The following is a 286278-nucleotide window of genomic DNA, read 5'->3' on the forward strand; positions in this document are numbered from 1 at the left end:
TGTGAAGTTCACAGTGATAGAGCGCGCGAGAGAGTGAGACAGCGAGAGAATCCTGCATCCGCTGCTTCACTCCCCAGACGCCTGTAACAGCCGGGGCTGGGCCGGGCTGAAGCCAGGAGCCAGGAGCTCTTTCCATGCCTCCCATGGGAATGGCGGGGACCCAATGGACGTGAGCCTCTGCTGCCTCCCAGGCGCACTCACAGGCAGCTGGATCAGAGCACGGAGCAGCAGGGACGGAGTTAGGGCTGCGGCCGGGATGCGAGCGCCCCCACGCGGCGCCTTCACCTGCTGCAGCTCGACGCCGGTCTCCAGTGTGCTATGGGTCCACACGGCGTTACTCAACAATACCTAGTACCGTGTAAGTGCTATGGATACAGCTTTTTGACCGAATAACTGAGGGAATAATCCCCCCCCACAAAGCCTGTAGATAATCAGTGTAGACATGATTTTTTTTTTTGCACAGAAAATTTTCTGTCTGTGGTTGTTGGAATCGCTGGAGGCAGAACCGGCAAATACGGAGGCCTGACTGGGTGGAGTGCAAGCCCGCAGGGCGAGCTCTGACCACAGACCACGGCTCAGTCCACTCTTTGCCCGCCCTGTTCTCAAGCCATCTGGGACCTTCCGCCTGTCCCATCACGAGCCTGCTCTCCCTTCTGCCTGGACGCCTTTGTCCCCTCCCCAGCCCCTGCATCTGGAGGACGCCTCGTTGTTGTGCAAGGTGCCCTGCAGGTGACAACCCCCTCCGTGGAGTTCCTTCTTCACTCCGGGTCCCAAACCCAAGTGTTGCCCATACCTTGCGCCCAGCCCCCACGGACCCGTCTTTGCTTTGATTGGCCTGGCAGCCCCCCACGTGCACACGTGCGTGCAGACGGCAGTGCGGCTCTAAGAACCGGTGGGCTGTGGCCGGCGCCGCGGCTCAATAGGCTAATCCTCCGCCTAGCGGCGCCGGCACACCGGGTTCTAGTCCCAGTTGGGGCACCGATCCTGTCCCGGTTGCCCCTCTTCCAGGCCAGCTCTCTGCTGTGGCCCGGGAGTGCAGTGGAGGATGGCCCAAGTCCTTGGGCCCTGCACCCCATGGGAGACCAGGATAAACACCTGGCTCCTGCCATCGGATCAGCGCGGTGCGCCAGCCGCAGCGCGCTACCGCGGCGGCCATTGGAGGGTGAACCAACGGCAAAAGGAAGACCTTTCTCTCTGTCTCTGTCTCTCACTGTCCACTCTGCCTGTCAAAAAATAAAGAAAAAAAAAAAGAACCGGTGGGCTGTGAGTGCGCTTGGAGTAACTGAGTAACTAGAGATCAGCCCAGAGAGGACTCCGAGCCTTCGCTTGACCCTGGACCTGGTGCACTCTCGCTGAGCCATGGCCGGGCCAGAGAGCTCGGCCTCTTTCTTAAGTGTTCCAGCACGGGGCCAGCCCCTACCCGGGCCAGGGTGGCCCCGTGGGCCTGGCTTCAACAGTGCTCCTCTTGGAGTTTCTTAGCCTCGGGCTCACATCCATTTTCCGCCCATCCTCCCTAGATGCTCCGTGACCGCTGTAGCCTGAAGATAGAGCCTCTTTCCTGCCTTGGACCACACCCAGCAGAAAACTGCTGGAGGCTTCAGCTCCTCACCCATCCCACGGCCCCCAGCCTTGCTGCAGGAAACAGCATCCAACTTGGGCAGGGAGTGGAGAGGGCTTGGCGCTGCCGCAGTCCCAGTCCTGCGTGCTCAGCAGCCGGGAACAATAGGCCCTCCGCAAATAGCCGGGTCCCCAAAATAGGGCCGACTTCAGACTGCGAACTGTCTGCGGGCTCACCAGCCGGGAGACGCACGCTGCGGCTGGAGGACAATGGGGTGTGAGCATTGACATCTTCCCAGGAACCCTGTGTGATTCCAACCACATTTTATTATTATTTTTTTTTTCTTTTCTTTTTTAAGCTCAACACAGACCAGCAGGCTGGAGGAAGGGCACACTTCCACGAGGGGCTTCAGTTCACGGCCATGTGCGTGCCATGTGTTGAGTAGCTGCTGCGACTAGTGGGGGGCAGACCCGCCTTGGGCTCTGTGCCCCCAGAGCCCCGGGCAGGATGTGGTTCCTAGAGACAGGAGACAGTGTGGTTGCCATGCCGCCTCCATACCCCGGGCTTCATAAGCCCCTCCCCCTCCTTTCTCCGTCCTGGGCCCACAAGGTACCCCCATCATCCCCAGGCTCTTTGGGGAAGGGAGGGCTTCTTCCCTGCGGCCACGACAGGGCATGACCACGAATGAGTGTGTGTGTGTGAGTGGGGGTGGGGCGATAAAGGAAGGGGCAGGAGCCCAGCGAGGGGGAAAGGCAGGAGCAGCCCACACCACCTCTTCAAGACAGCTTTGGACAGAAAGCTCTGTCCGGATGGCAGCGCGGAGGAGCGCGCAGGCCAGGAGCTCACGGGGAGATCTGAGCGACAGGAGACCCGGGCCTCGGAACTGGCTTTGCAGCCGACTGCGGCACCCCGGCTTTCATTGTGAGTGTGCTCACCCGAAAAACGGGGATCCCCGGCTGCTTCCTGCTGACCTCGCCAGGTGCCTTTGAGGAGTTAAAATAGTCAGAGCTGGAGACCGGTTCCACAGACGGGAGGGATCAGGCACCTAGAGGGGTTGACTTCCATCCAAGTGGCTAAGGGCGGCGCACCAGAGGCTGGGTCGTGTTCTGCGGCATGTCGCCAGACCGCAAAGCCCCGGAGACCCCTGGCGGTGGTTTTATGGATTGGCCAGGTGGGGTGGGGACCGGGGTGGTGGATCAGGCCGCCACACACTGGGTCTTTTCTCATAGTTCTGGTGGCCAAGGTTCAGGATGCACACGTTGGCAAATTTGGTTCCTGGTGCGGCCTCTCTTGCTGGCTTGCAATGACAGCTTTCCCGCTGTGTCTACACACAGACAGCTGTGGTGTCTCTCCCTTCTCGAAGAAGCACACTGCTCCTGTAGAATGCAGGCCTGTGACCTCACTCAGGCCTTCTTACCTCAGTGTGGGCCCTAGGTCAGCACCAGAGGCTAGGCTCTAGCAGGTGACCCAGGTGCAGGGTCCAGGACAAGCAGTGTAGCTGCTCTGTGTCACGGAAAGCAGACGGAGGAAGGCAGAGAGACACACATCCAGCACACAGGGTTTGAGCCAGTCCCAGCAAGTGCCCAGAGGAGCCCGCAACCACTCGGCGTCAGTGCCTTGGCACTTTCTACCCAGGCCCCTGCTAGGTGATTACATCCCTCTACGAGCCTCTCCCTGCCGCCCCACCCTCAACGCCGAGGCCACAAGCAGCTTGGATCACAGCCGTGGCCAGAACCTCAACCTACAAAGCCCTGCTCCAGCCTGGAGATCAGCTCGGTAGTCCAGCCCGTGGTGGTCGGTGTTAGGTGTCACCTGCTAACACATTACTTCTGGGTGTGCCCGGCGGGCGTTTCCAAGGAGACAGATGTGAAGTGAGGGCATCGAGGCAGGGAGGACCCGCCCTCGACGTCTCCTCCCCCTATCCCTGGACCTCAGACTTCTGGACTCTGTGGCCTTGGGACTCCAGGACTCACGCCAGCTGCCCTCTTATGCTGCCAGGCATTTGGCGTTGGGTCGAGAACCGTATCATCAGCTTCCCCGGCCGGGCGCTTTTCCGCTAGGCTATCTGTCGCAGGACTTCCCAGCCTCCGTTACCCCAGAAGCCAGTTCCCCTTAATAACAAGCCCATCACACACAAGGGCATCTCAGAAAGCTCAAGGAAACACGGAATGAAAGGGTCTGTTTATTTTGGTGCCAAGAACATTGACGATCTATGCCACTTCTTCATAATATGCGATTTTCGTGACCCTTCTGAAGACCCCTATAGGCACGGAGCTCAAAAATGTCTTATGCCAAAATTACAACATTTTCAAGTTCCATTTTTCACGAGCCTTTTGAAGTCCCATCATCTCTCTCTCCCTGTGCTGCTGGTTCCGTCTCTGGAGGCGCTAGTCCAGGCCCAGACTCTGACCCAGCCGCTTCTCTAATTCCCCAGTCTGGAGTCCAAGCCCCTGCGACACCAGGGCTGTGTCCACTCTGTGTCCCTATCTGCTTGCTTCCCTTCATACCTCTTCTCAAAATGCCTGGCCCAGCCTCCCCACCGCTCCCCACCCCGTCCACCTAATACCATCTCCACCATGAACTTCAAACCCCACGTCGGACGCCACCTTTGCCAAGTCAGAAGGACCCGTCCTCCCCTTCCCCAGCAGGCAAGGGCCGTGGGTCCCTGGTGGCCACGCACTGCCCCACGCAGCAAACAGGGCCGCATGGGACTGGTCTGTGAATACTGATGCCAAGAGAAGCCCCTAGAAGGCAGAACGCGTCTTCTTCTGGAAGCCGAGGCACGCGGCGCAGTGTGGCTCATGTGGCTGTTCAGGGGGCTCAGCGGGAGAGCTGGAGGCGGCAGCCCACAGCGAGGGCCGCACAGACGCTAGGCGGAGGTGGTGGGAGGCAGGCCCCTGATGCCGAGGTCCTGAGGAGGAGCTGCGGAGGGTGACAGCGCCCGCCCTCGGTTTTCTCTCAATCGCCTTTCTTGCGGTAGAACTCACCTGAAATGCACTAGTCATTGTGTAGAACTGGATGAGCTAACACAGCAAGGCATGTGGCTGTCACCATGGTCAAATACAGAGTGAGTGTGGTCCCTCATCCCAGGATGTCTGGAGCCCCTCCTGGTCCCATCTTGGCTCCCACTCGTGTGCATCGGGCACACACACATCATGCTGACCCTGGGTGCTCTTTTGTGTCCGGCCTCTTCCATGCACCTGCTGTGCCTCTCAGCAGTGCGTTATTGTTGAGTGCTGACTTGCACCTGTTATGTGGATAGACCACAGTTTGTCTAGCCACTCAACTGCTGCGGAATATTTATTTCCAGTTTTTGACTATTCTGAATAAAGTCACCATGAACATTTGTGTGCAACTCTTTGTGTGGAGATACACACACATTTTTAAGGATGAATGGGTGTGCCATTCTGTCATATGCTTTCTGTACACGTGTTGAAATAATTATATTCAATATATTAGATAATTGCATAGTATGTTCTCTTTCCCTTTCTTGTGGAGTCCACTGGCTGATTTGTAAATGTTAGATTGACTCTGCATCCATAAGTCATGTAGTATTATCCTTTATTTTATTTATTTGTTTATTTTTGACAGGCAGAGTTATAGACAGTGAGAGAGAGAGACAGAAAGGTCTTCCTTACGTTGGTTCACCCCCCAAATGGCCGCCATGGCTGGTGCTGTGCCTATCCAAAGCCAGGAGCCAGGTGCTTCCTCCTGGTCTCCCGTGTGGGTGCAGGGCCCAAGCACTTGGGCCATCCTCCACTGCCTTCCTGGGCCACAGCAGAGAGCTGGACTGGAAGAGGGGCAACCAGGACAGAATCCAGTGCCCCAACCAGGACTAGAACCCAGAGTGCCAGCACTGCAGGCAGAGGATTAGCCTAGTGAGCTGCAGTGCCAGCCTTATCCTTTATTTATTTATTTTTTTAATGATTTACTTTATTTATTTGAAAGAGTTACAAAAAGAGGGAGAGAGAGAGAGAGAGAGAGAGAGATATCTTCCATCTGCTGGTTCACTTCCCAAATGGATGCAATGGCCGGAGCTGTGCTGATCTAAAACCAAGAGCCAAGAGCTTTTGGGTCTCCCACGTGGGTGCAGGGGCTCAAGCACTAGAGCCATCTTCTACTGTTTTCCCAGGTGCGTCAGCAGGGAGCTGAATCAGAAGTGGAGTGGCTGGGACTTAAACGGGCGCCCATATGGGATGCCTGCCCTGTAGGCCAGGGCTTCTACCCATTGTGCCACAGTGCTGGCCCCATGTATTATCCTTTTTGTATGCTGCTGGATTCAGTCTGCTATTGATATTTTGTTAAGAAGTTTTTGTTGGGACCAGCGCTGTGGAATAGCAAGCTAAGCCTCTGCCAGTGATGCCAGCATCCCATATGGGTGCTGGTTTGAGTCCTGGCTGTTCCACTTCTGATCCAGTCTCTGCTATGGCCTGGGAAAGCAGTAGAAGATGGCACAAGCCCTTGGGCCCCTGCACCAGCATGGGAGACCTGGAAGAAGCTCCTGGCTTCTGGCTCCAGATCAGCTCAGCTCCAGCCATTTGGGCCATTTGGGGAGTGAACCAACAGATGGAAGACCTCTCTCTCTCTCTCTCTCTCTCTCTCTCTCTCTCTCTCTCTCTCTGTCTTTCTGCAACTCTGCCTCTCAAATAAATAAATAAAATCTTTTAAAAAATGCTTGTATTTAAGTTCCAGGAGTGATTGGCCTACAAGTCTCTTGTACTATTTTTTTCCTGGCTTTGGTAACAGGGTGTGGTCACTTAAAATGCGCTGGGACACATTTTGTTCCCCGTACATATTTTCTGAAGAGTTTGTATAAGATTGGTATTATGTATTCTTTTTTTTTTTTTTTTAAAGATTTTATTTATTTATTTGACAGGTAGAGTTACAGACAGTGAGAGAGACAGAGAGAGAGGTCTTCCATCCGCTGGTTCACTCCCCAAATGGCTACAACAGCCAGAGCTGCCCCAATCTGAAGCCAGGAGCCAGGTGCTTCTTCCCAGTCTCCCATGTGGGTGCAGGGACCCAAGGACTTGGGCAATATTCTACTGCTTTCCCAGGCCACAGCAGAGAGCTGGATGGAAGAGGAGCAACCAGAACTAGAGCCCGGCGCCCATATGGGATGCCGGCACCGCAGGCGGAGGATTAACCAAGTGAGCCACGGCGCCGGCCCCGGTATTATGCATTCTTAAATGTTCCATAGAATTCACCATTAAAATTGCGTGCCCTGGTGGGGGCAGGGGGTGGGGATTTGGCCTCCCGGTGAGATGCCGGTTGCCTCACACTGCAGTACTTGGTTCCATCACATTTGCAGCTCCTCATCCCGGCTTTCTGCTAATGAGGACATGGGAGGCAGCAGAGATGGCTCAAGTAGGGGAGTCCCTTCTACCTGTGCAAGAGACCTGGGCTGAGTTCTTGCTCCTGGCTTCAGGTCCCAGCCACATGGGCATTTGAGGAGTGAGACAGCAGATGAGGGCCCTTTTCTATCTGTGTTTCAAGTAAATAAATAACAACACTGAAAACAAAACAACGTGGACTTCTGCCGGCGCCGTGGCTCACTAGGCTAATCCTCCACCTTGCGGCGCCGGCACACCGGGTTCTAGTCCCGGTCAGGGCACTGGATTCTGTCCTGGTTGCTCCTCTTCCAGGCCAGCTCTCTGCTGTGGCCAGAGAGTGCAGTGGAGGATGGCCCAAGTCCTTGGGCCCTGCACCCCACGGGAGACCAGGAGAAGCACCTGGCTCCTGCCATCAGATCAGCGTGGTGCGCGGGTCGCAGCGCGCCAGCCGCGGCGGCCATTGGAGGGTGAACCAACGGCAAAAAGGAAGACCTTTCTCTCTGTCTCTCTCTCTCACTGTCCACTCTGCCTGTCAAACAAACAAACAAACAAACAAAAAAACGTGGACTTGAGTATTTCTTGACTGATCACTGTAAGCTATGATTTTATTTTTTTAAAGCAGACGTCGGATATGCAGAGTTTCTGTTTCTTCTTCAGGCACTTTTGCCTATTTGTGTCTTCTACGGATGTGTGTCCGCCCCACCTCAATAACATAACTGGGGTAAAGCTGTGTGTACTTGTCTCAGTCCACTGGAGCTGCTGACACAAGACAGACCGGGAAATTTACAAACCCTAGACAGTTACTGCTCACAGTTCTGGAGGCTGCCAAGCCCAACATCAAGGCCCCCGCAGATCTGCGTCAGCTGAAAGTGCAGCCCACCTAAATGGCAAGGTGCGCCCTCAGAGGCCAAGGAAACAAACAAGCGTCTTTGTAAGGCACTAATCCCAACCTCCTCCTAGACATCCCACCTGCCAGCATCACGGCCCTGGGGGCTCAGCTGCCACATGTGAATGTTGGGGAGACCCAGTCATAGTATAGCGACAGTGTCACCCTTTTAATACATTGAGGATCTGTACCAATGTCCCCTCTCTGACTCCCCATAGTGGTAATTTAGCCCTTTCACCCTTTGAACAGTGTCCAACAGTGGCTTTCTGATCTTTTTGAAGAATCAGTTTTTTGGGGTGGGCGTTACAGCACAGGAGGTGACGCGGGGACCCGTTCTGGAGTCCCAGCTACTGTGCTTCTAGTCCAGCTTCCTGTTGTTGCATCTTGGGAGGTGGCAGATGATGGTTCAAGTCCTTGGGGCCCTGCCACCCATGTGGGAGACCTGGATGGAGCTTCTCGTCCTGGTTTCAGCCTGGCCCAGCCCAGCCTGCTTAAAACATCTGGGGGAGTGAACCACACATGGAAAATCTGTGTCTATCTCTCTGCCTTTCAAGTAGATGGAAGTATATAAAAAATAAACTTTAAAAAAATTATCTATTTGAAAGGCAGAGTTACAGTGAGGCAGAGGCAGAGAGACAGGTCTTCCATCTGCCGCTTCACTCCCCAGATGGCCCTAACAGCTGGAGCTGCACTGATCCAAAGCCAGGAGCCAGGAGATTCTTCTGGGTCTCCCATGTAGGTGCAGGGGCCCAAGGACTTGGGCCATCTTCTACTGCTTTTCCAGGCCATAGCAGAGAGCTGGATCAGAAGTGGAGCAGCCAGGACTTGAACCGGTGTCCATATGGGATCCCGGCACTGCAGGTGGTGGCTTTACTCATTATGCCACAGTGCCAGCCACTAAATTTTTTTTTAAAAAAGAACCAGCTCTCCATCAATTTTTTTCCATCATTTTCCACTTTCTATTTTATTGATTTCTGTTTTTATCTTTGTTCTGTTTTTATTTATTTTGGATTGAATTTGCTCTCCTTTTTTCTAGTTTTTAAGGTGGAAGCTTAGATCATTTTAGACCTTTCTTCTTTTCTAATTTAAGCACATCAAGCTATAGCTCTCCCTCTAAATTATCTCATGAATTTTGATACAATTTCATTTTTCACTATTAAAAATATTTTATAATTTTCTTTGTGTTTTTATTAATCCCTGTGTTAGAGGTTTTTTTTTTTTTTAAGATTTATTTATTCATTTGAAAGGCAGTTACAGAGAGAAAGAGAGAGAAAGAGAGAGGAAGAGAAATATCTTTCTTCCATTCACTCTTTCACTTTCCAAATGGCCTCCGTGGTGAGGGTTGGGTCAAGCCGAAGCCAGAAGCCAGGAACTCCATCTGGTCTCCCACGTGGGTGGCACAGGCCCAAGCACTGGGGCTGTCTTCTGCTACATTCATGCAGCATTGGCAGGGAGCTGGATGGGAAGTGGAGCAACCAGGACTCAAACCGGCGCTCTGGTAGGGGATGCTGATGTCATAGGAGGTGGCTTAACTGCCGTGTCATGATGCTGGCCCCTAGAGATTGTTATTTAGCTCCCAATTATTAAGGATTTTTCCCTGATATGTTATGTATTTCCAATTTAATTCCATTGGTAAGAAAACTTTTTTTTTTGTATTTAATTCTTCTAAAATTATTGACTTTTTTTGGTGTAACACATTTTTGGTCAAAGCCGCACATGCATTTAAGAACACATTTAAGAATGTGTATGAAGTTATGGGGGATGAAGTGTTCTGTAACTGTCCATTAAGCCACGGGGATGGATTGATGGTGATATTCAGGCCATTGATATTTTTCTAATCTTTCTATCAACTTGTTTAATGAATTATTGAGAGTACTAAAACATCCATATATAATTGTATCCATATGTAACTTTCAGTTGTTACTTTTGTCTTATGTATTTTTAAGAAATGTTACTTATTTGAGGGAAGAGAGAAGGAGAAAGGCAGAGAGAGAGAGAGAGAGAGAGAGTCCATCCACAGGTTCACTCCCAAATGCCCACAACCACTGGGGTTGGACCAGGGCTGAGGCTGGTGGGAACTCCGTCCACGTCTCCCATATGGATAATAGGGACTCAGTTACCTGAGCCATCACCTAGTGTCTCAAAAGGGTCTGCATTGCCAGGAAGTTGGAGTGAGGAGCTGGAGCCAGGGATCAAAGCCAAGTTCTCTGGTGCAAGGCACAGATGTTTTAACTAGCATTGTCGGTGCTGGTCTAAATACCTACCTCTCTCTGCTTTCTGTATTCAGACACACATATTCAGTGCAGACAAACCCACTCCTATGGGAACAGCATTAATCTGTTCACAAGGGTAGCACCCTCATGACCTAAATACCTCCCATTAGGCTTCATCCCCTAAAAGAGCCACAGTGGGAATTAAGATGCCAACACACGACCTTTTGGGGGAAATAGTCCAGCCGTAGCACAGTCGGAAAATCTCTGCCTTTCATTAGTGTTTAGGCCATTTACATTTAATGTAAATGTTTGTGTTTAAATCTATTATCTTGTTTGTTCCTGCCTATTTATTCTATTTGTTCTTTGTGTACTCATCTTCTTCTTGTTTTGTTTCGACTGTGTGCGTTTTTGGTATTCCAATTGCAGTATGGTCTTATTAGGGATTCTTTTTTTTTTCTTTTTTGCTAAACCTTTTATTTAAGGAATACAAACTTCATACATCTCACAATTACAGCTTTAGGAATATAGTGATTCTTCCCACCATACCTGCCCCCTCCTACCCACTTTCCCACCCCCTCCTCCCTATCAGGGATTCTTCTTTTAAAATGTGTTTAGTGGTTGCTCTAAATACCAATATTAATACTAATGCTAATCTATCACAGTTTATCCCTTGGGTGTCCCATATGCATTTTAAGCTTCACATGTCTGAAGCAGAGTTCTTGATTCTCCCTCTTAACGCTGCCTCACCCTGCTCAATCTGCCATGCTCCAGTTAACAGTTCTATACTCAACTAGGAGAAAAACCTTGGAGTTAGCTGTGAATCCACTATTGCTTTCCTCCCCATATCCAGTCCACCAATAAATCTAGTACAGTCTATTCGCTGCTGCTGCTGCTGCTAGCACATCAGGCTAAGCAGACACGCCCATCTCTTACTGTGCTGCCTGTCACCCTGGCATCCCATGTGGGTGCTGGTTTGTGACCCAGCTGCTCCATGTCCAATCCGGCTCCCTGTTAATGGCCTGGGAAAGCAGTGGAAGATGGCCCAGGTCCTTGGGCCCCTGTGCCTGTGTGGGAGACCTGGAAGAAGATCCTGGCTCCTGCCTTTGGATCGGTGCAGCTCTGGCCATTGCAGCCATCTGGGGAGTGAACCAGCAGACAGAGGACCTCTCTCTCTGCCTCTCCTCTCTCTGTGTAACTCTTTCGAATAAATAGATAAATCTTTTTATTTTTATTTTTATTTTTTTATTTTTGACAGGCAGAGTGGACAGTGAGAGAGAGACGGAGAGAAAGGTCTTCCTTTTGCCGTTGGTTCACCCTCCAATGGCCACCGCGGTAGCGCGCTGCGGCCGGCGCACCGCGCTGATCCGATGGCAGGAGCCAGGTGCTTCTCCTGGTCTCCCATGGGGTGCAGGGCCCAAGGACTTGGGCCATCCTCCACTGCACTCCCTGGCCACAGCAGAGAGCTGGCCTGGAAGAGGGGCAACCGGGACAGGATCGGTACCCCGACCGGGACTAGAACCCGGTGTGCCGGCACCGCAAGGCGGAGGATTAGCCTAGTGAGCCGCGGCGCCGGCCAATAGATAAATCTTAAAAAAAATAGCATGTTACTGCCTGAGGACCTTTTTTTTTCTAAAATATTTTTTATTTATTTGAAAGAGCCAGAGAGAGAGGGAGACACACACACACACACACACGGCAGGGTCGGGGAGGAATCTTTTCTCTGGTTCACATTTTTTAAAATATTTTTTATAAATATTTATTTATTCAAAAGTCAGAGTTACACAGAGAGAGGTGAGGCAGAGAGAGAAAGAGAAAGAGAGAGAGAGAGAGAGCGCGAGAGAGAGGTCTTCCATCCACTGGTTCACTCCCTAAATGGCTGCAACAGCTGGAGCTGCACTGATCCAAAGTCACGAGCCAGAAGCTTCTTCCAGGTCTCCCACATGAGTGCAGGGGCCCAAGGACTTCTGCCATCATCTACTGCTTTCCCAGGCCATAGCAGAGAGCTGGATCGGAAGTAGAGCAGCCGGGTCTTGAACCGGCGTCCATATTAGATACCGGCACTGCAGGCAGCAACTTTACCCGCTTCGCCACAGCACTGGCCCCGGTTCACTTCTTAGATGGCCACAATGGCCACGGCTGGGCCAGGCTGAAGACAGGAGCCTGGAGCTTCTTCCAGGTCTCTCATGTGGGTGTAAGGGCCCAAGCACTTGGGCCATCATCTACTGCTTTCCCAGGCCATAGCAGAGAGCTGGATTGGAAATGGAGCAGCCAGGACATGAACCTGTGCTCACATGGGACGCTGGCGTCTCAGGTGGCAGCTTTACCTACTACTCCACAACAATAGACTCAGGCCTTCTCTTTTTTAAGACTGATTTATGAAAGGCAGAGAGAGAGAGAGAGAGAGGAAAAGAGAGGGAGACAGAGGGAGAGAGAATTTCTCATTTCCAAATGACGGAAAATATTTGGACTGTGCCAGGCCAAAGCCAGGAGCCCGGAACTCCTTCTGGCTCTTCTGCAGGGTTTCAAGGGCCCAAGCACCTGGGCCACCTTCCGCTGCCTCCCCAGGAGCATTAGTAGGGAGCTGGATCAGAAGCAGAGCAACTAGGACTCGAACCAGCACCCTGCTACGGCATGCTGGCACTGCAGGCGACAGCTTAACCTGCTGCAGCACGATGCCGGCCTCCTGCCTGAAGGTCTTTGTGCTGACTCTTCCAGCTGCCTGGTGTCTTCATGGCTCACTCAACATTTGGATGCATGCTTAAAATGTCACCTTTGACCACGCTACCGAAAATACCTCCTCATGCCAACCCATCATCTATCTACAGTACTGTTTTTGTCTCTTTGTAGCATTTATTAACATTTGAAATTATATTAGTTGGCTTGTTTTAACTTCCTTCCTTCTTAGAATGCAAGCTTGATTAGAGTAAGTGCGTAAGTTGTTCAACACAGCACCCTCAGGCCAAGAACCATATTTGGTACGCACCAAGGGTTCCATAAACATCTGTTGATCAGGTGAACCCACATGGGGGTTTTTAACTTTTAAAGAGAAAGAATCCTTAGGATTCATTGGCCCACCAACACATGAGTGAAAATTCAGTGTCTCCTAGTCCTTTCTCTGGAAGAGAATGAACTCTTTATGATAGATGCACTTCCCTTAATAGACTTAAGGTATGGGTATAGCCAGCGAGGCGTCTCCCCTGAGTGGCTTACCACACCTGTCCTGAGAAGTAGGTGATGGGCATTTAATTTGATTAGGTTATTTAATAAATATACCAATTTTAAAATAACATCACTAGGGCGACTCTGGAAAAGAAATGAAATGCAGGCCCTGGAAAGAGAAGAAAACCGTGTGTCATAGATGCAGCTAATATGTCTACATCGCAGCTCAAGTCCTGACAGGTGACGCTGAGTCCTGCTCCTGCCCCCCAGGGCCACTTTCAGTGTCGCTGTCAAGGCCAGAAGGCGACAAAACTCGCCCCTCGGCGATTCCTCACTCAGAACATTCTGCCGCTTCCCAGCCATCCGCAGGGCAGAGAGGACCCGGCACCACTGCTGGCCACCTTCTCCGTGGACCTCCTATGGGAGCCGCGTGTCCACAGGGAGCATCCGTCTGCCGCCAATGGCTCCTCAGCCATGCAAGTCCCAGCAGGGGCCAGGGCACGACGGGCATCCAGAAGGTGCTCTGAGAACAGAACAAAAAGAAGTCCTGGAATCTTCCACGCGTCGGGGAAGAGGGGGTTAAAGGAGTCCTCGCTTGGCCAAGTTGTCAAGATCTCAAACCCCACTGGTGACAAGAACAAGGCTGCTGGGGGAGAAATTACTGGGACTGCAGCCAGCAAACAAGGACAGGGCATTTGGCCCAGGGCAGGCAGCGGGAGGAGATGGAGGTAAGCCCCTCAGGGTCTGCTCAGGAGACCACTGGAAACCCTAGAGCCGCTGCTGCCACCAACACGCAATTTTCGTTAATTACCTCAATTGTGGCTGTTATCCCTCTAATGAGAAACACAACTTGTCTTCTTAGCAGGCAGCGACACTGGCAGAAAGCTGAAACCTGAAAATCAGCAGATACGGGGCTGCATGCGGCCCTCTCTATAGAAATTAAGCCACATCCCAAACACAGGGCCAGGGGCTCCAAATAGCTTCAGACAGCACCAGCCGTGCAGGGCCCTCGCCAGGCACCGGATGGACGCTCTCCGGGAGGACTCGCCCAGAGAGGCCCCAACACAAGTGCTCATTTCAATAACAGAAGAAAATAAACATGGGGCTTATTTATAGCGCAGGAGAGGGACTGGAGCGAAAAGAGCTGCTCATTTGGTAATCCCGCCTGACGGCCCGGATAGGATCCAGAGATCCAGGGTCAGCAGAGGTAGGGGTAGAAGACGGCTCGCTGCCAGCATCGCCAGGCACTGTCTGGCCAGAGACCTGGTCATACGGAGGAGATGCGGGCGCCATGCCATCTCACCAGCCCAGGTCTCGGTGGGCTTGCCATCTCCAACGCCCGGTAGAGGAAACCAAAGCGTGGGAGCGGATCCCTCTAGGCCAGGGGTGGGGGGTGGGCCGGGGTACCACTCAGGGGAAGGTGCAGTGACAAAAGGATGTTTAGACCCACGCTGTACCCCGCACCCCACACCCTGCACCCAGCATCCGCTTGAGAAGACGGAGCTGGGACGGAAACAGGTAGGCGCAGAGCCTGGGCCCCCAGCCACTGCACGCCATCCCAGAGAGCCCGAGATGGCCCATTAGAAGCACAGCTCCTGGACAGCTCCTGAACCCAGCACCCGGCACCCGGCACCCGGCACCTGGCACCTGGCGATGACGGAACAAATGCCTTTCATCTCACTCGGATCGGTGAACAGTAGTTTGTTCTCTGGCTGAGCGCAGCAGAAAAACCGCACGTACCTGGAGTTGCCTGTTGGGTGCACACTCAGAAGAGCCCACGGAGGTTATCTCCTGAAGGGAGGTTCTTCTGGGAGACACGGCCCGAGCCGCAGCCTCAGCGTGAGCTGCGCAGGCCCCTGCTCTATTGGCATCTCCAGCCTACGTGTAGGTGCTGGGGAGACGCCCGAGCAGATGGCGCACGAGGAAGCTCCCAGCACAGACACAGTTGCCTGGGGCCTCTTGAGAGTCACCTTGTCCCCTGGCTGACAGTTGTGTCCTCCAGGGGAGGGGCAGGAGAGGCAGCCAGGGGTCCTCCTGGTGAGAGCAGAGCAAAGCAGGATGCTCTACTCAGGAAACAAGACACAGGCCCGGGTGTTAGGGACTCAACTGCTTCCCCAAGAGGAAGGCGGCCTGTGAAGCTGGGAGAGGCGGCCGAGGCCTTCCCAGTCGTCTCCCTGCCTGGCCAGACCCTGGGAGCCACACAGCCCGAAGCCGAGGGTCCCCGAGAACCCACGGAACAGGTGGAAGACAGCTTGTGGGCTGAGCTGGGGATGCTGGCCCCAGATTTCAGCTGAACTCACAGCACCCGCCCTAAGGAGAGGGGAAAGCCGCCACACACAGGGGGTGGGCCCGCCTGCCCGCCCTCCTCTGCTCTGCTGGGAGCCGCTCAGGGCAGCCTCTTCAGACGCTCAGGCCCCGTGTGCTAGACCACAGCGGCCCCAGGCCGGCCCTGGTTTTACCTGGCAGTAGAAAAACCGGTGAGCACTGAACACTGGCCAAGGCTGGGAGCCCCAGGGATTACAGAGCCCCGGAGTGAGGGGCGGGGCAGGGCAGGGACAGGCCCCCTGGGCTTCAAACACCTCCAGGACGTGCGGTGGAAAGCTCAAGTTGCTTCTAGAGCCTTCCTGGTGGCAGCTGCCTGCCCGTTTGGTGCGGACTCGGGCCAGGACTGCTCCCAGGAAGGGGCTGGAGTGGTTTGGGGCCCAGCCTGGTGTTCTGTCTCTGCCTCGCTGTGCCAGGGCCGCTACAACCCCCTGCTGCGGCTTCTCTGGCCAGGGCGTTACCTGGGCCGGGAGAGATGGAATAGGCTGCCCGCCCCACAGGAGGAACTTGGGAGGCTCAGGGCGGGTGGCCGGTGGGAAGCTCTCCACACCCGAAGCCTCTGTGCCCCCTCTGCTGGGTGCCCACAGGCCCCCGGGGCCGCAGAACCTATGCTCTTCCCAGGCCCGCTCTCCGCTTCGTCTACTTCTTGACGCCACCTTGGCTGAAGCCTGTCAAAGCGTCTCGGGTTTAATCCAGAACCGTGACTGCGGAACCCGTGGCTACAAACCTACGGTCCTCCAGTGACAAGAATCTTCTGGCCTCCTCGTCAGCTGGGTGCCCATCGGGGACCCCAGGATGAAGCTGGGGTCGCAGGGTAGGGGGCAACTCCTTCAACTGACAAGCACAGAGAGGGAGCTTGCCTTCTCCAGTGCCCGGGCCTGCCCAGCACAGGGCAGCAGGACGGCCACAGCTGCGACCTTGATGACACCAAGGCAGCAGGGCATCATGGGTAGGAAGGAACCAGCGATGCTGAGGACCAAAGTTGCTGTGTTTCCAACTAGTCCAGAATAGGAGGCTTTTGCCTAAGCATGTGTGAGGCTTGCTGCATTACACACGATAAAAATACTGTCTCGTGTTAATCAGCAGAAAATTCTATTTCTTACCCCAGCATTCCAAGTGGACCCAGCCCTGTGAGGTCCTTGGGGACACCAAGGCAGCAGCCCGGCGCACACACTTGGGCCAGGGCCAGGGCCAGTTCAAGTTCGTCTTCTCTATGGGCCGGGAGGATGCAATTTCCTTAAAAAGATTTCTCCGTCTAACAGCAGCTGCTGTCTGCTGTAGGCCAGAACATGACATTCTCATTAGCATCATTGTTTGGCTTCTGAAAGTGGGGTCGATGGCATACCCAGGGCAGATGAGCCGCACCCAGGCCCATGGGCAAGGCATGCTGGGTAGCAGCTCGGGAATACCAGCCAGGAGTGCGGGCCCCGGCCCCCTGTGGATCCGGGAATCACGCCACTTGCTGGGTTGTCTTCTGATTCTCACCGTGAGTGCATCACCTGCCCATTCACGGGGTAGAACCTTTGAAGTTTGTGCTAAGTGCCTAGGCTGCTGGATTTCTTCTCTAACTCACTTTGTGATATGTTGCAAAGTCTGACCTCGGGTATGTGCAGAAGTGGGGAGGTACTCAAATAAAGCCTTCATGTCCTTCAAGCCCAGGCACTCCCGCGAGGGTGATGACGTCACACACAGCTCCCTGGGGTTCCCAGCGATCTCAGATCAGAGAGCTTCTCTGCCAAAATCAAAGGGCTACTAGGGTTTTTGAAAAGCAAAGCGAAGCAAAGCAACTTACCTGCTGGGAGGCAGAACTAGGTCAGAAATCAGCCACTAGGAGTGTCCCGTGATGAGCAGATGGGGGGAGACAGTCGCAGGAGCCAGGCTGCAGGCCGTGTGAGCACCAGTCTCAGCTTTCAACAGGGATTCCAAGGTGAGGCCCTTCCCTTCCCTTGCACCACCTCCACCCCTCCCGCAATCTGGGCAGCCAAGCTGGAGAACCCCTAGCAAGGTCAGAGGTACCTGCTGCTTGCACCTGCTGCCGGTGTCTCGCCGACAGCAGACTTGCCTTCTCTTGTTGCTTAGCGTGCCATCCCCAGTGCAGGGAACACGAGAGCCACAGGACTTCCCAGGTCCCCTGCGGACCAGTGCACGGCATCCAGGCTGATACAGTGTCCTGAGCACCTATGTTTGCAGCTGTGACACACTAGGGAAAAAAAAAATGCCAGCCCCGCAGTGCATGGCAGCAAGGTGAGTGCACTGGCAGAGGTGAGCTCTCCTCGCTCCCTGCCGTAGCTGTCCATCATCCTGTCGCTCCTTGGTTTGGTAGGAACCCAGAGGAAACTGTCATGATGTCCCCCTTTCTCTTTGGCTACTTCTGATCTTTCTCTTGGACCCCTCCCAGTCTGTGCAAACACATCCGAAGCGACTCTTGTCTAAACCACAGCCCAGTAAGCACGCACCTTCACGTCACTCCCTGGGACTTGCACACCCCTGGCTCCGCCTGGCATACGGCTAGGTTTCTATGATTATATCCACATTCTAGCAAATTGTTATGCGTTTTGTGTGCTGGGGACATATGTTATGGCTAAAGCCCAAACTGTGGCTAATCTTAATATTAGAGCCAGATAAATTGGTTTCGAATCCGTAACATTTACCATTCACCAGAGTAGAATGGTTCATCAACTGGGCTCACAGAGGTAGAATTCACACATGTGCGGTATTACTAAATGCTGAAATTTAATGATTTAAAGGATATGGGCAACTGTTGCAAAGCAGTTGTTACAGCAGCACTTAACGTTAGCCAGAAGGTCCCTGGCTAATGTTACGTTTATACCCACAGAAGGGGAGGGGAGAATCTGGCATCCCCTTGGGTGGAGGTGGGTCACAGGTCCCTCCACAGCACCAGCGAGAGAGCCCCAGTGGACGGCTCCCGCAGGCCCAGGAACACGGATACAACACTGACCGGACCTACTCGGGCAGCCTGTGGTCCCCAGGAGGTTCTGGGAGTCACCTGCTCTTAGAATGCGTAGGGCTTGGTCTCCTTAGGACTGAGGTGCACGGGGCCCAGTACTCCTCCAGCCTCTCCAGACTGTCGGTAAACCGGAAGATGGAGTTAAACACACAAAAGGAGGACAGGGTCTGGACTATGGAGAATCAGTGTTGAAGACACAGCAGAAAAGGAATAAAAATTACTTTAATCACATTAAAAAAAGCCAAATAGAGAGGAGTTCATGGAAGTGCGAGGATCCTGACTGAGCAGTGGGCCTCTTCCTCCCCGTGAGCCCAGTGTCCTGGGTCCCACGGCCTGGGTCGAATGCCACCAACGTGTTTGGGTTCTGCAGCCAGTTCCGGGCTTGGCTGTTTTTCCATGGAACTCGCTGATGTGCGATAACCGGAAGTCGCTGGATCTCTCCTCCAGAAGTCTGAGAGTCACGTTTAGCTGAGCTGTGAAGTCTGGAGCGTGCCCCAAGGGCTCCCACGTGGCACTTACAGAAAGAACCCACTGGCGACCATCAGAAACACAGCCACGTGGCGGCCCGGCCCCAGGTGCCGCGCCAGCCGCCCGAGGCTCCTATTCCTGAGAAAGTGGGCGAGGTGGGGCTGTGCCAGGACCCGGGACGTCCGCCTTCCGCCCTAGACTGCGGCCTGGGCAGCAGAGTGCTGGCCAAGGAGGCTCCGCCCGGACACGGTTCACAAGCTGCCGATGTTGGGGAAGCTCTTCAGCTTCTCGGGAAAGTCGTCTTTGTACAGGACGGGGTCCGCTCGGTGCTCCACCACCTTGAGCGGCATGGTCCCAAAGACAGAGGCGAACTTGTTGATGCACTCCGACCTGTGGGGGAGGGGTCGAGCGAGGGAGAGGGATGGGGCAGGCAGGAGAGCAAAGTATTCAAAACATAACGTTCAACACCAACAAAGTGTCCCCAGCCTGGCCCGCAGCTTCTGAAAAGGTGGAGAGGTGGGGGTGACAGTGGGGCTCCTGCTGCGGGGGAGAAAGTGGACCCTGGGATGCCATAGGCCTGCAGGGGTCAGCCTCTTTCCCTTCCCCCTTGAATTCCAGTCATTCTTCCAGCTCCAGGCAAGCAGGCCTCAAACCAAGGTGGATTAGCTGCCAACAATCCTTAACCCCATTTCTGCCAGCAGAAGACAGGCCAAGGATGGAGAGGAAAAAGCCCTTGGGGTCTGAGCGCGTGGAAGCCACGGAGGGCGAAGGAGCATGGCAGGTGGGTGATGCGAACCTCAGCCGAGGCTCTGCTCGGCCCACCAGCATTTCTGGGGCGCCCGTAGGCGGCGTCAGCTGGTTTGCCCAGGCTCTGCTTTTATAATTTTAGTCACCGCCACCCTGCCCCCCCAAAGCTGGGTTGGCGGCCCCCCTGGAGGTAAGCGGGTCAGGCACGTTTTTTGGGGGAATGGTTCAGGTCAATCAGGCCAACCGAGTGTGACAGCTGGGTAATGAGGGCGCGGCGGCAGCAGACCAGAGGGGAACACAAGCCTGGGAGAGCTGCGTTTGAAGTCCGGGGCCAGCAAGGATGGATTTCAGAAGGGTCAACACGCTCGCTCCTCCGCCAGGCCCTCAGAGAGCTCCGAGGAGAACAGGCTAATCAGAGGCCGGGCCGCGGACCAGGCACAAACCAAGTCTCTTTGTCCCGAATCAGGATTTTAAAAAATGTATTTATTTTCATTTTCTTGAAGGGCAGAGAGACAGAGACACGTGTAGAGAGAGATCTTCCACCCACTGGTTCACTCCCCAAATGCCCACAATAACCAGGGCTGGGCCAGGCTGAAGCCAGGAGTCAGGCACTCTATCCAGGGACCCAACTATGTGAGCCATCACTCGCTGCCTACCAGGGTGCACACTGGCAGGAGCTGGAACTGGAAGCAGAGCCAGGCCTCCAACACTCTGATACGGGACACTGGTCTCCCGAGTGGTGTTTGAACCACTGCACCAAAGGCTCGCCCCTCAAATTACTGTAATCAACAAGTTTGTATGCAAGTGCTTGGGGTGTTAGGAAGAAACCAAATAACACAGAACATTTGTCACTATCAATTCTTTTTCTCTTGGTCAAAATGTACCTAAAAAAATTTGTGATTCCATTGTGCACTTTTCCCTAACATCACTGTCACGAACAACACATCAACAAGTGCTATTTATTATGTGTCCCGAGCTGTGTCAAAAGTTCTTTCCATGTATTAATAACTCACTTAGTCCTCCCAACAACCCATGGAGTAGGTCCTACTATTATTTCCGTTTTGTTTGGGGAAGACTGATTCCATCTTCCTGCTAATTTGCACGTTGAGAGGCAGCAATGGTGGCTCAAAGAGCTAAGCCACTGACGGGCCCGGTGCCGTGGTGCAGTGGGTTAATACCCTGGCCTGAAGCGCTGGCATCCCATGTGGGTGCCGGTTCAAGACCTGGCTGTTCCACTTCCGATCCAGCTCTCTGCTGTGGCCTGGGAAATCAGGAGAAGATGGCCCAAGTCCTTGGGCCCCTGCACCCATGTGTGAGACCCGGAAGAAGCTCTTGGCTCCTGGCTCTGGATCAGCACAGCTCTGGCCGTTGGGGCCAACTGGGGAGTGAACCATCGGATGGAAGACCTCTCTTTCTCTGCATCTCCTCTCTCTGTGTAACTCTGACTTTCAAATAAATAAATAAATCTTAAAAAGAAAAAAAAGAGGAAATCCAAATGGCCAACAGACACATGAAAAAAAAGAGTTAAGCCACTGCCACCCACAGGAGAGACCTAGACTGAGTTCTGGGCTCCTGGTTTTGGCTTGGCCCAGCTCCAACTATTGAGGGCCTTTGGGATGTGAACCAGCAGATGGGAGGTCCCTCTATCTGTAACTCTCTGTCCGTCTCTCTCTCAGATAATAATAAAATAAATAAATAAAATAAACTATGAGTCAGAGAGATTAGGTAATCTGCCCAAGGAGCCAGAACTAGAAAGTGGAGGAACTGGGCTTCCCAGCAAGGCGCACATTGGCCGCGGAGCGCACTCCTTGCCTCTCATCCTGCCACAAGTCGCCAGGAGCTGAGGTGCTCTCCTGCTGGCGGGCTTCTGAGACCTGGGGTGTGCTAGTCCTGGCTGCCACCATGAGGGTGTTTGGGGGGGGGGGACTGAGGAGTTTTTACAAAGCGAAGCGGACCGCTAAACAAGAGCTTCCCTTCCTGGAGCACGGGCTCAGAGCAGCGCAGACAAAGCCAGGTCTCGCCGAGGTCTGATGTGCGACAGTTGCTCTGCTGTAAACACAGAGAGGGCCTTCCAGCTGCCAGTTCTGATGCACACGGGCTGCGGCCAGCTAAGCCCAACCCTGCCCAGAATAGGTACCGGCGGGATGTCTGCACAGAGGAATCCCGCTCGCTCGCTCGCTCGCAGTCCGGCGGGAGGACTGAGGATAATATGTCCCTTGTAACACGATCTGCCGGCAGCGCACGGGCGGCAGGCCAGCTCGCCCTGCTGGACAGCTGCCCCTGGCCGAGCTGGGTCTGCTGAGTCCTTCTTTGTCCTCCACACAGCCCTGCCCGGGAGAAGCGCTCCCTGGCCCGCTCAGGAGGGGAAGGCGCTCACCTCTCTCCAGGTAATGCCAGTGCTTCCTACTTTCCTTTCATACAGGGGGCCTGGGACAGCTGGGGCAGATGATGAGTCGGGCTGGTCGCTGGTGGCCCACCTGAGGGGTTCCGCCAGGAGTCCAGCTCCCCAGCCAGCAACTATTCTGCTACCTTGGTTTAGCGATCAAGTGCAAATGCACTACGACCTGCCAACGTCTATGGCTGAAGGGACACAGGTATCTGGGGAAGACGGGACTAACACCTTTCTGTTTTCTTTTCAAACACAATCCGTCACCGAAGGTAACCAGGAGTGGCGTGGGAAGGACACGAACACCGCCAGGCACTGTGCTCCAGGCTCCATTCACCCCCAGCACGTAACAGAGGGCTTGGTACAAACGCCCGGGAAATGTTTGTTGAGCCTATGAATAGCCATTACATTTGACAGATATTAATGCATTCCTATTCCAGGAAATGAAAAGATGGAAGCTCAGATAAGGTAAGTTAATTTTCTTAGGCAGGCAGCTACTTGGTGGCAAACTCGTGATCTGAACAAAGATTGGCCTGAATCAAAATACTCTGCTCTTTTTCTTTAATCAGTGCTGCCTGTCAACTGTCTAGACAATTCTGGACACAGAAGCTGGGGAGCAAAAGCCACTGTCCTACACAGCTGAGATTTCTGATTCCAGGGCCCCAGATACAGGAACACACAAGCCTGCTGAACCACAAACCCCCCCCAAGGGCATACACTTGTAAAGTGGTTAACTTTGCTGTGCAAAGTGTGTATTCTACAAAGGGAACCGATCAACAGCAAAACAAGCGAACAAGTCTCTAGTAGTAATTCCATCTCTCGGCCTCCCCAAGATGGCTTAGGTAATGGCTTCCCTCCCAACCTAAATGCCTTATTTAATAATTCAGTGACTCAATCTTTAATCCAAGTAGCTCTGTTTCCAGTTGCTAATTTATTTCAAGATTTATTTCCTTCTACTGCCTACCCACTTTGTCCAAAGGGAAGTTTACGTTCATTAACTCCACTTCCTTCCCACCTCCTCACACTCACAGCCCTCTGGCTTCATCAACCTATGACCTTTTTTAAGGTCACCAGTAACAACTGACTTCAAAGACCATTCCCAGGCTGCAAGTCCCTTGTTCCTCCCTGGCTTCTGAGCACCTCGGATCCTGGCGTCTCTCTCGGCCTCACCAGCGTCTTCTCTGCTTTCATTACTTTGTCTCTTGAACAGCAGAACTATACCAGATCCCACTATCTCTGGGGAGTTGACTTCCAAACACCTCCCTTTGTTTTCAACTTGGTCCTAGTTCTGCATCTCCAACTGCCTGCTTGGTACCTACATCTGCGTCCAGAGGGCAAGACCCAGATCTCCTACCTTACAGTACTACAACTTCACTCCTGGTTAAGAGGGCCCCGCCTCATTAATTACACTGCTAAACAGGCAACTGTTCCTCTCAGCCCCTCCCCTAATTAGCATCTCCTCCTAACTGCAACACTATGGAAGGTACTAGGATTCCCTTAGGCTCCAAATCCAAGTTATCTCTGGCAACCCCTTCCCCATAACCATCCCGCACTGACACAGTGGGAAACCAAGTTCTGGAACATCTTCCTTTGGGGGAAGAATACCCTGTGATTTAATTTGTTTCTTCTTTTTCACACTTAGTTTAGCCCCAGGCTTCTAATTGGTCTTCTTTCTCTAATCTCTTCACCCTGATTATACCCTAGGCACCACTTCCAAATTAATCTCAAGGCAATACTTTGATCAAATAAGCTCCCTGTTCAAAAACGCTGGTTTACCAGCGCCTGCTGGAAAGACTTCAAGCCCCTTAATTGGGGATTCAAAGCCCTTTGCAGTCTGGTTCTAATAGGCCAGAGTGCTAACGCCCCAGCCCAGCTGGGATCCTCACCACCTGCCTGACAAGCCTTGGGCGTGCTGACCCGGCACTTCTGACCACTCGGTTCCCTTCCTGGGTCTTGTCTTCTTGCTCAGTTTCCCTGGTTTGAGATCCTAGTGACTGCTTACAATATTATCCCAAATGGTTACTCCGGCAAGAAGCTATCTCTTTTTTCTTTGATCAGTTTCAACACTTTGGGCCTCCCCCAGGGCATGTATCATAGACAGCTTCAGATTAAGTTTCATATATAATACATATACACTGACACATATGTATGCATAAATGTATGTATGTGCAAGTGTGTGTTAGTTATAAAATTTTCATATGCTCTGATCCAAGCCCATCAGCATCAAGGCCCATTTTATTTTCAGGATTCTCTCTCTTTTTTTTTTTTGACAGGCAGAGTGGACAGTGAGAAAGGTCTTCCTTTGCCGTTGGTTCACCCTCTAATGGCCGCCACGGCCGGTGCGCCGCGCTGATCCGAAGCCAGGAGCCAGGTGCTTCTCCTGGTCTCCCATGGGGTGCAGGGCCCAAGCACTTGGGCCATCCTCCACTGCACTCCTGGGCCATAGCAGAGAGCTGGACTGGAAGAGGGGCAACCAGGACAGAATCCGGCACCCCGACTGGGACTAGAACCCGGTGTGCCGGCGCCGCAGGCGGAGGATTAGCCTGTTGAGCTGTGGCGCCAGCCAGGGTTCTCTTTCGAAGAGGAAGCCTCCATACCTCCCTTAGCTGCTTTGTTCAGCATCGAATGATAGTGATGTCTCTGGTAAATCTCTTCTGTTGCATTTTAAGCTTCTTTTCTTGTTTTATGATCTCAATGGTGCTAGAGAAAGTTGTTTAGCCTCAGCATGAACTTCAAGGTCATTATCAAGTCAACTTTTCTCCTCTCACTTCTTTTCCTGGATCACATATCCCCATCATTTTAGTCCAGCCCAATCAATAACGATGTAGCTTAATACTATGAATTCTCCCAAACACAGAACAGGCTAAGTTTAACTGACAGTTTCATTTTAGGCCCATAGAATTGGAATTGGAGTGGGGGGGGGTCTCTTCCAAATGAGCTCGGAGAGTTGATGTCACTGCCCGTAACTAAGTAACGCATATGATTACCAGGGACAGATATTCCCCAAACCCACAACAATATATGATTTCATATCAACAGTTGGTAACAGTCACATCATTTGAGAAAGATATTTAGACTGTGTATGAGAGAGAGAGAAACTACTTAGACAGTAATAAAGAGTAAAGCATTATAGAAGAATCCAGGCCTGGTGAAAAAAACTGTAAGAAAACAAAACCCTCCAGGCTTGAAGAACTTTCCGTAGGGTACGCAGGTTTCAGGAATGAACTCTAAGCTGGTGTAGTGACACCTGTGGAAACCTGACAGAGATCTGTCTCTAAAAGGGCCCTAATGCACTCTGTGTGCCTGTTGGGCCCTTGACAGCAGTGCTCCTGGGATGCCAGCACTGGCTGTCCTGCGTAAGGAGCTGCCTCTGGGAAGAATCGGATTTGATCATCACTTCAAAGCTTGGGGACTTCTGGGGGTAGAGTGAGAACTACTAGGTCTAGGTTAAGACGAGAACGGTCTTAGGGGAAGAGAACAGCTCCGTCGTTCCACGCTCACCTCACAAAGCCAGGGACTCCATGTCAAGAGCTTGGCCTTCGAGCCTGTTCTTGGCAGGTGTTTTAGGTGTGTCAGCAAAGGTAATTGGTCTCTGGTGGGTTAGACTGAATTCTTTCTAATCAGGCTTTTACTGTAACCTGGAGAAATTACCCTGAAAACAACCCAGTATTTCCTAGGAATGAGCAGCTTCCCCTCCATTGACTGTAGATGGTTAGCTGCTTAGTCTACAAGCAGAATCTGGCTTCTGGGGCTTAAGGCCAGCTATATTTTTAAGACCCTTCCAGCCATTACAAATTGAGTGAGTAGCATTCCAAATTAATTCTTTGAGTGACCTGGGCTTGAACTAACCCAATTCCCACAGTGCAAAAGGAGGTGACTATGGCTACCAGCTGCTGTCCTTATATCTTCAACACAGTCCCATAAACAGGACCAAGGCAGGAAATGGGGCTCAGAGGCAAGGGCGGGCTTTGGGCTGGAGGCTCACTCACCTCTCCACCATGTGTGTCTGGTCTAGTGAGAGCCCATCAATGGCTGTGCACTCAGGACACTTGAATTTCTTCCGTGGGGTTACCTACAAGAAGAGCACAAAAATGTACCTGGCTATGCGTGCCAAGGACGAGAAAATCATGTTTTGACACATTCTGCACACTCTGTGCTGTAAGCTGAGATGCTGCACACGTGCACGCATGTGCACACACACACACACACCTCCATTCCTCCATTCAATTCCTGCTGGCTCGGCCTATGGCAGAACTCACAAGGGTCCAATAAAAGAGGCTTGGAGGGCTTTTGCCTTCTGTAACTGCAAAGAAGTGGTGATGACAAGCTCCTTAATTCCTGTTTAATGACTGTTTTCTCACTGCCAAGGTCCTTGTATAAACACCATTTGTTCTTGCAGCCATAAGGGCGATGAAATACAGCTTCCCATAACTTTCACCGTAACCTTAGTTCCAACGGGCGCCCTTTCTCCTCCTCCCAGCTACATGCAAATGCTGTGAGCTGCACCATACTCCTGAAGATGCCCAGCTCTAAGCCTCCAACAACGGGCGAGCTTTCTGGGCGACTCAGCGAACGAGGCAAAACCAGTGAGGAGACAGGAAGGAAAGAAAGTGGAGAACCACAGCAAGGCTGAGAGCACGGAGACGCCGCAGGCACTACGTAGACGCGCGGGTGGGGACCCTTTTTTCCTGCCAAGGGCCATTTGGATATTTAGAACATCACTGGCAGGCTGTACAAAATGATCAGTGTGAAAAGGAGCCTGCTACAGATGTACTGAATTGTGCGTCCCACCTCCGGCTGCCTTCACAGGGCCAGGTCAGATGTCCCTGTGGGTCTTACACGGCACGTGGGGTGGACGTTCCCCGCCCCTGGTAGAAGCAGCAGCCCCAGCCAAGAACACGGGGAAGCACGAGAAAAAGCAGACCTGGGGACGGCAGTGGCCTCTTAAAAGCCCCTCTTGGGATCTCCATTTTTTTTAATGTTCCTTGTGGTGGCTAGTCATTGAGTTAATTAGGGAGCTGCAGGTTGGTGGGGATAAAGGCAAGTTTGGTGACTCCCCTTCCCTTCTGGTCTAATCTGCCTTTTCCCATCACTCCGGGACTCCGGGGCTCCAGGGCTGGGTGGAGGATGCCACACCAAGCTCCAGCTCCTCGTCCTTTTAGGGCAGGCTTCTGTCCTGGGGGAATCCGGCACTGCCCATGTGCACATGCAGAATTTGAATCCATGAGGAAACCAAGCCCAGGCCGCCCATATAAAGAAGTGCACCTTTCAACTTACCTGGGGCTCAGGCTGGGATAAAATCGGCTCAACTTCAGGACTAATGGACATCTTTTCAGGTGCAAAGCCTTCCTATGGGATTTCTACATACCCTCAGCTTTTAATATGTTATGGGAAGAGTACCTTTTAAAACTGGAAATCAACATTTTAAAATGTGGTTAGGACAACCACTGTCACAGAATTACATAATCTTCTCAACACTGGAGAAAAAAATCAGAGACCTTAAGGACAGTGTAAACGGAGCTAGACTTAACCCAGATTTGACAACAAAATTTTTTTTTTGCAGATGGCCCACTGTAGTCTTTATCTCTGACACTGAAGGTTAAAAACGCAAAGAACGAGTTTATAAAAAAAACCAAAGGCGTTTAAATGGTCAGAGACTAGCTTCACATTTCCAGTGTGTCAGTGTCGATCATAGAATTTTCAACTACACGGAGCTTTAAGTCTCCCGGCTTAGGGCTTCGTTCACGGCCACGGGGACTTGCCGGGCTGGGAGAAGACTCATCCGCGATCACGGAGCACGTGGTGGCAGAGCCTTACCTTGATGACGGCCTTCCCTGTGACGTTAGCCACCAGGAAATTCATGGCAATGTCTTCACAGTTCATATGGGCATCTACCCAGTTCTTGATATCGCCAGGCATTTTGTAGGTATACAGGTAATTAAAATACTGTCGGGTGAGACAAGAAGAAAAAACAAACAGTACCCTTTAGCTGACTGCCATAAAAGGGCGACTTCATCATGGTGCGGGGATCAAGTCTCTCTCCCTAGGGCTACTCCCAAGGCTGGATGCCAAGGGGCCAAAGCCAGCTCCTTTAACACAGCCATTCCCTTGCAAATGGAGATGCTTAAGTAGGACAAAAACAAGGCCATTCTGATCTGTCATAACCTATGTATAGCTCAAATAGTGAAGAGGTTTATGGGTCAAAAATTAAGCGCATACACAGTCTACTAACTACCACAAGTCCCCAGAATTTTACACCGAGGCGCTTGCTCAGAACAGAATCTATTGCTGGACCTACAGCCCTGAAAACTATAGCGCTGAGCTAAAGCCCAGCAAGCGACCCAAATAGCGCCAGGCAGGTCCACCAGGCCGAGTTCAGCAGCCCTTCCTCCCGACATCACTTCCTTACACCGCTGCGCAGAGACGGGTCGTTATTTTTAATTAAAGCACACCCTCCCAGAGGTACTCTGCCGTCACACTGAGTAGTCCTAAAAACACACGCGTCTCTCTCCAGTCTCTCCCCGGTAAAAGAGAGAAACCATCAAGTGGTGAGTCTCAGGAGAGAAACGCAAAAGGCTACTCAGTAATCAAAAGGAATTTCTCACTAGTGATCAAAGTTAAAACAGGATTCACTTTCAAAATAGCTAAGTTGAATTTTCAAATTTTTTACTTAACTCAGCATGTGAGAACTAGACCGTTTTGTACTCCGTTTGTGTGAGTGTAAATTGGCAGGGCCGGCACTATGGCGCAGCGGGTTAAAGCCCAGGTCTGCAGTACCGGCATGCCATGAGGGCACCGGTTCGAGTCCTGGCTGCTCTACTTCCAATCCAGCTCTCTGCTGTGGCCTGAGAAAGCAGTAGAAGATGGCCCAAGTCCTTGGGCCCCTGCACCCGTGTGGGAGACCTGGAGGAAACTCCTGGCTCCTGGCTTTGGATTGGCGCAGCTCTGGCTGTTGCGGCCATCTGGGAAGTGAACCGGCGAATAGAAGACCTTTCCCTACCTCTCTTTGCCTCTGCCTCTCTGATTCTGCCTTTCAAATAAATAAATCTTTTAAAAAAAAAAAGTAAAAGAGAATGTAAATTGGCACAAATAATACTGAAGCCAACAGCCAGATATGTACATATTTATACACACTCATGCAAGGGGCCTTCAAAAAGCTTGTGGAAAATGCACATTATCTTTTAATTCCATTTGTCCATGCTCTTTTTGAAGTACCCCTGTGTGCGTGTGCATGTGTGTGTGTGTGTATAAAATCTCCAAATGTTCATTCCTTTTCGTGTAATAATTCTAGTAATCTTTCATAATGGTAATGAATACAGTTATAAAAATGGATATTAATCATGGAGCATTAGATATTAACTGAAACAACAAAGTGGGAAGGCTAGTTGCCTGATTGATCAGTTTATGCTCTGTATATATACTGATATGTTGCATGTGTACCTCCAAAATGTACAAACTTTGGTTGTTAACAAAAAACTATAAAACTAAAAAACATAAAAGAAAAATTTAAAAATAAAATAGCAAAAAATTAGAAAGTTAAATCTCCAATGATAAAGTTATGATTGATGGAATACAAAAATAAATTACGCTAAGAAGCAATTGTTAATGAAGAAATGTTAGTGACAGGAGAAAACGTTCACAACACATGTAAAATACGGGGTAATGAGAACATTTCCAACCCTGTGCTCGTATGAAAAGTAAATAAAAGGCAAGCTAGAAAGGCAGCAAAAGACTAACAGTGGTTATCACTAAGTGACAAGATTACAAGTGAATTTTCTTCATTTTATTGTCATAAAAAACATGCATATCTCACTCTTGGTTCTCTGGGCGACCAGCTCTGGCTGTTCCAGCCTGCGCCCCACGCACCATGGGCTCCGCCTGGCCCAGCCTGCGCCCCTCACACCCTGGGTTCCGGGAGCCCTGGGCTCCGCCTGGCCCAGCCCACGGCCCTCGCACCCTGGGCTCCGCCTGGCCCTGCCCGCGCCCCTCGCACCCTGGGCTCTGCGTGGCCCAGCCCGCGCCCCTCGCACCCTGGGCTCCGCCTGGCCCTGCCCGCGCCCCTCGCGCCCTGGGCTCCGCCTGGCCCAGCCCGCGCCCCTGGCACCCTGGGCTCCGCCTGGCCCTGCCTGCGCCCCTCGCACCCTGGGCTCCGCCTGGCCCTGCCCGCGCCCCCCGCACCCTGGGCTCCCCCTGGCCCAGCCCCCGCCCCTCGCAGCCTGGTTTCTGGGCGCCCAGCTCCGCCTGGCCCTGCCCGCGCCCCTCACCTTGTGGTAGAAGGCAGCTCCCGTGAGCACCATGGACACCTCGTTGGTCCACTCGGACTCGTACTTCCACTTGTTCATCTCATGGTCCCAGAGGTGCAGGCGGCCCGGGTAGCCCACCAGGCGGTCGGGGAACTCGCGCCAGACCTAAGGGCGGAAGCACACTGGCGGTCAGCCCCCAGCGCAGGCCGCGGGCGATCCCAGCGCTGTGCCACCCTCCCAGGCCTCAGCAGCTGCCGAGGTCAGAGCTTTAGAGACCGCCATGGTGAGAGTGGCCGGTTCCACCGAAGGGATGTGGGTCTCGGCCAGTGGCCAGTACTCGAGGACAGCCGTGGGCTCCAACTTCCGGGGCTGCTTCTCGTGCAAGTGTGGTCGCTGCAGGTAACCCGCAGTAACGGCTGATGGAGGCCAGGGTGGGTCATCTCTGACCACGTGACCAATGACCACGTGACCAATGAAACAGGCTCCATGCACACATGAACACACGGAACCCTGCAAGCCAACTGCTCTGAATTGCATTAAATAGGTGATCACACAAACTCACAAAATGGCTCTTTTTTTTGGGGGGGGGGGCATCCATTTCTTTTGAACACACTCCCATTCTTAGGACCTGCTGGGTTCTATGATCTGTAACATTTTGGAGACACACCCCTGATCTCCATATCCTTAGACAGTTTTGTTGAACAGAATTTTGCATGTTGGCGTGAGGCCCTTCCAATGCCCGTTGCCATGTATTTCTGTACAGTCTGGTTCACCCTCTGAAAGGGAGTCCGTCCCATCCATGAGTGCGGACGACCTGCGGGCTGTTCCGGGAGCCTCTTCTCAGCCCCATCTGCTAGTTCCCAAACCTCTCCCGCACTTCCAAGTAGAGTTCCTGTGGCTTCAGCCTGGGCCGCCTTTCGTCTTCACTTTCCCTCTGTGAGTATCCTCACGTCCCTCCTGTCACTTTAAAACCACCTATAATCTGCTGCCCCCTAAATTTAGGTTGGGCCCTGAACGTTCCTGAGATAACCAACTACTTAGTATCTCCAGCTGGATAAACAGCAGGCATCTCCACCTAGCATGTCCAAACCATAACTCTTGCTTCCGTATCTCCAGACAAAACACTCTCTCCATCTCAGTAAATCATCCAGCCCATTGCTCACGCCCAAAAGCTCGAAGTCAGCCTTTCCTTCTCCCGTCCAATTCATCAGCAAGTCCTGCTGCCTCTCCGTCTGCCGGCCTTTGCCATCGTCTCTACCGTCTCTCCCTCTCCGAACACCATCTCTCACCAGAGTTCCTGTGAGTGCCTTCTACCTTGTCTGCTTGATGCTGTCGCTGCCCTTCCACACCACTCCTGCACAGCATCCCTGAAAGACTGCTCCTAAAAGAAAATTAGGAGATTCTGCATGGGATTTTGCTACTTTTTATGTATTTTAAAAATTTGTGTGTGTGTGAGAGAGAGACACGGTGTCACGCCAGAGCAGCCAGCAGCTCCCCCAACACACAGTGTTGCTGGGTGCAGGGAGGGCCCTCAGTGCCACTCCCCAGGGCAGAGTGCTGTGTCGGCAGGTCCCCCCACACCTTCTTGGGTTTGCTCCGGCAGCCATAGCGAAGAGCCACAAACCGGGTGGGGAGGGGTCTGCAACCACAGAAGCTTGTCTCAGGTTCTGGAGACTGGCTGTCCAAATCCCGGCATCATTAGGACCACGCTCCCTGGGGTCTTTGGGCCTCTGGGGGTGCACTGCTCTCCTTGGGCGCTCCTGGCAAGTATGAACATCACTCGGATCTCTGGGTGTGAGTCTGTGCCCATATCACCCTTCGTCGCGCTGGTTGTGCTGGCCAAGGGCCCACCCTACGACCTCATTCACATGACCGTCTCTGAGGCTCCACTTCCACCCAAAGTCACTTCTTGACCTGCTGGGGGTCAAGGCTGGAATGGACCGTAGGGACACAATTGAATCCGTGACAGAGCCCCTGGAACGTCTTTAAGAAATGCCCCACCCTCCCAATCAAACAAAAAGGTTTGTATCTCCCTAAGAACAATATCGGACCCCTTCCCACCGCGTGAGGGCCGCTCATCCTCACATCTTCTTGCCCCAGGCCTGTGTGCACCCCAACATCCTTCTGCTCCTTCACCAGGCCTGCACCCCAAGGCCTTTGCACGTGCTGCTTCTTCCATCTGGAAGGTTCTCACGGCTGTTCTAAAGCTGGCTCCTCATCAGCGAAGTCTCCGGTTATGTCAACTACTTTGAGGGGCCTCCTTGGGCTGTCCTCTAAGGCAAACACTACCCCCCGAACAGCCACTCTTCATCACATCCCCTCAGCTCCATGCTTGCTTTACGAAGCTTTCGCTTCCTGCAATTATTTATTCTCTCCTTTGCTCCTGTAGAATTGAAACTCTGGGGGCCGGTGCTGTGGTGCAGCAGGTTAAAGCTCCAGCCTGCAGTGCCAGCATCCCATATGGGCGCTGGTTCAGGTCCCGGCTGCTCCACTTCCAGTCCAGCTCCCTGCTAATACACCCAGGAAAGCATTGCAGGGTGGCCCAAGTTGTTGGGCCCCTGCATCCATGTGGGAGACCCGGAAGAAGCTCCTGGCTTTGGATTAGCTCAGCTCTGGTTGTTTTGGCTATTTGGGGAGTGAACCAGCGGATGGAAGAGCTCTCTTTGTCTCTACCTCTCTCTGTAACTCTTTCAAATAGCTAAAATAAATCTTAAAAAAACTAAACTCCAAGAGGACAAAGACACTGTTACTCACTGAGGTATCCCAAGCACAAAGAGCAGTGACATTACCGCACGCACACTTGCCCAAGCTCTCAGCGGCTCAGGGGCTGAGAGCGAAAGAAGGGGACCCAGAGCCTTCTCTCTGCTCACAGCCAGCGCCAGTGCACTCGGATCCAGGAAGGAAGCCGGCAGCAGCAGCGATCAACATTGCCATTAATAATAACGCGACATCCTTTGTGTGCGAGGAGCGCCAGCGCACGTGTTTCGAGTCGCTTTTCCTGAGCAGCCAAGGGGGCTTTGCCGAGTCACTACGCAGACTCCTCCCTTCCTCCTTGTGATCACCGGCGTTTTCTGAGACGTCTGACCTGGCTTGGGTGTGGTCTGGGGTTATGAGAAGAGCTTCCCTTCGTGTGCAGTCAGCTCACCTCAGAGGGCTCTCGGATCCGCAGCCGCGGCCTCATTAACACCACCATACAGCCAGCAGAGCTAATGAGCTGCAGGCACTATGCTCATAGCTGCAGACAAATGAGTCCATGTCAGGCATTTCCTCCGATGGGGAAGGCTGCTGCTTGTGCTGCCTGCTCCGGGGCTTGTGTTGCAGCCGATTAAAATAATATGATACCACTACAGCTTTACAGAGCCCCAGGCAGCCACGTGGTTACGTGCGCCTTCACTCTGGTTGGTCGGGAGCCCTGGCAGACTCCACTGAACGCACTGCTGGCTTCCTTTCCCAAGCACCGAGCACCTGCCACCATCCCCACTTCACTCCAGGGAGCTGCAGGGCTTTCTGAAGGGATGGGCCAAGTAGAGTTTGGAAAGGGGCAGGGCATGGGGAGGAGGCATGCAATTCAACCGGCGCTATTGCCCAAGATGGAAGCTGTTCGCTCCGCTCAAAGCAGTCCAGACCACCATCTCAAGGGGCTCTGCTTCGCTACAAGCCCTCCATTTGCAGCAGCAGTTGTAATACTGGTTCAGGCTGAGGGTCAAGTGCTGCTGAGGTTTCAGTCCTCCGACTGCCTCCTGAAGTCCAGACTTCTCTCCATTGGGACTTAATTTGGTGACACTGGGTCACAGAAGGCTAAGCACCGCTGCTCTCACAGGCATCAGAAGCGTCCTGCATCTCGGATTCCTTCAGAGCCTTCCTGGAGAGCAGTGGTTCCTGCGCGGGGCCTCTCTGCTCTTGACTTAGTCCCGGCAGCTGGATGCAATCAAGATACCATCCTTGTCACTTCATCTATAACTCTGTAGCTGACTACAGGATCAAAACGGAGGGGAGCCGAATGGGATGGGCCCACGCTAATCGCGCCCTTGTGGAGCACGAAGTCGATTATGTAGACAGTAAAGCATTTTCCCAGCCAGCGGAGCCAGGACTCAGGCTCGGCCCCCGGGCTCCGCCCAGCTCCCCACCCCCACTCTCATTCAGCTCTTTTCTTTCCATCTCAGGGGAACGCTCTGGGGTCAGCCTTCTGTCACGACTACCGGATGCCTGTATGGGGGTATGGGCATCTGAGAGCCCTTAGGGAACCCTGGGGACTCCAGTGAAGGTGCTTCCAGGGCCCCTGCTACATCATTCCTCTTATGAGGCTCTCCAGGCCCCTGGGCACAGTGTCCTTGGCTATTTTTAACCGCAAACATCTTTGAGGACAGAGGCCCAACTCCGTTAGGGTGAACTCTATGCCCTCATTAGCGACTTAGCCATGCTGCGGCCAGCCCTTGCATTTGGGGCAATGCCATGTGCCGATTCAAGTGCAGGTTATGACAACACAATACCATCCTCCAGCGGTTCCATTCTGAAGTTTATAACCTAAGTACCTTTTACCTGATCACAGGGATCTGCTCTCTGGACTCCCAGCCGTGCTTACTTAGCCATTTTCCAAGTCCTTTTTCCTTTCTTTCTTTTTTGTTTTTTAACCCCTGTGGTCTGCTGGGGCCTGCCATGGCTACAGGATCACACATAGATATGCTTTTGTCTTACAGCCCACAGGAGGCAGCTTAGACAGAGTCCTCCATCCTGCACGTGGCGCACCAGGGGGCCATGGCTGAAGTATACCAAGGCCAGCTCTGCCAGTGGAGAGCTGTGTAATGGAACTACTCCCAGAGTCCTGCTTTCATTCTGCCATCCACAAGATGGACGGCTGGACCAAGCGACCTCTGATGTCTTTCGCTGACCTGCTCTTGAGGGACAAACCCATCAAGTGCAATCTGTCTCAAGCTGTAAGTTTCTAACTGGCAGGGCCTGCGCTGTTTAACTGTGTTTAAAATGTCCTGCATGCTTGGGTGCCAGAGAATGTTCCCAGAAGAGGATAATGCACTACATTCTAAGCCAGCTCAGGCTCAGGGTGTGTGTGAACCACAGTCAGATTCTGGAAACAGACGGGGGTGGGAGAACGGAGGTGTAACAAAAGGTGGTGCCCATCTGGGATGTGCGACTGTGAACTCACAGGTCACTCCAGGAGAAAAGTCACTCTCTGAAGCGGCTGCTAAGCTGTCACCCTTTCAAAGGCAAAGCTCCACAGGGTTTTGCTACTGAGTGAGAAGGATGTCACGCGGCTCAGGACTCGAGGGCTGGAAGAGAGACCAGCAGGTAGTGAGCGAAATGGGGGATGGCGGCTAAGAATCAAGGTGCATCACACTGGGTGATGGTTTCATCTCTTTCCTAGCATGCAGTGAGTCTGGTCAGCCCCTGGCCATCAAAGTGGGTCACAACCAAACTGTGGTCCCATGCCGGGGCTGGCCAAAGCAGAGCTGCCGGGGCCCTAACGTGCGAATGTCATCCAATCAGTGGCCCATACAGCCCTGCAGGCTGTATGCCGCATGCTGTCCAGATGGGCAGGTGGCAGCTGGCTGCTTCCAGTCCTGAGCCGGCTTCCCCAGAAGAGCCAGTCAGTAGCAGGGTTCCCCCTCAGTTTCCAAAGGGCACCTTTGAAACTTGGGATTTCCTGACTTAAAGTGGAACAGAGTGACCAGCTTCCTCTCCAGCTTGAGCTTCTGGTTTCTGGTTACACTGGCAGTGGGCAGCCTTTGTGAAGGGGGTGCTCTGCAAACAGCCCAGGAGCCTTGGTTTGTGCCTGGGATGCTTCTGTGTGGATGCCGGACACCCAAAGCAGAGGCCCAACCCTGGCGCTGCCCGGCCTTGACACAGACCTGCACAAGCTGTGTCCTGTGTCCATCTTTGCACGAGGGAATGCAGGCACACAGGCCGCCCTCTGGGGTCCTGGCAGCCTTCCCATGTGCCCGGCTGGTCTGGCTGGGGCGAGGCCTCGGCGCTGGGGCACGTGCTCCTCGTTCCTTTCAGGTTCTCCCTTCAGGCCAGGGGCAGGGAGAAGGCAGAGGCAGAATGGGGCTGGCGCAGCTGACGTGGCAACGTATGCTGTCCTGTCTCTCTCTGGCTGCTGCTGTTGGGAAGGCATGGCCGCACAAGTGGCTTTGAACCATCGGCTTTGCCCTCTTGTCGGTAGCAGCTTAGCCCTGGCGTCCGTGCACGCTACCTGTGGATGGTAAGGAGGAGACACACTTGGAGGGGTCACTGGGCCCACGCTGTCCATGTTGTCTCTGGGATGTGCAACGAGGTCGCTGGGAAGGCAGACATCATCTGGCCCAGTTCCCTCATTGTCCAGATGAGAACACTGAGAACTTGGGCAGGAAGTGGCTCTTCCAGGGTGCACCTGCTGGATCACCTACACTGGTCCTAACAGCCCATGCTGAGCCGAACTCCCTGAGCTCCGTCCCCTACCTGTGAAGCAAAGATGTCAGGTTATGGCATCTGAAGCCATGTTCAGGGTCAGTGTCCTTCCACTCGGGGGTGCCAAGGGCAGATATGGTAAGAGCCGCGTTTGCCTGATAATGATCAGGCTGAAAATGGGGGGGGGGGGAGAAGAAGAAGTGGGGAACAGGGCAAAGCCTTTTGTCCTACCAGCACCCAGCTGCTAGAAGCGGCAGGCTCTTCGTTGAATATGATTTCTACGTAGCAGAGAAAGCCCCCCACTCACACCACTGGAAGGAGAGACCCCCACTAGCTGTGTGCGGCACTCAGGAGACCCCACTGGAACCTGGGAACCTGGGAGGCTCTGAGGCAGAGAAGGAGATGCACGTGGAAAGCAGCGGAATGAAAGATTAAACCCGACTACTCTTTCACACGACAGTGAACCTCTTGGGGGCCAATAAAGAAGGGAAGGAGAGAGGTGCGTGCGAGAGGATGGGAGCAGGAAGAGACGGGTCAGGATCGGGTCGTGGGTTTTCTAATTTGGGCTCCATTTCTACACCCTCAGCCCCAGCGTGGACTGTACTATTTCCAAGTCTGGTCTCGGGAGATTGCTCAGCGAAGTTAAAAGAACAGTGAGCGTAAGCTGAATGGTTATTATTCTCTTTACGTCCCGCACGACGAGATGAAACAGAGACCTGTCTTCCTTAGGAGTAACCATTGTCAGGCCAGCACAGTGTCACGTTGATTTTTGTCAGGCTCAATTTAAATGACAGAGGGTCAATGATATTAGCTCTCTCTGGCAAGAGGGTGGGAACCCTCCTTCGAGTGGCTGCCCTGGCAACTTGCATCACTCACAGTCAGCAATGTGACTGCACAACCAGCCACACCCCTTTTTTTGTCCCTCTCACAGGGCAAAGCGGGGCAAGGACTCTGACCACAAACTCTGTAACCCTGGGTGACTTTATAGCATACATGTGGTTCTAGAACAATCATTTAAGGAGTTGAAACATCACATTGCCCTACACATGGGCTTCCACCCACAATCTCATTGAGGCTCTTTCCATCGATTTCCAAAACGTGATCTGGGGTAGCTTACCGTGGAAGGCAAAACTAGAATAAAGCCCAAACTGTCATAACAAATGATGTCCTCAACAGCATAAAAAAAACCCACAGATCTCTCATTTATCTTAAAAATATTAACTCTGATATCAAGTTCAAGGCAGGCAATCCAACTGCAAATGAAGGTCATGCAGTTTGGGGATGGAGAGATGTGGATGTTTTTACTTTATCAACTCACTGGTACATGCGACTGACTCAGCAGCTCAGTGACATCCATTACTGTTTACATTAAACATACTTCGATATGACTGCAGTTGTGAGATAATTAGAGGCCCTGGGTACCCTCTGCTCAGTCCCCGCTCCCCACACACCAACCTCCAACCCCCAGGATGGCAATTTCTTGCAACCTGCTGGGAATGGCGGTCATGACACGATCCTGACCTTGACACAGCCCATCGATGTCCATCGCCACAAGGAGCTCCCTGGTATCTTCTAGGATACAACTGCCACCCCCATCTTGGTCTCCTGGCAATCACCCATCTCTCCTCTATAACTCTATCATTTCCAGAAGATTACACTCACATAAATGGAATCATACAGTATGCTGTCTTTCGGGATTGGCTTTTTTTTTCATGGCGCCGAATTCCCTGGAGATTCACCCAAGCTGCTCTGTGAGTCCAAAGTCTGCCCCTTTTTATTGCTGAATAGTACTTTACGGTATGCCAATGCCACCGTTTGTTTAATCACTTACACACGAAGGCCATCTGGCCGGTTCTTGCTCTTGGCAATTACATACAAAACTGTTACAAACACGCACATGTTTTCATGTGAGCATAAATTTTTATTCCCCTGGGACGAAAGCCCAAGAGTGCAACTGCTGTGTTGTATGGAAAACGCATGTTTCAGTGGATAAGAAACGACCAAAAGCATCTTCCGGAGCAGCTGCACTGTCTTTTATTCCTGCCCGCAAAGTACGAGTGGCCTAGTTTCGTCGCATCCCCACCAGCACTTGCTGCTGCCGTTCTTTTTTATTTTAGCCATTGTGATGGGTGTGTGGTGATAATTTACTATGGTTTTATTTTGCATTTTCCTAGTGGTTAATGATGCTGATCATCTTTTTAAAAAAATTCTATTTATTTTTCATTTATTTGAAAGGCAGAGAGGCACGCAGAGAGGGAGAAGGAGAGTGAGACACTGAGATCTACAACAGCCGGTATTGGGCTGGGCTGAAGCCAGGAGCCCAAAACTCCATCCAGGTCTCCTGTGTGGGTGGCAGGGCCCAGGTACTTGTGCCGTCCTCTGCTACCTCTCAAGGTGCCCGTGAGTAGGAAGCTGGACTCGAGAGCGGAGCCTGGACTTGAACCCGGGCGCTCTGAGGTGGGACGCAGGCGCCCCAAGTGGCAGGTCGACGGCTGTGCCCCAAGCCTGCCTGTTTCGTATGCTTGTTTGCTATCTGTAAAGCCTCTTCAGTAAAAAGTCCATGTGATTTCTTTGCCCATTTCTAATTGGGTTATATGCTCTTTCCTGCTGAGTTTTCAAAGTTCTTTACATGAGGGCACTTCAAAAAAGTTCAAGGAAATGGAATTAAAAGATAAACTTATTTTGGTTCCAAAAATTTGAAGGTCATAGCTAGTTTCTCATAATACACATTTTCCATAAACTTTCTGAAGATTCCTAATATAGCCTAGATGTTCGGTCCTGTGTTGGATGTGTGATTTGTAAATATTTTCTTCCACTCTGTAGCTTGTCTTTTCATTCTAAAATCTCTGGCGAAGCAAAAAGTTTTTAATCTCGATGAGGTTAAGTTTAGAAATTTCTCCTTTTATGGATCATGCTTTTAGTGTTAAGTTTAAGAACAATGCCTACTCCCGGGTCCTTTTTCCCTAAAAGTTGTGCGGTTTTACGATTTACATTAAATCTGTGATTCACTTTCAGGGAATTTTTGTATAGGCTGTGAAGTTTAGTTCAAGGTTAAATTTTTGTCTATGGATGTCCGATTTCTCAGCACCATTTTTTTTTTTTCAGAAGTCTATCCTTCCCCCATGGAATCGTGTTCGCATCTTTTGTTTCTCCAAGTTTAAGAGACTGTCTCATACTTCAGGGAGTGAGTGCGGAGACAAAGCCAACAACACGTCCAAAGGCACTTGGAATTCAGAGAAGCAGGGTGGCACGTGCTTCAAAAACTGAGCAGAAAGCTAGGACACAGGCAAAAGTATGAAAGCAGTGAAAAGGATGGAAAGGTTACCTCTGGGTTGGGGGTGGGGAAGCAGAGAATGAAAAACAAAGCTTCAGGTATTTCATGTTAAAGGAAGAAAAGGAAAAAGAAACTTACATTATGAAGTTAGCAATGAGATCCCATTGTCTCTAACCAGGTCAGCAATTAATAGAAAATTACTCTTTGCTAAATGCCTAGCAGGCCAGCAAACAGAAGTCCAGGGTTCTTCCACTGAATACAGACCGTGGAACCATTTTACATAGAATAATTCCGTATAATCCTACTCACAGGAAGAGTATTTGTAAACCAACTCAACGCCCAAACATCCGGCTCGCCTAGTCAGCAGGAGGTGTGGAGCATCTGCTGGGTGCCAAGCACGTGGAAGTGAACGAGGCAGACATGATCCCTGCTGGAACGGAACGTGCTAAGTGGAGCGTTCCAGCCTCTGCTGTGGTCAGTGGCCTGGGTAGCCTCTTCCTCTCCTCTCCAGGAGCAGCGTAACACCATGTGACGCTGACCCCTGCCCAACCCCTCCCATCTTCAGCCCAACCTGAAGGCTGGCTGGAAACCTAGAAATATTACTTTTAAAGGCTGCCAACTCTTGATCTAAACCAGCCAGCGGACAGTAGCAAACAGTCTGCAAGCATGATTAATGGGAACCCTGGGCACCAGTTTTCAAGCCCTGAGAAATGAAGATGATCTGAGAGGCGAGCTGTAAATATCACGCTGACTAGCTCATCTCGCTTTCCAGCGGCGCACTGCACAGCTGTGACACGGCTGAGGTCAGAGCCGACGCTAGCCCTATAAATGTCCTTTCTCTGTGTCCTCAAAGGGGAAATCAATGCATCTAATGCGACAGCGATCCCTGCTATTGCTTCAAACTCACGATTTTGCAAGGGTTGTGCGATTTCACAATGGCACGGCTTCACACTCGGGGGCGCGACACCGAGGCTTCCTTTGGAACTACAGGCACCACTGCCTCCTGACCGAGCTGGCGGAGACAGGGCCTGGGCGCTGCTGTGGCCCCCGGGGCCCTGGTCCTGAGCCCTGACCGGCCCAGCCACACACCTCCTGCAGGCATCTCTATCACAGTCAAGGCAGAGAAACAGCCCAGCACAACAAAATAGCTCAGCTCTCCAAAGCACAGGCCAAATTCTGAAACCCTGAATGCCTGAAGCAGCCAGAGTTCCCCGGAGCCAGTCCCAGGGAGACAGCAGGCAGTTTCTGGCACAATAAGCCCGGGACATATGGATCCTTTCAGAGGTGGAGGAGCACTGCAAATACCGCCTGTCAGCAGCAGGGAGGGAGGGCGCAATTCTCTACCCTGTCGAATGCTCCGACACCTTTTGGAAAACAACCACCCCACGTCATGCGCGCTGATCCTGAGGCACCGAGATACAAAGCCAGGACAGCATGACGTGCACAGACGGGCAGGAGCCGAAGCAAGGCAAGGGGAGACTAGGGTAGGGACCCGGGGGGCCTGCTCTGGGAGGGCTCAGATGGCTCTTTCCTCACCAGCACAGTGGCACACACAGTAGGCTCCTGCGGAATACACATGGATGCCTACCTAAGCCAACCTTCATCACGTGGGACGGGAGTGTGCGGGGCGGGGGCGGGGAAGGGGCAGGATGCTGGGGTGGGGAGAGGCGCCAGCAGGGTGCACAAAAATGCTGTCCTCCTTGGGCCTGCCTTTGGTGTTTCCTTCATGGCTGTGTAAACAAATTCTGAACGTGCTGTTTTAACTTGCTCGGCGGGGAAGAAAAAAGTGGCACTCCATTCGAATTCCCAACTGGGTGCTTTGTAAAGCGGTCAGATGTTAGTACAACGTTCAGCGCACATATTCGATTTCCTTCCCTTAATATTTGCTTGACTTGTCCTCCAGCGGGGACTGGGTGCTTCAGAAGCGCTCTGAGAGGTCAGACTTCCCTGCAGCGTCTCTCAGCACCTCCGCGGCTTCTGGCCCGCGGCTCAGGATCTTCTTTCAGCGGCGCTTGGCGGTGGCAGCGGCGCACACGTGAGCTACTCCCCCTCCGGGTCCCATGAGCCTTGGGGGTGTAAATCAATGCAAGGTGGAGATAGGACCAGCCGGACAGATTACCCAGCTCTGCAGGCTGAGAACAGGGAGCCGCAAATGCTGTAGAAGATGCTCCGGGGCATAGCTCGTCTGACCATGGTCCTCCCGTGTCTCCTCTGGGGAGCTCTGACTGTCCCTTACTGGGGAGGGGGGCTGCAGGGGACTCGCAGGAATGAGCTGCTCGGCCCATTCTCCCTTCTGAAGACAATGGTCTCCGTAACAGTAACTCTTGAGACATTTAACAGACAGACAGACAGATGGCCTTCTCAAAACCATACTGATACTGTCATGGCCAGGGTCAGGAACAGTATCCAGGGGAGCTGCCAATCACTCACTCCCAAGGCTGAAAGGGAGCTTACAGCACTCAGCTTCTTCGGTGAGTGTCCAAGAAAGAGGGCTTTCAAACAGCTCAGCATGGCAAAATGGATCTGGCTACACGGGAATGCTTTGTGCAGAAGCCAGTGCAGCTCGGCCTGGGCAAAGGGCAGACACAAAGCGGGCTGGCCCTCTGAAAGCCCCAGCCCCCGCGGCACACCAGCAGCCACGCGGACGGGCTCCAGACCTGCTGCTACGGCCCACACCAGATGAGAGAAGGCAACACTGGAGTTCCCCATCTTCCCAGGCACTCCTGGCTCAGACCCTGCGAAGGCTCCAGCCCGAGTGAGCCGAGCGGTCAAGCACTGGAAATGCAAGCTGGCGCTCCATCACCTCCAGTGCTTGGACTGCCCAGCCACCACAGCCATGGGCCTGAACTTGACCTCCTCATTGAGGGGCTCCCTTTTTATCAGCCTTGCCTGTGTAAGCGTTGATTTCCTCGGGACCCTGGATGAACGCAAGCAGCGAGCTTGCTCCAGAGCCCAGGGCAGGATGAGCTGGGAAAACCTTCCCGTATAGGCGTCCTGCATTCCCAACACACCGGGGTGCACTTTCAGACTCTGGTCTTAGGGGCTTACACCTAAGGAAGGGAGCGGGCAGTCTCCCATCTGAGGGGTCCTAGCCATCACCACAGCCTGGGACACACAAGTCACAGCTTGTCTTGCATTTGTATTTTTCCCTCTGATGCAGCATCTGGGACTCCTTTATTGGCAGGAGGCTTGGGACGGACGAACAGAGGACAGAAGTCACTCTGTCTTTCCAGTTCTCTGCTAGCGTTTAAGGCGGAGTGTGTTTGAGGTCGTTTCCATCTCTCAGCCATTCTAGCGAGAAGAGAAAAAGCACTACAGCTTAGCTAGAGCCACAGCTTACAGCATCTCTCCCGGTCTCTCTGGATGCACAGGTAGACAGCTAAAGATGTCACGGATGTCTAGTTAAAGCGTGACTCAGCTCTGGACTTCTTCAGTTAGCTGAGCCCCTCATCACATGTTAAATCTCAGCCACAGGGGAACTTGTCTTCCCCTTCTCCTGGCTCCTTTCATCCACTCAAATGCTAAGTCTGTGGATTTTCTGCTACTACTGTCTAATGGGCTTTCCCTCTTCCACTGTTACCTCTAATTCATCTTGGGATCTGACAGCTTCTACAAGTCATCTTGCTACAAACCTGCATGGCATCTATCTATCTCCCTCCTTCCCTCCCTTCCTAAGATTTATATTATTTACTTGAAAGGCAGAGTTACAGAGAGAGAGATAGGGAGACTCAAAGAGAGATACCAATCTTCCATTCGCTGATTCACTCCCCAAATGGCCACAATAGCCGGGGTTGGGCCAGGCTGAAGCCAGGATCCAAGAACTTCTTCTGGGTCTCCCATGTGGGTGCAGGAGCCCAAGCACTTGGGTCATCCTCCGCCACTTTCCCAAGCACATTTGCAGGGAGCTGGATCGGAAGTGGAGCAGCCGGGACTCCAACCGGCACTGATATAGAATGCGGGCACTGCAGGCGGCAGCCTTACCCACTACGCCACAGCGCCGGCCCCTGCTGGGCATCTTTACTGCCTATCAGTTGAAACTTGCAGGCAGCCTCTGAGCCTGGGAGCCAGCTCACCCTCTTGCCTAACCAACCACATTTCCACTGTTAACTGAAGCAAAGCCCTCGTTCAAGTTCCCCTGCCCTGCTTGATTCCCGTGCTACTGCAGACACGAAGCTCACTCTCACCAGTAGCCCTGCTTCTTGGCACCTCCGACATCAGAAGACCTACTCCCAGGACAGCCTGGTCCTGGGAGTGGTCCTTATGAAATAAAAAAAAGGGGCATCTCATGCTATTCGGCTGCCTTCTCATGGTTCCTTGTGATTATACACCTGCCATTACCTTGGGGAGTTAAGAAAATAATACAAATAAATTCTCACCATCTATTAGCACTCAGGAGGTCTGCCCAGCCACTCCCACCTACGGTTACCCAGGTGGTACAAGAAGAGCTCCAGCAGTCTGTGTGCCTAACAGCACACAGCTGCTCTGGGTGAATTCCCACTCCCACAGGAACTATCAACGTTATCATAGGTACTACTGGCCAAGAGCGTTTCACATCTCTCGGGTGGAAAGTGTTCAACACTTAAGTGCTACTAATAATTTTTATGGTTGGAAATGTGGATCAAAGTATGAAAGGAAAAATAAATCCACAGGTCCATATATCCAGCCAACTCTCCACGGCTCATTTTCTGCCATATGTTTTAAACTGTCTCTCTCGAGGGTGGTGGAGAGGAGGGGAAAAAGTGGCCTTTTTATTTCCCAATTCTTTAGGTCCTAAGTAAAGCGCACAAACTTGGGGGAAAAAAAAATCAAACATTGCAGTAACATTACACACTGCTACCGTTCCCCCAGGAGCCCCTCGCAAATGAGAATCAAGAACTCAATAGATACTTCCCCAGTAAAATACATAAACAGATAAATAAATTATCCCGTGCCGAAAAGAATGTCCACATCTGGTAGCTCACTAGCACTTGTCAGACAAGTCAGAAACGTGCAGGGCCAGAGAGGAGCGCTCCCAGCTCCCGATTCAGGGCTGCAGAGAGGGGGCGGCCGTCCCCAGGGAATGTGACCCCTGTGTTTTCTTCCAATTAAATAAATAATGGTGCACAGTAGTGGGGCCAAATGTCCACGTGCTCAAGTCACAGGCCCAGGAGGAGAAAAACCCTTTGGCCTCACATTCATACGTGCTATGGTGGGCGCTTCAGGGTTACAGTCACTGGACACTGACTCCGCCAATTCTTCAGCAATAGAACGTGGGGCGTCAGGACCATCTCTAAGGCCCGCCCTGTTCCGGTCCTGTGCCATGAGAGGGTCAAGGGCATGCAGGGATCTGTCTCAGCCACTCAGTGGTGGGCCACAGGGAGAGACGACAGCCCTGCCTGTGAGCCCCGGTGTGCGGTACCAGCGTCAGCTAAGTGTGCCATGCTTTCACAAAGGCTGGATAAGGCCTGTGGGGGCCCTGGGGACTTCCACCTGGGCAGGGATCCGCCAGCTCTCTGTCCACTTCCAAGCAGTGCCTCCAGCATCATTGCCCTGACATGGCGTAGCTCTCACGTTAGGCCCAGACTTGTCTTCCAGAGCCGAGGAAGTGTGTGTGAGCTGGCTGTCACTCTGCTCCTGGCCTCTTACACACACTGTCATCTGACGTTATTAAATCGGTCTGCGAATCTCTTCTTTCAACCCTTTCCCACAACATGGCCTTGGAGTGCCCTCCCGTGTGTGGAAGTCACGTAGCGAACGCTGAGGCATGAGTCTACACCACCAGAATCATGAACAGCACTGGCCCTGGTTCACCATATTCCACACTGGTTTTTTCCACTTATGTAAGTTCTGTAGTCTCCTGTCAACTTCTAATATGCAGCTGGTACGGACTCTAAGTACCCAGGACGCCCACACTCACAGTCTCCAAACACCTGGGAGGCCCCCACTCTCCATCTGAATTTCACGGGATGCTCACGTTCACAATCGTTACACGTTTCAAGGGAGAGTGAAGGCAGTTGATGCTTTTTGTGTGCAGAAGTTTCCATGGGATTTCTGCCCATGGACTCACACCTTACAGGCTTGCCCTGGGAGTCGTGACACCAGCAGGGGTTTCCGGAAGTTGTCTGGTCCATTCTGTCTCCAGGCAGGACTAGTAAAACCACGCTAGATGCCAGACTGCTGGCTTCCCTTTGATGAAAAATTCCCAAATGGGGAGACTCTCCTGTCTCTCCTGATTTCTCTAAAAATTCTTTGGAGCTATCATAAAAAGGTTTCTTTCATCACTGCCCTTTGATTTCTCACATAATAAACACGTGTTCAAACATTTTTAAAATTTAAACTAGGATAACCCTTTTAACCGTTGTAGAAATGATAATGGCCATGCGGGATAAAAGAAGAAATGGAGATGCTTTTCTCAGAGGAAAAGCAAGCAGGGGAATGTCTGGATTATCTAAAAACTGGAAGCGCCAGAGTGGATTTCTAGCCGAATGGAGAAGCCCACACCCCACGCTGGGTTGCCTCAGTTTGTCTCAGCTCCTGACGCCAGCTTCCTCCTCCTGCAGACCCTGGAGGCAGCAGTGATAGCTCAAGCAGTTGGGTTCCCCACCCACGTGGGAGACTTGCACTGAGTTTGAGGGCTGCGCTTCGCCCCAGCCTTTGCAGGCATGTGGTGAACGAGCCAGCGGATGGAGGGCTCGCTCGCTCGCTCTCTTTGCTTCTCAAATAGGAAAAACTCAAAGCACCAAGGAAACTAAGCTCACCTAACTGATCTAGTAACAGCATTAAATCCACAACTGTAGAATGTGTCCTCTTTTTAGGTATATATAGAACTTTACCAAAATACACCTTCCACTGGGCCATGAGACTCAAGCAGTTCAAAAGAGTAAGCTCATACAGCATATATTTTCTGAACACTGCAGAATAAAGCCAGAAATCAAAAAGAAAAAGGTGGATTCACTTGATAAAAGTAAGTGATGTACTTTTATATAATTATGGGTCAAGGAAGATTATGCAACAGAAATTAGAAAATATTCTGAATGTAAGGATAATAGAAATATGACATTAAAGCTCAGGAATGAGCAGTAATTAAAGTGAAATTTATAGCTTTAAATGCATGTTAGAAAAATAGGTACTAGAGTCAATGATCTAGGCTATCAAGTCAAAAGGCCAGAAAAAAAAAATAGCAACTGAATTCATTAAAGTCAAGGAGGAAATTAGCCACGGACAGAGCAGTATTAGTTAGATGTAAAACAAATATGCAAGAAGAAAGCCACGAAAATGGAAAGTTGTTTCTTAGAGGAGTCTGTGTCCTTGATAAACACAACTTAACAAAACTGACACAAGAAGAGATGGAAAGGCTGAATAAAGGCAGAGGCATTAAAGAAACAGAGCAGGCAGTCGGTAAGCAAGGGAGCTGGCTGAGGACAGAGGGGACAAGGGACTGGTGGGAGGGGAAGCTGCATGGTAGCAGGAATGTGGCAGCTCCTGTTTTCTTCTTTACATATATTTGCATACACAATTTATTTTCCTCTTCTCTCCCAATTACTGTTTTTAAAAGATTTATTTATTTGAAAGTCAGCATTACAGAGGGAGAAAGAGAGACAGGGACAGAGAATTCTGTCCACTGGTTCACTCCCCAAATGGCTGCTACAGAAGCCAGGACCCGGGGGTTTCTTCTGGGTCTCCCATGTGAGTGGCAGGGACCCAAGCACTTGAGCCATCCTCCACTGCTTTCTCAGGCCCATCAGCAGGGAGCAGGATTGGAAGGGGAGCAGCTGGAGCTCATATGGGATGCCAGTGTCACAAGGGGCGGCAGTGCAACCTGCTGTGCAACAACCCTGGCCTCCAATTCCTATGTGAAATTCTAAGTGTTGCTGTAACCTATTCTTACAGTTACTCTTGGCTGTCTGTGGTTTCATCAGCTTCTTGAGTCTATTAGATTATGTCTTTTGTCAAATTCTGGACATTTACAGCTCTTGCTTCTTCGAATATTTTATCACCAAGCATTCTTTTTCTGAAACTCGAATACCACAACTATTAAATGTTTTGTGATGGTCTCACCAGGCTCCTGAGGCTCTTTTCATTTTTTCCAATCTATTTTCTTTTGTTGTTCATTTTGAGTAATTCCTACTAATTTATCCTCAAGTTCACCAATTCTTTCCCACAATCTCCATTCTCCTCCTAAGCCCACCCAGAGAGTTCTCAATTTTGGGTATTATAATAATTTTTAGTTCTGAAGTTTCCACTCTGTTTCTTTGCCGAGACTTTGCATTTTTTCAACTATTTCAACATAATTGCGTCTAAGACCATCTTTGGGTGCTAGCGGTTTCAAAATCCTTCTCAGCAAACTCCAGCATCTGTGACATCGTGGTGCTGGCACTTGTTAATTATCTTTTCTCATTTAAAGTTGCACCTCTCCTGGTTCCCAGCGTGAGCAATTTTGGAGCATTTTTAGAACTGCTAGGGGACGCTGGTTCCTATTTTAGCAAGCAGCTCAGACCCAGAACACATGGCCTGGCTGCGGACTGAATGTCAGTTTCGTTTTCCAAGCCTTTACAGTCTTACTCTGGTCTGCATGGAGGCAAATGTGAGACCTGCGCATTGCCCCCACCCGTTACTGCTCAAGGCTTCCGCTGCTGATTTGGGTCAGTTCCAAGCCTGGGCTGCTCTGGGAGGGCGGGGGAGGGGGCCAGGACCTCCCACAGATTCCAGGGATCCTTTCCCAGCTCTCTGCTTTCCACCACCCTCCCTCCACTCTCCAGGTGGGAAGGAAGAGGAGCTGCCTCTGTCGCCTGTGCTTGGTGCAGGCTGGGGATGGCTGATGGGACGCTAACCCAGGGCCTCCTTGCTGATGTCCACTTTGGGCAGGGCAGGGATGGCTCCAGCCTGTGGTGTCACTGGGCAGCCTGGGAAGTCGGAGGAGCGTGTCTCTGACCTGCCTCCTGGTAGTGCATCAAGAGGGTGGTCGACAGGACTGGGCCGACCAGGGCGTGCGGTCAGCATCTCTTTAGCAGGGTATGGTTTCTGCCAGCAGGGGAGCAGCTACAGTCAAGAAGGTCCCTCCCCAGCTGGAGAAAGTGGGGTTTTCTTCTTTTGCCTATTAAGGCTAAAGTCTTCTCCAGCACTGCAGCTGGGATATACAAGGAGGGGAAAAAAAAGGAAAATGAGAACTCAAAGAAAAATAACACTAAGGGACTTCATCACGGGGTCTCCCTCCAGTTCTGAGGTCCCCAGTCTGTCGTCTTTTTCTACCCTTCAGAATCATCAGCAGCATCTTCTAAGTTCTTTCCTTCCTTCTTCCTTTCCTTCCCTTCCTCTTTTCTAAAGATTTATTTATTTATGTGAAAGGCAGAGCGGCAGAGAGAGAGGAGATGGAGGGAGTGATCTTCCATCCACTGGCTCACTCTTCAAATGGCTGCAACAGCCAGGGCCGGGCTAGGCTGAAGCCAGGAGCCTCATCTGGGTCTCCCATGTGGGTGGCAGGAGCAGCATCCGCTGCCTCCCCTGGCGTGAGAGCAAAAGCTCAATCAAGAGTCAGAAGCAGAACAAGGACCTGAACAGGCACTCTGACATGGAAGGCAGGCATCCAAGCAGTGGCTAGCTATAGTTAGCACGAACAGGGTGGAATGTGCTTACTCAATCTTATCCAGAATGGGAATTTAAGTTACAGAAATATTCAAGAAGAATTGTGGCTAAATTAAAGTCGGAGTTCCAGTTGTCTAGAGGTTGCTACTATGAGCATGGAGACCTTTCTGGGGAGAGAATGAAGGATCTGTGTGTGCATACAGGATAGCAGTAGCTTCGCAGCCACAGACACAGTAGACAGCAGCGCTAGGATCCCCCTCCGTGTCCCAGCTCGAACCCCGATGCTGGGGCCGAGACTATGAAGTACTTTCCACCTTTGCCGGTGGCTTCCTGCTGGGCTCTGTCAAGAGGGGGGCCTAGGAGGAGACTGGAGACCAGGAAGTGGAGGGGTATTACTCCCTTTGCCAGCCTGGGTGGTGTCTAACCCCAGCTGCAGCAGGCGATCAGCCTCAGAGCGATGGCCAATCAGTGGCTCCCCCTTCAGCCCTCTAAAGCCCACCAGTGGGGGACCCTCCTGCAAGCTGCTAGGTTCTAAGCACCCCTACCCCCTACCTACCCAGCTTTCCTTTGCTCCTCCCCTCTTAGGGGTGGCGGGTGGTTCCAGGAGTTATTTACTATCTCCTTGTGCATAGAAAAACAAAAGCCTTCCCCTTTCGCGTTTTCCACTCTCTGATCCTTGTGCATTACAGAATTTCCCATCTTAAAATTCATCCTCTTGGAAATACTGAAGAGGATTCCATTTTCCTGATACAGATTCTTACTTAAATTTGCAAAGAAAAGCCTAGTTGCTTTTCTTCACCAAGAGAAATTTTAACAAATGGGTTTAAATGGCGTAGAGGCAAACATCAAGAATGACTAAGTGATGTCCTTCTGGGAGGGATGACGTGTGCAAGCGGCACTAACAGGGGTCACTGCCCATGGGTGCCACCTCATCCACCTGAGGCCTGGGTGGGCCTTATCCACGTGCGAGCAAGCTGACCATCTCCAAGTTTCTTTCCAACTTGAAACTATCAGTTTTTCTTCAAGAAATCACCAGTAAAACCACCTGGGCCTGGAGTTTTCTATGTGGGAAGACTTATAATATTATAATTTCTTTAATAGAGTATTTCCCTCATATTTGTTCAATTTTGTGTAAATCACAATTTTCTTCCATTTCATATAAATTTTCATCATATTCTCTTCACATGTTTTTAAGACCTGCCTGCAAGACAACCCTTCCAGAATTTCTTTTCATTCCTGATAACCTCTCTCTCTCTCCCCCCTCTCTCTCTCACACACAGACACATACCTAGCAATTATCAAGTTTGTTGATCTTTACAAAAGGCCAACTTTTAGATATGCTGTTTGTCTGTTTTGCAACTTCACTGATTTTAGCACTTGCCTTTCTCTATTTCCTTCCTTTTACTTGCTTTAATTTGCTCTTCATTTTCTAGTTTTCTAAAATGCAATGAACATTTTGGCCATTGTTTTTAGACCATTCTTTTTCTTTCTTTTTTTTTTTTTTTTTTTTTTTTGACAGGCAGAGTGGAGAGTGAGAGAGAGAGACAGAGAGAAAGGTCTTCCTTTGCCGTTGGTTCACCCTCCAATGGCTGCTGCAGCCAGCGCACCGCGCTGATCCGAAGGCAGGAGCCAGGTGCTTCTCCTGGTCTCCCATGGGGTGCAGGGCCCAAGGACTTGGGCCATCCTCCACTGCACTCCCAGGCCACAGCAGAGAGCTGCACAGGAAGAGGAGCAACTGGGACAGAATCCGGCGCGCCGACCGGGACTAGAACCCGGTGTGCTGGCACCGCAAGCCGGAGGATTAGCCTGTTGAGCCGCGGCGCCGGCTAGACCATTCTTTTTCTAACAGGAACATTTGATGCTACAGATCCCCCCTTAAGCACCGCCGGAGTTGTCTCCCACCAACATTTTCAGTGTTGGAATACAGTTTACTTACAATCACAATCATTAATCTCAGGTGTGCGAGTGCATGAGCTGTGACAAGTGCAGACAGTTATATGAGGGGTCTTCAAAAAGCTCACGAAAAGTGAGTATTAGTGGAAAACTGCACAGATCTCAAAGATTTTCTACACCAAAGTCAACTGTTCTTTTAATTCCATTTGTCTACGACTGCCTGAAGCACTCATACAAGCTGGAATGTGTCCATCCCCTGAAAGGCTCCTTCTTGCCGATGTGCTGTCAATGCCATCCCCCTGGCCCTGGCAATGTGGCTTTTTCTACTCTAGACTTCACATTCTTGGAATCCTGTAGTGAGGAGTCTTCTGCACCTTTGTTCCCTTAGCACAACACTTCTGGGACTTGCACAGGCTGCTGTGTGCATTCCTAGTTTCGTTTATTGCTGGACGGTTCTCTGGGGCAGAGGTTCACTCTGGTCACCCATTTACCAGTGCTGCTCTTAGGTCAGGGATCTTAGGAGTAAGGTGTTGCACACTTGAGTGCAAGTCTTTGTGCAGACATACACATTCATTTCTTTTGGAAGCTGCCTCATAGAAGTGTATACTGAACTTTAAGTACACTTGCCAAACTGTTTGCCAAATAGGTGGCACCAGTCTACGTTTCCAACAGTGAGGCTCCAGGGCTTCACCAGTGCTCAGTGTGGTCACACTCGCTCATTTCAGTTAGTCGCTCTAGAGGATATACGGTGGTAGCCCACTGTGCTTTTATTTTAAGATTGTTCCAGCGATCATGATGTCCAGATTTTTTTCATGTTCTTTTGCATCTCTCTATTTTTTAAATGCTTCATGCAATGACTTTTACTCAGCATATTCCTTCTCCTTCTATTCAATCCTTTCTTTTTTCAGCTTTCAAAAGTTTTATTTTTACTGACAATTAATAACGGTAGGGGCCGATTCTGTGGCATAGCGGATTGAAGCCATGGCCTGCAGTGCGGGCATCCCATTTGGGCATGGGTTTGAGTCCCAGTTGCTCCACTTCTGATTCGGCTCCCTGCTATTGTGCCTGGGAAAGCAATGGAAGACAGCCTAAGTCCTTGGCCTCTGTACCCACATGGGAGACTCCAAGGAATCTCCTGGCTCCTGGATTTGGCCTGGCCCAACACTGGCTATAGAAGCCATCTGGGGAGTGAAGCAGCAGATACAAGATTCTCTTTCTCGTTCTGTCTGTAACTCTGCGTTTCAAATAAATAAATCTTAAAAAAAAATTAACTGCGTATTTGTGATGCTTTGACCCAAATACACATTGCAGAAGAGCAAATCAGGCTAATCGATATACCTATTACCTGTCATACTTACTTCTCTGTGGTCAGAACAGATAAATTTAATTATATACATTGTAATTGCCTACAGTCACCTTGGTGTGTCACAGATCACCTGAACTTATGCCTCCTATCCAACTAAAACGTTTTATCTCTGGCCAACCTCTCTCCTTTTCCCATCCTGGCCCCCAGTCTCTGACAACCTCCATTTCATTACCTGTTTCTATGGGGCTGAAACTTTTAGAGTCCCTGTGTGAGGGAGCTCATGCAGTATTTGTCATTCTGTGCCTGGCTTATTTCATTTAAGATTCATGTATGGTTTCAAGTGACATAACTGTTCTTTTTATTTACTTATCTATTAAAGATTTTATTTATTTATTTGACAGGTAGAGTTACAGAAAGTGAGAGAGATGGAGAGAGAGGTCTTCCTTCCGTTGGTTCACTCCCCAAATGGCTGCAACAGCTGGAGCTGCACCAATCCAAAGCCAGGAGCCAGGTGCTTCCTCCCGGTCTCCCATGTGGGTGCAAGTGCCCAAGGATTTGGGCCATCTTCCACTGCTTTTCCAGGCCACAGCAGAGAGCTGGATTGGAAGAGGAGCAGCTGGGACTAGAACTGGCGCCAATATGGGATGCTGGCGCCACAGGTGGAGGATTAACCTACTACACCACGGCGCCAGCCCCAGAATTGTTCTTTTTAAAGGCTCAACAGTATTCCATTGTGTATGTAGCACATTTTCTTCATCCATTCATGCTGGTGGACACTTAGGTTGATTACATGTCTTGGCTATTGTGAATAATGCTGCACTAAACACGGGAGTGCAGTCACCTCTTCAAAATACTCCTTTCAGTTCTCTTGGGTATGTACCCAGAAATGCTGGGCCTTATGGTAATTCTGCTTTTAGAATTCTGTTTTCCAAGATGGCTGTGTTAATTCATACATCCCCAAGTGTAACAGGTTCCTTTTTCTCCGCATCCTCACCAATGCTTGTATTTTATCTCTTTGGTAACAACCATCCTAATAGGTGGGAGGCAATCGTTCATTCTGGCTTTAATTTGCATTCTTCTAATGAGTGATATTGAACATTTTAAGATTTATTTATTTGAAAGGCAGAGTGACAGAGAGAGGGAGGGAGGTGACAGAGAAAGAGAGAGAGAGAGAGAGAGAGAGAGAGAGAGAGAGATCTTCTACCTGCTAATTTATTCCTGGCTGGGCCAGGCCAAAGCCAGGAGCCTGGAACTCCATCTGGGTCTCCTTTGTGGGTGGCAGGGATGCAAATATTTGGACCATCCTCCACTGCTTTCCTGATGCATTAGCAGGGAGCTGGATCAGAAGCAGAGCAGCTGGGGCTCAAACTATCACTCCAATAAGGATGTCAGTGTCGTAAGTGATGGCTTAACCCACTGGGCCACAATGCTGGCCCCAGTGTATCTGTTAGCCACCTGAATGTCTTCTTTTGTGAGATGTCTACTCAGGTCCTTTGCCTGTCTTTAATTGGGCTATTTTCTTTTATTGTGTAGAGTATTAGTCCCTTTCTGTTGCTATAACTGGGGTAACTTCCTAAAGAAAAGAGGTTTGTGCTGCCAAGGTGAGGCATTGATGGTACTCTGCTCTGGTGAGGACCCTTCGGTGGTCATCATCACAATGGCAAGAGTACACGTGGAAGGAAAAGGCCACATCTCGAAACAGGAAGCCGAAAAACGATTCAGGACTTGGCTCACTCTTGTAACCACTCTCCCAAGAGCTCAGGGGTCCTGTGACAGCTCCCCCAATGGTCTGAAGACCTCCCACCAGGCCCCACCTCTTCCCACACTGACACACCCAGGATCAAGTTCCCAACACACCAAGAGTTGGGGTTCACATTCAAACCACATCCAAACCACAGCAAGTAGTTCAGATACAAGTTGGGTATGAGCTCATCTCCCGATGTAAGATTTTGCAAATATTTTCTCTCCATCTGTGGGCCGTCTTTCCACTCTGGTGTTTCACTGACTGTGTTTGATACAATCCTAACTGGCCTATTTTTGCTTTTGTTGCTCTACATCTTCCTTCGTGAAGTAGCTGCTAAAACATTTTGGCCATTTTTTATTGGCTTATTTTTTCATCACTGAGTTATGACATTTCTTTATATATTCTGCATACCAGATGCTAGGGTTTGAACATGATTGGGCTCCTGAACACATGCAAGTCATAAGTCAATAGTACTAAGAGCATGGCAAATATGGAGAAATATGGTGTTTAGGAGGTGAGCCTAGTGTGAGGTCCTCAGGTCACGGGGACATGTGATCATAAGGTGGTATAGTTAGAGGGTTGGTTATAAAAGCCAAGTTGGGCTCAGCCTCTCCTGCTTCCTGACTCACATGTGACCCCTGCCTCCACATGCGCTCCATCACTGCAATCTGCCACCTTCATCAGATGCCAAGTCAATGGGAGCACTTCATCTTGGCTTTGAACCTCATTACTCACAAGTAGCTTATCTCAGGCATTTTGCTGTAGTAACAAAGAGCTGACTGATACGTAAGATTTTATCACACACATGTTTTGAGAATACTTTTCCCAGTTATGGCTTGTTTTTTCATTTTCTTAGAAGTGTCTTTTTTCCCAGTGTTGCTAATTTTGATGAAGACCAACTGATCCATTTTTTTTCTTTTATAAGTCATACAATTTGAGACCTAATTAAGAAATACTGTCTAGCCCAAGGACATAAAGGTTTTCTTCAAGAAGTTTTATACTTTTAGTTCTTACATTCAGGACTAGGATCCATTTGGAGTTAAATTTTCTATACATTATGGGGTAGGGTCATATATATAATAGATAATATATATATTTAACAGATGGCTATCAGTTTGTTCCAGCACTGTTCAGTGAAAACATTGTTTGTTTTGTCCACATGGAACTGACTGGGCTGCCTCCTTGGTTGAAAATTAACTAACCACACAAAAGAGTGTTAGAGAGTTCCTGGTTAGGGGGAGTGTTTGGTGCAGCAGCTGAACACTACTTGGGATGCTTGCATCCCTTGTCAGATGCCTGGGTTCAGGTCCAAGCTGTGCTATCCATTCCAGGTTTCTGCAAATGCAGGTCCTAGGAGGCCGTAGATCATGGTTTAAGTATTTTGGTCTCTGCCACCCACAAGGGAGACCTGGAATGAATTCCTGGCTCCCAGCCTCAGCCGAGCCATTACAGATACTCCCCAGTGCTCCTGCTTTATTTATTTATTTTTTTTTAAAAGATTTATTTATTTATTTGAAAGTCAGAGGCAGAGAGAGAGAGGGGGGGAGGTCTTCCATGCTTTGGTTTACTCCCCAGCTGGCCACAAGAGCTGGAGCTGTGCTGATCTGAAGCCAGGAGCCAGGGGCTTCTTCCGGGTCTCCCACATGGGTGCAGGGGCCCAAGACATGGGACATTTTCCACTGCTTTCTCAGGCCAAAGCAGAGAGCTGGATTGGAAGTGGAGCAGCTGGGACTCGAACCGGCAGGCATATAGGATGCTGACACTGCAGGCAGCGGCTTTACTCGCTATGCCACAGCGCCAGCCCCCTGCCTTACCTTTTAATTCCATTTTCTATTAACTTTTTAAAGTTCCCTCGTCCAGATGTGGCCTACTTATGGACCTTTTTTTCTGTATCCTTGACCTATGTGCTTAAATTTACCCAAATACCACATATCCTGATTAGGGTAGCTTTACAGGAAGACTTTAGATGGTGTAAATTCTGTAACTTTGTTCTTTTTCAAAATTGCTTTGGATTTTTTTTTCAGATCTGTTGTATTCCTATTACAAATTTAGAACTAGCTTGTCAGTCCCAACAACAAAAAAGTCTTCTGATTTGCAACTGTGATTGCTTTGAGTCTACAGAACAATCAGGAGAGAATTCACATGTTAACCATGGTAAGTCCATAGGCATAGCATGTCTTTCCAAGTTTGATGTTGTACTTCTATTTCCCTCAGCAATGTGTAGGTTCCACTGAACATAATGTAACATTTTGTTAAAAATTTTCAAGTATTTCATTTTTATGCTACTGCAAAAATATTTCCTTTATGTTTTTTTGAAATATAGCTGATAAACAATAAAACGGACCCTATTTAAAGTGTGTAAGTTTGATGTACTTTGACATCTGGGTACATCAGTAAAGCCATCACCTCAAGTAAGATGATAAATGTATCCATTTCCCCTAAAGCCTTTCCGAGCCCCCCTGTTATTCTTCCTGGCTGCCCTTCGTAGTCCGACCCTTTGCACCTCTTCTCCGGGCAACCACTGGCCCTTCCATCACTGTGGGGGTAAAATGTCCTATGTACATGGAATCACAAAGCGTGTTCTTTTTCATCTTGCTTCATTAACTTAGCATAGTGAGTTTGAGAAACATCCACAGTCCTGCATGGACCAATAGCTCATTTTCATTCATCGCGCTGTTGTGTTCTACAGCTGCATGGATATACCACAATTGTTCATTCATGGGCGTGTTGATAGACATCGTTTTTCCTCCAGTTTTTGGCCATTAAAACAAAAGCTGTTAAAAATATCAGCGTGTAAGTGTTTGTGTAGCCGTTATGTTTTTATTTCTCTAGGGCAGATGCCCATAGGAAGAATGGCTGGCTCAAATGGTAGATACCTGTTTAATATTTTAAACTCCAAACCTTTCAAAATGGTTGTGCCCAGATTGCCTATCACGGCAAAGCAGAAGGGCATGCAGGCCACCATGATCTGTTTCACATCTTTCCTGTGCATGTCCACGATGGAGATTATTCACTCATCAAATATTACTCAGTAACTGTTGAATGTAATGAACTGGGTGAGGCTCAGTTACCAACAAATAAGACAGCTATGGTTTCTGCCCTACGCTGATCACATTCTATAAGAAAGAGAAGATACTAAATAACATAACTCATAATCAATGATTTGACTGCAAAGAGGTACAGAATGCTCTGACTCTAACCTAGATGGAACTTTCAGAAACTTCTTTGATATGGCAACAATTGAGCTGAGTGTCAAAGGATGACAGGAGTGAACAACACAGATATAATCCCAACAGACTATGATAAAAGCCACAAAGAAGCAGATCTAGGTTCCAACATAACTCCCCTGAAATGTATATTTTTATTAACTAATTAATTCATTTGTTCAATCAGTGTAAGTCTGCTCCCAATTCCTGTATAAAAAGTAAACCTAGGCATTGGCACAGAAACAGGATTTCAGGTGGCTGGCGCTGTGGCACAGTGGGCTATAGCCCAGGCCTGCAGCACCAGCATCCCATATGGGCAGTGGTTTGAGTTGTGGCTGTTCCACTTCTGATCCAGCTTCCTGCTAATGCACCAGGAAAAGCAGTGGAGGATGCTCCATGTTCTTGGACCCCTGCACCCACGTGGGAGACCCGGAAGAAGCTCCTGGCTCCTGGCATCGGATAGACTCAGCTCTGGTCATGATGGCCATTTGGGGAGTGAACCAGCAGAAGAAAGATCTCTCTCTCTCTCTGTGTGTCTCTACCTCTCTCTGTAACTCTGTCTTTCAAATAAATAAAATAAATGTATTTTTTTAAAAATAAGCAGGAATTCAGGGAACCATCATCTTCTGCTCTTCTGGATTAACAACAAACTAAGTACCCTCTTCAGGAGAGAAAAGTCCCTCCTAAATAGCAAAAGCAGCAGTCTCTTTCACATGTCATAACAGAATTGTGAATGGAATAATTAAGATACTGGTAATGTGAGGCCAGCACTGTGGCATAGTGGGTAAAGCCGCCACCTGCAGTGCCAGCATCCCATCTGGGCAGCAATTCGAGACCCAGCAGCTCCACTTCCGAACCAGCTCTCTGCTGTGGCCTGGGAAAGCAGTGGAAGATGGCCCAAGTCCTTGGGGCCCTGCACTCACATGGGAGACCAGGAAGAAGCTCCTGGCTCCTGGTTTTGGATCAGCACAGCTGCAGCCATTGCAGTTATCTGGGGAGTGAACCAGCAGATGGAAGACCTCTCTCTCTCTCTCTGCTTCTCCTTCTCTCACTGTGTAACTCTGACTTTCAAATAAATAAATAAATCTTAAAAAAAAAAAAAGATACTAGTAATGCCAAAAATAACTTTACAAAGACCGTAAAGCACCAATGGCAGCCCTGAGAGAATTTAGTTACAGGCACACAATACAAGGATGGCTCCAAGTGCTACTTGGGAGGCTTGGAGGTCTCTGACTACGGCATCCAGTGGCAGATCTCGGGGAGAACAGCACAGTGGCAGAGAAACTTGGATTTAAGTCTCAACTCTTCCCCTGATGGGCTCTGTGATGTTAGGCAAACTATCTAACCTCGCGGCTTTTCAGTATAGCGTGAGGAAAAACAAGTCACGCCTGGTGGTTGTGGGGCCAGATCTCTGATAGGAACGTAGTAGCTGTTCACCGGCGGTGGCTGTCAAAGCTGTTCCTCCCACCGATTCATGAGACTTCGGCTCCCGATCTCGCTCCCCTGAGGTGCATTCCTTTTCTAGAAGTAACGTGGAACCTCACACAGGCAGCCACTGGGAAGAGGAGGTCAGTCCAGCTCCGGCTCTCCACAAACTCTTGTTGGGGACAAACTCGAGTTTGAAAGAGAACCCAGGTTTCAATATGCAGGAGACCTCAACCTCGCTATTGTCACAAACGCTAACACACAGTAGCGCCTGAAGTCATTCTATGCCATGAAGAGGAAAAACCATGACAGAAAAGGAACTAGTTTTCTCACGACGACTTAGCTAGAGAAGCAAGTAGGCTATTTACCTCCCCAAAACACTGGCAGTGACAGCTTATTAAATGTCATCCACAACCCTAGACGTGACGTGCAACTCAGCTCTCATGAATGGGCCCCAGAGAGATGAATGGAGGCTTCATTAGCTATTCTCATGGCTTTCCCTGGCCAGCAGCTACATCAACCCAAGTCTCACCCAAGAGTCTACCATGTGACAACTTCCTCGACACTCAGACAGAGCTGTGTGAAAAACACTGCGGACACTTGAGCGCCTAACTTTTGCTGGTGATTGTGGTGATGGTGTTGGTGTGATTGGTTCTTCCCCTTCAAAGCCACCTCAATTTAAGAGTCTGAATGCGTGACAGATACAGTTTCATTTAATACAATTTCACGATTTCTTAGAAATTCCAAAGGCAACACATTCTGAGTGACGTCAGTAAAATGGTCACCTCCCTTCCCAAGGCAGGGTAGCCCGAGGAGGGTGGTTTCTCCGGTCCGCTCGGCGCCGGCGGTGGCTGACTGTGGCTCTCACACTCGCTGGCCTTCAGTCTGATCCCGCCGTTCCACCCTGCCGCTGCGGGCCCCTGCCTGTCGCCATCCTGCATCTCGTGGACATCCTGCCTGACAGGCCTCATCAATTCCTATTGCTTTTCACCAGGCCCGGGCTCTGGCACTTTCCCCTGGGGAGACCTTTCCTGGTCTCCATACTTAACCCCTGAACCCAGCCTAATCCATCAGCCACAGTGAAGGACCGGTGATGGGGACTGTTTCTCCCTGAAGACAGGCAGCCGGCCCCTCCGCTTCGAACTCCAAGGGCCAGGAGGAGAGCCATCAGCACGGCCTGCTTTCTGTTTGTCAGTGTCGCCGGCCTCGGCGCTGACTGATGTTTTTATTGTTGCGCTGCCCCAGCTGCTCACGGCAGGGGAAGTGCTATCCGAGGAGACATCGATTAAGTGCCTGTTAAATGCTCTTGATGCTCTTTGGAAAATGTCCCCTGGGACTCTCCCTGGGAGTTTCCCAAACTGGTGGCGCGCACAGTTAGCATTATGGGAGAAGGTTCCCATGATTCACCCGCGGAGGCCCGGCTTCCGAGCTCTGCCAGGAGATTTCAGACGCTGGGAGTGCACAGAGGGAAATGGAGTGCTGTGTTTTAGGAGAGACAAGCCGTGGCTGGCAGCGCACGGCAGACACGTAGACATACTGCGTGCACGCTCCTCACCTCGTAGCCGAACTGCAGCTCGTCGGAGGTCAGCATGATGATGTCATCGTCGATGGCCAGCACGGCCTCCGTCTCGATCTCGTCGTAAGGGAAGAAGCGGTTGCTCAGCTTGTTCTCAGCGGTCCTCACGACTTTTAACGGGACCCGGATTTTGGGCCAGAGAGACTCTGGAAAAAGGACAAACAAGGTACTTACTACTCTCCCACCGCCCGAGAAATGACATGGTGGTGAAGGCATCGTGTCCCAAACGAGACGCCAGAGTCTACTGATGCCCCGGCCCTCATCACACCCAGGGAGTCCATGGTGCGAATGTCACGTTACCATGGCAACACACTCACACACTCACACCTCTCTAGAGCCTCACTACACGACTAATTCTCACTGCTGTCTTACCGCAGAAGGAATTAAGTGGCTTCCACTCCCAAATGAGAGGCAGAGAAGCAAATTGACTGGGCCACGCCCACAGCGACAGAAAGATAGAGAGTGGTATCACCTCGTTCTCAGGACCACGGCTTTGCTGTCAGAATGCAACTACTTCCGGTAAATACTCTGCAAAACGCTCAGGCTGGCACACCTCCAGCTGGGCCAGGACACAGAGCACAGGCTGAAGACGCTGCCCGCTGTGCCCACCCCCACAGTGCAAGGACCATCAACGGTCCATGCTGCTAAGCCCCCCCACCACGAGGACGCTCACTGAATGTGTGTGGCTTTCTTAACCTGGCACTTTATCCCCTCCCCCCGATTCGCTAGGTTCGGTTTCTCATCACGACCAATTGACAGAGTAAATATCAGATTTCTATGTCCAATTATGTGGGATTTCCTAGTATACCAAAGCAACACCGCCCCGTGACTTGCCTTCCAGCTCTTCCCCTCCTACTTTAAAATGACTGGGGCCATTTAACCACAGCTTCTTTGTTTCTGAATGTTACATTTAGCACAGCATGAAATTAATACCTCCTTGGCATAGCACCCAGGCCTGTAGACCTCAGGGCCCCTCACAGGGAAAGTCTGTTCTTCACACCTTTGTCAAGTGAGAACAGGAGAGCCGGTGTGGGCCTCAGAGCCCCCAGATGCTGTGGTCACCCTGTCACAACGCTGAAGGAGAAGCAAGCCAGGCAGAGGCAAAAGGAGGAAAGGCTGTCTCAGCTGACGGTAGGGAAGAGAGCTCACCTCTGCCTGTTTCACAGTGTTATCTTCGGGTGCTCCCTCTGTCTTGGAAGGGCTCTGTGCGAATGAGGGGCTCCCTGGTTACAGAAGACATTCGCACAGCGCCTTAAAAAAGGGGCCAACAGAAGCATCCCTTGGGAACAGGCTGAACCAGAGACCAAAGAAATGGATCCCAGGGGCTGGTGCATTCAACAACAGCTAATTCCAGCTTCCCTGCAGGCATGCCATCCATAAATATCTTTGGAATAAAGGCATGGCCACAAGACTCAGACTGGAGACCTGACTTCTGCATGATCTATGGGATTTTAAGTCCCTTTTTCTCAGGATACGAATAAGTAGAGAGAGAGAATAAGCATATTCCGTACTCCACGGGTGCGCTGTCATTCAATCCTCCTGACAGCCCTAGAGGGCAGGAACTATTTACAAAGTGGAAATCGCATGGCTCAGAGGGGTTAGGTAACTTGCCCAGTGACACACAGCTAATAAATGATAGAGGACCTGTACCAGCCACTGCTTTGAGAATTGCATCTGTGTTTTTAGAGAACTGGAACAAAACTAGGAATGTTTGACAGCTGCCTCCAGCAATCATCCCTATTCTTGTTTTCTTCCCACTCTCTTCTGTAGAAAAATACAACTCTGGTCATATATCTACTGTTCTCGAATCCTCACAAAAACAAGATTAAATTACAATATCTAAAATACAGTGAGTCACAGCCTTAGCTACTCAACCAGTGGTTCTGTAACCTTTGGGTTTCAGGATTCCTTTATACTCTTAAAAATCACTGGGAATCTCTAAGAGGTTCTGCTTACATCACACACACACACACACACAATCATCATTTATTGTATCAGAAATGCCAACTGAGGACACTGGGAAACAGAGGGACCCACAGCACACAGTCATTCCACCAGCCACTGGAGTGACGATGTCACTTCCCATCGCGTGGACTCTGGAAGAATCCCACTGCGCTCTTGTGAGAGAACCAAAGAGCGGGAAAGGGAAGTGATGCCCTAGGAATATTACGAAAAGAATTCAAGCTCCCAGGCCCCCTGAAAGGGACAGGGATGGCCATAGTACCTGGCTCACACCTTCAGAAGGGCTGTGCTAGACTCTGTGCTGAGATTTGGGAAGTGCCACAACCCTGGAAAACAGTCTGGAAGGAGGCACCTGAACCCAGGGTCCTGCAGGATGCTTAAAGAAACAGCATGCCAGGGGCTGGCGCTATGGCTCACTTGGTTAATCCTCTGCCTGCAGTGCCGGCATCCCATATGGGCGCTGGGTTCTAGTCCCGGTTGCTCCTCTTCCAGTCCAGCTCCCTGCTGTGGCCCAGGAGGGCAGTAGAGGATGGCCCAAGTGCTTGGGCCCCTGCACCCCCATGGGAGACCAGGAGGACCTGGCTCCTGACTTCGGATCGGCGCAGCTCCAGCCGTGGTGGCCATTTCAGGGGGTGAACCAAAGGAAGAAAGACCTTTCTCTCTGTCTCTCTCTCACTATCTAACTCTACCTGTCAAATAAATAGATAAATCAATAAAAGAAAGAAACAGCACGCCAGCTACCGGCCCGCTGCCGCTCCGCTTCGGATCCAGGCCTCCTCGCCTGCTGTGGTGCTGGCACAGTGTGGAGCGGTGTCAGCAGAGAGCACCAGAGGGACCCCGGGGGGAGCGGGAGGGAAGGGCGCTTCTTCCTGTTCCTGGTGCACCTTCCTTGCTTCCTGCTCTCGCAGGACTTGCCAGCAGGCAGGCAGACAGTGGCACTCCCCTCCTGCAAGTATACAGCACTGCTGGGGGCACCTGCCCACAGGGTCTAGGCACCCCAATCCCAGTGAATATTTTAAAAAATTTGTATTTATTTTTAAAAGATTTTATTTATTTATCTTTTATGGTTTATTTATTTATTTGAAAGAGCTACACAGAGAGGAGAGGCAGAGAGAGAGAGAGAGAGAGAAAGAAAGAGAAAGAGAGAGAAAGAGAGAGGTCTTCCATCTGCTGGTTCACTCCCCAATTGGCCATAACGGCCTGAGCTGTGCTGATCAGAAGCCAGGAGTTTCTTCCAGGTCTCCCGCATGGGTAGAGGGGCCCAAAGACTTGGGCCATCTTCTACTGCTTTCCTAGGCCATAGCAGAGAGCTGGATCAGAAGTGTAGCGACTGGGTCTCGAACCAGTGCCCATATGGGATGCCGGCGCTTCAGGCCAGGGTGTTAACCTGCTGCGCCACAGTGCCGTCCCAAAAGATTTTATTTATTTACTTGAGAGGTAGAGTTACAGAGAGAGGGAGAGACAGAAAGAAAGGTCTTCCATCTGCTGGTTCACTCCCCAAATGGCCGCAACGGCTGTAGCTGGGCTGATCTGAAGCCAGGAGTCAGGAGCTTCCTCTGGGCCTCCCACGTGCATGCAGGAGTTCAAGTGCTTGGGTTATCTTCCACTGCTTTTCCAGGCCATAGCAGGGAGCTGGATCAGAAGAGGGGCAGCCGGGACACTAATCGGCACCCATGTGGGAAGCCAGTGCCGCAGGCGGAGGCCCAGCTCACTATGCCACAGCGCTGGCCCCAATCCCAGTGAATTTAACAGCACCCCTGCTGGCAGCTTCCAGCGAGTTCTATGAATGCCCCTCCCAGCAAGTCAGCCCAGCTCCTCCAGGGCGGTTCCAGGTGAGCTCCCCTGAAGTGCCTGCCAGTTTACCAGGCAATTCCACACCCCCTGGGCAGCGTCCTGCGCAGTTCTGTGGGTGGCAGAAAAATCCCGTTACAAGTTCAGAGCTAATTTTTCCTGTTCAAATTCCTATGTGCGGCTTCTGTCTGCTAGGTGAACCTTGACTAATACACTCTGGATATCAGACAGGTTATCAGGTGAAAAGGGACTTGTTCTCCACGGCCTCTGGAGTTAGAGCCATGACCAATGGCTGGCTGCACGCAACAGGGAAACTGGTTCAGACTCAAAAGAGGTACAGACTCTGATGGCATAAGCCGACATTCAATGCTTCAACAACACATGGCTTTTACTTTAAATATACTCACTGAGGCCAGATTTCCACTTGAAATCAGGTGAGCGACTAAACAAAATGCCCCAACAAGAGAACCAGGGATTCCATGAGGCAGTAACAGATCACAGAGAGAGAGGAAACAGCTTCAGAGCCTGGGTCCACCACTCACAAGAAACATGACCCTGAACACGTCAAGCGCCAAGAAGTGCTTCGTAAGCTAGGAAGGGGGAATGACGCCATCTCCCTGTGCGGGCGGACTGCCCACCACGCCGGAGACGCTGACCGCCTGGGGGCCGTGCTCTCCCTTCTCAGACTGTGTCTATTTCCAGAACCAGAGGATTTGCTTGGCCCTTGGCAAGTGGTGGTAAGGTGGTGCTTGTTAGAGCTGGTCTGTCGCCAAGGCAACCCAGGGGCATGGCCCCAGCGCAAGCCTTCCACGCTCTCCTGGGATCACAGAACCCCTGCCCCGGTTCTCTAAACCTGAGAGTGCCCTCACACGGTGATGGGACAGAGAATGGGGAGTTTCTGTCATGCGAATTCCACGAGGCAACTAATAGGCCTTGTGTTCCCGCAGCGCGTGGAGGGGGCTGGCTGCTGCGGCTAAGTAGAAACGCGCGCCTGCACTGTGCGGGTCCTGGACTTTCACTTGGGAGTGTGTGCAGCCTGTCCGCCCCAGACAGCTTTCCACATTCTTCACCTACAGACAGCCCAGGAGTCACTCGAGCCAAGGTCCATAAAGAACTAACTTGCCCCCGTAACGTCTTTGATGGGAAGATTCGAGAGCGCGACGAAAGCCAGGCAGGACGATACGGGGTGCAGACGCAAATGTAGAACGAGTCGCGGCTTTTTGAGAACTACCGTGACATCTCCCTGTTCTGAGTCCGCTCTGGCAAGGGGAGGCTCCAACTGCACGGTGAGCCAGACTGACACTGGCGACCCAGGCTCTGCAGGGAATCCCACGTGTCTGCACTTTTTCAAGCCAGACAGGCCTCTGCGAGGCGGAAGGCCTCGGTGTCGTTTCGGGGCGGTCAGCGCCAGCGCTGCTGTGAGGGCCGTGCCCAGAACAGCGCATCCTGACGTGGCTCTGGGATTCTGGAAAGGCACCTTGGGAAAAAATGAGAACTGGAACAGGAGAGGGAGGAGGCAGTGTGGGGCAGGAAAGAGGAATACAGATGAGGAAGAAGAGGTTGGTTGGTTTTTTTCTTTCCTTCCCTAGGTTTTCTGTCTCTGAGCCCCTGACAAAGATCTAGTTCTGCACTACAGTCCCAGATCCGAGCGTGGACAAAGCGTGATGATTCCCCTGCCACTACACGGCCACCCAGGTAGGCACCAGGGGCTCAGTGCACAGCACAGGCGCTCCGCATCCGGAGACACCTCACGGTGCTTCTGTCTCTGCCATTTGTGGCTTTGTCCTTTAGGCAGACTGCTCCACCAATCTGTTTTACCTTTCTTACTTTTGTAAAATGGGGACAGTAACAATTTCCTTATGGGTAGGTCGTAAGGACCAGAGAAAAACTGTCTGAAGCGCTTCACACAGTTCCTATTCCCAGGACAGAAAAGGCATGCAATAAACAGCTATAGTAACGATGGACTGTTATCTTCACAGAGGGTTCTAGTGAAGTGCTGTGGGCTCCACTCCCCTACTGATAACTTGAACAGGCCTGCACAGGAGGATGTGCGTGACCTCTCTGGATGAGAAGGAAATCGTCAAAGCCAGAAATCTTCAGGCCCTAATTCTTGAGCTCCGCTTAGAAGGAGGTTGATTTTCCTTTGAATTCCACACGTTGCAGCAAACCCCTATAGCTGTGTCTCATCCCGGGAGTCTGTAGCAGGCAGGCAAATGTCACTGTCCATCCATACAAAGTAACCTGGAAAATGTGATTTTTCACATATGTTGCTGAATTTATAAAAACAAACAGCTGAGCTGGGTGACATGAAAATGTCACAGTATGAGCTTTAGTCCTGCTCAAAGAAGAAAAGAAACTCTTTGTATTGAAGATTTGTAAACAAGTACATTGATTAACGTTTTCTCCCCCCCGTGCTGGGTGCCAAGTGAGATGTGAGCAAAGGGAATTTCTCTGCGACTTGGCACAGGTGCTAGAAAACGCTCAAGATGACTGAAGACGCCACAAGCCCGCCCTGCCAATCACTGCTGCACCCAGCCACCAAGGAAATGATCAGATCGCGTCCGAACAAACCAGAGAGGGCGTCACCAATGCCTGACTTGCTCAGGGCATGGCTGGTGCCCAGGACCCTCACTCCCCACAGTCCCAGAATTCGGCTGGAAAGAAAGGCAGCGGCTGCTTCTACCTCTGGTTGCAATACCCATCCATCATGCCTGCCCATCCCCACTCTGCTTGCTAAGGATGAGCCGAACACAGCTTGAAGCCTGTGTGGAGGGGTTGCTCCTGGGGTCAACTCAGCAAGCTGAGTTACACCTACCTGCAGTGCACAGAGCAACGGCTCCAAGTTATTTGGGGCCAAGCCAAATAACTCTGGATGCACCCAGCGTGGAAAGTGCAGAGTCGGGAGGGGAGGGCAGCGGCCCGCCTCTTCTTCCGCCAAAGCCTGAGACCGACATGACGAAAGCGCCCTGGAAATTTCTATGGCCTAGTCTTAAGTATTTACTTAAATTTCAAACCCAGCAATTTAGACTTAACTGTAACCAAAAGAAAAAGCATTTGGTTAGGTTGGAGATTAAAAAAAAAAAAAAGTGGGAGTGGGTAGGTTTCTGCCTACATAATCCTCCCGGCAGCAGACACGTTAACCACAATATTTATTTTAGTAAATGTAGAGAAAGTGAAAAACATCATTTTTGCGCCTCTAATATTTCAAAGCCCTGGACTTACTTTTTTTTTTTTTTTAAATATGTATGTGACTAATGCTATACACAAAAAATCAGATGCCTCTGCTGGCGTGGGGACCGGAGCTGACAGCCCCAATTACCAACAGAACAAACACCCCGCAGAAGATTAAGCACGTTTCACGTGATCCCCAAACAACCACACTGCCAGAGTCGGGAGCTCTGACTTAAACACCAGCCGGGCAGTTGTGACACGTGTCAACATTAGGACCTCATCAGCGAAGGGCTCTCTTTCCTCCCTAGAGCCAACAGATTTTAAAAATAAACTAAAATCTTGGTCATAAAAGTAACCACTACATTTTAGCAGGCTCTACCAAAAATTAAAACTGAACACCCTGCTCCCAAGCCTGGGCTTGCACTGCTGCTTTTAGACAGAGCAAGGTAGAGGGGAAATCTCCTTTCTTGCAGTCTGCAATGATACCTGCCCGCCAGCAGGGACCCAAATCAGGCAAGTAGCTCACCTCCGGCCTAGTGGCTGCCTGGGGGCTCATAAGGTGAAGCCCCTTTTGCATTTAGCCCCAGAATTTGCAAACTCTGTCTGCGAGGGCAGGACTTCACTCTGGCCGGTGGCCACCGCATGCAGGAGCACAGGCACACGTGTGGACGCAGCAGGTCGGGAGCTGCCTTTGCCCATCGGAGGAGAGGCCCAGGCCTGCCTTCTGGAACATGACCCGGTTTGTATAAATACCATCCAGCTCACTTCTCTCTGGGGCAAAGTGACCAGCACTGATGAGGCCAAGCCAACAGGCAGAGCGGCTTTCTCCAGGTTCCCGCCCACACTGCCCTCAGAATTTCCTCCATCAACCTTTTCCCTCCTTTGCTACTTTCTTCCTCCCTTCCAAGGTGCTGCCAACATCTTTCTCTTCTGCCTCTTTTCCTTAAAAAAAGAAAAGAGCAGCAATTATGCCTCAGGGCATGGTGTAGGACCTTCATTTAAAAGAGTTATTTGGGGGCTGTGGCATAGCGGGTAAAGCCGCCGCCCGCAGCGCCGGCATCCCATATGGGCGCTGGTTCCAGTCCTGGCTGCTCCACTTCTGATCCAGCTCTCTGCTATGGCCTAGGAAAGCAGTAGAAGATGGCCCAAGTCCTTGGGCCCCTCCACCCATGCGGGAGACCTGGAAGAAACTCCTGGCTCCTGCCTTCTGATCAGCACAGCTCTGGCCATTGCGGCCATTTGGGGAGTGAACCAGCAGATGGAAGACCTCTGTCTCTATTTCTGCCTCTCCTTCTCTCTCTGTATAACTCTGACTTTCAAATAAATAAATAAATCTTAAAAGAAATAGTTTATCTGTTCAAACTATGGTTCCCTAAATCCAAAAGGAAAAGTACATGGTTCTTTCAGAAAACAAAATCCCACTGAGTACAACTTTTCAAATTTAGCAGGAGGAACTAAAGGCTTTTCTTGAGGCAAATTTCTGATTTCCAGCCTTGACTATGGTTCTACCAAGGTATTCTGGGGCTGGCTGCCTATCCCTCCATCAGCATAACCAACGAAAAGGGGGCAAGCCATAAAAAGTGCAGATACTACTGTCAGGCAATAAACCAGGCCTTATCGGTGACAGTGGTGCACATTACAAACTTCAAACTCATTCCTCACTCTAATCCATCAGAAACTTCCTGGCTTTAATAGGCTATAAATGGCAGGAGCTTTGAAGTCCCTGGGATTAGGATCAGTAATAGACAGACTGAATGAGAAACTAAATGCAGGTGGAACATACTCTATGCGTCCTGAATTAAAAACAAATCCAATTAATCAAACAGTTCTCAACCCTGGCTGCCAGGCGGCCGATTACAGGGGTGGCCAAGGCAAGACAGACAGTGATTCAGGATGAACCGTGGGGGCTTCTAGGGAGAGCTCCTGTGAGGCCTGACTGAGAGCCTGCACAGGGAGGGCATGCTTTGTTGCTGCCTTTCCCAATGAGAAGGAGGCCATCCTTTTTCTTTCTTTCTTTTTTTTTTTTGGGAAGGAGAGCACAGTATCAGAGCAGAGATAAGCAAGGAGAAAATGAATGCCTTTTAAACTGAGTTTTCATGTAAACAAGTCAGCTGAGATCTGTTTTCCCAAGGCTGACAGCCTTTGATCCTACTGATCCCCAGGCCCTCAAACACTTGCGGCCACAGAGTATGCCAGGCCCGGGAGTTCTACGGCCACCCCAGAACAGGAATGAGATGACTGAGAAAATCGGGGTCATGCTGCCTCAGAAAGAATATTGTTGTTGACGAAACAGGAAAATTCATTCAAAACAAAGGATGCAAATAATTTGGCCATCCAAAATCAAACCAGCTGAGAGGTACACTGACGCCCGAACAGGCTTCCCCGGAGCACAGCACTGCGCACACTGCTTACCTTCTGGAGGGTTTTTATTCTGATTATTCCAGACAACCAGCAGCTTGGAGAGACTCGGCACCTTGGACACTTCCGTGATGACCCGGAAGAGGCTCTCCACTCGGTCGTAGGTGAGGACGATGGCTGTGAACCCCTGTGACTGTGGCGGGATCAGCGGGAGGAAGAGTGGGTTGCTCACGCTGCTCCATTTCTGCAAGAGGACAGAGCAGCGTGGGTCAGAGAAGGAGCTGGAACAAAGGGGCCGATCCGGCATCATCAGCCAGCCCGCACTGCGCGGATCCGGTGGCCTTCACCACGACCCATCTAAGAGCTGGGCAACCATCCAAAGTCCTCCGGTCCTGTTTGCAGGGACTTCCTTCCGTTCACTTTGGCTCTGATACCACTGGAAAGGGAGCAGAGGATCTATGTCCATTCCCTGCCCAAACCCGCTCAAACGTAGCTGTGGAATGTAAAAGAACACAGATCTGTAAGGACCAAGCGATGAGAGCAGAGGCACCTGCTGACAAGGGACACTCACATCTTCCAGAAGCAGAAGAGGTGGCAGAATACGGATGTGAGAGGGAGACCTCCGTGCCTGCCAGGAGTGGAGCCAGGAAGGCAAACACATTTAACCTGGGGACCCCACAAAAGCCCAGGGGTTAAACTCACCAGGTAGCTTGAAAGGAAAGGGGAGGAACAGGTTTAACAACAGGAAGACAGGTGAACAGTCTACGCCAGGAGCAGTTACAGACCCAGAGTCACACACCCTGCTTCCAGGCGGAACACGGCCTGTACTCCCTGCCCACAGCTGCAGAAGGGAGGACCGTTCTCTGCAGAAAGTGGAGCTCTGGACAGGGACGCCCAGGCACGCTGGGGAGGAAAGGGCAGGTTACAAATCTACATTCCAAACGCCCCGCGGCGCTCCTCCACGTTCTGTTCCCCAAATGCTGGCGGCCACAAGGTTAGCTTGGCACTCCCTCTGCTTACGGGGGAAGCCGGCCCGGCAACACACAGCCTCACACAGAGAACCTCTGACCAGTTTTTTCGAGTGCCCCTCTTAATCATGAACAGATTCTAGACTCACACACATTTCAAGAGCATCTTGAGCATGAACTACAGAAAGCAGAGGAACAAAGGGAGGAACTCAGAGGAAACAGACACAAAAGAAGCCCTAAGAAGTTAAAGCACCACCGACAGATTATAACCTCAGGGAGCTAAGGTTCCCACCCATGAAATAGGAATAAATCACTATTTTTATTTAAAAAGATCTATCAAGGAACAGAAAGAAATCTTGGATATTAAAAAAACATGATAGTCTAAATTTTTTTCTAAAAAAAATAATAATTTTTCTAAAGAGCAGAATTGAAGGGCAAAAAAGATTAAATATTCCAGTCTTGAATAAAAAACAGAGGTGAGCAGGAAAGATGAGAAAACCCAGAAGGTCCAACATCCATTTAATAGGAGGTTCCAGGAAAAGATAAAACAGAATCTATCCAAGAAATTAAACAAGTTCTCAGTACAGAAGACCCAAGAGGTACAGAATTTCAGAGAAGAATGTGAGGGGCCAAAAAGTAGCCAGCACAGTGAAGTGAAAAAAAGAAAAAAGACAAATACAAAAAACCCAAATGAATGAGGATAGAAAACTACTGTTACTACCATATCAAGCCACATGACTTTTGAACCAAAGAAATAAAGAGGGAAATTCTCACAACCTGAGTTTTTTGACGATGGACATGTGAGTTCACTGCAAAATTTTAAAAGTTCTCTGTATGTTTTTTTTTTTTTGTAAAATGAAAATAATTCAAATCTCTTACCATTAAAGAATTTAAGAGAACTAAATCATTTACATACAGTAATGTTAGCAAAACTATTTTTGAACTGATAATAAATAGGAAAAGATCATTAAAATGTGCTTACATTTTTAACAGCTTTATTGTTATATAATTCATAAGCCATAAAATCTACCCATTTCAAGTATGTGAGAGTTCTGGTATTTTAATTGTTAATTTTTAAAAATTGTGGTAAAGCACAGTTTGACATTTGTGATTTTAATAATTTTAAGAGTACAATTCAGTGACACGAATTGCATTCACACCCATAAGTTATCCTGTGGAAGGCCTAGAACTGAACTCCATCTTCACCAGAAAGTGGATCTGTACAAAACATCCTAAGTGCCATTCTGGCTGCCTTCCTCTCTGGGATTCCCGGGGTCCTAGGTCCATCCCATCCATATCACTGATGGACACCCATCACCATGTGTATGACAACAGCTGCTCGCCAGATGGAACAGCGCGGGGTAGGAAATGTACACAAACACATGGGGTACACATGCGCTGGGAACTCAAGGAGGCCGAGTGGGATGCCTGGAGTCCTAATGTAATCAGGATATTAAAGCCAAAATGTCCACAACATGCCGTAATTAGATTTCACAACAGAGAGACACAATAGCAAAGGTTATCTTCTCAGGGCTGACCCTGTGTTTCCATGACATCACTGGCGGACACGGAGCTGTAGTCCTAGGAAGGTGTCTGCATTTTAGTATGTGGACCCTAGCATCTGATTACAGATTCAGGAACTCCTTTAAGTTGTCTACTCCAAACCTTATTCTTCCCCTCTTGCTGACTTTCATGAAATCAGTAGGTAGCCCTATGCTTAAGTCACAACGAATCCCAAGGCATGGTTCACGGTCTATCTTCAATCCCCAGCCCCAGGCCACTCGCCTACTCCTCTTGGCACAATACCTTCCATGTTCTCTTAAGAAAGATCAGCGTAAATGGAAAAGAAACAAGAAAGAATTTTTAAGAGAAGTGTGCAGGATCTCCCCACACGTGATCATCTCGTGTGAAACGCTGAGATGCACTAAGTGCACGCGCAGTGCTTCACATGGATTCCCTCACCCTGAGTCACACGACCCTCGAGACAGATGTGGTCCCTGGTTCTTACTTCACAGACAACCGACTGGAGGGTCAGACACGGCTAGCGATGTCCAAGGCTACATAACCTGGAAGAGATGGAAGTGGGACAGAGTTTCCGTGTGCTCTCCTGCAAGGACACTCAAATGGAGTCCCGAGTGACTCCAAAGGTTGCTTCTTCCAGCTCTTACCCAAGACCAAAGTCCTACAAGTTCTTGGTCCTTGTGATCGAACCTGGGTCAACAGGCAAGAACCCACCCTAACACCATGACTTCAGAGAAAACATGCAATAAAAACACCCAAATACATAACACTAAGTGTGCACATAAATTTACAAAGGTAAATACACTGCTAACACAGAAGGAAAAACTATTAAAACTCCAACAAAATGAGGTCTGTTCTTTGGGAGAAAGGGGGAGAAGGCCAACACACTTAAATGTCTTTATGACATGAAGAGCAGAGGAAAATTCCCCTAGAGATGCAAAACTTGGTTACAGAAAATGAATGCCCTGGAATGTAACTGAGGCACCTCCTGAAAGGCAGCCTGGCTCTGATTTCAAGGCATTGCCTGGGAAAAGGAGCCAGAATCCCTAGCAAGACAGCAGATCTGGTGTCATCTCCTGCGCCAGCTCCACTTGGGAAGGGGATGGTTAGGGAAGGGGGCCAGCAGGAGGGGATCGCTGGCTGGGAAGTGGACAGTCACTCCTCCTGATGTTCAGTTTTTCCACACTACCCACTTGCATCCCAAACAGGGCCTGGAAACTGGAGAAGTGGAGACGGCAGCCTGTGGGGGAGACGGAACACATAAAGGAGCCCAGTGAGGCCTGAAGTCCGGCCAACACTTTCCCATAAAATACAGAAGCTGCGGTGAACGCAGGAGGCGGCGTCCCGGCTACTGGGCAGATAAGTCATTGCGAGACAGGCACCATTCTTGCTGTGGGACACGCCGCCGGGATGGAGACAGAGGACTTCAAAAGTGAGTCAGCGCATCTGGGGTCAGTATGGGAATCATGAGTGCTCAATCTGAATCCAGGTTGTTTCGCTTCCCAGCAGGGTAACCGGGACCAAGCACCTCTCGTGCCACCCAGCTTCTCTGTCTATGACATCCTGAGCCGCCTCTGCCTCTCTAAGTAGCAGTACTCAATGCACATGAGGTGATGCTCGGATGGTACCCCACAGGCGGGAGCATTTGGTAAATGGCTGGCCTTGTGTAAGGATCCATTTCTCTGGGTTGCATTTTCTGCAAGGCCCAAGCCTGGGCTGGCGAGGCGGCGGTATCCCAGGCAATCCTGAGGCCTCTTCCAGCAGGGGAATTCTGCGTGAAATCCCCCTTCCTTTCCTTCTTTACCCTGTCAGGTGTTTAGTTCCTGGTTTTACCTGGTTCTCCACCTCTACTTCTTCTTCCTAAACACCCTGCATCAGCTGTGCCAGAAGCTCCGAAATAGCACGGGCCACTCACACCCAGCACCTAGCACAGGGCCTGGTGCGAATCCAAAAAAGCTGGCAAACACAAAACCAAACGAAAAACCCCACAAGCCCCACGCACAGGATGTGGGTCACGCTCTGTCCGTCCTCAGGATGTGTGGCTGTGAACAGGTGAAGTACACTCACATGAGTGATGTGAGTTGCAAAGTGATTTCCAGCTCAATTCAGTTTCCAAGTTACTTACCACGAATCCCACCACACAAAGGACTCTGAAAGAGTGTGGGATTTCGTCAGGATAGTTAACAGAGGACTTGCATAGGGGTCCTGCCATTTACTGGTTTTGTGATATATGAAGTCATGTCCACCAGCGACAGAGTCTTCGTCCGTGACATGGGGATGTGACAGTGCCTATCCTCCAGGGTAACGACCATTCGATGGGATTCTGTGCACTAACACTTAACAGATGGCTCGACACAGAACTCTGTGAATGATGGTCAAAGACAAATAGCTCTTCCCAATTTGTATTCTTCTTACCTCTAAAACACTGGTATTAGGGATCCAGCAGGCATTCCTGCTAGTATTATTTCTGGTTCTCATTTAGCCAATTTAGCCAACATTTCATGGAAATATCCATAAGCCTGGAAAAGTGTTAAAGACAGAGATGAACACATTCCTTCCTCTCAAAAAGACTTGTAATCTGGTGGGAAAGAGATAGGTATGAAGATGAGTTGTAAGGCCAAGTAAACAGCGGTGACACAAGGTATTAAGGAATGAAGTGAAGCCAGAGATGTGCACAATCACCTCTGTCTACCTGGAGGAGTTGAGGAGGCGACACGTGAGTGAATTCTAGGGGTCAGACGGAGAAGGATGGTCAAAAAAAGTCGGAGTGGAGAGGGGGGCAGATGCTGGCCAGCAACTGAGATGCTAGTAAAGACAGCAGCATCTGGCATCAGAATACCATCGGAGGGCCAGCTCTGGCTCCTGACTCCAGCTCTCAGACAATGCGGACACCGGGAGACAGCAGCGATGGCTCAGGTGACTGGGTTTTGCTACCCAAGAGAGACATGGACTGAGTTCCTGGCTCCCAGCTTTGGTGCAGCCCAGCAGCAGCCATGGTGAGTGAGGAGTGAAGCAGTGGATGGGAGCTCTTTCTCTCAGCCCATCTGTCTGTCAGGTAAATATGTGCATGTGTGTAGGTGTGTGTGTGTGTGTGTGTTGTGTATATACACGCACACGGCCAGTGGACAAACTAAGCAAATGCAAAGACGTGGTAACAGTGTGCTGCGAGGAGGAGGGAAAGAGAACAGAAATGGGAGGAAGTCAGAGACAGGCAGGCTGAAGCCAAATGAGGAGAAGCCTGGAGTGACAGAAATGCTAAGTTGCACATTTGGTTGTTTCTTGTGCAACTTTCTTTTTTCCTGAGTATCGCCCTGCTGACAAACCAGCGCGGCTACCTTCACGTTTCTTTGTAGGGGTCGGAAACAGTGATCTGCAGGGAGGCATCTGTGCCAGCTGCCTTTCCCCACCTCAGCCACGATCCCATTCGCCTTGGAGCTCAGTGAGCGCATGCCGGCTGGCAGCCTTAACTGGGGAGTGGAGCTTCGCATGGACACTTCACCACACTGGGGTTAAGGTCAACACACTAACCCCCAGAGGGAAAAACTTACTGGATGGGGATATTTCAAAAATGGCATTTAGTCACCTCTGAAATACCTTTAAGAACTGACCCCCTGCTGGTCGACCAAAGAGAGTGTCTACAGTCTGGGACCTCTTGACCCCACTTTCTGCAGGAAATCAAGCAAATTTAAACCTCCATAATTTACTCAAGGCTCCGGCTTCTGCCAGGGAAAAGGCAAACAATGCTGGCAATTAACTCTGCTGCCCAAGGAACTCTCCATTAGAGCCAGAGAGGGCACGGAGCCAGGCACCGAGCAACAGGGACCTGAAGAAGAGGAAAAACCCCTGAGTGCCAGCTGCACGAACCTGGGCGATCAATGCAGTTTTCCAATCTACCCAGGAAGCTGTCCACTCACGGATGGGGGAGATACCAGAAGGGTATCCTGTTTTGACAAAGAACTGGCCTCTGGCCCAAATGCCTTGTTCATTTCGTGTCCACCCTTCCCTCTCCCACAACAAATCCTCATCATAGACGCTCCAGTCAGAAGTTCCCATGGTGCAAATGCAGTCACACACAAGCACTCCACGCTGTGTACCCAGTCACAAGCCCGCTGTAGGCAAAGTTCTTTCCTGTCATTTAGTCTGGAGAGACCGGTGGGTGCCTGGGCTGGCAGTGAGCGGACAAACTAGTGAGAGGGAGCTGTGGGGGTCAGGTTTCAGGACTCAGAGAAAGCAAGGTCTTGGTAGATGGGGCTTACAATCAATGACCAGTTCAAAGGGCTTTCTCCCTCAAGAAAGAGATTCAGACCCAAGCAACTAGTTGTACCCTAAGCGCAGGAAGTTGTCAGGCCCTTCCTGCAATGCTGTTTTGCTCTCTGTTGGTTGGAAGCCCTATACGATGAGCCTAACCCACACCATTGCAGCCAAGGCCACCATGCAGAAAACAGAAACCTGTGGCCCGTGCCTGCCATTCTGCAGTGTTCTTGCTCAGAGGCTTGGGGACGTTACAATCACAAGAGAGGAAAACCACACTGCACTGCCATCCCAAGGACTCTTTCAACCTTAACCAAAGTCCAGCACAAGACAGATCAAGCTGCAAAGCATGACGATTCAAAATTTAATTAGCGTTACCATGTCAGAGATGTTTTATGTCACTATGAACAGCTTCATGTGAAAACAGGAGACTTCAGCAGACATCTGAGCCAATGCGTACTTGATTTAAATAGAGGCATTTTGCTTGGGCAGAAAAGTGAGAAGTCAGAGAAGAAAGGAAGAGAGGACAGGCCTGTAACACAGAAGCTTTTGAGGCCGTGGTAATGGCTAGCCTTACCTAGTCCTACCTTGATAGAAAGGCCAGTTTTCTTGGTTGTTTTGAAGTTATCAACCCTTACCTCAATGTGGTTTCAATTATGAATTACCAGACTAAAAGGGGAAAAAAAGCTTTGATTTATTCTTTTTTGCTCCAATTATGCATGATGTGTTTCCACTGAAGACTTTGAAAAGTATTTCATCATGCCTCTCATCCTGAAGTGGTCAAAGGGCAAAACCAAAAGGAGTTAACCCTTTCATTTCTCCTCTAGGCTCAAAGAGACTCCCCACTGGTGGGTACAAGCCAAGGCCCCTGAGGCACACACAACAAGGAAGGGGTTAAGCATTAGCATCGTATTACTAACGTGCGTAAGGGTGGTGTCCCTTGTCCAAAATGGTGAGATGATATTTATGTTAATGGTTACTGGGAGATTTGAAAGGGGCAATCAGTAATGCGGCCCACGTTGCCTTAACCATTAAACCTCTACAGCCCTAGCGAGTCACAGCACAGCCCCTCCCGGGCCTGTGCTGAGAGGGGAACTGGAGACTTACAGACCTAACCATGTCTTCAAGTAGGATCTCTGAGTTCAAGAGAGAAGGTGTGAGGACAAGGGTGAAGTCTACGTGTTTACGGCATGTCTTTCATTTAGTTCACTCTCACATCATAACCGATGGTTCTGAAAAGCAAGAATAACACCGAAGGCCACATCTCACTGCTGATACATAGAGTGACATGAAAGTCAAAGAAAATCAAAGGCCAGAAATCCTCTTAGGGCTTCAGACTCAACTGAGCTAGAGAGTACATTATTAATTCAGAACGCCTACAAATTTGTGCATAAGGGAGTTTTCCATAAGGAAGAGTTGGGATGCATCTGACCACAAGTGGACACATGGAAGCAATGGGTTCTGTGACTCTGATACCTGAAGAAACTGGGTCATAGAGATCAGGGCAGGGTCACAGCATCAGGCTCAATATTCCAGTCCAGTCTCTGCCACCCCCTGCATGCTTCTGAGATCCGGGATCTCCTCTCCGTTGCTGTACCCTGGTTTCTTTCTTTCTTTCTTTTTTTTTTGACAGGCAGAGTGGAGAGTGAGAGAGAGAGACAGAGAGAAAGGTCTTCCTTTGCCGTTGGTTCACCCTCCAATGGCCGCCGCGGCTTGTGCACTGTGGCCGGCGCACAGCGCTGATCGGAAGGCAGGAGCCAGGTGCTTCTCCTGGTCTCCCATGGGGTGCAGGGCCCAAGCACTTGGGCCATCCTCCACTGCACTCCCGGGCCACAGCAGAGAGCTGGCCTGGAAGAGGGGCAACCGGGACAGAATCCGGCGCCCCGACTGGGACTAGAACCCGGTGTGCTGGCGCCGCTAGGCGGAGGATTAGCCTATTGAGCCATGGTGTACCCTGGTTTCATCCTGACTGCCTTGATGCGAATTTATTGTTATTTATCCTGCCTGTGGTTTGCCAGTCTTCTTGTAGGGGGTTGTGGAGGGTGGGAAGGCAGGTGTCATTCAATAGCTCAGCTATTATCCTTTCCAAAGGGCCTCTCTCCACAACTCCACTCTCCCTCTCTTCTCCTTCTGGATCTCTGATTAGGCATATGTTACACCTTGTCTCCAGTTCCTCACATTGCTCCACTTCTCTTTTCTGTTTCTCATCTCTGTCTCCTGCAGCCGCGTTCTGAATAGTTTCTTTGAAACTAACGCTCCAATCCAATCTCAGAGTTGGAAGTCTGTGCAGGTATGTTTCTTTGGGCTCTCCCTCATGATACTGCCTTATTTCTTCATAGGTCTGTGGTTTTTGACTATGAGCTGCTCGTTTTCTTTAGGCATTTAATTTGCAAGAATTATTTCAGAACCAGCTTGAAGATAAATTCCTCAAGACAGGATTTGTGTCTACTTCTGATGGTTCCTATCAACTCAGAGCCATTTTCAAATAATTCCCTTCTTCAGGTATATTTGGACTCTATACTGGTAGTATGAATATGGGGGTGGCTTGCGCTTGCCCTGGTTAGCACGACAGTCAGACAGGTTTACTACTCCTTCATCTTTTCACTGAAGACACAAAAGTGACACTCCCAGTGTGGATGACACACAAGCTTTAAATCCCACTTGAATCCCCTAACACACTCAGTCATCAGGTTGAAGCCCTGGATCTTTGAGCTCTGCACAAATCTCCATGGCTGTGGCTGCCACTCACCTCCCACGACACCTAGTTTCACTTTGTTTGCGAGTCAACAAATATTGTGCTTTCATGACAGCTCACTATCAGGCTTTGTAACATCCAGGGAGCATTGTTGATGTTCAGTTGGTAAGGTCACTTAGTATATCTAATTCATCACAAAGCCAGGGATAGAAGTCTATTTTTTTGAGAGGCAGAGAAAGAAAGAGAGACAAACAAAGATGGACAGAGAGCGCTCCTATCTGCTGGTTTACTCCCCAAGTGCCTACATTGGCCAGGGTTTGCCCAGGGCTGTAGCTGGGAGCCACAACTTGACCCAAATCTCCCACATAGATGGCAGGGAGGAACCCTTGAGTCATCACCTGCTGCCTCCCAGGGTCTGCATTGGTAGGGAGCTGGAACTGGGAGCCAGAAATCAAACTCTGGCACTCCAATATGGGACAAAGGCATCTTAACCTGCCTCTTCCTGCTAGGCCAAATGTTACCCCAGAAGTCTTGCTTTTTAAAAAAAGATTTATTTATTTGTTTGAAAGGAACAGTGAGAAAGTGATAAAGAGTGAGTGAGAGAGAAAAATATCTGCTGTTTTATTCTCTCAATGCCTGCAGGAGCCAGGGCTGGGCCAGGCCAAAGCCAGAAGCTGGAGTTCCATCTATATGGGTGGCAGGGACTCAAGTACTTGAGCCTTCAACTGCTGCCTCCCAACCACATTAGCTGGAAGCCTAGGACTTGGACCAGGCACTCTCTGATATGGGATGTGGGTATCATAAGCTGTGGCTTAACCTACTGTACCACACCTCCACCCCCGGTCCCCCATCCAGGAAGTCTTCCTAGACTCATGTTCACACTGTCAACTTCATTATACGCACTGTGCTCTCTAGTTGACTGGGGCTCCAAGTCTGGGTGTGAGAGGAAACAAATCATGACAATTTGGCTACATGTAATAATAGATGGAATGAGGGAAAGGGAATCCCCATATTAGACGTCATCATACTTCTCTCAACCTCCATTTCCTCATTTAAAAAACAAGGTGACAGGGAGGTGGTTCTTGAAATAAATACATCTCACTTCCTTCTACTCTAAGAATGGAACAAACAGAATGCCACTCTTGGGGCTGCAATGGTTAGGCAAGAGAAAGCACATCACAGGGTCTACCTGTGTACAAAGAACGCTCTCCTATAAATCTCAATTTCCTCTCCAGAGTTCCAGCCAATTCTAAAATTTGTGCATGAAAAGGCATTATATGGGGGCTGGCGCTGTGGTGCAGCGGGTTAAAGCCCTGGCCTGAAGTGCTGGCATCCCATATGGGCGCTGGTTCTAGTCCCAGCTGCTCCACTTCCAATACAGCTCTCTGCTGTAACCTGGGAAAGCAGTGGAGGATGATGGCCCAAGTGCTTGGGCCCCTGCACCCATGTGGGAGACCCAGAAGAAGCTCCTGGATACTGGCTTCGGATCTGCACAGCTCCGGCCGTTGCGGCCATCTGGGGAGTGAACCATCGGATGGAAGACCTCTCTCTCTGTCTCTACTTCTCTTTATAACTCTTTCAAATAAATAAAATAAATATTAAAAAAAAAGAAAAAAAGAAAAGGCATTATATGGTTAGCCCTTTGTAACTGCAGGTTCTGCATCTGCACATCTAACCAGCTGCAGATCAAACATATTCAAAAACATACATTGTACTGAACACAAGCAGACTTTTTACTTGTCATTATTCCTTAAACAATAACCATACAACAACATTTTATACAGCATTTACATTGCATTTGGTGCTATAAGTTATCGAGAGATAAATTAAGGTATATGGGAAGTTGTATAAGTAATATGCAAATAATGCATCATTTTATTTAAGAAACGGGAGCACCTATGGATTTGCACATCTGGAGGAGGTCCTTGAACCAATCCCCTTCAGATACTGAGGGCCAACTGCCATACCGGCCTAGCTATTAACACTTGGCCTTTTATGAGACTACACCTACAGGATGTCTCTGTAGAGCACACAGCATTAATTCTTCACAGTAATCCTGTGGAATACATATGAACAAGACTGCACACAGAGGAGAGGAATGACCTTCAAAGGTAAGGAACCTGCACAAGGTCAAGTGAATAAATGGTCTTGAAGCCAGGCTTGATTCTAAAATGTCCCTTTCAGTGGCCTTCCTCAACCATTAGTAATCAGTCACTAACTGTCACACCTCTGTCCTGATGTTTCCAAGAGATTCCGTAAATTACCTCAAATCACTCAAATCATCGATAGGAGAGAGGGCAGTAAGACGCGCCCTTCAGAAATGTCTGGGCTACAATTAGCTCTCAAAAGTCTCAAAGGTTAAACCCATCGAAATGCCTCTCGAAAATTCCTGCTATTATATCTGAGTTTTAGCTACTGCATTTTCTTTTTCTTTATACAGCACTGAAATTCACATTTGGCTAAATGCCCACCCTTCTCCTATGAAGCCAAGCTACTGTCATGAAGTGCAGGAAGGGTGGCCACTGATTGCTTTTCAGGTAGCGGAGGAAAAAGCTGACATTTCAGCCTCCTGGTGCCTGGAAAGGAAGCCAGCAGTGTATAAGAGCTCTCATCTGGCTGTGGCTTCCATCAGTGGGATGGACAGGAGCCAGTGAAATGGTTCGACGCAAGCCATTAGAATTTGGAATGAGCAAAGAGAGGGCTCCATATGCTGATACTTTTAATAATTCATGAGTTATATCGGTCTGTAAGCAATAAACTTTACTAAATATATCCTATGGTATGATTGTCTAAGACACTGGCAAAGACACCACACCATTGATTTTATTGGTTTATAATTTGATACATTAAAAATAACAGTTCAGCTGTTTGACAGCACAAAAAGCTCTGGATTATTTTTAGAGCATGGTATTCAAACAGGCAATCATGATCCTGGCTCTGCTACCGTGGCAGTTTGCTGAAAAGTTAAAAGAAATGCTTCAATGAAAAAAAAAATAATAACTTAATTGATCCAAACAAACAAGGCTGTTCTATGATCCAAAGATGTTAATGATGGCTTAACGTACACCTCTCATGAGAGGTAAAACTAACTTGCAGCTGCATGGGACTATCCCACACTTGAAATACTTGTTCTCTGGCCAGGGCCTGGACCAGAGAAGGCAGCTATCTATGGGGAAGACTTCAGTGAGCTGGGAAACAGGAACTCCCTGCAATGATTACATTACAGCACGCAGCAGCCGCCAAGCTCAGAACACCAGCACAGTGGTGACCAAATCTTCTATGTCATTTTTAGCTGACAGCGTGAACCACCACCATCAATGCTGAGCCAGAGTGCAAAGAACAAGCTCTGTTCACTCTGCATTTCCCTGCACCTCCACCAAGCCACATGTATTGTCTACTCTGTTTTAGCTCTGCTTCTTCCTGGAAAAAAAAATCATGGACCCACAGAAGCAGACATACGCAAGGAGGTAACAGGCCAGAGTTTAACAAATTCTTGGAAGGTAATACAGATGAAGCCTTCCTTTGCAAAGTCTTCTTGCTAAAAAACATACAGAAATGTAGGATAAAACATGACAAAAATGCTTTGAAATATACAGCTGGGGGGTCACAGGAAAAGACAGGTCCTGGGTTTCTCAAAAACAGAGCAAACTGCAAATGAGAGCTGAACGCACGGGGCAAACTGGGGAGGGCAGAGTTGCTGCTGGGCTGGGCAACGTAGAGACTTTGGGTTGTGTGTGTTTTACTTTATTTGAGAGGCAGAAAGAGAGAAACAGAGAGCTCTTGTCCCCTGGTTCACTCCCTAGATGCCCACAACAGCCAGCGCTGGTCCAGGCAGAAGCCAGCAGCTGGGAACTCAGTCCAGGTCTCCCACATGGGCGGCAGGGACCCAATTACTTGAGCCGTCGCCACTGCCTCCCAGGATCTGTGTTAGCAGGAAGTTGCAATCAGGAGCTGGAGCCAGACATCCAATCCAGGTACTTTGATAAAGGGATATGGGTATCTTAACGGGGTTTTAATGCTCCTGCTGGAAAAGGAGACTGGCTTGGAGCCCAGGAAGTGAGCGAGTTAGAAGTGAGACTTGCACTAAAGCCAGAACCCTTGAAGGCTGCAGTCAGTGAAAGGGTTGACCAAAAAATCTCATTCACTAGTACACAGAAGCAACAAAACCCGTTTATATTCTCAACCTGAGCTTCGGGTGGTGAGGGACAGAGGGCAATCTCCCTGGAGAGCAGGCTGGCCCTCACACAAGCTTGGGGTTTTAATGAACACTGTCTGTGTAGCATGGAAACCTCCCAGTGAGAAACTGATTTTCTAAAGGATTTACCTCTGTGATTCCTTAGGAACACCTGGAAGAAGCAAACCACAAACTCTGAAAACTACAAAGGCAAGTCAAAAAGTTCATGGAATGTGGAGGTAAAAAAAATAAGTTTATTTTGAAATTAAAAAAGTTTTTCATAATATGCATTTTGCAAAAACTTGTTGAAGTGCCCTTCTAAGTGCTGATAGGTAACAAAAATGTTCACAGTAGCATTACTCACAACAAACACAAACTAGAAACACCCTAACAAACAACACTGAAATGGATACCCTGTTGTTTATCCATGCAGTATCTGAGAGGGAAAACAAGCACAGGTGCTGGTGACAAGGGGCATGAGTCTGTCTCTCTGAGGAGCCTGGAACCCATGAGGACAAACTGTTCGCTGGATTCTCCCCTCACCGCCTCCAACCTTGACAGTGCTGGCAAACTGCAGAACTTGCTGGCACCCACTGCCACACAGCTGCATATCCGACAACACGTCGCAGTGTTCATGGGAAAATGGAATTTGAAGACAGTGTACATTTTCCGTGAAGTTTTTAAGGAACCCTGGTATCCCCTTCCCCTTGCAAAGATTTCCACAGGAAACCTCACTGAAGATGAACTCACATTCCAAAATTTTAGAACATACGGAAACAATGCACACCAACTGACAGTAGACAAACGACAAGATCAGACCTTACAAGGAATTTTAAAAGCTGGATAATCAGAGAATTTAAAGTGTCTCAAGTGCTTAAAGATATAAAAGAATAAAAACGTTTTTAAAGGCACTAGAAAACAACCACACAGATGCATTTGAAAAATAACCAAACAGAATGTATACAAATAACCACTGAAATTGAAATCACAATGGATGGGTGAGAAACACATTAGTCACAGCTGAGGAAAACAGACATGAAAAAATGATCTAGCATGCAGCACAGACAGACGAAATGCGGAAGAGCTGACGAAAAACAAAACAAAACTGTAAGACCGAGGTTAGGCCATGAAGAAAAGAGCTTTAGTGCACATCTAATAGGATCCCAGGAGGGAAGATTAGTAGGAATTACAGATGTGTTAATATTCAAAGAGAAAGTGAGAATTTTCCGAAGCTGATTAAAATCGTTCTAAAAGCAGACAGAGTGGGAATTAGAAAAATCACCATTTGGCAACCACAGAAACATCTGATTCATGCAAGAAGCACCAGCGGATGCTAAAACCAGGGGGGTAAAGTTTGAGGAGTAACCGGATATTTACATAGTCTCAAGGCATTCGCCCCAACACACAGAGTAAAAGGAAAAACAGGAACTCGACATTGAAGAAACCCAGCAGAAGCCTCCCATGCAAGTCAGCGTCAGGGGCGATGGGAGAAATGGACAGCACGTGGCTTCCAGCCTGACCCCTGACTTCTGGGACGTGCCTGTCTAAAGTGCATAATTTGAATCTAATCATGCAAGAGCATCAGACAATGCTTAAACCAAGGGCATCTTACAAAACAGCTGTCATGTTCTCTTCAAATAGGGCAGAGTTCTGGAAGACAAAGACAAACGGCTCCAGACGGAAGGAGGCAGGGGATAGACAACTGAAAGCCAAGCATGGCCGGGGATTTTCTGTGTCTGTAATGGGCACTAGGACAATGGACAAAATCTATAAGGTCAATGGTTAAATAGCGTTCTACTGGTATTTATTTTCTGATGATCTTGCCAACTGTGTTTTGATTCTGTAGGAGAAGTGTTTTGGGATAAACGTGCATCCCATCTGTAAGCTCCAAAAAGTCCAAGGGAAGAAAAAAATACACACAACCCATAGGGGCAAAAAGAAAAAAGCTACAGGGAGAAGACATTGCCATGTGAGGAATCCGGATGATGGCTACACAGGCGTTCTCTGCACTATTTTTAGAATTTTAATTCTGAACTATGTCAAAATAAAAGTTAAAATTAGAGATTTCTGGGTCTGTTTAAACAAACAAAATGTAGATACAGAAACAATAAACTGCATTGCAAAGCAAAAAAAAAAAAAAGAATAAATAAACAATAACAACATTAGACTTCCCAAGGATGATGACCACAAGACTTAGAAACTGGAGGTGCTCAGGGTGCTGGAAGGAGAACAGGAACAAGGAACGGTTAGCCCCACGATGCCTTAGACCAAACACAGACAGGCCAGCCTGCTCCCTACTCCCAGCCTCTGCAGCACAGGGAGGGTTATCTGCTGGGGAAAATGCATTAGAGAGATTCCAGACCCAGAGTCAGCGAGCAAGGAGAGCAGGGTGAAGCACTACACGGAGCACGGCAGATTAAGTAACAGTGAAGTGAAGAATGAGGACCCAGCTCCTCCCCCACTCAGCTCCCACCACGCTCCCAGCCGGCTTCTTATCAAGTAGATGAGTCCTTGCTTCCATGAACCAGCCCAACAGAAACAGCCTGGGATACCAACATGTGGGCCACCCCCACCCTGCCCCCACCCCAAGGGAAGCCCCTCAGCTGTGGCCCAGCGCTCACAGCCCGGCTTTCAGCACCCACTCCCACACAGGAGCAGACCACCAGGCGTCTCCCACCATCTGAAAGAAAGCTTCCGACATGGAACACAGCAAATAAAAAGCTGGAAAGAAGGAAAAAAAAAAAATACATGGAGCTGAGGAACAAAGAAACACAGAACTACAATAATACCTTCAGAGAGAGAAAGTACTGCATCCTTGAAATAACGGGAAGCTAAAAAAATGATTAATTAGAAGTCAAGAAAAACATCGAGAGTAATCATAAGAAGGGTTAGAAGACCCAGACGTGGTAAGTTAGGAATCCCGTATCTTCATCTCTGGCTCGGGCTTTCTGGCTGACTGCAGCTGTGACCAGCAAAGATCCTGGAGGCAGCAGGCATTAGTTCAAGCACTTGGGTCCCTGCCATCCACGTGGGACCCAGTCCTGGCCCAGACCCAATTGCTGAGGGTATCTGAGGAGTAAACCGGTGGATGAGGTTTTCTCTGTCTGCCTGTCTCTCCTTCTTTGCCTATCAAAATAAATTAAAAACAAACAAACAAAGAGGATCAAACCTGCACAGTTTTGTCTAGGTAACAAGTTCCAGAAGGAGAGGAAAGAGAAAACAGAGGAAGAAAACTAATCAAAGCAAAAAAATAAGAAAATTACTCAGCACTGAACAACATGAATTTCCAGTTTAAAATAGCCTAAATCAGCACCCAGTTAAAAAACAAACAAACAAACAAAAAAAAACCAAACAACAACAACAACAAAAAAGCCATCCCAGGGCATTTCATCATCAAATTTTAGAACATAAATTTTCCAGGAGCAAAAGTAGATCACATGAAAGGATCAGCCAGAATGACAAGTCAGAATGACATCTCACTTCTTGAGATTAAAGTGGGAATCTTAGAACACAACAGACGAACACTTACAGGATTCTGAAAAACACCCAGAGAACCCAGAATTCTACGGCAGCCCAACTATGAATGACATGAAACAGAATGAAAACACTTTCAGACATTTAAGGTGAAAAAATATGATCTCCCATAGTTCCTTTCTCAGAAATTAAGTGAAAAAAGTAAATCAAAAAAGAAGATGTTAGAACTTGGGGTTGGCATTGTGGTGCCGTGTGTTAAGCCATTGCCTGTGACACTGGCATCCCATATCGAGGTGCCAGTTCAAGTCCGAGCTATTCCATTTCCAATCCAGTTCCCTACTAATGTGCCTGGGAAAGCAGTAGGTAATAGCCCAACTGCTTGGGCACCTGCATCCATGTGGGAGACCCAGATGGAGGTCCCAGCTCCTGGTTTCAGCTTTGTCCCACCCTGGCTGTTATCATTTAGAGGAGTGAACCAGCCGATGGAAATCAATCTCTCTCTCTGCCTTTCGAATCAATCTTTTTAAAAACAGATGCTAGAACTTGGAAACCAGGAATCCAAACAAACAGAGAGAAAACGAGAACCAGGAAGACTTCTGTACAGGAGACCCAGAGAGTGATCAATCCACACTGGAGCAGAGACGAGGCTGAAGGCAGGGGAGGAAGGCGGGTAAGGAGAGAAAGGAGGGAGGGAGGGAAAAAGAAGACAATAATGGACGGGGGCAGTTACGAACGCCCTGGAAAACAAAAGTTCACACAGGAAACATAATCGTTTATGAAGGTCCAGTTGAACACTACATTTACGTGGTCCCAGCAATGCACATAATACAAAAGCCGCATTCATGAGAAATGACAAGACAACCCGAGCAGTATGGCGGGAGGGGAGATGAATGGGGGAAAGGGAGAGAAAAGGAGAAGGGGTGCAAGCCCAAAGGCATGAAGAAGATATCCCTGGGGTAGGCCTTTGGCCTGGTGTTTATGCTGTTTAGATGCCTGCGGTCTATACGACAGAGCCTAGACCAAGTCCCGGCTTCCTGCTAACGCACACTCTGACAGCAGGTGACGGCTCAAGCAGTGGGGTCCCTGCTACATACAGGGAGACGGAGATAGAGTTCTGGGCTCCTGGCATTGGCCCTGCCCAGCCCTGACTATTGTGGGCATTTGGGGAGTGAACCACCAGATGAGATCTAAGATAATTTTTTTTTTTTTTATTTTTAAAAAGATGTCTCTGAGGGGCTGGCGCTTTGGCATAGCAGGTAAAGCTGCCACCTGCAGTGCCAGCATCTCATATGGGCGCCGGTTCAAGTACTGGCTGCTCCACTTCCGATCCAGCTCTCTGCTATGGCCTGGGAAAACAGTGGAAGATGGTCCAAGTCCTTGGGCCCCTGAACCTGCATGGGAGATCTAGAAGAAGCTCTTGGCTCCTGGCTTCTGATTGGCCCAGCTCTGGCCATTGTGGCCATCTGGGAAGTGAACCAGCAGATAAAAGATCGCTCTCTCTCTCTCCTTCTCTCTCTCTCCCTCTGCCTTTCAAATAAATAAGTAAATAAATAAATATTTTTTTTTAAAAAAAGAAGTCTTTGAGTAAGAAATTTTAAAAATTGCACTAGAGATTTTTGGTGGGGAAGATAAATCTTGGAGGAAAGAGTTAAAAGCAAGTCCTCTTTCAAACAGGCCCTACCTCTTACCGTTTACTATTGTACTCCTCCAATGTTGAAGCCAGCACATGTTAAGTCATCTACTATTTTTGAAAACATCAAACTAAGAAATAGAGCTGGTGAGAGGGATGAGAGAGCCAATACATCAAGAATCCACCTCTACCTGGAGCAGTGTGGACATGTCCCCGGCCTGCCACCATAACGACCCACTTGTTAACGGGGAGGCATGTAAAAAGCAGAGAACTCCAAACAGAACCAGAATGCAGCATGTTGAGGCCACGCAATTTGCCCGAAAACCTTCTCACAGAATCATTCACACAGACCTCCCCGGGGGGAATCCCAACGGCCCTGACACAGGGAATAGGGAATTCCATGCGCTAATGAGCAGTAGCTGGTGCACCAAGGATGACTTTGCCAAAACGTCCAGCGCGGTCTCCAGGAGCCTGCTGTCCGATCGGTACGTCGCACAGCGCCGCCCCCCCCCCCCCCCCCCCAAGCTGTGTGGTGGAAGGAAGCGGGCAGGTTCTGCTTCACGAAATCTGGAGCCACCAACAGGCAGCAGAGGTAAGGACATGTCGGGGAAGCAATGAGTGTGGAACCCTCCAGCCACCAAGCTGCCCCCCACACATGTGGGTCTTTTCATGTTTCTCATATCCTCCCCGCCCACATGTGCTCTGGCCCCAGCTGTGCCATGTTCTCTCTGATCTTATCATCAGAACTGGCCAAGTACCTTGCCTAGGGCTCCAGGTCAAGCTCATGGGATCTACCTGCATCTCTCTGTCCACAAACCCGGCTCAGCTTTCCCGAGTCCCCGGATGCTGGTGACCTGAGACTTTCCAACTTGTTTCCGTAGAAATAGAGTCCTCAAGGACAGGTCTGGGATTTCGGGCAGCATACTGAATCACTCGTGCAAATGCGACTCTGGAAGTGTGACACCTATAAACACAGTAGATTCCAACAGCTTAAACTTACTGACAATTCAAGCTGAACCCTCTGAATTTCATCCCTATTTTTATGCTATCTAAGCACTGGCAGGAAGAAGGGGAGAGTAAGCCAAGAAGGCCTCCCAGGGGAAAGGGTAGGCTTGCAAATTCCGGAGTAGCATTCCACAACCTGGAAGTTAAAGGGCGCAGAGTTGAGTTAAACAGACTGCTAACCTGGTGGTATCTTTTCAACTTAAGAGCTCTGCTTCGTCCATCTGAGCCGGGCTTCTTGAGCCTGCAGAGTGATTTACTGCTTGTTAGTATTTACTGCTGAGTGATATTTTCAGCTGCTTGTACAAGCACAACCTTAGAGGGCTGCTGTCTGGACTTCCAAACACAGGCAGCCCTGAGTAATTCATGGAACTGAGATCAAGACTGAACCCTGTCTCTGGATGTTTCTAGTGTAAGCCCTTGGGGTCAAGAGGAGGAACTGAATCAGGAGAGAGGAAAAGCCTTTAACTGGCAGGGAGTTGGGACACAGAGAGTGAGTCAAACTCCACACCGGGGCTGGCACTGTGGCAAAGTGGGTACAACTGCCTCCTGCAGTGCCGGCATCCCTCATGGGCACTGGTTCGAGTCCCAGCTGCTCCATTTCTGATCCCGCTCTCTGCTATGGCCTGGGAAAAGCAGCAGAAGATGGCCCAAGTCCTTGGGCCCCTGCACCTGTGTGGGAGAACTGGAAGAAGCTCCTGGTTCTTGGCTTCAGATCAGCCCAGCTCCAGCTGTTGCAACCATTTGGGGAGTGAACCAGCAGATGGAAGCTATTTCTCTCTCTCTCTCTCTCTCTCTCTGCCTTTCAAGCAAATAAATAAATCTATAAAACAAAACAAACAAAAACTCCACACCAAAATATGCTCCCTGAACGTGTGGTATGAACACCTAAGGCCTGAGAACTTGTTAGGAATGCAAATGCTAGGCTCCGTGCCCAGACCCGCCAACCTGACTTGAGGGGTAGGGTGGCAACACGCCCAACACTCCACAGGAACAAGCCTTTTGAGGGCCACTGCCCCACGGCAAGTGCGGCTCATTTTGCCCACTCCTGATCTTCGTAGGTGACACCTGCCAGTCAGGTCCTCTTTTTTTTTTTTTTAAGATTTATTTATTTGAAAGTCAGTGTTACACAGAGAGAGAAGAGGCAGAGAGAGAGAGAGAGAGAGAGAGAGAGGTCTCGCATTCGATGGTTCAATCCCCGATTGGCCACAATGGTCGGAGCTTCGCTGATCCGAAGCCAGGAGCTTCCTCCGAGTCTCCCATGTGGGTGCAGGGGCCCAAGGACTTGGGCCATCTTCCACTGCTTTCTCAGGCCACAGCATAGAGCTGGATCAGAAATGGAGCAGCCGGGTTTCGAACCGGTGCCCATGTGGGATGCCAGCACTTCAGGCAAGGGCATTAACCAGCTGTGCCACAGCGCTGGCCCCAGTCAGGTGCTCTTAACCAATATTCTCACCTGCCCATCCCTAGGCCTTTCTAGCTTCAGAAAACGGACTCGGGCTGAGGCCCCAGCACGTCCAGGTAAGGATGAGTTCACAGCCCTCATCTGGGCGCTGAGCGCAGCTCGGCTGCCACTCTGGTGACATTCAGAGGAACACGTCTTGGGCAGCCTCATGCTTATGCCGGCTATAGTCATGCACTTTAGGTCACTTCTACATCTTCCTCATCAATTTTCAGCCATAGCGTGGGCTCCCCACAAGCTCTTCTTTCTGTTCTAGGTCTGGCATAGGAAATGAAGATTAGAAAAAAAAAATCTGGGCTATCTTTGTTAGTGTTATCTACACTATAAGCTTGAATAAAACTAAGTTTCAAAAGTAAATAAAATGATAATGTACTGATAAGATGGTGTATAATTTTTCAAATCATATCGGAGGGGGCTGGTGCTGTGGCATAGTTGGCTAAGCCTCTACCTGCAGTGCCGGCATCCCATAATGGCGCTCGTTCCTGTCTCTGCTGCTCCTTTTCCGATCCAGCTCTCTGCTGTGGCCTGGGAAAGCAGTAGAAGATGGCCCAAGTGCTTGGGCCCCTGCACCCGCGTGGGAGACTGGAAGAAGCTCCTGGTTCCTAGCTTTGCATCAGCCCAGCTCCAGCCATTGCAGTCAGCTGGAGAGTGAACCAGCGAATGGAAGAGCTCGCTCTCTCTGCCTCTCCCTCTCTCTGTAACTCTACCTCTCAAATAAATCAATAAAATCTTTTTAAAAATCACATTAGAGAAAAAGTATATGGAAAAATACTTCACTCTATAAAATTTTTAGACTATATTACATTTTTTTGTTTTGTTTTTAAAAAACTAGTATCTGAGAGGACATGATTTGGTGGCACATGTCAGAAATCCTAAAATTCAGTTAAATGCTCTCCTGCTGGGCCTTTGTCCTACTGACCCGCTCCCATCTGGCAGAGAACCAAAAGTGAAGCCAGGGAAGATATCCAGGAGGTCCCAGCTAGCCAGGTTAGCCCCAGGTCGGAAATGACAATGACACTAAAATACTGCAGGAGCACAGTATTTGGGGAGATACAGTAATAAAGTTTTGCTGATTGCTGCAAAAGGAGGAACAAAGCAAACATGGAGAAACTGTGCAGGTAAAACACCCAGGCAGTGTTGACATGAGGAGCAAAGTTAGTGACAGAACCATGAAGAACCTTAATTGGGGCGAAATGCCTTCCAAGGAGAAGACCCAGAACAAAGCGACAATCTCTCCAATTCAGACAGAGCTGCAGCTTTGAGGCTGTGCTCAAGAGCAAAGTGTCAAACTTTTCCAGGTGCTGACGTGATCAGGCTCACCCCACGGGGAAGAAGGGCAAAGCACCTGAGGACACGGACACTCTGCGAGGCTGGGGACACGGATACTCTGCGAGGCCGCCACTCACCGTGCTTCTCTTCTACACACAGGCCTTTTTCGCAGTAGAGCAAGGCAGCTGCCCCTGGCTAAAAGACAGCTTCTGCCTCTGCCACTTGCTCCCAGCCTGAGCACGCCCGGTGCGTGGCTGGAGGCTCTGACAGCATCTCTCGGATGCTCAGACCATTCCTTGATTTACTGGCCCCGATCCACACCTCCTCCCGCCCCGGGGTGTCTGACATTATAAATCTGATGGAATCTAGGGGATGACTCCCCAGCAGGCTGGACTCGGAGTCCTCTCATCCAGAGGAGGTGAAATATTCCTGGAGGGGGGAGAAGTTGTCTACAAATGACTACTACGCAGGCCTCTGTCAGAGGCTCTCACTGAAGATGCACAAATGTACAGCCCACAGCTTTCCATCAGCACGCTCATCACCTGAACTTCTAGAAATGTCATAAAGACCAAAGGACCCCGGAGGAGGTTTTAAAAGCAGGCCCTAAAAAGCACTACCTAAGAAAGAGTTAAAGAAAAAAACACCGATGACATTTTCTAGTTGTATACCGAGATTTATACTCTTCAGGTTTATGTTCTTAACCAAGCTGTTAAGAGTTCAGCACTCTGACCGTTTTGCCCTGAACTGAAACATTATCTGTTTTGGAGCTCAAAAATTTCATATTCTATTTTCTCCCTGTCTACAGTCTTATAAGATTTGAACTGTTTATTCTTATTGAACTTCTCTTCGAGCTGCAGATGAAAGCGCAGGATAAGGCCTCCGCATTTCCACACTTTGTGCCGGGGTCGCGACCCTCCCACCTGTGCGCATTCTCCTGCAGGCGAGCAGATGTGACAGTCTGCATCTCAAACGTGTACCATATGCCGGAGCAGCAAGAAGGCTCGGCGGCTCCCAGAGAACTGCAGAGGCAATTTCAGGTCGCTTCTGCGCAGAGACCTGGGCTCTCAGCTGCTTCTATAACTTGCCAACTGCATGACCCCGGAGAAGCCATTAGTGGGTCTCATGATGACTGCCTGACAGATGAGAAAGAAGCTAGCACTTTCCCTACCTTCTCAGCACGGTGAGGATCAAATAAAAGAATAGATATCCCACTAGCATGTGAGTGAGTCTTGGATTGCTCGAGTCCCGGGATCCTCATCTTCCCCTCTCTCCCTCCTTCCTTCCATGATATAGCAATGGCCTCCTGCCTGGATTACATTGTCTGGGTATTATGAGGAACACCAAGATAAGCCAGAAATTCCCTTCAGGTGCTTGCCACTGTACAGGAAATTGTACTTGTGTACACGTTATGTGGCAGGAAAGAAAACAGAGGCAACATGCTCTAAGAGCTACAAGGAGGAAAAGAGGACTTCCTGCGCAGGCACTGGGAAGACCTCAAGGGGAACAGGAACAGGCACTGGAGTATGTGCACAACACAGACGGGTGGACAGCACCGGGATGAAACCACGCCAGGGAAGGCTGACGCAGAGGCACGGAGAAGCAAGGTGTAAGCTGGGCTCCCAGAAACGTGGAGCTCCTTGAGGCTACTCCCCCAGACGTAGCTCAGATCTGTCCTCTACTGATTCCCACGTGGGTTACTGAATGTCTCCCGCTTCCAGTCTTGTCCCACTGCAATGCATAATCCATTCTCATACTGGTGCCAGACACACCTGACATGGAATCTTACCACCTAAGTATAACGCTTCTGTGACAGCCCATTTCTCTCAGATGACACTCCGACACCTGATGCAAGGTGTTTCTGGATCTAGGTCCTCTCTGGCTGCACCCTGTCTCTCCCACCCGAGCTGTCACCCTCCTCTTGCCACTCTGAGCTCCTTGGAGTTCTCAGCTGCCGTGAGCCCTCATCCCTCCGCACCTCTGAGTTGCTGGTTGCTTCCTTCCCTGTCTCTTTAGAATCTGCCCTTCTCTTTGAACACACAGATCATCGTTTATCACTGTTCCAGAGTGCTAGCCAATGCAATTTGATGAAAGGAAAAAAATTGGGAAAAGGAAAAATTAGCTCTTGTAGATACCGTATACCAGGAAAATACAACAGAATTAACTGAAAAAAAAAAAAGGGGGGGGGGGACTGTAGAATTCAGTAACAGTACAGTTACAAAGTTAATCTACAAAAGCCAAAGTGTGTCTTTATACAAATGGCAATCGATTAGAAACTGCAGCTAGAAAGCATTTACCAGAGCATAAGAAAGATTAAAAAGCCTAAGGGAAAATTTATCATGACTTGTGAAAGATGTGTGTAAGGAGAACTTTTATGATTTTTAATTTTTTAAAAGATTTATTTATTTACTTGAAAGGCAGAGTTACAGAGAGAGAGAGAGGGAGGGAGGGAGGGAGGGACAGTAAGAGAGTTATCTTCCATCTGCTGGTTCACTCCCCAAATGGCTGCAATGGGTGAAACTGGGCCAGGCCGAAGTCAGGAACCAGGAGCTTCTTTTAGGTCTTCCTCATAGGGGCAGGGGCCCAAGGACTTGGACCATCTTCTGCTGCTTTTCCCAGGCCATTAGCAAGGAGCTGGTGTTAGAAGTGGAGCTGCTGGGATGCAGACCAGCACCTATAGGGAATTGCTGGTGGTGGCTTTACCTTACGCTACAATGCCGGCCCCAAAGAAAACTTTTAAATTCTACTAGAAAAATAAGTCTTCCAGGTAGCACGATCCATGGCAGTGTAGGAGTCACAAAGGCGTGGGCACGTCTCTGCTTTGTTTACTGAGACTTTGAAAGCACTAACAGCATGGCCTAGAGCACAGCAAGCATTCGGTAAATGCCTAGTGAGTGAATAAATGCTAAAGCAATCTAACAATTCAATGTGACGCCAATCAAAACACAAGTAGGATTATGTGGGGAAATCTGACAAAGGTATCAGCCTTCCACTTGAAAAATACACATGGAAGGTGCATTTACCTCATACATGAGCAAAAGTCAAGAACTCAGGGTTACAGAAGAAACCAAATATTATTTATAGAACTATAAATTTTATAGATTTTTTAAAAAGATTTATTTGAAAGGTAGAGATAAAGAAGAAGAGACAGAGAGCGGTCTTGCATTCGCTGGTTCACTCCCTCGGATGGCCACAATTGTCAGGGCTGGGCCAGGCCGAAGCCAGGAGCCAGAAGCTTCTTCTAGGTCAACCACGTAGGGGCAGGAGCTCAAGGGTTTGGGCCATCCTCCACTGCTTTCCCAAGGGTATGAGCAAGAGAGCTGGATTAGAAGAGGAGCATCCAGGACTTGAACCAATATCCAAATGGGATCCCAGCACTGCAGGCCATGGCTTTCACCTGCTGAGCTACAGCGCCGGCCCAGTATAGATTTTTTATTATTTATTTATTTATTTATTTATTTATTTTTGACAGGCAGAGTTACACAGTGAGAGAGAGAGACAGTGAGAAAGGTCTTCCTTCCTTTGGTTCACCCCCCAAATGGCTGCTACGGCCAGCGTGCTGTGCTGATCCGAAGCCAGGAGCCAGGTGCTTCCTCTTGGTCTCCCATGCAGGTGCAGGGCCAAGTACTTGGGCCATCCTCCACTACCCTCCTGGGCCACAGCAGAGAGCTGGACTGGAAGAGGAGCAACTGGGACAGAATCCGGAGCCCCAACTGGGACTAGAACTGGGGGTGCTCCCAGAACTGGGGGTGCCGGTGCCGCAGGCGGAGAATTAGCCTATTGAGCCACAGTGCAGGCCTCAGTATAGATTTAAAAAAGGGTAATTATTATTTTTATTATTTTATTATTATTATTATTTTATTATTATTATTATTTTATTATTTTTAATTATTATTTTTTAATATCTACCAACATTCAAAATATATTTTCTTTAAGCAAATTCTTATCTGAAATCTAATTCTTTAAATTCACACACTTAAGTATAAACATACATGAAAATATGTTTATATCCACACTCTGGATTCTGGATACCATGCTTCCCAAATTGGTGAGAAACTTGTTTCTGTATTCTCAGCACCCCATAGCAGGCTCCAAACCTAGTACCTGCTTAACAAAGGTTGGATGCAGAAAGGAAGGGATGTGGGGCCAGGGCTGTGGTGTAGCGGGTAAAGCTACCATCCACAGTGCCGGCATTTTGTTTGGGGGCTGGTTCAAGTCGCTGCTCCACTTCTGATCCAGCTCTCTGCCACGGCCTGGGAAAGCAGCAGAAAACACCGCAAGTCCTTGGGCCCCTGCACCTGCATGGGAGACCTGGAAGAAGCTCCTGGCTTTGGGTCAGCCTGGCTCTGGTCATTGTGGCCATTTGGGGAGTGAACCAGCAGATGGAAGATCTCTCATTCTTTCCCTCTACCTCTCTGTAGTTCTGCCTTTCAAATAAATAAATAAATCTTTAAAAAAAAAAAAAAAGAAGCAGCAAGGGATGGAGAAAGGCAGGAGTGTGGTGTCCCGGGTGTGTATATTGGGGGGGGGGGGGGGGGCGGTCCCCACATGAAGTTTAGCCAGGTGGCCGTATCTGGCATGAGTCACAGACAGTAGAATTGGGAAGAATGAAGAGGAGTGCAGATCTCTTACATGAGAGTTTTGAGCTTGAGACCTGGGAGGTGGGCAGCCAAGGGTGCTTCCAGGCAGCTGGTGGGCAGTAACCGCCAGTTTCTAGACCTTCAGGCATTTTCCAGGAGGAGGACAGTGTGGCTGGAAGCCACTGCTACAATCCCTACAAGGACACAAGTGCCTGTGACTCTTTTACACAAAGAAGCAGCCCCAAAGGAGCTTCTGACTGCTCTATCCCTGTCCTGGAATCAGCCGAGGGCTCGGTCCCAGCCCCGCTCATGGAGCCAGTGACTGTGGAGATCCACAATGCTTCTACATCACTTTTGCTCATGACTGGCCTCGCCGGGTGCTGGAAATGTTAACTGCAATAACATATGGCAAGCACTCGCACAGTCCCTGGCCAGGAGCAGGTATTCACAACAGAACTCAGCATTACTAAGTTGCTTACGGAACGTTTTCAAGAGCTCGAAGCACTACAACTGCAAAAGTCATCAGGCAGTCTTTGATTTCCAGCGAGGCTCACCTTCCCCATTTACCCCTGCAACGAATAATAAACAGAGACTGTCTTCTTAGGCATAATGAAAACTAGCTGGAAGCTGCCGCTTCTGTATTTCTTACTTTTGTCAGAGCTTCAAAATTCAGCTGTCCTTATCAGGCCCCAAGTACTACAAAGCACACGGTCATCCTGGAAAGCTAGAATTTAAATCAGCTTTACGATTGCAGGGTATTTTCCTTGCCCCCATCCTAAGGACTGGCCCACGCCTCACATGGTTGCTAGTGGGATTCACTTACCACAGCAGGAGGGTCATTCCATTCCTCATAGGAGATGGCTGCGTAGGGATAGATCCGGTCATTGATGATCTGCAAGGTGGCCAGGGCAATGGCTTTGATTGATTGGAAGTATGCTTCCCAGAACCACCGGGCCTGCAATGAAAACCAAATTTGTGTAAGTGAGCAGGCAGTGAGACTGAGGGTGGAGGGGACCAGATACTCCATCAAGGTCATTCCAGGCCTAGGTAATTCCTCTATTCCCGGAGCAAAGGCTCCCTGCTGTTGAAGCCTGCTCCATGAGAGGAGTGCATCCATCAAGTGTAGTCAGAATGAAATGCTAGCCATGTTGGGCTCAATTTAAATGTAGGAAACTATGTGAGGGTGGAGATACCAGTATGTTACACCAGAGCAAGTTTACTTTCTTTTTTTAAAGATATATTTATTATTTTATTTATTTGAAAGAGTTATAAGAGAGAAAAATAAATCTTTTTTTTTTAAAGATTTATTTATTTGAGAGGCAGAGTTAGACAGAGATCTTCCATCTGCTGGTTCACTCTCCAAATGGCTGCAATAGTGGAACTGGGCCGATCTGAAGCCAGGAGCTTCTTCAGGTCTCCCAGGTGGGTACAGAGGCCCAAGCACTTGAGCCACCTTCTATTGCTTTCTCAGGTGCATTAGCAAGGAGCTGGACTGGAAGTAGAGTAGCCAGGACTCGAACTAGCACCCATATGGGATGGCAGTACTGCAGAAGGAGGTTTAACTTACTATACCACAGTGCCGGCCCTGAAAAAGAGATCTTTCATCTACTAGTTCACCCCTCAAGTGGCCACAATACCCAAAGCTGAGCCAGGCTGAAGCCAGGAATCAAGAGCTTCATCAAGGTCTCCCATGTGGGTGGCAGATGACCAAGCACTCGGGCCATCTTCTGCTGCTTTTCTCAGGCCATTAGCAGGGAGCTGGCATCAGAAGTAGAGCAGCCAGGATGTAAACTGGCACCCACATGGGCCACTATGGGCTGCCACAATGCCAGCCCCTATTATTACTATTACCTTTAAGATATACACATAGTGCACAAATCCTAAATGTAGAGCTCACTGGATCATTACACACATCTTTATACACTCTTCCAACTACTACTCAGATCAAGACACTGGGCATCCCAGCACCCATGGGCCTGTAGGAATCTCACACCTCCAGAGTAACCATTCTGACTTCCATGGTGCCTGCTCTTGAACTTCACATGATTAGATCAGGTAGTATTTTATTCTTTGGCATCTGACCTCTTTTACTCAACATTTGTAATACCTAAATCAGGTTTTGGATCAAGACGATGCAGGTCCCATAGTATGAGTTGGAAAGTATTCCCTCCTCTTCTATTTTGTGAGAAATTTTATGAAAAATTGGCATTATTTCTTCCTTGAAGGATTCACCAAAGAAGACATCCGAATTTTGTCCCTCAGACATGATTTTGCAAAAGTTTTTAATAATAATTTTTAACTTATTTATCTGAAAGGCAAAGTTAGAGAGAGAATGAGAGAGACAAGAGATCTTCCAACCTCTGGTTCACTCCCCAAATGGTCACAATGGCCAGGGCTAGGCCAGGCTAAAGCCAGGAACCAGGAGCTACTTCCAGGTCTCCCATGTGGGTGCAGGGGCCCTCCGCTGCTTTCCTAGGCACATTAGAAGGGAGCTGGATGGAAGCAGAGCAGCCTGGACATGAACTGGTGCCAGCACAGGATGCCAGCTACGCAGATGGAGCTTAACCCGTTACACCTTGATGCCAGCTCCCATAGTGTATGTGTGTGTGTGTGTGTGTGTGGTATAACAGTGTTTTTCAAGAAATAACTTATTAATGTTCTTCATCTACTTTTTTACTATTTTGTTCATTTCTTATTTTTGTTTGTATTACTTTCTTCCTTCTATTTCAGCGAAATTTAATTAATCTTGCTTTTGGGTTCTTGAGAGCGAAAGGTTTCAATCTTTCTTCATTTCTTTTTTTAATTTTTTAAAAAAATTTTTTTATTATTTTGTTTGCAAGTCAGAGCTACACAGAGAGAGGAGAGGCAGAGAGAGAGAGAGAGAGAGAGAGAGAGAGCTCTTCCATCCAATGGTTCACTCCCCAACTGGTCGCAATGGCCGAGCTGCGCCATGCCGAAGCCAGGAGCCAGGAGCTTCTTCCCAGTCCCCGATGCGGGTACAGGGGCCCAAGAACTTGGGCCATCTTCTACTGCTTTCCCAGGCCATAGCAGAGAGCTGGATTGGAAGTACAGCAGTTGGGTCTTGATCTAGCACCCATATGGGATGCTGGTGCTTCAGGCCAGGGTGTTAACCCATTGAGCCACAGCACGGGCCCTCTTCATTTCTAATACATGCATTTAAAGTTATAAATTCCTCTCTATGCATTATTTAAAATATATCTCACATATGTATATATCATTTTCATTATCATTTAATTTTTTTTTTTTGACAGGCAGAGTGGATAGTGAGAGAGAGAGACAGAGAGAAAGGTCTTCCTTTGCTGTTGGTTCACCCTCCAATGGCCACCACGGCCGGCGCATCTTGCTGATCCGAAGGCAGGAGCCAGGTACCTCCCCCGGTCTCCCATGCGGGTGCAGGGCCCAAGCACTTGGGCCATCCTCCACTGCCTTCCCAGGCCATAGCAGAGAGCTGGCCTGGAAGAGGGGCAACCGGGATAGAACCCGGCGCCCCAACCGGGACTAGAACCCGGTGTGCCGGCGCCACAAGGTGGAGGATTAGCCTGTTAAGCCACAGCGCTGGCCCATTATCATTTAATTTTTTAAATTTCTGATTTCCACTGTGATATCATCTTTGGTATATGGATCACTTAGAAGTATATTGTTTAATTTCTATACATTTTGGGATTTTTTTTCTGTTTATCTTTCTGTACTTGATTTCTACTCAGATTGTACTGTGGTTAAAGAATATATCTGTGGGCTGGCGCCGTGGCTTACTAGGCTAATCCTCCGCCTGCGGCGCCGGTACCCCGGGTTCTAGTCCCGGTTGCTCCTCTTCCAGTCCAGCTCTCTGCTATGGCCAGGGAAGGCAGTGGAGGATGGCCCAAGTGCTTGGGCCCTGCACCTGCATGGGAAACCAGGAGGAAGCACCTGGCTCCTGGCTTCTAATCAGCGCAACGCGCTGGCCGTAGTGGCCATTTTGGGGGGTGAACCAAAGGAAGGAAGACCTTTCTCTCTGTCTCTCTCTCTCTCTCACTGTCTAACTCTGCCTGTCAAAAAAAATATAGATATATATCTGTGATTTCAATACTTTGTAATTTATTTAAGCTTGGCTTATGGTACAGGACATGGTGTATTTTTTGTGTACTTTTTGTCTCTATGTGTACTTAAAGTATATTCTATGGGTGATGGGTATGATGCCCTGTTTAAATCTTCTATAACCTTACTGATTTCTTTCTTTCAGGGTATATGTATGCGTGTGTGTATATATACTTCACAAACTTTTACTACCAAATTTGTGCTCTCAAAGGTTTTTTCAAGTCTGTTCCTGTATAAAGCACATAACTTTTTAAAGTTTTATTTATTTGAAAGAGTTACACATAGAGAGAAGGAGAGGCAGAGAGGGAGGGAGACAGGCGAGGAAGAGGGAGAGGGAGAGGATGAGAGAGACGGAGAGGGAGAGGGAGAGGCAGAGGCAGAGGCAGAGGCAGAGGGAGAGGGAGATCGGTCTTTGATCCACTGGTTCACTCCCTAGTTGGCTGCAACAATCGGAGCTGAGCCAATTTGAAGCCAGGAGCCAGGAGCTTCTTCTGGGTCTCCCATGTGGATACCAGGGCTCAAGGACTTGGGCCATCTTCTACAGCTTTCTCAGGCCATAGCAGACAGCTGGATTGGAAGTGGAGCACCAGGTCTTGAACCAGTGCCCATATGGGATGCTGGCACTGTAGACGGCGGCTTTACCCACTATGTCACAGCACCGGCCCCCATAACTGGGTTTTATATCATCCAAAAATCTTTGGCTTCAAATTATAATTACAACCCATTTATACTTAGTGGAATTACAGATATGGTTCATTTTAAGTGTATAATCACTATACTTATTTCCTATTTGTTTATTTTTTCTTTCTCACTTTTTAGAACTGATAAAAAAAACTTATCATTAGTCCACACTTTTCGTCATTGGCGTCGAGGTTTTAGTCCTCTGTCACTGTATCTGGGCAATGGAAGTAAGCAGCACCGACTCAGTATGTGACGCCTCAAGTCAGCAATTTTACAACTTATCGAGCAACACAGGAACCTCTCCCATCTGCTGTGGTAACACTGTTAAATTTTTTCATCAACACACCTTCAATCCCAGAAGACATCATTACTGTTTTTGAAAAATTTAGGCCTGGTGTTTAGTACAGCTGCTAAGATGCCACTTGAGACACACATCCCATATCAGAGTGCCTGGTTCAAGTCCTGGCTCTGCTGCCAACTCTAGTTTCCTGCTAATGCACTTGCTGGCGGGCAGCAGGTCATTCCTTTGGATCCCTGCCATCCACACAGCAGACCCCAACTGAGTTCTGAGAGCGTGGCTTCAGCTGGGTATTTGAGGAGTGAACCAATGATGGACAACCTCTGCCTCTGTTTCTCTCTTTCTCTACATTAAAAATAAATATAAATAAATGTTTTGTAAAAGTAAATTTTCATTTACTTTACCATATATCTACCCTTTATTTCCTTTGTGCATATCTGAGCATCCATCTCCAATGATCTTCCTGCTCCTCGAAGGACTTATTTCCTTTGCTACAGGTCAGCAGGTAACAAATCTCTTCAGTTTTTGTTTGAAAGGCCTTTACTCAATTAATTTTGGAAGGATGCTTTTGCTTAGTAAAGGATTCTAGGCTAGCAATAATTTTCTTCCAGAACATTCAAAATACATAATTCCACTGTCTTCTGGCTTCATACTTTTTTTTTTTTTTTTTTGGACAGGCAGAGTTAGATAGTGAGAGAGAGAGACAGAGAGAAAGGTCTTCCTTCCATTGGTTCACCCCTCAAATGGCCGCTACGGCTGGCGAGCTGCACCGATCCGAAGCTAGGAGCCAGGTGCTTTCTCCTGGTCTCCCATGCGGGTGCAGGGCCCAAGCACTTGGGCCATCCTCCACTGCCTTCCCGGGCCACAGCAGAGAGCTGGACTGAAGAGGAGCAACCAGGACTAAAACTGGCACCCACATGGGATGCTGGCGCCACAGGCGGAGGATTAACCAATTGAGCCTCGGTGCTGGCTCCAGGGGCGAGTGTTTTATTCATGAGTTAGCAGCCTAGGCTAACTAAGGTCTGAGTGACATGACTGTTACCCTCTCCACTAGCCACGAAAAGGCAAAGCAGCTTACTCAAGTGGTCCTGCAGTTGCCCGTGTGGGTCCAGCGGCTGCCTAGGCTGCTTCCTGAATATGCCTCATTCACTCTAATCACATTCCTGATCAAAATCATGTTACTGCTTTCTCTCCCAGCATCCAGCCACAACACTTAGGTTTTATGAGACCTGATCAACCCATTTTCTCTATGAGACTGTTACTGATCACTCCAAATACCACTGGTCTCCTTTTACCATGAAATCCCACAGTACTTGAGCCTTTACCACGCAGGCTAATTCTGCTCCATACAGGCCTGCAACTGTTTTTCTGTTGTTTCCCATGAGCACTTTTCTCTCTCTGGCTAGACTGTTTGTTCACTGAGGGTGCAGACTGGCATTTTTAAAAACTAACATCTTAGCAAATGTTAGTTCTACCTGCTACAGAGCACTTCTATGCTCATGATCTCGTCTGGTTTTTTTTTTTTTTTTTTTTTTTTTTTGGACAGGCAGAGTGGACAGTGAGAGAGAGAGAGAGACAGAGAGAAAGGTCTTCCTTTTCCATCGGTTTTCCCCCCCAATGGCCGCTGCGGCCGGCGCGCTGCGGCCGGCACGCTGCGGCCGGCACGCTGCGGCCGGCGCACTGCGCTGATCCGAAGCCAGGAGCCAGGTGCTTCTCCTGGTCTCTCATGCGGGTGCAGGGCCCAAGGACTTGGGCCATCCTCCACTGCACTCCCGGGCCACAGCAGAGAGCTGGACAGGAAGAGGAACGACAGGGACAGAATCCGGCATCCTGACCAGGACTAGAACCGGGGTGCCGGCGCCGCAGGTGGAGGATTAGCCTAGTGAGCCGCGGAGCTGGCCACGTCTGCTCTTTTTAAGCAGGGTGTCACTTACTTGGGGGCACATGTGTGGAGGCTGAGATACAAAGATGTGAAGTGGCAGAGTCACAACTCAAACCCATGATTCCCAACTCTAAATTCAGATGTTTTTCTACCGCATTCTAGAGTATTAAAGTACCAGCACATGGTAAGTTTTAGGAAATAGTCCTTTTCCTAGGAACTGAAAGATGTAAAATTTTACCAAGAACGCATGGGTCGACAAATAAAGACACATATATCCTTAACATGTACCCCCTTTTCTACACAGATGTGTCCGTTATCATATATTCCTTGATTTTAAGTCTTATTCAAAGTGAACCACATTCCAACTTGGATCTTTCAGTTTTGTCCTCACATATAACCCCGGTGCTTTGGGGCTTTATAGAAAACGAAGACTGGTAACAAACCCACCTGGAATTCTAGAGAAAGGCACACTGGTGGGACAGAGCTTCTCATTTAAGATGGCTCAAGTTATCTCCTCCTGCCCCCCCTACTGCCGTTCACTCAGAGAGGAAGTGAGTTGTGCCAATAATCACAGCCCCAGTGTCGGCGCCTGAGGCCGCGCGGCCTTCTGGGCTTAACTGCTTCTGCAGGAGGCTGCGGCTCCTCCGTGTGTTCGGAGCCATGGTAATTTACAGCCCTTGCAGGATGCAGTGTCAGCCGCTGGTCCACCCAGAGGAAGGAGCTTTCCGCTGTGCTGGCAACCCGCGAAAGTGCCTCTGTGGCCATCCAGAGAGCAAATGCACGTAAATGCTCACCACGGGTTCCCAGAACACACAGGCCACATTTATAGCTCTGTGAAATGTTTCAATGGCCCATTCTTTAGGTGCTATCCGAATCCCCTGGTCACTCAAAATGGTGGAGGCCACATGGGTTGAAGAGTTAAAGAGTTAAGTCACAAGTGAACAGACCATACCCACGTAACTCGAGCAATGCATTTAACCTCTCTCGGTGAAACAGTTCCCATGCATCATGCTTTTATAAAACATGCAGATTTTATAGCACTAGAGTGTAAAATCTCTTGGGGCTGGTGCTGTGGCATAGTGGGTAAAGCTGCTGTCTGCAGCACTGGCATCCCATATGGGCGCTGGTTTGAGTCCTGGCTGCTCCATTTCTGATCCAGCTCTCTGCTATGGCCTGGGAAAGCAGTAGAAGATGGCCCAAGTCCTTGGGCCCCTGCACCCACGTGGGAGACCCAGAAGAAGCTCCTGGCTCCTGGCTTCAGATTGGCGCAGTTCTGGCCATTGCAGCCAATTGGGGAGTGAACCAGTGGCTGGAAGACCTCTCTCTCTCTGTCTCTCCTCCTCTCTCCATGTAACTCTTTCAAATAAATAAATAAATCTTTTTAAAAAAAAGCCATTCAAAATATTTTTTTAAAAAAAGAGTATAAAATCTAAGCTCCTTGAGGGCAGGGACTGGGCCGGCTGAAACCAATCAGGAGTAAACACTTTATACATTAAAGAAATGAGATCAGTTTCACTGGTTTCCAGAAAGTCAAGCCAACAAGATTAGCAGTAACGGGTGTTTAAGGGCAGCCATAACATACAGTGGAAAGAACACAGTCATGAGCATCTTTAGCGATGTTCAGTTACCAACCCTCTCTGTGTTTCCTGAATCTATAAGCTGAAGACCACATCAACCTAGCTCACAGAGTTGTGAGGCTCCAACAAGGTGGGTTTTGTAAACTCTTCACTCCGTGCGAGTGCAGAAGAGGCAGTCAACAAACGACAAGTGTCCCCAACATCCATCCATCCTATCCCCACTTGGGGTCTATGTCCCTCACATTAGGATTCCTTCAATGCCTGGTAACAGTGTTGTGGGGGTGTGCCATGAGAACAGGCAAAGGAGAGAAGAAGAGATGGAATGGGAGCTGTGTTTCACTCCATTCGTCCCAATTCCTGAGGACAGTGAACAAACCCAACCCAGCAGAGAACAGAGAAAGAGTAAGAACACATCAAATGGCATGGTGACAGTGCTTTATACTGAAAAGGGCACTTCTCAGTACCACTGGCTCTGGCTCCAACATGCAGCTTCCAGGGAAGAGGACAGCCCAGCGGAGTGGGAAGGCATCCAAGAGTTCAGCGCTGAACTCTCAGAGCAAGTGTTCCACCATCTACTGAAAGAGTGAAACCCGCTGACTCCACTCCCTCACAGGCACGCGGTGACACAGGCGCCCCTGGCACCTCGTGAAACTTTCCCAAACCTTCTAAGTGCCAATCCAGGAGGTCGAAGGGGGAAACCACCCTTTAATAATAAAATTGCATCTTATATAACACATTATAAAAGGAGGGAGGACGATGAGGGTAATGGATTTGAAGGAGAACAAAGAGAGTCTGCTCCTGGGAGGACCGGCAAGAAAGACAGAAATGGGACAGACAATGTCAAGAGAGTGAAACGGTCTTAAGGCCACGCGTGTGCGTGTGCTACACCCAGAGGGGCCAGAACACCTATGGGACAGTACAAAGCCTCCAGCAAACCCCAACCGCCGTCCAGCAGTGGCCTCCAGGGCCCTGCGGTGAGCCATCACCTCCCCAGTGGAACCCAGGTGCACAGGCTTCATGCTGACATATGAAAGAATTTCTGGAATGCGATCCGTGCAATAAAATGAAAATGAACAGCAAACCAGCCAGCTATGCTTCTGACTCAATCCCCAAGTGGCGGTGACACATAACACGCTCCAACCCTGTTCCATTTCCCCTCCCCCAGCCCCTCGGTTGTCTCAACATAAAGAATCCCCTTCTGTAGAGGCTGGAGAAAAAGCCACAGAGCCACACACAGCCAACGGTCTTGGGCCCATCCCAGAGCTGCTGTCACAGGCAGCCCAGGGGGCACCATTTCCAAAGGGGCAAGTCCCTCCGAGGAGAGAAGGGACCTAGAAATTGCTTCAGCTTGGCAAGGGCACAGGTGGAGGGGTGGTGCTGCCACCAGAGTACCCAAAGAGAACACCTGAAATGTTCACACATTCTTACAACGAGTGTGGGCTGTCGGGACAGTTCAGAGGCTCTAGAAAGGGGATTGCATTCGCTGAGAGCTCTTTTCCACTGGATGTGTTTGAGAAAAATTGGGTGTCAAACTCTACTCACTTGTTGAACTTTCTGCCACTCAGAGCAAAAGTCTTAAAGCGCTGGGGGAGAAGAAGGAAATCCTCAGTGGCTCAGTGACAAGGTAAAGACCCTCTGCCCCTGGGAGGGGAGCAGACAGGCAGGAACTCAGCTCCGGGACCCGGCCAGAGGGAGCAGGAGAACCCTCTGCCCCCCAGGAAGCAGGAGATCCCTGATCCCTGATCCCTTCCAACACTGCAGGAAGTCGAAGGCTGTGGGAGGGGCAGGGCGCCCTCCCATCACCAATCTCAAATGTCCAGGGCGTGTGGGAGGGAGGAGAGGCAGAGCCATCAGCCCTGGAAGGACACACAGGACCCTAACTTGGGTGAGCATCTGCACTGACAAGGTCCACAGCCATCAAAGGCGGGGCAGGACACACTCTCTAGCCCAACACCCCCCCACACAAAGGGAGGGACGTGCACTACTAGGGGAAGAAGAGGAATGGAACAGGGCCCTGGAAGGAGAACCGCACCGTCCTCACCACGAACCAAGTACAAGCAACAGCAGTCCTCCACAGAGAGGGGCAGGAGCGTGGGGAAAGGTGGCAGGCAGGGCCTGCCGTAGGCAGGGAGCTCCAGCAGGCTGGGCCCCACACTAAGAACCAGGTGGCAGCCCATGACCCCGCCATACTGGAACAAAACAACCCAAAGCCACCCAATCACTGGCTAGCTGGTCAACTTCCTACTCTAATGACCTGATAGAACAAGAGGTTTGCCCATTTCTGATCACATTTACCACAGTCTCCTCTGCTTTTCTGGACATAATAACCATCATTCAATTAAAACTTAAGAAAGGGGTCAGCGCTGTGGCGCAGCAGGTTAAAGCACTGCCCTGAAGTGCTGGCATCCCATATGGGCGCCGGTACTAGTCCCGGCTGCTCCTCTTCCGATCCAGCTCTCTGCTTTGGCCTGGGAAAGCAGTGGAGGATGGCCCAAGTCCTTGGGTCCCTGCACCCATGTGGGAGACCTGGAGGAAGCTCCTGGCTCCTGGCTTTGGATCAGCGCAGCTCTGCCATTGTAGCCAATTGGGGAGTGAACCAGCAGATGGAAGACTAGAGCTCTCTCTGTCTCTACCTCTCTATATAACTCTGTCAAATAAATAAAATAACTCTTAAAAAAAATAAAACCTAAGAAAAATAAAATATATAAGAAAAAACCCATAAGACAAAACTGTCAGCAGAACCAGACCGGAAGATGACCATGACGCTGGAGCTATTAGACAGGAACTTTACAGTAACTGTAAGAGATGTGTTAAAGGACCTGGCAGAAAAGGTGGCCAGCCAGCATGAACCAACAGGAAGTTTCAGGAGAGATGGAAAACACAAGAAACAGTCAATGAAAATGCTGGGAACAAAAACCACAGCATCACTTATGAAGAATCTCTCAACGGCCAGCATGCTAGACACAGCCATGGAAAGGGAGAACTTGAAGACACTACATCAGAAATTATCAAAACTGGGAGTTTAGGCAAGATGGCGGAATAGGCAGGAAGCACACTTAGTCCGGGGGGAGAGAAAGTTTAATATAAGTGGAGATACTGCAGTGTCAAGGAAGAGTAGGGGATGAAACAGCAGAGGAAACTCTTCCGGAACTAGTGATTCACAGTGGACCTGCGTGGAGAGCGTGGGAGCCCAAGTTCGGGACACCAGCGGCAGACTCAACGCACCAGCGCTGGAACGCGAGGTGAGCCGAACCTCCATAGCCCGAGATACCAGCAGGCAAGCGGAAAGAGGAGGCTAGAGGGAACGAGGCTTGAAACTCCGTGGGGAAAAGTTCACCAGGCTAACTAGAAGAGAGAGAGGAAAAAATAAAAAAAGTGACTGATACGGACACAAGTTTCTCTCTCTCCGCTCACCTCTCACAGGCGAGCAAGACAGAGCAGGCGCCATTTTGGACATACGTCATAAGCAGGGCGACCTCAGGTCTGCACCAGCCCTGAGCCTAGCAGAAAAACCTGACTCTGTGGGGAGGGGTGAAATAACAGGAGATTAGCATCTAACTTGGCAACCCAGTGGGAGACTGCAGGAGAATTGGAGCCCACACTGAGGGCAGCAGAGATTCCCTGTGTGGTCCTTGGGAAAGAGCTTCCGATCTCTGGCTCCTGTGGGTATATCATTTGCCTGCTAACTACCTCCAATTACGTTCAGCTGTGTGGAATTACTTCCCTTTTAAATCAAAAAAAGAAAGAGAGATTTACCACACCTAACCTGGGAGTGTCATCCTTGACACACCCTCAACCCTGAGGAACCAAACACAGCTCTCAGTCCACACTCATCTCAAGCCTCTAAGGCTCCACTGAAAGCAGACAGTCCACTTAATATAGAGCTATAGTGTAACAAGAAAAAACACCACAGTGAAGAAACCAAATATCTCCAACATGCCAAACAACAAACGCAAAAACCAAGCTAACAAGAACAAGGAAGAAACTATGACGCCCCCAATTGAAAAAGACACCCCAATTCAAGATTATGAAGATGATGAGATCGAAGAAATGCAAGAAGCAGATCTCAAAAAATTGATAAGAACATTAAGAAGTTCTCAAAAACAAATTCTTGAACTACAGAAATCCTTCATGGACAAGATAGAAAATCTCTCTCGTGAAAGTGAAATATTAAGGAGGAATCAAAATGAAATGAAACAACTAGTGGAACAAGAAACTCTGATAGTGACTAGAAATCATAATGAAATGAAGAGTTCAATAGATCAAATGACAAACACATTAGAGAGCCTTAAAAACAGAATGGGCGAAGCAGAAGAGAGAATATCAGACTTAGAAGACAGAGAACAGGAAAGGAAACAGGCAAACCAAAGAAAAGAAGAAGAAATTAGAAATCTAAAAAATATTGTCAGGAATTTACAGGATACTATTAAAAAACCCAACATTCGGGTTCTAGGAGTTCCTGAAGGCATGGAGAGGGAGAAAGGATTAGAAGGCATTTTCAGTGAGATACTAGCAGAAAATTTCCCAGGTTTGGAGAAGGACAGAGGCATCTTAGTACAGGAAGCTTATAGAACCACTAATAAACATGACCAAAAGAGATCCTCACCACGACATGTTGTAATCAAACTCACCACAGTGAAACAGAAAGAAAAGATCCTAAAAGGTGCAAGAGAGAAACGTCAGATCACTCTTAGAGGATCTCCAATTAGACTCACAGCAGACTTCTCATCAGAAACCCTACAAGCTAGAAGGGAATGGCGAGACATAGCCCAGGTACTAAGAGAGAAAAACTGCCAGCCCAGAATACTATATCCTGCAAAGCTCTCATTTGTGAATGAAGGTGAAATTAAGACTTTTCATAGCAAACAGAAACTGAAAGAATTTGTTGCCACTCATCCTGCCCTGCAAAAGATGCTTAAAGATGTGTTACATACAGAAACACAGAAACATGGTCACCAATATGAAAGAAGGTAAAGGAAGGAAACCTCACAGCAAAAGATCACAGGAAGCTCAATTTCTCTTTGACATAGAATTAAACTCTGATGCTCTGTTAAAGCAATGTGTTAAAGTAATCTATTATGTTCTCTTGATGTCTGTTAAATTCTAATTGTTCAAAAACAGCTGAATTTTTATTAAGAGCTATGGGTTATTTAAATATGTGCTTTTTTCAAAAATTTGAATATCTGCTGCTCATAAAACTAAAGCGTTGTTGGTTCTGTGTTTAGCTGTCCTCCTATAGGTTCCTATGGACTTTTTCCAGCCACTTTTATTGTATTCAGTACTTTGGGATGGCTCTGTAAACAGATGAAGCCAATAATGTATTAACAGTACCAAATGAGAGAAAGTATGGTTAACTGAGGTTACTAAAAAGAAAAAGCAATTCAAATCAATTGGCAATCTACAAAAAGAGTTAAAGATTTTAAAAGCTATTATTAAAATTGATGTATTGGTCTATTATGCTATATTATATGTGTGTACATATTGTATGTCCACATGGGGAAATTTTATTAAGAGTTTTATTTTAAATGGCTTATAGATAAGATTGTCCATAAATTTAAGCTGCTAAAATCAATCAAAGATACATTTTAATTTGTGGGGCCTGAATCTGTGTATCATATGTTTTAGACTTGTTGGTAGAAAGAAACTAAAAACATTTTAGATGGTTGTGCTTAAGTCTACTGGCTAAACAAACTACACCATGTTAGATATTTAAGAGGTGTTTTCAAATACATGATCCTTAAAATTTATAGAAGGCATTGGACCTTCTGGTAAATGTTTTCGTAAGTTGATATCTAATGGTTGAAACGGTTTGCTAAGTATTCATGTGATATTGCTATTGTCAGCAAGCGATCTAGGACTTGCTCCCTCATTTCTCTATTCTAAGCCCAACTTGTTCTTTCATTTCTCTATTCTCTTCAAGGTAGGAAACTAATTCTATTATGAAGGAATCTGTAGAATGCACAATTTAATCTTTAGACCTTATAAAAGAGATGGCTAACATTTTTCTGCAATAGCATAGCCAAAATAAGAACTCAAATAATAATCTCATAGCTAGATTCACTTCGCCATCAGCGAAGTATACAGTAAGTAGAAAAAACCTCCCTTTCAGACCAAAGGGAAAGAAAGTTTGAAAGTGAGAATATAATTTTCCTCATGGGCATTGTCTACCTTAGAAAAACTACTACAGAACATGCCTGTGACTATAGACTTGTAGTTCAGGCCACCGAAGATTAGAGATGGGAAACGGGCACTCCCTTGACTTGCATCCTCTGGTCTGCTTTAACACAAACCAGGAGGAAAAGAAAGCTCGGCATCAGAAGCAATGGGTGGCAGGCCTATTAATGGCTGATCTGTACAGTGATCTGCCCTCAAGGAGACCCAACAGGCCAGTCCACTGCAGTGGCTATCAATGTGGTAAGCCTGGGCTTCAGCAGAAGTCAGCTTGTGAAGAGCCCTGGCAGCTCTGCCAAGAGTTGGATCACTGGAAATGGACCTGCCCTGGAGTCGAAGGATGCCCAGGTCAGAGCCACAGATCTTATTGGCTCTAAGCTGAAAAGCCCTTCACTCAGCCCAACTTCCAAAATGACCACTGCAGCTGAGGGGATGGTCAAGTAGGGTCAGCAACATTGCAGGCAGAACTGTAAATTTCTTGTTAGAGATGCCACCTGCCTTTACCTGGCCAGCTCTCCTCCCAGCCCAGCCAAGTAATGAAAGTCAACAGAGTGCCTTCCCCTAGGAGGTTCACACCTCCCTTAGGATATACCCCATGTGAAGAGATAGATAGGTCTGGGCCTCTGAATTTACAAGGCCTAAAGCCCACCAGATTATTATCAAGCCCCTTCTATCAGGTTCTATTTGCCTCTCAATCAGAAAACTTCATTGTAGCTTAGACAGCACCTTTCTTAGCTCCTCTAATAATGACTCTGTCCTTTGTTCTAGGCCCTGTCTAGTGCACTTGGGCCTCATTCCTTTGTAATCATAACCTCTACTCTACCACCAATGGCTCTACTCCCAACCTCTGTGTACTGATGGTCCTCTTCCCCACTTAATGCTGTATAATTGTTCAAACCTGGTAAATGCCACTCTTAGGATCATTGGTTACTATCCTCACTCTGTCTTTTATGACCTTGTCTAAATATGATCAGAGTCGGTGAACTTGGAAGGCTTCCATAGCCTTGGCAACTCATGACGACAGCCTAGGATGGTTACTGGCGCCATAAACTAGAGTGTCAATTTGTTGGGTCAACAACAGGAGCCACTGTGCACTTGCTCCTCATGTGGGATCTCTGTCCTTAATGTGCTGTACATTGTGATTTAATGCTATAACTAGTACTCAAACAGTATGTTTCACTTTGTGTTGCTATGTGGGTGCAAACTGTTGAAATCTTTATACTAAATTGATCTTCTGTATATAAAGAGAATTGAAAATGAATCTTGATGCAAATGGAAGGGGAGAGGGAGCGGGAGAGGGGAGGGTTGCGGGTGGGAGGGAAGTTATTGGGGGGGGGGAAGCCATTGTAATCCATAAGCTGTACACTGGAAATTTATATTCATTAAATAAAAGTTAAAAAAAAAAAAAGAAATTATCAAAACTGAAGCACAAAACAAAAATAAAACTAACAGAGGGTGAACAGCTATTCACATACCAAGCCGCCTTCCCTAGAGCTAAGGAGGTCAGCTGAGAAACCATGGGGCCTGATGTTAGTATAAATAAGACATACTGAAGAAAGCAAGAAGAGTTGCCCACCTCATCCATTCCTTGGCTCCAAGCAGAATAGCTCCACCCCTCCTGCCTTGGAGACTGGAAGAGAACTCAGTCCAGACCTCCCAGGCCTGTTATGGTAAAATCCAGTGCTAGACAGGTGCCCACAACTCTTGCTCCAGACTGAGCTTCTGCACAGTCCCTAGCCCAGCAGCTAAGGGACTGCTTCCACTGCCTCTCCCCTAGCTTCTGGTAGACAGCAGAAATCCAGTCACTGAGGAACAGAGTGGGAAACCAAGGACAGGACTTTGCCTTGGAGCTCTGTGTGACACCTGCCATGCTGAGACTCAGTACCAGGCACAGCCCAAAGACCCCTGGCCCCAGGGCAGTACTCACAGATGGAGTCCCTAGACTTGCCCTGGCATCAGGTGGAGACCTGCGCCCTGGTAAGACAGATTGCTATTTTGGACTAAGTCAAAGCCTGCTACACACCCATAAGGCTGAGTAGGACTCTATGGCTATGAGACTCAGATGTAACCCAGCTTAGTATCAACGGGAGTGGCTTAAGGGACTGCCTCCTCCCTCAAAACTCCAGGCAGTGCGGGGTAAAACTCTAGTTGCTGGGGAAAAAAGGTACAAAAGTGAGCACAAGACTGTCTTAGAACTCAGTGGTAAACTGGTGAAAGCCAACACAGGGTATATCCTAAGAATCCAAACCCTCAGGCCAGTGGTTCAGTCTCAGCTGGCTTAGTGTTACAGCACTGGTGGCCACAGGACTGCCTGCCCCATTACTCCTCCAACCCCAGATAGCACAACATGGAGAGTAACTGTCCACTTACGGAAAGAAGTGATGTGTGTTCCAAGTCACTGCATAGGCACCTGGGGCTGGTCCTTCCATGATGAGGCCCAGGGCCAGACAGAACTCTGTGGTACCTGAACAAAGGCTGATGACTGTGGGAGGCATCTGGTTGCATCCCACCCTTGGGTAGAAGCTTGCAGGTATGGACTATCCTTTTTCAGAACTTCCCTAGTTCATTCTGAGTCATACAGCAACTGCAGTTTGGGGGAAATCTGGGATAGGTGTACTCTCTAGTGCTGAAATAGCAACAACACACCAAGAGTGGACTCCTGGGACTCAAGGCAGATCTCAACGTAGGGTGCCATCTAGTGCTGATATAGTGGAAGTGTCCAAAGGCTCAGAAAAAAAAATAAGAATCAATGCTCAGAATTTCTGGGAGTAGGGGCACAAACAAAGCCAGAATATGGAGTTGAAAAAAGCATCTAATACTTCAGTGCACAGAATACATTATACATCAACAGGCATCAAGAACTTTCAGGTAACCATGATCTCACCTAATAAGCAAATCATGCCAAAAACTGACCATCTAGTAACTGATAGCCATAAATTTTAAGCTTCAGAATTCCAAATAAGTATTTTAAGGAAACTCAGTTAACTTCAAAAAATACAGAAACAATTCAATACTCTGATAAACTTTAAAGAAACACAAGGAATTTTAAAAAATCTAGTAGAAATCCTTGAGCTGAAAAGTAAACTAACTGAAGTTAAAAACACAATAGACAGTATCAGTGGTAGAATAGATCAAACAGAAGAAAGAGTTAGCTCAAATACAGGATATCTAGAAACACACAAAGAAGAAAAAAAAAACAATGAAATGGAATGAAAAAAGCTTACAGAAACTTCAGAACTACATTAAAAGAGGGAATATCCAAGACATTGGAGTTCAGGAGGGATTTGAGGATGCCAAAGGAGTAGAAATCATATTAAGAGATAAAAACAGAAAATTTACCCCCAAAATACAATTATTCAAGTATAAGAAGGTCAAAGGTCACCGTTAAGATTCAACAAAACCAAGTTTACTGAAGATATAATGAAGCACTCAGAGGTTAAAAATCAGAATTCTCAAAGCTTCAAGAGAAGAGAAAGAACACACAAGGGTGCCCCAATTCACCTGATGACAAATCTCTAGGCAGAAACCTTATAGGCAAAGGGGAGTGGGAGGAGACCTTCACTATACCAAAGGAAAGAACCGCCAACCACCCATACTGACCCAGCAGAGGTCTTCTTTGGACATAAAGGAGAGATAAAGACACTCCCAGACAATCAACACCTGAGAGAAATTATTACCACTAGACCTGTCCTACAAGAAACAGCCAAGGAAGTTCTTCAAACTGAAAGAAAGAGATGCTAAAGAGTAAGGTAGCAAACTGGATAAGAGTAACTACACAAACACTAATGCACTAATGTTATAAACATGGTGTATAAACCACAGGTATCTCTAGTATTAAGACTAAGAAAACGCTGGTGCCATGGCTCACTAGGCTAATCCTCCGCCTGCGGCGCCAGCACACTGGGTTCTAGTCCCAGTCGGGGCACCAGATTCTGTCCTGGTTGCTCCTCTTACAGGTCAGCTCTCTGCTGTGGCCTGGGAGGGCAGTGGAGGATGGCCCAAGTCCTTGGGCCCTGTACCCACATGGGAGACCAGGAGAAGCACCTGGCTTCTGGCTTCGGATCAGCGAGATGCGCCGGCCGCAGCAGCTATTGGAGGGTGAACCAACGGTAAAGGAAGACCTTTCTCTCTGTCTCGCTCTCTCACTGTCCACTCTGCCTGTCCAAAAAAAAGACTAAGAAAACAATAATTACTTCATATGCTAAGAGGCAAAATAGAAAGATGTAAAATGAGAAATCAAAAAATTAAAATATGGGGAGGAATGAAGTATGGGAACTTACTTGGCATTCTTATCTTTTTTTATTTCTTTTCCCATCTTTTATAATTAATGTTAAATTGTTGTCATTTCAAAATAACTTATTATAACAAAAGAAATTTTTGTAAGCCTTGTGGTAACCACAAAGCAAAAACCTGTAATAAACACATCAAAAATAATAAGCAAAGGATCAAAAGCCACTATTAGAAAAAATAACTTAACCAAACAAGAAGACTGTTAAGAGAGAGAGAGAATGAAAGGAAGGAACTAAAATAAAACTAGAAAACAAGTATTAAAACAAGTATTAGCAACATACTGATAATTCCTTTAAATGTGAATGGATTAAATGCTTAAATTTTCCAATTAAAAGACACAGAGTGACTGAATAATTAAAAAAAGCAAATACAAAACTACATGCTGCTTACAAGAAACTCACTTCATCTCCATAGACTGAAAATGAAAGGACAGCACAGTATATTCCATGCAACTGAACTCAGAAGAAAGTAGGAATAGCTATACTTATATCAGATAAAATAGACTTTAAACCAAAAGCAGTAAAAAGAGATAAGGAAGGTGATGATATAATGAGAAAAGAGTTAATTCAGCAAAAGGAAATAACAACTATAAATATATATATGCCCAGATATATATAACAAATATTAATAAACTAAAGGGAAAAAGACTCTCATAAGGTAATAGTAGGGGACTTTAACACCCCACTTTCAGAAATGAGTAGATCACCCAGACCAAAATTCAACAAAGAAACAGGAGTTTCTTAAAAAAAAGAAACAAAGTCCAAAGGCAAGCATCCAAGAGGTAGCAACTATTCTAACACATCTGTAATTGGAGTTCCAGCAAAGGAGAGAAAGGCCGTGAGAAACAAGGCCTCAGATATGTTTAAAGGACTAAGAATTTCCAAAATGACAAACAACAAAACACAGATCCAAGAGCCTTACAGAACCAAGATGGATCCCATCAAGCAGTCGCCATTTCCCTCAAGAAGTTTCAGAAACAGCTGTAGTGTCAGAAACGCAGAAGCACCTGCTTCCCCTGAGCAAATGAGGAGACTGCACAGGTGTGCACGAGAGGCAACGTTCCCTAGACAGGCTAACAGGGACAGAACCATTTACTGCAGGTGAAGGCCTGGAAAGTAGTCCCATGCCTCCCGGATTTTATTTTCAAAGCTGTGTTTGAAGATGAACCTGAAAACTTCCCAAGGGTTTCTAAGCCCTTGCAAACACGTGGTCCGAAGGCTCATTCACAGCCTCCCCTGCACTAGCAATGTTCCAAAGCCTCCTGCCACAGACCACACACTGCTGCACTACCTCCTTTTCCTCTCCACCTGCTATAAATGCGATGGTGCAAAGGCCGGGAGCCTGATGCCCCTCCCGAGGGCCTCGGGGGTCACAGCAGACTCCAGTCATCTTTATCAGACAGCCCCCCAAAAATTCAAACCGTCATCCCAGCATCCTCATTTCTAGTTCAGCTTTACTCTAGGCCAGACCTACTTTCTTTTTTGAGGAAGTGTTATTCTTTTTGCTTACTCCATTTTTACAAATGTGAGAGCTGAATGACAACTCCCCTAAAATCACAGAATGAAAGCCACATCAACACAGCCCCTCAGAGGCACGAGACACGGACAGAAGGCTCTGCAGCCTGCATTGGACACGTGTTACCAGTTCCTCTGCAGAGATCGGGGAAATTCACAAACGTTAGCACAACTTGACTTGGGATTCAAATTCACTGGAGTTTCACACAAAGCCATGGGCACTGGTTCACGGAACAGCAACGGAGTCCCTTTTACAACTTTTGGTCAGTGTAAATGTATTTTACTTCTTCTCCAAGCAAAGCCGTAATTCAGAACACTGAGTGTCACCCAGCACTCTAGTATTCATCTCTGTCTGACACGTAAGATCCTCTAAAACCTGTGGCACCCAAGCGATGCGAAGGCAGAGCCCTCTGCTTTCCCCGTGCTCCTGCTAACCCGGCCAAGTCACTGCCCCACTGGCCTACAAACTCAAGATCATTACTTTGCAAAAAAAAAGACACATCTGATAAAGCACTGTTATCCAAAGTATGCAAAGGACTTGTCAAAGTTAACAGAAGAGAATGAACAACCAGATTACAAAACAATATAAGATCTGAACAGACTCCTCATCAAAGATGATAGGATGGCAAGTATGGGCGTGAAAAGATGCCCAGCACCATGCAGCATTAGGAAATTGCAACTTAAAATGAGATCACAAAGCACACCTATGAGAACGGCAAAACTCCCAAACACTGACAACACCCAGTGCTGCTGAGGACGTGGGCAAGAGAAATTTTCGTTCGCTCCTGTGGGAATGCAGAAGATAGTTCAGCAGCTTCTTATAAAATCATACTCTTACCATATGACCTCGCAGTTGCGCTCCTTGATACTTACTTTAGTGTACTGAAAATCTATGCTCATACCAAAAAATAAAATGAAATAACCTGCACTCAGAGGTTTACAGCAGTTTTATTCATAATTTGCCAAAACTCTGAATGCCCTCCAACAGGTGAACAGAAAAATGAACTGTGGTACATTCAGACAATGAACTATTAGATGGTGCTGAAAAGAAATGATCAAGCCATGAAAACACACGGAGGGAAAAGCTTAAATGCATGTTCTAGCAAAAGACACCAATATGAAAAGGCTACATATACTGCATGATTCCAACTGCATGACTTTCGGAAAAGGCAAACCCATGGAGACAGTTAAAAGATCAAAGGCTACTAGGTTTGGGTGAAGACAGAAATGAATAGATATTGGGGCCAGCGCTGTGGTGTAGCCCTGGCCTACAGTGCTGGCATCCCATATGGGTGCCAGTTCAAGCCCCAGCTGTTCCACTTCTGATCCAGCTCTCTTCTGTGGCCTGCAAAAGCAGCAGAAGATGGTCCACGTCCTTGGGTCCCTGCACCACGTGGGAGACCTGGAGGAAGCTCCTGGCTCCGGATCGGCACAGCTCTGGCCATTGTGGCCATTTGAGGAGTGAACCAGCAATGGAAGGATTTCTCTCTCTCTCTCTCTTTCTCTGTAACTCTGTCTTTCAAATAAATAAAACAAATTTTATAAAAAGCAATGAATAGATTGAGCACAGAGGATTTTTAAAGCCCTCCAAGTGTCCTATATGATACCAATGGTGGATACTTGTCATCAAACATCTGTCCAACCCATAACATGGACAACACCAAGAGCGAACCCTAACGTAAACCTCAAAGACTTAGGGTGGAAAAGGTGTGCCCCTGTAGGTTCCTGAATGGGAACTGTACCTCTGTGGGGTCCAATGGTGACAGTGGGGGAGGTGGTGTACCTGTAGGGACAATGTTACATTGGGAACACTTCGGCCTTTCTATTCAATGTTGCTATGCATCTAAAACTGCTCTAAAAAAATAAAACTTAACTAATTTTTAAAAATCCTACCTGTACTTTAATGTTTGTCTCCTCCTTGAGGCCATCCGAAGGCCCTTCTTTTCTCGTTCACATTTAAGCTTTCACAATAGCACCACGTGCTCTCTACCAGCCTGCTGCAGGGGAAGACGATGCTCTTCCCAGACACTCTTCCATGGCAGGCCCCAAGTGCAAAGCTGACCGGCTCCTACCCATGGGTGAGGATTTGCAGAATTGGAACACAAACATCCTAGCATCAGGGTACTGGTCTCTTTAGGTTCTCACAGCTTCTTGACAGTGCTTCCTCTTAAGTTTCTGTTTCCCAGAAAATTCAAATGCATTAGGAGATTGAACTCTGTCTTGAATATCACAATGAATTTACCCAGTAGCAGCAAAACAGGCTAACTTGGTTTATCTATTACAGGAGGTGCCGCTCCAGGAGAATAGTTTTTTTTTTTTTTTTAAAGATTCTTTAAACATTAAAAAAAAAAAAAAAAAAAAGGACTGATGATTAATTCATTTATTTGAAAGGCAGAGTGAGAGAGGGAAAGCTGAGAGAGAGAAGGAGAGATCTTCTATCCCTTGATTCATTCCCCAAATAGCTGCAATGGCTGGGGCTAGGACAGGCCAAAGCCAAGAGTCTGGAACTCATCCGGGTCTCCCACGTGAGTGTCGGGGACCCAATCACTTGGGCCAACCCCTGCCTTCCCAGGAGCATTAGCAGGGAGTTGGACGGGAAGCAGAGCAATTGAGATTTGAACCAGAGCCCCAACCTAGGACATGATGTTGCAAGCAATGGCTTAACCTGCTGCACCACAGTGCCGGTCCCTGAAAACCAGTTTTAATGCAGCCACTGACCAATGCCTCACATCTTAGTGAACACATATTTGCTCTTCTCCTGCAATCTCATACGGAGCCCAGTACTTCTTGCTAGGAATTAATCTCTCCCAGGACTTAGCCTTAATTTTCTTTTTACCTTATCTCACATTTCTAGCCTTCTAAAATGTTAAATTCAGACTCTACAGTGGGCTGCTTGTTACTTTTGCTTTTTTGTTTGGTTTCTTCACAGTGGTCTCTACCTAGTTGGCACACAGGTAGTGAAAGGGGGAAAAAAAAAAACCATAATATTAACCAACGAAACTCAGTCTCTGAAAACTGGCTTATAACCTTCCTCACTGAGGTCTCATTCCCTCCACGCCTCGCAGTTCTGTTAACCACTCAATCCCTGCTTCCTACACTCAGATGAAGAGCTTTCACCTCGTCTTCCAGGCCAGGTCTTCCTGGCATGGTCCACGGTTCTGGAGAACTCTCAGTAGTAGCCACGGTCCCATCCCTGTAGGAAAAGCTGAATATACAACAATTTCCCCTTTGTGTAGTTTAATTTCTACTAGTGCTAGACCTTCATTTTACATCCCAAACTCTGAGTCAGTCGAAGGTTAGACGGCAGACCAGTAGTCAAATCCGATTCTTAAACAGAGCTGGCTGCAAACCCCCCAAAGGCCCATAAATAAACACATGTCATCCATTTCCAAGTCAAGTATTCCTTCCTTTCATCTCCAGCCTCAGTATTTATATTTATGGGGGGTGATTAAAGAATTAACATGCAGCTAGATCGACCGGAAAAAAAAAATGGTGACGGCACATATTCCCTAATAATCTCCAAAACACCGGGAAGAGGTCTGGATGATGAAGTCCAGGGCAAAACTTTCCGATAGCAAAATGGTGTACTCACCAAGTTCACAAGAGTTTTTAATTAGACAAAGTGGTTTCCTCCAAGGGCCAACACGCATTTACAAGCTCCTTACACACTTGCGCGGCATCGGGTTACATGGCTGAATGCTATAAAGAGTTCCAAGCCCTGAGTTATCAGGGAAAAGGACACAGGGAGACAAGCGAAGAAGGGGGAATCTGCGCTCCTGTCTTTCTCTAAGTCCTGGCACAGAGTTCAGAATGGAGAAGTCAAGTCGCAGTGAGGGTGAAAACAGAAGAGAAAAGCCAGGATAAGCAACCTATAAACCATCTTCAACACAGGAATGCCTCAAAAGACACAGTTATCTCAGGGTAAAAGGCTCAGGCCCCTGGGAAAAACATGAAAAGCTGAACTCAGTGGTCACAGGTATTTCTGCTCCGACACCAGACCTTGGATGACAGCAACAATGCCCGTCACCTTCAAGGGCCCCGGAGGAATGCCAGGCCCACGCAGGCAGGGATCTGTGCTGTCTGGTTAACCGTTGCCTTCCCAGCTCTCAGAACTGTGGAGCGCAAAGCAGGGGCTCAGCATTTATCTGCTGCTCAGGGCAGGCCCGTACCCTGCACTGGGCACGATCTTAAGTGCTTTACCTCTATGAATTTATGTCATCCTCACAGCCCAAGGATATTACCCCTACTTTATGATGAGAAAATTGAGCCACTGACAGGTTCATGGGGGTGACTGGTCCTGCTTTTCTCTAGACTTCCTGATGTAACTCAGCCAACACCGGAGCAGGTGTCGTGCTGGGTTCCTTGGTAAAGGAATCAATCAAGGACTCTAAGATTCCTAATGTTCGACAAAGTTCAACTTTTCCAGAAGTCCCCCTTTCCTAGCCAAGGTCCCATGTGCTTTTAGCTAATTTAAGAGAGGCATTTAACCTCTGACCCCATTCAGTGGCAACGGCTGTTCTAAGTCTATCTTGAGTGATGTTGGAAGGCCCTTCTGGGAATAACAATAAGCAAGAAGTTTCCTCAACAACATTTAGGGAATAGATGTCCCGGCAACACAATACCTCCTTCACCCTTAATCTCTTTCCATGGTTACTGTAATACACCTACAGCTGAGAGCTGGTCCTTACCAGGGAATATAAAAACAAACAGATGATGGAATGGAGATAGCTGAAGGCAACTGACACATGCAATGTCATGCTCCGGGAATCTTGACAAGGACAGGATGACAAGAGATGGGCAACTGCCACTCCTGCTACCTCTGATACCCACTCTAGCACCCAGATGTGCTTTGCTTTGCTTTGCTTTTTAAGACTTATTTTATTTATTTGAAAGGCAAGGCTACAAGGAGAGAGGAAGAGACAGAGACAGAGAGACAGAGATATCTTCCATCCATTGGTTCACTCCCCAAATGGCCTAAATGGCCAGGACTGGACTATGCCAAGCCAGGAGCCAGGAGCTTCCCCCAGGTCTCCCACGTGGGTGCAGGGGCCGAAGCACCTGGGCCATGGTCTGGTGCTTTTCCAGGCACATTAACAGGGAGCTGGATTGGAAGTGGAGCAGCCAGGACTCGAACTGATGTCCATTTGGGTGCTGGCATCACAGGCGGCAGCTTTACCCGCTACACCACAGTGCCAGCCCTCCAGGTGTATTTTTCTACTTGTGCAATCTGAAGTGCACAGTTCCCCTAAGGATCTCACATTACCTGAGAGGTGTGGCTTGGCTGCTCAGATAAAAGAAACTACTTCACTAAAGATGAATCCCATCTCCCAGGTCCACAAACATGTTAAATGCCCCACTGATGTCAACAAACTTTTTATAGAAAATCAACACAGACTACATAGAAAACAGAGATTCCCCTGCCTGGACCTGCCCATTAGAATTAATACACATGGCCAGCACCGCGGCTCACTTGGCTAGTCCTCCGCCTGCGGCACTGGTACCCTGGGTTCTAGTCCCGGTTGGGGTGCCGGATTCTGTCCCAGGTGCTCCTCTTCCAGTCCAGCTCTCTGCTGTGGCCCGGGAAGGCAGTGGAGGATGGTCCAAGTGTTTGGGCCCTGCACCCACACGGGAGACCAGGAGGAAGCACCTGGCTCCTAGCTTCGGATCGGCGCAGCGCCGGCCGTAGTGGCCATTTGAGGGGTGAACCAATGGAAGGAAGACCTCTCTCTCTGTCTCTCTCTCTTACTGTCTAACTCCACATGTCAAAAAAAAAAAAAAAAAAAAGAATTAAGACACATGTCAGGGCTCATAATACAGGTATGCAGCGCTAGTGAACTGTGCTGTTGGATCAATGGGGCCAAAAAGGACAACTTGAGATTATCTGTACATCTTACAGGAGAAAAACTCAGGAGTCTCTGTGTCTCCTTAGCTTTCTATATAATGTATGCCCTGGCTAACAGCCGAGGAGAGCCCAAAGCTCTGAAAAAAAAATATATATATATATATAAAAATTATATATATATATATATATATATATATATATATATATATATATAAACAGGTATGGCCAGGAACTTACCATGGCCAAGGAGACCAGGCTCCTGACATTAAAAACAATTTTAGGGGAGCCAGCATTGTGGCGTAGCAGGTAAAGCTGCTGGTTTGTGTCCTGGCTGTTCCACTTCTGATCCAGCTTCCTGCAAATGGCCTGGCAAAAGCAGCAGAATGTGGTCCAAGTGCTCGGACCCCTGCCACCCACATGGGAGACCCGGATGAAGCTCCTGTCCTGACTTCAGCCTAGTATAGCCCTCGCCATCGTGGCCATTTAGGGAATGAACCAACTGATGGAAGAGTCTCTCTCTCTATCTTTTTCTCTCTCTCTCCTCTCTCTCTGAAACCCTACCCTTCAAATAAATAAATAAATAAATCTTTTAAAAAAGCACTTTAGGATGGGTATTTCCCGCAGCAGGTAAGATGCCCATGTCCCACATCTGAGGACCCTGGGGTTTGGTACTTGGCTCTGGCTCCTGACTCCAGCTTCCTGCCAAGGCAGACCCAGAGTGGCAGCCTGGGCTTCCTGCCTCCCAGTGGGAGACATGGACTGATTTTTGAATTCTCAGCTCCAGGCTCTGGCTGCAGCCTACATTTAGGGAGTGAACCAGTGGACAGGGGTAGCTTTCTCTCTCTCTCTCTCTCTCTCTCTCTCTCTCTCTCTCTCTGTATCTCAAAAGAGTGGTAAAATCAGGCCCCACTCTATTCTTAATGATTTATTTAATTTTATTGAAAGGCACAGTTAGAGTGGGGGTGGAGGGAGAGAGAGAAAGAGAATCTTCCATCCACTGGTTCACTCCCCAAGCCAGGAGCTTCACATGGGTCTCCCACATGGATGGCAGGGGCAAAAGCATTCGGATCATCTTCCATTGCCTTCCCAGGCACATTAGCAGGGAGCTGGATCAGAAGTGGAGCAGCTGAGAGTTGAACCAGCACCCATACGGAATGCCAGCACTGCAGGCAGTGGCTTAACCTCCTGCACCACAACACCAGCCTCAGGTCCTGCTCTTCTGACACGAGGATACCTGCTTAACCCTTAGCTGTGCTCAGATGCAGATAAAGAACTTTCCAGACTGTCTGCTGTGCTAAAGATAATGTCCTGATGAGTAATATTCTCTGAATTCTGAATTATAGAAGAGCAATGGATCTCAACAGAGAGCATTTGCTCCTTTTTCCTACTTACTTATTTATAAAAAATTCATTTGAAAGGCAAAATTAGAGAGAGAGAGAGAGAGAGAGAGAGAGAGAGAGAGAGAGAGAGATGGAAACAGAGACATAGAGAGAGATATATCTTCCATCTATTAGTTCACTCCCCAAATGGCCACAATGGCTGGGGGCTGAACCATGCCGAAGTCAGGAGCCTGGAACTCCATCCGGGTCTCCCACTTGGGTGCAGGGGCCCAAAGACTCGGACCATTTTCTGCTGCTTTTACCAGGCACATTAGCAGGCAGCTGGATCATAAGTAGAGAAGCTAGGACTTGAACCTGTGCAGATATCAGATGTTGGCATCACAGACTGCTTAACTCACTGTACCACAATACCAGCCCCCCCCCCCCAATTATATTTCTCTGAAAAGCACAAAAAAAGATAAAAGACAGAAACAGAGCCAAGCAGGCAAAGAAAGCTCCCATCTGGTGGTTCACTCCCCAAATGTCCAGAACAGCTGGAACTGGGCCAGGCTGAAGCTGGGAATCCAGGTTTCCCACGTAGATGGCAGGGACCCAAGTACTCGAACCATCACCTGCTGCCTCCAGGGTGCTCTTCAGCAGGAAGCTGGATTGGCAGCACAGGTGAGACTTGATCCCAGGCACTCCAACACGGGAAGCAGTTAAGAGGTGTCTTAACCGCTGTACCAGACACCCACCCCACATGCTTCCTTTCTAAACTGAAGGCATTATGAATAGAGGAAGCATTTTCTACTCAGTAATGGGAAATTCAGTTTCCTGTCAAAGATGATACATGGAAACCATCTAACATCCACAGGTCTCTGAATCTGCCTCTAAATACCAAAGCCCTCAAGAACCCAAGCAGACGTGGGGTCTCCAGCAGGATCTGATTTTTGGGAATGAGGAAGGGGATCAAGAAGGCAGAGAAAGGACAGCCTGTCCCACACCAAGGGCTTTGAGCGAAAGCATGGATGGGACATGGGAGCCCATGTGACCTCGCCATGTTCTCCTCACTGTCAGAGAGACTCCCAGACACCAAGGATGGCTTGGGGCTTAGAGGCTTGGGCCCCAGTCAGAGAAGAGAAAAAACCGTACAAAATCAGTGTTACTTGGGGCACATCAGAAGAATAAGAGGCAAAAAAGAGTCTGAAGGTAAGAGAGGGCTTGTGAATCCCCCTGGGGAACGTTCCAGCATGGCAGCCTCCTGCCCTCCGGGACTCGAGAGGGTTCGAGGAGGGAAGGGGGATGCCCGAGCTGTGTTTCCTGACATGTGACAGACAGCTCCTGAAATAGAAAGCCGTAGGTTTCAACTCCCAGGGGTATCACCTTCAAATATGTCAGTGCTCTCAGGCTGGATCGGTTTTCCCAACTGCTGAAACCCTGCTGGGCGCGGGGTCCCAAGCAAAACACGCGGCTCTGCCTGGGAGCCTTTGAGGTGGCTGGAGCCGTGAGGAGTTCAAAGGCAAGGCCGGCCAGTGGCTTGCACCGCCAAGAGCCACAGAGGTGAAAGGTTACTAAAGCAGGAGCCACTGACCAATAAAACTGTGTTTGGTCAAGCCTTCTCAGCAAAAAGTCTAGGGGTTCATCTCCGCCGGGCCCAGTTTTCAGAGTCAGCCACACTGCATCCCACTGTTGTCCCAGCCGGACTGGGGAGCTTCTTCAGCGAGCAGCAGCTGACCAGCTCTCTCTCCTGGCTGGTTCCACGGAAAAGCTGAAAGGTGGATTGGAAACCGCTCATCAAAATCTGGCATCCAACATAAATAAATAAGGGCACAACTTGGGTCAACCAGCCATGAAGGAATCTGCCTGGGGTGAGATTTCCCGGGTTTGCTATGCTAAAACCAGGAGAAACAGAGTATAAGTTTGTTTGATTAGAGAAGGCAAACATAAAACAAGCCTCACTCCAACCAGGCACACTTGAAAGGCCTGTCCCTTTTAATTAAAACACCCAGGCAGACACAACATGTGAAGGGACTAAGGGGCAGACCTTGAGAGCTCTCTGTGACATGGGCTCCCTCCCCAGCCTCGAGCCCATGGGGTCGCGACTCTAGAGAATGCTAAGGAGACACTCGTGGACAGGTGTGGAATTTTTGGGCGGTGAGTACTAACTCAGCAGGCCACTCCCATAGCAGCCCTGTCTGCTGCGACGACACATTCCCGAGAAAACAAGGAAGGGAGACTTATACGGTTCCGGTGCCGTGGCTTGCTGGTCCACCTGACCAAGGCAGCCAAGTCCTCTATCGGCGTCTGCTGTTGGAAAGCTCCGTCTTCTGATTAAGGGATATTGGGACTGGCCCTGCTGGTGAGCCCGAGAGAGACTCCAGCAAAGAAAAAGAGGAGAAGTTAGGGGAGAGGGAGGGGCGGCTCCCGGCCCGCTTCCCTGTAACTGAGACGGTAAAGAGGGCCAAGCATTGCCTGCTGACATTTATGGAGAGCCTGCTTTCCACAAAGCACTCAACGAGATTACTGAAGGCTTAGCAATCTGGCCTAAAAGGGGAGCCAAGCAGCTGGGAGTTGTCACCAGAGGGAGGCCTGGGAAACAGCCACACTGGGTATCTGGGCAGTCCTCACTTCTCTTCCTGGCCACTTCCCACCTGGGTAGCCCTAACTGTGGTTCATTTTGGCAGGGACCATCAAGAGATGCCATGTCCCCGCCCCCTGCCCAGGAAGCCTATCTGAATTGGAGGAGTTGTGACAGTTTGACACGCCCCCAGCTCTAATCCCTCCCTCAACTCACTATAGTAGGGCCTGGTGTTTGGCACTGCCACTTGGGACAGCTGCATCCCATACCAAAGTGGCTGATTTGAGTCTTGGCTACTCTGTTTTTGATCCAGCTTCCTGCTAATGTGCACCCTGGGAGGTAGCAGGTGACAGCTCAAACATCTGGGTCTGTGCCACCCACATGGAAGACTTGGATGGAGTTCTGGGCTCCTGGCTTTGAACTGGCCCAGCCCTGGCTGTTGTGGGCATTTGAGGGGTGAACTAATGGATGAAAGAGAGAAGACTGTCTTTCTCTGTCTTTCAAATAAAATGAAATTTTTTCTTCAATCACTACAGTAGCTGACTACAGTTGAAATCATTTTCTTCTATGCTTTCCAATCCCCAAAAAATCTCCAAAGAGGATACTGCTGATACGTCATCTGCAAAGTTACTACAGCTTGCTAGGCAGAGTCATCTGGAGGAATACTGACGTGGGGTTATGCAGAGCCGGTGGGAGTTCAGTGGAGTCTGCCATGCCTGCACACACACGGCAGTCCTCAGACCACCCATGTCACCAGTATCTTGTGTTCTCGTTCTCAGATACCGAAAGGCCACACTCCCACATTCATCCCTCAGTCTGCACCTCACGACCATGAGAAAAACTCGGAGATCTTTTGAAAACACACATGATGCATACATAAGGTCATCAAGACACGATCAAATTAACCAAAAACTGGAGAACAACACTTCAATATGCAATCGGTCTTCAATAACTTGAACAGAAACCCCTTGTCCTTTTAATAAAAAAGGACTAAAATTTGGGAGCAGGCATTTGGGACAGCATCCAAGATGTGTTAGGATGGCCACGTCCCATATTGGAGTACGTGGGTTCAAATCCCAGCTCCGCTCCCTATTCTAGCTTCCTACTAACGTACACTGTTGGAGGCAGCAGGTGCAGACACAAGTTGCTGGCTGGGTTGCCACCCATGTGGAAGACCTGGATTGAGTTCCTGGCTGCCAGTCCAGCCCCAGTTTTATGGGCATTTGGGGGATGACCAGCACATGGGTATGCTCTCTTTTTCTCTACTTAAAAAGAAAAAACAAATTAAAGTGCTGGAATCTGAAAGATAACAAGTGAGCTGTCTTCCTGCTATTCAAGTCCTCACCAAACTGGGCAGGAAATGTAACCAGCTAGCCTTCAGGTTGCAAGAACAGTGGTAACTACCTGGCCAGACACTGTTCACAATGAGCTCCTTTTCTATCAGCCAAGACCTGATAGAATATTAACAGATTTCAGCGAAGACAATGAAATAGACATGTGAGTACCTTGCCATCCCAAGAAAAGTAACACAAAATTATAAAAATAATTGAGTTATTAGAAAACTACAAATTATGCCAGGCCAAAAATAATGAGGCAACTCCAAATTCTCTCAGCTCTGCAGTTCTGAGGAAGACAACAGCTGTGAGTATAGAATCATCTATTTTAGAATTTATATTTGTAGACAGAAATCTTGTATTTCAATTATTGCGAGCATTTGTATATGTTACAGTATTCACAACAGATTAAAGTTGTGAAAAGAAACAGAATGGCTTATTTTAGATTCAGTTTAACCTTTATTGAAGACTTGAACACAGAATTTTCTACCAAACATATCAACACTTGATAATTTACAGGTTATTGTTTTGCAAGTCTAGATGTTTTTCTAAAGTTGGTATATAATGAACTCAAAAAGCCTACACTGCATTTCCCATAACAAGTCAGTATTTCTCAGAAACGCTTGGCAAATAATAGTCCTCTACTGTGGGACACCAGCCCCGAAAAGTCACACAACTCTTACTCAGGCTACAAATTAATATTTAAAGCCTTTATTAGAGAGACCATTTCCTGAAGCAATGCACCATATAGGATTCATTACAGGGGATTAACCCACGGTTACCTTTAGATGCAGTTTTCGAACCAATGCCTATGGAGGAAGCAGGCTGTTCCCTTGACCTCCTTGCACTGACCTCCTTGAAAAGGCTATGCAATGAAGAATACTCATGATCCCACACAGGGACTTCACAAAGTTCATGGAAAACACATTATTAAAAAACTATGCATAGATTTCAAAAATCACTTGCATCAAAATAAATTTACATTTTAATTTCATTTTTTCTAAAATGGAAAGCTGCAAGATATTTTTGAGATCCATGTATACATAAGGTCTTCATAAAATTATAGGGTGGAGGTAGGGGTCACGCTTTGCACTGTGGTTAAGATGCCACTGGGATGCCCAAGTCCCAGATCAGAGGGCTTACGTTTGGGTCCCAGCTCCACTTTCAAGTCTACCTTCCTGCTAATGCACACCCGTGGAGGCAGTAGGTGATGGTTCAAGTACTTGAGTCCTTGCTACTCATGTGGGAGACTGGCACTGAGTTCCTAGCTCCTGGTTTCAGCCTGGCCCAGTCTCAGCAGCTGCGGGCTTTGGGGGAGTAAATTAATAGATGGGAGTGCTCGCTCGCTCACTCTCTCTCTGCCTTTCAAATAAAATAAATTTTCAAAACTGTATGGAAATGTTATGAAAATATTATAGACATTATGAAAAATCTATATGGATTTCAAAAAATTTTTTTTAAAGATTTATTTATTTGAAAGTCAGAGTTACACACAGAGAGAAGGAGAGGCAGAGAGAAAGGTCTTCCATCTGCTGGTTCACTCCCCAATTGGCCACAATGGCTGGAGCTGTGCCAATCCGTAGCCAGGAGCCAGGAGCCTCCTCTGGGTCTCCCACAGAGATGCAGGGGCCCAAGGACTTGGGCCTTCTTCTACTGTTTTCTCAGGCCATAGAAGAGAGCTGGATCAGAAGTGGAGTGGTCAGGTCTTGAACTGGCGCCCATATGGGATGGCAGCACTGCAGGCGGCTGCCTGACCTGCTATGCCACAGCACCAGCCCCCAAAAATGTTTTTGCACCAGAATAAATTTATCTTTGAATTCCATTTTTCTACAAACTTGCTGAATTACCCTCACATATTTACTAGCAACCTCTGATATACTTAAATTATTTAGTCTGTTAAAATTATACTACATGCAATAATGCCCAGTTCACAACTCCATATAGTCACCAGGAAAGTATGAAAAAGTAATTTAACCACTTTGGGGTTTGGAGCATTTTGTTTTGTTTTGTTGCTCATTTGGTTGGGGATCTAACTAGTCTCCCTACAGGAGCTGCACAGGGAATAAATCAATCAGTGTGCTTTACTGTTTGCTCAGTGACAACCCTAGATCAACAGCTGTATATGTTTGACTAACTCGTGACAAGCATTCTTTGCTTTTGCTTCATCCCTAAGTTCTGACTACTTTACACTGAACACATTTGCAAAACTGCTCATGTCCAAAACTACTTGAAAAGGGAAAAATAATGTTTGTGCTAAACGGGGAGACAGAGTAGTTAATAGCCATAGATCTATCTCCACGAGTACATTCTGCGGGCATATTCTCTGGAAGTCGAGGTTGGAAAGTTGAGAGGAGGAGAGTGAGGATGCTCTTTTTCAAAATGCCTGGAAAAACATTCTGGGCAGGAGATGCCAAAGACTTGAAGCTCCCATCAAACCCCTGGCCTTGATCCAGGTAATGGTTTTTCCTTCCCCTCAGCTGTCTGCTGCAAGAGATTCCAGCAAAGAAAAAGAGGAAAAGTGGTCGGGGAGAGGGAGGGGCGGCTCCCGGCCCGCTTCTCTGTAACCGAGACGGTAAAAGGGCCAAGCATCGTGGGCTGACATTTATGGAGAGCCTGCTTTCCCCGAAGCACTCGGGGGATTACCGAGGGTTAGCAACCTGACCGAAAAGGGGACCAAGCAGTCTGATAAGAGTGCGCCAGGGCTGGAGCTGGCACAGACCGGAGAGCACCGGCCCAGCCAGCCAGACTGCCCCCAGGGAAGAAGGACATTGCAAACCCGGCAGCCCCAACCCCTTGGGGCTGCCTGACTCCCTTGTTTAAGTGAAGGCACAACCAGCCGGCACAATGGCATTTTCAATCATTGGGTAAAAACTAAAACTCTTGAAAAATCCTGCCTGGCCCAACACGTATTAGCCTGCCCCCACCCATGGTCAAAGGCAGGGTTCTGAACCCGCAAAGGTTAATCATCCTCTAGTCTTTTACCTGCAAATCACTGCTCCACCACCCAATCCCTTGTGCCTGGCCGTTTTCTCCAATTTTAATATCAGAAGTTTCACACGCCTGCCTGAGCTCCCGGACTCAGCAGAAAGGCCCATATAGCTGTCAGCAAACTGATAAGAACTTTAAAATGATTCCACAGGGCCTCTTTATAAAGAAGAGCCAAAGGAGCCCATAAAGAAAGAGGGCAGGGGCCACGGAAACCAGCCGCTCACCCTGTTTTAACGTGGCATTAAAATGAGCTGCAGATTTATGGGAGTGTTTTAGCCCCTGGCCCAAATCATCTGGGGGCTGGAGCTGGGCTAAGCTCTGGGGGTGGGGTGGGGGGGATTTCAAACGTGGGATGGAACTGGCTGCAAAGGAATGGGGGAAGGGAGGCGGAGGGAGCAGACAGAGGAGAGGGGAGGGGAGAAGCAGAGAGCGCCATGGCAATGTCCCCCAGACCTCATTCCCCTCTCAGAAGGCCGGGAGCAGAGAGAGCTGCCTGGGCCTCCGAGATTCCCATGAACATTTCCTTTCTTTTTAGTTCACACCCACTAGACTCCAACTCTTCAGCTGTTACCACCCAAATGTCAACTCTGACTTTAACATTCCTTTTAATTTTTTTGTTAAAAAAAAAAAAAAGAATAGAAATCATGATTGGGCAGAGCACAGATTAGGAGGAGGGGAAGGCTCAGGATACACTCCCCCCCCCCCCACACCACTGAAAAGACAAAAGAAGTAGTAACACAAGTATTTTATCCAACGTGCCACGAACTTAAAAAAAAAAAGGATGGTTGGAAAAAAAATTTTTTTTTGGGCCAGGTAGTTAGACAGTGAGAAAGAGAGACAGAGAGAGAGTTGTAGACAGTGAGAGAGAGACAGAGAGAAAGGTCTTCCTTCAATTGGTTCACTCCCCAAATGGCCGCTATGGCCGGCACTGCACCGATTCGAAACCAAGAGCCGGGTACTTCCTCCCAGTCTCCCATGTGGGTGCAAGGATCCAAGCACTTGGGTCATCCTCCACTGCCCTCCCAGGCCACAGCAGAGAGCCGGACTGGAAGAGGAGCAACCGCGACTAGTACCCGGCGCCTCAGCTGGGACTAGAACCCAGGGTGTCATCGCCACAGGTGGAGGATTAGCCTAGTGAGCCAGGGCACCAGCCTGGGAAATATTTTTTTCAAGATTCACCTTATTTATTTGAAAGACATAGTTACACACAGAGAAAAGGAGAAGTAGAGAGAGAAAGAGGTCTTCCATCCACTGGTTCACTCCCCAATTAGCCACAACAGCTGGAGCTGCGCCAATCTGAAACCAAGAGCCAGGAGCTTCTTCCAGGTCTCTCACGTGGGTGCAGGGGCCCAAGGACTTGGGCCATCCTGCATTGCTTTCCCAGGCCACAGCAGAGAGCTGGACTGGAAGTGGAGCAGCCGGGACTTGAACCAGCACCCATATGGGATGCCAGCACTGCAGGCAGCAGCTTTACCTGCTATGTCACAGTGCCGGCCCCTAGGAAATCATTGATTTTTATCTCCCTACAAGCCATTCTGACCTTGACAGAAAAACAGAGAGATGACCCCTCCTTCCACGCCAAAATGTAAAAAGTACACCCACACCCACAGGAATAAATTCTGCTTCAAGTTTCCAAGCCCAGAAGCAAATGCATAACACATCCGTGTGGGTAACTTGCTGCGGTTCGGAGATCCAGCCCCACCCAGGGGCTCCTTGCAATATTCAAATGCAGAGCTGGCGGAGCTGCCCGTGCAGGAAGGGCGGGCACAGGGGACAGACCCCAAATGCTCCAAGTCAGTGATCTCATCTGACACACATACATACCCCGGCCAGGGACACTGTAGAGTCTTATCAGCCCCAGGTTTGAGAGAGGAAAACGAAAGCCTGGAAACTTACACACTTGCCCTTAGTCACCCAGCTGAAGACACAGAGCTTGGGATTCGAATTCACGTCTCTCTGATCCTCAAGTCCATGGGATTGCCACTGCCCGAACTTTTCAAGTTCTCTGGCCTGGGACTCATAGTAAGAAACATGTAAATACACTGCGTATGACAACTCACTGCTGAAACAACGTATCATGTGTAACACTCCCTGATAGCTTCCTACTACATTTTTTTAAATAAAATAAAATGCCAGCTGTGATCCTGAACTGCCTTCATGATCTCCTAATGAATCGTTACTGTTAGTTTGGAAAACAATGCAGTGCACTATTTAGCAAAAACAAAAAAACAAAACAAACAAACAAAAAACCACCAGCCTGGGAGTCAGGAGCCCTGAGCTCCTGCAGCTCAGCTCCCGCCCCAACGATGCATTCTCGAGATCACTGGAACTCCAAGGCTCACCTGTCACTGTGAAATACGAGGAATGGGCTGAATAACTTCGAAGGCTCCTTCCAGCTCTTGGATTTCTTTCTGTCTGAATCTCCTGTTACACTGCCTTCCCCTCTTCCTCACACACCTTGTTGTCGCTCTCCACTTGCCATCTACCCTCCCTCCTTCCCAATTCTCCAGAGTTCTCTGCTGCTGGCACTGCGTCCCCCCTGCCAGCCTGGGTCTGCTCCATCTTGCTGACCTCCGTCACAGCCGCAGATCCCCGGGGGGAAGTCGGGACCCCCATGACCCATCCCAGACTCCAGGGCCAGGGAGACTCCTTTCACTTCCTGATCCGTTCTAAGGCCCTGCTGATACCCTGACCACAACTGAACACAGAGCACCACTGGCCTTGGACTTGACAGCTTACTGACAGTACTCTTCCAGCAACCCAAGGGGCTTTCTCGCACATGGGCTCAGTGTCTCTTTTCCTATTTTTAAACCCCCTTCGATATGCCGGTTAAATAGCAGGAGCAAGACAGCTGCTTCTTACAGATGATCTGATTGGTCTGCGGCCTGAAATCCCGGATCGCGATGCCTGGGGGGACTGCTCGGAGAAAAGCCAGAACTGATCTTACAACAAGCCAAGTGTCCCTGTACAGGCTGCGGTCCGTGCACTACCCAGGGACTCCTGCCCCCGACCAAGCCCCAGCAAGGCTGCCAGGGAAAGTAACCTTCTGTTCTCTCCATCTGGACTGCGAGGACTTAAATCTCAGAAGCCATACAAAACAACGGCAAACCCGGCCAAACCTGAAAGACAGAACAATTTATTTACAGGCCCTGGTGCGCTGTAAATTTGAGACGGTCCTATTAAAATGCTTTTCTTGGCTTCCCATCAGATACTTGGTCAAAGTCTCTTTCCAATGGGGTTCTTAATAACAAAGCTGAAAACAAGAAAAAGTGGAACACATGAAAACGCTCTTCCTCAAGGGTTCTAGTTCATGGGCCCTTATTTTATCCCGCATTGACCGGACACACATGGGAAAACCCCAAACACGGAGGAAACAGAGCTACTGAAAAGATAGGAACTTCACGGATCCCGCTCAGCGATAACGATTATGCCCATCACGCCACACCTCCCCGCTGGCCAGACAGCTTTGCTTTGTATCAAAATCCTGGCTGTCGGCTTCACAGGACGAACCTCCCGGGTCAGGTCGGTGTGTTTGGGCAGCACACGGGCTGGAGAGGCGGGGAGGGCAGCAGGGACTACTCGGCAGCCTTTTTAAATTCCCAATTTCTCAGCACGCCTGCGGTGGGGGTGGGGTGGACAGGAAGGACAGCTATCGCTGCGCTGACCCTGGAAATCCCAAGCGAAGCCTCTTCCACACTCCTGACGCTGGATTCCCAGGAGCGGGTGCAGGACTAAAGGGCTCAGGCTGCTACTCTGAAGAAGATGCTTCAACAACCGGTCAGTCGGCACTGCTGGGAAGTCTGTCCCGAGTTTTACCCTCGAGCCGGGCCCTGCAGCTCTGGGCTCTGAACTCGGCGTGGACACCCTGGCCGTGCCTCACCCGGGGGTCGGCTTTACGGCTCGTAGTTCTCCAATTCGTCACACTGAGAATGCAGCTCACTCTTCTATTTGCCACTGCGCCCCAGGGCTCGGTGTGTCTGCTTCGTACACTGGGTATGGCAGGGGAGAGGGACACAGACATGACAGCCAGGCCCAGCACCGGTCAGCATGATTGTGGCTTCCCCAGTCTCCAGGCAAAATCGCAAACATTTTTTTAAAAATGAAACAGATGTCCCACCTCTACCAGCTTTGCGGGTGGGAAAGAGAGCCCATATTCAATGGTCATACTCACAGGGCGCCCCAGGTGGAGTGAGGAACACAAACTGTGAATGAGGAACAAATGTGGGCTTGAAGGAGCGGAGGAACTCTGCGGTCTCCCGGGACACACCCAGGATGCAGCGGGGCCACAGGGCTGCCTGTCCTCACGGCCCGCCGCATGCTGAGAGCCCTTCTCCGAGAACAGCCTCCCCATCTTCTCCGTGTACGCCAGCCAGGAGCTGACCCATCGCAGAGGCCCCGCTTGTCACACTCTGTCCCCTTCAAACTCATGGCTTCTAACCTGCTCAACTATAGAAATCAAACACCAAAATTCAGTGTGTAAGTAAAATAAAATAAAATAAGAACCCCTTGTAGGGGCTAAAGGACAAGACCCCTGGTGGACATTTATACACTGGCTGTCCCGTGGCCGTTTCTGTTTTCTTCTTGAACCCGAGGCCCAGCTAGCAGGGAAAGCACCACGTGCCCGGGGCTGACTTGTGCACATCGAAGAGTTTTGTCTTTTTCCGAATCAGCCCATCATACGTCAATACTAGCCCTTGGTATGATTAACAGGAACATATGACGAGAACACTGAGATGCATCGGCGTATACGTCAATACTAGCCCTTGGTATGATTAACAGGAACATATGACGAGAACACTGAGATGCATCGGCGTAACGGCCTGAAAAGAAACTGGAACTTTAACTCAGGCCGAGTGTTCAAGACTACAGAGGAAAGAAGAGGCTGGACGTTCCTGCCACCTCAAAGGCTCCCAGTCCAAGCAGCACAAAGAGGAGTTCAAAGGCGACGCAGGCTCCTGACTTCCACCTCCTAGTGTGGCTGAGGTCAGAGGTCACTGCTGCTGGAGCCACTGACCAATAAAAGAATGTTTGGAAACTCTACTCAAGAGATAAACTCGGGATCCATTTTCACCTTCCTCCTTGTCCACACAAACAGCTCTGGCTACGCAACGAGCGAGCGCCTCCCCAGCCTTCCAGGCCCCTAGACTGTGTGCTTTTTCCTGTGATGCAAACGAGAGTTGCGGATATACAGTTCCGTGTGACTACAGAAAAATATTTAGTTGCAAACTTCTCTTTACCTTCCAGTGTAAGGAAGATGGTTGATGGAATGCCTCGTCTTTAAGGCCGACTTCAAATGCTACCTCCCTAATAAATCCACCCTGACAACCCAGCCCAGAACTTTCCCCTTCCATTCCAGGTTCCTGAGATGCTTGGGAAAATTGACACCATCGTGTCATCTTGCTTTGCCTATACCCACCCCACCCACCCACCCCCCCCCCCACCCACCCACCCCCCACCCCCCACCCCCCCCCCCCCCCCCCCGTGAGGACTATTAGCTCTCTGTGGGTGAGGATCACAGACTGCGGAATTATCCATTAATCTCTCCTTGAAAAAAAAAAAAACAATTAGGGCTTCAATAAATTAATTAACTAGTTAATTAGCACAAAGGCCAATAAAAGGCCAGCTGATAAGCTGGCTTTACACTGTTATAATTACTATCCTCTACTAATTTAAGGAAGTGTTTTCAATTTACCCCCCACAAAACCCATCAGCCCCCAGGGGCTGGTCTGTTGCCCTGCGTGCCAGCACTGCTCTCAGAGACCAGAGACACGCCCGCTTTTCCTCCAGCCCTGGCCTCATTACAGCTCCGACTTGAAGCTCGAACCTGATATTTTACTTTATGGCTGCTTCACTAGCACATCAGCAGGGGACTGTGACTTCTCTTCCTGGTCGGGCAGGACGTCTTCCTTCCTTGAAGCATTGGAACTCCTGGGTCCCTGAGTCCCCGGCAAGGACCATGACTAGTGTAGACATCCAGCCTACTGCGGCTTTTCTTCCTCATCAAGATCCTGCCCCAAGAAGTTCTAGCTCTAGTCCAGCTAGGGAGAGTCAACCCTGTGCTAAGCACCAGTTCTTCTTCTGCCCAGAGAACTGGCCTCCACAGAGGTGCTACGAGGACCAAGTCTGGGGGAGCGCTGGAGTGACTCCCAGCACCCAGCATTTCTGGGCAAGACAGAAGGCTCAGAAGGAAAATGAGCCACTTAAAAGTGAATGGAGACCTCTGCTGGCTACAGCTGTCCACGCAGCACCCGTAAGCCAGGGCAGCTTCCCACTGGTCCCGTGGATAGCACCTGGGGCACTGTGGCAACCAACTGCTGATACACGTGGCTCCCCCGAGCCTGGCTTCCACGAAGATCCCAACCTGACTGCCCAGAGAATCCACTACAGCGTAAGAACTTTGCAGAATCAGGTGAATGCCTTTTATTGACTTGCTAAAGTCAGCTTACATCAACAGAAGGTAAAAGGTTCTTTTTTTTTTTTTTTTTAGAAAGAGCACATTTTGTTATTGAACAAATGAACCATCTTCCATCCTAGAGAGATGAGACATATACTGTTGACAGAGGTTCTCAAAGCAATTCTGTCCCCCACTCCCACCTCAAGGGGGCTGCTGACAGCAGCTGGAGCCGTCCCAGCATGGAGGGCATGCTACTGGCATCTAGTAGTGGTTGAATCTCATTGCCTTTATACCTACCTGGGAATTACTTCAATGGGGTCATCTCCCATCCAGCTGAGAATGGTCCAGTCCAGAAGTGTGGGACTGGAAGAAGAGAGGCCGTTTGGGGAACAGAGAATGCTCAGAGACTGGGGAGTAGGACTGACAGGCACAGCCGTGGAGAGCCCCAGGCAGTCAGCAAGCTGCACAAGGAAAGAGGGCCAAGAGAGCAAGACTGCGTTCCTTCTGTGTGCCAGCACCAGGGAGTGTAGGGTGCTCTCCCCAGGGCGGGGCACTGCCCTCCTCAGGGACGTTCAAGGGGAGAAGAAATGACCACTGTGAACTACCAGTGTTACCAAGGACAGTGACATTCTTGCCAAGGATGAGAGCATCAATAGGGTTTTAAACAGCTGTGCAGAACACAAGAGATTGAGCCCATCTCTTCATTTAATAAACGAGGAAACAGAAGTGGAGGCAGCACTGGTGATGTATCTTGGCCAAGCAGGTCATAGGAACACAGCCAGGGCTCAACCATGAGTCCTTGGTCTCCAAGTATATCTCTTGGAACCCACATAACCCACAAGTACCTTGTTTTCAATGACCTGCATTGATTCCATCTCAACTCTTCTATGGTTCTAAGCTGACCATTGGAAGCGACCAGCCACGCCTGTCTCAGACCTGAGGCTCCTGCCCGCCTGGTGCAGAAGCACAGAGACACAGAGGGCTCTCTGCCCTGAAACCCTCTCCCAGCTTGAGGGCGGAGGAGGGAGAAGATACCTGGACAGAATTTGTTCATCTCTTCTCACCCTCCACTGCTTCTTTAAAGATTTATTTATTTATTTGAAAGGTAGGAGTTAAAGAGAGAAAGAGGGAGAGACAGCGTCAGAGAGAGAGAAAGAGAGAGAGATCTTCCATCTTTTCCTGATCAGGTACTCCCCTCTGCAATGGGTACAATGGCCAGGGCTGGGCTGCTCCGAAGCTAGGAGTTTCTTTGGGTCTCCCACATGGGAACAGAGGCCCTAGCAGGAAGCTGGATTGGAAGTGGAACAGCTGGGATTCGAAAGGCAGCCCCACCCCAGGTTTTTCTCAACCTTTCTAAACTAAAATCTAGTGCAAGGTGGTATCCATTGGGGCCAGCATTGTGGCACAGAAGGTTAAGCCTCAGTCTGCAATGCCAACAACCCATATGGATGTTGGTTTGAATCCTGCTTGCTCCACTTCTAATCCGGTTCTCTGCTAACGTGCATGGGAAAGCAGAGGAAGATGGCCTAAGTACTCGGACCTCTGCACCCACACAGGAGACTCAGATGAAGCTCCTGGCTCCTGGCTTAGGCATAGCCCATTTCTGCCATTGTGGCCATTTGGGTAGTGAACAGAAAGCTCTCTCTCTCTCTCTCTCCCCTCCCCACCCCCCCATTTCTGTAACCCTGCCTTTAAAATAAATAAAAGAATCTTAAAAAAAAAAAAAAACAGATGGTATTGATCTGAGCATGAGTCTTTTTTGCCATGGTAATAAGTAACTATATCATAACTTACAGAGAAAACACCAACACTGTGACTCTAAAAAGCATTGTTCTTCCTCACAAAAAAAAATTTTTTTTGACAGGCAGAGTTAGACAGTGAGAGAGAGAGAGAGAGAGACAGAGAGAAAGGTCTTCCTTCCTTTGGTTCACCCCGCAAATGGCCACTACAGCTGGCACACTGCACCGATCTGAAGCCAGGAGCCAGGTGCTTCCTCCTGGTCTCCCATGTGGGTGCAGGGCCCAAGCACTTGGGCCATCCTCCACAGCCCTCCCAGGCCACAGCAGAGAGCTGGACTGGAAGAGGAGCAACCAGGACAGAACCAGCGCCCCAACCGGGACTAGAACCCGGAGTACCGGCGCCACAGGTAGAGGATTAGCCAAGTGAGCCACGGCGCCGGCCCTTCCTCACAATTTTTAACAGCCATAGTTTAGAATGAAAATCTAGAGAACTCTGCGCTGACTTTTTTGATTTACTAAAGTTCAGCTAAGCTCAGCAGTTAAGTAACAATGGGGAAGGCCAGAAACTTAATCAGAGGGCCACGGTATTTCACGGATGAGTCCACCATGGCCCAGAAGGCACAGAGTTTGGAACCAGCAGAGGGGACATTGAACCCTGACCATCTAAGAAGAACCTACAGGCTTAATCACAGAGTGACAAGGAACACAGTATCGAACAATACAGGGCAAGGACTGAACAGATCCACTAACCTGCAGTCTCTCCTACAACCTTACAATGATAACGGGAGGGGAGGGGTGTTAACAATGAAGGGAAAGACAAGAGTGCAGGAGACGAGACAGCAGCCACACAGTGTGCACGCTGCAACGCAGACGGAGGAATGGGAGCTGACGCCGCAGGCCCCCAAGCTCTGTCCTGGATCCACGGGGAAAAGCCTGAGTCCATGGCAAAAGCCCCGGTGGGGGCACAGGCGGAGCTCAAGGGAGGGCGGACTGACCCTCAGGTGCCGCCCCCTTCCCCAGCCAGCTCGCTGCCCACTCTCAGCCACAGCCTTTTCTTTCCTTTGTTTTTGTTCTTGTTTTTTTTTTTTTTTTTTTTTTTTTAACATAATTCACCGTGTTTAAGCATTTAAGTGTGGCCTGTTGATACAGTGGGAGAGATGAAGCCATTCACGCGCCCGGCTGCCGTACCTCTGTATCTGCAGTGCAGAGGGTCCCAGCGCCAGCGTGTCACTTACACACACGTGCACGCACACGCACATGCACACCTGCACACACAGGTGCTCAGCCACAGCCTCTTACCTGTCGCTGCATTTCTTGGATTTGTCTTTGGGGGATGCTCTGCAAAATCTTGTACACGTCGGCCATCTTTTCTTCCGGCACAACCACAGACGCTCTGGAGACAACGGCAAAGCTAGTGACACACGGCCAGGCCTGCGCAGGAGGTACCTCCACAGGGCCGTCCTCCCACGCAGAAACACAGCACTCACGCTCCCTGCAGCCCGGGGGCGCTCCCTGTCTCAGGGGCTATCTTTGCATAGGAGCCCTCTCACCAGCTCCACTCTCTCCTCTCCTTCACGCCGCCACTTAGCTGTCATTCTGCCTCTGTGCCACGGGCGTGACCTAGCTCAACAAGGAGAGTTATCAGCCATCTGAATGACAGCCTCCACCCTCCCACAGGGCCTTGGCGTGTGAAATCTGTCGTCCATGACCCTCTCTAAGTCAGTAACTTCTCTTCTCCAGCTATCCACTCACACCCTTTTGTTTCCTGAGGTCTTACTAGGCCCTGGCTACACACACAAATCAGTAAGGAAGGTAAGGGGGGAAGCAGGCCAAGAATGCCTTGGGAAGAGCGTTCCAGACAGAGGAGCTAATGACGTGTGAGGCATGTTCCAGGAGGAGCAGAGGCTGTCATGGCTGGCACGGAGTAGATAAGAGAGAAAACAACATGGCCGGCGCCGTAGCTTAACAGGCTAATCCTCCGCCTTGTGGCGCCGGCACACCGGGTTCTAGTCCCGGTTGGGGCGCCGGATTCTATCCCGGTTGCCCCTTTTCCGGGCCAGCTCTCTGCTATGGCCCGGGAAGGCAGTGGAGGATGGCCCAAGTTCTTGGGCCCTGCACCCACATGGGAGACCAGGAAAAGAACCTGGCTCCTGGCTTTGGATCAGCACAATGCGCCGGCCGCAGCGGCCATTGGAGGGTGAACCAACGGCAAAAAGGAAGACCTTTCTCTCTGTCTCTCTCTCTCACTATCCACTCTGCCTGTCAAAAAAAAAAAAAAAAAGAGAGAGAGAGAGAAAACAACAGGAGATAAGGAGAAACGGGGCAGCAAAGCACACAGGACAGTGGAGGCCATGGCAAGTCTTCTGCTTTCCTCTGCAGTGGAAAGCACTAGAAGGCTTTGGGCAAAGGCGTGGCAAGATCCAACTGTGTTCCAACAGGAAAACCAGGTGGGAGAAGAGAGAGCAGCTGGAGACCACTGCAGAGGCTGGTGGGAGACCCTGACAAGGGAGGAACTGAAGGGAGAGATGAGGGAACTGCCCTCAGGATTTCTCAGATCAGATCCGGGGGCAACACCAGGAGAGGGCTCAACAATGACCTCTCGTCGTGACATTCAGCAGAGTCTATTTGTATACATTAATTTCTTAAAATCTGAACCTTACTTCTGCCAACTAGGCTGGTCCCTCGGCATGGAAACAGTGCCTGGCTCCACTCACCAGTGTATCCCAAGTATCAGGGTTAGCAAACATTTGCTAAATGAGTGAATGGGTCCTGCTACACTCTTGGGAAAACGAGGCCTAAAATAGGTTCCATGATTTGACACAATCGCAGAGCTGGGTGCCTCGCCGAACCCAAGCCTTCTGACCTCAGGCCCAAGGCCCTTCCATCACTTACCCATAATTGCAACTACACAGGCCGCTCTAGACTCTCTCAGAAATAGCCTTTCACACTCAGCTCGAGGCCCTGTCTCTGTGCAGCCCTCACCAGCCCCACTGCCAACAGTGCAACGTGGCTCCTGCTCACTCTTCTAGCATCCTGTCTGGTTAGGGCTGCGTCTCATCACAGCATCTGGCAATTGCTGGTTTGCTTGTCTACCTTCACCACTAAGCCATGAGCCTCCTGGAACGAAGCTCAATCTTGGTCATCTCTGTAATTCTATGCCTAGCGAACACAAGGGACTCAACAAACGCCTTCCCTGGTGGGTAAATGCTCAAAGTGGCTCAGGACTGCTCTGAGAGAGAGAGAGAGAAACCGCATCTGGCCTCCACCTCCAAGCTGAGTGAGGCTCTCTCACCTCTCCTGGCTTCCACGGTCCCCACTGCACATGCCTGCTATGGGGTCTACCACAGAATATTATGGTTGGTTTGTCTTCCCCCACTAGATTCTAGCCCCTCAGAAGCAGGCTCTGAGACCACACTTTCCAATAAATACGAGATGAATGAACGAGGGATTCGTGTTATTTAAATTGCTCACAAACCTGGAATGATCAGATTTGGACAGAAACATCAAACATTTTGAAAGAGGAGAAAGCAATTAAGTACTGGGTCAAGAACAAGACTGAGGAGTTCATTTGTGGTCATCCTCGATGTCCAAAAGTATCAGGGAAATGGAGGTACATAAGATGCACTGTCTATTACAGCATTAATAGCCATCAGCAGGCAGAATTAGAATTACTGCTGCCCATGTGAACCCTGGGAATGTGTCTAAGCTTCCATGCACCTGGACAGAGGCTCTCCACTCCCCGTCAGCACATCATGCAAACCCGACCGAGACTCCAGAACAACAATCTCAACTGTGGCTACAAATCAGCGACCCGGGAGCTCACAAGTCCAAATTCCCAAATACAAGGCCAAGCTTTGTTCCAGAGCATTCCAGGCGAGTCTCCTCTGTGGTCACAGTTGAAACCGCTGCAGTTAAGCACCAGGACAGTGGTCAGGGATTAGTAACCATCTTCTCCAAGGGGCCAGGCAGTAAGTGTTCTAGGTCTTCTAGGCTGTAGAGTCGCTGTCGTCATTGTCCAACTCTGCCAGTGCAGCATAACAGCCAGACAACGCACAAATGAAGCAGTGTGGCTGTGTTTCAATAAAACTTTATTTGCAAAATAGCTAGCCTGCACATTTGGCCCCCAGGTCTCGGTTTGTGAACTAACTCTCCTGGGGGAAAAGACAGCCAGACAGTCTAAAGTAGTACAGGCAAAGGATCTCTTAGCCAAAATGCTTGGGACTGCGAGTGCTTCAAATTTCAGTTTTTTTCCCCCAGATTTTGGATTATTTGCATTTACAATGAGGTATTTTGGAGCTGGGGCACAAGTCCAAACACAAAACCCATTTATGTTATACATGTAATTACCTGAAGATAAGGTTACACAGTATTTTTAGTGCGCCTGCATTGTGACTGCGACCCTCACATGAGGTCAGCTGTTGAATTTTCCACTTGTGGCGCCAGGTCAGAGCTCAGAGTTGCAGGCTTTGGAGCATTTCTGATGCTGCATTTTTAGACCAGGAATGCGCAAATTGTAGCTCTCAGCCCTAGGTCTAGGCTGCAATTACCTAAGGGACTTTTTATTTCTAAGACGTGCAGAACCCCTGAGGTCTCCTAGAAGGTAACACCCACCTCTTCCAGTCCAGAACTTCAGAGAAAGGCAGGATGTAGGAGTCTGCGATGACCACTGGGACACAGCCAGCCTGTAACACATCGCTCAGCGCCGCCTGACCCAGCCGAGCCCCACGAAGGACCACGCAGAAAGTGGCTTCCTGCGGGAATATGAAGAGAGGCGAGGGATCACACACCAGCTTTGTTGATCAACTTATTTTGATCCCTATAGACCACAGAGATGAAGCCAAGTGATAGTAAGGCATCTTAGCACAAAAATGACAAAAAAAGGGTATATGTTTGGCCTAGCAGTTAAGACATCTGTCTACCACATTGGAGACACGTGCATCCCGTGCTGGAGCACCTGAGTTCGATTCACAGCTACAGCTTCCTGCGAATGAGACCCCGGGAGGGAGCAATGATGGCTCAGGTAGATGGGTGCCTGCAACCTATGTGGGAGACCTAGACTGAGTTCCCAGCATCTGGCTCCAGCCTCAGTGGCTACTGCAGGCACTTAGAGAATGAACTAGCAAATTGGATCTTTGTCTCTCTGCCTCTCAAAAAAAAAAAAAAAAAAAAAAAAAAAAGGAAAGAAAGAAAGAAAGGAAGAAAGAGAACACAGCAAAACATGTAAAACCTGAAATGTTTCACTGGTAATAACATTCCACATTTCACTTTTCAGTGTTATATCCACACCACATATTGGCACTGTGAGAAAGTTCAAAGCCAATGCCCAGTCTTCCTCTGGACATTCAACACTACAACCCTCACACAGGCTGTTCTCCCTTAGCCACAGGCACTGTGTTTACAACCACAGCATGTGAGAGCCTCAAGGACAGCACATACCTCTGCTCTGCTGAAATGAAGCTATTCTGTCAGGGGAAAATTCCTCCTGCTAAGGGCCATTTGGATATGTACAACATCATTTGTGGGCCGTACAAAATGATCAACTTAAAAATTAGCCTGCAATAGATTTACTGAATTTAGAGTCCTGTTTGTGGTTGCCTTGGCAAGGCCAGCCCCAGACCCAGTGATTCTGCAGGTCTTATAGGACCTCCTGGGGGCCCTGGGCCGCTGTTCCCCACCCCTACTCTAAAGGGAGAGTGCCAAGCTTCATTTCATCTTTCCATTCCCCATAGCATCTAGTGATATGATCTGCATACAGGAGACACTCATTTCATGAATGTAACGCCCTTGCAAAGACATTAAGGCAGGTATGTTCTACTAGAAAGAATCAAGCTAAAGAAAGGACCACCTTGAACAATTTCTTCATCATTCATTCTTCAAGCATCCCTCGCTCCCTACCTCCAATACATCATGGGGACCCCTTGGGAAGAGGAGAGATGCATCCGAGTACAAAAAGTTGTCACAGGCAAACCAAACTGAAGAAAGACCCTAACTGTACACCACTCCATTTCTGTTTATTGCCTCTGCAGGAGGGCAAAAAAATTTTTTTAAAAACCACACATAACCTCATTTTTAGACAGAGAAAAGCAAAGCTCAGGAAACACTACACAGAGCCTCAATACCCCAAACCTGTCTGGGTACGGATGTGAGAAGCAGTGGCAATGGAGGAGCAGGTGCAGCGCTGGGCCTGCCCTGGGAGGGGCAGCCACACGTGGGCACGTGTGCGGATGACCATTCTTCCTGTCTAGACAAAGGTTACTAAAAATACTGCTGCTCCCATCACCACTGTTATCAGTCAGACATTCCAGAGGGAGATACAGCACTGAGAGAAAATATGTTAACGATCTGAGTATGGGCCAGCTCTCTGGAGACCAAAAAAAAAAAAAAAAAAAAAAAAAAAAAAAATTCACACCAGCTCCTTGGTATTTTTCCTTAAATTGCCTGTGCTTCAAAGACTCGGAACAAAGCTCAGGGTCTTCTTTCCTGGTCCCTTGCCCTTGGAACTGCAATGTCCCATGTATGGAACACCCCACAGGGGCTGCTTTGCCCACGGTCATGACTAAAGGGCCTGCTCCTCGCAGGATGTGCCGAGGGTGGCACTGATGCCAAAAACCCACACAACGCACTGGCCCCGAAGGCCCCTCCACTCCTAGGGAAACATGACGGGGGCCTTGCGGCTGGCATGGTGGGGGCTGCCAGTCACCACCTTGAAGAAGGAGATGTCTCTGGACTGGCTGATGAACTCAGGGACAAAAGCAAAACACATTTGCTGGCTTTGTCTACATGGCTTCATCGCAAATGTCCTGGATTTGAGTGTGTGAAGCACAATGACTGTTTGAAAGGAGTACGGAACCTCAGAGACCGGGCGGCTTTGCGCGAGCATGAGATGCCCACACCCAAGGACCCGACGGTCTGCACATCCAGGAAACAGAGCTGCCACCTGTTCTTCTGCCCAGATAACTCCCCTTTGCTGGGGTCCATCACTCCATGGAAGTGGCCTCCACCGAGTCTTTAAGGAGGCCGGGAACGACCCTCACCTGCAGCACCTGGGGGTAGTCGAAGACCTGGTGTTTGTGGCAGCGCTTCCGGACAGAGAGGACGCCCTCCGAGAGGTTGGTGCACTTGTGCAGCACCAACACTGACTCCCCGTGCTTGGCCTGCAGGGCCTCCAGCTCCTCTCTGAACTCGGGGTGCACGGCCAACTGAGACGACAGGAGGAAGTACCGCCGCGGACTACAAACGAGAAAACAGGCAACTGGAAAATCGTGGCTCGTGTGTGAGTCAAAGGAAGACAAACTTTGATATCAAACCTACAGTAATAAATGCTTTCCCACCAGTGGACAACATTGATTTTTGGGGGACTGGGGGAGGGAATAGATTGTAGCATTATTGTGTGCTGTAAAAAAAAAAGGAGTAAAGTATAATTCATTTACATGCTGAAATACTGTGCAACCATAAAAATTTTATTTGGGAGAAGTTTAATGTTGTGATAATTAATATTTATAATATGCCAAGTTTAGAAAGAACATATATGTGAGTGTGTGTCTGTGTAGAAAGAAAGTGAATATTTGGAAGGAACATAAAAATATTATTTTAATTATTTTATTGATTTGAGAGGCCGAGAGAGAGAGAGAGAGGCAGGTAGGGATCCCATCCATTGGCTTACTCTCAAATGCCCACAAAGGCTGGGGAGCTGGGCTGTGGTGGAAGCCAGGAGCTGGGAATGCAATCCAGGTCTCCCATGTGGGTAGCAAGAACCCAGTGACTGGAGCGCTCATATCTGCCTCCTAAGGCCTGCATCGTCAGGAGCCACAGTCAGATTCTGCATCCCGGCACTCCAATGTGGGATGCGGGCATTCTAACTGGCATCTTAATCACGAAATATCTGCCTCCAAAATGCTACCTCCAGTTACATCAGAGCCCGACCCGAGCAGGAATTAGAGCAGGCTGCATTCTTCATAAGGTACGAAGGAAGCTTGAAGGCAAGGGGTGAAGTGGAACCCCCATGGCTATGGAGAAGCTGCAGAAACATGTCCCCATCACCCACGCCCCATGCATGTGAGGAAGACTTTCTGGGAGTTGAAAACAAGAAATGGAAAAAGCAAACTATCTTTCCCAAGGCACAGAGCCAGCCTTAACATCTGGATGGCAAGGATGCCTAAAGAAAACGGGGCGAAGAAAGGATGTCGAGGGGCGAAGTGCCATGCAGATATCCACGAGAGACAAAAACGTGAACAGGAGCCTAGCCAGCCTGAAGGAGCCTGGGGAGACCAGATGGCAAGGAACTCCCTCCTGGAAGGCAAAGCAGAGAGAGAGGGAGGGCTCGGAGCACAAAGGCTCAGCAGGGGAAGGCGGCCAGGGATCACCATCAAAGGGCAGAACAGTACAAAGCAGGTTCCTGGAAGAAACCAGACTCTCAGACTAAGGCACAGAACTCAATTACATCCAGCTCACGCTGCCGCAGGCCAGGGAAATGCTAGTGCCATGCATCTCACAGGCAATGCCACAGGAGTAGTTCTATGAGGCTCTGAGGCTGTACATACAAACGAGCCCAAAAGCTATGGTCTGTGAGCCTCTCCCCCTCCCTCCTTCTGCTCTGGGGAGAAAGGGAGGGCAGTGGTGACTTCATTTCTTAGACTTCCGTGAAGGTTCTGGCTGGGGAGTACCTTACCCAAACCCCCGTGGCCACAGGCTAACTATTCTCTAACTGTGCGGGTCATCTCCTCCTGAGCAGAATGCATGGAAAGCAACGGCTGCGGGGGCTGCACTCCCACCTCGCTGGGCAGATTGGCTCCACAAACTCCGGAGGACACAGCAGCGCACAGCACAGCCGGGCTGCTTTCCTCGGGACCACGTCTTTGGGTGACGTCTTTATCCAGCAGAACTGAGTGTCAAGGGATATCTCCCACACTGTGGTTAAGACAGAAAGAACAGAGCAGATTTCCAGGAAAGTCACTGTCCAACAGCAGTTGGCCATTGGAGCCCATGTGAACTTCAACTAAGTCACACTGGCCCCATATCCAGGCTCAACAGTCACGCGTGCTCGTGGCTCCCTGACTATGCATGTGTAGACTGTGTCCTCACCATGAAAGGTTCTACTTGCTGCCCTGGGTGGAGGCTGAGACCCAGAGGCCAAGGTAGAGGGGGAGTAGACAGAAAGACATGGAATGGCGACCGTCAGCTCTATGGAGGGTTCCTTTTTCCCAGTCACTTTCCTCCTAAATGACAATTTGGTGAGCAATGAGTCAAATGGCTAGGGCCCAAAGTATTCCTTCTACACTCTGAAACCCACCCTGGGATCCTACACCCACCCTGGGCCTCAGTAGTCTTTCTTTTGTAAAAGCGTTCATTTACAGAGGGATGCCTTTGTGATGGCCAGGTCGCAATCTCAAAGCGAATGCTATCTCCATGGGAATTATTTCTGTACTTGAACTTGTCTGTCAAACAGGACAAAGAGCTGGAGTCCAAGGCACCAACAAGCAGGGACACCAGCTGAAAGGATGAAAGCTATGTGAAAATGAGAGGGACGGGGCCAGCGCTGTGGCGTAGCGGGTTAAGCCGCCACCTGCAGTACTGGCATCCCATATGGAAGCTGGCTCATATCCCGGCTGCTCTTCTTCTGATCCAGCTCTCTGCTGTGGCCTGGGAAAGCAGAAGATGGCCCATGGCCCTTGCACCCCTGTGGGAGCCCTGGAGGAAGCTCCTGGCTCTTGGATTTGGATCAGCACAAGCTGTGGCCGTTGTGGGTGATTGGGGAGTGAACCAGGGGATGGAAGACCTTTCTCTCTCTGTGTAACTCTGACTTTCAAATAAATAAATAAATCTTAAAAAAAAAAAAGAAAAGAAAAGAAAAATGAGAAGGACTCACTGAGCAGGTGAGTCTGTCACTACAAATAGAAAATTTTTCATTCACAAGTTACAGTGTAAAGTCATGCATTGAGTTTGAGCTAAGTGGTCTCCAAAGGTTCTTCCAATCTGTAAACCCTGGTTTTCTGACAGATGTAATGGAGCACTGGTACTTGCTGGACGTTTTTAGAAATTTCTATCTAAGTAAGTAGGGTGAAAGCACAAAGTGAGTGCTCTATGCTGTCCAGAACAAGAGTAGACACGTGGGCATCCAAGAAGGGCAGAGAGTGGTGCGGTCTGGAGGGAAGAGGGCAATTCAGCGTGGTGGGGGTGGGAGGAGAGACGGCACACAAGGACTACTGAAATGCCAGTGCAGAGACCTTCTGCTTGTGGGAGGAGCAGGGAGGCGGCCTGGCCAGGGTCTCAAAGCCCTAGAAGGCTCCTGTGCTGGAGCAGGGGTACAGGGCATCTCAGCCCCCCAGCATGGGACACTGGAGGCCAGTGAAGCTAGGGGAAGATCGAGGCAACCCAGAACCCAGTATGAGAGCCTGGGCAGGCTGAGGAGGCTGTCCAAGTTGAGGGGAGGACGATGACAATGGTAGCATCACCCCAGGGTTGGAACTCCAGAAGCACGAGGAGATACCCGTGCTGGGGTGGGGGCCCAGAGTCCAGTGGGCGTGAGGAGGGCACAGATGCAGGGCAGGAACAGTGGCGGCAAATAGGAGTTCAATTATATTCAAGAGGGCTGACCAACCACATAAAGACACTGAGAATGACGGAGCCAGATGTCTCCCGGTCAGAGAAGGGAGCTACAGATATGGAAGGAGAAAAACCCAGAATGCCCCTGCGGGAGTGGATGGATGGTACTGGAGAAATCGATATGAACGCATGGTTTTCAACATGCATAGACACAGGGAGATGTCTGTCTATGCGGACACAGAAATAAATACAGACTTTAATGTGTGGTCAAAGAAATGGCAAAGACACTCTTGCGTAAAGAAAGGCCCTGGGTTAGATTTCACTGTTAAGAATCAAAGTTCGGTCTCAGACACTCAGTTACCAGGATAGAGCTGGGTTTCCACCTCCTACACCAACGTGCAGAGGCACTCAAGAGTCTGGAGGGCTCCCCTGCCCGCGGGCTGGCTCCCCCTGGCCCCACAGATGGCTAAGAGGGTGTGCCCGTTTCGTTTTAAGCAAACACAACTGTTGCATGGTGGATTTGCTCTTTTACACACTAAAAATTACCAGCTCTGACTTCCATGTCTCCTCCCAGCAGTGCTGATATCTATAAGTAAAATCACGTGGAGAACCCCAAGTCTCCCTCTACAGAATGGCTGTAAACTCCCAATTTAGTTCCTTTAGAAGGAAAATGACAGGAATTCCAGCTGAGGCCAGCACAGCTGTGAGAAGCAGCTATCAATAGCCACAATCCTCAGCTTCCCGTTGAAAAAGCGCTGAGGGAGATTTCAAATCAAAACCAAAACAAGGCTCTCGCTACTCTGGGTAGCCCTCAAGAGATGTGGGAACTCCCTTAAAAGGCAACTCTCACCAACAGAAGCAAGCCTAAAACGCTGCCATGAGGTGGCCCTCCAGGCTTTCTCCTGAGTGCCTGGAAGGGGCGGGGTTCAAGGCTGGTCTTTTCCTATTTGGGGCGTTGGTTGGGAGATGTCTAGGGTTAGGGGGTTTCAGGGAGGGAGTGGTCTTATAAAATCCCCACAATGCATGGACCAGCTGAAGCTGGCTGGGAAAAGGAGTGGCCATGCACCACCCACCAGCAGAGGGAGGCCTGCACCCATACACTCTCCTCTGCTCACGCCTACCTGAAGACTGGATGCTCTTACCTGTTTACTGGACCACACGACCTTAGAGACTAAGGGAAACCTTAAGTGACAGTGCTAAGGATCTTCCCTTTGTTTCGCTGTGCATAAAATCTAGAGATTAAACTAGGAGCAAAGTGCACCAACCAGTTTAAATCTCTGTCCCTTATGGTTTGTTCTCTTTGGCTTTGTTTTCACTAGATCTTTCCAGAGTTCTCTTCCTTGGCTAAATCTGAAGGGAACTGAGAGCCCTAAACAACATGAGAGGGCTGGCTTGGAGCAGAGGTTAGAGAGCAGAGCTGAGCTCAGGCCGTCTCCAGTCCCTGCAGACAGACAGCGAGTGGTCCACAGGCAGCCGAGAGGGCTGACAGGCCCACGCTCACTGCCACTCTACCTTGTCCAGGGTTTCTCAACCACAGCACCGCTGATATTTAGATCTCAAATTCTTCGTTGTGGGGGCTACCCTCCTGGAAGCGAGTTAACAGAGCAGGCCTAACTGCATCCTTTAGAAGCCTTGCTGATGAAGGTAGCCCCCAGCTGGCCTCTGGGAACTTGAATTTGGGGGGGGGGGGCGGAAAGGGGGGTCCCTACCATCCCAGAATGGCCAAGAGTGGCTCACGGGGCCCGAACTGTTTGTACAAACAACGCAGTTTGTGCTAACCATGTGCTTTCCTTCTGGGAGTTTGGAGTTTTGCTAGAGTGTGTGCCAGGCAGTCACAGACGGTACAGTCAGCTCCCCACAACGACCCTGGGCACCGAAGCTCTGACGCCCTGGAGGACACATTTCGCGCTTGTCCCGACTTGTTGCTGAGGAAATGAAGCAGGCCCTGTGTGATTCCACATAAAGGACACCTGGACACTTGCACCTGGTTTCCCAGGACTTCACCCCACACGTCTTTTCCCTTTCCTGCCTGAGTTCTGCACGCTCTTGCTGTAACACATCACAGCTCTGAGCACAATCATACGCTGAGTCCTGCGAGTCCTCCTGGCGAGGCACAAAGACTAGTACTGGACTTGGGGATTCCCAGACACACATGCTCCAGTCCTGACATTCAAAAATGTCTATGGTGGGCGTCTGGCCTAGCAGTTAAGGTACCACTCTGGATGCCCCCATCCCAAAGTCGAGTGCCTTGGTCAAGGCCCAGCTCCACACACCATCCCAGTGTCCTGCTAATGCAGACCCTTGGAGGCAGCAGGTGATGGCTCAAGTGGTTGGACCCCTGCCACTCCTGCGGAAGACCTGGCCCAAGTTCCTGGCTTTGTCCCAGCCCAGCTCCACCCATAGAGGGTATTTAGGGAGTGGACCAGAGGATGGTAGCTCTCTCACTCTCTCAAATAAATAAAATGAATATAGAATAATAAATCTTTTAAAATATGGACAATGCCAATGCCTCTTAGAGACAAAAGTGCTCCCCTTCACCCATTGAGAACCACCAGCCTAGCCCAAGCCTTGGTCCAAACAGGCCGTCAATAAAGGTTCAACTTGTGCTGAAACAAAGTGATCCCAAAGGAATTAAAAATTTCCAGAACTTCAGAGAAAAAACGAAAAGTGATTTAAAAATGTGTTAACACACAAACTGATTTAGATTTTTAGTAAATGCTCACAGAAGTAGCAAGCAAAGGAGTAAACTCCTTTCTCTACTTATTCTAGTTGTTTACATCTTATGCTATATGTAATATTGACAAATAAAAAATCCTAGCCACAGGACAAACATTTGTACTGCCCCAAAAAGTACCAGCCGGGCTTACACATTTCACCCTTCCTCAACTTACGGAAATAGAGCAAGCAGGGACACCAGCTGAAAGGATGAAAGCTATGTGAAAATGAGAGGGACGGGGCCGGCGCTGTGACGTAGCAGATAAAGCCACCGCCTGCAGTGCCGGTATCCCATAAGGGCACCAGTTCGAGTCCTGGCGTTCCACTTCTGATCAAGCTCTCTGCCATGGCCTGGGAAAGCAGTAGAAGATGGCCCAAGTCCTTGGGAGACCAGGAGGAAAATCCTGGCTCCTGGCTTTAGATCAGCACAGCTCCAGCCATTGCAGCCATCTGGGGAGTAAACCAGTGGATGGAAGACCTCTCTCTCTCTCTGCCTCTGCCTCTCTATAACTCTGCCTTTCAAATAAATAAATAAATATTAAAAAAAAAAACAACATGGCATTTAACCAATTCAATCACTTCAGTCCAAAGGAGTCTATGAGAATTACTTTTATATTTCATGGTAATCTTAAAAAATAGTATAGGCCTATTTTTGCTCATATTTAATCATGAATACTTCTACTGCTAAAAAACGAATTCAATGTCTGCTATGGACTGAATGCACCCACCAAAATTCATACTGAAATTTATTCCCCATTGTGAGGAATCAAGAGAATAGGAACCTAATGCAAGACAGCATTGGGAGGTGGGACCCCTGAGAGGTAATTAAGACGAAATGAGGCCCTGAGGGAAGGGCTCCCACTCAGTAGGACTGTGCTTTATGAGAAGAGACGAGACCTGAGTTAAGTCATTCCATCTGACCACATGGTGGCCTGCACAGCCTCTAGGCTCTGCCAGAGTCCCCACAGCAAGAAGGACCTCACCAGACATGGCCGCCCACCCTTGAACTTCCTGGCCTTCAGCACCATGAGCTGAATGACCTTGGTTCTTTATGAATCACTCTGTCTGTGATATACAGACAGTGGGGCCGGTGCTGTATCGTAGCAGGTAAAGCCACTGCCTGCAGTGCCAGCATCCCATATGGGTGCCAGTCCAAGTCCTAGCTGCTCCACTTCCGATCCAGCTCTCTGCTATGGCCTGGGAAAGCAGTGGAGGATGGCCCAAGTCCTTGGGCCCCTGCACCCACGTGGGAGACCTAGAAGAAGCTCCTGGCTTCGGATTGGCGCAGCTCTGGCCATTGCGGCCAATTGGAGAGTGAACCAGCAGATGGAAGACCTCTCTTCTCTCTCTGTGTAACTCTGACTTTCAAAAAAAAACACAGACTAAGACAATGCCCAAGTTTGTGCTGAGTGGGCTAATGAGAAGAGAGAAAGACTTACAATTTAATACATAGAAAGCAAGCAGAGTAAAATGCAGACAGTAAAATTTTGAAAGCAGTACATATTATGTTCACCATAAAATTTTTCAAAATTTGCTGACTGGACATTCTCACAATAAAATGCTGGGGGAAAAGTGCACCTGTATCAGGGAGAAAGATAATGTCACAATATGCTATACAAACGGGAGCTTCCTAAGGCTTCAAATAGACAATGTGGAAGGGAAGAACACACTATCCTCAGTATGCCACAGTACAGGCCAAACCCAAGGTGCCCACAATGAACTTCAATTTCACCTTAAAAAATGCAATTCCATTTCAAAGAGACAGCTATCACATTCAACTATTTCAACCTGAAATGTTATGAGTTTTATAGATGTGTTTCTTTGTATTTAATTTGTAAACTGGTTTTAGTTTCATAGATGTACAAACCTAAGGAGTCTAGATCATTTTTCATTTGTATAACTCAAGCTACATTATTTAAAAGATAATTAAGGGCTGATGCTGTCTAAGCCTCTGCCTGCAGTGCTGCCATCCTATATGGGCATTGGATCATATCCTGGCTGCTCCTCTTCCAATCCTGCTCTGTGTTTGTAGCCTGGGAAAGCAGTGGTTCAAGTGCTTGGGTCCCTGCACCCACATGGGAGACCCGGAAGAAGCTCCTGGCTCTGGATCGGTCCAGCTCTGGTGGTTGCAGCCATTGGGAGAGTGAACCAGTGGATGAAGACCTTTCTCTCTGTCTCTCTTTATCTGTTTTTAACTCTGCCTCTCAAATAAATAAATAAAATCTTAAAAAAAAAGAATTCTTACAGCTCTACAACAAAAATACAACTTAATTTAAAAATGGACAAATCAAATAAACATTTCTACAAAGAAATTATATAAGTGGCTAATATGCATGTCAAAAAGTACTCATTATTATTAGTCATTAGAAAAAGACAAGCCAAAATTGCCATGAGATACTACTCTACATCCACCAGGATGGCTAGAATTAAAAACAGACAGCAAAAGTATTGGTATGGACAGGTATGGGAACCCTCATACAAAGAAATTATATAAGTGGCTAATATGCATGTCAAAAAAGTACTCATTATTATTAGTCATTAGAAAAAGACAAGCCAAAATTGCCATGAGATACTACTCTACATCCACCAGGATGGCTAGAATTAAAAACAGACAGCAAAAGTGTTGGTATGGACAGGTATGGGAACCCTCATACATTACGGACAGAACCTAAGATACTACAGCCTCTCAGGAAAATAGTGTGGCATCTCCTCCAAAGTTAGACAGGGAGTTACCACATGACCCCACAACTCCACTCCTGGGTGAGGGGGAGACCCAAGATTATCAGCCACAAAGGTTTACACAAAAACGTGTATATGAATTTCATAACAGCATTTTTTATAATGGGTAAAAAGTAGAAATAATGAAATCTTCATCAATTGATAAATGGATGAACAAAATAAAGTACATCCATGTGATGAAACTGTATTAGGTGCTAAAACATGGATAAACTTTGAAAACGTCACACAAAAAAGAAGACACAAATGTCACATATTACATTTTTTTAAAGATTTTTTATTTATTTGAGAGGTAGAGTTACAGATAGTAGAAGGGAGAGACAGAGAGAAAGGTCTTCCTTCTGCTGGTTCACTCCCTAGATGGCTGCAATGGCCGGAGCTGAGCTGATCCAAAGCCAGGAGCGAGGAGCTTCCTCTTGGTCTCCCACAGGGAGAAAAGCAGATAAATAATTGTTGCTGAGGGCAGAGATTATAAGAACTAACTAATGGGTAAGGGGTACTGGATTTATTTTGGACTGATGAAAATGTTCAAGAATTCATAGTATTAATGATAAATGAACAACTTTGTAAATAGGCTAAAAACCACTGAACATACACTTTAATTTTTTTTTAAGATTTTATTTATTTATTTAAGAAGTAGAGTTAGAGACAGTGAGAGGGAGAGACAGAAAGAGAGGTCTTCCTTCTGTTGGTTCACTCCCCAAATGGCTGCCATGGCCGGAGCTGAGCTGATCCGAAACCAGGAGCCAGGAGCTTCTTCCAGGTCTCCCACGCGGGTACAGGGGCCCAAGGACTTGGGCCATCTTCTACTGCTTTCTCAGGCCATAGCAGAGAGCTGGATCGGAAGTGGAACAACTGGGACTTGAACCCGCGTCCATATGGGATGCTAGCACCGCAGGTAGAGGATTAACCTACTGCGCCATGGCACCAGCCCATGAATGTACATTTTAAAAGAGTGGATTCTGTGGTATATTAATTATATCAATAAAGTAAATAATAAAATAAATGGAGTCACCTTAAGGAGTCTGCTGAAAGAGAAAACCCCAGGAAGATGAGTGGAGCAACAGGCTCACGTACTGTTCACCCTTTGTTTGCAACTTGTTAAAGGGTGGAGGAGAAAAATTTCTCTGGGCTTTACACAGGCTCTAACTTACACAATTTGCAAACAAATGGCTAACAGAGGCGGGGCCAGTGCTGTGGCACAGAAAGTTAAGCTCCCACCTGCAGTGCCGGCATTCCATATAGACGCCCCGGTTCAAGTCCTGGCTGCTCCACTTCTGATCCAGCTCCTTGTTAATGCTCCTGGGAAAGCAGCAGAAGACGGCCCCTGCACCCACATGGGAGACCAGGAAGAAGCTCCTGGCTTCGCCCTGGCCCAGTCCCGGCCATTGTGGCCATCTGGGAGTGATTCACAGGATGGAAGATCTCTCTCTCTCTCTCGCTCACTCTTGCTCTTTTCCTTCTCTTTCTGTGTCTCTGCCTTTCAAATACAAATAAATAAATCTTAAAAAAAAAAAAAAAAAGGCTAACAGAAGCTTCATGGTTTGGTTCCAGGCCACAAGGCAGAAAACACAAGTAGGGAGAGCAACATCTTTTCTGGGGAAGAGTTCTCTTCTCAAAAGTACAGAGAGGTTTCAGGGGGAAACCTGAGATGCTCAGAGAATGGTTCGAACATCCACCAAGCCAACAATGCAAACAATTCCCAGAGACCCACTCTTGAGAACAAATGCCATGTGTGGTGCTTTCCCATCGCGCCTCATACGCACTTTTCTTTTGCAATTTTTTCACCTTCTTATCTGCATACTGCTCACACAAGTAATGGATGCATTTACTGTTTGTTTAAAGTTCACTGAAATTCTCACTGCTTAGCAATAATTGTTAAATACACCCCCGCAAAAAAAAAAAAAAAGGCCCTCCACTTCCAGCCATCGGCCCTCTTCATTCACTGGGTTACCTATTAAACTCGAGCCAGCTACGTGCTGCTCGAGAGATGGCAGCTGCAACAGGTCTGGCCCCAACCTCCTGCACTTTCAAAATGTAAACCCGACAGGCTCTGACAAGGCATTATGCCACGTGGGGAGTGGGATGCTGGGAGCCACGCAGGCTGCCAGGGGAGCAAAGCAGAGGAACCATTCCGGGGCAGGGCAAGTGTCCCCACCACCGCTCCAGCCACGGTGTCAAGGTGAAACCTCAAATGATGCGCAGGTGTTGGACTGACAGAGCTGAGGGAGATTTCCAGGCAGGGAAGAAGTGTGTTTGCAGCCCAGAAAAGCCAGAGGCCAATGTCTGGTCCAAGAACCGGAAGAAAAGGGAAGTTCTCAGGCAAATGACAAAGCTGGAGACAGTGGTCAGATGCCAGAGCCTTGAGAGGCGTTGGGAGAGTCTGGGTTTTATCCTAAGGGCAGTGTGAGGCCAAGGATCACACTAGAGGCACGCAAGGCAAACTGGGAGCCCTCTCAGGGATCCAAAGGAGACAACAGCAACCTGGTCTGAGGAGGCCGCAGAGACAGAAGCAGACAGACCTAGGGAACATTCTGGATGCATAACCAGCGAGCCTTATCATCTTGGAGAAAGAAGTGAAGGAGAAGTAGGAGTTACGGGATGGCACACAGATTTCTGGTTTGGAAAACTTGACTATCCTGGGACAGAGAAAACTGTAAGATAAGCAAGACTGGGCATGAGGGGGCGGTGCTGTGGCACAGTGGGTAAAACTGCTGTCTGCCATGCCAGTATCCCATATGGGCCCGGGTTCAAGTCCCGGCTGCTCCACTTCCGATCCAGTTATCTGCTATGACCTGGGAAAGCAGTAGAAGATGGTCTGAGTCCTTGGGTCCCTGCACCCACGTGGGAGACCTAGGAGGAGCTCCTGGCTTCAGACTGACATGGCTTCGATTGATAAAGCTCTGGCTATTGTGGCCATCTGGGGAGTGAACCAGCGGATGGAAGACTCTCTCTCTCTCTCTGCCTCTCTGTAACTCTGTCTTTCAAATAAATAAATAAATCTTTAAGAAAAAAAAGGCTAGGCACAGGGGGCCTGGAAGGCAGACTCAAGCCCCCTGGTCTGCCACTGACGCTCTCTGCTGTGACAGCCGCCACACAAACCTCAGCAGCTCGCGGATTCAGTAAAGCCGCGCCCGGCACACTTACCCCGGTCCCTTCTCGGGAAGATCCACCTCAGCCGACAGCGGACTGTAGACGGGGATGCTGACGTCGTAGCCCTGCCGGTAGGTCCACGTGGAAAAGCCGCCACCAGCCAGCAGAGCCCTGAAAGCAAAGCACTGCTTCAAACAACAGGGAAGAAGGGGCTTCGCTCTGAGGAGCGCTCCAGAAAAAGACAGGAAGTGCCGATCTCCACCGAGTTGCACACTCCCCTCCCCCACAGGCCAGGGGCTTCTCTCTGGGAACCGCAGGCCTGCACAGTGGGGCCCTGCTTTCCACTGTGTAAAAGACATCCCAGCCCAAGGCCCCTCTACAACCTCCTGCAGATGCTACTCACCTTCACCTCGCCCAAAGCCATACTTTATCCTGAGTCTATTTACCCTAACAGGGTAATCACAGGCAGGCCTGGAAGACTGGCCAGGGTGGTCATTTCCCACCCACTGCCTGGCCCCATAGGCGACAGGCGGCCAGGAGGGACCACATCCCACAGGACACACTGGGCGGTCCGCTTGCGCCAGCTTGGATCCTCCCCAATCAGAAAGCAGGGAACACACTGCTCTACGCAGACCCGGCAAGCCGTGCGCTGACGCTGCACCGGAGAATCCGAGCAGGTGTGGTACCTCACCGGCTTAATGTGATTCTGGCCCTGGGGCCCAGACCCGTGGAAATCACTTTGTGGCAGAGTCCTGCCAGCTGCATGCACTGCACAGTTTGAGCCAAGATGTCAGAACTAAGAAATCACATTTTTTATAATACTGATCACTACCAATCCCCTCCTTGCCCTGGTGACAATGTGCGTTCCCTTCTAACATGACCAGTTTAAGTTCAAAGATTTCCAAACCATCCCTGGAAATCCTACTCTGTTTGTTTAAGCTTTATGAAACCAAGAACTGGTGGGTGAGGTAATGTGCCGGCTAAAAGGCTCTCCAGCTGCCAGGCAGCTCTGTAAAATGTAACAATGATCCTCAGTACCACAGACGGTCTTGTTTCTCCTGATTGGCGTGCAGCACTGAACTTGGGCGGGCTCCACGATCCTGATGGCAAGCAGACCCGGTTTGGGCCTCATGCCCATGTGGGGAGAAACAAAAATGGAGCCAAGAGACAGGCACCAGGCAGCCCAGATAAGCCAGAGTCGTGGGTGATTAGGCTGTTGCACCCATAGTCCCAGACGAGGGGATGTCCCCGTGTGGAAAGAAAGGACACGAGTGTCCCTAAGGCCAGCAGACTGTGCCCTTCCACCCCCCCCACCCCCCCGCAGCCCCAAGCTCGCTCTTCTGTCCCAGAGGGTAAGGGGAGGCTGACGCAGTGGTAGTGGCAGGGCATGTAGCCCGAAGCACAGCTTACGTAGCCGACCAGATACCAGAGATCTCAGCCATGGCAATTAGCCTCCCCCTGCTACTGACAAGGCTTCTGCTCTAGTCACCTAGTCACCGGATCCGGCAGAGGCTGCCACACCGTTACAAGGGAGAAGTCAGCCCCAGCGCCACTCGCTTTATACTGATTGGACAGCAAAAGCAGAGGGCACTTCCAAAGCTACAGGGAGACCGGACAGGAAACTTGTGGCTAAAAAAGTGTTAGCGTGAGGCGCCGACTCCTTCACTCCGACACCCTCAGCCAGTACTTCGGACCCTAGTGACTCTCCTGTCACCAGGCCTTCCTCTCCACCAGGCCAACTCCAGCCCTCCACACACCTTCCCCTAGCTCTCCTCCCGCTGACGACACAGGCACTGCAAAAAGTTCATGGAAAATGGAATTAAGAGGTAAGCTTATTTTGATGCAAAAAAAATGTAAAATCCATGCATAGTTTTTTTTCATTATTTATGTTTTCCCTGATTTTTTTTTACATAGAATATACATAGATTTCAACAATGTTTGGGTCAAAAAATTGTCTTTTCCTTTCATTTTCCACCAGCTTTCTGAAGTTCCCTGGTATTCACATGGGTTATACGCAGCCGGACTGCAAGTTCATCCTTTGCTTTCTAACCATGTGTGAAATCAGACCTGCAAATTCCTCAGAAAGGATGTGTCAGGTTTTGAAAATCAAAAACAAAAAAAAGATGGCCAATCCTACTGGTCACCCCTATTTATTTACGGAGTCAAACAAAATGTAAAAAAAAAAAGAGATAGGTACATTTGAACAAGGGCTAGCTATTTCATGACTATTTGGTGACATTGAGAATTACTGCTACATTCTAGGTATGGTAAAAGTTTTATGCTTCACTGTGTTTTTTATAAAGCTTGTATCATGTCAGATTGTGATTCAGAAACATCTACAGATGTGACGATACAGGGCTGGGATTTGTTTTCAGATAATCTAGCGTGGGCTTGGGATGGGTCAGATGAAGCAGGATTGGCATCGAGTTGAGGACTGATAACCACCACTGGGCACATGGGGTTCACTGCACTGATCTCTCTTATCTTGCACAGGTTTGCAGTTTTCCATACTGAGTTTAAATAAATAAACACATATCACATATGCACCAAAAGTAGAAATTCATGCGAGACACGAGCCAAGAAAGGGTAATAAAAATCCAAAGTAGTAGCCATATTACAGAACATACGTAAGAAAGCTAAGACCAGTTAAGCAAAGCATTCAAGACATGTAATATGCTCCCACTTCAGTTAAAATAATGAGCATGCATTTGTGTTTATGTCTAAATCCACCGAAAAAGACTAAAAAATACATATAGTGTTTTAGCAGCGAGTATCTCTCAGTGAGGAAGTGAAGAGAGGAGGAAATGAAAATAAAGCTTTACATTTTCTTGTCATAGACTTGGAAACTGCTCAAAGAAAACACACTCATGTGTATGTGTATGTGTATGTGTATCTGTATGGCTGTTAAAAACCTAAAGAGAAACAGAAAGTGACTTAAGCAGTGTAAAGGGTACATATGCAGGTGGTGTAGCCCTTATCCACAGTTCCTGGGACCCGGAGAGTCTCAGGTTTCCAGACTTCAGAATATATGCCTGGACTTCTCCAGTTCCGCATCCTGCTCTGAACGTCTGGATCCCGCAGCATTCCAGATTTCAGATTTCCAGATCAGGGAAGTCCAACCTGCACTCACTGTGGACACTTCCTTCCTCCAAGGCCTTGCATTTCCCTAAGTAACATCATTCTCAGCCCCAAGTGCTCGAGGCAGGCTCATCTAGCCCCTCCATGGCACGCAGCCCCTGCCACAACCCATTCCACATGCACGTTCCTTCCTCCTCTGAAGTCAAGAGCAAGGACCGAGGATCAGACAAACTGACAAGCAAATCTACTGCTCCTCACCCCAACCCGAAGGCCTCCCGGGACTCGCAGTGACACTTCCCACGTGCAGAGACAAAGGGGGACTCGGCAGTGATGCGCCCGGCAGTGATGCGCCATTTGCTCAGGTTGACTGTAATCACTTAAAGAAACACTGGCACAGGGAAAGTGATGAACCTGCCCGACCCTTAACACAGAAGCACAAACAAGCACTCGTATTTTCTCCTGCCTGCTTGACACCTTCCTCAGGGAAATGAAACCGCACTTGACGTGTGTGCTTGATATAAACAAACTCCAGCTCCCTTGCACATGCAGATTCCAAACTGTCAGCAAAAAGTGCAGTGTGCCCAGCAGAAAGAAGCCCTTCTGAAAAAAACCCAAGAGGTAAGGATATTCCATTCCTCGTGGCTCTTTTCCTTCCCCTCCTGTGTTCTTGAAAGTAGTTCCCCTTCCCCGGAACAACCAAGTCCATAACGCAGTAGCCCCAGCAGGCACCAATGCACCTGCGCAGGGCTGAGAGCCCCAGCAGGGAGTGCCCTGTGTGCTGCTGGTTTCTGCAGGCTCTGCGTGGCGGGGCTGCCCCCTATCGCCCAAAGGGGTTTCTGCAGTGGAGCCGAAGGCATTGCTTCTTCCCGTGATAACTGTATTTCCAGACAGACTCAAAACTGGGGGAGATAACCACTTACAGCAGAGAAGATGCAAATTTAATCTTCTTGGGGAAACTGGTCCTAAGTGTAGATTCTTATAAATGACCACCTTGGCCTCTGACAAGGGGAGAACAATAGCCGGCTGCAGGCTGACACCTCAGGCTCTTACCATTTTCAGTAACGGTTCCAAGAATTAAACACCAAGTCTAATGAGACTTGGAATAATGAGTTCACAGGTAAGCTCCTGCCGGTCCTCTACCCTTAACACGAACCAGGACCCTTCTCGGGGCCCAAACTTTCTTTCCTCCACGCCTGGCACCAAGCATGAGAGAAGTATGTTACTCAACACCTCATTCCAGAGCTTTCCAAGAGCTTGGGGCGGCTCACCTGGAGGCCTTAAAGAGGGAAACGCCCGGGCCAGTCCCCGGCTGACAACGAAGTGAGTCCCAACAGGCTTACAGGGGCTTACGTGCACCTCCTCCTCAGAGCACCCCCACAGGGACACCCAGGTATGCCTACCTGTCTCTGGGGACGTCCAGAGCCGTGTTGTAATCTGGGGGACCTCCAGGCAACATGTTGAACAACAGGTGATTTGTGCCTCGGTCCCACCTGTGAAGAAATTAACCATGTAGGAGAATCCACGTGTCAACAAACAGAAGTCCCTTACTGCATAGGAAATAGCACGCATCCCCACAGATATCAAACTGGGCCACTTCACCAATTAACCAATTAGCACAAAGTTAATTACCATAATCCCAACAGTGCCTCAGGCACAAGGCTGTCTCCTGGACAAACACAGAGGGGCGTATTCACACACCTGTCTGCTATAGCACTGTTTCTAACCGTTCTGAAAACTGCCTAAATGTTTACCAACTGGTGGTTACGGGGATAGATAAATAAACAAATTACAGAAGGCTGGCTAAACACATTATGAAACATCCACAAAGTGGAATACTATATAACCCTTAAAACTATATAGCAAAAAAGCATTACTTACTTGGAAATATATTCCTGCTACATTAAGAAGAAAACACAACCAAAGAGAAATGTACTACCTGATCCCACCCTTAATAACAAAAAGTCTACCCATGCACTTGTATATGAATATATTTTTTATACAAAAATGGCTGAAAAGTAACGTCACGACAGTCACAGTGGGGGCAGGCATTTGGCACAATGGTTCAGACAGCCCACACTGGGAGGCCTCAGTTTGATTCCCAACTCCGGCTCCCAATTCTAGGTTCTAGGTTCTAATGCAGAACCCGGGAAGCAGCAGTAATAGCACAACTGGGTTCCTGCCCGCCACGTGGGAGCCCGGGATTGAGCTCCCAGTCCCAGCTGTTGCAGGCATCTGGGGAGTGAATCAGCAGAGGGGGGCTCTCTCTCCCTAACTCTCTCTCAATGAAGTATGAATAATGGTAGCTCTTAAGGGCAGGGTTATGGAAGTCCTCTCGTGGACCACCTATATTTTCAGAGCTCTCACAGTGCACACGGATTATGCGAGTGGTGGGGGAGGCGCGTGTGGAAGTGTAACAGGCAAGCTGCGGGAAGCTGGGCCGGGCTTAGCTGTAAGCAGTAAGCAGCTGGGACCCCACCCTGCAGCAGCAGAACTGGAGTCGGGGCGGCTCTGCACGGGGCCAGACTGTCACAGCACAGGCCTCCTGCTAGCAGCCTGCGGCTCACGCACACCCTCCCTTGACAAGTTGGACAGCATCTGGAAGCCGGTTTTCGGGGCAGAGCATTTCTCTCCGTCCCCTTCCCTTTAGTGGCCTGAAGGACAATCAGAACGCCCCTGGGTCTCTGGCCCGCACGCATTATGCACCTGGAGAGCTGGGCCAATGCCTGCGCCGTCTCCTTGATGCGCAGCGGGTTCTGGTTGAGCACGTCGATGGAGGGAACGAACAGGCAGGCCCGGTTGATGTCGTCAGTGTAGTAGTCACTGTCCGAGATGGCGGTGAGCAGCTCATTGTACTCCCGGGAGATGGTGTCACTCACCGGGACACCAAAGTCGTCCACATACTTCTTCAGGGAGTAGATGTACACTTTGATCTTGTTCTTCGGGTTGAAGCCACAGCGGTACACGTCGAAACACGTGTGCATCCTACAGCTGAGGTCCCCCCGCTCCGGAATGGGGCTGTCGGCCGGCAGCCTGACCACCGGCACATCCCGGATGCTGCGCTTCTCCACGCTCCAGTCGCTGGAGGACTCGATGGAGTGCGGCCAGAACTGAAACATGCCCGTGGCGATGAGGCCCAGGAGGACGATGGAGAAGAGGGTGATGTAGTAGATGCGGTGCTTGGTCTTCATTCTCGGGATGAGGGCCGGACCCCGGATGTTGTACTTGACTGACGCACACATAATGACACACACGGCCTCTTCCCCACACTCCTGGTCACCACGGGGAGAGGAAAGAAAGAGATCAGGGAGTCAGGGTGGCGAATGACATTCTAGCAGGACAGTTCAACTTTTAATTTACCTACTTCCTTCCCTTAGCTTGGTTTGATGACAAAGACAGGGATATTTGATTCTTCCAACAAATATGTGTATTTATGTATTTGTATAGCCAAGTAATATGGTACAGGATAACATTTACCATAGAAATATGTAATATAAATATAGATAGATACCATAAAATATATCTATACTGTATAGCATAAGCTGGTAGACACTGGGGGGCTGGGAAGCAGGGTGCTGACCAAGGAAGAAAATTCCAAAGCAGAATAGCTACAGCCAGTTACTTTGTTTCACTCTGAAACACACGCCTAAAATAAAAGGCTGCCTTCTCTGGACAAGAAGCTGCTTGGCGATGTAAAACGTTTCCATCCATCACTGAGCGCCTGGCAGGCACTGGAAGCAAAGCCTCTGCTTGGCACTAACTCTAGTTAGGGAGACAACACTGAGCATGAAACACAGAACCCAGAAGCACCACTAGGGGGCAGGCGTAGGTCAGCAGTTAGCAGGTCCTACATAGGAGTACCTGGGGTCAATGTCACCACTGGCTCCTGACTCCAGCTTCCTGCTAATTCAGAGCCTAGAAGGCAAATTCTTGGGTTCCTGCCACCCACAGGGAGACCTGGAATGAGTTCCCAGCTCCGGGCTTTGGCCAGATCCAGTCCAGACTTTGCAGGCATTTGAGTAAATAAGTGGCTGGGAGTGTGTTTCCTCTCTCCCCCTTTCTCTCTCACTCTGTCTCTGCCTTTCAGACAGACATCACTAGGAAAGTATCAAGAAAGTACAAAGGGTTATCAGAGAGAAAAGATGAATCTTTAATCTCTAAATAAATACATACAGATGTTTTATGATGACAGTGAGAGGAATGGGGCAGGACAAAGGGAGGGAGGCCGGGAAAGAGGAGGAGAGGAGGAGGCAGTGAGGAAAAGAAGGCAGTGGGGGCTCCACTTCCAAAGCTGGACACCAACGGTTCTTCCACCTGTGCACGTGAGCAACACTTTTCCTATCAAAAAGGAGACTGTGTCTGTCCCCTGCTTCTGGGCCAGCTTGGCCACACGCTTTGACCAAGCAATGTGGCAGAAGTGACATTTAGGGCTTTTGAACCTGGGTGTGAACCTGCTTCTGAACTCCTGGAACTTCTCCCCGATGCCAGGAAGCTGAGTCCCCAGGGGAAGGCACCCTCAGGGAGGCCCCAGAGGAAACCACGTGGAGCAGGGAGGAGCCATCCCCGCCAAGCTGTGCACACACTGCACCGTCAGGAACCAGTGTCCCCGTTGTAAGCTACTAAGTTCTGGGGTGCTTTGCCACACAGAAGTCGGTAAACGAAACAGTCGATAAATAAGCATCATTGGCTGAGACACAGAGAAAAGGGTTAGTCTTTAGCTAAAAATGAAGAGTTCCCCTACAGACCACAAACTGACCGGTGCCCAGGTAGTATGTGTGGGGGCACAGCCTTCAGTGGGACTGCACCAACTGTCACAGCCTGCCACACGACTCCAAGCTACTGAGGCATTCCAGTGTCAAAGCCTCAATCTACTGCTGATCTTTCAGAAATGCTATCCATAGAGAGGGGGGTAAATAAAAAGCTCAGAGTCCATCTCGGGCTTTAACCATCACGTTCACCTTGGACGTAAGGAGCCCCTCCATCACTACGCACACAATGCCGCTGCTTCTTGCCCAGCTCGCCGAGCATGGCCAAGGCTTGAATGTTGTCATTGCTCTCAGCCTTCTGTGTTAAATGTGCTGCACAGTCATGAGCGATTTCAATTCTCTAAGACCATGAACTGGAACACATCAGGGAGTTTGCTTGCCACAGACTAACGAATGGAAATTCATACAGTTCAAGCTTAGAGATGATATACCCTTGGGATACGTGCATCAGCCACTCAATATATGCTGATTCCATGACACAACTTCTAATGATCACCACATGTTCCCAGTGTGTCCCCACGCCCTCTGTCCCCCCCGCCCTCCCATAGGCCCACCTTGTGGCATGGATGGCTTCCTTGCCACTCTGGGTGTACCCCTGGGGCTCACTGACAGATCTGGGGACAAATGCATGTAAGGAACTGCACACCACTTCCCACCCAGGTCAACTCACAGACTGACATGTGACTCCCGAACATACAAGGGTAATGTATGTTTGTGACCATAGGGACTCTGCTAAAATTCAGATTCCTGGGGCAGGCGTTCAGAACAAGCACTCAAGATGATGCGTGGGACATCCCATCCCATACCAGAGTGCCTGGATTTGAGTCCCACTCAGCTTCCAATTCCAGCTTCCTGCTAATGTATACCCTGGGGAGCAGCAGGCTCAAATCCTTGGTCCCCGCCACCCACATGGGAGACCCAGATGGAGTTCATGGCTCTTGGCTTCAGCCTGGCCGAGTCCCAGGTGTTGTGGGAATTAAATCAGTGGATGAAAGATCTCTTTTTCTTTCTCCCCCCTCCCCACCCTGCACCTTTCAAATAAATAAAACTTTAAAAACAAATAAATAAAACAAACTATCTACAAGGCTAAAATTTGGCGTTTTTTGGTTTGTCTTTTAAAATTTTCAATAGTTTTTAACATATTCAATGAGCTTTGTAGATAGTATTCCTCTCTCTCTTCCACATTCCTTTCTTTATGTCTTTTTTTTTTTTTTTTTACAGGCAGAGTGGACAGTGAGAGAGAGAGAAAGGTCTTCCTTTGCTGTTGGTTCACCCTCCAATGGCCGCCACGGCCGGCTCGCTGCGGCCGGTGCACCGCGCTGATTCGAAGGCAGGAGCCAGGTGCTTCTCCTGGTCTCCCATGGGGTGCAGGGCCCAAGCACCTGGGCCATCCTCCACTGCACTCCCTGGCCACAGCAGAGAGCTGGCCTGGAAGAGGGGCAACCGGGACAGAATCCGGCACCCCGACTGGGACTAGAACCCGGTGTGCCGGTGCCGCAAGACAGAGGATTAGCCTATTGAGCTGCGGCGCTGGCCTCTTTATGTCTTTGTTTTCAAGATAACATATTTCAAATTTACATTACAGTAAAAAGGCTTAATATTTTGCCAAACAAGAAGTTTAACAAGTAAAAAGCAATAAGATCCTCCTAGTTTAGTGGGAATATCGACAACAGCCATACACAATGATTGAATGAAAAAATGACCATTTCACCCATATACAGTAACTTTTAAAGTAATCACAGTTCATTAGAACTACAGTAGTATAACAATCTTAACCACTGGCTTCACAAAGGTATAAAACAAAGTTTTACAAAACTATAGTTACAGCAATACTGACGCACAAGATATTTCTTACTTTTTTCTTTCTTTTTTTTTTTTTTTTTTTGTTTTTGAATTTTAGCTCCCACATATAAGGGAGAACATGCAGTATTAGTCTATCTGGGTTCAGCTTATCCCAAACATGATGAACTCCAGTTGTGTCTATTTTGCTGCAAATGGTAGAATTCTGTTCTTTTCTATAGCTGAATAATATTACATTGTGTAGAACTTGGCATTTCTTTTTCTTTTTAAGATTTATTTATTTATTTGAAAGAGTTACACAGAGAGAGGAGAGGCAGAGAGAGAGAGGTCAACCATCCGCTGGTTCACTCCACAATTGGCCGCAACAGCTGGAGCTGCGCCGATCCGAAGCCAAGAGCCAGGAACTTCCTCTGGGTCTCCCATGTGGGTGCTGGGACCCAAGGACTTGAGCTATCCTCCTCTGCCTTCCCAGGCCATAGCAGAGAGCTGGATTGGAAGAGGAGCAGCCAGGTCTTGAACCGGTGCCCATATGGGATGCCGGTGATTTAGGCCAGGGCGTTAACCTGCTGCACCACAGCACCAGCCCCGAACTTAGCATTTCTTAAAAATAAAATTGACCGTGGCACAGAGGATTAAAGCCTGGTCTGCAGTGCTGGCATCCCATATGGGTGCCGATTCAAGTCCTGGATGCTCTACTTCCAATCCAGCTCTCTGCTATGGCCTGGGAAAGCAGTAGAAGATGGCCCAAGTGCTAGGGCCCCTGCACCCTCCAGGGAGACCTGGAAGAAGCACCTGGCTCCTGGCATCAGATCAGCCCAGCTCTGGCTGTTGCAGCCATCTAGGGAGTGAACTAACGGATGGAAGACCTCTCTCTCTCTCTCTCTCTCTCTCTCTGCCTCTAACTCTGCCTTTCAAATAAATAAGTAAATCTTTTGACAAATAAAATAAAATAAATTGACATTTTAATAATTCTGGTTGCCAGTCCTTATTGATTATATGTGCTATAAATGTTTTCTTTTGGTTACAGTTTGTGTTTATGAAAAAATTGTTAATTATTACAATGAATTTATCCTTAAGATACAAAACGTGGTGGAATGAGGAGGCCATGCCAAGATGGCTGCTTGCAATGGAGCCTGCCTGGCAACAGGCTGTGATTGGATGGCTTCGGATACTGCCTGGCAACAGGCTGTGATTAGTTAGGTCATAAACCGCCCTTGACTGGATTGGCTGCCTTGGCTATTTAAGCTGCTGTACCAACGGAAATAAATGAGTCTGCGGGCTGCTCGCCTCTGGCCCACTTTCACCCAACTCCCAGGGTCTGTGTGGTGACTCTGTGCCTCTTGCCCCTACCACGCTCCTCCTCTCAGAACGAATCAACCTCAACATCTGGCGCACCAATGTGACTGAGAGACAGCGTGTCGGACTTGGTGAGGTCCCCCCAGGCTCTCAGGGCAGCTGCTAGACCCCATCCCACCCATATGTTTGCCGTTAATGTAGGAGCAGATGCAGAATTCAGGTCCTGGATTCCAACGCCCGTAAATGACCTTACTATGCTAAAAAAGGCTTCTCAAGAGTCAGGCCCCGACTCTCCCTACTTTGAACAGGTGCTCACACCATGGGCAGCGAACCTTCAAACTCATTTTGACTGGGTTACACTGCTCGAAGCATGTTTGTCGAGACCACAGTTCTTACAGTGGAAAGCCTCCTAGGAGGAAGAGGCTGAAACCGTGGCGAGGAATAATGCTGCCTATGGAACTGCAGTGACCTTTGATGTGCTTACAGGCCGCGGCACCTACACATATCCTCAGGAACACCCTGTGTCAGAGTAGTTGCCTATTTTGATCAGGTCAGCGATTTGACACTTAGAGCCTTAAAAAATACAAATCCTCCTAATTACAGTCAGCTCTTTAGAAGCCTAGTTCAAGGCCCAGGCGAATGGTTCCCCGATTTCCTTGCCAGAGTCTTGGAGGCAGTAGAGAAAAGATTGCTGCTTGGCCCTGATTAAGACAATCTGGTGAAACAACTAGCTTGTGAAGGTGCTACCAAAGAGGCAGAAGCTGTAGTCGCCCCAGTCCATAATGAAGACATTTCTACATGGATACGAGCCACAAAGGAGGTATACCCTGCTGACATACCCATACAAGCCCTAACTGCAGCCATTAGCAAACAGAACACAAGGAAGTCTAATGACCCTCCAGTTTCTTGGGGATGCCAGGAAACGGGACACTTATGGCAAAATGCCCAAATGTTGACAGATGGGGCAAGCCCAAAATGCTGTGTCCCAGATGTAAAAAAGGCTTTCATTGGGCAAAAGATTGCAAGACCAAGATCAAATCCTCCACAGAAAAAGATAAGATCCATGTAGAACCCCACGGGGGATCAGTACAGTTGGGAGAAATAAGGGCAATAGTCAAGGTTCTACTCCTTAGCCAAGATGGACCAGTAAATATATTTTCAGACAGCAAATACTCAGTACAGGTAGCAAAGACGATCCCTTTGCAGTCTTTAACCCAACCTATAAGCCAATTGACCAGATGTTCACAACACTTAAAGAGCTAACTGAGAACAGAAAACACCCATGGTATATCTCACATGTAAGATCACATACTGGGTTACCTGGCTTTATTTTCCAAGGAAACAAAAAGGTTGATCATCTTATCTCCTGCAGCACGGCTTCCATTGGACACCTAGAACAAGCCCGTATTCTACACCAAAAATTTCATATGTCAGCAAGCAGCATAAAATCACTTTTCCTGGAGCTAACAATGAGCCAATGCAAACACCTAGTGCACTCTTGCAAGAATTGTGCACCCCTCGCCCAGGTAGGCCCACTACAACAAGCAGGAGTGAACCCGCGAGGCCTTGCTCCTAATAAGCTCTGGTAAGTGGACGTCACCCACATTAACTCCTTTGGTAAACATAAGTTTGTCCATGTGGTGGTAGGTAGTTATTCAAAGGCTGTATTTGCAACAGCCCAATCCGGAGAAAAGGCTAGTAATGTGATAAAGGCAGTTAAGTTAGCCATGCTGGTCCTTGGTGTCCCCTGGACCATAAAGACTGATAACGGGCCAGTGTATACATCCCAGGAATTTAATTCCTTCCTGAGGTCCTGGAACACACAGTCTGCCACAGGTATCCCACACAACCCACAGGGGCAGGCCATCATTGAAAGAACTCATAGGACGATTAAAGATCCCTTACAAAGACAGAAAAATAATCATATGCCCCCAGACCCACAGCTTGCTTTGACTGAGGTCCTTTTCACTATCAATTTTCTTACTTTTGATTCCCAAGGGATCATCCCAGCTTCTAAACACTGGGGATCCTTTCCATCCCAGCCCCCAGCCTCTATGGTTAGGTGGAAAGACCCCCTGACAGGAGAATGGAAGGGAAACACCCTCTGCTAACCAAGGGTCGAGGACATGCTTGTGTCTTTCCAGAGAATGCGGGACAGCCCATTTGGGTACCACCCAGAAACATCAAGCCTGCAACTGACAGCCAACCAGAACCAGCTGAACAAGACTGAGAGCCCGCCTTGTTAGCAGACGCACCTGCCCTATCATCCTACCCTGAGGAACTGCCCATAGCCACATCCATTACTGTTTTGTACCCCACTAGCTCTGGTCAGCCACTCGAACGGCCCACAGCCTGTGTGCAGTCATGCCATTCCTGATTACCATTGTTCCTCATTCCTACCCCATCTGAGCAAGCACTCCTGTGGTCTCCCGTTTTGAGTGCTGGTTAGTCAATGACAGGTAAGATCCCCTGGGGGACAACCTAAGATAGGCACAGCCGCGTACGGAGACCACATGGAAATGGGGTCAACAATGGTATGGCCAAGAATCATGCCTCCTGTTGCTCAAAAATAAACAAAAAGGGGGAAATGTGGTGGAATAAGGCCATGCCAAGATGGCTGCTGGCAACGGAGCCTGCCTGGCAACAGGCTGTGATTGGATGGCTTCGGAAACCACATGACAACACAGCCTGACTGGCAATGGGCTGTGATTGGATGGCTTTGGAAACCACATGGCTACAGAGCCTGCCTGGCAACAGGCTGTGATTGGATGGCTTCGGATACTGCCTGGCAACAGGCTGTGATTGGTTAGGGCACAGACCACCCCTTGACTGGATTGGCTACCTTGGCTATTTAAGCTGCTATACCAATTGAAATAAATGAGTTTGCGGGCTGCTCGCCTCTGGCCTGCTTTCACCCGACTCCGGGGGTCTGTGTGTGACTCTGTGCCTCTTGCCCCTACCACGCTCCTCCTCTCAGAACGAATCCACCTCAACAACAGAGAAAAATTAATAAATATACATAATAAAAAGGGTAGCATAACTGTAAAGTTGCACATGTCTAAAGTAAGATAATACCAATGAACTTATGCTAATACACTCAAAAATGTGGAAGAAATGGAAAAATCCTATAAGAATCTTGAGGAGAAAATAGCAAATGCAAATAGTTCTAGAATATTAAAGAAAATGAATAAAAAGTTTAAAAATCTCCCTATATAGAAAATTCCACACCCAGAAAGTGTTGCTAGTCTAATCAAATATCCACATATTCCAATGTTACACAAGCTATTCTAGAACTCAGAGGAATAGAGGGAACACTCCCAGCTCACCTGCACAGGTGGGGATATCTCAATACCAAAACATCACAACAGTGGTTCTCAGGGTATAGGCCAGGCATCCCACGGGGTACACCCAAAAGCCTTCCAAAGGTTCTCAAGTATTTTCATAATAATACTGACATTATTTGTTCTCTTCACTCTCATTTTTCAGAAGCTAGAGGCCACTGTTGCAGCCATGAAAATCCAAAAATGGTGAAAGATTTCTACTCACAGATTCAAGATGCTCAACTTCAAGCCAAGAAAACCCTGCCTGATTAGATCAAAGCAAGGCCTGTTTAAGTGCACCCACCACACCCCCCTCCAACAGGGAAAAAAGAAGACACAAAGATGAGGGTGCAAGTCGTTAACTTACTGGGGAGTAATCTGAGAGGGCAGGGTTAGGGGGCAAGGAAAGAGAAGGCCACAGGGAAAGCCAGTAAACAGTGTACTAATCGGGGCAGGGGTCCAGCCTGATGGTTAAGACACTGGTTAGCCACCCGTGTGTTCAACTCCTGCTCCAACTCCTGGCTCCAGCTTCCTGCTAACAGACTCAGGGGAATGCTGGTGACGGCTCCAGCAGTCGGGTCCTATCACCCACATGGGGAACTGGCTCGGTCCTGCCCTGTGTGTTTCAGGCATCTGGGAGTGAACCAGAGGATAGAAGTGCTCTCACTCTCACGCTCTCTCTCTCTTTGCCTTTCAAATAAGTTTTAAAAATTATTTTTTTAAAAGATTTACTTATTTAGAGGCTGGCGCTGTTGTGCAGTGGGTCAAAGCCCTGGTCTGCAGCGTTGACATCCCACATAGGCATCGGTCCAAGTCTCGGCTGCTCCACTTCGCATCCAACTCCCCTGCCAAAGCCCCTGGGAAAGCAGCAGAGGATGGCCCATGTGCTTGGGCTCCTGCACATGGACAAAGCTCCTGGCTCCTGGCTGCATCCTGGCCCAGCACTGGTTGTTGCGGCCATTTGGGAAGTGAACCAGCAAATGGAAGACGTCTCTTTGTCTCTACCTTTCTCTGTAAGTCTGCCTTTCAAAAAATAAAATAAATCTTAAAAAAAAATTTATTTAGTTAGTTGAAATGCAGAGTTACATAGAGAAAGACGGAGACAGAGAGACAGAGTGAGATCTTCCATCCACTGGTTCATTCCCCAGTTGGCTGCCACGGCCAGAGCTGGCCCAATCTGAAGCCAGGAGCCAAGAGTTTCCTCCAGGCCTCCCACGTGGGTGCAGGAGCCCAAGCCTTCCTCCATTGCCTTTCCAGGAACATTAGCAGGGAGATGGATCAAAGTGAAGCAGCTGGGACTCAAACCGGTGCCCATATGGGATGCCAGCACCGAAGACCAGCACCGAAGGTGTAGCCTTACCTGCTACACCACAGTGCCAACCCCTAAAAATTATTTATAAAAAAGAGTGGTTATTGAGCTCTTTCTGTTTGCGCAACAGGGGCTGCCAGGGCTCCTGGGGTACCTCTGCAGACCCATGGAGATGCCTTGTCCCTCAGAAGGGTGGGAGATGAGGACACCGGTCGGCAACTCCTTTCCCCACTACTGGTCGGGGGACACCCGGTGTCAGCTCAGAGCCCACACTCCACCCTCACCAGGTCAGTGTTTTGTCTTCCTCAGCTGTCCAGCTTTTCTGTTGTAACACATGGTGACCAGTGAACTAGCCACAAGTCCGTCTCCTCCATTAGTTGTCACCGCTCTCACAGTTAGAGGTTGCCATCTGCTCGGTCTAGGACTTACGTAATAGCAACGTAAACGTTTGTTGGATGAATGACTGGCTCCCCCCAAGTTCCATCGGTGCAGCGTGCAGCCCCCGAGGTACTAGCGAGTTATTACGTGGTGGTGACCCCTGTTTACTCCTTCCCTGAGCTGGAATCAGCTAGGCCCTTCCACAGACCAGATTTTCCCTTCCCACTCCCCAACACCTCCTGCCCCACCTCTGCCAAGCAGGAACACATCCAGGGTGCTATTATTCTCCCCGCCCCACCTCCAGAACCCTGCGCTAAACTGCACCACTTCTGAAAGCTCCTGACTCGGAGCGCTCCAGCATCGCTGTCAGACACAGAACCCATCTGCCCAGAGCTTTGCATGGGGAAGCCGAGACAGACAGATACCTCCGGAACCACCCTCCAAGGCAACAAGTCACAATCTCTCCATCCAAAGATGATGCTCCGTACCCCTGAGGACGACAGACTGCAAGGAATCTTCTACTAAGCACTTTATTCTATACCTCATAGCTCAAAGCATTTCCAAACACAGCCCTACGAGCTTCATCCTCCTGGCAACACATCAGCCCTGTCCCTGAAGAACACTGTGTCACCCGGCCAGCCGCCGAGCACTGAGTCACTGGAAAAGTCTCTCAATCCCCATCTATTGTCAGGGTGAGCTGCACTTTCTGTTCCTGGAATTACTGATGCCCAAAACTTGTCCGCACAACCTCCGCTGGGTGCTTCGGGGTCCATCCAATCCACTCAGTCCACTGTATCCAACCTTTCCAGAGACACCCTCACAGCTGAACTCCAGGGCCACTGCCACACTGGAGCTTAACCCAACGCTCCTGAAAACAAAGGAACCAAGTATTAGCAAACGGAGGGAAATCCATAATTCACTGCTTCATCTGGTAAGGTTTTTCTATGTATTTATTGACCTACTTCTTTCTTCTTCTTTTTTTTTTTTAAGATTTATTTCCTTGAAAGAGTCACACGGAGAGAGAAGGAGAAGCAGAGATAGAGAGAGAGAGAGAGAGAGAGAGAGAGAGAGAGAGAGAGAGAGAAGAGAGATCTTCCATCCACTGGCTCACTCCCCAATTGGCCAAAATGGCTGGAGCTGCGCCGATCCAAAGCCAGGAGCTTCTTCCGGGTCTCCCAAGCAGGTACAGGGGACCAAGGACTTGGGCCATCTTCTACTGCTTTCCCAGGCCACAGTAGAGAGCTGGATCAGAAGTGGAGCAGCCAGGACTTGAACTGGCGCCCATATGGGATGCAGGCACTGCAGGTGGTGGTGGCTTTACCTGCTATGCCGCAGTGTCAGCCCCCTACTTATTTCATTTGAGAGACAGACAGACATAGGGAAAGACAGACAGAAAAAGAGACCTCCCACCTGCTAGTACATCCCCCGAATGCCAGTGACAGCCAGGGCTGGGTCAAGGTGGGAGCCAGGGGCAGGGAACACACCCCGGGTTTCTCGCGTAGGTGGCAGGGACTCGGTTACTGGAGCCAGCACCTCTTAGGCAGACACTCTGATGTGGGCCTTGGGCGTCTCACCTGCCAGGCTAAATACCGGATCCCTGATAAGATTCTTTATCGTTAAAGTTATATTACAGGGGCCGGCACTGTGGCCTAGCGGGTAAAGCTGCCGCCTCCAGTGCCGGCTTTCCATATGGGCACCAATTTGAGTCCCGGCTGCTCCACTTCTGATCCAGCTCTCTGCTGTGGCCTGGGAAAGCAGTGGAGGATGGCCCCAGTCCTTGGGCCCCTGAACCCACATGGGAAAACCAGAAGAAGCTCCTGGCTCCTGGCTTCGGATTGGCACAGCTCGAGCGGTCGCGGCCATCTGGGGAGTGAACCAGCGGATGGAAGGCCTCTCTCTCTCTGTCTCTTCCTCTCACTGTCAATAAATAAAATCTTAAAAAAAAAAAAACAAAAAAAAAACTAATAACCCTTACTGAGCACTGAGGACGTGCCAGGGTCTGTTTTTTGGCACAACGTCAGCGTTCAGGTACTCCGTCGCCATACCCACCCCGCATGACAGGCTGTCATTCTGATCGCACAGACGGGGTTAACACAAGGGAACGGCTCACCCCCCTGTCCCACACTGTGCACCCAGAACACGGCCGAGCTGGCACTCACAGCGAGGGGACAGCGAGGGCCTGGACACGGACTCGCAGGTCTCCTCCCCCAGCACCTCTGTGCATCCACACTGCACCTGCGGGTGAGTGAGTCAGGGCGCCTCCAGACCAGCGCTCCCCAGGAAGTCACAGCAAGCGAGGCTCTCCGACCCCGCCGTGGCTGCGAACGCCCACGCGCCCGCGGCCGGCACCGCACCGGGGGCCACGGCGTCCCCGGGAGCTCGTGGGAAGGAGGTGGCAGCAGGAAGGGGCGGTCCTGCGGGGCTGGGCACGGGAGCGGGGCAGGGGGACCCGGGGGGACCCAAGGGCCGGCCAAGCCAGGGGGATGCACAAGGCAACGCCGTAATGGCTGGAGCGGCCCCCGGCGGGGCGAGGCGGCCTGCCGCAGCCCACGGGCCTCCGCGGAGCGGCCCCGCCGCCCGCGCTTACCTCAGCCACGGCTGCCTCCCGATCGGCCCCGTGCTCGGTCACCGGCTCATGCCGCGGGGCGCTGGCCACGGCTGCCCGGGTCGAACAGCGCCGAGGTTGGAGGGAGCCACGGCCAGGGTCAGGTCGACACGAACACGCCTAGAACAGGGCGCAGGCTCTCGGGCCCGGCGGCGGCTGACACGGAGCGCACTGCGCATGCGAGAGCGGGCGAGCCTTCGCCCCCTGCTGGACAGGAGGAGTCAGGACTGCGGGGGAGCGGGTGTCTCCTGGGCAGGTGCGCGGAGCAGAGGCAATGCAGTGAGCCGCTCCCTGTAGCCTCTGTCCCACTGGAAGAAGCTGCAAACCCAAACAAGGAGACTGCACGCTCCACTTATAAAACTCACAAAGTCGTAGACGTGTCATGACCAGTCTGGTGAGCGTGCAACCTTCCTGGAGGTCAACTTGACACTATGCATTAAACTGTCAAATACCCACACTCTTCCTCCCAGCAGTCTACCCTGTAGATAGTCCCACCCCCGCCTGTCAAAGGCACTCGTGACAGGACTATACTTCTAATAATAGCAAAATACTGGAAACAACCAAAGTAAATCATGGAACACGACTGGGGTGTAATTATGAATGAATGTGATATATGTCTGTAGGGAGATATAGCCAAGATACATAAACAAGAAAGCATGGTCCGAAACAATGGGCAGGTATGATCAGCCTTAGGTAAAATATGTGTGTGCAAAAACAGAAGAGAGAAAATGTATAAACAGATGCTTATATATTCAGGCATTTTTCCCCCCTGGCCGGAATCCAAGAAGCAATTGAAAGTTGGGGGTGGATTGATTGTGGGGCAGAAATGGAGAGATTTTCATTTTCTTTCTGTGATATTTGTATTATTTAGCTTTATACCTGCACAGCAAAACCCCTATCATAAGACAACAGTGGGGTCTAACAAATCAAATCAAAATATGGAGTGATGTTACTGAGAGATTAATGAAACGACTCCACTTTGGGTCCCGCAGCCGCATCCAGAGCCGGTCTGGGTCCAGCTGTGCTTTAGCGCCCTCTGCAGGAAGTTGTCACAGCTTAACTATTCCTAGGAATGACAGTCTGGAAACACAGAGGTCCCCCGCAGCCGCAGCTCTCCCGGGATTAGTTTTGTGAGTTAACGCCTGCTTGTCACAGATTCAGGGCATTGGGACAAGAGCACTCTGCTTCCCCACACTCAAGAGAGCATTGCTCTGCTCTCCAAACCCACACCCCAGTGCTGAGAATCCGGCACCTCCTGCCCCATTGGAGACCCGGATGAATGGAAAGCAGTGCCTATCCACGAGTGGCACTGCACGCAAATCCCTCTTATCCCAGTATTTTTACTTTTTACAAATAGGTCAACAGTAGTTATCTGGGCTGGAAAATTCTAGTCTCCTTTTGCTTTCCTCTTTATATTTGTCTGTCTTTAGAAGCTTACGTGTTTTGATTAATTAACTATATGACTATTTGTTCTTTCATTTGAAGACTCTCTGGGTTAAAGAATTGTGCTATGCATGGCCTTTGTGGAAGCCTTCCTATCTTACTCACTTTTTATAACCTTACATTTGCAGTATGCCTGACACATGATTAGTGCTCAATGACTATTTCCTGACTTGATACAAGGAGCTCAGGGGCCAGTACTGTGGCATAGTGGGTAAAGCCACCACCTGCAGTGCTGGCATCCCATGTGGGCACTGGTTTGTGTCCCAGTTGCTCCACTTCTGATCCAGCTCCCTGGCCTGGGAAAAGCAGGAGAAGATGGCCCAAGTGCTTGGGCACCTGCTACCCACATGGGAGACCCAGATAAAGCTCCTGGCTTCAGCCTGGCTCAACCCTGGCTGTTGTTGCCACTTGGGGGAGTGAATCAGCAGACAGAAGATACCTCTCTCTTTCTTCTCTCTCTCTCTCTCTCTCTCTCTGCCTTTCAAACAAATAAATAAATCTTTATTTTTAAAAAAGGAACTCAGATCCTAGGGGAGCTAAATAGGAATAAGACAGGTGCACAGGTATGACTGCTGAGAGCAGAGCGTGAAAAATGGCCTAGAAAAAAATAAGCAAATGTTAGGGTTCAAAAGAGGAAGAGGTCATGTCCAGACGGAAAGATCTAGAATGACTTCTATCTGGACACCTTCACTCGTCCCGGGGACCTAGGAGCCTAACGAGGTGAGGAGGGCATTCCAGACAGAGAAACATCACAAACAAAGGTGTGCATGATATACAGAGAAGCTATTCTTTAAAAGGTTGCTTTTCCATCCAGTGTATTTAAAATGGCGTGAACACATTTCTAGGGCCAGAAACCACGCAGGTAAGTGAAGGTGAGGAGGTACAGAAGCTCCGCTCATTAGCAGCTGCATGGGCAAACTTATTCCCTGGCCATCATTATTGTCCACAAGCATTCCCTAAACATGGCCCTCTGCAATACAGTGTAACAACCATGGACATAGCACTTGCATTAAGTATTTTTTTAAAAAATTTATTTATTTATTTAAAAGTCAGAGTTACACAGAGAGAGGAGAGGCAGAGAGAGAGAGAAAGAGAGGTCTTCCATCTGATGGTTCACTCCCCAGATGGTCGCAATAGCCGGAGCTGTGCCAATCTGAAGCCAGGAGCCAGGAGCTTCTTCTGGGTTTCCTGCGTGGGTGCAGGGGCCCAAGGACTTGGGCCATCTTCTACTGCTTTCCCAGGCCATAGCAGAGAGCTGGATCAGAAGAGGAGCAGCCGGGACTCAAACCCGTACCCATATGGGATGCCGGTGCTTCAGGCCAGGGCGTTAACCTGCTGCGCCATAGCACCGGCCCCTATATTACGTATTAAAAGCAATCTAGAGATGACAAAGTGTATGACGGTTCCAGCTTCCTGCCTGGGTACACCCTGGTAGGCAGCAGGTGATGGCTCAAATAGTTGGGTCTCTACCATTCACACGGGACACCCGGATGGAGTTCCTGGCTTCTGGCTTCAAGCTGGCCAAGCCCTGGATGTCGTAGGCAGTTGGAGAGTGGCCCAGTAGATGAAGGAACTCTCTCCCCTTCCCGTTGGTCCTTTCTGCCTATCAGACAGAATAGGTAGATAAAAACGTAAGTGTACTAGAGTGTGCGAGTAGGTTCTATGCAAATACCAGGCCATTTTATATAAGGGACCAGAGCACGCACAGACTGTATCCACAAGGGGTCTGGGACCAGGCCCCATGGATAACAGTGATGACTGCATGTGCATTATCAAGTAGCTGTGCTTATGAGGTCTTAAACATCAAACACAAGCTTGGCTAGCATCAGTCCCTGACAGGTCCACAAACCCAGCAGAGAGCCCTTCTGTCCTTTGGGGTTCATCTGAGGGAGGCAGGTGTAACTTGCCTGATAGCCCGAGCCCTGGACTAGTTACACATTACCGCAGGTAGCCATGGAATCCTCCCGCTCCAGCCAGCCCCTCTGCCTCGCAGAATCTAATGCAGGTGGACAGAATAGAAGGTCCATTTTCCTGCTTCAAATCTGCTGGCGGCTCCCACTTGTCCGCAGTAGAACCCTCTTGTCCGTGATGTCTACACCCCCAAGATGTCCTGTGGATGCCTACAACCGCTGACAGCGCCAAACCTCACATACACCATCTTCTTGTCTTACTCATACATCCCTACCTGTGACAAAGCTTACCTTATAAATTAGGCCCGGTAAGAGATGAACAATAACAGATAATAAAACAGAATAATTATAAGGATATATCATAATCAAAGTGACTTAGAGCTTATGGATCAATTAGCTCTGAAGTTTTCCATTTGATATTTTCAAACCCCAGTAGACTGTTGGTTACTGAAATCATAGAAAGTGAAACTGCGGATAAGCAGGACTTCTGTAGAGAAAATTCCTTAACATTCCTCTGGACCCCAGCCCGGACCCGTTGGACAACCTTTCCCTGGCCTTGCCCCCCAGCCCCCTCCCACACACCCACACCCACACCTCCACTGTTGGTCCTCTCGCCACTGCACAAGCTACCCTTTCCTCCTGTGCACCCTTTGGAGCTCTCCACCTCAACACCTACTCTCGGGGGGCAAACGGCAGTTCGTAAACAGAACCCTGGCTCAGGACTTGGAAGGAGGGTGAACCTTGTCCTGGGCCAACTTAGCTAAGCTGGCGGTGCCTTTCCTGGACTAAGGTTGCTGGTGTGGTTCCGGTTAGGGCTAGCCACGCAAGGAACGTCTGTCAGACTTGGAAGGCAGAAGGGTGGGACATAACTGCGGATGCCCTGGCTCCTGGGCTGAGGACCCACAGATCCACCAGCTCCTGTCTGTCTCTTCCTCACCATCTCAGTCCTGGGCGAGACTCATGCACAGCTCTAAGGCTGCAGCACCAGCTTCTTAGAACAGGTACCTGTTCGTCCGCCTGCACCCATTGGACATCCGCCTTTCTCCCCGAGCTCCTGCCCGGCTGGCTGACAACAACCAGGCACAGGTGCCACGGTCTCCCACAGACCTCCTCCCCAGCTCCCTACATTGGTCCCTGCCTGGTGACTTTTCTGTGATCCTCTACCGCCACGCCTCTCCACGCTGTCATCCTCCCAGTGTCCCCTAGAACTGGGCCAAGTGTCATCTCTAGCAAGTTCCTTGTTTGTCTCGCTCAGAGATCAGCTTCTCTCACAGAACTCCAACTGACCGAGCCAATAAGTTGTCAGCACAGTAAGTACTTAGCCCTTTCTTTCTTTACAGTCGAACCACAAATATGTTTGCCTTCCTCTAATTAAACTTGGCTTGCCAGGTGGTAAAATAGGATTGGGCTAGGCCACCTGTGCCAATTCCATAGTCCTTTCCCAAGATTGGGTTTGTTTTCTTAAGAGTTGTTTATTATTTGAAAGGCAGAGTTAGAGAAAGGAAGAGAGGAGAGAGAGAGAGAGATCAAGCTTTCATCTATTGGCTCACCCCCCAAATGATTGTAATGGCCAAGGCTGGGCCAGGCTGAAGCCAGGAGCCTGGAACTCCATCAGGGTCTCCCACATGAGTGGCAGTGGCCCAAGCACTTGGGCCATCCTCTGCTGCTTGCCCAGGCATGTTAGCAGGGAGTTGGATTGAAAACAGAGCAGCCGGGGACTTGAACCGACACTCATATGGGATGCTGGCATCACAGGGAGCAGGCTCAACTCTACCACAACACTGCCCCCCACCCCAGAATTGGAACGATTCTGGCCACATGGACATGATGGAAGCCCTCCAGGCTTCTGGTGATGTCTTTCTCATCTTTAAAGCTCCCTCCTCCATAGGGTTAAGGGTTCAGAATGACTGTGCTAAAGCTTGGAACTGTCTGGGAGCCATCTTACTACCTCCTGAAGGGAGCACATGTGAACATGAAGTCGCATAGAGGAGATAAGAAAGGAAGAGGTGAGTGAATAGCGAATAACTGAGTAAACACAAATGAGGCATCAGGAACCAGGTTAGGGATCGGTACTGTGGCACACTGGGCATTTTGGAGTGCCTGGACTTGAGTCCACCTGTGCTTCCGATCCAGCTTCCTGCTAGTGTGCCCAGGAGGCAGCAGGTGGACAACTCAAGAACTTTGGTGAGACCCAGATGGAGTTCTTGTTCTGCCTGTGGCTTGCCCTAGCCCTGGCTGTTGCAGGTATTGGGAGAGTGAAACAGTAGATGGAGCTCGCTCGCTCGCTCTCTCTCTCTCTCTCTGTGTGTGTGTTACTCCACCTTTCCAATACATAAACCTTCAACAAGATGATCTTTTCCATCTCTAGATGTGGTTGGTGAAGAGGTGATGCCTGGAGCTTCTTTAGCCGTGCTGAGACCAGGAGAAAGCCAATACACTAAGGACCATAGAGTGGACAGATGAATAGGACGTAGGGTCCAAGTATCACCTTCTCCTAAATGGGCACACATTGAGGCAAGGACAAGAGGAGAAATGGCTGCTAAGGAAGAAAGGGAATCCTTACTTCCAGTACCAGTAGGGTCTAGCACAGACCACGTCCCTGCCACTGGAGTGGAACAAGCCTGAAAATGAAGTCACAAGATCTGAGGACATCACTTGAACTCCTGGCTAAAGCCATACCTCAAACATCCATCCTTGGCTGGCGCCGTGGCTTAACAGGCTGATCCTCCGCCTTGTGGCGCCGGCACACCGGGTTCTAGTCCCGGTTGGGGCGCCAGATTCTATCCCAGTTGCCCCTCTTCCAGGCCAGCTCTCTGCTGTGGCCCGGGAGTGCGGTGGAGGATGGCCCAAGTCCTTGGGCCCTGCACCCCATGGGAGACCAGGAGAACCACCTGGCTCCTGGCTTCAGATCAGCGAGATGCGCCGGCCGCAGTGGCCATTGGAGGGTGAACCAATGGCAAAAAGGAAGACCTTTCTCTCTGTCTCTCTCTCACTATCCACTCTGCCTGTCAAAAAAAATTAAAAAAAAAATCCATCCTTCCCCTTCCAGTTAGGGGAATTCAACACATTGAGCTCTTCCTAGTATTATGAGTCCTTTGTAAAGAAGAGAACCTCATGATGGCTTAAGAATCTCATTGAGGGGCCGGTGCTGAGGTGTATCAGATATGCTGCCTGCAGTGCCCGAATCCCATGTGGGTGCCGGTTCAAGTCCCGGCTGCTCCACTTCTGATCCAGCTCTCTGCTGTGGCCTGGAAAAGCAGTAGAAGATGGCCCACGTCCTTGGGCCCCTGAACGCATGTGGGAGACCAGGAAGAAGCTCCTGGCTCCTGGCTCTGGATCCATTTGGGGAGTGAACCAGTGGATGGAAGACCTTTCTCTCTCTCTCTCTCTCTGCCTCTGCCTCTCTGTAACTCTGATTTTAAAATAAATAAATAAATCTTTAAAAAATAATTCCCATTGAGAAAATAAAACTATTTCCCTAGGAGAACATTTCTTCCTGGTCATTTTTTAAAATATCAGCAATAGAGGATTCTTAACAAGAATTCACAGAAGCCATGAAATGTCCAAACGTTTGGGGGCAAGTGTAGGGGATGGGCGAGAATGGTGTGGACTTGGACCTGCGTCTCAGGGTCCCTGGGGGAAGCAGCTCAGGCTATGCTGTGGTTCACCTTGTTTATGCTCAGTCTTGCTTAGGTTCCTGGTGAGGCCTTCATGCAGGTAGTGAATCGAGGAAGTGATCTTAGGGAAGAGAATGGGCAGACTGGAATGAGTTAGCCAGAGACAAGAGCAAGCCATCCCAAAGGTGCCTTATAGAGCTGGCCACTGCTGTGGGCGCCCAGGCCTCAACCCAAGGGACCATCCATCTGCGTGGAGAAAAGAAGTCTTTATCCACCAGCCCCTGCTTCGATGGCTCAAGGACCGGGCCAGAAGTGTTAACTCCCTCCAAGTTCCTAGTGTGCCTGTGCCCCCAGGAGTCCACAGAGGTGTGGAGAGAGCCCGGGACAGAAATTGAGAGACACTGGTGCTGCTGAGAGACTGTCGGGCTCCACGTGCACAAAGCTCGCTGGCTGCAGTCACAAGCCAAGCAAAACGGTGAGAGGAGAGGACGCGCAAGGAACGCAGTCTGTCCCACCCACCCTCCAGAGCAGCACGCCCACAGACACACGTGTTCGGCAGAGCACAAGCCCGCTGGAGCTGCAGGCCTCCCTGCAAAGAGAGAGAAGCTCGGCACAGGTCCAGATTCCTGGTCCAGTCAGCCACGTGCATTTCCTCTGAAGAGGCATCTGGTGTCATCCTTCTGGAACATTCTAAAAGGGAAGTGTGGCAGGGAGAAGCCTGACATGCAGTGGTAGGATCGCAGTGGAAGTGCTTGTGCTTGGTGAGGTGCAGGGGGCTCTCTATGGTCACCTCTGAAACTGACCTTCCACAATGGCTGACGTCTTCTCGGCAAAACAAATCCTGACCCCAGCATTCTCGGAATCGGGAGTGGAAAGGAGCTCTCCCTAGCCGATGGCATTTAAAGATAATGAAAGGGTTGGAGGGCGCTTGTTGCAGCAGTTAAGCTGTCACTCGGGACACCCACATCCCTATCAGGGTGCCTGGGTTCAGCCTGGCTCTGCTTTTGGTTCCAGCTTCCTGGGAGGCAGCAGATGACGGCTCCAGTACTTGGGTCCCTGCCACTCACATGGGAGACCTGGATGGAGCTCCAGGCTCCTTGTTCAACCTGGCCCAGCCCTGGCTGTGGTGGGCATTTGGGGGAGTGAACCAGCAGATGGAAGATCTGTCTCCATCTCTCTGCCTTTCAAACTAAATAAATAAATCTTTAAGAGATTGAAGATGATGGTGGTGGTCACACAGAGCTGGTTCTCAGGACTGGGGACAGTTGAGGGTGCTGCTGGGAACTGGCAGGAGAGAATGGCCCGGGCACGGGATTTTGGACCACACCCAGCTGACTTAGAATCCTGCCTCTGATGCACTTCTGCTATGTGACATCCATCCCATCATTCCACCTCTTCGAGACTCGGTCTCCCCTTCTGTAAACAGATGACCCAGCACAGCTTCTGGCACAGAGACGGTATTCGACAAAAAGATGGAGTAGAAAAATGAATGAATGAATGACAGTTTCAAAGAGGGAAAAAATCTTAAACCGAAGAGCAGGGTTTACAGGAGGAAAGCGTTGATTTCACTGACGGTTTCTTCAAGGAGGAACAAGGAAAGAGTCAGCTTTTCTAAGCAGGTGGTGGTCAGGCTCAGATGAACACTCACTTAGGCTCAGAACTGAAGCACACCTGGAGATGCGGTGGGCAGCCATTGGTCCCCATACTCGGCATGGCCAGGCCAGCCCCGGTCAGCCAGGCCCCACAGCAGCCTCAGTTCCAGCCCCAAATTGTCCCCCTACAGCCATCGCTAGGTTGCTGTACTTTGGGGACACCAGGAGCCCCAAGGAGGAGAAGAGGAGCATCCCAGAGACAGAGGGGCACTTCAATTCCCCCAGAGAAGCCGCTCGTGACTCGTGCACGGGCCCCGTTCCCCTCGTCCCAGAGGCCCGTCCCAGGTTCCTGGTGTGCTGTGATGGGAACTAACACAATACATTCCATCCTCCCTGTCATTGAGCATTAGCACTTTTTTATTATGTTTTTGGCATGCTCGCTCGCAGACATGCTGTTCCCTGGGCTGGTTTCCCTGGCAACCAAGGAAGAGGTATAAAGGTGCAGTTAAAAACAAGGTCCAGGTTGTTTGTTTTTTCTTTCCCAGGCACCCCCGGGGGCTGAGGGCTGTGGCTGAGAACAGTCACGACTCCTCCATCCTGCAGATGACTCACGGCAGGTGCACCGAGTGAACAGGGAACAGGGGCGGCCCCGGTTGAACCTCAGCTAAAGGAGTCTCCCACTGCCAGAGTTCTTCTACAAGGGCAAAGCCAAGCTGAGCAACTTCCTAACAAGCCAGTCTTCTGCAGCCACATGAGGCCCTGGGTCAGGTGCAGTGGCTGCTCAGGAGGCACTGAGCAGCTCGCCTGTGCTGGTCACCTGGCTCCTAGGTCCGGAATGGGGGTCTCCCTTCAAGCACCTGCCGAAACCTCTGCATCCCTGCGTAGGGGAAGACAGAGACTGGTCAGCACAGATGGCTGAGGCTGCTGGGGCCAGAAGGGCAGCAGGAGCTGGGTGGGGAGGGTGGGCTGCTCACCCAGGCGGAGCCGGTGGGCCTTGTCGGCAAAAACGATGCGGAACCAGCCAGGCTCTTTACACTGGAACGCCTTGCCAGAGGACAGCAGCACCTTGCCGTCCAAAAAGCGGTGCCACAGCAGCTCTTCCTCCTCGAAGGTGGCCTGTGGCAGGTACTAGGCGAGAAGCAGAGGCTCCTAGTATAGCCGAGACCTCGCCCCCAGCCCTGCCCTGCCCCTCACCTGCTGGAGGGAGGCTTGGACCTCGCTCCGGGCCTGCACCTCCACCTGCATTACCTTCCTCAAGTTGACCCAGATGAAGAGGCCAGCCCCACGGCTCAGGAAGGGGATCCCCAGGGCGCGCAGCTCATCAGAGATGTAGGTGTGGGCAGCCTTGAGCCGGGTGTGGTTTTCCGGTAGGTACACCTGGCTGATCCAGTCTGTTGTGGGTGAAAGGGGAGTCAAAGATCAACGTCCCATCAACCCTCCATTCTACCCCGCTGGTCTAAAGGCTGGAAAGAAAAAGGCCACCAGGGCTGGCACTATGGCATAGTGGGTAAAGCCGCTGCCTGCAATGCCAGCATCCCATAAGGGCACCAGTTGGAGTCCTGGCTGCTCCACTTTTGGTCCAGCTCTCTGTTGTGGCCTGGGAAAGTAGTAGAAGATGGCCCAAGTCCTTGGGCCCCTGCACCTGCATGGGGGACCCCGAAGAAGCTCCTGGCTCCTGGCTTTGGATCAGCATAGCTCCGGCCGTTGAGGCCAACTGGGGAGTGAACCAGCAGATGGAAGACCTCTCTCTCTCTCTCTCTCTCTCTCTCTCTCTCTCTGCCTCTCCTTCTTTCTGTAACTCTTTCAAGTAAATAAATAAATCTTAAAAATAAAGAAAGAAATAAATCTTAAAATAAAATAAATAAATCTTAAAAAGAAAGAAAAGAAAAAGGCCACCAGCTGCCCACTGAGACTGTGCCAAGTGCCCCACCGTCGGGCCGCAGGGTAGGCGGGACACGGACTGCAAATCCAGACTCCGCCCTGACAGCTCCAGGTCCTGCACTCTGTTCTGCAGCGGAGAATGACAAGTTTCTCAGGATGCAGAAGCCAAGCCAGAGGTTCATCCGGTTAGAAAGTGGCGGCACCGGCACCCCGGGTTCTAGTCCCGGTTGGGGCGCCAGATTCTGTCCCGGTTGCCCCTCTTTCAGGCCAGCTCTCTGCTGTGGCCCGGGAGGGCAGTGGAGGATGGCCCAGGTCCTTGGGCCCTGCACCCGCATGGAAGACCAGGAGAAGTACCTGGCTCCTGGCTTCAGATCAGCATGGTGCACCTGCCGCAGCACGCTGGCCGCGGCGGCCATTGGAGGGTGAACCAACGGTAAAGGAAGACCTTTCTCTCTGTCTCTCTCTCACTATCTACTCTGCCTGTCAAAACAAAACAAAACAAAAAGATGCCACTTGGGACGCCCACATCCCGTATCAGAGTGCCTGGGTTCACGTTCCGGCTCCATCTTGACTTCTGCTCACGAACACCCAGCAAGGGAGAAGGTGATGACTCCAATCCTTGGGTCTCTGCCACCTGTGGGCAACACCTGGATTGAGTCCCTGGCTCCTGGCTTTAGCCTGGTCTAGCCCCAGCTGTTGCAAGCATTTGGGGAGTGAACCAGCAGTCAGGAGACCTCTCTCTCCCTCTTTCTCTGTCTCTCCTCTGCCTTTCAAAAAATAAATAAATATTTTTAAATCATGCTTTCACATCACACAGCGCAAAGCTCAGGCCCATCAGTGGAGTCCAGGGTAACTGCACCTGTCTGATCCTCAGTTTTAAATTAAGCTTCACTGTGTGAAGTCCTATGAATTTAAACGCACGTATAGATTTGTGTAGCCCCCACCAGAGTCGGATTCAGAACAGTCCGATCTTCCCAAAGAGCACCCTCCTGCTGTGTCGAGTCACCTCCGCTTCTTGCCCATGAACCACACTCATCTGTTACCCAGTCCTACATACAACTTTCCAGAATGTCACAGAAGGAGACTCCTCTAGCACGCCATCTTCTGGGGCTAGCTTCTTTCCCTCAGCCCAATGCCTTTGAAGAGTGGCCTGTGTTGTCATGGATTTTACTGCAGAACAGTAAATACGTGCCACAGCCCACAGCTCCATCCATCTCTGCAGGGCATTTGGGTTGATTCCCACGATAGGTAGCTATGACTAGAGCAGCTACACATTCATGAGATGTGTGGGGCCGTCAGCGCCGAGGCACCTGTGCGTGGCCTAAAGATCAGGACACAGCCTGAGAAATGCGTCACCAGGCGATTGGAGCGCTGTGTGAAGGCTGCAGAGCATCCTGTCACAACACTAGGATGGCTATGACGTCACCAGGGGATAACATCTCACAGGACTGCTGTCGTACGTGCGGTCCGTCACTGACCAACGTGTCGCGGTGCAGAGCATGGGATTAGGATAGCCGGGTCATTCTGTCAGGGTGGGTTTAGCTTCCTGAGACATTGCCGACTCGTGTTCCAGAGTGGCTGAACCACTGACACTTCCACCAGCCATGGGTGAGAGTCCGAGCCGCGCCCGTGTCAATGCTGGGTGTCCCTGTGTCTTTAAATCTTAGCTGTTGACAGCAGGTGTGTGGTCTCTGAGACTCATTTCCATCATCTTATATAAGGGGAGTGATGGGGCAAACAGGGCTTCTTGCTGCCTGGGATTCCAGAGAGGGACAAGTGAGATGATACAGCACGGGTGTTTGCAGGCCTCAAGGCGTGGAGGCAATTAACAGCAAGCTATCTATGCTCGCTGTGTGAACCTGGAAACAGAATAGATTTGGGGAGAGGGGGAGAGGGGGAGAGGGAGAGGAAGAGGGAGAGAGAGAGAGAGAGGGAGGGAGACTTCCACCGTAACAATCTTCTCTAAGCAGCTTCTGCTGTCTTTTAAGTGGTGTTCACGACTAATAATAGTGAGCTCACACCAATGAAGCCCCTGTTACAGGCCAGGTTCGGTGCTGAGTTTCCAATCACACCAACCCCACAGGACAGGTCCCATTAGGACCCCTGCTGGGGCGTCATACGGGAAGCAAGGTGATGCACTCCAGAAAGTGATGGAGTAGGCGTGGCTCAGTGCTGGCAGCCTGGCTGGCACTCTCAATCCCTGCTTTCAGCTCCTCTCTGGGTCGAGGGGCCATGACCCCAGACTCACTGCCGCCCTCCCTCCCCATTCCCAGGTCACCCGGCCCAGGCAGTCACCATGGTCTCGGAGCAGCTGTGCCATCTGGTGCTGGGCCATGCCGCTAAGGCCATAATAGCGGCAGAGCGAAGCCACCGCAGTGGCCACGTCCTGGTTTTCTGTGTACAGCACGCCGAAGCGGAGCCCAGACAGCCCGAAGTCCTGGAGGAACGGGCGCTTTAGTCCATGGCCAGCCCTCTTCTCCCACCTCCCTGCCGCCCCCCACCGGGGCTAGCCAGGAACTCACCTTGCTGGTGGACCACATCACGTGGGTCCTCTGGGGGTCTGGCAGCCTGCAGAGAGCACAGCGTGGGAATAGGGCCCGGCAGAGCAGCAGGGCAGCGTACACTTGGATAGATAAGAAGGAGGGACGGATCTGGTTCTGGGCCCCGGGCCAAGCCCTGGGGTCATCTCTTTGAACCACCAACTCCCAGGCATCCTGTGGAGCAGGGCTTGACAAAGCACAACCCACAGGCCCAAACCAGCCTGCAGCTTGTTTTTGTAAATAAAGTTTTATCGGAACACAGCGATGCTCATCCCTTCACACAGTGTCTATGCAGCAGAGGCGAGTGAAAGAGCAAACAGCAAATGGCCTAGGAGTCTAAAATACTTCCCACGTGGCCCTTTGTGGGAAAAGCTGGCTGTGTCCTGATTCACAGCATAGCTCAAGTGTCACATCCGCAAAGACGCCCTTGACCTTGCCCACCAGCTAGGTCAGCTGGGTACCCTCAGCAGTGCTCTTCCAGACTGCATTTCAACGCTCCTCATGGCCATGAACAAATGACCAGCTGTGTAGTTAGCAGCTAAAAAAAATTTTTTTTTTTCTGGTTAGAATTGAGAGTTCCACCAGCCAGGGCCTATGTCTTTCTGGTTCGTGGCTGTTCGCCCAGCACCCAGCACACACCACATACCCAGGACCAAGATCATGGGCAAGTTGCTGCTTTCTCTGTGTCTCACTTTCCCAGTCCATAAAAGGAAGGAATGAAAGTAACAACCCACGCTGGGTCTACTTTGCAGAGCTTGGGATGGGGGGGACTCCACAAGGGGGCGGGCGGAGAGGCCTCCGCAGGGCTGAAGGGGCTGAGCGAAGCTCAGGGACTGTTGGGACCCCTGCAGCTCCCATTTATAGACTGCACAGGTGATCTGGCCCCAGTGTTCCAGAGGTGCTGTGGCCACAGATTCTTTGCTTACCTAAATAGAATGAAAAAAGTCCGATACTGGGTGGGGGTAGGGTAGGGGGTTGGCCCAGTGATCAACACGCTGGCTGGGACACCTGCATGCCACAGCGGAGTGCATGGGTTTGAGCCCCAGCGGGGCGCCCATTCTAGCTCCCTGCTGATACACAGCCAGGGAGGCAGCAAGCCATGGCTCAGGTACTTGAGAGACCTGGATTAAGTTCCTGGCTCCTGGCTTGGGCCCAGGCCCAGCTTCTGTGGGCATTTGGGGAGTGAACCAGAACATAACCTCTCTCTCTCTCTCTCTCTCTCCCTCTCCCTCTCCCTCTCCCTCTCCCTCTCTCTCCCTTTCTCTCGGTCAAATAAGTTTCTTTGGAGCCCAATATTTAAAGGGCTGGAAGTGACTGGCACTTGCATGGGGCTCCAGCAGTATTTGCTGAAACGCATCAATGAGGGAACGAGAGTAAGACGGGGCTGCCCTGGGGCTGCAGGAAACAGAAGAGGAAGCCAGGGTCCACCCTGGCAGCCCCTCCTGCAGGGAGTCCCGAGGCCCCTTCCTTGGAGCTCCCAGAAACCCCTGAGACGGACTGAAAACCACAAATCAGAGCACTCCTACTCCCCAGGGATCTGAGGAGCAGTGGGGTCAGCCAGAAGGAGGAGGGGCTGAGCCAGGGAGAGGCCAGGGCGCTGGGAGAGCACAGGGCACTGGCAGAGAACCTCACCGCTCCAGGCTGAGCACGCTGCGGTACCCCAGCGCCTCATCAAACACGGACAGCATGTAGACCTCATCCATGACCACGTGCAGCTCATGCCTGGTGGGGGAAGGAGAGAGAGCTCCATTTGTAGGCCGACCCTTCCCCGGGGGTGGCTGGCAGAGCAGCCCAACTCCAGGGGGAACCTAGGCTAGCCCGGGGCTACCAAGATGTCCCCTGAACACCTTCCTTACTTCTGCTTTTTCAACGCAACAGGAAGCCACACACACACATAACTGATGACAGCGGAGCCCATGACGCTCCACAGGGGAGAGGTGGAGCTATCAGGTACCTCCAGACAGGAGGGGCACCTGAGTGGCACAGGCCCAGATGCAGGGGTGGAGCCAACAGAGGCTCAGGGAGCTGGGCACGATACACCTGAGAGGGCTGCTGTGAGGTGGCACCAGACACAGCACACGTGAAGTGCTGAGTGCGGCTGTCGATATACAAAGAAATGGGGGCGGGGGAGCAGGGGAGAAATGACAGCCCACAAGCTCCCCTCCCCCACCCCACTGCCAGGGAGCGGCCCAAGCAGGAGGACCGACACAGCAGGAGGAAGAGGCCCACGTCAGAGGCTGGCTCTGTCCAGGTGCCTGGTGCGGGCAGTGTGGACCACCTCACCTCTTGGCAAACTCCAGGTACTCCTGTAGCTCTCCTGGGGAGTAGATGTCACCCAGAGGGTTCTGGGGATTGATGAGGATGAGGCCTTTGACCGTCACACCCTGAAACCAGCCACGGGGCAGGAGACCCTCAGCACCTCCCTCAAGGCCAGAGACTCACAGCCCCACTGGGCCAGGCTGGTCGCTGGCTCCCTGGGAATATGACCAGGAACCAGGGCACGAGCCACCACGAAACGTACATCAAGGCACAGGGTTCCATCCACAGCAGCGTGACTAGGATGACAGCAGGGAACACAGCCCAGAAGGCAAGATGCCCACAGGCCAGTGGAGGGCACCGTTGCTGGGAGAACTCTGAGGAGTTCCCACAGTGAGCATGCACCGCTTTAAGGATTGAGGAGGAAAAACAATGGAGGAGACAGATTGCTAACAAGTGGATGGGAGAGGAGCCCTGGAATACTTTCCAGTCTCTGCCTTTCTGGGGGAGACCTCAGGCCCCCTCAGAGTGAGGAGGATACCCCTCAAGTCACCAAGGAGACTGGATGAGCTACGGACAGACTCTGGCTCTCCACACCAGACCCACGGAGTCAGGAACAGATGGAATGGGAGGGGACTATTTGGAATGAGGCTCCCTGGTCGATTGTCCTGCTGGATTCCCACCTTGGCTCTATGCCATCACCCTACCCACCTGTCCCCATCACAGATTGCCAACTCTACTCTCCCAGGCATGGTGGCCAGTGCCCTGCTCGGATCCCCACCCAACCGCCAGCCTTGGATTGGATTGGACCTCCAGACCTCAGAAATAACTCCTTGCAGGGCCACCTCCAGCTTCTCCACTGTGAGCTGAAAGGGACGTGCGTCTGATCCAGTGACCTGCAAAAAGACCCACCAAAGCCACCATTCAAGTTCACTGACCCAGGGCTGGCACTGTGGCATAATGGGTTAAGCCACTGCCTGGGAAGCCAGCATCCCACATGTGTGCCAGTTCAAGATCAGGCTGCTCCACTTCCAATTCAGCTCCTTGCTAATGGCCTGGGAAAGGCAGCAGAAGATGGCCAAAGGGCTTGGGCCCCTGAACCCCATGGGAGACCTAGAAGAAGCTCTTGGATCCTGGCTTCAGCTTAGCCCAGCCCTGGCCCTTGCAGCCATCTGGGGAGTGAACCAGCAGATGGAAGATTGATCTCTCTCTCTTTCTCTCTTTCTCTCTGTGTGTGCGTGTGTGTGTGTCTTCCTCTTTCTCTGTAACTCTTACTTTCAAATAAATAAATAAATAAATAAAATATCTTTTAAAAAATTTGTTGTCCCCCATGCCTGAGCCTTTGGGCCTCTCCTCCTCTGCAATTTCCAGCCTCTTTGGAACATTCTCAAAAATGAATAAATAAATAAATTAATTAATTAAAAAAACACCCCTACCCATGACATCAGGGGCACCCACCCCTCCATTCTCCCATTGCTGGCAGAGGCCCCAGGGGTCTCTGGCTGTTGTCCCAAGATCGTCTCTGCCTGTTCCCACTCTGCCATGTCTGAGACTGGCCTTCGGCTTTGACGCTGCCTTCAGTGATCTCAGGGCTTGGAGCCTGGCCCCTCCCTCCGGGGAGCCCAAGCTTGGGGTAGTCATGTGGCCACAGAAGGCTCCATTCCTTCCTCCCTGGACTTCCTCCCCCATCCACCCTCAAATTCCGACTCAGGAAGTGGCCCTACGGGAAGACCCGGGTCCCACCTGGGAGGCCAGGAGCTCTTACCTCACTGTCCAGATGGACGTAGGCCAGACGGACATGGCTGTTGAGATAGATGTGCTGTGTGATGGCTCCGTAGTAAGGGGTGGGGATCAGGAACGCCTCTGGGGATGGAGTGGGCGGGGTCTGTCACCTTCTGGCTGGAACACCCCAGACTCCTGTCCAAGCCTTCAACATCCTTGGGGAACGTTTGGTGCAGGCGCCACTTCCCAAAACCCTTTCTAAAGCCTGCATCCACGAGACCAGTCCCTTCGCGATAACCGACAGCTAAGACTTGCCGAGCCCCTCCCATGAGCTGGGCACTTTGCTGCTCATTCCTTTCATTTTATCTCATCGGATCCTCACCATCAAGCTCATTATCATTATCGGTGAAGCTATCACAAGTGGGTCTCTGTTCTCTGGATCCAATAACCCTGACCATGACCAGGTCCTGGTCACTTCCACTCAACAGCCACTCTGAGTTTCCTCCTGCCAAGACAGCACCACTGGGGGACACGTTGTCAGCTATGACTGACATTGTGTCCAAAGAAGGTGGGCACTCCCCCAGCCCAGGGGAATCCACCATGTGTGGCTTAAGCCAAGCCTGGCTCTCCGAGTCCTGTTTGCATGGACTGGGCTGATGAGTAAGACGTAAGCAAGCTGTGCTGGGACTTGGCAGAAAAACAGAATCTCCGTTTCCCTCTGCTGAGAAAAAGGGGACAGCCACCACCGCCTCCCTTTCTTTCTGCTTTGAGACCTGTTGTCACACACAGATGTGACAACCACCTGGTGAGCACTGGAGGAAAGGCCACAGTAGCCACGTAGAGAAACTCCAGAACCCTGACACCACATCGGCCTCCCCTAGGTGTCTCTTCTCTCAGGGGAGCCATTCATCCCCCCGCTGTGGTCCAGGCGATTCTCTTTAGCCAGAGAGCACTGGATCGCAGTCCCTGAGGCTGGGCAACAGGGGTCGCTGCAGGCATGGGGCTGCCTCCCGGCGCACGGTGGGCCACGGGGTCCACTTACCCCCAGCTTCACACAGCACCGTGGCCAGGGCAGAGAAGAGGGAGGCACAGCCATTCAGAACGACCACCTGCAGGTGACACATACAGGGGACGGGGGTGATTCCAGGAGACAGCAAAGGACCCACAGCCTCTGTCGCAGGACAGCACAGGAGGAAAGACAGAGCCCTCCTCCGTGCCCTCCGGGGCTCAGTCCCAGCAAAGCCACAGGCCCCTCCTGACCAACAGTCAAGTTCACTGGCGGGACCTTGCTCCAGGTCGCCTGGGCAAGAAGAGGGAGCTACTCACAGCGATGGTGTCGCCCAAAGGTGTGCAAAGAGGCCACAGCACAGCACGGGCAGAACTCACCCCCGAAGTCTGAAGACCGAGGACTTGGGGGCAGGGGGAGGAGGCACTCCTTATTCTGCTTTGAAACCACTCAAGGCTGAAACCACTGAGTCGGCCGCAGCAGTTCAGACCCAACGCGGGACGCCCATAGCCCCTATCCGAGAGCCTGGGTTCGAGTCCCAGCTCCACTCCCAAGTGCAGGTTCCTGCTGATGCACACCCGGGAGGCAGCAGGTGAGACTCCCGCATTGGGTCCCAGCTCCAGACGAGCCCAGCCCTGGCTGTTGTGGGCATTTGCAGAGCAAACCAGCAGGCAGAAGCTCTGTCTCTCTGCCTCTCAAATAAATGGAAGTTTTTCAAGAAAAATTCCAAGGGAAAGGCAGACGCTAACCGCACCTTACCCTCCGCCAGACAGAAGTTGGGGGTGGAGGCCCAAAAGCAGAAAGAGCGAGGGGGCTACTCACATTCTCTGGTCTGAGGGCTGTGCGGCTCTTGCAGTAGAGAGACAGGAACCTGGCCACTTCCTCCCGGAGGCTGGAGACCAGACAGACAGACCACCCCACAGCTCCTGCGGCCGCTCCTTCGGCAGCCACCACCTCTCTCCCCTGGTCTCAGGACCCATCTCCACTCCTGGGCACCCACTTCCCCCCAGCAGGCACAGGTGCTGTCACTTCCATTCTCAGTCGACCTAGGAACCCCAACCCCACCCCCTCGGCAGGCTTCAGGGGGTATCGAAGGAGTAGTGTGCGCGAAGACACAATAATCGCCACCCTTATCACAGAAACTCACCCTAGTTCCTATGCGGACATTTAGTGAACAGTCCCCTTACGCGTGCGGATGCTATTTGGAGAATAGCGTCTACTCTTCATAACACGATAAGACACGACTACTGTTCCTATTTTACAAGGAGACTTGAGGTTTGATGGGATTATGCCACCTGCTGTAAAAACGGCACAGTCCACACTCAAGCCCCCAGCGCCCACCCTCCTAATGAGTGCTGTCAGAATCAGGGCTGGGATCAAGTCTTCCTTGGCCACTGAACCCTTCGAAGCATGCCTGGGCCTCAGGAAGTGCTCAGCAGGCACGGATATTAGCAGTGCTGTGTGCCACCTCCCATCCTACCCTCAGAAAAAGGCCCCCACAGCTGCCCCAAGCTGACTAAGGAAGCAGGGGCAAAGATTTCTTGCCTCCTGAGTCTCCATGCCCACGCCTTTGGCCCGGGTTCATGAAACCCACCTGGCAGCTCCTGAGCTGGGGAGGGGCTGGCAGGGACACCAGTTCCCTGTAGATGTCCTAGGAGGCCCGTCAGGACAAGGCTTTCTCGACCTGCCACTATGAACACTGGTGCTGGAAACCTCTTGGCTGGGGGCAGGGAGGGAGGAGCTTTAGCAACACCCCCTGGGCTCTACCTACTATACGCCAGCAGTGCACCTCTTGCCACTACGACGACCCCCAAATGTCTCCAGACACTGCCACAACCCTGCCGCCCAGGGAAGCAGAGCCGCCCCGTGTTGAGAACCACACGCACAGCCACTTACAATAGATGTCCCCTCCAGTCGGCGTACTGCAGCAGGGCCGGCTCCACCCGCAACATGTCGCTCTGAGTCAGCTGGGGACAGGGAGGGAAGAGCAGGGCTGAGGGCCGGCCAGTACCAGCGCCTTTCAAGTCAATGGCTTGTCCTGCTCGCTCGTCAGAGAAACCACGAGCAGGGCGGCGCCCACATGCAGCATTGTCATGCCCGTTTGGCAGGTGACAAAACCAAGGCTCAAAAGAAGAGATGGCTCAGCATCACTGAGACCAAACCTAGAATGTCTGACTCCTAGTCCAGTGCTCTTTAGACAATGTTGCCACCTAAAAAAAAAAAAAAATTAGAGGGGTCGATTTGCCTGGACAGGGATGGGAGACCATGCCACTGAGCTCTACAAGGGGTGACAGAAGAGACCCCCGACTTGGGTGCTAGCTCCCCAGTCCTGGCTCCAAGTCCTGGAGGGACACGGCCAGCTCTGTCTGCAGGCTCAGCGCCACCTCCCACTTTAGACATTGTGGCAGCTTCTAGTCCACCCACCCATGACCCGGTGCTGGATCAGTCATTGCTAGGGCATCATGGGTAGGGTGTCCAAGATGGGCTAATGATATGAGGGCCCTGGGCCCTGGGACCAGAGGAAGGAGAGGAATCAGCCACTCCTGTACACCTGTGGAGAGCCTGTTCCCTCCCTTCGTGCCTGCTTTACTGCCGATCCAATATGGCAGCCATGGCCAACTGTGGCTACCGACCACTCCAGCGCTGGCTGGTCCAAACTGGGACACACTGGCTTCCAAAGGCTTGGTATGAAAAATGAATGTGAAATATACCATTCTTTTTTTTATCAATTACATGTTAAAAAGGTCACATTTGGAGGTAAATAAAATAAATTTTACCAAGTTTTTATTTTTACTTTTTTAGTAGAAAATTTAAAATTATTTTCGTGGCTCAGCTTTTGGATATTTCAGTGCTGAGCTGTTCTAGAAGGAAGAGCTGGCTTTGGGTAAAGCAGGCCTTTAAAACCTACTCCTGGCACAGGGGTTTGGCCTGGCAATTAAGATGCTCTGGCTATGCTCCTGATAATACAGACCCTGGAGCAGTGATGGTGCAAGTGGTTGGTTCCTGCCACCCATGTAGGAGACTAAGGTTGGGTCTCCAGCTCCCAGCTTTGGCCTGACCCAGCCCCAGCTGTTGTGGTCATCTGGGCAGCATATCAGCACAGTGGAGAGTTCTCTAAATGCCTGCAACAGGAAGCTCAATCCGGGTCTCCCGTGTGGCTCTCAGAGACCCCATTACTTGAGCCGTACCTGCTGTCTCCCAGGGTGCAAATGAGCCAAGTGCTAATAGAGGCAGGACTTGAAGCAGGCAGGCACTGTGTCACGGGACAAGGGTGTCCCAAAGGTACCTCAGCTGCTGTGCCAAAGGCCCTCCCCTCACACATATTCTAGAAGAAGAGAAACACCTGCTCCCAACAACCTCTGCTTCCCAGAGCTGAGACTTTTGCACCTTTAGAAACAGGTTCCTGGGACCAGTGCTGTGGCTTAGCAGGTTAGGCCTCAGCCTGTGGTGCTGGCATCCCATATGGGCGCTGGTTCAAGTCCTGGCTGTTCCACTTCCAATCCAGCTCCTTGCTAATGGCCTGGGAAAAGCAGCAGAAGGTGGCTCAAGTCCTTGGGCCCCTGCAACCGCGTGGGAGACCTGGAAGAAGCTCCTGGCTCCCGGCTTCGGATTGGCCCAGCTCGGCCACTGCAGCCATTTGGGGCGGGAACCAGCGGATGGATGATCTCTCTCTCACTGTGTGTCTCTGCCTCTCTCTGTGTCTGTAACTCGGCCCCTCAAACAAATAAATAAATCTTTAACAAAAAAAAAAAAAAAAAAGAAAGAAAGAAAAGAAAAAAACCAGGTTCCTTTGGGTTAAGCACTGCTGTTTCTACAAACCCAGACCAACATTCCAGCTGTGGGAGACCCATTTGGCAGGTATCTCCAGCAGTTTGCTGGAGAGGCCTCTCCCCAGTTCAAAAAATTTGACTATGAAATTTTTAGGAATTTTGCAAACTGTGTTTAAAAAAAAAAACTAAGTTAACAAACTTGGAACTAAATGATTTCCCTTCCAAAGGCAGGAAGCACTCAAACATCCCTGCCTGGCGACTTGGTGCCCTGTCCAACCCGCAGCGCTCCTGACATTGGCTCCGCCTCTGTGTCTGCACAGACACAGAGTGTGCTCTGCCGTGCCTGACCACAGAGGGCGCCCTTACACTATGAAACCAGCACAGCTACAGAGCAGGGCTTTATTTTGTGCCCTGCTACAAACCCACAACATAGCATTGAGCACTTCCCCTCTAGGACCCAGCGCCCAACACAGCAGGAGAGGCTGAGTCAGGGAGGGTCTGAGTAGAAACAGGGCAGAAGGGGGAAGTGACTGACCCAAAATCACACAGTTGTCCCCAAGGCAGAGCTGCAGCCGTGGGTCTCCTCACTCCCAGGCCACAGCTGCCGAGGCTCTCGCAGGCTCCTGGGGAGGGAAGAAGTCCCTTGAGGGTGGCGATGTCGCCCACGGCGCCCCCAGGACTTACCCGGCTTTGCAGCAGGTCGAAGCAGAGCTTGTTCTCACTGACGCCCAGGTTAATGATGCCCTGGAGTTGAGAGGTGCAGAGAGAGGGGTACCTGTGAAAGGCCCGAGGAGCCCACCAGGGCAGCACAAAGAGGGTGGGGGGCTCTCTACAAGCCACCCTTGCGGCCACTCTCTTTATCTTGTCCAAGCTGTGCCCTGACCTCTCAGCTCCCAGATCCCCCTCTTCCCATTTCTAGAGAGTCGTCCAAATGCTGTCTCCTCCAGGAAGCCTTCCCCAAATGTCCCCTGGAAGCCATCTTTTCTTCTAGATCCTACAGCTCTTTTTTTGGTTTTTAGATTTATTTGAATGGCAGAGTTATAGAGGGAGGACACACGCGCACACACACACACACACATAAAGGGAGAGGAAGAGAGAAAGAGAGAGAGAGAGAGAGAGAGAGAGAGAGAGAGAGAGAGAGAAGCGCTTCCATTCGCTGGTTCACTCCCCAGATGGCTGTAATGAGCCAAGCTGAAGCCAGGAGCCAAGAGCTTCCTCAGAGCCTCCCACGTGGGTGGCAGGGGCCCAAACACTTGGGCCATCTTCTGCTGCTCTTCCCGGGCCATCAGCAGGAAGCAGCATTGGAAGTGGAGCAGCCGGGACTCCAACTGGTGCCCATCTAGGATGCTGGCACTACAGGTGGCGGCTTTACCTCTCATGCCACAGCGTGGGCCCCAGCTCTTTTTTTTAAAAAAAATCATCCTTTTTTAAAAAAAGTTATTTATTTAGTATGTAGGGAGACAGAGGGAAAGAAACGAGAGAGGAGAGGGAGAGAGAGAGAGAGAGTGCTTCCATCCACTGGTTCCCTCCTCAAGTAGCCGGGCTGCACTGCAGTTGGCGACAGGAACTCAATTCGGGCCCCTCACTTGGGTGGCCGACGCCCAACTCGTTGAGCCATCACTGCCGTCCTCCAGGGTCTGCACTGGCAGAAAGCTGGGGATGAGAGCTAGAGCTGGGTGCTGAACTAAGTACTCCATTGTGGAACACAGACAGCCCAACAGGCTTCTTAAGTGCTAAGTCAAACACCTGTCCATTAGAAATTTTAAACAAAATTTCTCTTTAGTAGATATAAGAGACAGAGAGAGAGAGAGAGAGAGAGAGAGAGCGCCTCAGCTCTTTATCTATCCCTTTCAAAGCTCTGGTCAGTTTTGCTCCAGGAATTGATGAACCTGCTGTCTCTCTCTCCTACTGATGCGAAGCTGTGGGATAGTCAGGTGCATGTCCAAGGCAACACTGGATCTCTCAAGGGGTCTAGCAAAACTCAGTATATGTTTACAGGATAAAATAGTAAATATAGCATGGAGGCCAGCGCTGTGGCATAGCGGGTTAAAGCCCTGGCCTGAAGCGCTGGCATCCCATGTGGGCACTGGTTCTAGTCCTGGCTGCCCCACTTCTGATCCGGCTCTTTTCTATGGCCTGGGAAAGAAGTGGAAGATAGCCCAAGTCCTTGGGCCCCTGCACCTGTGTAGGAGACCCAAAAGAAGCTCCTGGCCCCTGACTTCGGATGGGCTCAGCTCCAGCTGTTGCAGCCCTTTGGAGAGTGAACCAGTGAATGGAATATCTCTCACTCTTTCTCTACCTCTCTCTGGAACTCTGTATTTCAAATAAATAAAAATAAATCTTTTTTTTTTAAAAAAAAAAAAAAAGTAAATCCAGTGAACTCGCACTCTGACGGAACAGAAGCAGGCGGCAGCGGATCAATAAGAGGCCCATGTGTCAGTGTGAATGCTGCCCTCGGAGGCCCTGACTCCACCCCCTCCCGGGACATTCATTTCCTAAGGGATGGAGTTCGGCAGGCACAAGCCAAGCTCTCCCTCCCAGAACCCCCAGGCCTCCTGCACAGCCAACTCCTGACCCCTGAGTTACAGGCAGCAGTGAAAGAAGAAAGAGGAAAAGGTGGAACTTGAAGGAGCTAAGATTATAACCAAGAAAAATCCAAGTTCCTCCACGTACAACCCGTCCATCCATAACCCTCTGTAACTCTACCTTCAAAATACATTCACCGCACCCACCCCGCCCCGCTGTTCACCTAACAAGAGCGAGCTGGCTTCTGCCAGTCACGGGGAGGGAGCCCACCCTGCAGTCCCCTCCTGGGTGCCGGTGGGGAGGGGGCTTCACTCACACTGGGGTTCTGGTCCTCGTCGTATTTATCCATGCAGTAGGTCCTGTAGCCCTCCTCAGCCGAGTCCCAGAACCACTTAATGACTCTCCCTCTACAGGACAAGAAGGGGCTGTCACAGGAGAAGTTGGTGGCCGGATCGCCCACGCCGTGGGTCCCCAGCACGCCGCCATGGGTCCCCAGCAGCTTCTGGTCCGGTTCTCTACAGCATTGTCTTTCCAAGTCATCCCCGCAGCCCCCGCTCAGGTCTCGCGTGGGGGCTGGGCCCGGAGAGGCGGCCGGTGCCCCGGATTCCTTTTGAGAATCGGTGGACATCTATCTGCAAGAAGCAAGAGCATTCAACGCGTGGGCATCTGGGGAGCAAACCAATGGACAGAAGAGCTCTGTCTCTCTGTCTCTCCGCCTGACGAGTAAACGTGTTTTTAAAACTGCTCCCAGCAGAGTGTAGCCTGGGAACCTGACCGCGGTGTAGGGTAGGCTGAGATGACCGAGTGGTCTGGAGCAGACGATGGGTGCCAGGAGAGGGTAGCCCCGTCCTGTGCGTGGAAGTGAGCTCCCTCGCTCTGCTGAGCCCGTCTCCGTTCCCCCCAGAGGGCAGAGCAGCAGCCACCACCAGGCAGCAGGCAGGATTTAAACACTGCATAGGCTCCAGGCTCCGAGACACAGTTCAACCGCACAGCAGTCACCGTATCACCACTCCCCGCTCCCGCCACGTCCCCGGTCCTGGTGTGCAAGCCTGCTCACATCAAATGACCCAGCGACCCAGGGAGCCCCCTTGGGGTTACATTCCACCCCACGAGGTCTTCTCTGGGATCCTCCCCTAACTGGCTGGGCTCTCCCCAGCGCTCACCTCAGCAGACAGCCCAGGGTCTCAGGACTGGGCAGGCAGAGGAGGCCGGCGTGGGTGCTCAGCCTGGGACCTGGGTGTGGACGGTTCCCGGCTCCCCGTGTCCAGTGCGGTGACCGCGAGTCCACGGCCGCACTTGGCTAGGCTTGGGAGATGGACCTCGGAATCCTGCAAGACACGGCTGACGGGCACTGCACACAGAAAAAGGGGAGGTCCGGAGGGCTCCGGGACTCCGGGACTCCGGGAGGAGGAAGTGTGTTTGGGGCCAGGGATTTCCAAACGGAAGGGCGGAGACTTCTGCAAAGCCGGCAGAGGGAGGCCCCGCGGCCGGGGATCGCGCCTCCCCAGTGGCGCTGTGGGACACCGCGTGGACGCCCGGCACGCGTGGCCGCTGAGTCCGTTTCCCTCGCCCGGAAACGCCCTCCACCACTGCACGCGCGATCGAGCACAGGCGGGACCCGGGAGCCGGGGCCGGACTTCCGTTACCGCTCGGGGCACAGCTCGCCCGCCACCTGGCGACCCGGGCCGGAGGGGCACACCAGGGCGGCCGGGCCTCCGCTGCGGATCCCTGCAGGGAAGAGTGGCAGGTGCAGGGGAGAGGGCGCCGCGAGGACCTCCGCGAGGAAGGGCACCGCCGGCTGGCTCCTCGGGAGCTTGGCGGGAGCTGGAGGGTCGTCCCCGGCTGGCATCCTGCCGCAGGGCCTTAGTCCTCCGGTCTTCAGATTTTGAAAGCCAGCCCCTGGGAACCCTAATGCCGCGGATGTCCGCTTTCTCTCAGTTTGCAGTTCCTCTCTTCCCTGTGAGGATCACGTGCCAGCTCCTTGCTAAAGAAGAACTCCCGGGCGCTCAGCCTAGCATTTGGGATGCCACTTGCCACACCCATGTCCCCTATCACAGTGCCTGGGTCAAGGCGGCTTCCTGCTAATGTACACCCTGGGAGGCAGGAAGTGCTTGGGTCTCCCTGCCTCTCAAATAATTAAAGGGGAATTACCGTGTGCCACAGACACCTGCAACAGGGAGAATTAACTCCACCCCACGAACACTGGCATTTGTCCTCTTTGGAAGCTCTACACACACACTCGACAGAACAAGGCAAGAAGGGCTCTTTATTCACCGTTATGGAGGTTCTAGGCAGGACAGTGCAATACATAAATAACATATAAACTGAAAAGGAAGGGGGGAGATGGTCTTTCTTCACAGACGACATGCTTACTTACGTTGGTAATTTGAAGAATAATAGGGCTGGTACTAATGGCCTAGTAATAGGGCTAATAATAGCAACGCTGGCTAAGAAGTGAGCTTCCAAGGGTTCCAGGATCCTGCTGAGGGATGACCTTCGTGAATTTGTTAGAAGTGATGATGGGGTTCTGAAGAGTCTTCGCCAGCCGGAGGGTGAGGTGTGGGGAGCAGGAGGGAGAGTTGGACCAGGACTTGAAGGTGAAAGACAGGGCTCAGCGCCGCTGCATGTTGGCAAGTCCCGTGTTGGTGCAGCAGCAGGGGCGTGGGAGGAAGTGTGTGGCTAGAAGCAGGAGCTGCACCAGGAGTCTCCGAAAATGAACTGCTCAGGACTGTGGACTTCTCCCTGAGGACAACAGGAATTCTGATTAGTAATTTAAAGTGATTTTTTTTAGAAAACTTTTATTTAATAAATATAAATTTCAAAAGTACAACTTTTGGATTATAGCAGTTTTTCCCCCCATGACCACCCTCCCACCCATAAACCATCCCATCTCCTACTCCCTCTCCCATCTCATTCTTCATTAAGATTCATTTTTAATTATCTTTATATACAGAAGATCAACTTAGTATAAACTAAATAAAGATTTCAATTGTTTGCACCCACACAGACACACAAAGTATAAAGTACTGTTTGAAGACGATTTTTTACCATTATTTCTCATAGTACGGGGCTGGCGCTGTGGCGCAGTGGGTTAACACCCTGGCCTGAAGTGCCAGCATCCCATATGGGCACAGGTTCGAAACCCGGCAGCTCCACTTTCCATCCAGCTCTCTGCTATGGCCTGGGAAAGCACTGGAAGATGTCCCAAGTCCTTGGGCCCCTGTACCCGTGTGAGAGACCAGGAAGAAGCTCCTGGCTCCTGGCTTTGGATTGGCGCAGCTCTGGCTGTTACAGCCAACTGGGGAGTGAACCATCGGATGAAGACCTTTCTCTCTCTCTGCCTCTCCTTCTCTCTGTGTAACTCTGACTTTCAAATAAATAAATAAATCTTTAAAAAAATTTCTCATAGTACAACACATTAAGGACAGAAATCCTACATGGGGAGTAAATGCACAGTGACTCCTGTTGTTGATTTAACAATTGACACTCTTATTTATGATGTCAGTAATCACCCGAGGCTCTTGTCATGAGCTGCCAAGGCTATGGAAGCCTCTTGAGTTCACAAACTCTGACTTTATTTAGACAAGGCCATAATCAAAGTGGAAGTTCTCTCCTCCCTTCAGAGAAAGGTACCTCCTTCTTTGATGGCCCATTTTTTCCACTGGGATCTCACTCACAGAAATCTTTCATTTAGGTGATTTTTTGTCACAGTATCTTGGCTTTCCATGCCTGAGAGACTCTCATGGGCTTTTTTAGCCAGACTCGAATGCTTTAAGGACTGATTCTGAGGCCAGAGTGCTGTTTAGGGCATCTGCCATTCTATGAGTCTGCTGTGTATCCTGCTTCCCATGTTGGATTGTTCTCTCTTTTTTAATTCTATCAGTTATTATTAGCAGACACTGGTCTTATTTATGTGATCCCTTTGACACTTAATCCTATCTTTGTGATCAATTATGAACTTAAACTGATCATTTTAACTAGTAAGATGGCATTGGTACCTGCCAACTTAATGGGATTTGGAGTCCATGGCACGTTTCTAGCTTTACCCTCAGGGGTGAGTCTGAGTATGTGCCAAACTGTACATCTTCTCCCTCTCAATTATAAAGCAATTTAACCTGACATTTATAGAATACCACGCAAAACAACTGCAGAATACACTTCTTTTCAAGCGCACATGAAACATTGGCCAAGATAAATCATAAGCTATAACAAGTCTGCCCATAAACAAAGCTCAATACATTTCAAAGGACTGAAATCACATAATACATTCTCTAGTCACAGTGGAATTAAAGTGGAAATCATCAACAAAGAGATTTGAACAATCCTCCAATACTTGGAAACTAAGACACATATGCTAACTAAACCATAGATTTTTGAAAAGCAGAAGAAATCACAAAGAAAAGTATAAAATACTTTTAGTGGAAGGATCATAAAATCCCAACATATCAAAATTTCTGGGATATAATTAAAGTAATGCTTAGAAAGACATGAGAAGTTTTAAATGCATGTATCAGAAAAAAACAGCTTAAAAGCAATGAGCTAAGCTTCACATTAATTAGCTAGGAAAAGACCAAATGAGGCCCAAGGCAAATAAAAGGAAATAAAGAGTGTAAATAAAATAGAGAAGAAATTCACTAACAGAAAAAAAATCAATAAAACTATAAATTGGTTCTTTGAAAAGATCCATACAATTGATGAATATTTTGATTGATCCAAAACATTCCCTACAATATCTGGAGAGAAAAAAGAGATATAACCACAGATCCTACAGGTATCAAAGGATAATAGCAGAGAAATCATAAGACATTTTATATCAATAATTAAGCTCAGATGAAATGGCAATTTTCACTGACAGACATAAAACTGAACAAGAAATAGAAAGCTTGAATATGCCTGTATTTGCTAAGGAAAGTCCCAAAGACATTTATGTGGCTAGTATTATTGATATCAAAACAAACAATGCATTACCAAAAAAATTACAGAACAGTGTCCCTCATGAAAACAGATCCAGGATTCTTAATAAAATTCCAGACCGCAGCCGACAATATCTAAAAGGATGCTGCGTCACGACTGGATGTGGCTCACTGCCGGAACAGAAAGTTGGTTTCTCGATACCTTTACAAAAATCAATGCAGTTTACTTCACTGATAATTCAGAGAAAAATTGTATAATCTCTACAGATGCAAATAAAAACATCTGACGAAATTCACCCCCAATGATGGCAAAATTCTTGGCTAACTAAGAACAGAAGGAAACTCTTCTACCAGATAAAAGGTAGCATGGAAACTGCTTACAAGTAACATTGTCCTTAAGAGTGAACGACTGAACTCCATCCTGCTAAGTCTGAGAAGAAGGCCAGAGTGCCTCCTCTCTCTTTTATCCAACAGTATCCTAGAGATGCCAGGCAGTATAGTTACAATAAACGAATAGGCAGCATGGACATTGAAAAAGAAGAAAAAAGTTCCGTATTCACAGAAAACATGATTACTTAACATTGATAATTCCAAGAAATCCCCCCAAAACTACTAGGGCTGGAAAGCGCATTTAGCTTGTAGGGCACTGCTGGGCTGAGCTCTCAGGAGGCTCTCAAGCTTCTCCCTGCTCCCAAGCAGAGGGCAAAAGCATCCTCCTTTTGTTTAGACTGTCTTTTCAAGGATATATTATACACAGCAAATGGCCACAGATAACCCCCATAGTGCTCCCTTGAGAGCTAAGGCCCCCTCAGGGCTTCCTGGGGTGAGGCAGGGGTGGGGTGGGGTGGGGTGGGCTCCCTGCTGGTCAGGTGCCTTAAGCTCCCTCTTCTGCGTTGCGCCCACTGCCCAGCAGGTGCAGGTGTCACCTGGCCCTCTTCACTCTGCCCCATAGGAGTCAGAGCTTGGAGAACTGCTGCAGAAGCTGGTACTGTGACTCCTGCCAGTGCTGGACTTTGTCCCGGAATCGAGATTCTCACATTTCTGCTGGCTCTCACACAATTTGTAAGGTGAAAATCCCAGTCTTCCAAACCCTTGATACAGACAAGATGGGTCTACGAAAGTTAGTTGTTTCTATATTGTGTTCAAGTTCTCCAGAGAGGAGGACAAACTAACAGGCTAAAGATGCGGGTATGAGAGGAGGTCTATTGTGGGAATAGGCTTACGTTGTCATGGGAACCCGATACCTCAAGAGCTGCAGCCTACAAGTGGCCTACAGCAAAGCCGGTGGTGTCCTTTGGTTCAAGTGCCAAGGCCCAAGAATCAGGGGACTCAGGCCAAGGCAGGAGGCCGGGGAAGGACAGGGAGTGCAGGTCAGAGCTTTGGAGACGGAAGGCCCTGGCAGCAGGAGCTGTGATACCTGAGGGAGGAGAGGATGGGTGGCCCCGCTCAAGAAGAGATCATCCACCTTCCTCGGCCCTTCTCTTCTGTTCAGGCCCTTGGGAACCTGAGAGACGCGCACGCGCATTGCTGGGGAAGGGGCTTTGTTCAGTCCACTGATTGACATGCTCCTCTCTTCCAGAAGCTTCCTCACGATATACCCAGAGATTGTGTTTTGCCAGGCATCTGGGCATCCCTTAGCCCAGTCAGGTTCACCATCACGGATATATTAGCAATAGTTAGAAAATGAGATTTGTGGCCGGCGCTGTGGCTTAACAGGCTAATCCTCCACCTTCTGCGCCAGCACACCGGGTTCTAGTCCCGGTTGGGGCGCTGGATTCTATCCCAGTTGCCCCTCTTCCAGGCCAGCTCTCTGCTGTGGCCCGGAAGTGCAGTGGAGGATGGCCCAAGTGCTTGGGCCCTGCACCCCATGGGAGACCAGGAGAAGCACCTGTCTCTTGGCTTCGGATCAGCACGATGCAGTGGCCATTGGAGGGTGAACCAATGGCAAAAGGAAGACTTTTTTCTCTGTCTCTCTCTCTCTCACTATCCACTCTGCCTGTCAAAAAAAAAAAAAAAAGAAAATGAAATTTGTAAGAAAAAGGCGTAATACACTTAGTAACAAATTTCAGAAAATGTGCGTGACTCGTATAGTGAAAACTATAAAATGCAGGAATTAAAGGATCTAAATAAATGAAGAGATCCCATGTGTGTGGATAGGAACATGTCGATTTTCCCCAACTTGATTTATTGATTCATTGCAATCTCTATAAAAATCCAAGCAGACTTTTGTGGAAACTGACACAAAGTTTATTTGGAGGGCCAGCACTGTGGCGTGGCAGGTAGGGCCACTGCCTGAAGTGCCGGCATCCCATATGGGGCCAGTTTGAGTCCCGGCTGCTCAACTTCCAATCCAGTTCTCTGCTATGGCCTGGGTCCTTGGGCCCCTGCACCTGCGTGGGAGGCCCAGGGGAAGTTCCTGGCTCCTGGCTTCGGATTGGCACAGCTGGCCATTGTGGTCATTCGGGAAGTGGGCCAATGGATAGAAAACCTCTCTCTCTCTCTCTCTCTCTTTGCCTCTCCCTCTCTATAATTCTCTCAAATAAATAAATAAATCTTTAAAAAAAAAAAAAAGCTTGTTTGGAAATCCAAAGGGCCTAGAAAAAAACAAAGCAATTCTGAAGAAGATCAACAGGGCTGGACGTCTCCCAGTGGGTGACAAGATTTACTATAAAGCCAAGTAACCAGGACACTGCATCATTGCATGACAACAGGCATACAGATCAACGAGACAGAGCAGGTGGTCCAGACACGGACTTGCACAGAGGAGGGGACTTCAACAAGTTGGTGGAAAATGGAATTAAAGCTTATTTTGATTCAAAAAATATTGAAATAAAATGCCTAAGGGCCGGCGCTATGGCACAGCAGGTTAAAGCCCTGGCCTGAAGCGCCGGCATCCCACATAGGTGCCGGTTCTAGTCCCAGCTGCTCCTCTTCTGATCCAGCTCTCTGCTATGGCTTGGGATAGCAGTGGAAGATGGCCCAGGTCCTTGGGCCCCTGCACCCACGTGGGAGACCCAGATGAAGCTCCTGGCTCCTGGCTTCCAGTTGACGAAGCTCTGGCCGTTGCGGCCATCTGGGGAGTGACCCAGTGGATGGAAGACCTCTCTGACTCTACCTCTTTCTGTAACACTTTCAAATAAATAAAATAAATCTTTTATTAAAATATGCAGTTTTTTCATGTAAGCATTCTCCATGGACTTTTGAAGAGTCCTCATTACCTGCCAGCTTGAATTTTGACAAGGAGAGGATCTCTTTTTGAATGATATTGGAACAACAGATATCCATGCGGGAGGAAACCTTGACCTTTGACACCTGATGTAAAAGTTAACTGAAACATGGACAGTAGACCTACATGTAAAAGCTGCAATGAGTACACTTGCACTTTTTTAAAGATTTATTTATTTATTTGAAAGAATTACACAGAGAGAGGAGGAGAGGCAGAGAGAGCGAGCGAGCAAGAGTGCGCTCTTCCATCCGCTGGTTCACTCCCCAGTTGGCCACAAAATCCAGAGCTGCGTCCATCCAAAGCCAGGGGCCAGGAGCTTCTTCCAGGTCTCCCACATGGGTGCAGAGGCTCAAGCACTTGAGCCATCTTCCAGTGCTTTCCCAGGCCATAGCAGAGAGCTGGATTGGAAGTGGAGCAGCCAGGATTCGAACCAGCGCCCATATGGGATGCCGGCACTGTAGGCGGCAGCTTTACCTGCTGCACCACAGCACTGGTCCCTCCAGCTTCTTTTAATGCAGAACCTGGGAAGTAGATGTTGTAGATTCCCGCCACCCACATGGAAGACCTGGCTTGCATTTCTAGCCCAGCCCTGGCAGCCCCAGTCATTAAGGGCATCTGGGGGGTGAACCAGTGAACAAGAGAATGTTTCTCCAAAAATTTACAGGAAAAATCTTAGAAATAAACATTAAAACCAGAAAAATTGATCCTTGGGGGAGTATGGGGACAAGAATTGGCTGGAAATGAGCAAAAAATTGTTTTCTTGAATGACTGAAATGTTCTTGATTAGGGTATGAGTTACCTGAGTATAAGTTTTTTAAGATTTATTTGAAAGTCAGAGTTACACAGAGGAGAGGCAGAGAAAGAGAGAGAGAGAGAGAGAGAGAGAGAGAGAGAGAGAGAGAGAGAGACAGGTCTTCCATCCGCTGGTTCATTCCCCAGTTGGCCACAACAGCCGGAGCTGCGCCAATCCGAAGCCAAGAGCTTCCTCTGGGTCTTCCCACATGGGTGCAGGGGCCCAAGGACTTGGGCCATCTTCTACTGCTTTCCCAGGCCACAGCAGAGAGCTGGATTGGAAGTGGAGCAGCTGGGTCTCAAACCAGTGCCCATATGAGATGCTGGCACTCCAGGTCAGGGTGTTAACCCACTATACCACAGCACTGGCCCCTGACTATAAGTTTTGAAACTTGAGTAGTACACTTATGATCTGTGCCTTCTATTGCATGAGGTATAACTTATTTTTTAAAGATTTGAAAGAGTTTACATAGAGAGACAGAGAGGTCTTCCATCTGCTGGTTCACTCCCCAAATGGCTGCAACTGCTGGAGCTGAGCCAAGGTGAAGCCAGGAGCAAGGAGCTTCTTCTGGGCCTTCCACATGGGTGCAGGGGCACAAGGACTTGGGCCATGCTCCGTTGATTTCCCGGGCACATTAGCAGGGAGATGAACTTGAGCTGGGACTCAAACCCATGCCCATATTGGAGCATATACAAAGGGTCTTCAAAAGTTCATGGAAAATGCATCTTAGGGAGAACCTATGCATGGATGTCAAAATTTTGTTTGCACCAAGAAAACCTCTAAATTCCATTTTTGCATGAACTTCCCTCATGTATATGCCTGTCAAAAAAAAAAAAAAAAACTGGCAGAGTGGATAGTGAGAGAGAGAGACAGAGAGAAAGGTCTTCCTTTTTGCCATTGGTTCACCCTCCAATGGCCGCTGCAGCCAGCGCATCTCGCTGATCTGAAGCCAGGAGCCAGGTGCTTCTCCTGGTCTCCCATATGGGTGCAGGGCCCAAGGACTTGGGCCATCCTCCACTGCCTTCCTGGGCCATAGCAGAGAGCTGGCCTGGAAGAGGGGCAACTGGTACAGAATCCGGTGCCCCGACTGGGACTAGAACCTGGTGTGCTGGTGCCGCAAGGCGGAGGATTAGCCTGTTAAGCCACGGCGCCAGCTTGTATATGCCAGTTCTGCTAACTTCTCCATTCAACAAAGCATGCACGAATACCCCCACGTGGGAACACTTTGGGATCATTTCACCATCTTAAAGAATTCCCAAAACGCCACACGTAAGCCTGAGGAGCATAGTCTTGTTTTTGCTATACCCTTTTGTTTTCCTATTATTTGAAGAGCAGAGAGACAGGAACACACAGATCTTCCATCTGCAAGTTCAGTTCCCAGATGCCAGGGCCAGGCCAGGCTAAAATCTGGAGCCCAGAACTCCGTGTTGATCTCCCACGTGGGTGGCAGGGACCCGAGTACTTGAGCCAGCACCTGCTGCCCCCCAGGGTGTGCATCAGCAGGAAGGAGGAATTGGAAGAACTGGGACTCGGATCCAAGCACTCAGAGAGGCGTGTGGGCCTCCCAGGTGATGTCTCAGCTGCTGGGCCAAACGCTTGCATTCTGAGAGCTTTTTAGTCCTCTACAAAGGTAACCCTCGCTCTGCCCATCCCACAGCTTCAGTGTAAGGGCGCTGCAGAGATGCGCAGGGCTGGGTGTGATTTGAACAGCTGAGAACACTCGAGATAGAAACAGAAGATCCCAGGTGCTAGGAACATAATGTTTATCTGTCCCCTAAAATTCAGGTATTGAAATCTTTACTCCCGAGGTGATGGTTTTAGGAAGGCAGGGCTTTGGGCAGGGGTGATTGGCTCCTGCAGGCAGAAGGAGACTCCTCAGCCCTCCTGCCCTGGGAGGGGACAGAGAACACACAGGCCATCCCCACACGTTGAATCTGCCAGGGCCATGACCTTGGACTTGAGCCAAGTCTGTTGTTAATGAGCTACCCAGTTTCTGGTATTCTATCAGAGCAGCACAAACAGGCCAAGACACTAAGTGTGAGACTGCACAGTCATGTTCAGGCCTTGTGGGAAGACAGAAGTGCAAAGAACTCTATTTGGAAAAACAAGTGCCTGCAGTTACACACACACACACACACACCCCACCACCACCACGGTGGGTGTGATCCTGTGAGAATTCTCTGGAATCTGGCAGCCAACGCATGGAAATTGTGTCCTTCACTAGGAACTGCTTCTTTCTACCTCTTCTCAACTGTCCTGACAGCAAACTTTATATATAACCTGCCTCAGAACTTAGAAGTCTCTCCCCCAAAGGCGTTCATGGAGAATGTAAGTAGGAAAACGTCCTGGAATTTTAGAGAATACAGAATTTATTAGATAGTCATTCTAAAAACTGAACCCATCTAAAATAGACATCCAGACAGCTCCCTTTATCCATCCAGGTGCCTGCAGGCCTTCCCATCCCAACCCCAATAAAAACACCGTTTTGTATATAAAATGGTTACCAAGACTAAAAAAGCCGCTAGGCTTCCAAAGCTGGCAGGTGCTCAGCTTGAGAAGGTTGATGGTGGGTCAGGTGAGACCGCTCCCAGAGGAGCCCACGTCTGCTCAGTCACAGCCACAGTCCAGTACCCCAGCCTTTGGGACCAGAGGCCGCTCTGACCACGGGCCCCCGGGGCAGGTGACCGAGGAGAGCCGTGGGCTGGGAAGCCGGCAGCCTACTCCCGCATGGCGTTCGCCAGCTGCTTTACTATCCAATCCTGCTTCTGCTCCTCCAGCACCTGACGGAACCGATGCATGGCTAGAGAGGGTCCAAATGGAGACAGAAATAAGGATCAGTGCATTTGCGGGTGGGCCCCTGGGGCTCACGGCTGCTCAGCAAGTCTTTTCCTTGGGATGCACATCCAAGTCCTGTCATATCCCTGATGGGTTTGCTTTTGAACTTATTGTCATATCAGCAGCCTGCCAGATGCTTCAATGTCTCATAGCAAACCCTGTGCTCTGGCTTTTGGCTTTGGCCTTGAGATTTTTGTTTGTCCCTAATGTCTTTCCATTCACCATTTTCCATAACTGCTCGTGAGAATGAACAATGCACTGCTACATTGCCAGGGGCCAGCATACTGTCAGACACGCAACAGGTAATTGTTACGTGAGCGTCATGCCCTCAGGTCAGAATCTGAGCTTTATAGTACGAAACTACAGGACTTCTATGGCCATCTACCGCTCTCACCAGCTAGACAGTCAGTCCCCAAGGTAAAAGCTGTCTTTTTAAAATGTTTGAGAAGCAAACAGACAGACCAGTCTCCTATTTACTGGTTCACTCCCCAAATGCATACCACAGTTGGGGCTAGGCCAGGCCAAAGCCAGGGGCCAGGAACTCAATTTGGGCCTCCCCCATGGGTGGCAGAGACCCAAGTATTTGAGCCACCACCTGTGCCTCCCGGGGTGTGCATCAGAAGGAGCCAGGACTCAGATCCAGGAACTCTGAGATGCAGGTGTCACAAGTGGCATCAATCTCTGTGCCAAATGCCCACTCCTGGAAGAGTGCTTCTTTGTTAGCATATGGGCCCAGCGCCTCACTCAATGGCGGGCACAGAACGGATACCCAAAAGGTATTGTGAATGAAAACGTAGGAACTCGAGGGATGTATCTGCTCCTGTTTCCAAAGCAGCATAGAGATGAAAATGGAAACCATATAGGAGGTCTGGCGTCCGGCCTACACAAAGCTGGTATGTGGGGCAGGAGAGGAGATGAAAGACACAGGAGGATTCAGGCACGGAGTGACAGAGCAGTGTCTGTAAGGAGGCCAGGGTTGGGGGGCCAGCGCCACTCACCCACTTGTAGCTCAGAAGGCCTCTCCGCAAAGGTGAGGCGGAACCAGCCAGGCTCCTCACACCTGAAGCTTTTGCCACGTGATAGCACCAGCTTGTTGTCTAGGAAGCGCCGATGGAGGGCCAGCTCTTCATCAAACGTGCATGGTTCCAGGTACTAGGGAGGGTGCAGGAGTGGAGCTGAGCCCAGGACCACAGGAGCTGAGCCCAGCAGGCCCACCCGGATCGCCTGTCCTCACTGCCAGAACTCACCGATTTCAAGCTGATCCAGACAGAGAGCCCAGAGCCACCCTTGAGAAAGGGGACCTCCAATGCCTTCAGCTCGTCCGTGATGTACTTGTGAGCGTCCCGGAGCCGGGAGCGATTAGCGGGCAGGTACACCTTGTCAATCCATTCTGGAGAGGTGGGAGAAGAGGGCCGCCACAGACCTCATGCCAGAGCTTTCAGGGGGTTCCTTCCCCAGTGCTCCCCGACTAGACTTCATGCAAGGAATTTCTATAACCGGGACAGACTCTGCCCAATGCCTGAGCTAGTGGCTTCCATCCAACACACTCACCCTCTTCTCCATGGCTCTGGGGGAGACATCAGGCTTCTCAATGGTCTAGCAGGGCCATCGAGTTTATACCCCCGAGACAAGGAGTCAGGGTACCCCTGGAGGGCTTGCTGCTAATGTTGTCAACTGGGCACATAGAACTCACTGCTCCTCTTGCCTCACACAAAGGGCTTGGAGGCACCTGGACTTGCCTGGAGATGTGCACAGCACTGGCAGTGTGACAGAACTTCTTGGAGGGATTCCGGAAGCTCTGGTGTCCAGGATATACCCCTTGGTCATCTAAATCGGGATCCTTGAGGATGGAGCCCACATATCGACATCTAAGCTTCCCAAGTGGTTAAGACACCACTTGGCGGGCCCACACCCCATATCAGAGTGTCTGAGCGAGCCCGTCTCCTCTTCTTATCCAGCTTCCTGATAGCGTGCTTCTCGGTAAGCAGCAGGGGACGGCTCAAGCCGTCTCTGCCACCCATGTGGGAAGCAGAGATTGGGTTCCAGGCTCTTGGCTCCGGCCTGGCCCAGCTTCAGCTGTTGTGTATATTGGGAATGAACCAGCAGATGAAAGATCTTTCTCTGTGTCCATTTCTCTGCATCCTTTTTTTAAAGGTTTGTTTATTTATTTAATTGAAAGAGTGAGAGAGTGAGACAGGCAAAGACAGAGAGATCTTTCACCTGCTGGGTTCACTTCCCAGATGGATTCAACGGCAAGGGCTAGGCCAGGCCAAAGCCAGGAACCTGGAACTCCATCTAGGTCTCCCTGGCAAGGGACACAAGTACTTAGGCTATTGTCTGTGACTTTCCCAGGCATGTTACCAGGGAAGTGGATTGGAAACAGAGCATCCAAGACTCAAACTTGTGCTCCAGTATGGAATGTCAACATTGCAAATGGAGGCTTAACCTGTTATACCACACCCTGGCCCACCTCTGTCTTTCAGATAAATAGTTTTGTGCTTTTTTTTTTTTTTTTTAAATATTTAAGCTCCCCAAGCAATTCCAAGGTGCACCCAAGGTTGAGACCCAGAGATCCATGGGCTAGGATCTGACTTCTGACAAATGTTGAGGAGCTTGGCACCATGTAGGGAAGCATCCTGTGGGCTTTACCTGATCCGTATTCTTCTCTACTCAAAGTCGAAAGCAAGTTGCTAATGATATCGCTCTTTCAGTACATCACAGCTATCATTTAACCTTCGGTCCTAGCTCGGTCCTAGCACAAGGAATTTTTAAAAGGGGGCCTCTTCCAGGCTTGGGCCATGGCATTAAAGGGGGGCAGTTTTGTCTGAGGTCAGCGTTCACTCGAGACCCAAGTGGAGAGGGGAATCGAGGTGCCATAGACCTCAGGACACCAACTCGTCTAAAGGACAGCTCTTCTTCAGCCTCCTGGGAAGATGACATTAAGTTCTAATAGAAGAATCAGGGTGTTCCTTTGTCACCTTTGCCTGAAGCAAGCAGGGTATTGGGGAGAGAAAACAGACATTCACGTCAAGGCCAGTTTCTGAAGCTCCTACTTGCAGGTCTTAGAGCAGGGCTGACTATTTCCTGGTAGAGTATGGCAATTTAAAGCCCATCCTGTGTTGTAGAACAAGACCTCCACTTTCTACCCATATTCCACTGCTCTATCTGAGCTGTGTCCTGCCCTCCTCCAAACTTCACATCCTGCAATGGTTAAACTTGTGGCATAAGATAAATTCAGTTGAGGGCACATCAGAAGCCCAAGCAAATCTAATGACTCCTGCTGGCCCTGAGGTCTGTCCAAGACGCTGGCCTGGGGCTGGAGCTCAGTACCTCTGTCTTGGAGCAGTCGGTATAGCTTGTACTGGGTGATGCCGGAGGTACCATGGAGGCAGCCAAAGGAGCACACAGCAGAGGCCACGCCCTTGCTGTGGGTGTACAGAGCCCCAAAGCGAAGGCCAGAGATGCCAAAATCCTAGAGGAAGAGGGGTAGAGGAGGCAACATGTGATTTGTCTGCCCTCTAGTCCCTTCTCCCTTTCCTTCAAGGATGCTAACCGGGGCTCACCTTACTAGTTCCCCAGATCACATGAGTCCTATTGGGGTCCGGCAAACTAGAGAATAAATGCAGAAGCCAAAGTTAGGGAGAAATAGCTGAAGGCTGGAGACTCGGGTGGGGTCTTTGAGCAGAAACGGGAAGATGGAATTGTGCTGCTTCCTAGAGAGCAAGGTCTACGGGTCCCAACGTTCAAGAAATGGCTGCTCCAGTTAAGCCAGGAAGTCAACCCAAGTCACCCCTGAAGAACTCATTGAATGATGTCTAGGACCCTCAGTCTGACTTGTGGTTCTCCTGCACCTCGTCCAAAGCTACCTTCTTGGCAGTTGGCTCTCCAGGTAAGGGCTACAGACCCTTTCTAATATTTATTTTTTCATTTGAGAGGCAGATATGGCGAGCACCCATCCCTAAATGTCCACAGTGGCTAGGACTGGGCCAGGCCAAAGTCAGGAGCTAGGAATGCAATCCAGGTCTCCCACTTGGGTGGCAGGAACCCAATTATTTGAAGCTTCACTTGGCAACTCTCAGGATTTATATTGTCAGGAAGCTGGAGCCAGGAGGGCAGCTGGGGATTAAACCCTGGTACTGCGATGTGGAACACGGGTGTTTTAACCTCTAGGCCAAATGCTCACCCCAAACCACCATTTCTAGGAAATGCTCAAATATATTCTTTTTAAAATTTTAATTTCATTGTATTTGAAAGACAGAAAGAGACACAGAGATCTATTTGCTGGTTCAGTCCTCAAATGTGCACAAGCAGCTAGGGCTAAGCCAAGGCCATGCCAGGAGTCCAGAATTTAATCCAGGTAACCCACGTGGGTGACAGGGACCCAAGTACCTGAGCCATCATCTGCCCCCTCCCGGGGTATGCATTAGCTGAACGCTGAACTGGAAGGGCAGGAGCTGGGACACGAACCAGGCATTCCAACACGGGAGGCAGTTGTCCCAAGCAGTGTCATAACCACGGTGTCCGATGTTCCCCCCTGACCTATTTCTTCCTGCTCACCTTTGTGAGGCTGTTCCTTCTGCCAAGATGCCCTTCCCTGGCCTCGCTGGACTCTCACCCCTGGAGCCAAATACTAAGCTTTTGAAATCTGCCCTGCTCTGTGCTTTTCCGGTGCTCTATAGGAACACCCTGGCTGGCTTTGGGACTTTATCTTAACCTTTGACGGTACACTTTCTACCTTGTCCTCGAGTAATCTTGTATACAAAATGGCATTTGCACTAGGGGACAGTTGGGAGGGAAGACGATGCTCTGCTTGTATCCACTCCCCACCTAACTCGGTTACTAGCAGACAGCAACATCCTACAAAGCAGGGACCTTGTGGTTCTCATTCCCAACTCTAGCTAAGCCAAACTCACCTTTTTAGGCTCAGAACACTGTGGAATGTGACAGATTCATCAAACACAGAGAACATGTAGCTCTCATCCACAATCACATGGAGGCGATTCCTGTATTGGGTGGAAGAGAGCGAGCGAGCGAGCAAGGCCTAGCTTGTCCACCCAATCTTAAGTTCACTTTATGGTCTTCTCTGGACAGAGATCAGAAACTCTGACTTCCCCAGCAGCCATGCAACCCTTCTAAGGTTGAGTTGATAGGCCACCAGGGACCCTGGAGCCTGGCTTGGGGGGTAACACAGACACACATGAGAACAACTTATTTAACCTTTCAACCACCAATGGGAGGCGGCTGGGTGCCCAAGACTTTCAGTCTGGCACCAAGTGTGCCTATACACATCACCTCACTGATTCTCCCAACAGTCCTCTCCACAGTTGTCTCCCTTTCACGGGTGAAAAACAAAGCAAAACAAAAAAAAAACCCGTAAGGCTCCAAGATGTGAAGGGAATTCCTTCCGTGAGCAGAGGCTGGAGCTGGGCTCTCCACCCAGCCGTGTTGAAGTCTTGCGCATCTTCCTCCCGTCCCCGTGTTCTGCCACTAAGAGTCTGGGTGAGTCAGGAGGCCAAGACACTGCTGTTTCTTCTGGAAGACAGAAGTTTGCCTGCCCCGACAGGGCTGCCTGAGGATTCTAGCGGCTAACTGAACGTTAGGGATCAACGTTCTGTAGGAGCACGCCCTGGTCCCACAAGACCTCAGGGTCTGTCTTCCTCGACACCTCAGCCCAAGGACCTTGGGAAATGGAGGCCAGAGGGAAGCCACAGAAGTATCAGCGGGTGAATGTCTGTACGTGGGCAAAAGCTAGCAAGGAAAGGACAAAACAAAACCACATGGATTGAAGTGGTAAACACGTGGGTACATTCCTTTTCAGTTCGTTGTACGAAGCTCTACAGTGTATGGTAAGGATATTTAGCTCTGGTTCTGAGGCAACCAGAAGTGATGGGAACCCTTTTAGGGATCCCGTATAGTCAAGCAGTCAGACTCTTACCTCTTTGCAAATTCCAGGTATTCCTGCAGCGAGTCCCGGGAGCAGACGTCACCCAGACAGTTCCGGGGGTTGATGAGCACGAGGCCTTTGACCCTTTTCCGCTAAAAAGATCCCAAACGCCACTGAGTGAATGCAAGGCCTTTCTATCAACCCCCCAGCCAGCCAAGCAGCCTTACGGGACAGGACATCTGGTAGGTGACGCCAAGGAGGCTCGGCAGGATCTCTAAGCAGCAAATAGCATCAGGTCCACAGAGGGGGAACAATGGGGTCTGGGGTGGCCACGGATGGGCCCCTACGGAGACATGCCCCTGGTCTCTGTCACTGTCTCTCCTGACTTGAGAGAGCCCACCAGAGCTTGGTGAACAACTTTTTTTTTTTTTTTAAGATTTATTTACTTGAAAGTCAGAGTTACACAGAGAAAGAAGGAGAGGCAGAGAGAGAGAGAGAGAGAGAGAGAGAGAGAGAGAGAGGTCCTCCATCTGCTGGTTCACTCCCCAGTTGGCTGCAATGGCCGGAGCTGGGCTGATCTGAAGCCAGGAGCCTGGAGTTCTGCCAGGTCTCCCACATGGGTGCAGGGGCTCATCTTCTGCTTTCCTGGGCCATAGCAGAGAGCTGGATCGGAAGTGGAGCAGCTGGGACTAGAACTGGCACCCATATGGGATGCCAGCACTGCAAGCAGCGGCTTTACCCGCTACTCCACAGCGTCAGCCCCGGTGAACAACTTGTGTGAGAGATTTGATATGCAACATCGTCCACCACCAGTAGTAGCCACCCTGAAAATAGTATTTCCCCCCTTACCTCCAGCCTAGCTTCTACCAGGGCTTGCTCCAACTTGTTCACAGTGAGCTGAAAAGGATGGGTGTTCTCCCCAGTGACCTGAAAGAGAAACACAACTGAGGAACGCCTACACAGAGAGTGCCTAGGCCTCTCGATTCCTTACTCCCACTAATCCAGACAAGCCTTCGCCTTCACCCCGGGCTGCCGGCACCACAAGCCTCGTGCACTCTTGTTTCTTCACCCCTCCCCCAGCATCACTCACAGGTGAAGAGAGGAAAGGTCCCACACCCCTTCTAAATGGCCCTAGACCCCCTCCTTGCCCAGGTGGGCCGAGCAGGGAAGAGCCCGCCCCCTTCTGACCTCACTCTCTAGGTGGACGGGAATCAGCTCAACTCTCGCGTACAGGTTGGAGCTAAAGACGAAGCCACCGAAGAAGGGGGTGGGGACCAGGAAGGCGTCTGGAAGCACAGGGAGACAGAGGTGTCAGTTCAGGTCCCCTCCAGCAGGATGCATTGGTCGTTAGACCAGCAGCAAAGCTGCCAACAGAAATGGTCAGTCTGGCAGTCCCTTCTCCCCAGGGATTCATGCTGCTGCGCTCAGCCATTCTTACAGACATCATCTGGGAACAGAACTCTAGTTTCTTCTTTGGGGGGGGGGGGGACAGTACTAGAGAAGAAAGGGGAAGAATATTGCTGTAAATGGCTCAGCACCCCAGGCCCGAGTCCGGCTAGAGAGAGGTCTTCCATCTGCTGGTTCATTCCCCAGATGGCTGCAACAGCCAGAGATGAGTTGATCCACAGCCAGGAGCCAGGAGCTTCCTCCAGGTCTCCCACGTGGGTGCAGGGGCCCAAGGACCTGGGCCATCTTCCACTGCTTTCCCAGGCCACAGCAGAGAGCTGGATCAGAAGTAGAGCAGCCCAGGACTCAAAACGGCGCCCATATGGGATGCCAGTGCTATAGGTCAGGGCTTTGACCTGCTATGCCACAGTGCCAGCCCCTTGGGCATTGTTAGGAGGGAGATAGAAAGCAGGCCTTTCAGCCTTAGTTGGTCCAAAATTCACTATAATTAGCCTTTTTTTGAGGAGGAAAGAAGTCTATATAGTCTAAGCCATTTACTAGGGCTTCCTGTATTGCCATTGGCCCCAAAGCCCAACTATCAGTATAAGGGGATGGCTTCCATTGCCACGGCTCCTGGAGTATACATCCTTGAAGACTGTTCTATGCTTCCCTTCTACAGTAAGTAGGGAATCTAAGTCCCTTGCTCCCTTAGAAATAACACAAATTTGTCCGAAGTATAGATGTCCTAGCACTTGGGGTAAAGGCCTTGTGTCAAGATACTCTCCCCCCCCCCCCAAGCCTGGTGCCTGTGTACTCCTGCCCAGATGCCAGTACTGTGCCGAGACGGAAAGCAGAGCCCATCTACTCACCCCCTGGATCACACAGAACCATGGCCAATGCAGAGAAGACGGAGCCGCAGCCATTGAGAATAACCACCTAACAATGCACAAGAAGCAGAAGTCACAAAACAATACCTGTGTAAGGTGTAGCCATGCTGCCTCCCTGGCCCAGAAGGGACAGCCACCAACAGCCTTTCAGCTGGGACCCACTGGCTTTTGCTCTACCCTGGCCCTCAAAGTCTCCATGGGTTCTCCCTAGATCCCCAGAAAACACAGTCTCCCAAGAATGCAGCCTACCACCAGGGTGGCAGGAAGGCTGCAGCCTGGGAAAGCACGGCCCACCACCAGGGTGGCAGGAGGCCAAGAAACTGACTCACATTTTCGGGATCAAGGGAAGACGGAGCCTGGCAGTAGTCGGTCAGGAAACAAGCCACTTCTTTCCGCAGGCTGTGGACAGACCCAAACACCCTGTGGTTCCCAGGCCTCCATCCTCATTCAGGGTCTACACTCCCATCTTCTTCAAAGGACAGAGTGTCCACATAAAAGGGGTCTTTGCCACCCAGTCTTGCTTCATTTTACAAGACTATCAGCTGAGGCTATCAATGCCCCAAGACCACACAGACGATAGGAGAGAGTCGGGACAAGGACATGGGCCTTTTACATTAGAGGACAGTGCTATTCCTACCATAGTAAGCTGCCTCTTGAGGAGCTTTAGCTCTAGGCATTTCCTAGAAGTTGTTACCCAAGGAAATAGGGAGGCAGCAGACCAAGAATTTGGCACTGCGAGTCCTCCCCTGGACAAGGATAGGTGCCCGTGGATGAGGAGACCCTCGGTCTCAGAGGTCACTTACAAGGGTTGCCCTCTCCAATCAGGATATTGCAGTAGGATGTCCTCAATGCGGTTCATGTCACTCCGGCACAACTGTGACAAACAGAGCATGAAGACAGCCAGCCCAAGAGGTCTACCTATTCCCCACTTATGCAAGAATGTCTGTCTACACGTACTCGGCCTCCTAGAAGAGGAGCAGGTGTACTTGCTACCTGCTCCTTAATGCATGAGGCTCCTTTCTTGACATACATTACTCAAGTGCTGTAGGCACATCACTGGGAAGTATTTGATAACCGCCCCAGTGTAGAGGCTCCACGGGCAGCCTATCTACCTTTACTTAGCCAGAGAATACCCCTAGACACACTCAGCATGGCGGGGAAGTTAGATGTACTGTTCTACAAGTATCTCTTCCCCCCTCTTTTCCTAAACTCTTGTGTCCCACTCTTCCGTCTACCACGTGCCAAGAAACATTCTAGGGGGATGGGGCTTGGTGGGTGAGGCTCAGCGCAGCCCAGTACACAACTCACCCTTTCAGTCAGCAGGTAGGTGCAGAGTTTGTTCTCACTGGTGCCAAGGTTAATGAAGCCCTGGAGAAGGAAGGAACCCGAGATTAGCCCTCTTGCCCCACCCTTTATGGACCCCTTCAAAGGTATCAGTAAGTACTCAGCTTGGCTTACTTCGGAGATCTCACTCCCCCACGAGGCTCTTTCAACCTGTGTTTCACAACTTGAAATGTTAGCAAACTTTCCATGAATCCAGTCTTAAAGCTTGCAAATTCCTCCCGTTTAGAGTCTCATAGATAATTAAAGGTTATATTATGTTTATCTACCAGTCATTGAGTTCTTACTATGTGCAAGACACAGGACAAAGTCTTTACATGAACTGTCAACTCCTGGGAAGAAGGTTCTGCGTGATCCCGAGTAAGAAATTCACAAGAGTTCAGTACCGTACGAGCTGTGTGACCTTTGGTGATGGGCAGAGATTCACCTGCTGGACCCCAGAATCCAGACCCCTTGACCACCACAGGCCCTACCTAGTACTCATCTCTGCCATTTCTCCTTACACATGGGGACCTCCAGGTTACTGAAGGAGATTCAGTATGGAGACAACGGACTCAGCTCCCAGAAAAGCAGATGGTCACTGGCCACACCTCACTTGGATGGGAACAGGAGGGAAGGCATGGCTTGTGCCATCCTCTGCCCTCTGGCTAGAGACCTGCTGTGGGCCTCCTTCACCGGGAACCATGTCACCATCACGCATGCCCCATCACATCACACATCCCTCCATGGCTATTCGTGCTTTTGCCATTGCACTCACTGTCCCTCCTCTCGTCATGGGCCTTCCTTCCCAATCACGCCAAGCCCTCGCCAGCTGAAAACTTCTATGCATGCTGCTGCCCCTTCCTGGGGGACTACCGCCACCCAGGCTTGGCTGGTTCAGTCTTTAAGACACCTGCCCAGACACGCGAAGTAGGCATCCTTTCAGCACGCTTGGACACATTATTAATGCTCGTTTCCCCACTAGTTGGCCACATTCACCATTATGCCAAGTTCCATAAGGAACTCATGTACCACTGTGACCAGAGTGACCAGCTCCTAGTGGCCAAGAGCTGGGATTTAGGTAGCACTCGTGGGGGTGAAGGGAATCTGCCTTCAGCTCGCCAACTTTCTGGTGCATGTCACCCGATTTCTGTGACTGTTCCCTTACCTTCAAGGAGGCACCATAGGATGTGAAGATTGAGAGGAACAGTACTGGGCACAGTACTGCCCAGCGACTCTTAGTGACCAGGGCCCTCAGGGATGCTCCCTGCCCCAGTCCTTACCAAGGTGTTCTCGACTTTGTGGTATTTGTCTCTCTGGTAGGCTTCGTAGTCCTGGAAGTGCAGGTGGTAAGAGACAGAGATTTCGGTTCCACGGCTGGAGAGGTCATGGCTGACAAGTGCGGCTTCTGAATCCCTCTGCTGGGGAACTGGCTGGTCAGCCTGAGATGACAGTACCCTCCGCTCACCCCTGTTAGCAGCCTGAGAATCCAGGACAGGGAGAGGCGGGCGGAGCCCCAGGCCACTCACGGCCTCAGCCCCTAGCAGGTTGACCATCTGGCACATCAGGTCATCAAGGAGGTCTTCCTGCTTGCAGATGGCTCCAGAGTGCCTCTGTTCCAACAACAACAGCCCCTGCATCTGCCAGGTCGTCAGCTGCGTAAAGTGCTCCTTCAGAGACTGCTGTAAGTGCCGGATCATCTCCAGAAGATCGGTGTAGACCCTCTGCTCTCTTAGGAGCTGGCTCCTTGTCTGGCCACGGGGGACAGTGGGGGTGTCTGGCCGGTGACTCATCCTCCAGGTATTTGTATTAGCCTCAGCAGGCCAGCTGGAACCTGCAGAGAGAGAAAGAGCATGTTCTACATCAGGGGAGACTCTCTCTGGCCCTAAGGTCCAGGCTCGACCAGGGACAGGTGTGATCTCAGCCTGGTCTACTCACTCCTCCCAGCCCATCCTTTGGTTAGCAGCTCAGTGGGGTTCAGGAATCATTCCTTCAAGGGCAATGCTTAAGTGGACCAAGCCCAGACACTAGAACCCTCTACTTTAGTGGCATTAGAATGGGTGCTGAAGAAGAGCCATGGGGACCACCTTAAGGAAAGGGAGAACTGAACAGGTAGAAACTGGGTTACTCATCTTGTGCCCCAGTGGAGGGGCCCCTGCTTTGTTGGGTCTTGAATTTAAAAAGGGATTCTGTTGCTTCAATACAATAACCAAAACACCAAGTAAATCATTTTTCTAAAAAAAAAAAGAGTCAATAAATTATTGCTTGAAGGCCAAAGCATCCAGCTTGTCACCCTGTTTTGTAGCTAAAGTTTTACTGGGAACATAGCAGTGTTCCTTTATGTATGTGTTGATCATGGCTGCTTTTACCATACAACGCAGAGTTGAATCGCTGGAAGAGAGACGATATGGCCCACATTGCCCGTCTGCTCTCTCATCTTCGACAGCCGGAGTTTGCTGAGCCTGCCCGAGAACAGCAGCCCTTCTTCACACCTGTTCACCTTCACCTTGGCCCTACCAGCTACCCGGTCTCTCCAGCCTCTCCTACCTCACATGCTTTCTGCAAATGCCTTCACACTACTAGCTGTCACAGCGGCCTTGGGCCTTATTGGTAGCTATCACCAGTAACCCTGGCCATCACTAGCAGCCTGCTTCTCAAACTTGAAACTCCATCAGGATCACCTGGAGGGCTTGTCAGGCCACAGATGGCAAAGCCTCACCCCTGGATTGGATTCTGGGGTGAAAACCTGAGAATCTTCATTTCTAGCAAGTTCCCAGGACAATACTTGGAGAACTTGAGACGATTCAGATAACTTCTTTCGGAAAAGTCAAAATATCAAGAAACATCTTTTTAAAGCCTCAAAGAATCAACTACAAAAATTAGATAGCAAGAACCCAGGAGGTAAGGAAAATGGCGGCAAACAGCTGCTTTTAATTAAGACAATCCTCATATCACCAGCTACCAAGACCCCCATCTTTTCCATACAAATCTAGACTTGCACCCCTTCCACCAATGCTAACATCCTCCCACATGTATAGAACCCTGTTGCTTCTTCGACAGGTTTATGACACCTGCACTGCAAAGCAGCAAAACACTCTGCCCAGCCGTTCCAAGCTATTTTCAACCTGCCCGAGAGGTTCCCACAGCAACCTATACATTTCCTGAATGACTTTTAATATCGTTACTTGTCCAGTATCTTCCCAGGTCAACCCTTAGCACAGTGCCCAGCACATAGGTAAGCAACATAGTTGATGTGTAAGACAGGCACACCCCCAGGGATGTTACCCAATCAGTGAAGAAATGAACTATGAATGGGGATTTAGGCCAGGGAAGATGGAGGAATGGTAAATGGAAGCCACAGGACACAGCTGTGCCAAGTCTTGACTTAGGATCCCACATTTTCATCACCAGCGATACAAAGAAGTTCACTCACCAGTGTTGGGAACATATTGAGATGGAAATTGAACCAAAATAAGCATTTATGTCTAGACCAATCCTTTGTTTCACAAGCAAAAGCTTTGATCTGGCTCCAACTCCCTCTCCTAGAAGTTACAGGTCCACCCAATGGGGCTCCGAACTCTGGAGCTAGGTAGGTCACACTGTCAAAAATACTTGAGTACTGTGCGGAGGTGGTCAGGGGGCCAAGTGGGATTCCTTTGACTTGGGTTTCCAAAAGATGGTCGTCACCCAGGTCAAGATGGCCGTGCTAAGCTTCCTCTAATAGGCACAAAGCTGCAGTCACCAGAGGGTTCTTTCCCGGGCTGGACTCACATAATGAGCGTCTTTGTCCTGGTCACCATAACAACAAAGGAAATCAGAGGTGTGACAGCTCTTCCGTGTCAGCCAGCCCATCCCAGGAGCCCAGAATCTAAGCAGCGATTCTAGTTACAGCTGGATTACAGGCTCTCAGACTTCCGGCCCTGGATGTTCTTGCTGTTAACAAGGTCCCGCTGGGTATCCCACATAACCACGCCCTCGGCCAGGGACTCCAGGTACACAGGAAACAGGATGGGGTAGGGAACCTGGAGGTCAGCATTAGAGGAGGCAGGCAGTTGTAATGACAGCCTCCCCAGGCAGGTCTGCGGCAGAAAATGAGGGCCAGGGCAAGCAAGGGGAAGAAATACATTGCCCTGGTAAATGCAGTTTCTGAGAAGTGAACGTGCAACAATGCCAGGAGGGGATCTAGAAGCTGGACCTTTGCCAAGACCTGCCTTTCATCTGGGGAAGAGGGAGTCCACTGTAAGTGACCCTCACCCACAGAGGCCACGATGCCCCTACACCTCAGCTCAAAGCCATATGGCATTGGAGTAAACACTCTGTTCTGCAATTCTTGGACATAACCTTGGTTTCAGTAGTCGTCAGTCTTCGGCTACCTACCTCCCAGTGTACACTCAGGGGTTCTCTATGGCAGCTAGAAGTAGTGTTGTAGGCCACAAGCAGGAACAAAGAAGCAGACCCCTCCTCCCAACACAGACCTTGAAAAGTAGCTGCTTGCAATGAACTAGTGAAGCGGCTGCCCACTGTGCTCTTGTCTAGGGAGGAAAGAAGTCCTAAATTCTGCTTCGGTAAACATAAATCTGTCCTAATGATTCTGCCCCTGTATCTCTTCTACAAACATACCAGGCCCACCGACCATTGGCAGTGTGGTCCTAAGTCACATAGGCTGCAGTTTAAACTCACCAATGCTGGAACAGCTAAGGTGTGATGCTGATGAACCTATAAATATTGTAAGAAAATCGAGATTGTCGCTTAGTTCTTGGGAAATGATTCCAGCCGAGCTCGCTGGTGTAATAAACTACTTCAATCCTCCACTGTCTCCGATGACTGAACAAAGGGAGTCTGCCCACCTCAGATTTCTGTAACAGTAGCTCAAGATCAACTGAGTTGGTGCCAAGGCCCCTATGATGAGGGCCATGGGGTAGACCTTGAAGAGTAGGAGCTGAGGAAGGGCCGTGGAGGAGAGATAGGCTATCCAGCTGTTCAACCTCCATGCCAGCTCACGGGTATGTCACTCACACTGGGACGCTCCTAATGTCACTTTTCCTAGTTCCCCACTAGCCCTTAGAACTCTGCCTTCCTCTTCCAACATTCCTTCCAAGCACCAACCTCCTCTTGCATCTCAATACTCTAACCCTATTCAAATTCTTCTTTCTTGATACGGTAAGCATAATGATAGGATCTCCTTTATATGCCTGTGGAAGAAAGTCAAGTTTTGGGGGAAAATAGGTCCTTAAATATAAGTGGCAAAATTGGAAGCTCTGGTAGAAGGACAAGGATCTATCGCATGTCTGCTGCTCATCAATTTAGGATATTCGAAGAATTATCTCCCTGGTCTGACCATCAGTTTCTCCATATGTAAGATGGAAAGATTTTTCTTAATTAGATGTGATAAAATCGAAGCACAATGAAAACAAGTAACTTCCAGGGCTCCACAGAAGAGCCAGGATTGAGACCAAGACCTCCCACGTTAGCCCTGGGATGAAGCAGGAAGTCAGTCCCGGCATGGACTACAGTCCGGCTTCATGTCACATAAGGCCCACAAGTCTCACGTTCTGAAACTGGATGAAAAGCACCCTTTACTGTGGTGACGCAAAGTCCCTGGCAGAAGCCAGTGGGTATTCTAGAAGCTGTTGCTTTAGGACTAAGCTTCTCAAAGAGTTATTTTTCAGGAGCAGGCATTTGGCATGGTGGTTAAGATGTTGCTTGGAAAGCCCACATCCCACACGGGAGCACCTGGCATGGAGTCCTGCCTCCACTTCCAATTCCGGCTTCCTGCTGATGCACACCTTGGGAGGCAGCCAGTAATGACCCAGTCACTTGGGTCTCTGCCGTACATGTGGGAGACCAAGACTCGGTTCCTGGCTCCTGGCTTTGACCTGGCCCAGCCTTGGTTGATGCAGACATTGGGTGAAAAAACCAGTCAGTGGAACATCTCTCAGTTTTCTCTTCCCTCTCCCTCCCTTCCAAATTAAATGCAAAACAAAAAGAATCATTTTCAAATATAGCGTTCAGCACACAGAATATCCAGGTACATGAGTAACCAGAATAAGAGAAAACCAGCACAGACGATGGAAGCCCAGCTTTAGGAACAGACTATAAAATTATTGCTCTTATGCTGAAGGAGTTGAAAGGTACAAGCTATTAAAATCAGATGTGAGGCCGGCACCGTAGCTCAATAGGCTAATCCTCTGCCTGCAGCGCTGGCACCCCGGGTTCTAGTCCGGTTGGGGCACCAGATTCTGTCCCGGTTGCTCCTCTTCCAGTCCAGCTCTCTGCTGTGGACCGGGAGGGCAGTGGAGGATGGCCCAAGTGCTTGGACCCCTGCACCTGCATGGGAGACCAGGAGGAAGCACCTGGCTCCTGGCTTCAGATCAGCACAGCGTGCCGGCCGCAACATGCCGGCCATAGCGGCCACTTGTGGGGTGAACCAACGGAAAAAGGAAGACCTTTCTCTCTGTCTCTCTCACTGTCTAACTCTGCCTCTCAAAAAAAAAAAAAAAAAGTTAAGAGATTCTTTAAGTTAAAAGGCGATGACCAAAACTGAAAAACCTCAGTGGAAGGGTTTAGTGGGAATTAGAAGCAGCTAAAGAGAAAACTGGAAGAAGAAACTCTAAAATGAAGCATGAAGGCACAAGAGAAAGCAGAAGACAGGATATGAGATGATCTAAAACATACAGACACTCATTTCAAGTCCAAAAATAAGAAAAATGGGGCAGAAGCAGGGTGAATATGCTATACTATCAAGGCTAGATAACCCGACACCAAAGCACAGATTCCAGAAGCCCAAATGCAAGCTGGAATAAACAAATCTACACTTCTGTTATTGTGAAGCTACAGAAGACAAGACAACGAGAATACCTATAAAGAAAGCTAGGCAAAAGGTTATCTTTAAAAAAAAAATAAATAAATAACAGGGGCTGGGGCTGGGGCTGTGGCGCAGTGGGTTAAAGGCCTGGCTTGAGGCACCGGCATCCCATATGGGTGCCGGTTCAAGACCCAGCTGCTTCACTTCCAATCCAGCTCTCTGCCAGGGCCTAGGAGAGCAGTGCAGGATGGCCCAAGTCCTTGGGCCCCTGCACACATGTTGGAGACCTAGAGGAAGCTCCTGGCACCTGGCTTTGGATCGGCGCAGCTCTGGCCATTGCAGCCAATTGGGGAATGAACCATCAGATGGAAGACCTCTTTCTCTGTCTCCGCCTCTCCTCTCTGTGTAACTCTTTCAAATAAATACATAAACAAATCTTAAAAAAAAAAAAATAAAAGAACAGAACAAAACCTGACTTCAGCAAGAGTGGAAACCCGAACACAGTGTACTGAAAGATAACAACTCCCAACCTGGAGCCCTGTGACCAACACGGGACCAATGTTTCAACAAGTAGTGCCTATTCCTCCCCCTGGAGATTACTGCAGAAGACTAACTATTGGAGCGGGTAGGTTTGCTGTGACAGCCAAGGCCAACAGAGGGAAGGAAATTGGAAATATTAGAGGCTGTAAACTCCACTTAGAGACAAGCAAACCAAAGTAATCGGCAGTCATGGAGACCAGAGCAGTGGCTGCCTGGGGTCGGGGGTTAGAAAATCCCTACAGCAACATGTAGTGATCAGATCGGGGTAGCAGGCACTTCCACCTCCTCAAACGCCGATCACTTCCCTGTGTTAGCATCCTGCATGCTCTTCCAGTTATTTCGGAACAGATCACCAATTACTGTAGACTAGTTACCCGACCAGACTGTAGAGCACCAGAAATAATGCCTCCTGTCAGTATCTCAGTGGCAAAGGGAGAGAGCCAGAGAGGGAGATGCACACGGAGAGCGAGCTCCCATCCCTGGTTCACTCCCCAGATGCCTGCAACGGCTCGGGCTGGACCTGCAGCTGGAAGCAAGGAACTCTAAGTCCCCAATCACGTGCACCATCACCACCGCCTCCCCGGGTCTGCATTAGCCGGAAGCTACAAGTGAAGTGGAGCTGGGAGTTAAACTCAGGCCCTCAAACCCAGCATGTGGGCGTCCCAGTTGGCGTCTCAATCGCTAGTCCAAACGTCTGTCCCTAACTGTGTTTGAGTGTCCCTTACATAACGTCTGTTTCTCTCCCTGCACTGTCTGCAGATGACTACTGTATGCCTGGAATACACAGAAGAATTAAAGAAGATCTACAAGAGAAGCTTAGTTTATAAACAAGATACGACAAGAGATTAATGATCACGGATAAAGTAGAACAGCTATGGCAGTGTACGTAATAAAAGCTTTTATCACACCACCCAATGGCGCACAACTGAAAACTTATCAGTTGCGTACTTCTGCAGTTTCTCATTTAATGTTCTCAGACTGCAGGTGGCCCCGGGTAACAGAAACCACGGAAGCAAAGCTGTGCCTGAGGGCGGGGATACTGTACGAGGGACTTGCCAAGGTTTGTGGAAAACAGAATGAAAAGTGAAGTCTTGCTTTGGTGTCCAAGACATCTGAAACCCATGCCTATGAGGGGGTCTTTTAAAAGTTTATGAAAATTTTGCATGTGATGAAAAAAATCATCCATGGATTTCAAAACCATTTTTTTGCACCACAATAAATGTATCTTTTAACTCCATTTCCCCCCCTGAACTTCCTGAAGTCCCCTAGAACCATCAACAGCTAAATTTGGATCCATGGGGCTGGCGCTGTGGTGTAGTAAACTAAATCTCCACCTGCAGTGCCAGCATCCCATAGGGGTGCTGGTTTGAGTCCCAGCTGCTGCTCTTCCCATCCAGCTCTCTGCTATGGCCTGGAAAATCAGTGGAGGACGGCCCAAGAGCTTGGGTCCCTGCATCTGTGTGGGAGACCCGGAAGAAGCTCCTGGCTCCTAGCTTTGGTGGCCATTGTGGCATGAACCATCAGATGGAAGATCTTTCTCTCCGTCTCTCCCTCTCTGTGTCTGCAACTCTCTCTCTCAAATAAAGTCTTTAAAAATAAATAAATTTGGATCAGCACTGCCTCTAGCCAGGCTTGGGTCCGGGTTCCTCATAGGTACCACCTGACTTAATTCTCAAATTGGCTCTCTTGGGACAGCACCACCATTAAGCCTCACTGCAGAGAGACCCCAAGGAACAAAATGAATGGCACAAGCTGGATCTGTGTGGGAAATGCTTAAACCCCACGCAGCTAAGCCCAGACCCCACTGCCCCTTACCACCCCTCGAGACCCCTTGCTGGAACGATGCACATACCCTCAAAACCTGGCACTCACTACTAGGGACCCACAAACCCCCTAAAGCCCACCAGGACCCCCACCCTCCCGGGGGCCCGGAGCCCCGGGCAATGTTTGGCCCAAACTCCTGTCTCAACTGCACATGCCCCAGCTGGTGGCACCACCCCGCCACCCCGTACTCACCCTTGTCTCTTTAGTCTAAAATCCGTGGCCCAGTACAACTGCCCTTGGCCGCCAGGGCTCAGAGACCTGCTCCACAGCCCTCCTCTCGCTAAGCTCACCTGCCGCCTTGGCCTGCACACCCTGCTTTTAAGGACAGGTGGCTTCAGGGATAATTAGTTAACAAGATCCACCTTTTCCCTTCCAGGGGGGCTCTCCCCAGGAGCTCCCCATGCCCTCAAATGGCCTTTCCTTGCACCTTTACAGAGAAGGGGCTTAGCAACGCCCGCCTAGGGAGAGCCATGCAGTGGAGCCAGGTATTGGCATCACCTGGGGGCCTCAGTGATGCGAGGGATCCAGGCCCTTTGCAGCAGGTGGGGGGCCAGGCCTGCACACGTTACCAAGATCGCCAGGTGATTCCAGTTCCTACCCACTACTGAGAACTACTGGGGAAAGGCGATCCCAACTAACACAGACGGGAGACTCATTTATTCTTGTGTCTGGGGAGGCCACGATTTGAGAGCAGGCTGAAGCAGATGAGCCCTGGGCAGGAAGCACAACTTGACAAGGAAGCCTCCAGCCCCGCCCCGCTGTGCACTCCCGATCCCAGTGTGTCCTGGGAGGCAGCGGGTGAGGGCTCAAGTACTTAGGTCCCTGACACTCACGTGGGAGGCCCAGACCAAGTTTCTGACTCCTGGTTGCAGCCTGGCCCAGCCCCAGCAGTTGCAGACATTTGGGGAGTGAACCAACAGAGGGAGATCTCCGTCCTCCTCCCATTGCACCTGTCATTCTCAGAGCACAAGTCTCCTCTACCACAGCACGTGATTCACTCACTTCTTAGGTGTGTTGTGCATTTTCAGTCTCCTTCTCCAAAACCCAAACTCCAAGTGGGCAGGGGCAATTGTTTTATTTACTAATGATGCTCACGTGCAAAAAAGGGTTCTCTGATCCACAGAGGAGCTCAATGATGTTTGCAAATGAATGAGTTAAGTGGATAGGTGAGTGGGGATTGGTGGGTGGATGGATGGGTGGATGGATGGATGGATGAAAAGCACAACGCGATTGGTCTGTAGGCTTCTCACCGTGCTCCAAGGCATACGGGGGGACACGCCTTCGTACGCTTCAGTGAGTGACTGAAAACAAGAACCATGGAATCGATCCGTGTGGGCCCGTGCTGACTGTCGACGGTGGGATGGAGGCTCGCCTCCTGGTCCTTCCTCCGCGACTAGCTGCCAGGGGAAGTCCCTCTCCTGTGGCGCGCCCCGAACCCAGCAGCTGTAACAGGGGTTTGCCAAGAGGGGTCGCTAAACCCTTATTTTGCTGCCTGGCGCCCAAAACTCCGGGCGGCCCACGCCGCAGCCGCTGAGAAGCCGCAGATGCGAGGCGGGAGAGCAAGGCCTCACGGTGGCCAGGTCACCCTCGAGGACCGAGGACCGAGCAGCCAGGAGCGCCACAGCGGGAGGGCAGGGTCCCCTGCGCCCCCGCATCGCGCCGGGGCAGGCTCCTGCAACCCCCTTGGGACTCACGGCCACCCTGGTGGCTCTTGGGTTGGGATCTCTTGGGGCAACGTTTCCCAGAGAGGACTCTGGAGGGGCCAGGTGTCTGGGCCAGCCTCAGCCTCCCACGGGGCCGCATCCGAGCCAGGGTTAGAATCCGGATCTGGTGAACACGGTGCCCTTAGGCTCCTATGGCAAACAAGAGTCCAGGTGCAGGGTCCGGCCTGGGTTGAGGTGAGGGAAAGGTGGAGGCGGGCAGGGAGGCAGGGAGAGGTGGGGATGCCCTCAGGGGAGGACCCGGATCCTGCTGCCCTGAGCGGTGCTCCCTTCATCTCAGCAACCTGCTATTGGCAGAGGCCATGGCCACACACAAGTTGGCTTCAGCGAAGGGAGCCTAGCAGGCAGAGGTGAGGGCAGGGGGGAGGAGAGGCAAACTCCCCTCTCCACCCTTACCCATCTCAGATAGCAACAGCTTGGAAAGTGAGGCTGGGAAAGGGGTGGCCTGAGAGGGCCCCCCAGGCCTGACAACACTTGGGGCCAAAACCTGGAGTCTGTAATGATGGGGTTGTCTCTGCTGGCACGAGCCCAGAGTTCCACATAAGTAACGGGCCTCCCAGCTGTTCAGTGAGGAAAGTGCCTTGGCCCCATTTCACAGACGGCAAAACGAAGGCTCCAAGGAGGTTCCTCCACCTGGTCCGACTTCATGCTACTTGCTTTGATGGCAGGCACTTCTGCAGCCAGGCCTGGCAAGTTCTCTTCCCAGATTCTGGGGTCCCAGTGGCAGCCCCCTCACCATCCTATTAGGAACCTGGGGAGAAAGCACGCCACGGTGTCAGGGCCACTTCTGTCCAGCATGGGCCGAGGGCCAGTGCCAGGTGGTTGCTACCTGCTTACCGGTGGGGAAGCCTTCTCACACCGTCTACCCTGCTGGGCCTGTTCAGGGGGTCCTCACGGTGTCCCCTCCCCAGCAAACCTCCCTGGCTACTCCCGGCCCTGGGAGTTCCCAGTCTGCTTCCCACTCCCCGGCCACTGCTCCCCTGACTGCTCTCCGGCCTCAGTGCTCGGACCCAACAGGGTACGAACACCTCAGACAGGGATTTCTCCTGTGCTTGCCTCACTCTCCCCGTTAGCCGGTGGGGTCTCAAGTAGCTCCTCTTTGTTTACTTGCTGACCGCTTGCTTGGGAAAACAGCTCCGTCTTCCCAGGGGATGTTTAACCAAGTTTGAAAACAACATCTGCACCCTGATGGACCGCAGAGAGGAATGGAGTAGCATCACTCATTCATTCATTCATTCATTCATCAAGCATTTACGGAACAGCTTCCTCATGCTAGACGCTATTCTAGGTGTGGACAGCACGGGCACAGCCCTCTTGCCATGGAGGTGATGAACAGTGTGCAATAAATAAATGTAACTGGGCAAAGGCTAGGGAGAAAACTCAGGTTGGGCAGAAGATTGAGAGCAAGAGGGGGAGCTACTCAGATCAGGCAGTTAGGCAAAGACCCACAGGAAGGGGAGGAGCAACCCACAGGGCTCTCAGGGGCCATAGTGGTCCCAGCAGAGGCAGCCGCAGGTCCCGGGGCTCCGAGGTGGGCGCATTTTCTGGATTTGAGGAGTGCGTGGTGTAAGGTTTGGTCAACCTTGGTAAGGACTCCAGCTTCTATTCTGGGTGCAAGGGGCTGGCAGGATAGATCTTCTACTAACAGTGTGCTACGAACTGCCTTGGGGACCCCCAAACCAGCCCGTGGGCCTAGGGCTGTGTGGGCTGCCATGGCCGGCTTGGAGTCACGTGTTCGCACTGCTGGAGTAGAACACCTTTGCTCCAAGGTCTTCCACGTTCTCACCCAGGCGCCATGTTGGAGTCCCTGGAAAGCCATTTCCAGAAATAGAGGCTGAGTCTGGGTTGGGCCATGGGACAAACATAATTTGTTCACCATGACCACTGTCCTAGAGGGGCCCCAGGGCCCTCCTCATCACAGCCTAAATTACACCTGCGTCTACATTTGATGTCACAGGCATGACAAAGGCCATAGCTTTCAGCAGGTGCCGCCAAGGTCAAGGATGCCATCCCAAAGCAAATGCATGAGACCCCAAAAGTTCAACTGCAGCCCAAGGCCCCAGAGCCCCCCTTCCCTCTCCTATTCCTTCCCTCCCCTCTGCCCCCGCCCTCGCCAATGCCTTTTTTGCCTCGGGCTCCTCCAGCTCATTCCTTTGCAAGGATTTATTTTGATGGTAGCCTCCCCCTTCTCTGCAGCACTTAGCATGCTGCCAGCATCCGATACCCCTTCAAATATGAATAAGCTGTTCTCGCCAGAGCTGCGGCTCAGCTAAGTCAGTCTACGCTGGACGCGTTCTGTTTGCTTTCTCCCAAAGTCTTCCTTGGTTCAAAGAAACGGGTTTTCTTTCATTTCCCACTGACGCTATCTACAATTCTCAGCCACACATCAAAGCCGAGGGGCCCCTTCGAGAGCCCTGGTGCTGGGAGGGAGCCCCAGTGACCTCAGCTCTGGGTGTGCTGGGGCAGGCTGGGGAGGAGGCAGGAGCCAGCAGCACCGGGTGACCTGGTGCCCTGGTTCCTGGGTCGGTGGGGGTGGAAGGCCTGTGTGGCCTGGGTAGGCACTGAATTCATCTGCTCGTTTCTGGGCCTGTCTGCCAGGATTCCCTGAGAAGTTCCCTTCTCTGTAGGGGAGTGGTATGGTGTATTGGAGTCTGATAGGGAGTTGTCCTCAAGGATCCAGGGTGCAAGCCACAGGTTCACGTTCTTGCTCCACTGCTTCCAAACTCTGTGTCCGTGGGTGAATTCCTGAGCACCTCTAAGGCTTTAGTTTCTCATCTGTACAGGGGGCTGGGGAGGAGGGGTTAACAGGATTGCGTGAAATCACGAATACAACTTGGGCCTCCTCCTCCCAGTCCGTCTTGCCTTCCACCAAATCATTCTTTACCTGCTCATTGAATCTTCATTCTTTCACTGGCTTTTGATTGAGTCCTCCTCAACTGTGCACCTGCCAGTCTCCTGACACTGAAGCCAGTACGAGGAATATTCCAGGGGCCAGCAATGCGTAGCGGGTAAAGCCACTGTCTGTAGCGTCGGCATCCCATGTGGGTGCCAGTTTGAGTCCCAGCTGCTCCACTTCCAATCCGGCTCCGTGCTGATGGCCTGGGAAAGCAGTGCAAGATGGTCCAAGTGCTTGGGCCCCTGTACCTGCTTGGGAGACCCAGAAGAAGCTCCTGGAACCCAGCTTTGGATTGGCCCAGCTCCAGCCAGAGCGGCCATCTGAGGAGTGAACCAACAGATGGAAGATTTCTCTGTCTTTCCCTCTTGTCTGTAATTCTGCCCCTCAAATAAATAGTAAATAAATCAGGGAAGGAAGGAAAGAAGGAAGGGAGGGAGGGAAGGAGGCGAATATTCCAGAGTGCTCTGTGGCTGATCTCTCACTGTCACCCGGGAGGCCCAAGCTCTGTAAAGTCTCCATCGGCATCTCCCTCCAGGGAAGATTCTAGGACAGGAATTCAGAGTCAGACTTTTCTCTGGGTCATGCCACATTAGCGAGCTGTTGCCCACTGGGAAACTTCTTGTCAGGAGGTCTTCTTGTCCCATGAGAGGCTGACTCACTGGCATCTTGGGCTTCTGTTGACCTGGGCCTTCCCCTACACCCAGACTCTGTGAAGTTGGTCTCCACCACGCCCCTTCTTCCCAGGAATTCTTGGGCAGCAACAAGGCCCGCAGATCCCTTGGGACACCCCTCCCCCTACTCCAGCCCACTGTGCTGTGGCTCCCCTAGAGCCCTAGAGTCTTACAGAGAGCAACCTCATGGTGCCCCAGCCACTGTTTAAAGCACACATTTATTGAGGCACGAGGAATACTGTGGCAAGCACTTAGCAACGTTACCATTTTTCACCCCACGTACACCCCAGGGGCGAAGTGTGAGGGTGGTCACTCACCACCAGCGATACTTTCTGGAATTTGTGCCCTTGAGCACTGACTCTGGGCTTGGCCGGGTGACTTTCTTTGGTCAACAGGACGTTAGTAGGCAGGACACGAGTGAGGCTTGAGTGCAATGGAGCTGTCCTCTGGTGATGTTCGCCCTGAGTAGCCAGCAGCCATCATGTAAAGAAGCTCAGATGGGACCATGGAGTGAAAAGAGACTCCCCAGGGTGATGACAGGCATCTTGCACATTCTAGCCCCAGCTGAGAACCCATCTGATTCCAGCTGTGTGAGAAACCATAGCAGAAGAGCCACCCAGCTGAGCCCTGTTAATCCATGGAATTGTAAGAAATAATAAATCACTGTAGCCTTGATCCAGTAGGTTTGGGGATAGTTTGTCCTATAGCAATTTAAAAAGCCAAAAATCTGAAATCCCCAAACCCAGATCCTATTGTTACCTTCCCTATTTTACAGATGTTGAATCTGAGGTTCAGAGAGCTTGAGCAAATTTCCCGGGTTGCCTCATGAGGAACGGACATCATGGCTATGAACACACACACCACTTGGATCTCCTGCTAGAGGGAACCTAATGGGCTGACAGCCTCAGCTCCTGTCTACCCGCATCTACCATTGTATTCTCACTGAGATCACACCTCCCCAGGGTACCCCTGGGATTGAGCACCAGCCTCACTGAGCCAGGGTTCCTACTCCCAAATCACACCTGGTTCTTCCCGCCTCATCCTGCTCTCTCCCGTTTATCCTTCACAGATGTTTCCTCCAATAAATCTATTGCATTTCCACCCCCACATAGTGGAGGAGCTGAGATTCGAACCCATGGAGCCTCTGCCCAGTGCTTTCCTTTGTGTCTCCCCTGACATTTTTCCTCCCCAGAAAAACAGGCATCTTGAAAACATCACAACCATCCAGACCTTGGAAGAACCAGGCCGCGAAAGGAAAACTCCTAGGATAAGACAAACAAGGGGCAGGAACCTCCTCAGCTGTGGCCAGGAGAGCCAGCCAGACAGACACCTGTGTCTTCAGGAACAGGTGCCAATCAGGAGCGTGCCTGGGAGGAGCGGCAGGAGGCGGGGGCAGGCCAGCGTTGCCTTTCCCTTCTGTCTCCAGCCCAGTATACACGTGATCGCATCGAATCCTCCCAAACACTTGTAGGACAAGGATTATGGTTCTCCTGTTACAGGCAAGAACAGGTCTTAGAGAGGCAGAGCAGCTTGCCCGGAGCCACACAGCTTCCACGTGGCCCCCGCTGTCTTAAACCCAGGCAGAGGGAATTAGCAGTCGGGTGACTTCTGAGCCCTGTCCTTGTCCATGTTCCTGGGAGACCCTGGGCAACGGCTTAGACTCTCTGAGTCTCAGCGCCACCACACTTCAAAAAGTTTATGGAGAATGGAGTTAAAAGAAGTTCATTTTGGTGCAAAACAATTGTTTGAATCCACAGGTTTGTTTTTTTTTTTTTTTTCATACTACCCACATGCCACAAACTTTTTAAAGTCCCATCGTCTGAGACAGGAGCACTCGCCCACCAAGCACAGACTCCGTCCGTGTGAGTGGGTGTTCCCCACACGTGAGTTCTGACCCCCACTCCCGCCTCACTCCAGGCCGCCAGTTTCCATTACACTGGGTCATTTCCATCCCACTATCAACAAAAACAAGATAAGGATTGTTTTTTTCTCTTAAAGTCAAACCCCAGGCCCATCACCAGTTGCACTGAGGCCAATGCCCAGGCCTGATTCATGGTCCGATCTTGCCTTGATTCCTATTTTTAAAAAACCACACACATCAACATCTAAAATCCTGATAAATTAGCGCAGATCACACAAAAATGGAAGGCTCTAAGCCAGGACCAAAAAATAAAAAATTAAAAAAAAAAATCCCCCGGATTCTTTCCCTATGAGGGGAGGTTTTCCACAGGGACTCAGCCCTGGGTGTGCCTTGGCTCAGGGACTGTCCCTGCTTCTCCCTGAGAAAGCTAAAAATAGGCGAGCAGCAGGCGGCCCCTGCTGGGGCTCCAAGGAGTGCAGGGGAGGTGCCTGGGCTCCCAGATGTCCCTGAGAGACAGGACGGGGAGCAGAGCTCTCTGCCCTGGCTCTGGGGGGGGAGGGGGTGACTGGGACTCTTGGTAAGGGGGAGAGAGAGATGGGACAGGGTTCCTCAGATTCGCTGAGCCAGAGAATCCTTAGGAAATAATGCTGTTGTCCTCAGATTTCCTGGAGAGAGAGAGAGAGAGAGAGAGAGAGAGAGAGAGAGAGAGCAGGAGGGAGGGAGGGGCAGGTCACCACTGTCACACAGCAAGCAAGACCAGGAGGGGGACATTTTAAGAATTAAATCAACCAAACAAAACCAGCCCCGTGGAAGCCAGGTCTGGCTGAAACGAAGCCAGGCCAATGGAGTCACTTCCGCCCCTGCTCCTTGGCCTGGGGACCTTGGGCATTGCTTGGCGAGGCCAAGACCACACTGCAGCTCTGGGAAGCCAGCTCTCCAAGCCGCCGTCTGGCGTCCAGGCGGGACCGGGGGCTCTGAGCAACGTGGCGTCACGGACTCTTGGATGTCAGAAGGAATCTGCAATTCTTTTTCAGTCCCTGGTTTAGGCCTCAAAGTGCAGGGGAAGCTTCTGGGGACCACAGAGAGTGAGCAGCTTGTCCAAGCCACACGGGGAAGTCTCCTGGCTCCCAAGCCAGAGCTGCTTCATGTCAGTGATTCTGTCTGACCAGGAGTTCGTTGATGCATTTGACAACCATGATTAAGTGTGATTGCACCCCAGGCCCCATCATAGGTTTGCGGATGGGTGAAGCTGGGAGGCAGCTGTTTTGTGTTAGGTATACAAAGAAAGTGTCTCTGATGAGGTGACGCTAGAGTAGAGACCAGCAAACAGTAAAGGGTAAGCCACAAGGTTATCTGGAAGAACTTTCCCAACAAGGGGAACAGTAAGTGCAAAGGCCCTGGGGCTCACATGTTCAAGGGATACTAAGAGTGGGGTTTTGGAAATGAGTTCAGAGACAGAACAGGAGGGTCTGGTTCACCCCAGAAAGATCTTGGTTTCTTTTGGATAAACTTTCGCAGGGCTTTAACCAAGGCTTGGTCGGACACAGCACTGAAAAGACTCCCTCTGGTAACATCCAGCAAGGAAGGGGTGCTGCTGCAGGGGCCAGGGGTAGACCAGCGGGGTGGGCACTGCCATGCCCCGAGGTGGCCCCTTAAGAGAGGTGAGATGTGATTGGATGGAGGTCAAGTCCACAGGATCTGATGTTTGCTGAGACGTGGGGACGGGAGGGGAAGACGGGCTCCAGGAATGAGTGCTGGGACTTGGCCTGAGCGAGTTCAGTGGACTTTGACCGAAGTGGGAAACCATGGGAGCAGAGCTGGGCAGGGAAACTGAGGGCTGAGTGCACAACACTAGCCTCGGGTCAGAACCAGGAGCCGGGGGGCCTCGGGTCAGAACCGGGAGCCGGGGGACCTCATGGCAGGCCATTGAGTGCATTCAGTCTACAATAACCTACGTCCAAGTTCAGCCTCAGGTTTTGCAAGGAGCAGCCTGCATCAAGGCTGTGTCACAGGTCAGATTCCATCACCCCAAATACCCTCACACCCCTCTCCACACCCTAGCCCAGCCTGTTCCCAGGGGGTCATTCATTCAGAGAATATTGTTTTAACAAACTCTTTCATTTCTCTCCTACTTTATGGCTTACAATACATTTTTTCCTGTGTTGTTCTATGCTATCCTCATCACGAGCCTCGAGATATGTCAGGAAAGCATCGCTCTTCCTATGTTACACAGAGGCCCAGAGGCCAAGTCTCCTGGGCAAGGCTTCCTGGCCACACAGTGCAGGAGCTGGGTGCACAGCCTTGTCTGTGGGCCCTGAGTAAATGTTCCTCACACCATGGACTCTGCTCACCCAAGGTGGGCTCCAGGATGGCCACAGAGGGCTGGCCTACAGCTGAGCAGTCCCACAAAGCAGCCCCTGGTAATGGGAAGCTATTAAAATGAAATGCATTTAAAAATTAATCCTCCAGTCCTATGAGCTACAGTTCAGTTCAGTGTGACTGCTGGCTACCCTACTGGACAGCACAGAAACAACTCCACTATGGCCCAAACTTCTACTGCGTGGTGCTGATACAGGTAAACCCTCCGCAACTCTCCATATCAAAATTGAGAGTTTAGGTGGCTGTGACCCACCGACTTCCACCCGCCTCAACTTTTGCCTAGCAAATGTTCTACTTGTACCATAACCTAATGGTTAGTTTTATACTGTCTCACTTTTCAAGATTAAATGCCCGAATACGGCTGGTCCTTAATACAGAGTTTGGTTTGCAAATATAAACACACAAGGATGTAGTTAAAGTTGTTGTGTGGTTGTCTATGTATTATCTTAAATTGTTTCATGATGGGAAAAATCAGAAAGGTAGACAGGCCTGGGCTTTGGAATCAGGAAAGGCCTGCATCATCTGACTAGCTATGGCCCGTGAGGGTGTGGCTTTACCTCTCCGAACCTCAGCTTTCTTTTTTTTTAAAAAAGATTTATTTTTATTTACTTGAAAGACAGAGTTAGAGTGAGAGGTGGAGGGGGGGCTTCCATCCACTGGTTCACTCCCCAGTTGGCTGCAATGGCTGGAGCTGCACCCACCTGAAGCCAAGAGTCAGGAGCTTCCTCTGGGTCTCCCATGTGGGTGCAGGGGCCCAAGGACTTGGGCCATCTTCTACTGCTTTCCCAGGCCATAGCAGAGAGCTGGATCGGAAGTGGAGCAGCCGGGATTCGAACCGGTTCCCATATGGGATGCCGGCACTGCAGGTGGTGGCCTTACCCACTACACCACAGCTCTGGCCTCAGCTTTCTCATTTGTAAAGAAAATGTCAGGAAAGGACCAACTGAGTCCTCGTGGGAATGAGGTAAAGAGCTTCATGGTGGGAACCAGCCTGGGCCTGGCGCGCGGTCCGTGCTCAGTAAAGGACAGTTCCTTCCCCTCCTTTCCCCTTCCTCAGCCTCTCTGAGGACCAAAGACTTAAAAAGTAGAAACAGAGGCCGGTGCCGCAGCTCATTAGGCTAATCCTCCGCCTGTGGCGCTGGCACCCTGGGTTCTAGTCCCGGTCGGGGCGCCGCAGTCTGTCCCGGTTGCTCCTCTTCCAGGCCAGCTCTCTGCTGTGGCCCAGGAGTGCAGTGGAGGATGGCCCAAGTGCTTGGGCCCTGCACCCCATGGGAGACCAGAAGCACCTGGCTCCTGGCTTTGGATCAGTGCAGTGCCGGCCGCAGCGGCCATTTAGGGGGTGAACCAGTGGAAAAGGAAGACCTTTCTCTCTGTCCCTCTCTCTCACTGTCTAACTCTGCCTGTCAAAAAAAAAAAAAAAAGTAGAAACAGAATTGGGCTGTTGCACAGATGGCGGTGGCCCAACACACTCCTAAGAATCTAGATGTCCCCATGCATGTGTAGGGCTGTGCGCATGCCTATGGAAGGTCTAAGACACCCGGTATCTCTCCTCTGGCTTGCTCTGAGCCTTTGCATAAGGAAGAAATGAAAGCTTAGACAGAGCCATACTGTTTGCCAGAGCACTGAAGGGGTGCCTCAACATAGACAAACCACCCGCTGGAGCAAGCTAGAGACATTGAAGAAAATCCCTACTCACCAGCTGATCAGTAAGCCCCCGAGCGAAACAAGTCACTAAACAAGCAAACAGCAGTAATAATAAGCCCTAGAGAGGGGACAGCATCTGATACCCAGAGTTGCTACATTATACTACTTTAAATGTCCACATTTCAACAAAAAAGGTATAAGACACACTAAGAAACAGGAACGTATAACCTATACACAGGAACCAAAAGCATCGAGCAGCTAGCAGAAACTGTCCCAGAAGTTGCCTAGAGGTGGTTCGATTTATTAGACAAAGACTTTAAATCATCCATTAATATTGTCAAAGAACTAAAAGAAAGTAGAATGCCTTGTCAACCACAGGATATCAGTAAAAAATAGAAAATTATTTTTTAAAGAACCAAGTTAGCATTCTGAAATTGAAAACATAAGTAACTGAATGAGAAATTTGTTAGAGGGACTCAACAGTTGATTTGGGCAGACAAAGAATCAAAAAACTCAAAGACAATCAGTTGAGATGATCTGGTCTGTTTAGCTAAAGAAAAAAAGAATGAAGAAAACCAAACAGATACTCAAAGACCTATAGGACACCATTAGGCTTACCAATGGGTGAGGGAATCTTCACACAGTTCACAGGAAGTGCATCTTCTGGAAAAACTATGCATATGTTTTAATATTTTTGCAGCAAAATGAACTTATTTTTTAGTTCTTTTTTTCCACAAACTTTCTGAAGTACCTTCATGTGTGTAATAGGTGTCCAGGAAGAGAAACTAAGAGGCAAAAGAATAGTTGAAGAAATAATGGCTGAAAACTGCCCCAAATTGATGACAACATTGTTGTGCACATCCAAAGAAGCTCAACAAACTCCAAGTGGAACAGACTCCCAGGGCTCCACACTTACACACAGCAGTCAAACTGTCGAAAGACAAAGAGAGGATCTGAAAGCCACAGGAGAACAGGAACTCCTCATGTACAAGAGAGCTTTTATAAGATTAACAGCTGACTTTTTTTTTTGTAAAAAAGATTTATTTATTTATTTGAAAGTTAGAGTTACACACAGAGAGAAGGAGAGGCAGAAAGAGAGGTCTTCCATCTGCTGGTTCACTCCCCAGTTGGCCGCCAATCCGAAGCCAGGAGCCAGGAACTTCTTCCGGGTCTCCCACATGGGTGCAGGGGCTCAAGGACTTGGCCATCTTCTACTGCTTTCCCAGGCCATAGCAGAGAGCTGGATCAGAAGTGGAGCATCGGGACTTGAACCAGCACCTATATGGGATGCTGGCCCCCAGTAGCTGACTTTCATCACTAACTATGGAGGGCATGGCATGTTCAAGGTACTGAAAGATTTTTTAACATGAATTCTGTATTATTCTGTATCCAAACTATCTGGCAGAAATGGAGAAATGTGGCATTCATTGATTTAAAAAAAAAATACTGAGAAAGGGCCAGCATTGAGGTGCAGGGGGTTAAGCTGAAACACAGGCATCCCAAATGGATGCCAGTTCAAGTCCTGGCTACTCCACTTCCAATCCTGCTCCTTGCTAATGGCCTGAGAACAGCAGAGGAAGATGGCCCAAATGTTTGGGCCCCTGCAGGTGCTTATGGGAAAAGTGCAATCCAAGATGTCAGGTTCGGCTGTTCCCCCCAGGGCTGCGAGGAATCCCAGGCCGCTGACACCACCTCTCGAGTTTCCTCCTGGAAGGTGGGTGTTGGAGGAGTTCCTGCCCCACCGGTTTGTGAGCAGCTGGAAGCAGAGCAGAAGTGTGAAGGGCCCAGCCCTGCATGGTACGCGCACTGACCTTGGGAGACTGAGGGAAAGGATGGGCGGGCTGCTCCCGGGAAGCTAATGGGTGCTGGGGGCTGTTGCAGGTGTTTGGAGGGATGATCCAGTGCACAAGAGTTCTCACTGTCTCTCAAAAACAAGCCCACCGTTTGGTGACCCCTGAATTTGACTGTTCCAGGCATTGCACATAAATGAAATCATACAGCGGTCTTTCCTGACCCGTGTATTTCACCAGCATAATGTTGTCAGGGTTTACCCATGTAGTAGCATGGATCAGTGCTTCATTCCTTTTTGTTATTGCATAATATTCCCTTGTATAGATGCTCATTTTTCTTATCTCCCATCAGGTGCTGGGCTGGGTTGTTTCCACTTTGGGGCTACTATAAAAAATGTTGTTATGAACATTTTTCCATGAGTTTTTGTCATGTATGTATTTCCAGTTCTCTTGGGGATATAGCTAGGAGTGCAATTGTTGGGCCATATGATAAGTCTGTTTAACTTTTTTTAAAAAAGATTTTATTTATTTATTTGAGAACCAGAATTATAGACAGATAGAGGGAGAGACAGAGAGAAAGGTCTTCCATCCGCTGGTTTACTCCCCCAAATGACTGCAATGGCTAAAACTGGGCCTATCTGAAGCCAAGAGCCTGGAACTTCTTCCAGGTCTCCCACGTGGGTGCAGGGGCCCAAGCCATCTTCTACTGCTTTCCCAGGCCATAGCAGGGAGCTGGATCGGAAGTGGAGCAGCTGGAACATAAACCAGTGCCCATATGGGATGCTGGCATTGCAGGCAGAGGCTTAGCCTACAACACCACCAAACCAGCCCCATTTAACATTTTAGAACTGCCAATCTGCCTTCTACACCATGTTACAACCCAACCAGTAATGTATGAAAGTTTCCATTTCTCCTTATCCTGCCAACAGTTGTTGTTGTCTGTCTGTTTTAGTCTAGCCATTCCAGTGAGTCTGAAGCAGTATCTCATTGTGGTTTTGATTTGCATTTTCCTAACAGCTAATGATGTTGAGCGTTTTCCATTTGCTTATTGGCAAATTTATATGCACTTTTTGGAGAAATGTCTATTCAATCAATTGCTTGTTTTAAAAACTTTATTTATCTGAGGGGTGGGGAGAAAGAGAGCGAGAGCGAGAGTGAGAGTGAGAGCGGGATCGCATGTGCTCGTTCACTCCCCAGATGTCTGCAGTGGCCAGCGCTGAGTCAGGCCAAAGCCAGGACCAGGACCTCAGTACACACGGGTGGCAGGGCCCAGTGGACTTGCACCACCACCACGGCCTCCCAGGTCTGCACTGCAGGAAGCTGGAGTCAGGAGCTGACCTGGGCGTGTAACTCACGTATTTCAGTGTGGGACACGGGCATCTTAACTGAAATATTAACCCTAGGCTAAGTGCCTGCCATATTTGTGTGTTTTAAAAATTGTATCTCTGGGGCCAGCATCGGGGCTCACTTGGTTAATCCTCTGCCTGCGGCACTGGCATCCCATATGGGTGCTGGTTCTAGTCCCGGTTGCTCCTCTTCCAATCCAGCTCTCTTCTGTGGCCTGGGAGGGCAGTGGAGGATGGCCCAAGTGCTTGGGCCCTGCACCCGCGTGGGAGACCAGGAAGAAGCACCTGGCTCCTGGCTTTCGGATTGGTGCAGCGCCGGCCATTTGGGGAGTAAACCAATGGAAGGAAGACCTTTCTCTCTCTCTCTCTCTCTCTCTCTCTCTCTCTCTCACTGTCTATAACTCTACCTGATGAATAAATAATAATAATAATAATAATAAAAATTGTATCTCTGGCTTCTGGTTTGGCCTGGCCCAGCACATTTGGGAAGTGAAGCAGTGGATGAGAGATTTCTTTCTCTGCCTTTCAAATAAATTATCCAAATATATAATCTTTTTAAAATTGGATTATTTGTCATTTTATTGTCAGGTAGTAAGAGTTCTTCATTTATTCTAAATACCAGATCTTTTTCAGATACAGAAAGACACAGAAGAGCAGAGCGGATGCTCAAAGACAGAAGATGAGGATCCTCTCCCAGGCCAGGGCGCACAGCTACCCCGTGGTACTCCTGAAGCCTCAGCAGACATCACTCAGCTGCCCCAGAACGTCTCCCAGCGCTTTTGCCTAAGGCCCTGACGGGCTGTGGAGTGTTAGGGACCACGACGTGAATGGTGCCCCCTGGAGTTGTGCAGTGCACACCCTGCACAGCTGTTATGTGTGAGCCCTGGCTTTTCACCAGCCCTTGCATGAGACACCCTGGCTGCCTTCTAACCTAGTGAATTCTGCCCATTATGAAGGGCCTCCTCCAGGAAGCCTTCCTGGACCAGTCCAGACCCCCTCAATCACCCTTCCTCTGGACTCCTTAGGGAAGGACTTCTGTCCCTGTGTGCACCTGAGCATCCTTGCTGAGCTCCACATGGGTGGAGGCTGGCCTTGAAGTCACTTGTGTTTCCCACCTCACCTGACAAGACGCCAAGGGCTCTAGAAATACTTGTTCCCTGGCAGGCCTCCACTTGCGAATCAGAGATGGTCAGAGCTGGAAGCCGTCTCTAAGAGCAGCCCTAGGGAAACTGAGGCTGGGGGAGGGAGTGGTTTGTCTGGAGTCTGCGGTCAGCTGGCGCTCCGACGCCCTGTCCAGTGCCCTTGCCATTGACCGCTCTGGTCTTGGCTCTCAGCACCTTTGCTGCTGTAGCCCAGACTTGTCTGCGTCATCGCTAGGAGAGTCCCAAATGCTGGAGTCCGGTAATTTTGGGGATCAGAGAGGAGCTTCAAGTCCTGGCCCCATTGCCCTTCAGTTCCTGGGGACCCCTCACCCCTGGCCCTGAGTTGCCCTCCCCACCCCCACAGATGTGTTCCTTCTCACGTCCCATTAAACCAAGTCCTTTCTGAGCCATCCAAACACCTGGGTCTGATTCCCCCCAAACTCAGGCCAGAGCAGCTGGGAGAGGACTCGGGCCCCACCCACCCTGTGGTAGACGCACTGCGAGTCTTGCCCAAGTCTGCTCTCCCAGTCTCCCTCTCCCTGCTCAGCTGGGACAGAAGCAGCAGCTTCCCCAGGGACGTCCAAGCTGGGCTCTGAACGAGGCGACTGACCCGGCCGTGCTGCAGCAGCCACCACCCTGCGAGCTGGGGTGTTTCCACTCCAGGACTCCTAGAGGCTCTGTCCCTGGCCTGGCCTGCCACAAGTCACAGCTGCAATTAAGCCAACTGCATCAAGTCCCCTTTCCCCCGGGGGCTTCAGGTCTGGCTCTATCAAGGTGTAGAAAAAAGAAAGCGCCCATCGAGGCTGAGTTTCTGTATCACACTCGCTCGGTTTCCTTTCTGACACGAGAGTGCTGCTTCTCAGTGTCCTTTGCTCTGTTCACCTCCTCTCGACAACAACAAAGAATGAGCTGGCCCCGAATCCCAGCGGTGCTGAGGCCGAGAACCCCGGGCCAGCACAGTTCTGGGGAAGGGCACACGCTCCTGCAGTGTCTGGCACAGGAACAGGCCCTGGCACACAGCAGGTGCTCAACAGGGACCGAAGGAAGGAGAATGAGCTGGCTCCACCTGCACCAAGAAGAGGCCCAAAATACACAGTGAAGAAGCCAGGCGCAACACGGCGCGGATGTCCTTGTTACTTCCGGGTTAAAATGGATGTAAACACGTCAGGTTGCTTGTCCACACGCAGGACCCTTATGTAAAAGAATGTGAAGAAGGTCTTAACAACAGCTCTCTGGGAGTGGGACAAAATTTGAAGTGGAGAATAAGGAGAGGCACTTGTGATTTAATAGACTGGGGGCTCTTTTAATATTATATTACAAGCACAAATGATTCTAGAATAATTGCCACCTCCACTACCACTAAACCCAATTTAATTAAAACAAAAATAAAGAGGAAACAACAGGATTGGCAGGTCCACCTCAATGACAACAAGACGTGGAAGCCAGCAGTGGTGTTTGGGGTGGACATTTAGCCTAGTGGTTAACCCATCCATGTCCCACCTTGGAGTGCCTGGGTGTGAGTCCCAGCTCTAGCTCCTGACTCTAGCTTCCTGCTAACACAGTGATGGCTCAAATAACTGGGTCCCTGTCACCCATGTGCAAGACCTGGATTGAAAAGGAGGCAAGTGTTACAGTCTCTGGTAACCTCATCTCAGCAGTGGCATGGCATCCATTTTTTTTTAAGACCATTTATTTATTTATTTGAAAGTTCCACAGAGAGAGAAGGAGAGGCAAAAAGAAAAAGAGGTCTTCCATCCCCTGGCTTACTCCCTAATTGGCCACGATGGCTGGAGCTGCGCTGATCTGAAGCCAGGAGCCAGGAGCTTCCTCCGGGTCTCCCACATAGGTGCAGGGGCCCAAGGACTTGGGCCATCTTCCACTGCTTCTGCAGGCCATAGCAGAGAGCTGGATCAGAAGTGGAGCAGCTGGGACTTGAACCGGTTCCCATATGGGATGCTAGCACTGTAGGTGGCGGCTTTACCCGCTACACCACAGTGCCGGCCCCTGCCATCCACTTTTGCCATATCCCATTGGTCTCAAACACAGCCTGGTTCAGTCTAAGGAGGACTACATGAGCACATGATGTGACTACCAGGAGCAGGGATCACTGGGCAGTGCTTGGGCCCCTGTATCCACATGGGAGACTCAGATGAAGTCTCCTGGCTTCAGCCTGATCCAGCCCTAGACTCTGTGCCCATTTGGGGAGTAAACTAGCAGACGAAAGATCTCTCTCTCTCTCTCTCTCTCTCTCTCTCTCCCCACACACACACACACACATATCCCTCTCTCTGTTGCTATGCCTCTCAAATAAATAAATAAACCTTTTTTAAAAGCACACATGCCTTTACAGTTTTGATGGCAATTGCTGAACTGCCTTGTAAGAAGTTGAATGTGAGCTCCAAACAGAATCTGCAAGACCGTCAGCCTCTCTGCCCCTGGTCGGCACCTGATTTCCAGGGGAGACACAGCACGAAGTGGACATAAAGGCGAGCCTGTGCTGCAAGCCGAACACTAGCTCCACTCCCCACAGCAGGCCCTGTCCTGGGCCATCTCCTCTTGGAAGAGGCCCCCAGGCTCATCTAGGAGGAGCCACTGGCTGAACAGGCAGAGGGAGGGCTGCGAGGGAGGCAACTGTCCTGTCCCGGCGCCAGCGATAAGGTAACAATTCCCTCCCATTTGCACTCAGCACACAGATAATTAGCAGTAGTTGCCAAGTGCTCATTGCACAAACACCCAGAATAAGGCTCCGGGGAGGGAGTATTTGCACACTCAGAGGTGCACCCGGGAGACAACTCGATGTCCTCTGCTGTTATCTTTCTAGGGAACTCAGTTAACTCTTCAACCACACACACGCACACGCCTCCCCCAGGGCTTTCAGGGTCTCTGCCACCCTCACGTGAACGCTCACCAGACCAACTCCTCGCGCAAGGACAGTCTTGAAAGACTTCTTCGGCATTCGCTTGGTAGTAGAGAAGAAAAATGTATAAAAATTACTTATGTCAGGGCCGGCCGCCGCGGGCGATGCCAGCAGCCCCTATTGGAGAACCAGCTCAAGTCCCAGCTGCTCCACTTCTGATCCAGCTCCCTGCTAGTGTGCCCGGGAAAGCCGCGGAAGATGGCCCCTGCCACCCATGTGCAGGATCTGGATTGAATTCCAGCCTAGCTCTGCCATTGCAGCCATTTGAGGAATGAGCCAGCAGATGGAAGATCTGTCTTGCTCACTCACTGTCTCTCCCTCTCTCCCTCTCTCACTCTGCCTTTCCAATAAAATAAAATATTTCTAAAAGTACTGATCTCTTCTTTTTATACTTGAAACTCCTTTATTCATTGATCCATTCATGGCACCATTATTTTATTGGTCACTTTGCACAGATCAGGATGGGGAGAGACAGGGCAAGCGCCGGGATGGAGCTAATGTCTGTGAATGTGTTTACAAAGCATCGGTCATAACAACCAAACCCTCCTTCCTGGCTTTGTGCTAAGCGCAGGGGACAGAGCGATGAGCATAACCAGATGCAGGCCCTGCCCTGCAGGACACCATAACGAAGTGGGGAGGCAGCCGCCGCTTGAGCAAGTGCCCTAATAAATCCAGACCAGCACTGCGATAAGCACTCCAGGAAGCACCAGCGTCTGCCCCAGGGGGCAGCTGGGGGTGGCCTGCTTGGCTGGAGGCTGGCAGTTGGAGGGCAGGCAGGATGTGCCCGCTGGATGGCAAGGCAGGAGGTGAAGGCAGCAGAATGGAAACGGAGGCCGGGGAGAGGAGAAGACACGCGCCAAGGTGAGAGCCACTTAGAAAGTGAGGTTACGGCGGGCAGGAGAGGGAGAGCTGTGGGCGGCTCTTGGGCTTCTGGCTCAGGGCGGGACCTTTTCCAAAGAGTGCAAATGTTGGCAGAGGCCCAGGTTCCGGCTATGAACGCAGCACCATATTTTAGCTTATTTGGGCTTTGACGTCCCAGGCTCTCCATCACGCAATTTGCCTAACTTGAGTCAGCCTCGCTGGCTACGCACAGAGGTAGCTCACATGGCTGTGTTTACAGATTCTTGTGAAAACAGGGTGCAAAGTCCTTGGCCGCGCCTCTGGGGGCAGCGGCCCCTCCTTCAGCCATCCATACTTGTCATCCTCTCTTCTGTTTCTTCGCTTTCCTTGGCTGTTTTCCAGAAGGGCCAAGCTCGCTGGAGGCCCAGGACGGAGTCTGAGTTTTAATCACCAGGCGAGCGGGCTGCTCCCCGCCCCCCACCCCACCCATTAGGCCATACTGTGTGTGAGTCCACATCCCAGCTTGACTACCTGCACATGGTGACTTCAGGGCGCAGGCCCTGGGTACCCACAAACACAGCAAAACCACTCAGCAGAGAGAGCTCAAGAGCCAAGGGAGAGTCATCTTCGAAGTCATGTTATCCACTTGGGCACTGACGTCACACAGGTCCACTCTGAAGACCTGAGCTACCTTGGGCCTTATGCCCACTCTCCATCAGGGATGCTCCTCTTCTTATCTCCAGGCTCTGGAGATACATGGGATGTACTCAGTAGATGTTTGTTGAGTGAATGAATGAATGAATGAATGAGAGGGACATCTTCTCTCCCGCTGATACATCAGTCCCGTTTATCTAGTTCTTCCATCACCAAGTGGCTGTTGAGAGCAGGAAGCTCTGGTCTCATAGTTAGCGTCACCCAACAAGAGCAGAGACCTTCCCGGGCAGGGAGGGCAGAGAGAGGACCGAGCTGAGGGTGGTGGTGGCACCTTGTCCCTCCACAGTGACAAGGGTGACCTGTCTGTGCACAGCCAGAGTCTCCTGACTCCTGACATGCACAGGTGCTCACGTCATAATAGTCTGGATATTTGCAAGGGCCTCGCAACCTGCAAACACGTTTAAAAGGCAGTGCTGTCTATTCCTCCGAACAGCTAGAATAAGGCCAATGGCTCATTGTATAACTTTGGAAGAACAGAGAGTAGGCTCATTAGAAAAGCACCAGTCCATCTCTCTGCCCATTTCACTGTGTCACTCCTAAAGACAGCTTGGCCCCCCACTGGAGGTGCAGGTGTGGGGGCTCTCCTGGGTGGGCCGTGTTGTCTGCTCCTTTGACTGCTCAGGCGTCCTGCACCTGCCCAGTGGCTCTTGTCTTTAATAATCCCCATTTGGCTGTGCCAGAGTGTTAAGAACAAGGGCTCGGCTGATGGCTCAAGTAACTGGGTTTCCAGCCGCCCATGTGGGAGACTTGGATGGAGTTCCTGGCTCCCGGCTTTGGCCTGGCCCAGCCCCTGCTGCTACAGCCATTTGGGGAGTGAACCCAAGGATGGGAGCACTCTCTTCCTCTCTCTGTCTCTCTCTGTCTCTGTCTCTCCTCCCCCCTCTCCATCTCAGAGACGATGGAAGGAAGGGAAAGGGAGAGGAAGGGAGGGGAGAGGTGGGTGGGGGGGGATGCTCTGAGGCCTTTGACAGACACTGATGGGTTATCACTTCTCCCAGCAGGCCTAGCCTCCAACCCTCACTGCCTAGCATGGTTGCTTGGAGAAGGGCTTTGCTTCAGAAACCACTGGGGTACAGCTGAGACCCCTTGGTATGGATCATCCCCTGGAGGAGCCCGAGTCCTCTCTGGACCTCAGGAGGCCAGAGAACAAGGGAGGTGGGGTGGGGGTTCAGTCTCACTAACTAACCGGGAAGGCACGTGTGAAATGCGGCAAGCCTCAAGTGTGGTCCAGAGGCACTGAAAGCCTGCCCCTCCCTTGGCTTCCCGGAGGACGCCATGTCTCCCTGGAGGCCTGGGAGTGCCTGACTCTCCCGTCCCTTTCCCGGAAAAGGGTGGCTGTGGAGACGGGCAGCATGGCGGCTGGGAAGGTGGCTTTGGGATCAGGCAGTGCTTGAGTATGTGACCTGCACTGGCAAACGTCACCTTCCTGACTGCCCATAAAAGGAGGTCTCCCTGCAGTCCAGCGCCAGCCCCTGGGCTCCCTGCTCCTCGCAGGTGAATCACATGACTCACCCCCTGCCCTCGGGCCGCCTCCCAGAGAGGAAGCATCTCCTGCTCACGTCTTGGTCCCTGAGCGCCCGCAGGTGGCCCATCGTGTGGGGACTGAAACGAGGGCATGTCCAGAGGGAGGGGCAGGGACACACGCGTGTGGGAGCTGGGCAGCCCAGCCTGGCAGGGCCATTTTGCCCATACAAGGCCAGAGTCAGTGCCACCTGGCAGCCCCTTGGGGTGGGGAGCTGTGGGTCAGCCCCTGCCTCAGCCTGGCTCTGGGTTTCGCCAGATCAGTGCAGGCGGCCCCAGGAATGTCGCCGGCTCCTTCCTGCCCAGATTGATGACCTTCTCCGGGCTGGATTTTGTTCGAGATCAGTGTGAGAGAGAAGCGGCAGCCGGCTCCAGGCCTGCTGTCCAGCCAGGAGAATGGGCAGCGTGTTGCCCCTAAAGGCTAGGCCGGTGCCCGCATCCACCCGCACCAGTGCAGACCACCTGCTGCAGGAAGCCCGGCCCACCACGAGGGAGAGCTGCACCCTGTGCACTGTCACTCGGAGTCTACACAGAGCTCTGTGGGCCGTCCACCCTCCCGCTGCACCCCCTGTGCACGCATGCGCGCGTGCACACACCCACACACACACACAGTGCTAGGAACCAGGGAACACAGATGAGCATGTACAGAATGCCTACTGTGTGCAGTCCTGGCTTGGGCATTTCATCCTTCCCTTGTCTCACTTAACCCCCACCACAAACAGGCAGAGCCCACATTATCATCCCCATTTCCCAGGGAATGAGCCTGAGGCTCAGAGAGGGTGAGTGCCCAGCTTGAGACGACACAGCAGAGGCAAGGATCAAGCGCGGCATTTCCCAGCACACTGGGTGCCTTTCCTGGACTGACCCAAGGCCTTGCCTCTGTGAGGCAACAGGGACTTGGTGTGAGGGTCTGGCTTCACTCGGGGACAGCAAGAGGGGACATAGGCGGCCCAGGCCAGCACTGCACATCCTCTTAGAGGCCTGTTTCCAGGCGGGAGCCTGAAGCGCCTGGCTTGTGTGCAGACACGCCCCCAGAAGCAGTGGCTCCAGGTTTCACGTCCAAGAGGGACATCTGGGAAATCTCTGGCCTCGGGGCCTCTTTCTCGTCCGGGCTCTGGCATGTCTGGCTGGCCGGCAGGCCTGGAGCCGGCTGCCGCTTCTCTCTCACACTGATCTCGAACAAAATCCAGCCCCGAGAGGGTCATCAATCTGGGCAGGAAGGAGCCGGCGACATTCCTGGGGCCGCCTGCACTGATCTGGCAAAACCTAGAGCCAGGCTGAGGCAGGGGCTGACCCACAGCTCCCCGCCCCAAGGGGCTGCCAGGTGGCACCGACTCTGGCCTTGTATGGGCAAAATGGCCCTGCCAGGCTGGGCTGTGCAGCCGGTTTTAGCCCTATTTTAGGTCCCGGGGGTAGTGGCGGTCTCTCCCTTCGGTTCTCATTGGTTCCAACATGAGCTCGGCCTGCCAGGACCCTTGCTGCAGCCGTGGAGTGGGGGAAGGGAAAGGGGGGTGGCTAGCTTTAGTCCCCAAACCCAGGAAGGAGGAGACTGCTAAAAATACTAACAACAGTAATAGCAACAACTAGCCATTATTTCCTGCCAGGCTTCAGGCTATCAGCTTTCCACAAATAATTTCTTGAAGACCTTAAAGAGGTGGGCGACATCACTGTCTGCCCCCTTTAGCCAGCATCTTCTAGGGGCTGGGTAACTTGCCCAAGGTCATAGCCATCAGCATGTGGCTGTGGGGCCAGGCACGCTGGCTCTCAGTCACCGGAGGAGCTGCCAGGGGCTCAGCCGGCATCCAGGCCAATCCCTCCATCTCTCGAAGCAGCCTGGGCCTCCTGGGCCCCACTTGGAACTCCATCACCCAGACTCCAAGGCCAGAGCTCTGCCCCTTCCACTGGGCCGTGGGCCCCTAAGGCTCCAGCCAGGCCATGGCTGCCGGAGGAGGTCTACACAGCCCACTGCAGCTGAGGCGGGTCCAGGGCTGGAATCCAGGAGACAGTCTGTCGGACAAAGTTTGGAGCCCTGTGAGCAGGTGGGGAACCAGGCAGAGGTGAGGGGCCTTGGACTTCAGCCAGAGAAAAGATGGGGCACAGGGTCATACTGCAGACTTAGGCCTACACTTAGGCACCGGGCAGACTCCCTGCATTATGGATATTTGGACATAATAAATCTGGGTCCAAACCCAGCTTCTGCCATTTACCAGCTGAAATCTTTAACTAGGGCCTGTGCTGCGGTGTAGTGGGTTCAAGTCCCGGCTGCTCCACTTCCTATCCAGCTCACTGCTAATGCACCTGGGAAAGCATGAGATGATGGCCCAAGTGCTTGGGTCCCTGGACCCACATGGGAGACCTGGAGGAAGCTCCTGGTTCCAGGCTTCTGTCTGGCCCAGCCATCCCTGGCTGTTGCAGCCATCTGGGGAATGAATCAGCAGATGGAAGCGCTCTCTCTCTCTCTCTCTCTCTGTGTGTGTGTGTGTGTGTTCCCCTCTCTCTGTAACTCTGTCTTTCAAATAAATAAATCTTAAAAAATAATCCTAACCCTTCTAAACCTTAGTTTCTTTGGAAAATGGGCATCTACCACCTCTTCTGGCTGCTGAGAAAAGCAGATGCCCTGTGACCCCCGTACCCTGTCCAGGTTTGCCTGGGACTGGGCCTTTTGGCAGCAAAAACTGGGAATGGCCCCAGGAAACCAGGACAAGCGGGTCGCCCAGCGAGAGGGCTGGTATGCAGAGCACGGAGCGCGATGCCTGGCGGAACACACAGCAGCTACACTCACCATCAGCCCTGCCGCCCTGTACCCAGGGCCCACTGGCCCAGGCGCCCAACAAAGCCGGGTCTGCCCTGCGGGCCCCCTCCCGCAGTGGAACCCCTTTGTCCTCGGAGCCGCCCCTCCCCCACCAAGCGGGCTGGGCGCCAGCGCCAATTACAAAATCGCTTTATTCACAGAAGCCTGCACGTGCAGTGCGCCTCAGCGCTAATTAGGCAGCTAAACGTGGCTCCAGAGCCCACCCAGCCCATCCGGGGAGGGGGCGCTGAATGACACAATCAGCCTCGCCAGGTGGGGGGCTGGGGGGAGGGAAACATTGGGGCTCATTGGGGGCAGCCATAGACGCGGCTCCCACACCCCCTCTACAGCTGTAAGGGTCGGGGTGCGCTTGCTGCGGAGGGAAAAGCTGGGGCTGACTGGCGCAGGGGGAGATGCCGGGGGTGGCAGGGACTGCGCATCAAAGACGTGGGTCTCCCAGCCGGGCTCCGGCCTCCTGCCAGCAACCCTTCCCCCACCTCCTGAGCCAGCGCCCTGGGTACCGGCCACCCTGTCCTGGTAGGCCGGCCCTGCCTGCCCGGAATCCGCACCTCCTCGGCCGCGGAGCAGAGGGGCTGCCTGTATAAGGTGCCCGTGAACACCCAGGTGCAGGGTCCCTGGGGCCAGGCAAGGGCCTGGGGTCCCGCGTTTCTACCCCCCTCGAGACAGACGTCAGGAAGAGGGAGGCCCGGAAACCTGCCCTGGGCCCTGACTACCTTCTCTTCTCCAAGCTTCTGTGGGCTGGCGCATGGCTCTGGCCGCCTGGGACACCTGCTCCACCTTCACCTGGGAGCCCCTTGGCCTTGATCCCCTCCTTCCCGCAGGCTCAGCCCCACTCCATCCCCTGCTGCTCAGGGTCCTGGATGCCTGCTTCTGGTGACCCCAGTCCCTCCCAGGGCAGGGGCCTGGCTCTGCTCTGCCTGTTGCAGCCCCCCCCACCCCACCCCAACCAGGAGACTGACCTTTCTTCCTCCAGCCCCAGATGTCAATCAGCACCCAGGATTAAGTGGGTTACACTAAGGAACCACGTGGTGCCCCCTCACTACAGCTTCTGGGGCCATGGAGCTTCCCAGGGCCAAGTCTTAGGGGGAAAGGGAGGGGTCCGACCTTGTGCTGGACCCCAGGGACAACGTGGGCCTCCTGGGTCAGGGTCACAAACAGAAGCCAAGGACAGATGCTTGCCCAACTGCCAGAGAGGCCCCCACAGCATCGCCTTTCCCTAGAGACCATCTGGGGGCTTCTTCCACAAACTTCTCCCAAAGAGGAGGGCATTCTTGGAGGGTATGGATTCACTGTGCTTGGGTGAAGCAGACCGGCTGGGGTGTGGCCAGGGAGGGGTCTGCAAGGCCAGGCTCAAAGCCCAGAGCAGCTGGGGAGGTTCAGTCCCATACCTACCCTTTCTCCTCCTGCCCCGGAGAGTGTGCCTCGGGCGTGTGCCACCCAGAAGCAGTTACAAAGGAGCAAGCACACTTTCTGCACTTCCTTGTCTGCAGCTGAAATTGAAAAGAAAAAAAAGAAAAAGAAAAAAGAAAACACAAAAGCAAGGGTATAATTTCTGATCCCTTCTCCCTGTTGGGCTGCAGTCAAGGCCCCCAGCCTGAGCCATGGAGGTTGGCAACCAGCCCGGCTGGCACTGAGAGAGAGGGCTGTCACCAGGGTGAAGAGGGTGAGGCCATGTGGGGGAGGGGCTCTCCTCCCAGCCCCTTCCACCTTCTGGGGGGTGGGGGAAGGAGCTAGCCCAGGAGGAGGCCTGGGCTCTACCTTCCGCACACCTACCCTACTTCAGCATAATCACACACACAACTACACACACACAACCAACTATAAACACACATATACACAGAAACACAGTCATGCACGCGATCACAATTCACACAAGTACACAGTCACATAAACACACGCTCAGGTTCACCCCTGCCCCTCCATTCCCGCATGCTGCCACCCCTGAGGTCACACCTCCTTGTCCAGAATTCCTCCTGCCCAGGTCCGGCTTGGAGTCATAGTTCCACTCAGGTAGGCAGTGGGCGGGAGCTTGCGGTTGGCTTGAATGAACACAGGAGTGTGTGAATGAATCTCCACTCACCAGATGGACAAACTAAGTCTACCCGGGGCCACCGGCACAGGAGGAGCCCGACAGCCATGCTTTCTATACAGTCTTACCCCAGAAGCTGATAACACTGCCCAATTTTAATAATTATGGTATCGCTCCACCCAGTTTTTTTTTTTTTTTTTTTTTTTTTAAGTTTGGATGCCTGTTGCTGTTGTCTGCTGACAAAAGGTTGAACAGAAACAGCCAGAACAGACTTGTGGGCAAACTTGGAAAGAAGCCACCGCCCCGAGCTGCAGCTAGCTTGGCTTCTGATGCAAGCACAGATCTTGGTGGCGAGTTCATGCGCATACAAATAACGAGCACTGTTCACCAAATCTTCCGGGGGCAAAAAATTGTCTTCCGGTCCCACACGGCCCAGGATTGTGGGTATCTTTGAATTTCCATCTCTGGAGGGGAGGGACTCTGCCTTACACATTTGTGACTCTGTCCTGAGACAGGGCCTGGCCCAAAAATGTATGCTTAGGAAATGTCCACATAACAATAATAACGGTGAGCATCTGGCGAGGAGGCAACCTAATGTGAAAGATACAAGCATGAGCCCCAGGATCACACTGCCCGAGTTAGACTCGAGGCTCAATATTCTTTACTGCTCTGTGCTTTAGCCTTCTCGTCTATAAAATGGGCTCATAGCACTTACTTCCTAGGGTCAAGTCAAGGACTAAAAGACTGTGGTTGCCAGCTCCCGCTTGGCCTCTGATTAGCCCCACCACCTGGTGTTCGTGCCCTAGTAGGATCTTCTTCCTTGGAGCGGAGAGTGGACAAAGTGACTTGCTTTTTCTAACTCACGGAAGGCAGCAAAGATGTCAGCATGTCACTTCTGTGATGAGGTGACTCCATAGCCGGCTGCCTCCTCCCTGGCTTGGGAGAAGCAAGGAGTCACGTTGGAGAAGCTCACATGGCAAGCGGTCCAGCCAGCGAGCACCGGACACCCTCAGTCTGTCAGTCCTCAGGAACTGGCCTCTGCCAACACCAGAGCCTGGGAGCAGCTCCTTCCTAGTTTTGCCTTCGGATGAGAGCCCGGCTGCAATCCTTGCTCTCTGAGACCCTGAAGGGATCCTAGAGCCCCGCTGAGCCGGGTCAGTTTTCCCAACCACAGAGACTGAGCTCACTGTATTGTTTCTAGCCAACAGGTGAGTGGTCACTGGCTGCAGAGCGATCGGTAACTAGTACAATGTCTCAGGTGCACGCTATGCTTGGAGAGGGTTCAGCACCCTGTAAAGGCTCAGCTAGGTCAGGCTCTCCGTACTGAGCGTGGGCTACGGGCTGGCACTGGGCCTTACCTACAGGATGTCATCAGGTCCTCTCGACCACGCCCTCTCTGAGCTAGGTTACCGTGGGCTGCACTGAGAAGACGGGGACACTGAGCCATGGAGAGGTTAAGGAGCTTCCCAAGACTCCACAGCTAGGCCAGGATTTACAACCAGATCCGCAGGATTCTGAAGCTCTATGTGTGTTGGTTCCTTCCAGGAATGGGAAGAAGAGGGGGAGGGGAGCAGGCAAAGACCAAAGTGGCCCAGGGAAAGGAGAGGGGCAGGACAGGTCTGTAGTTCAGGACAGAGCCTGAGCCACGTCAGCCGAATCCTGCGAATGCACCTGACCCCGGGAGTTCTGCAAACGTCACACACGGCTCCTGGCTCTTGGCTTTGGTCTGGCCTAGCCCCAGCTGTTGTGGTCATTTGGGGAGTGAACCAGCAGACAGAAGATCGATCTCTCTCTCTTTCTAACTCTGCCTTTCAGATAAATTACTAAATAAAGAGATAGAAGGAGACAAAGAGAGGTCTTCCATCTGCTGGTTCATTCCTCCAAGAGGCTGCAACAGCCAGGACTGGGCCAGGCTGAGGCCAGGAGCCAGGGGCTTCTGCCTGGCTTCCCAGGCAGGTGCAGGCTCCCAAGCACTTGGCAATCTCCTGTTGCTTTCCCAGGCACACTAGCAGGAAGCTGGATCAGAAGTGGAGCAGCCGGGACTCGAATCAGCACCCATATGGGATGCCAGCATTGCAGGTGGAGGCTTAACCTTCTACACCACAGCACTCCCCCCCACCCAATAAATAAATTTTTTAAAAAAGAAATAAAGCTCTCATCTGTGTCCCCTGACCCAGGGTTACAGGGACTCCTCTGTGTTTCTCACATAGAAACTGCAGAAAGATGTTCCGCAGAGTAACACAGAGAGGAAGAAGACAGGGAGAGAGAAGTATCTTTCTTTTTATCCACTGGGTTAATCCCCAAATGCCCACAACAGCCAGGGCTGGTCCAGGCTGAAGCCAGGAGCCTAGAACTGAGGCCGGGTCTCACATGTGGGTGGCAGGGACTCAAGTTCTGGGGCTGTCATCTGCTGTTTTCCCAGGCATGCTAGTCGGCAGCTGAATCGGAGGCAGGGTAGCCAGGACCCGAACCAGGATGGGATACGGGTGTCCCCAGCAGTGGCTTAACCAGCTGCACCGCGGCACCTGCCCCAGATCCCAGCCTCTTGAGTGGGACCAACAAAGCCACACTTGTTGTAGTCACAGTTGGCTGGGGCCTCTGTTACCCGTAGCCAGAAGCCTCCCCAGTGAGACGATGGAAAGCACGAATCTGTTTTTCAAGGTGTTTCACGCACATTTCTTGGCTAGGGGAAGCTGGAATCTTCTATAGATCCCTCCCCAAACCTCTCTGAAGCAATGGCCTAGGAATGTTCTCTTTGAGGCATAAAAATCACAAGAAAGAGAGACAGGAGAAGGGGGGAATAAAAGCACGAAAATTTCCACAACTTGTAAGCAGTTGAACAGGTTGCTGAGGACTTAGCAGACCCCAGGATGTTGACTCCGACTGAGAGTTAACCCAATTCATGCTCCAGAATTTCCCTGGGGGATCAGGAAATGCCAGCTCCCAGGATATCTGGGAGTGAGAGTAAGTGAGGGGGTGAGAGCGCAGGCGAAGTAAAACGACAGCCTTGTCGGCAGATTTTAGAGAAGGGTTCGGATTCCCAGGTTCCTTGCAGTTGGGCACCTGCCCTTGATGCCCTGGACTGAGATGGGGACTGCAGAGGCCCAGATGAGTGGATGCTGGGATGCTGTGTGAGGATGCCTGCAGCTGGTTCCCAGGGACCAGGGATGCTGCCCCACTGTGAGCACACCCTCAGCTGGTTCCCGGGGACCAGGGATGCTGTCCCATTGTGAGGACACCTGTAGCTGGCTCCAGGGGACCAGGGATGCTGTCCCACTGTGAGCACGCCCTCAGCTGGTTCCTGGGGACCAGGGATGCTGTCCTACTGTGAGGATGCCTGCAGCTGGTTCCTGGGCACCAGGGCCTTCCAACAAACCTTAGCTCTGACCAAAATCAAATAACAAACATCAGCCATGTCAAGGAAGCATGTACTCTGCGTGAGCCTCACGTCTGAAGGCCATTGTAGGGAGTGATTAAGGACCCCGTTGTTTGCCTCTCCCTGCGGATCTGCAGTGTGGTGTGGGACCCAGTGTGGGAGTGTGGAGCACCTCCTTAGTCAAGAGTCATGTCTCAGCTAGAACCAGGTATCCTTCCGTCGTCAATGGAGTATTATTCTTTGATTTTCAGTGTGATGCATAACCACACAGAAACCTGTTTTGTTTAAGCCTGACTCATTGTATGTATGCACCCTGTAAGAAAAGGATAAAACCAGTATTCAAACTCAGGCCAACGGAACAGCCAGCTCAGGCAACTGACTGGTTGTTTCCGGGTTAAACGCCTCAGTCTGACTCACTGAATTAGCTTCAGCTTTGACTTTTCAAGCAGACTCTCAACCTTTCTGCGAACGAGACCCTCACTTCCTGCTCAAGCCCACGCTGGCAGAAGACAGGAGGAACCTGGGAGAAGCTTCTCAGTCACTCTGCGTGCCGGGGGAGAGGTGTTTAATGCAAGGATTAAGATGTTGCTGGGGGGACGGCGCTGTGGTGTAGTGAGTAAAGCTGCTGCCTGCATACGGGTGCCGGTTCGAGTCCTGGCTGCCCCACTGCCGATTCAGCTCTCTGCTATGGCCTGGGAAGGCAGTAGAAGATGGCCCAAGTGCTTGGGGCCCTGCACCCACATGGGAGAGCCAGAAGAAGCTTCTGGCTCCTGGCTTCAGATTAGCACAGTTCCGGCCATTGCAGCGATCTGGGGAGTGAACCAGCGGATGGAAGACCTCCCTCTCTCTCTGCCTCTGCCTCTCTAACTCTGCCTTTCAAATAAATAAATAAATCTTAAAAATATATATATACTGCTTGGGACACCTGTATCCCATGCTGGAGTGGTGGCTTTCAGTCCTGGCTCCACTTTTTTTCCCGATCTGAAGCCAGGAGCCAGGAGCTTCTTCCAGTTTTCCCACGTGGGTGCAAGGGCCCAGGGACTTGCGCCATCTTCTGCTGCTTTTCCCAGGTGCATTAGCAAGGAGCTGGATCAGAAGTCAGGCAGCTGGGACTCGAGCCGGCGCCCCTATGGGATGCTGGCACTGCAGGTGGCAGCTGTATCAGCTACGCCACAGCGTCGGCCCCCTGGCTCCGGCAGTTGGGCTCCCACCACCCACATGGGAGACCCAGATTGAGTTCTTGACTCACAGCTTTGGCCTGAGTGGGGAGTGAACCAGCTGGAAGATCTCTGTCTCTCTCTCTTGTCTCTCTGCATTCCAAATAAAGAAAATGAATAGTAAACATTTTTTTAAAAAAGAAGAAACCGATGTCAGGGTTTTTGGGGAAAAAATATTCCCAAAAGACCACCCCACAGCAAAGCAGCAACGGGGTGGCTTCTGCTTAGCACTGAAATAGATTCAATCACGTGCTACGTGATGCCATTTCGACCAGCCTCTGACAGCGTCCCATGAGGTTATGTCCCCTAGTGCCATGGCAGCTGCCTTAGTTTGTGTAAACACACACTCACCTAACACCACTTTTCTCAGACCACCTCCCTATCACTGAACAACCCGACTGTGAGTGGAGACACACAGGCGGCTGGCCTGCCACGGCTGTAGACTTCCACACCCTCACATTCAACCAACGGGGGATTGAACATATTTGGGGGAAAAAAATTCCAGAAAGTTCCAGAAAGCAGATGCTGACTTTGCCATGTGCCGAGCGCCATGCCGGAGGGAGCAGAACGAAGCAGTGGCTGGGCACACCCTCCTGCCACCTCCCAGCACTCATCGTTTGAGCCCTGTTTGTGTCCTGTGTGGTTGGGCCTACGGTGGCTGTGTCTGAACTGAACCCATGCAGACTTTTTCTTCTCCTCCTTACTGCCTGAATGATCGGAACAGCTTTTCATACAACCTTCGCATCACACCAGATCTTATCAGGAGTGTAGAGACCAGGCAATGCTTGGGCATATGAGAGGGTGTGTGCTGAACAGATTTTATGTAAGGGCCCTGAGCTTCAGTGGCTTTTGTTATCTTTGGGACACGAGGGAAGGTCCTGGAAACCCCCCCCCCCATGGGCACTGGAGTCTTCACATTCATATGTCTTTCCTAGCCCACCCCTCGGGGATCGCAATGTAACCAGTCTCAGGTGTGGCCTGGACATTGGGATTTTTTTTTTTTTTGCCCTTGAGAATATTTTTTTTTTTAACTTTTATTTAATGAATATAAATTTCCAGTGTACAGCTTATGGATTACAATGGCTTCCCCCTCCCATAACTTCCCTCCCACCCACAACCCTCCCCTCTCCCGCTCCCTCTCCCCTTCCATTCACATCAAGATTCATTTTCAATTCTCTTTATATACAGAAGATCAATTTAGTATAAAGATTTCAACAGTTTGCACCCACATAGAAACACAAAGTGAAACATACTGTTTGAGTACTAGTTATAGCATTAAATCACAATGGACAGCACATTAAGGACAGAGATCCCACATGAGGAGCAAGTGCACAGTGGCTCCTGTTGTTGACCCAACAAATTGACACTCTAGTTTATGGCGCCAGTAACCATCCTAGGCTGTCGTCATGAGTTGCCAAGGCTATGGAAGCCTTCCAAGTTTACCGACTCTGATCATATTTAGACAAGGTCATAAAAGACAGAGTGAGGATAGTAACCAGTGATCCTAAGAGTGGCATTTACCAGGTTTGAACAATTATACAGCATTGAGTGGGGAAGAGGACCATCAGTACACACAGGTTGGGAGTAGAGCCATTGGTGGGAGAGTAGAGGTTATGATTACAAAGGAATGAGGCCCAAGTGCACTAGACAGGGCCTAGAACAAGGGACAGAGTCATTATTAGAGGAGCTAAGAAAGGTGCTGTCTAAGCTACAAGTAATTTTTCTGATTGAGAGGCAAATAGAACCTGATAGAAGGGGCTTGATAATAATCTGGTGGGCTTTAGGCCTTGTAAATTCAGAGGCCCAGGCCTATCTATCTCTTCACATGGGGTATATCCTAAGGGAGGTGTGAACCTCCTAGGGGAAGGCACTCTGTTGACTTTCATTACTTGGCTGGCCTGGGAGGAGAGCTGGCCAGGTAAAGGCAAGGGGCATCTCTAACAAGAAATTTACAGTTCTGCCTGCAATGTTGCTGACCCTACTTGACCATACCCTCAGCTGCAGTGGTCACTTTGGAAGTTGGGCTGAGTGAAGGGCTTTTCAGCTTAGAGCCAATAAGATCTGTGGCTCTGACCTGGGCATCCTTCGACTCCAGGGCAGGTCCATTTCCAGTGATCCAACTCTTGGCAGAGCTGCCAGGGCTCTTCACAAGCTGACTTCTGCTGAAGCCCAGGCTTACCACATTGAAAGCCACTGCAGTGGACTGGCCTGTTGGGTCTCCTTGAGGGCAGATCACTGTACAGATCAGCCATTAATAGGCCTGCCACCCATTGCTTCTGATGCCTAGCTTTCTTTTCCTCCTGGTTTCTGTTAAAGCAGACCAGAGGATGCAAGTCAAGGGAGTGCCCAAGTCCCATCTCTAATCTTCGGTGGCCTGAACTACAAGTCTATAGTCACAGGCATGTTCTGTAGTAGTTTTTCTAAGGTAGACAATGCCCATGAGGAAAATTATATTCTCACTTTAAAACTTTCTTTCCCTTTTGTCTGAAAGGGAGGTTTTTTCTACTTACTGTATACTTTGCTGATGGCGAAGTGAATCTAGCTATGAGATTATTATTTAAGTTCTTATTTTGGCTATGCTATTACAGAAAAAGGTTAGCCATCTCTTTTATAAGGTCTAAAAATTAAATTGTGCATCCTACAGATTCCTTCATAATAGAATTAGTTTCCTATCTTGAGGAGAATAGAGAAATGAAAGAACAAGTTGGGCTTAGAATAGAGAAATGAGGGAGCAAGTCCTAGATCGTTTGCTGACAATAGCAATATCACATGAATACTTAGCAAACCGTTTCAACCATTAGATAACAACTTAAGAAAACATTTACCAGAAGGTCCAATGTCTTCTATAAATTTTAAGAATCATGTATTTGAAAACACCTCTTAATTATCTAACATGGTGTAGTTTGTTTAGCCAGTAAACTTAAGCACAACCATCTAAAATGTTTTTAGTTTCTTTCTACCAACACGTTTAAAACATATGATACACAGATTCAGGTCACTCAAATTAAAATGTATCTTTGATTGATTTTAGCAGCTTAAATTTATGGACAATCTTATCTATAAGCCATTTAAAATAAAACTCTTAATAAAATTTCCCTATGTGGACATACAATATGTACACACATATAATATAGCATAATAGACCAATATAGCAATTTTAATAATAGCTTTTAAAATCTTTAACTCTTTTTGTAGATTGCCAATTGATTTGAATTGCTTTTTCTTTTTAGTAACCTCAGTTAACCATACTTTCTCTCAGTTGGTACTGTTAATACATTATTGGCTTCATCTGTTTACAGAGCCATCCCAAAGTACTGAATACAATAAAAGTGGCTGGAAAAAGTCCATAGGAACCTATGGGAGGACAGCTAAACACAGAACCAACAACGCTTTAGTTTTATGAGCAGCACATCATATATAACTGTGGATGACAAAAGACTTTAAGTCGCCATGTTTAAAATTATAAACTCATCAACCAACAAGAGGCACTTGCTTACTTCACAGTATTTTTGAAAGCACCTGTAGGATTTTCCAAGTATTTAACCCTTTAGGCCTCTGGGGCTTTCTCATTAAGATAACTATCATGTCTAGTAACACAAGATCATTAGACTTTTTAATTCTCAAACATTTGTATTAATAGCAGTTTCCATTATAGAAACTTAAAGTCTGGTACCACATCACATCTTGACAGTCTTTCTAATATAATCCAAATAGACTGATTAGTTGGTGTCTCTATAAGATGAGAGACATAGGTCCTTCGATTTTTTTCAGTTGGGCCCAAACTGGAAAAACCAAAGTCCAGGATTTACTGGAAATTTTAGAGACCAGACTGTTTGAAACTTTGAATTTTTGAATGCCTGTCAAGAATGCCAAGAAGGCTCAAAATCCAAAATATCTGGTTGAAATAAGATTCCTTAAAATCATGACATAACATAGAACAAATTTGATCATTGTTACAAGGTGATTATTCAAATCTTTGAAAATAAGCACATATTTAAATAACCCATAGCTCTTAATAAAAATTCAGCTGTTTTTGAACAATTAGAATTTTAAAAACTCCCTGTGTAAGTGCAATGTGGAGCCAAGCCTGAGAAGGACATGTCATCAAAGCTGCCCCAGCTGAGTCCCCAAGGCAGAGGTTTCCAGAAACATCTAGAAGGAGAGTCCAAACGTGCTCTCCACTCCAAACCATGCTCTGGGAGACAGAACTACAAACTCCCTGGATGCCTACGAGTAGCTCAAATTCAGACACAAACTCAAGATCTTTACCCTCGGGCCCGGCCTGGTGGCCCCACATCAGGGTCTGGCACTGGTGTCCATCCTTGGCAGAAGCTAGAGCCCCAGGACTCGCCCAACTCACCTGTGGACGCGGCGTTGTGATGACCGCCTGCATCTCCCCGTCCTTACCTTGTCCCCCCCTCACAGGTCTCCCATGGCCTTCCAGACTCTTCCCTCACGTCATATCAGCAAGGCCCTCTGGGAATTCCCAGCTGTCTCCCTGGGCTGCTAACACAAGCACACAGGTAGGGTGCCTCACAGCAGACAGTTGTTGTCCCACAGCCCTGGAGGCTGAGTCTGAGGCCACGGTGTTGCAGGGCTGGTCCCCAGGGTGGGCCAGGAGAGAGGCTAGCTCGTGACTGTTGGCTTCTGGCACTGTCAGCATTCCTTGTCGCTGGCTTTCTCCCCGTGTCTCCCCGTGGCTTCCCCTCTATCTGTGTCTGGCTCTGCGTCCAAGGTCCCCCTTTTGCATCAGACCCCAGTCATACCCCAGTCACAGATTAGGGCTCATCCTAATGATTTCATTGGAACTGGACTGCCCACCAGGACTCTATCTCCAATTAAAGACATAGCCACAGGTTCTCAAGTTAGCATGTCAACATCTTCTGGGGAGACCCAATCCAGCCCCTGACGGGTGGCTTCCTGTTGGTTTTAGGAGAAGGCCCAGATGCTCCTGGGGCCATCTCAGCCCCATCACCTCTCCTCCTCTCCCTCTCTCTCTGGGCGCTATGCTCGCTAGGCTCCTCCCAGCTCACTTTCCACATCTCCTTGGGCACAGAACCCTGCCCCCAGCCCCCTCATGCACCAACTCCTACATGGTTTGAAAACGATCTGCGTGTGTGCCCCATGGCTCATGTGTTGACATTTAATCCTCACAGTGAGGTACCAAGAGGGTGGAGAGGCAACTGGGCTTGGTGTGTTGGGGCCTGGGAAGGGATCAGGATTAGGTAAACTCATCAGAGGGCAGTCCCATGGTTGGATCCCAGCAGCCTTACGAGAAGAGGGGGAGAGGCCAGAGGACCCAGCACACGTGTCCCCCTGTCTCTCACCATGTGATGCCTGCCCAGCCCCAGGGCTCTGCCAGCAGGAGGGCCATCACCTTGAACCTCCAGAACTGTAAGCCACACTTAACCTCCTTCCTTGATAACTTTAGGCAACCCTGGGTATTCCACTGTAGTAACAGGAAATGTACAAGACAAACTCCAAATCCCTTCATCCCCTCCCTCTCCCCATCCTTGCCTTCCTGCTCTCCACCCCAGGGCAGGCCAGGTTGCCCTGGACACACTCTCCTGAGCTCCACCCCTGGGTATGATACCTGCATTGCTATTAACCACTGAGACTTCGGCACTAAAATGGCAGCTCCATGAGGACTGGTCAGGGCTGTTGGCTGCTGTCTCCCTAGGCTTTCACATCCATCCTCACCGTGTGTTGACTGTCAGTCACTCAGGGCAACAGCAGTCACTGAAGGTATCCTCCTTCAAGGTACAGGCAGGAGTCTTTGGTTGGATCCTAGTGTCACAACTCAACATCTGTGTGTCTACTGGGCTGGTCACTCAGATCCTAAGCACAAAGTCATCGCTGAAAACTGGGCTTAAGCAGCCCCTCCTTCCTCCTGCAACACCCAGCACAGTGTCCAGCATGCCTCAGGACCTCAGGAGAGGTAGTTCTCCTCTGCCTAGCTAGAGAGAGAACTGGGCTAGGAGTCAGGCACTGGCCAGGGACTTCACATCCACTTTGCACAAGTCACTCTGCCTGTCTGGGGGTGTGTCTTACTCTGCAGTGTGGGGCTGGGCTAAATCAGTGGGCTCAACCCTCACAGATGTAATGTCCCTCCCCCTTTTTATTTGACAGGTAGAGTTATAGACAGTGAGAGAGAGACAGAGAGAAAGATCTTCCCTCCGTTGGTTCACTCCCCAAATGGCCGCCACAGCCGGTGCTGCGCCAATCCGAAGCCAGGAGCCAGGTGCTTCCTCCTGATCTCCCATGTGGGTACAGAGACCCAAGCACTTGAGCCATCCTCCACTGCCCTCCCAGGCCACAGCAGAGAGCTGGCCTGGAAGAAGAGCAACCGGGACTAGAACCTGGTGCTCATATGGGATGCTGGTGCCGCAGGTGGAGGATTAACCAAGTGATTAACCAAGTGAGGATTAACCAATTATGCTGGCCCCATAGTCCCCCATTTTGAAAAGTAAATATTTAGGGGCTGGTATTGTGGTATAATGGGTTAAGCTGCTGCCTGCAATGCTGGCATCCCATATGGTGCCGGTTTGTGTCTCAGCTGCTCTGCTTCCAATCCAGCTGCCTGCTAACGTATCTGGGAAAGCAGCAGAAGATGGCCCAAGTGCTTGGGCCCCTGCAACCACGTGGGAGACCCAGAAGAAGCTCCTGGCTCCTGGCTTTGGCTGGCTCAGCCCTGGATATTGTGGCCATTTGGAGGTGAACCAGCAAATGGAAGATCTATCTCTATCTCTATCTTTATCTCTATCTCTATCTCTATCTCTATCTCTATCTCTCCCCCTCCATACTCTGCCTTTCAAATAAATAAATCTTTATTATTATTATTATTATTTTTATTTTTGACAGGCAGAGTGGACAGTGAGAGAGAGACAGAGAGAAAGGTCTTCCTTTTGTTGTTGGTTCACCCTCCAATGGCCGCTGCGGTAGCGCGCTGCGGCCGGCGCACCGCGCTGTTCCGATGGCAGGAGCCAGGTGCTTCTCCTGGTCTCCCATGGGGTGCAGAGCCCAAACACTTGGGCCATCCTCCACTGCACTCCCTGGCCACAGCAGAGAGCTGGCCTGGAAGAGGGGCAACCGGGACAGGATCAGTGCCCCGACCGGGACTAGAATCCGGTGTGCCGGCGCCGCAAGGCGGAGGATTAGCCTGTTGAGCCACGGCGCCGGCCAATAAATAAATCTTTAAAAATAAATATTTAGCAACACTTCCTTTACATCTCCAAATGGAATTCTTAGAAACAAGAAACTACCTGTTCACAAAACTGAAATACAGACACACACACACAACTGTAACATAAAGGAGAAATAGAAGCATAATTTATACCAAAGTCATGGGCATTCCAGGAACCACTGAGAACATGGCAGGGCCAAACGCAGACTCCACACAGCACTGACTGCCAGCGAGGACTGCGAACAGCTCCTGGGAGGGTTCTGAATAGAACCAAAGAGACTGATCCCCACAGCAGGTGCGATCTTGTGAAATTAACTGAATATACAAACACAAAGCAAACTTGGCATCACCCCCTGCTCCCTCCTGGCCCAGGCAATAGTGGTTTCCAAAGTGGAGTCCCCAGCGCAGCAGTGTCCAAGTGCAGTCTTCGGCCCCCTGCAGATATGGGGGATCGGGAAGGCTGGGGCAGAGCCCAGTTCAAGTTCGAGAGGCACTGTCCTACAGAAATATCCACCTGGACCTATGCTGTGTAGCAGGCAGGCCAGTGCTTCTTTCACATCCCAGAATCTGAAATGTCCTTGGCCCAGTTCATTTTTCAAGCACTGTAGCAACCCCAAATGCCCCTATGCGTGCCACACATCCCACTGGTCCCCACGGGATGAGACAGCAAGGATCCTGCGTGCTCGGGTTTCCTGAGAGTCTCAGCCCTGGTGTGGAGCAGGCAGTGGAGTGGGCAGGAAGCCAGGGACCATCCAGGGTGCTCGTCATCTGGCCAAGCGAGCTGCTCACCCCCCAAGGGTTGGCCAGCGGCCGCCTTCTGCTTCCGATGGCTGGGAGTCCTGGGGAAAATGGAGGCTCAGCTTTCAAAGAGCCCTTTCAAACTGCAGCTGAGGGCACTCGACTGTGGAAATGGGCGTGGTTACGGCTCACATGATGGTGCCTGGGCTGCAGATATTTCTACTCCAAGCAGCTGTGCCCATCTGAGAGGCCACGATTTTACTCAGGACACAGCTCAGCCTGCTTTGGGCAAAGGAAAAGGGATTGCAGCCTGCCTGGCTCTGGACGCCTGAGGCTGCAGAACTGTGGCCCAGAATCCCAAGAGGACCCTCCCGCCCCCGCCTCATGGGATGCACGGAGCTAATCCACCTGGCCCTGCCCAGTGGCCAACCTCCCTCGATCTCTATCTGTCCAGCCGAGCAGGAGGGGCCACAGCCCAGGCATGGTCTGGAGAGGGGCCCCCAGGCTAGCAGCTCAGCCCCCTTCCCTGTGGCCCAGGGGTCTGCTCTCCAGTCTCCGTCCACTGGATCGGTAGAGATGGTCAGTGTTTACCCCCCTCCACATTGTCCCCTTTTCCAGAACACCCAGCGAGGCTGTCTCCCTGCCCTTGCTCTTGGGCGTGGCCCTGAGACCAGACTGCAGCCAACAGCATGGGAGCAGAAGCCACGTGAGCTCTTCCAGAGCCAAGCTCTTAGCGGCAGCTGCACCTCCTCCACTTTCTCACTTTCCCTTTCTGCCAGCTGGCTGCAAATGACAACCAGGGCCCAAGTCACTGCCGAGCCACAGGTTGGAGAGGGCCAGGATCTCCCAGTCCCTAGGGGCAGGAGAGCCACGTGCATACCAGGAATGATCAGTCTAGACGCACAGGTGCGGCCCCTAGACCAGTGGTATCGGATGAAATACTGGAAGCACCCACCTTCCATCGCGAACACCCAGTGAGGTTCCAGCTTCGGCTGTGTGTGAGCCATTTTACACTCCGGGCTCTTTTCGCTAACTAGCGCTTTCCATGACACCAGCACTCAGGGACTCTCGGGTCCCGTCTGTGGCTGCGAGCACTGGGGATGGCGTTTGCCAAGGCCACTGCTCTCCGGGGCAGCGTGAGGCGCACACTGCCCACACGTTTTCCTTGGGTAAGCCGAGGTTGGTCATTCAGGGGTCCCTCAGCGTACATGCAGCACACGGGTTGAGAGGGTTTAGTGACCCTTGTCAAAGACGCTGAAGTGGGTGTCCCAGTCCCTTTTCCCTTCTGTCCCACACGCCATGGAGGACGCAGCGACTGACCCCTCCAGAGGGCCCGGCAGCAAGGAGACACCTTGGAAGCCGAGAACAAGCCCTCGCCACCTAGACCGTGGATGTCCCAGCCCCGAGACCTGTGGGAGATCAATGTCTCTTATTTATAAATTACCCAGCCGGTCACTTGGCTACAGGTGCAGCAGCAGACCACGCAAGCCAGGTGCTGTCCTAAGCATTTTACCCGCATTCGTGCAATACCACCTCTCCGCAGGCCCAAGAAGCAGGTGCACTCTCTCTTTATGTCCATTTGACAAATGAGTAGATTGAGGCGCAGGTAGGTGAAAGGTCATGGATCTTGTACGTGATGGGGAGGAGGAAGGGAAGGAGAAGAGCCGTTGCTGGCTCCCAGGACTCTGTGTGGTGACGGAGGACACGTGGGGCCTGGGACTCAGACAGCCAGGCTGCAAGCCAGGCGACGGCCTGACCCCTTGGCCGGGCCAGCGTTCTGGGTGGCCAAGCCTCTCTGCCGGAGCCCCGAGATGGCTCTGAAAGGCACTATGCATGGGATGCAGACAGCTCCACCTACCCCATCCCCTCCGGGGTAACTGCTGCCTGGAGACTGGAGCCCCCCAGAAGAGCCACCTGGTGGGCAGGGGCTCAGGCCAGGGCAGCCAGGGGCCTGTGCCAGTTCCCCGTTGTCCCCACACTGCACGGCAGTGACCCTGGGGAGCCACACCTCCACCCCGTGAATGGCAGCTGTAGGTCCTGGGCAGGGGGCAGGATGTGGGGGCTCCCAGGGCCCAGGCTGCGAGGACGGGAAGGGCTGGGAGTGAGGGGCAGAGGAAGGACACGCTGGGCTCTCTGAGCCCATCCCGTGAGCAGAGACCCGCAGCCACCACATGGCCCCAGGCAGGAAAGGAAACAGGAGGCTTCTCAAAATAGACCAGGAGCCTGCAGCTCGGCTGTGTTTCCCAGCTCCCGCCATCTGGTCCAGCCTGGGCCGGAAGAGAGGTGGGGGAGGGGAGAGCCGCGAGTGGATGGGCTCCCCCTGTCTGTCCAAGCCCGAGCTGGGCAGGCTGCCCACCAGGCCCCCAGCGCCTTCCCCTGCCTGCCTTCGTCTTCATCCTCCCGGGATTCTTCCGCGTGGTTGCAAGGCAAGCATCACAAGGATCGGACGTGAGGAAGCGGAGACTCAGAGAGGGAAAGTGACTCATCCCAGGCCACAGAGCAGGTAAGGGGCAGGGCCGAGTGGTCTGAGCCCTCTGCGCAAGCCCCCGCCCACACGTTCCCTGGAGCCCACTTTTCCTGCCTTTGAACTCCAGCTAACCTTAGCTCAGTTCCCCTGGGAGGGGGGTGGGGACCGTTTTGTGATGCAACAGGTAGCATCCAGGGAGGACGAGTCTTTGGCAGGGACACACCTGCCCGTGCTGCCTGGGAGGGCCACAGCCTAGGCAGTCTGGGCAGTGAAAAGGGATGGGACTGGTAACTGGGGTGCTCCAGCCCCGCCCCGCCTGGGTTCCATGTAGGGGAAAGGCAGAGCCCCTAACACAAACCCGGCAGAACCGACAGACCGATCTTCCATCCCCAAAGCCAGGTCCCAGCTTGGCCCCTGCTCCCTCCATCACCCATGCACCTGCCAGCACCGCCAGGCACACGGCCACCGGGCTGTGCCACCACAAGACACTTTCACAACTGTGCATTCAAAAGCTGCCATCAGAGGAAGCGCACAGCCGGGAGATTCCGCCCCAGGTTGTCCCAGGGGACCCTGAAAGGCTGTACCTGAGGCGGCCCAGCTGGGAGAGCAGTCTGTGTCATTCACTCACTCAGTGAGTCCTTGCTGGGCACCTGCTGTGCCAGGGGACAGAGCTGGAGGCTGTACATGCAGCACCCCAGACCTCGCGTGCCATGTCCAGTCTTTCCTGAGCACGAGGCTCCCTCCATGCCAGTGCCCAGGGTGAGCGCCTTCATCCGTGCCAGGTACCCTTGGCTCCAGTGCTGGGCCTGGCCAGGGTGAGGGGTGGAGGCAGGGGTTCTGGGCCTGCTTTTGCCCCCAGCAACACCGCCGTCAGATGTTCAGTTGGCTCAGTTTGGAGGAAGTACCTTGAAGCTAGAGTTGCCCTTGGCATTGTTGTCGGTGGATGCCAACAGCCAGTGAGGGCACCTGGTGGCCTGGAGTTTTGCTGGGAGGTAACAATGGCCTCAAAGCCTTCAGGGAACAAGGCGGACAATGTGGAGCTCACTGTCTGGTGGAGGACAGGGGACCAGGGAAGACACGAAGGGACACTGCGGGCTGGGGAATCCAGAGGGAAACCCTGAGCCTCGGAGCAAAGGAGAAATGGAGAGACCTCTGCACCACGGGGGCAGACAGCAAACCCAAAGCCAGGCTCCCAGCTCTGTGAAGCTTGTAGGGCCCACCACGAAGCTGGGCGAGCCAGGGGCTCCCACAATTCCAGCAATTAGGTGAGAAAGGGTAGGGGGCAGGGGGTAGGCTGACCACTTAGCAGTCCCCTGCCTGTGCACGCAGTGTGGCTGGGACCTCCTGGGAGGAAACCCATGAACATGCCTAAAAGCCACCAGGAGGGACACCTTTTGGGGGTGTTCTCTTAGAACAGAGGAGTTTTAGGGAGAGCCTAGTTAATCCTAGCTCAGCCTTCTCTTGCTCGCTGGGTAAGCGCACGCATTTTGGAGTCACACTGCCTTGGTTTGAGGATTGGCTGCACCCCTGCCAGATTCTGGAGAAGTTACCCCCACGAGCTGCAGGGTCCTCCTCTACAGAAATGGGACAGAGAGTTGCCCTCAGCTCGTGGGGTGAGGACGAGATGAGGTGAAGCGGCAGGGGTCTTCAAGAAGCTTGTGCAAAATGTGTATGATGAAAAAGCCAGGCAAGGCATGGATTTCAATTTTCTTTTTTTGCACCGACATAAATGCCTCTTTCCACTCCATTTCCCACGAGCTTTTTGAAGTATCCTTGCATGCAAAGCCTTTACTAGAGCGTGTGGTGTGCAGAAAAGACTCGGTAGATGTTGACTGTTATTAGCATTGCTATTGCTATCATTATGCTATTACCCATACAACATGAACTTTGTCCCAGGCCCTGTGCTTGGCAATGAAACTATAAAGAGGAGGAAAACAGGGTCCCGGTGCCCCCCAAGAGGTCACAGGCAGAAGCCAATGGGGAGAACTTCACCCTTTAGGGTGAATTCATTTTCCAAACTACTGTCCTTAAATGTAAGGAAGAGACTTCCTAGGGAGAGGACCAAGCCCATGTGAGAAAGGATCCCACCCCATGGAAAACTCTGATCTGAGGCCAGGGCATCAGGGGAATTCGTGCATCCTGTTTTGTTTGGTTGGGTGGGAGTGGAGATGCAGATCTGACCTCTGGGACAGAAACCAGGGAAAACAGGCTCTTTCCAAGTCTGCTGGTCCTTGGCCTAGGGAAATTCCCCGCAGGAGGTGGGGGAAGAAGCATCCGTGTGAAGTGCCTGAAAGGAAGGCTCTCCTCTGCTTGCCAAGCGCACATGACTGTTCCCGCCACGTCCAGCCCCAGACCAGCCTCTGCCGGGACTGCAGCCTGCCTTGGCCTTGAACCCCAGAGCCCTGAATTATCTTGATTCAGTTCACTCAGGAAGAGATTCAGGCTGATTTTGGGAAGTCAGCCAGGTCTCTGGCCCTGTGTTGTCTCCTCCTCTCTGGGATTGGAACACTTACTGGACCTGGCCTGGGTGATCTCTGTGGCTCAGAGGGAGGCAGAGTGAGCTGCAGGGAGGGAGAGGGGGAAGGAGGAGGGGAAAGAGGAGGCTTAGTGGGCCCATGACCCAGATTCCACTTCCTGTCCCACTTCCCTCTTCCCAAACACCAGATGCAGCTGGACACTGACCACAGGCAGCAGGAAGCCCACCGTCACCTCCCCACTGGGAGCAGTGACTTGGGTTTTGGGCCAGCCTCAGGAGGGACACCCTGAGGCTCCCTCCCACCTCCACACCATCCCACCTGAGCCACAGAACTCAGCATTTTCTAATGTAGTCTGGAGATTAGTCCATTTAGTTTAGCCTGCACTCCCATTTTACACAGGAACAGAGTTCCAGAACGGGGCAGAAGCCTCCCCAAAGTGGATGGCAGAGATCACACCTTGACCTGAGTCTTCTGACTCCAAATTCTCATAGGTATCTTTTAAATAAAAGGATGGATGGGTAGACGGATGGATGGTTGGGTGGATACATGGATGGATAGATGGGTGGACTGTTGGGTAGATGGGTGCATGGTTGGGTGGGTGGGTGGGTGGATGGATGGATGGATGGATGGATGGTTGGGTGGATACATGGATGGATAGATGGGTGGACTGTTGGGTAGATAGGTGCATGGTTGGGTGGATGGATAAGGAATGGAAATCCTGACACACATGCCCCTGCATAAGTGACAAGAGGAAATAAGACTCCATTAAACCAGCTATTTTAAAAGAAGAATCTACAGACCCAGGACACTAGGGAAACGTGCCAGGGTTCCAGCCCTGTGGGGCCCACACCATGCCAGTTGCTGGAGTTGGAGAGTCATGGTGCTTGCTATCCAGAGTCCTGGCACCACAGTTCCTCTGGCTCCTCTGCAGTAGGGGAATGCATTCCACTAGGACACACCAAGTTGACAAAAGCTTACTGGGGTGTAGTGTGCTGAACGTGAAATTTGCCTTGCAAATCTTACAGACCAGGTACTTGCACTAGTGAGGGAGACAACAGGAGTGTGTGATGAGCAAGTGAGACACGCAAGTGATGGGGGCAGGCAGGATGGAGATGCTCGTTTGTGGACGGGGGGCTGAGGAGTGGACTTCACTGCCTCTCTGAGATTGACATTTAGGCTGAGCCCAGAAAATGAGAAGGAATCAGGCCAGGGAAGCTCACAGGGATGGGGAATGTCCAGCTTATGGGCCATATAAGGCTTGCAAAATCATTTGGTCCAGCCCTGTCGAGGCACTCACAGGCAGGACTCAAAATCCAATATATCAGGCCTGTACCATGGCTCACCTGGCTAATCTTCTGCCTGCAGCACCGGCACACCGGGTTCTAGTCCTGGTTGGGGCACTGGATTCTGTCCCAGTTGCCCCTCTTCCAGTCCAGCTCTCTGCTGTGGCCCGGGAAGGCAGTGGAGGATGGCCCAAGTGCTTGGGCCCTGCACCCGCATGGGAGACCAGGAGGAAGCACCTGGCTCCTGGCTTCAGATCAGAGCAGTGCCGGCCATGGTGGCCATTTGGGTGGTGAACCAACGGAAGGAAGACCTTTCTTTCTCTCTCTAACTCTGCCTGTCAAAAAAAAAAAAAATCCAATATATCTATAGCAGGCTGATTTTTAAGTGGATTGTTTTGTGTGGCCTGTGAATGTGTTATAAACATCCACACGGCCCTTAGCAGAAGAAAGGTGCCCCACCCCTGCAAGGAAAAGGCTTTTCCAGGCAGAGAATATAGCAGGTGCAAGAGCTCAAAATGGTCATCAAAGACAGGTGGCAGGTGGAGGCCCCAGGAGAGATCCGTGAGGCTGGCCAGGGTGTGGAGCTTGAGTCCCACTTTGAAAGCCCTGCAAAGCCACAGAAGGGCTGTAGGCAAGAGGGTTGATGGGATTTGGTTGATGTTTTAAGATCACATTTCACTCTGAGTACAGGGCGGATGGGGTGGGATGGGAAGGAGAGGCAGCCAAGAGAGTGGTCCAAAGGCAGAGAAGCCAATGGTTAGGAAGAGAGATGACGTCGCTGTCGCTCGAGAGGTGGCAGTGGGGACAGCGAAAGGATAGAACTCTTAAGAGACAGCTTCAGGCCAGCGCCGCGGCTCACTAGGCTAATCCTCCACCTTGCGGCGCCGGCACACCGGGTTCTAGTCCCGGTCGGGGCACCGATTCTGTCCCGGTTGCTCCTCTTCCAGGCCAGCTCTCTGCTGTGGCCAGGGAGTGCAGTGGAAGATGGCCCAAGTCCTTGGGCCCTGCACCCCATGGGAGACCAGGAGAAGCACCTGGCTCCTGCCATTGGATCAGCACGGTGCGGCGGCCGCAGCGCACCAGCCGCGGTGGCCATTAGAGGGTGAACCAACGGCAAAAAGGAAGACCTTTCTCTCTGTCTCTCTCTCTCACTGTCCACTCTGCCTGTCAAAAAATTAAAAAAAAAAAAAAGAGAGACAGCTTCAGGGAGATACACGGCCGGGCTGAGGGAGCTGAGGACCCAGAGAAGGCAGGCACAAGCATGGTGGCCAGTGTCCGGCTGGAGTGACTCTCTGGACACCATCTGACAAAAGCAAGGCAGGGAGAAATGCAAGGCTCAGCTTTGGACACCGGACGTCTGTGATGTCTTCAGATTGCCAAGGGGACATGGTAAGGAGGCAGTGGGATATTAATAGCGCTGACAATGATCGTGATAATCATATATTATTTGTGTTTCTATTTTCCCCTTTGCCACGTGCCTCCCCACCAACTGTGCCCTTGGCGCAAGGGCTGAGCCTGATTCTGCTCGTAACCCTCCATGCCACATCCAGCGCTGTGCTGGGACTGAGTGGGTGCAGTGTGGAAGACTCAATTAATTCTCATCAGATAAGCCCCTGGGGGGCTGGGCATGTGGGGCTTAGCGGTTGCGACACCTGCCCCTCATGCATTGGAGTGCTTGGGTTCGTGTTCTGGCTCCATTCCCAATTCCAGCTGCCTGCTAATGGCACACTCTGGGAAGCAGCAGGTGATGGCTCAAGGACTTGGGTCCCGGCCACTCACGTGGGGGACCCGGATCGAGTTCCTGACTCGTGACTTTGGCTTCGCCCAGCCCCAGCTGTTGTGGGCATTTACAGAATGAACCAACAGATGGAAGATCTCTCTCTATTCTCTCTGTCATCTCGATGTCTCTCCCTCCATCCCTGCCTTTCCAATAAGATAAATAAAATTTTAAAAACAAATAAACGAGAGAGCGACCAGAGGTCCCTGGATGTGCAGGGCTAGCGGGGAGCCAGCTCTGTCTCCATACAACCAGCAACAGCTCCTTCCGGAGAGAACAGGCCAGGCTGCTCCCCCCCCCCCCCCCCCCCCCCGGAACTCAGCCTTTGGCCTCAGCTTCCCCACCTCTCACACTGCCCGCCTGCCCAGCTTCCTGCCAGGAAACACAGCCCCCAGGATAAATCATTAACTGGAATCACCTCTCACTTCCATTCTCAAAACACTTTGCCTTCCATTATCTTGAATGTACTTGAAACCACCCTGGGGGGTGGGCAGAGGCAGCGCCCACAGGGAAAGGGGCTCTGAGAGAGGGGAAAAGCACTCGGGCAGGCAGGCGGGTGGGTACCTCCGTGTGGGAGCACAGGCTCCCCTCGTCTCGCTCCACGAGGACACGCTGCGGCTGGTGGCCTCCCCAAGGACACGAAGTGTAAAATGAACTACGGAGACACATGTAGAGAAGGGTGTGTGTTAGTCTGTCCGGGCTGCTGCTGAAACAAAACACCGCAGACTGTGTGGCTCGGGAGCACCAAAGTCCAAGGTCAAGGTGCCGTCGGTCAGCGTCTGCGGAGAGTGGCTTTCTGGGTCTTGCCTGGCACCTTCTCGCAGTGTCCTCCCGTGAGGACACTGTGGAGGAAGGGACGATCTTCAGCTCCTTATCAGGACTAATTCCACCCACCAGGGCTCCACCCCCTTGACCTGGTCACCTCCTAAAACCCCATCTCCTTGTGGTCAACAAATGAATTCTTTAGAATAATTTGTGTTCATTTTCTCATTTGAGAGAGAGGGAGAGAAAGAGAGAGGGAGAGGGAGAGGGAGAGGGAGAGAGAGAGAGAGAGTGCAAAGGAGAGGGAGAGGGATTTTTTTCCACCCACTGATTCACCCCACAAATGTCTACAGCAGTCAGAGCTGGGCCAGGCCCAAAGCAAGAGGCAGGAGCTCCATCCAGGTCTCCCAGGTGGGCGGCAGGGCCTCAAGCACTTGGGCTGTCATCTGCTGTCTGTCTGCTGCCTCCCAGGGTGTGCATCAGCAGGAAGCTGGACTCAGAAGCGGAGCTGGGACTCGAACCTAGGCACTCCAATACAGGATGCAAGTGCCCCAGCCCCAAGCAGCACCTTAATTGCTACACCAAACCCCTTGACCCTCAAGGTTTAACTTTTCAGAGGACGCAAACATTCAGACCACAGCAGAGTGTTCACAGTGACACGGCAGGCACTGTGACATCTGGCCAAAGGAGGGAGCAGAGCTGGGGAAAGCCCTGGACACACAGGGGCTGAGTGAGGGGCCAAACCTTTCTAGCCCAGCCCTTCCCTCCTCTGAGTGGGAGTCCATGGAAAAGGCAGCTTCCCTCTCAGATGGCCCAGGTTCCACCATGTCCCATGGTCCCAGGCTCACCCTCTACCTGATGGCTCTCACGAATGCCAGAAGATTCCATGGAGGAAGCTGGGAAGAACCCACTGCACTGCTTTGGCCAACTCCCTTTCTCTCCTAGGGCCTCAGTGTTCCCCTTCCCATCTGACAAATGGGGAGTTGGATGAACTTCGAGAGGCTCCCGTCCAGTCCTGCAGTCCTCTGAGTTTCGCACTGATTCACGCACGTGAGCTTGAGCTCTGAACTTCCTGCCGCCACCATCACCACACCACACTGGCCTGGAGCCAGGCAGTGGGCTTTCACTGGCCTGCAGCTTGGGGGTGGGGGTGGGGATGGGTCCCACAGGAGCTCCTGGACATCTGTAAGCAGCTCTGGCTCCGTGCGGCACACACACACCACCTCCTGCACACAGCCAGATCCTGCGGCCCCAGGCTTGGAGCAGTTTCCCCTGGTTGGGCAAGGCTGTGTCTGGAAAGGGACAGGACCTGACCTCTGCTTGGAAAACCAATTATGCAACACTGTCGTCTGAAGGGAGGCACGTGGCTGACGGGAAAGGCCGTCTGGAAGAGCCAGGGCCTTCTTTGAAATGAATATCTTGGCAAGACCTGCAGAGAAATGTCCTTTTGGACTCTTCTCAGTCTCAGCCACTGCTCATGTATTCAGAGCCTGGCTGCTGTGTTCCCAGAGACAGAGCCCTGCTAGGTCATTGTCAAGTTCACGTGGTGAGGCAGGGGCTGTGGGGAACCTGCACCCAAACCTCCTGTTTGTGCCTGGGGATGGCTTAAGCTTATGGTCTGTCCATCTGGGCCTCGTCTGCCAGAGACAGCAAGAAACATGTTTTCAGGAACAAAATCTCATTTTGAGGCGAATCTAATAAATAAAGCAGGCGGTGTGACCGAGAGGTGGAGATGGGGGAGACTTTCTTTTCTTTTCTTTTCTTTTTTTTCTTTTTCTTTTTTTTTTTTTTTTTGACAGGCAGAGTGGACAGTGAGAGAGAGACACAGAGAGAAAGGTCTTCCTTTTGCTGTTGGTTCACCCTCCAATGGCCGCCGTGGCCGGCGCACCATGCTGATCTGAAGCCAGGAGCCAGGTGCTTCTCCTGGTCTCCCATGGGGTGCAGGGCCCAAACACTTGGGCCATCCTCCACTGTACTCCCTGGCCACAGCAGAGAGCTGGTCTGGAAGAGGAGCAACCGGGACAGAATCCGGCGCCCTGACCGGGACTAGAACCCGGGGTGCCGGCGCCGCAGGCGGAGGATTAGCCTAGTGAGCTGCGGCACTGGCCATGAGAGAGGGGAGATTTTAATGGTGCTGCTACACAGGGCTTTTTTTCTTATGACATGAGTGTTCTGGGGGTAATGAAATACCCATAGCCCCGTTTGGGGTCAGTGCACAATCATAGCCACACGTACTGTGTGTGAGAAACAGGCATCCCATGTAGGGTCTCGCTCACCCACAGGATCTCTGCAAGGCAGTTTTTCTTATCGGCTTCACCAGCAAGGATGCTGAGCTTCCAAGGGCTCACACAATCGCCCTGAGCCGGGGGGAGTCGGTTGGGGCGCTGGACTCCCAACCAGGGGTGTCTCCGTCTCCCTGGCCTCCCTCTCCTGACTGTGTTGAAGAACAGTGTTCAGTGAGTGATTCGGACAAGTGACCCAGGCACCCAGTGTGTCCCACAAAAGGTTGCTTGTGTCCCCCTCGATCTCCATCCAGTGGTGCCCTCCGTTCGATCCCTCCCACCTGACACCCACTGAGCACCCACTGCATTTGTGCCCTTGCTCTTCTGCCGCAGGGCCCAGGGCTGGCTGCCTCCTGGAGAGAGGACTTCTCCGCCCCTGTCCCCAGCCTCGGGAATGGCTCCCTAGCCCCGTCACACTCTTCTAGGCCTTTCCTTCCCCATTCATCATAACATGGGCCAACACCCGAATGCATCTTGTGTGTTTCCCTGGTGACTGACCGTCTCCCTGGCTAGAAGGCACAGTCACAAACGCTGGGTGTGCAGTATTTCCAGTTGGATGAAGGCCATGTAAGCCTTCTTCCTTAAGCATATTCTCTAATTCAAACTGGGTCTCTCGTTTCACTTCCTGTTCCAGTCACAGCGTCTGCTGGAGTACCCGGGTTCTAAAGCCCTTCTACAATGATCTGACTCTCTCTGGCCCTGAGGGCTGGGAGGGGAGCGAAGTCCCATCCTCTCCCCTGATGGCTGGGCCCTCTGATGCCCTCTCAGACCCAGGGTTTGGGTGTGGCTTGTCCCCAGTGGTTCCTATGCTGGAGGCATTGTCCTCAGTGTGGCGGTGTTAAGAGGCAGGGGACTTTGAAGAGGGAGGGCCTGCTGGGACATGGGTAGGTCACTCAGGGAGCCCTCTCGGAAGGGGTTGGTGCTGGTCTCTGGGGAGACGTAGTTCCGGACAGAACAGCTTGTCACGACAAGAGCAAGTCGACCCTTGGGATGCCCTGGCTTCCGGTCTCACCACACGGCCTCTCCCTTTTACGTGCTCTCCCACCATGCCAGCAGCCACAATGTGGAGATGCAGCCAAGGGGACCCTCGCCAGAGGCAGGGCAGAACCTCCAAAATGGGGAGCTGACTGCACCCCGCTTCTTTGTAACTTCCCCAGCCTCAGTATTTTGTTAAAGTAACTGAGAACAGATGAACACTCCCACTGAGGCCTGGGCTGCCAGCTGTCTTAGGGGAGGGCCTGGGTGAAGACAGCCCCTCCCCAGTGTCCCCTTCCTGGCTTAGAGGCCTGCCCCTTGGCCCCTACTTGGGGTGGCGCTGCAAGGCCACTGGAGCGCCAGAGGGACTTGGGCACCCCTCTGCTCCCCTTACTACGCCCTCCTCCCACACAGCGACTCCGAGGGCACTCCCCAGTCACAGCCCTGCACACGACTCTCCTTCCCCCAACATTTTCCCGGAGGTATCTCTTCCAAGGCCTCAGCAATTCAGTGCGGAGGCCCCAGCAAATACAATGCCTGGCCATGGCCCGACCCGTGTCCAGGACCCCGCCTGGCCCCGGCTCCAGTGGGAAGGTGCATGCTATGTGCGCAGGCCCAGCGCAGTCACACGTGCCAGCATAGAAGCAGATAGCGGTGGCCATGCATTGTATTTAGCAAAGTTACAAACGGCAGAAGTGGCCAGGAGGGCCTTGGGGAGGGCAGAGGCAGGCTGGGCAGGTGGTCCCAGGAGGGCCTTTCGGAGGAAGAAGGGCAGGGGGGGGCCAGCCACACTCTGCAGCAGCTCCTGAGCTGTGGGTACGCCCCGTGGGGTCCAGGCTGGGATTTAGGGAGGGGCTTGTTGGAGCCCCTGCCTTGGGCCTAGGGACATTTCCTCGAGGCGCTGCGCTCTCCCAGGAAATGGCTCTTGGCTGCTCCACAACTTCAAACAGACCAAGAGCCAGCGGTGGCCGCCCTTGGCTTGCAGCTCCTCTGCAGGGAGAAGGTGGAGGTGGTGAGTCTGGTGCGTCTGAGCCCCTCTGAATGAAGGTGGAGAAGCGGAAGGAGGCTGTGAAGGTGCCCTGGGCAGGGGCAGAGAAAGGCGCTGAGGCCAGGGAGAGCCGACCCACCGATGGATCACCACAGCTGACTCCGGGAACAGGCATCAAGGCCACGCCCTCCGAGCCACCCCAGAACCAGGCTGGTGAGCAAAAGGCCCCCAGAGCTTAGCTTCCTGGCTGGCCCCCTCCTAAGGCAAACTCTGCAGAGCCAGAGCAAGGATGGACAGATTCCTTCCCATCTGATAGCTGTGGAGGGCGAGGTGGCCAGAAGGGGTTGGCCAGAACCTGGAGGGCTGCGCCTAGCGTTGCACTGCGGGAACGGAACATAAGCATGAATCCCAAGTGCCTTCTCCTTTTTCAGATGAACTTGGCTATGGGTGGGGTGGGGGTGGGAGTGGGGAATCCTGTCCATATCCTATACATACCCCGGTGTCTGTGGCTATCTGCCTGGGGCTTCCCTCCTGCCATGAGGAAAGCACTTGTCCAGGGTCTGGTTGGGTCACAAGTGCCCAGGAGTCAACACCTCTAGCAGCCAATCTCAAGCGGTGACACAGGGGATTGGTAAACACCCCTGCTTCTGCCCCTCGCGTGGGACTGCAGGGATGCTCAGAGGTCCCTGGGGGGGTTGAGTCCAGTCACCCACAATGACGAATTGCTTGTTAACGCAACCTGGATTAGTTTCCCTCCTGCCCCATCTTGTTCCTCCACCCCCTTACTGCTTCCCAAAGGAGCTGCACTCAAATCCTTGTCTCAGGCTTACTTCTGGGAGCCCCCGAAACAACGACACAGAGGAAGCCGGGAGGCCAGGGGGTGGTGCTTGGGCTCACACCAGGCGTCACCCTCTACGGTCCAGGGGACCTACGCTTCGGAGCTTCAATGTCTTCACTTGTTTACGAAGGTGATCATGCTAGAACCTACCCCATATTTGTTCAAAGGATTGAATGAGATGACTCATGCAAAACGATTTTCACAGCACCTAGTACTTGGCAAACACTCAAAAACGAATAGCTGCCATTACTAGTTGGTCATAAACAGAGAGCCCAGGGACAGATAACAACTCGGGGAGCAATATTTAGAGCCAATGACAAGTACAGGATCATTATCCCTAATTTACAGATAAGTCTCTTAAATTATGAAGAACAAAGAAATCCAAGCTATCTTGTGCAATGGCAGCAATGGTCATAGACAGGTACTTCACAGAGGAATAAATGAAAACACCCAAGAAACATTAAAATACGTCCAAGCTCGTCTCACTGTTAGTGAAATACTAAGAAAACCATCATCATTCAATCATCTGGAAACTGCCCAATTGTCACTGCTTTGTAAAGGCTGACAGTATCCTGTGATGATACGTGTGCAGTAACACTAGGAGCTGATGAAAACATAAATCGACCCCATCTTTCCACACAGCACTTTGCAGTTCTTACTCTAATCCACAAATCACTTGTGAGAATTTCTCCTACAGAAATCCCACACTTCGGGCGCAAGATTATTCACTGCAATATTGTATAAAGAAAAATTAAAAACCAACTCAATGGAGGATTAGATAAATAAATTATGGCGTATCTGGACAATAGAATTGTAGGCATCTATTTAAAAGAGTGAGAGATTTACATGTAGCTTCAAGGAAAGACGGCTCAGATTTATTATGAAGTAGCAATTTCCCAGTTCTGCAGACAGCAAGACTCCTACTTCTGATTAAATGATTCTTTTATCAATCCTTGCAAATTTTTTGTAATTATGGACATAAATCTGGAAATAACAAGTACTGGTGGTTATTTCTGACACTTAGGAGTACAGAGCAATTTTACATCTAAATTACACATTTCTGTAACGTCTGCACTTTTGAAACAGGCAAATAATCAGAAACCATGCCAACGTCTGTCACCCTCCCTCGTTTCTCCTAAGCCCCGAGGACACTGAGTGGATGCCAGACACTGGTCACCACCGCCTCCCAGGACCATGGGGACAGCTATGCGATTCTACACATCAACGAGCAGCCTGGCCCCAACAACGGGATATCTGTAAGTGAAGAACCCTCACAAAATAGTACATACAGTATAGCGTGGAGGATTATCTACACTAGAAAATAAAAAATAAGAGAAAATCAGCCAAATGTTAATGGGAGAGGTACACGCGTGACTTTTTCATTCTTTCTACTGTTTTTTGAGCATGTTGGTTATTTCTCATATTTTCTAGAACAAGCAAGTATTTTACAACTAGAAACAAAGAACAGGAGCTTTAGAGAGGTGGCATCAAGTCAAGGTGGTCTCAGCTTGCCCATGGCAGAGACTCACTTCTCAGGGGATGAAGAGAGAATGTTCTGGCGAATGTTGGTTTCCCACCATCACATAGATCAGAGGACACCTCAGGTGGATGTGGACAGCTTTTTTTCTTGTAGTGAAAGGCCTG

At 50.5% G+C, this 286278-nt stretch overlaps 3 protein-coding genes across 4 annotated transcripts; all 3 read right to left on the minus strand.

The window, feature by feature from the left end:
- Window positions 1-18203: 18203 nt before the first annotated feature.
- EXT2 (exostosin glycosyltransferase 2) lies at window positions 18204-177461 on the minus strand. Of its 2 annotated transcripts, XM_062196271.1 has the most exons (15): window positions 177295-177461; window positions 175456-175575; window positions 164545-165110; window positions 163242-163331; window positions 158818-158934; window positions 146712-146907; window positions 144289-144428; window positions 140977-141070; window positions 97799-97930; window positions 70007-70196; window positions 60650-60816; window positions 30305-30448; window positions 27858-27986; window positions 26030-26112; window positions 18204-19297 (listed from the first exon to the last, which is right to left on the minus strand). In XM_062196271.1, the coding sequence occupies exons 3-15, from the start codon at window positions 165078-165080 to the stop codon at window positions 19159-19161; spliced, it is 2157 nt and encodes a 718-aa protein (XP_062052255.1). In that variant the 5' UTR covers window positions 165081-165110; window positions 175456-175575; window positions 177295-177461; the 3' UTR covers window positions 18204-19158. The 2 variants fall into 2 exon arrangements, with proteins under 2 accessions (XP_062052255.1, XP_062052254.1); XM_062196270.1 differs by lacking the exon at window positions 175456-175575.
- Window positions 177462-185990: 8529 nt separating this feature from the next.
- On the minus strand, window positions 185991-203150 carry ACCS (1-aminocyclopropane-1-carboxylate synthase homolog (inactive)). Its single transcript, XM_062196272.1, has 15 exons — window positions 202739-203150; window positions 201892-202207; window positions 199734-199793; window positions 197176-197246; window positions 196102-196171; window positions 195316-195382; window positions 194317-194414; window positions 193370-193447; window positions 192579-192679; window positions 191928-192017; window positions 190278-190323; window positions 190051-190192; window positions 187123-187265; window positions 186849-187002; window positions 185991-186751 (listed from the first exon to the last, which is right to left on the minus strand). The coding sequence occupies exons 2-15, from the start codon at window positions 202201-202203 to the stop codon at window positions 186699-186701; spliced, it is 1485 nt and encodes a 494-aa protein (XP_062052256.1). The 5' UTR covers window positions 202204-202207; window positions 202739-203150; the 3' UTR covers window positions 185991-186698.
- A 10074-nt stretch (window positions 203151-213224) lies between these two features.
- ACCSL (1-aminocyclopropane-1-carboxylate synthase homolog (inactive) like) lies at window positions 213225-224647 on the minus strand. The gene is made up of 14 exons (XM_062198026.1): window positions 224103-224647; window positions 222808-222867; window positions 222303-222373; window positions 221829-221898; window positions 221482-221548; window positions 220415-220512; window positions 220076-220153; window positions 219278-219378; window positions 218256-218345; window positions 216906-216951; window positions 216673-216814; window positions 214590-214732; window positions 214341-214494; window positions 213225-213307 (listed from the first exon to the last, which is right to left on the minus strand). Exons 1-14 carry the CDS (start codon window positions 224610-224612, stop codon window positions 213225-213227), a joined length of 1713 nt encoding a protein of 570 aa, XP_062054010.1. The 5' UTR covers window positions 224613-224647.
- Window positions 224648-286278: the final 61631 nt, after the last annotated feature.

The sequence above is a fragment of the Lepus europaeus genome, chromosome 7 (genome assembly GCF_033115175.1).
Source record: "Lepus europaeus isolate LE1 chromosome 7, mLepTim1.pri, whole genome shotgun sequence".
NCBI classification, from domain to species: domain Eukaryota; kingdom Metazoa; phylum Chordata; class Mammalia; order Lagomorpha; family Leporidae; genus Lepus; species Lepus europaeus.

What these genes read in the sequence shown, in the direction of transcription:
- ACCS (XM_062196272.1), bottom strand. Translation starts at nt 202,203, where the DNA reads ATGTCCACCGATTCTCAAAAGGAATCCGGGGCACCGGCCGCCTCTCCG. An exon ending in TGCAAGGAGTTATTTCTGAG is followed by an intron (nt 192,680 to 193,369) that starts GTCTGGAGGTCC and finishes GGCTGGTTTCAG; the next exon opens with GGTGTGACGGTCAAAGGCCT. An exon ending in TGATGTGGTCCACCAGCAAG is followed by an intron (nt 190,193 to 190,277) that starts GTGAGTTCCTGG and finishes CCGTTCCTCCAG; the next exon opens with GACTTCGGGCTGTCTGGGCT.
- ACCSL (XM_062198026.1), bottom strand. Translation starts at nt 224,612, where the DNA reads ATGAGTCACCGGCCAGACACCCCCACTGTCCCCCGTGGCCAGACAAGG. An exon ending in TGATCTGGGGAACTAGTAAG is followed by an intron (nt 216,815 to 216,905) that starts GTGAGCCCCGGT and finishes CTCTTCCTCTAG; the next exon opens with GATTTTGGCATCTCTGGCCT. An exon ending in CCGACTGCTCCAAGACAGAG is followed by an intron (nt 214,733 to 216,672) that starts GTACTGAGCTCC and finishes CCACCTCTCCAG; the next exon opens with AATGGATTGACAAGGTGTAC.
- EXT2 (XM_062196270.1), bottom strand. Translation starts at nt 165,080, where the DNA reads ATGTGTGCGTCAGTCAAGTACAACATCCGGGGTCCGGCCCTCATCCCG. An exon ending in GGAATGACCCTCCTGCTGTG is followed by an intron (nt 70,197 to 97,798) that starts GTAAGTGAATCC and finishes GTCCTCTTGCAG; the next exon opens with AAATGGAGCAGCGTGAGCAA. An exon ending in CAGACACACATGGTGGAGAG is followed by an intron (nt 19,298 to 26,029) that starts GTGAGTGAGCCT and finishes CCTCCCCCACAG; the next exon opens with GTCGGAGTGCATCAACAAGT.